General features: G+C 41.0%; 1 protein-coding gene across 1 annotated transcript; it reads right to left on the bottom strand.

Annotated features, from left to right (window-relative positions):
* Positions 1 to 75435: 75435 nt before the first annotated feature.
* Positions 75436 to 259614, bottom strand: ACADVL (acyl-CoA dehydrogenase very long chain). Its single transcript, XM_053718432.1, has 20 exons — positions 259469 to 259614; positions 257883 to 257937; positions 241543 to 241614; positions 230423 to 230495; positions 222283 to 222347; positions 221510 to 221644; positions 191460 to 191604; positions 191122 to 191251; positions 176355 to 176477; positions 175345 to 175543; positions 174715 to 174819; positions 163197 to 163283; positions 156372 to 156434; positions 156059 to 156160; positions 127128 to 127225; positions 126225 to 126297; positions 95313 to 95385; positions 76282 to 76354; positions 76121 to 76196; positions 75436 to 76028 (listed from the first exon to the last, which is right to left on the bottom strand). Exons 1-20 carry the CDS (start codon positions 259519 to 259521, stop codon positions 75891 to 75893), a joined length of 1938 nt encoding a protein of 645 aa, XP_053574407.1. The 5' UTR covers positions 259522 to 259614; the 3' UTR covers positions 75436 to 75890.
* Positions 259615 to 288358: the final 28744 nt, after the last annotated feature.

The following is a 288358-nucleotide window of genomic DNA, read 5'->3' as shown; positions in this document are numbered from 1 at the left end:
TCGGGGGCGGGACAGATGGGAGCGTGCACGTGCACGGGGGGGGGCGGCGGGTGGGCGGGTGCACGGGACGGGAGCTGGAGGGAACCGCTACACTGCAGAAAAATAAAGGTTAATAAAAGTAAAAAAAAACATAAAAAATAAATAAATCATCTAAGGGATCTGGAAGGGGTGGGGGGTTGATTTGGGGGGGGGGAAGCTACACTACAGAAAAGGGCAATTAAATAAAAAAATTTTTTTTTTTACTAAACTGGGTACTGTCAGACAGCTGCCAGTACCCAAGATGGCGCCCATTAAGGCAGAGGGGGAGGGTTAGAGATCTGTTTGGTGGGGGATCAGTGAGGTTGGGGGCTAAGGGGGGATCCTACACAGTAGCATATGTAAATATGCTAAGATAAAAAACAAAACAAAAACAAATATACCTTTTATTTTAGTACTGGCAGAGTTTCTGCCAGTACTTAAGATGGCGGGGACAATTGTGGGGTGGGGGAGGGAAGAGAGCTGTTTGGGAGGGATCAGGGGGTCTGATGTTTCAGGTGGGAGGCTGAGCTCTACACTAAAGCTAAAATTAACCCTGCAAGCTCCCTACAAGCTACATAATTAACCCCATCACTGCTAGCCATAATACACGTGTGATGCGCAGCGGCATTTGGCGGCCTTCTAATTACCAAAAAGCAATGCCAAAGACATATATGTCTGCTATTTCTGAACAAAGGGGATCCCAGAGAAGCATTTACAACCGTTTGTGCCATAATTGCACAAGCTGTTTGTAAATAATTTCAGTGAGAAACCTAAAGTTTGTGAAAAAGTTTGTGAAATAGGGAACGTTTTTTTTTATTTGATCGCATTTGGCGGTGAAATGGTGGCATGAAATATACCAAAATGGGCCTAGATCAATACTTTGGGTTGTCTACTACACTACACTAAAGCTAAAATTAACCCTACAAGCTCCCTACAAGCTACATAATTAACCCCTTCACTGCTGGGAATAATACACGTGTGGTGCGCAGTGGCATTTAGCGGCCTTCTAATTACCAAAAAGCAATGCCAAAGCCATATATGTCTGCTATTTCTGAACAAAGGGGATCCCAGAGAAGCATTTACAACCATTTGTGCCATAATTGCACAAGCTGTTTGTAAATGATTTCAGTGAGAAACCTAAAATTGTGAAAAATGTAACGTTATTTTAATTTGATCGCATTTGGCGGTGAAATGGTGGCATGAAATATACCAAAATTGGCCTAGATCAATACTTGGGGTTGTGTACTACACTGCACTAAAGCTAAAATTACCTCTAAAAGCTCCCTACATGCTCCCTAATTAGCCCCTTCACTGCTGGGCATAATACACGTGTAGTGCGCAGTGGCATGTAGCAGCCTTCTAATTGCTAAAAAGCAATGCCAAAGCCATATATGTCTGCTATTTCTGAACAAAGGGGATCCCAGAGAAGAATTTACAACCATTTAAGCCATAATTGCACAAGCTGTTTGTAAATAATTTCAGTGAGAAACCAAGTTTGTGAAAAAATTTGTGAAAAAGTGAACGATTTTTTGTATTTAATCGCATTTGGCGGCGAAATGATGGCATGAAATATACCAAAATGGGCCTAGATCAATACTTTGGGATGTCTACTAAAACAAAATATATACATGTCAATGGATATTCAGAGATTCCTGAAAGATATTAGTGTTCTAATGTAACTAGTGCTAATTTTGAAAAATAATGGTTTGGAAATAGCAAAGTGATACTTGTATTTATGGCCCTATAACTTACAAAAAAAGTAAAGAACATGTAAACATTGGGTATTTCTAAACTCAGGACAAAATTTAGAAACTATTTAGCATGGGTGTTTTTTGGTGGTTGTAGATGTGTAACAGATTTTGGGGGTCAAAGTTAGAAAAAGTGTGTTTTTTTTCATTTTTTCCTCATATTTTATAATTTTTTTTACAGTAAATTACAAGATATTATGAAAATAATGGTATCTTTAGAAAGTCCATTTAATGGCGAGAAAAACAGTATATAATATATGTGGGAACAGTAAATGAGTAAGAGGAAAATTACAGCTAAACACAAACACAGCAGAAATGTAAAAATAGCCTTGGTCCCAAACGGACAGAAAATGGAAAAGTGCTGTGGTCATTAAGGGGTTAATATATAAATAAAATTAGTCTACCCAAATGCGCAAGTGATGTAGGACTGACGCGTTGAAGTGCTCTCCTCCCTTAAAGGGCCACTGTAAGTAAATATTTTCTTTGCCTGTTACTAACTAACTACCCCAAATACTCTTTTTATCAATAGCATTTCATTAACATATCTCTACCGTATATCAGAAATCTTGTCTGCAAATTTAATTGTTTTAATTGTCTTGTCATATTAACAACTCCAAATTTAATTGTTTTCCAAACCCACTCCGTGGGTATCCTTTGCTCTGTACCAATCCGTTTACAATACCTAGGTTTCAAAATGGCGCTTTAAACACAAAGTTATTGGTTTAAGTATTTTGAACACTCAGTGCTGAAAATAGTGGGCAGGATAATGTGACATCATCGGCGAATAAAAGATATAACTTTTAGAACGTTATGAAACTTTGTTTTGGAGAAAATATAGGTCAGAAGGTTTTAATTAATGTTTATTAACTTTAATATGTTAGTTGTTTAGCTTAAAAATTATAACAGAAAGTAATCCTTTAACAAAGTATCATTCCTGTGTTTATTGTGAGGAGGTTCTGGTAGATCAGCCTGCTCAACTATGTTCCACATGCCTTTATAAAGTTCCAACATCTAAATGTAAACAGATGTCTAGTACTACTGAGCCGTCCACCTCTGAGGGTTCTTCGTCCCGGGATGTGCGTTCCCTACATTCATCTCCGAATGCACATAAAGCGCCCCGGGATCCAACCATTACTCCTTCGGGAGAGATTAGTTGATTGTCAGACTTTGCGGATCAACTGGAATCAGCGGTTTCTAAAGTGATCCATGCCTTACCATGCTCTGCTAAGCGCAAGCGTGGGGTTTATCATAGCGGCCCGGCCCAGGGTTTGTCATGCCGATGGCTGATCCAGAGGCTCTATACATGACGAGGCCCACTCTGACTCTTCGGAGGAGGCCCCTTCTGGGTCGGAGTCTGCGTCATCTAAACCTCCTGCGGCAAAAGAGCCTGGTTATAGGTTTAGGATGGAGAATCTGCGCTTTCTGCTGCAGCAGGTGCTTGCTACTCTGGAGATTCTGGAACCTAAGATACCCTAAGCTAGACAAGGTATACGAGGACAGGGTAGTGCCTCATTCTTTCCCGGTTCCCGTTAAGATTGCAAATATTATTAAGAATGAATGGCAGCAATTAGGCTCGTCCTTTTCCCTTTCTTCTTCTTTTTCCGGACTCTCAGCTTGAGCTGTGGGGGACCATCACTAAGGTGGATGACTATTCCCCTTGAGAATAGTTGTTTAAAGAGCCCATGGATAAAAACCTGGAAAACCTGTTGAGAAAGATGTTTCAGCACACAGGGTTTGTTTTTCAGCCAGTGGCGACGTTCGCTGGAGCTGCGACATATTGGTGTGAATCCCTGTGTATAATGGTCAAAAGGGAGACATCCATAAACGAGATACAGGAGAAGATTAAGGCGCTGAAGGTCGCCAATTCTTTCATCTGTGATGCCAATATGCAAATTATTCGCCTGAATGCCAAGGTGTCAGGTTTTTCTATTTTAGCACACAGTACTCTGTGGCTAAAATCTTGGTCTGCGGAAAATGACCTCTAAGGCAAGGCTGCTGTCCCTGTCTTTTCAAGAAAAGATACTGTTCGGTCCAGGATTGGATTCGATTATATCCACGGTTACGGGAGGCAAGGGAGCTTTCCTACCGCAGGATAAGAAGGCTAAGGAATCTACTTTTCATCTCTTTCGTGCAGACAAGGCACAGCGCCAGCAACCCGCCGCAAAAGCGGACCAGTCCAAGGGATCTTGGAAACTGGTTCAATCTTGGAATAAGTCCAAGCAGAGCAAGAAGCCTGCCGAGATAAAATCTGCATGAAGGGGCGGCCCCTGACCGGTCTCCAGATCGCCTAAGGGGCAGATTATCTCTATTCTCAGATGCATGGTTGCAGGATGTTCAGGACCCTTAGGTGATAGAAGTGGTCTCCCAGGGTTACAGGATAGGGTTCCGATCCCATCCGCCTGAGGGCAGATTCCTCCTGTCAAACCTGTCTTCAAGACCAGAGAAGAGAGAGGTCTTTCTAGAGTATGTAAGAGATCTTGCCACTCTCGGGGTTATCGTACCAGTACCCCTAGCCGAAAGGGGTCTAGGGTACTATTTCAAAATGTTTGTGGTTCCAAAGAAGGAGGGGCTGTTCCGCACGATTCTGGACCTAAAGTGTTTAAACAAGTTTCTGAGTGTTCCATCGTTAAAAATGGAAACTATCAGATCTATTCTGCCCCAAGTTCAAGAGGGACAGTTCATGACTACTATAGACTTGAAGGCTGCTTACCTTCATGTGCCAATCCACAGGGACCACTTCAGGTTCCTAAGATTTGCATTTCTGTTTTCACGAAGGTTCTGGGGGTGCTGCTTGCAGTGGCCAGATCTAGGGGCATTGCGGTGGCACCTTACCTGGACGACATCCTGGTTCAGGTGCCGTCACTCGGCCTTGCAGAGGATCATTTGAAGGCTCTTCTTCTTCTGCTCAAATCTCACGGTTGAAAGATCAACTCAGGAAAGAGTTCCCTGGTTCACAGCAACAGGGTGGAGTTCCTGGGCACGATAATAGACTCTATGTCCATGAAGATATTTCTTACAGATCAGTGGCACAGGGAGCTTTGTGCCCACCTGTCTTGCCCTTCAGTCCTCCTCAAGCACATCGGTGGCTCAATGTATGGAGGTGATAGGTCTCATGGTGTCAAGCATAGATGTCATCTCATTCACCAGGTTCCACCTCAGATTTCTTCAGTTGTGCATGTTGAGACAGTGGAAAGGCGATCATTCAGATCTATCACAGCTGATATCCCTGGCTGCTCGGACTCAGAACTCCCTCTCTTGGTGTGTTCGTCCAGAGCAACTGTCCATGGGGACATCCTTCTTGAGACCGTCCTGGGAGATTGTGACCACGGACGCCAGTCTGTCAGGATGGGGAGCTGTTTGGGGTGCCAGGATGGCACAAGGAAAGTGGTCCAGGGAAGACTCTTCCGATCAACATTCTAGAACTATGAACAATCTACAATGCTCTGAAGGCTTGGCCTTCTCTGGGGTCGGTCAGTTTCATCAGATTCCAGACCGTCAACATTACCTCGGTGGCTTCAGTGTTAATTTCGTCGACTAAAACTTGACTAAAATGAGCACAAAACTAAAGAAATTCTGATGACTAAAATAAGACTAAAACTAAAATGGCATTTTAGTCAAAAGACTATGACTAAAACTAAATCAAAATGGCATTTTAGTCAAAAGACTATGACTAAAACTAAATCAAAATTTGCTGTCAAAATTAACAGTTTCTTAATCTGTGTCTATTCTGCATGTTTAAACCTTAATACAATTAATAATAATAGGTGCTATGTTTACTCCTGGAGTATATAATGAGTTTGGAAATTATAGAGAAATGCTTAAATAATAATTACACTTTAACTCTTTCTACTGGAGATTTTGTCGACTAATATCAACTGAAGAGTTAGTCGACTAAAACTAGACTAAAACTAAAACAATTCAGATGACTAAAATGGCATTTTAGTCAAAAGACTAAAACTAAGACTAAATTGAAATTTGCAGTCAAAATTAACACTGGGTGGCTTACATCAACCTTCAGGGGGGTACGAGGAGCTCCCTCACGATAAGGGAGGTGTCTCGGATTCTGGAGTGGGCGGAGTCCCTTGTCTGCTCGCTCTCAGCGATTCACATTCTGGGTGTGGACAACTGGGAAGCAGACTTTCTCACCAGACAGTCCATCATCCGGGGGAATGGTCTCTTCACCCCAAAGTGTTTGCAGAGATTTGTGACAGATGGGGAACGCCGGAGATAGATCTCATGGCATCCAGACTCAATTGCAAACTACCTCGATACGGGTCGAGGTTCAGGGATCCCCAGGCAGATGATAGATGCCTTAGTGGTTCCTTAGGGATTCAGCCTAGCTTACATTTTTCCTCTGTTACCACTTCTACCTTGCATAGTAGCACGTATCAAACAGGAGCGAGCCTCGGCCATTCTGATTGCTCCTTTGTGGCTGTGGAGGACGTGGTTTGCGGATCTGGTGGGGATGTCATCATCTCCACCGTGGAGGTTACCTTGTCGCAGTGGTCTGCTGTCACAGGGCCCCTTTCAGCATCAAAATCTCGATTCTCTGAGGCTAACTTGCGTGGAGATTGAACGCCTAGTCTTAGCCAAGAGTGGCTTTTCTGAAAGTGTGATTGATACTCTAATTCAGGCAAGGAAGACAGTCACTCGTCGCATCTACCATAAGGTGTGGAGGACTTACTTGTCATGGTGTGAGAAGTATGGATATCCTTTGCATAAGGTGAAGGTATCCAGGATTCTGTCCTTTCTCCAGGATGGCTTGGAGAAGGGTCTTTCCCCTAGTTCCTTAAAGGGACAGATTTCGGCATTATCAGTCTTGTTGCATAGGAGACTCGCTGAGTTCCCTGACATCCAATCTTTTGTTCAGGCTCTGTCTAGAATCAGACCTGTCTTTAGGCAGTCTGCTCCGCCTTGGAGCTTAAACTTAGTCCTTGCAGAGGGTTCCGTTTAAACCTATGCATTCCATAGTCAATAAGGTTCTGTCCTGGAAGGTTCTCTTCCTGTTGGCTATTGCATCGGCACGCAGAGTATCTGAGCTAGCTGCCTTGCAATGTGACCCTCCTTATCTGGTGTTTCATGCGGATAAGGCTGCACTGTGCACTGGGTTGGGGTTTCTCCCCAATGTGGTGTCTAACCGTAACATCAATCAGGAAATAATTGTTCCTTCTTTGTGTCCTAACCCTTTTTCTTCAAAGGAGAGGTTACTTCATAACCTGGATGTGGTTCGTGCCTTGAAGTTTTATCTTCAGGCTACCAAGGATTTCAGACAGTCTACATCTTTTTGTGGTGTATTCTGGGAAGCGCAAGGTGCAAAGAGCCTCTGCTCCTTCTTTGTCTTTTTGGTTGATGAGTATGATTCGCTTGGCTTATGAGACAGCGGGACATAAGCCTCCTCAGAGGATCACGGCTCATTCAACTAGAGCTGTGGCTTCGTCTTGGGCCTTCAAGAATGAGGTCTCTATGGAAGGAGCAAATTTGTAAGGCGGCTACCTGGTCCTCCTTACACACTTTTACAAAATTTACAAGTTTGACGTTTTTGCTTCTGCGGAAGCTGTTTTTGGGGGAGAGGTTTTGCAGGCTGTGGTGCCCTCTGATTACGATCTGCCTTTTTACCCTCCCGGTTTCATTCAGTGTCCTCTAGAGCTTGGGTATATGTTCCCACAAGTAATGAATGAAGCCGTGGACTCTCCTCCCCTTTAGATGGAAAACATTTTGCTTACCTGATAATTTCATTTCCTTCGAGGGGAGGAGAGTCCACGGCTCCCACCCGTATCTCCGATGGGCGGTCCTAAATTTAATACTCTTTTTATACCCTGATATTTCTCCTACCATTCCTGGTTCCCTTGGCAGAATGACTGGGGGATGAGGGAAGTGGGGGAGGTATTTAAGCCTTTGGCTGGGGTGTCTTTGCCTCCTCCTGGTGGCCAGGTTCTTAATTCCCACAAGTGATGAATAAATATGTGGACTCTCCTCCCCTCGATGGAAATGAAATTATCAGGTAAGCATAATTTATTTTTATTTTTAAGTGTAATAATCTGTTTATAATTACTTAAAACTGGCAAACAGATTAAATGTAGCTGAAATTACTGAACACCAAAAGTTATGAACCTGAACAATTGGTAATCAAATCAACAGCAGTTAATACAGAAAAGAACCAGCAATGGAATATATATATATATAACTGTTTGAATATATATATATATATAAATGGTAGAAACTGATTATAAGTAAAGTTATGTCAGAGAGCAGAGTTCTTCCAAGTATATTCAACACTGGAGAGTAACAGGTTAATGCTTGCAAGCTGCAGTTAAATGTTAAGTATAGTCTCAGGGTGGAGTACAAGCAAGTTAAGTGAAACACAGGCAGGCAAGCAGACACAGTTGAAGAAAGCAGCTTAATGCAGTTAGTGCATTAGCAGATAAATATGAAACACACTGAGAGAGACAAGTATACTCCAAACATGAGCTAAAGTACTTGCGTGACAAAACCCAGGTAGGTGGTATCCAAGTAGATGCGGTTGTTCCAGAGATGAAATAGCAAACAGAGCAGCAAAGCGTGCAGGTGAGAGCTGCGAGAGCAGTATGCAGCGTGTGATCCTCAGCATGGAAATGAGCAGAGGGATATGCCAGTAAGGTAGATCCGGATCCTCATACCAAAAATAGTCCAAAGACAGCGAAGCAAGGTGTAGTTGAAAAGCACAATGTATAGAAGACGGCTAAGGTTACAATTAGCCACAAAGGTTCCAGTAAAGGAATCAAAGGACTATCAATTGTAACAAAAATAAGGACTTGAGACAAAGTGACTGAGTAGCCAGAGAGGAACTCAGAGTACACAAAATAATCAAGCAATGTGTACAAGGGGAAGTGGAGTTATAAAGGCTAAAGGGGTGGAGCCCAGTTAAAGGGACATTACAGATCCCCCCCCTCAAGGCATCAACTCCGGGGATGCCAAAGATGGCTTATGGGGATAGCGCTTGTGGAACGCAGCCACCCTCAGAGGGGCATGCACCTGAGAATGAGGAACCCAAGAATCCTCCTCCACACCATAGCCCTTCCAACGGACCAGATACTGCAATCTCCTGTGCAATATCCTCGAGTCGAGTATACACTCAAGTTCGTATTCCTCATGATCGTCCAGAATAACAGGAGGTGGAGGAATCTTTCCACGGGTGAACTCATTGCTAGTCCTGTAGGGTTTCAAAAGTGAAACATGGAATGATGGATGCAAACCATAAGTAGATGGAAGTTTCAAAACAACAGTTGAGGGATTGAGAATACGTGAGATTGGAAAGGGTCCGACAAATTGACTGCCCAGCTTTCTGGATGGTATTGAGAGTTTCAGATGCTTTGTGGAAAGCCAAACCTGATCACCCAACTTGTAATCAGGGCTCGGCCTATGAGTAGCATTGTAATAATATTGCTGATCAGACTTAGCCTTCTGTAAATGTTCTTTCAACAATTTCAAACTATTTTGTAGATTGGTAAGATAAGTAGTAACGGAAGGAGTATTGCTGCTGGTTTGGGTGAGTCTAAGAGATTGTGGATGATATCCATAGGTGGCATAAAATGGTGTCATCTTAGTGGAACTAGAAACTGAATTGTTATATGAATATTTGGCTAATGGAAGGTGATCAACCCAATCATCCTGCAGATGTGTAACATAGCATCTAAGGTATTGTTCCAGTATACCATTGACCCTCTCAGTAAGACCGTTTGTCTGGGGATGATAGGAGGTTGATAACCTAGGATGAATGGAGAGTGATTTACAGAGGTCTTTCCAGAAATTGGAAGTGAACTGAGACCCACGGTCTGTGATAATGGATTGTGGTAAACCATGTAACCTCACAATATGCTTTAGGAAAGCATCAGCTGTTTCGGTGGCAGTAGGTAAAGATTTCATAGCTATAAAATGAGCTAACTTAGTCAGATGGTCAACAACCACCATGATGGTATTGTGGTTCTGAGAGCTAGGTAGCTCAACAATAAAATCCATAGAAATAACACTCCAAGGAACCTCAGGAATAGATAGAGGAGTAAGGTAACTAATTGGTTTCTTTTTCTCTGTTTTATACCTTGCGCAAACATCACAAGTAGTTATATATTTCTGAATAGTTTCCCCCATGTGAGGCCACCAGAAATCTCGCTGTAAGAGTTCTTTCGTCTTAAAGATCCCTTGATGACCAGATATTGGGATATCATGGAAATGGTTAAGGAGTCTTTGCCTAAGAGTCTGAGGAACATATAATCTATTATGAAAAGTATATAAACCGGTTGGTTCTTTTATCAACTCAGTATGTGTGGGTATATTATCAGTTGTTAAAGCTAAAAGAATGTCCAGCTCTAAAGTACTCAAAGCTGCTATAATTTTGTGACTAGGTATGATTTGCGAACAACAGTCTGCTAGTGGTTTATCGTCATATTGTCGGGATAAAGCATCTGCCTTACTGTTAAGTCTACCCGGTCTGTAAGTTATTTGAAAATCAAATCTATCAAGAAACAAGGGCCATCTTACTTGGCGGGATGATAGAGTTTTATTTTGTTTTAAGTATTGAAGATTTTTGTGGTCAGTAAATATTAAAAATGGTTTATCAACTCCCTCTAAAATATGTCTCCAGACTTCTAAGGCACATTTTATCGCTAACAGCTCTTTATCACCAACAGAGTAATGTGTTTCAGCTGGTAATAAGGTTTTCGAATAATAAGCTACAGGATGGGTATTATGTTTGTCACTGATTCTCTGAGATAAGACTGCTCCTATGCCAGTGTCAGAGGCGTCTACCTCCACAACAAATTGGCATGCATGGTCTGGTAAACATAGTATAGGAGCGGTGGTGAAGCAGTTCTTCAGATAATTAAATGAATGTTCTGCTTCTGGAGACCATTGAAATCTTATATTTTTCTTTGTTAATGATGTAAGTGGCTTTACTTTCATAGAAAAGTTCTGAATAAACTTACAATAAAAATTGGTAAAACCCAAAAATCGTTGGAGAGACCTTAAAGTAGTGGGTCTAGGCCAATTCACAATAGCTAATACCTTCTCAGGGTCCATTTCAACTTTGTCAGGTGTTATGATGTAACCTAGAAATTTTATTCTTTGTACATGGAATTGACACTTTTCAGCTTTTGCAAAAAGTCTGTGTTCACGTAAACGTGTTAAAACCCATCTCACGTGTTTAATGTGTTCAACAACTGTTTTAGAATATATCAGTATGTCGTCCAGATAGATTATGACGCATACATCTGTTAAATCTCTGAATATCTCGTTAATAAAATGCTGGAAGGTGGCAGGAGCGTTACAGAGCCCAAAAGGCATCACTCGATATTCAAAAAGACCATATCTGGTCCTGAATGCGGTTTTCCACTCATCCCCATCCTTGATCCGTATCAGATTATAGGCACCTTTTAAGTCAAGCTTCGTAAAAATGTTAGCACCATTAAGGCGTTCAAGGAGTTCGGGGATGAGTGGTAAAGGATATCGGTTCTTCACTGTAACAGCATAATCAATGATAGGTCTTAAGGTTTTATCTTTATTAGTAACAAAAACAACCCTGCAGCTGCGGGGGATGTAGAGGGTACTATGAATCCCTTTCGGATATTATCATCAAGGTACTCACGTAAATACTGTAACTCTTTCTGTGAAAGTGGATAAACTCTCCCAAAAGGTACCCTAGCCCCTGGGAGTAAATCTATAGGGCAATCAAAAGACCTATGAGGTGGTAGTACCTCAGCCTCCTTTAAATCAAATACATCAAGTAAGTCTTGATAGTGAACAGGAATTTCTGTATTATTGGAGCTCAAAATCTGATGAGGGAAACAAGTTGAATTACAATAAGAGGAATTAAAAGTGATAGTGGGATTTACCCAATCGATACTGGGGTTGTGTTTCAATAACCAAGTATAGCCTAATATTACTGTATGTAGAGCAGTTGGGATTATGTCAAAACTGATATATTCTGTGTGCCCATCAGATGTAGAAATTAAAAGAGGTACTGTGTGTCGGGTAATAGGACCTTTATGTATAAGTGAACCATCAATTACTCTTATAAACACAGGATTCTGCTTAGTTACACACAGTATTTTATTGAGCTCTACATATGTAGCGTCTATAAAGCAATCAGAAGCCCCAGAATCTACTATAGCTTCAAGTCTTGATTTGCTGTCGGTCCCACTGTAAAGAGAGTGAGAGTGTCAATGATTTTTGTCTTATGTGTGAGTTAGAAGATTTAATATTCAGTAGCTTACCCTTTTACTGTTGTTGTAAACTAGGACAGGATGATACTGCATGGTCTCTACTAGCACAGTACAAACAGAGGTTAGCTATGCGTCGTCTAGTCTTTTCCTCAGAAGTTAAGGGACCTTTAATGACTCCTATTTCCATAGGAGTCTGAGAATTAAGTGATTTTTCTGTAGGTGTCACAGGTAATCTTTTGAGTGGAGTCTCTGATGTGTATCTTTCTATACGTCTTTCCCTTATTCTGCGGTCAAGTGTTGTTGCTAGTTTTATTAACCCATGTAAAGTATCAGGCATCTCCACTCTAGATATCTCATCTTTTAAAGCTTCATTTAAACCCAGTCTAAATTGATTTTTTAACGTTATATCATTCCAGAGTGAGTCAGTAGCCCATATCTGGAATTCAGTTATAAAATCTTCCACAGGCCTTTTTCCCTGTTTAAGAGCTCTTAGTTTAGTTTCAGCCTGTATTTGGGTGTTAGAATCCTCATACAGAGCACTCATAGCTGCAAAAAACTGATCTAAGGAATCCAAAATTGGGTTATTAGACTCAAAAAATCGATTCGCCCAGGACCTTGGCTCACCTGTGAGATATGAGATTGTAGTGCAAACTTTAATTTTTTCAGTACAATAGGTCTTTGGTTTCATTGTATACAACAGTAAACAAGCATTTTTAAAATCCCTGAAATCACTCCTTTTCCCTGAGAAAAGAGTTGGGGGGTTAATCTGAGGTTCTGGTGGTTCTGGGGATCTAGTAACTGTCAGTTCTTTAACAACATTCCTTAAGGTGGTATTTTCAGTTTGTAAATCTGTGAGAGCTCTGGCAAGGTATTCCACCTTATGATTTAATGTGTCTAATTCTTTTTTCACAGCTTGTGGTTCCATACTTGCTGGTTTGTATGTTAGGCTTGATTATTATGTAATAATCTGTTTATAATTACTTAAAACTGGCAAACAGATTAAATGTAGCTGAAATGACTGAACACCAAAAGTTATGAACCTGAACAATTGGTAATCAAATCAACAGCAGTTAATACAGAAAAGAACCAGCAATGGAATATATATATATATAACTGTTTGAATATATATATATATATATATATATATATATATATATATATATATATATATATATATATATATGGTAGAAACTGATTATAAGTAAAATTATGTCAGAGAGCAGAGTTCTTCCAAGTATATTCAACACTGGAGAGTAACAGGTTAATGCTTGCAAGCTGCAGTTAAATGTTAAGTATAGTCTCAGGGTGGAGTACAAGCAAGTTAAGTGAAACACAGGCAGGCAAGCAGACACAGTTGAAGAAAGCAGCTTAATGCAGTTAGTGGATTAGCAGATAAATATGAAACACACTGAGAGAGACAAGTATACTCCAAACATGAGCTAAAGTACTTGCGTGACAAAACCCAGGTAGGTGGTATCCAAGTAGATGCGGTTGTTCCAGAGATGAAATAGCAAACAGAGCAGCAAAGCGTGCAGGTGAGAGCTGCGAGAGCAGTATGCAGCGTGTGATCCTCAGCATGGAAATGAGCAGAGGGATATGCCAGTAAGGTAGATCCGGATCCTCATACCAAAAATAGTCCACAGACAGCGAAGCAAGGTGTAGTTGAAAAGCACAATGTATAGAAGACGGCTAAGGTTACAATTAGCCACAAAGGTTCCAGTAAAGGAATCAAAGGAATATCAATTGTAACAAAAATAAGGACTTGAGACAAAGTGACTGAATAGCCAGAGAGGAACTCAGAGCACACAAAATAATCAAGCAATGTGTACAAGGGGAAGTGGAGTTATAAAGGCTAAAGGGGTGGAGCCCAGTTAAAGGGACATTACATTAAGATTGAACATATTCGTTCGTTATTAAAGGAAGTATTGTTTACTTTGGGTGTAGACTCAGTGTTTTTCAACCAGTGTGCCGTGGCACACTAGTGTGCCATGAGAGATCCTCAGGTGTGCCGCGGCAGACTGACAACAGTGTGACATATTTTTTAAACTTTGCTTGTTTTTTACTCCCAGTGCAGGGGTAGTTTGTAGGAGGCATGGCATAACAGCACAATACATACAGTATGTGTGTGTTTGTGTGTATGTGTATATATATATGCTGTATTAGGCTACAATGTGTGATTTTTTTTAAATTTTGGGATGGTGGTGTGCCACAGGATTTTTTAATGTAAAAAAGTGTGCCACGGCAAAAAAAGGTTAAAAATCATTGATGTAGAGGAATCTAGTCCACCTGATAAGAATAGCAAATGTTTGAATTCTGTTTTTTAAACTTCTGATGCTACGTCTGAAGTTTTTCCTTTTCCAGATGCTATCTCTCATGTTTACTAAGGAATTGGTCTTCCTTTAACCCTTCTAGGTTTAAAAAGCTTTATCCTTTATCTGTGGATAATTTTAGAGTTTTGGGAAAAAGTCCCTAAGATTGATGGGGCTATTTCTACTGTGGCCAAACGTACTACTATACAGATGTGAGTGTTAAAGGCGCCTACTTATATAAAAAATTATAAATATAATAAAGTGCAAATAGTATGTGCAATACTGGGTGATACACTAAAAGATAGTCAGTACTAAACTAACCAAACATCAACTACAATGTGCTGAGGTAAAAGTGATACAATTAAGCAAAATATTGCTATTAATATAGGCCCATGTTACAAATGAACATATGGGTTATCTAGTGAGTACTAGTGACAAAATACAATGTTGAGACAAGTGATAGCCAAAATAATGATTGGACAACAATCAAAAGTTGCAAAAAACGATAATATAACAAACGTGATCACTAGTGGGAAGTTAGTGATAAATTCCTAAATAGGATCCAAATGGAGTTCCAGGAAAGGTTCTGTTAACGACTCGAATAGGAGAGTGCAAATAGTGTAGTGACGTGCGGCTGCTGTGCCACTTCCAAAGCTTATTGGCACATAAGGGAGACTCTGTAGATGTATGGAAAAGAAAGAAGGCACCACAATAGTGCAAGATCAATGGTGTAAAAAGTTCACACGCACAACAGGTTCTACTTACTAGAAGTAAGGCACTTGAGAAGTGCCACAGGTGCAGTCTGGACTCTTAAAAGCTGCCCAGATAGCTATCCTCTTGCTGCTCCAGTGAGGCCTGTATTTCAGGATCCGATATCAGTGTGCACAGGTAAATTTTAAAGCAATCTTGCAATATTACCCGATTCTCAAAATCTCAAGGAGAGCAGGATTAAATAAAAATCTCATGATAAAAACACGTGTTTCCCGGTTCACAGACCGTTTCATCAGGTGTATTGAACTAAAATAACATCACAACTTATAAAGAGAATATTCGACGTCTAATGCCGAAAAATGCAGATAAACGGACCAATGGTCTGAGGAGTACCAGAAAACTTCAGTTGGGGGGAACAGTTTGCAGCCTTAACTGCAATGAGGTATGTTCAGTCATTTATTTCTAGACAAGACTGAGATAATGCTAGAAGACTGACAAGATCCCCATGTGGGGAGGGTAAGCTATGTTCTGAGACTTAGTATAGAATTGAATGCTTACATAACAGGGCTAAATAGGCTGGTTGACACTAATGCAGGGCAATCGATAATTTATTTAAGAAATACTCGTTGGAGACATTGTTTTAAGCACTTTGGAGTGTTTTACTGGGGTTATTATCCACATGGCATAAAATTAGTCACTTAGAAGTGATTTTTGTAGGCCTCACAACTCCGGAGTGGAGTGGGAGGGGCCTAATTTTGCACCTCAGATGCGCAGTTAGAATTGAAAGACTGTTCATGCTGCTTCACATGGAGGGTCCAGCTGTTGATTGAGGGCCTAAAATAAGCTTTATTCCCCCAAAACTGATCCCTAAGGGCAGGTAGGGCCACAGCAGTAAGCTGTGGCAATGTGCTGTAGTTAATTAACTGGTTGTTGGCTTTAGGCTGCTCCGGTTTGGACATTAAGGGGTTAATCGTTCTGAAAATTGTGGTGCAATCATATTAAAGCCTTAGGTACATACTGTGAAAATTTCAAAAGGATTGGTGCATTTTTCACTGTTTTGTAAAATTGTGTGCTCTTTTTATTTCTTAAAGGCACAGTAACGTTTTTTCAAATTGTGTTTTTTATTTGATTAAAGTGTTTTCCAAGCCTGCTTGTGTATGCTACTAGTCTGTTAAACATGTCTGACACTAAGGAAAATCCTTGTTCAATGTGTTTAGAAGCCATGGTGGAACCCCCTCTCAGAATGTGTCCCAATTGCACTAAATGTCTATACACTTTAAAGATCATATTGTAGCACTTAAAAGTGTGGCCCTAGATGATTCTCAGACTGAAGGTAATGAGGATAGTCCGCCTACCTCTCCCCATGTGTCACAACCAGTTACGCCCGCTCAATCGATGCCTAGTACCTCTAGTGCGTCTGCCCCTATTACATTGCAACAACTAGCGACAGTCATGGATAATTCCCTTGCGGCCTTTCTATCCAAACTGCCAGTTTTTCCTGCAAAGCGCAATAGCTCTGTTTTAAGAACAGATTATGAGCAGTCTGAAGCTTTGGTAGCCTTATCTGATGTACCCTCACAACACTCCAAAGTGGGGGTGAGGGATTTGATGTCTGAGGGAGAAATTTCCGACTCAGGAAAGGTTTCTCATCAGGCAGAGTCAGATTCATTAGCGTTTAAATTTAAACTGGAACACCTCCATGTATTGCTCAGGGAGGTATTAGCCACTCTGGATGATTGTGACCCTATGGTGGTCCCAGAGAAATTGTGTAAAATGGACAAGTACCTAGAGGTCCCTGTATACACTGATGCGTTTCTGATCCCTAAAAGGGTTGCGGATATTGTTACTAGGGAGTGGGATAGACCAGGTGTCCCTTTTGTTCCCCCCCTATTTTTAAGAAAATGTTCCCCATTACTGACCCCAGGCGGAACTCGTAGCAGACGGTCCCTAAGGTAGAGGGGGCTGTTTCTTCACTTGCTGAGCGCACAACCATACCAATTGAAGACAGTTGTGCTTTTAAAGATCCTATGGATAAAAAGTTATAAGGTTTACTTAAGAAAATTTTTGTTCAACAAGGTTTCCTTCTCCAACATATTGCCTGCATTATTCCTGTAACTACTGAAGCGGCTTTCTGGTTTGAGGCGCTGGAGGAGTCGCTCCAGACGGAGACCTCATATGACGAAATTATGGATAGAATTAAGGCTCTAAATCTGGCTAATTATTTTATCACAGATGCCGCTTTGCAATTAGCTAAGTTAGCGGCCAAAAATTCAGGTTTCGCCAGTATGGCACGCAGAGCGCTTTGGCTCAAGTCATGGTCGGCCGATGTGTCATCAAAATCCAAATTATTGAATATCCCTTTCAAGGGAAAGACCCTTTTCGGGCCAGAATTGAAAGAGATTATTTCAGAAATCACCGGGGGAAAGGGCCATGCTCTCCCTCAGGACAAGCCCTTTAAGGCTAGAAACAAAGCAAATTTTCGTTCCTTTCGTAACTTCAGGAGCGGTCCCGCTTCAGCCTCTACAGCTGCAAAGCAAGAGGGTAACGCTTCACAGCCCAAGGCAACCTGGAAGCCTTACTAGGGCTGGAACAAGGGTAAACAGGACAAAAAGCCTGCTGCTGCTACCAAGACAGCATGAAGGGGTAGCCCCCGATCCGGGACCGGATCTAGTAGGGGGCAGACTCTCTCTCTTCGCTCAGGCCTGGGCAAGAGATGTTCACGATCCCTGGGCATTAGAGATTGTTACCCAGGGATATCTTCTAGAATTCAAGGACTCCCCTCCAAAGGGAAGGTTCTACATTTCTCGTCTGTCTACAGACCAGACAAAGAAAGAGGCGTTCTTACGCTGTGTAGAAGATCTACATACGATGGGAGTGATATACCCAGTTCCAATTGCAGAACAAGGTCTGGGTTTTTACTCAAACCTGTTTGTGGTTCCCAAAAAAGAAGGAACTTTCAGACCAATCCTGGATCTAAAAATTCTAAACAGATTCCTCAGAGTCCCATCATTCAAGATGGAGACCATTCGGACAATCTTGCCTATGATCCAGGAAGGTCAATATATGACTACCGTGGATCTAAAGGATGCGTACCTGCATATCCCTATCCACAAAGATCATCATCAGTTCCTCAGGTTCGCTTTCCTAGACAAGCATTACCAGTTTGTGGCTCTTCCATTCGGTTTAGCCACTGCTCCCAGAATTTTCACAAAGGTGCTAGGGTCCCTTCTGGCGGTTCTAAGACCGCGGGGCATAGCAGTGGCGCCTTATTTGGACGACATCTTAATTCAGGCGCCGTCCTTTCACAGAGCCAAGGCTCACACGGAGATTGTATTGGCCTTTCTGAGGTTTCACGGGTGGAAGGTGAACATCAAAAAGAGTTCTCTGTCCCAACTCACAAGGGTTACCTTTCCTAGGAACACTAATAGATTCAGTAGAAATGAAAATATTTCTGACGGAGGTCAGAAAGTTGAAACTTTTAACTACTTGCTGAGTTCTTCATTCCATTCCTCGGCCATCTGTAGCTCAGTGCATGGAGGCAATCGGATTAATGGTAGCGGCAATGGACATAGTCCCTTTTGCTCGGATACACATCAGACCACTGCAACTATGCATGCTCAAACAGTGGAATAGGGATTATGCAGATTTGTCTCCTCAAATTCAGTTGGACCAGGAGACCAGAGATTCTCTTCTCTGATGGTTGTCTCAGGACCACCTGTCTCAGGGAATATGTTTCCGCAGGCCAGAGTGGGTCATTGTAACGACCGACACCAGTCTGTTAGGCTGGGGTGCGGTCTGGGACTCCCTGAAAGCTCAGGGCTTATGGTCTCGGGAAGAAACGCTTCTCCTGATAAACATTCTGGAACTGAGGGCGATATTCAACGCTCTTCAGGCATGGCCTCAACTAGCTGCGGCCAAATTCATCAGATTTCAGTCGGACAACATCATGACTGTAGCTTACGTCAATCATCAGGGGGGAACAAAGAGTTTCCTAGCGATGACGGAAGTAACCAAAATAATCAGGTGGGCGGAGGATCACTCCTGCCATCTCTCAGCAATTCAAATCCCAGGAGTAGACAACTGGGAGGTGGATTTTCTAAGTCGTCAGACTTTTCACCTGGGGGAGTGGGAACTCCACCCGGAGGTATCTGCCCAGCTGACTCCGCTATGGGGCACTCCAGAATTGGATCTGATGGCGTCCCGTCAGAACACCAAACTTCCTCTCTACGGGTCCAGTATTGATAGATGCTCTAGCAGCGCCTTGGTCCTTCAATCTGGCTTATGTTTTTCCACCGTTTCCTCTCCTTCCTCGTCTGGTCGCCAGAATCAAGCAGGAGGCTTCGGTGATTCTGATAGCGCCTGCGTGGCCACGCAGGACTTGGTATGCAGACCTAGTGGACATGTCATCTGTCCCACCATGTATACTGCCAATGAGGCAGGATCTTCTAATACAGGGTCCGTTCAAGCATCCAAATCTAATTTCTCTACGTCTGACTGCTTGGAGATTGAACGCTTAATTCTATCAAAGCGTGGTTTCTCTGAGTCAGTTATAGATACTCTGATTCAGGCTAGAAAGCCTGTCACCAGGAAAATCTACCATAAGATATGGCGGAAATATCTTTGTTGGTGTGAATCCAAGGGTTACTCATGGAGTAAGATTAGGATTCCCAGGATATTGTCCTTTCTCCAAGAAGGATTGGAGAAAGTAGTGTCAGCTAGTTCCTTAAAAGGACAAATATATAATATATATATAATATATATATAATCTATAGCCACGATAACACAAACTACTTTATCTGCTAGTTGGAGAGAATCACACATAAAGTTATTATACAGGACCTACTATACTCCACTGAAAGGATTCAAATGGCATAATTTTAATTTTAACGCTTGCCCAAAATGTTCATATCCAGCGGCGGACCTAGTCCATATGATATGGACTTGTCCCCGGTTAGCGCAGTTCTGGCGGAAGATAGAATTTTGGCTTACTAGGGTATTAAGGTTACCGCCTTACTCTCTCTCCTTGGCAGAAGTTGTCTTCTTTGTTGAACCCTCTTCCCCTTATGAATTTAAGAAAATATTGAATATGACAATCTTGGCCGCAAGGAATTTAATCTTTAATAAATGGCGAGATATAACAGTACCGAGTATATCAGAAGTAAAAAACTACATGAAAAAACAGTGTATTATTGAACAATTGGATACAACCTTAACATCTGAGAGGGAAATAACTTTTTTTTCAGAAATGGGCTAGATTTATTAGAATTTTTCCCCCGGAAGAAATAGTTAATTTAATATACCCCTTTAGACACTCTGAAATAATTCTATTGGATAGGTGGTAGAGGAGGGGGAGGTTTCTCCCCCCCCCCCTCCTCTCCCCTTTCCTTTCCTCCCCCCCCCCTTTCACCCCTTTTTTTTTTCTTTTTTCTTTCTCCCCCCCCATTCCCCCACCCCTAGACATGTTAATCGATTGACTGAAGAGATAAAACTTTGTTAATATAACCAATGGCTTTAATCATAGGTGTATTGTCATAACTACTGATTTGTACTGTATGTTCATAAGGTATTAATCATTATTTTATTTGTACATTGTTTAAAATTAGATTTTCTTTTTATGTATACCCATTGCTGTCGGACCCGACGACTACTTGTTTGTGTTGTTAATTTAACTAAAACCTGAAAAAAAATTATAAATACAAAAGGACAAATATCTGCTCTGTCTATCCTTTTACACAAGCGTCTGGCAGAGGTACCAGACGTTCAATCGTTTGCTCAGGCTTTAGTCAGAATCAAGCCTGTCTATAAACCCGTGGCTCCGCCATGGAGTCTAAATCTAGTTCTTTCAGTTCTTCAAGGGGTTCCGTTTGAACCTTTACATTCCATAGATATTAAGTTGTTATCTTGGAAAGTTTTATTTTTGGTAGCTATCTCTTCTGCTCGAAGAGTTTCAGAATTATCTGCCTTACAGTGTGATTCACCTTACCTGGTGTTCCACGCAGATAAGGTAGTTTTGCGTACCAAGCCTGGTTTTCTTCCTAAAGTTGTTTCTAACAAGAATATTAACCAGGAAATAGTTGTTCCTTCTGTGTCCTAATCCTTCTTCGAAGAAGGAACGTCTGTTACACAATCTTGATGTAGTTTGTGCTTTAAAGTTCAATTTACAAGCAACTAAGGATTTCAGACAAACATCTTCCTTGTTTGTTATCTATTCTGGTAAGAGGAGAGGTCAGAAAGCGACTGCTACCTCTCTTTCCTTTTGGCTGAAAAGCATCATCCGTTTGGCCTATGAGACTGCTGGCCAGCAGCCTCCTGAAAGAATTACTGCTCATTCTACCAGAGCAGTGGCTTCCACATGGGCTTTCAAAAATGAGGCTTCTGTTGAACAGATTTGTAAGGCAGCGACTTGGTCTTCACTGCATACTTTTGCCAAATTTTACAACATCGATACTTTTGCTTCTTCGGAGGCTATTTTTGGGAGAAAGGTTTTGCAAGCAGTAGTGCCTTCTGTTTAAGGTACCTGTCTTGTTCCCTCCCTTCATCCGTGTCCTAAAGCTTTGGTATTGGTATCCCACAAGTAAAGGATGAAGCCGTGGACTGGATACACCTTGCAAGAGAAAACAGAATTTATGCTTACCTGATAAATTGCTTTCTCTTGCGGTGTATCCAGTCCACGGCCCGCCCTGGCATTTAAGTCAGGTAAAAAAAATTTTTGTTTAAACTACAGTCACCACTGCACCCTATGGTTTCTCCTTTTTATTCCTAACCTTTGGTCGAATGACTGGGGGGTGGAGCTAGAGGGGGAGCTATATGGACAGCTTTGCTGCGTGCTCTCTTTGCCACTTCCTGTAGGGAATGAGAATATCCCACAAGTAAAGGATGAAGCCGTGGACTGGATACACCGCAAGAGAAAGCAATTTATCAGGTAATCATAAATTCTGTTTTAATACCATATACCTCTGATAATGTCCCATTTGACAATTTGCCCGGATTTTTTATTACAAGCACAGATTTTTTTGTTATATTGCTATTTAAATCGCTAGTTTGACATTACCTTGTTTACTTTCGATAATGAACCAATCTAATGTAAGCCGGTCCAACAAAGGATTTTAATTGGCACGCTGGTATGGCTACTTCACACACCTCTGTTTTTGACCCAATGATTTAGAAGCCGGTTTCAGCATAGGCTCCCATTGGTCCGTTTATCCGCATGCGCACTTTTTCGGACGCAGAATATACTCTTAAGTCGTGATGTTATTTTAGTTCAATACACCTGATGAAACGATCTGTGAACCGGAAAACACGTTGTGTTTTTACTTTGTTTTAAATAAACTGGAGTTGTTTTTACAACTTTGTCATCACAAGATTTTTATTTAATCCTGCTCTTGAGATTTTGAGAATCGGGTAATATTGCAAGACTGCTTTACAATTTACCTTTGCACACTGATATCGGATCCTGAAATACAGGCCTCACTGGAGCAGCGAGAGGATAGCTATCTGGGCAGCTTTTAAGAGTCCAGACTGCACCTGTGGCACTTCTCAAGTGCCTTACTTCTAGTAAGTAGAACCTGTTGTGCGTGTGATCTTTTTACACCATTGATCTTGAACTATTGTGGCGCCTTCTTTCTTTTCCATAAACGTACTACTATTCCTATGGAAGATAGTACTTCCTTTAAGGATCCTTTAGATAGAAAGATTGAATCCTATCTTAGAAAAGCATATTTACATACTAGCTATATTCTTAGACCTGCCATTTCTATGGCTGATGTTGCTGCTGCTTCAACCTTTTGGTTGGACAGTTTAGCTCAACAGGTAATAGATCCTGAATTATCTAGCATTGTTCTTTTACTTCAACATAATCATTTTATTTGTGATGCTATATTTGATGTCATTAAGATTGATATTATATCTGTCTTTAGCTATTCTTACTAGAAGAGTTTTATGGCTTAAATCCTGGAATGCTGATATGGTGTCTAAATCTAGATTACTATCTTTATCATTTCAGGGTAGTAATTTATTTGGTACTCAATTGGATTCTATTTCCACTATCACCGGGGGAAAAAGGGTTTTTCTGCCCCAAGATAAGAAATTTAAGGGTAAATTTAAAGCTCCCAATCATTTTCATTCCTTTTGTCAGAATAGAGAACAAAAGACCTCTCCTTCCCCTAAGGCCTCTGGCTCTAATTGGAGACCATCTCCAAATTGGAATACAACCCTTATAAAAAAACAAATCCAGACCCTAAGACTGCATGAAGGTGCGGCCCTCAAACTAGTTCTACTGGTGGGGGGCAGATTGAAATTATTTCAACACATTTGGACAGTTTCTGTTCAAAATCAGTGGATTCAGAATATTGTTTCTAAAGGGTATCGAATAGGTTTCAGAATAAGACCTCCAATGGGAAGATTCTTTCTCATGTTCCAACAAACCCTGTGAAGGCTTAGGCTTTTCGGAAATGGGGTTAAGACCTAGAGCTGGATTGTTCCAGTTCCTCTGCAGGAACGGGGTATGGGGTTTTATTAAAATCTATTCATTGTCCTAAAGAAAGAAGATTCGTTCAGACCAATTCTGGATCTGAAATTTTTAAATCTTTTGTAAGAGTCACAACTTTCAAGATGGTGAATATAAGGACTATTCTGCCTTTTGTTCAGCAAGGTCATTTAATGTCCACAATAGACTTACAGGACGCTTATCTTCACATTCCGATTCATCCAGACCACTACCGTTTTCTGAGATTCTCTTTTCTAGACAAGCATTACCAATTTGTCGCTCTTCCATTTGGCCTAGCGACAGCTCCGAGAAACTTTTCAAAGGTTCTTAGTGCCCTATCTGTAATCAGAGAGCAAGGTATTGTGGTGATTCCTTATTTGGACGATATCTTGGTACTAGCTGAATCTTTTAATTTAGCAGAATCTCACACAAAACAACTAGTGTGGTTTCTTCAAGAACATGGTTGGAGGATCAATTTACCAAAGAGTTTCTTGATTCCTCAGACAAGGGTCACCTTTTTAGGTTTCCAGGTCCATGACTCTTTCTCTGACAAACAAGAGACAAATGAAGTTGGTTTTAGCTTGTTTAAACCTTCAGTCTCTATCATTCCCTTCAGTGGCTATGTGTATGGAAGTTTTAGGTCTTATGACTGCAGCATCAGACGCAATCCCCTTTGCTCGTTTTCATATAAGACCTCTACAGCTTTGCATGTTGCACCAATGGTGCAGGGATTATGCAGGGATTATACTATAAATCCCAACACTCAACTGTCTCTTTGACTTGGTGGTTAGACCATCACCTTATTGTTCAAGGGGCCTCATTTGTTCGTCCTTCCTGGACTGTGATCACAACAGATGCAAGTCTTACAGGTTGGGGAGCTGTCTGGGGGTCTCTGACAGCACAAGGGAATTGGAAACCTCAAGAGGCAAGGTTACCAATCAATATTTTAGAACTCTGTGCTATTTTCAGAGCTCTTCAAGCGTGGCCTCTATTGAAGAGAGAACTTTACATTCATTTTCAAACAGACAATATCACACCAGTGGCATATGTCAATCATCAAGGAGGGACTCACAGTCCTTCAGCAATGAAAGAAGTATCTTGGATACTTTATTGGGCGGAATCCAACTTTTGTCTAATTTCTGCGATTCATATCCCAGGTGTAGACAATTGGGAAGTGGATTATCTCAGCAGTCAGACTTTACATCCGGGAGAGTAGTCTCTCCATCCAGATGTTTTTTAATCTTGTACAGATGTGGGGTCTTCCAGAAATAGATCTGATGGCCTCTCGTCTAAACAAGAAGCTTCCCAGATACCTTTCCAGGTCCAGGGATCCTCAGGCGGAGATGGCGGATGACTTAGCATTTCCTCGGTTTTACCAACCTGCTTATATTTTTCCCTCTCTGGTTCTTCTTCCAAGTGTGATCTCTAAGATCATAATGGAACAATCTCATGTGTTTCTGATAGCACCAGCATGGCCTCACAGGTTTTGGTATTCAGATCTTGTCCAGATGTCCAGTTGCCAACCTTGGCCACTTCCTTTAAGGCCAGACCTTTCTCAAGGACCGTTTTTCTATCAGGATCTCAAATCTCTAAATTTAAAGGCATGGAAATTGAACGCTTAGTGCTTAGTCATAGAGGTTTCTCTGACTCAGTGATTACCACTATTATACAGGCTCAAAAGTCTGTTTCAAGGAAAATTTATCATTGGGTTTAGAAAACTTATATTTTATGGTGTTCCACTCTTGGAATTCTTTGTGACCGGGTGGGGCCTCTTCACTTCTGGTCGGATATGGGACGGAGGAGACGAAGCGGTTTCTACAGTCCGTGTCATAGGAGGTGGTGAGTGCCCCGGCCATTGGTTGGTTATAAGGGTGCTATGGAGGATTCTTACGCGTTAGAGGGTAATTCCTCTTTAACTAAGTCCTATACCTGTGTTTATTGTGAGGTTTTGGTAGACCAGCCTGTGCAATTGTGTTCCACATGCCTTGAGAAGGCTACGACAAACATAAGAGAATGTCTAGCACTACTGAGCCGTCCACCTCTGAGGGATCTCCGTCCCGTGAGGTGCGTTCCCCAATGTCGTCCCCTATCCCACATGCAGTACCCCAGGGTCCGACTGTTACCCCATCGGGGGAGATTGCTTAGCCGTCTGATTTCACAGATCAGCTTGAAACGGCAGTCGCTAAGGTGATCCATGCTTTGCCGCGTTCTGCTAAACTTTTCATAGCGGCCCGACCCAGGATTGTGGATGTGAATCGGAGGATCACACAGAGACTTTTTATATGCTCATTTGCCAATTACTTCTAGTAACCTTTAGTTTTTTACTTGCGCAATTATCTTTGTGTAATAAATTTACTAGCCTTAGAGCGGGATGCACTGTGTTTATTTTGCCTTTCATCTAGGATTCGGAATAAGACATACCTTGGGAAGATTCTTTCTTACCCATGTACCAAAAACCCAGTAAAGGCTCAAGCCTTTCTGAAATGTGTTTCAGATCTAGAACTTTCAGGGGTAATCGTCCCAGTTCCACAGAAGGAACAAGTATTGGGTTTTTATTCAAATCTATTCATTGTACCAAAGAAGGAAAATTCTTTCAGACCAATTTTGGATCTGAAAACTTTACATTGTTTTGTAAGAGTCCCAACTTTCAAGATGGTGACTATTGTTCAGCAAGGTCACTTGATGTCCACAATAGACTTACAGGACACTTACCTTCACATACCGATTAATCCAGATCTCTATCAATTTCTGAGATTCTCTTTACTAAACAAGCATTCCCAATTTGTTGATCTTCTGTTTGGCCTTGCAACAGCACCAAGAATATTCTAAAAAAATTCTAAGTGCCCTTCTGTCTGTAATCAGAGAGCAGTGTATTGCGGTGTTTCCTTATTTGGACGATACCTTGGTACTAGCTCAATCTTTTTATTTAGCAGAATCTCACACAAAACAACTTCTGTTGTTTCTTCAAATACATTGTTGGATGATCAATTTAACAAAGAGTTTCTTGGTTCCTCAGACAAAGGTCACCTTTTTAGGTTTCCAGAGAGATTGTGTCCATGACTCTACAGAAAAGAGACATTTGAGATTGTTTTCAATTTATCTAAACCTTCAGTCTCTATCATTCCCTTCAGTGGCCTATGTGCATGGAAGTTTTAGGTCTCATGATTGCAGCATCAGACGCAATCCCTTTTGCTTGTTTTCATATGAGACCTCTACAGCTGAAAAGGTTTAAATCGCAACACTCAACTCTCTCTGACTTGGTGGTTAAACCATCATCTTATTGTTCAAGGGGCCTCTTTTGTTCATCCTACCTGGACTGTGATCACAACAGATGCAAGTCTCAAAGGTTAGGGAGCTGTTTGGGATCTGACACCATAAGGAGTTTGGAATCCTCGAGAGGCGAGGTTACCAATCAATATCTTAGAACTCTGTGCTATTTTCAGAGCTCTTCAGGCTTGGCCTATTTAAAGAGAGAACTGTATATTTTGTTTCAAACAGACAATGTCACTACAGTGGCATATGTCAATCATCAAGGGGGGTTTCACAGTCCCCTAGCAATGAAAGAAGTATCTCTAATACTGTCTTGGGCGGAATCCAACTCTTGTCTAATCACTGTGATTCATATACCAGGTGTAGACAATTGGGAAGCGAATTATCTCAGCCGTCAGACTTTACATCCGGGCAGTGGTCTCTCCATCCAGATGTATTCTATCAGATTGTGCAGATGTGGGGTCTTCCAGACATAGATCTGATTGCTTCTCATCTGAACAAGAAACTTCCCAGATACCTCTCCAGGTCCAGGGATCCTCAGGCGGAAATGATAGATGCTCTAGCAGTTCCTTTGTTTTACCAATCTGCTTACATTTCTCCGCCTCTGGTTCTTCTTCCAAGAGTGATCTCAAAGATCATAATGGAACAACTTATGTGTTTCTGATAGCACCAGCATGGCCTCACAGGTTCTGGTATGTGGATCTTGTCCGAATGTCCAGTTGCCAACCTTGGTCACTTCCTCTAAGACCAGACCTTCTGTTTCAAGCCTGTTTTTCCATCCAGATCTCACATTTCCAAATTTGAAGGCATGGAAATTGAACGCTTAGTCATAAAGGTTTCTCTATGATACAGGCTCGTAAGCCAGTTTCAAGGAAAATATATTGCAAGGTTTGGAAGTGTTCCACTCATGGTTATTCTTGGTATTCTTTTAAAATTCCTAGGATTCTTCAGTTTCTTCAGGACGGTTTGGATAAAGGTTTGTCTGACAATACTTTGAAGGGACAAATCTCTGCTCTTTGTTTTATTTCACAGAAATATTGCTAATCTTCCTGATGTTCACTGTTTCGTGCAAGCTTTGACTCATATCAAACCTGTTATTAAATCTCTCTCCTCCTTGGAATCTAAATTTGGTATTAAATATTTTGCAGGCTCCTCCCTTTGAGCCTATGCATTCTTTGGACATTAAACTACTTTCTTGGAAAGTGTTATTCCTCTTTGGTTATCTCTTCTGCTAGAAGAGTCTCTGAATTGTCTGCTCTCTCTTGCAAGTCTTATCTGATTTTACATCAAGATAAAGCTGTTTTGCAGACATCGTTTTAATTTTTACCTAAAGTTGTGAATTCTAAAAACATTAATAGGGAAATTATTGTTCCTTCCTTGTGTACTAATCCTAAGAATACTCTTGAAAGATCTTTACATTCTTTGGATGTGGTAAGAGCTTTGAAATATTATCTTGATGCTGCTAAAGATTTCAGAAAGACTTCTAGTCTATTTGTTATTTTTTTCTGGTTCCAGAAAAGGCCAAAAGCCTCTAACATTTCTTGGGCATCCTGGTTGAAACTTCTGATTTACAAAGCTTATTTGGAGGCGGGACAATCTTCATGTCAAGAGAATAACAGCTCATTCTACAAGATCAGTTGCCACAGCTTAAGCTTTCAAGAATGAAGCTTCAGTTGACTAAATCTGCAAAGCAGCCACTTGGTCTTCTTTGCATACCTTTACTTAATTTTACCATTTTGACATTTTTGCTTCTTCGGAAGCAGCTTTTGGTAGAAAGGTTCTTCAGGAAGCTGTCTCAGATTGACTCTAGTGCCTATGATTTAAGTTTTTTGATTTTTTTAAGAAAACAATTATTTTTTAAATGTAATTTCTCAGCGGAAATAGCTGTTTTTATTTTATCCCTCCTTCTATAGTTACTCGTGGACTTATCTTGGGTATTATATCCCATCAATAACTAGCTTGTGGACTCTGGCCATCTATATGAAAGAAAACAATGTAGTATCTTACCTGATAAATTAATTTCTTTCCTAAGATATGGTGAGTCCACAGAATAATCAATTACTAGTGGGAATATCAGTCCTGGCCAGCAGGAGGAGGCAAAGAGCACCACAGCAAAGCTGCTATATATGTCACTTCCCTTACCCATAACCCCCAGTCATTCTCTTTGCCTGCGGTGCAAGGAGGAGGTGATGTTTTGGTGTCTGATCTACAATCAAGATTTTTTGTATTTTAAAGCTGAGTAGGTTTGCTCTGATCTTTCTAAAGGGTCTAGCCTTAGCCCATGTCAGTCTCTTCAGTAGGGCAGTGGTGGCTTTTAAGCAATTGGAAACTTGTGGGGTACAATCCTCACTGCATTTTCCTAAAACATTTTGCTGCCCTATTTAGATAGTCTGAGTAACTCTACTCAGTCTTTCTGTATTTCCACAGGTCCATGTGAGAGAAGGCATCCTCTCAAACCAGGTGAGCTGTCCTGCTGCCAGACAGAGAAATATTAAGGTAAGTGCCAATTTTATTTTTCTATGTAGCAGGGAAAAATTTGGCACTTATTCAGCTGAAATGCTGCAGGGGGACGTTTTTTATTATTCCTGTCAGGGTGCAGGTTTTTTTTATGGCAGTTTTTGCAGGCACTGTTGGTGTGAGGAGTTATTTATTTTATTGACGGCTCAGTAAGGATACATTTTTAGTAACGGATTATGTACTTTTTTGGGGGGTTTTATTGTTTGTTTTTAAGCCTGTTTTTCAATAAAGTTGTTTTTAAAAAAAAGGGCTTTTTTGTCTGCTGTTGGACCGCCCCTTTTAGGGAGGTTCTGATTCTTTGATGTCAGAGTTTTTTTGGCGCTTTTCTTCACTTCCTGTAAGAGTGAGGTGTACATATTTCTGATGCTCTGCTGTTTAGAAGGCTTCTTGCTGTTTTTTCTTTGTAAATCCGGATTGTAAACAGGATCGTTTTTTTTCCTCCGTTTGCTGCGGGTTGTAGGACACCACAGTAATTCTGCTGAGGTGTAAAGTGTTGCCTGGGGTATGTTTTCTTAATTTAGTAAAAAATTTTTTTTTTTAAGTCATTTTTTATTGAGGAAGAAAAAGACAAAAGAAAATGAAAGCACTACATCATTGCTGCACATACAGCCAGCAAGAACATATGGTAAAAAAAAAAAATACAAATGATCAGTAGGGTTACAACAGTGTAAGACATTCTAATTATAGTAGTGCACATATAATAAAACATTTCTAAATCAACCTCAGGTTTTTTTTTTTTTTTTTTTAACTTTGACAAAACCATCCATGGAGCTAAAGAAAAGCTTGCAAGATATAATATGCAGTGTAGGATGTAATGAATGCTATATAAAATAGTAGGATGAGATGTAAACTCCCCTAGCAATTGTTGGGATCTATAATATAGTCTTCGGGCTGACAAGTAGAAGCCTGTTTAGGCTTTGCTCAATTCTCTATGTTTTATGTGGTCTTTAATGAGGTCCCTAAAAAAAAATGATTTAAAAGTGAGGGCTTAGATGATAGGGACTAAAGATCAGACCTGCTGATCTGAGTAGAGAAGATAGATCCTAACATATAACGTAATGAAAAAGAGAGTAAGTGCTAGGGGAGCAGAAAGAGTTGCGGTATAGGCAAGAGAAACCGCACTGTTAGTTCTCCTATTATCGGGAGACTCTTCACTTGGGGGGGGGGGGGAGGTTGTAAAATAGTTGCGGCAATTAGTAGGGGTAATAAAAGAAAGCAAGAGCTAACATATAATTAGGGTGTAATTGGGTTTACTTGGGAGTGAGCTTAACTATGTGACATACGCTTGAAGAGAAAGAAGCATAAAACTAGTTATATAGGGCAAAGGAAAAGAACTCTTACAAGTCCCTCACAAACAAAAGATGCTAATGGGTTTGTGGTGCTATATCCGTGTACAGTTAGATGAAAGCATGACATATGTAAACTTGGGAAATAATAGAAGGCTGAAGTTTCCTTAAAATGGGTTAGTGTTGCTTCAGAATGAAAAAGAGACTTTGGCATTCATCTCCATGACTGTTAAATTGTCATTGTCTGTTCTAAAACCATATATATTGGTGTAGTTATGTCATGTCTGCGTGCATATTGATAGAGTCAAGCTGTGTGTAGCTTCAGGATGCAATCCAGGGTTATAGCTCCCTCCCAACATGGTAGTCAGGACCGTCTTTAACACAGGGCAAAAGGGGCAGCTGCCCTGGGCCCAGTCTCTGTTGAGGGGCCCAAGAGTCCTAAAAAAAAAAAAAAAAAAAAAAAAAAAAAAATTATTTTTTTTTTCTATTTTTTTTTAATGGTTTATACCAGACTGCTGATGTGACATGGGGAACACACACATTCAGTCCTAATACTGTCACAGTCAAAAGTACTCTGCTTATATTTTTTTTAAAAACTGTGCCAGACCGTGACGGTGTCATGTGACATGCCAAGCTATTGCCATGTGCTGTTTTAGATGTGCACTGTGCAGCACTGAATGCAAAGCCCTAACTCGGCATCCAGCCATTTGCCACTGCATCAGAAAAGGTCCTACTGGGGTTACCACTGTTACCAGGTAACTGCTCTGGTGGTGGGGATTGTTTCTGGGTAGGGCTGACTGTAGGCGCATGCAGCAGAAAGCTGGAGCGGCAGGCACATGAGGATTTGAGCATCTGTGCAGCTGCATACACTGCTCTCTTCAGTCTTGAGGCTGTGTGACTCATCTCACACTGTATCCATGCAGCCTTAGACACACAGCATCCAGTCTACTGGTCCCCTTAGCCCTGCTCTTTCTGCTGTGGCCCTAAGATCAACTAACTGAAGTTTGTTAGGGGAATAGTGCTTTGTAGAAAGGTGTCAGTGGGAAGAATAAGTGAGTGCACACACGCCCCTCCCCATGCAGCATTGTCTAGTTCAGGGTGAGAGGGAACTTGTTCCTAGCAAAGAAGCGACATGTGCTGGTGTGGCTGGTGTATAGCGTCATGCTGATACTTCACACATTAATGTAAGGTTTATTTTTATAGTTTTTATTTTCTCTCTGTCTCAGATTTTACAGCTTCCCATAGTAGTTCTGCTGTTCCAGTCAGTAAATTTATATTTGTCTGCACCTCCATGCTTCCTCCTTTACCTTGCTTTGCTCCTGTTGGCTGCCCTAAATCTCTTTAACCAGCTAACCTCACACCAGAATCACATTCAAAAGAATATTAAATGAATCCACAGTGGAGGAATTTATATATTTATTTACTTATTTGTACTGCTTAGGTCCAGTTTCACATATTGCAATTTTTTTTTTAAATGATTAGCCCAGCAGTGGATGATCCACCACTGGGCTAATAATAAAAAAAAATTGATTTAGTTGTTTTTTGGGATGTTGGGGTGGAGAGCGAAATTGCATGGGGTGGGGCCAAGAAATTTTTTGTCCAGGGTCCAATCAATATTAAAGACGGCCCTGATGGTAGTGTAGTCTCAGAGTGAAGTTAGGAGACAAGCTGCAGGGTACGGGCCCTATACCCCACAGCAGGAGCCTGTTCCAACTCCAGCCGGCTCTCTAAAGTAACAGAAATATATAAGCATCCTAAATATATGTGCACACTAACATTAAGATTTAACAGCATTAATATTAGGGGTGTGTGTGCATAACAGATAGAGAGCCCTTATAAGGCTTGGTAATAACACAAATATGGAGGAGTGAAAACGCTGAGTAGAAGAAATGTCTATGCATTAAACCTCTAAAATGTTGATATATAAAGAACAATGAGCATTATATGTTGGATAGTGCGATCATGACATTTTAGTGAACAGACAATGGCGCCCATATATCATAAGACTATAAATCCCAAGCTATATAGGGACACAACTGGGCAGCAAATATACCCTAGAGTGCTAAGTCAAACATCAACAGTAAACCAACTTATAAGCATAATAGATATAAATGAGATGAGCTAACTGTCCATAACTGATATACTGTCTATTTTCAGCAGCATTTATCCTACTTCATAGTAGGACAAGCTCACAACAAAGCCAATTGGAATATGAAAGTTAAAGATAATGTTAGAGTCTGATATTGATAGCCGATTTGAATAGCTACCGGTACTCATGTGGAGCTGGGTTCGTGCCTGCAGGTTACATCGTGAGGCCCCCTGAGAGTGACAAGAAATGACGGTCATATCTCCGAGCGTGGCAGGTCTGGCGGAAGCCTTAGGAATGAGCTCAGATGTGGCGTTGTAAGTCCGGTCCTTAAATTGTGGACGATGCTGGGAAAGGCCGCCTGACAGGACGTACAGCTCTGGGCATGTGAGGTAAGAGTCGGGCCGCGCTGCTGCTTTACTGGCTCTACCTTCCCGCAGCCGATCACAGGAATTGCTGGGAGTCACACCGTAAGATATTAGGCGCTTCTCTGGGGCACTGTAGGCTGCAGCAACGGGTGGTAAGCAAGCTCCCGTCTCACCCACGTAGGTCATTACCTTCAAGCGCTTTTCTACCAGAGAGCTCAGGACTAAGTGCCAAGTTAGTGGCGGATTCTGTGGGCTGACAATTCTCCTGCTCTCTGGGGATGTTATAAACATGCGTGAGTGGACGGCGTGCGCTGTGAACTCCGGTGCTGACTGCTGAATCTTCCTGGCTCCTTGGTGTTCAAGCAAACCTCTGCACCCATCTAGAAAGGTATGAATCTGCTCTAGAATGCGATCAGAAACCTCCATTATTAGAAGGAAGGTAAGCTCCTAGTTGAAGGCTAGAAGTAATCGTCTTTGGACAAACTTGCTCTCTGCGTGAAGTGCCGCTTAGGCCGCAAGATGGCCACCCCCGGCTCTTTGCTCGATGCTAGACGCGCCAGTCTTGAGGGACTCCGTGCATGTAGGATCTCTCTCCTTATGGTCAGCTGCAAAAGACGGCCGTGCTCTCTAAACTGTAGAATTAGTTGAATAAAGGAATAAATGAAACTCAGACGGTCAGCAAAATAGTTATTTGTATATATTATGGTCAGATCTGTTGGGATGTGCGACCGTCTGGATCCAAAGTTGGCTCCGCCCCCTTAATTTAGTAAATTTAAAGGGAACATTTATTTAAGAACATTTTTTAGTTCTGTATTATATCCTCTGTTAAAAGATATATAAAAAAAAGTTCAATTTTTTTATTTTGCTGCTTTTTTTTGTATTATGGAGGCTGTGCAGGATGTTACCTGTTGCTTACATTTTGATGCCCAGGTGGAACCCCCAGTACCTTTTTTGTTCTTCATGTATTAAAAGAACTTTAGCTTATAGAAATAGACTTTTGTTTTTTAAGATACGATGAGTCCACGGATTTCATCCTTACTTGTGGGATATCACCTCCTGGTCAGCAGGAGGAGGCAAAGAGCACCACAGCAGAGCTGCATAAATAGCTCCTCCCTTCCCTCCCACGCCAGTCATTCTCTTTGCCTTGTTAGTGATAGGAAGAGGTAAAGTGAGGTGTTAGCTTAGATTCTTCGATCAAGAGTTTATTATTTTTAAAATGGTACCAGTGAGTGCTATTTTTTCAGGGTGTAGCCATATTCATTGTTAGCCTTTAGTGTAGAAGCTACAGGTGGCTTTAAAGCATTGGGAACTGGTGGGATCTTTTATTCTCACTGTGCCTCCTATTTTATATGCTGCCCTTCAGATTATGGCTTTAGCAATTATTATCTAAGACCCAGTATGTCTTCACAGATCTGCAGGAGGGTGAAGGATCTCCTGTTATGTGGGACTGTTCATGCTGTTGCTCGGCATCAAGGTATGTGCAGAGTTTTTTGTTCTGGGACATCCATTACCTCAGGCATGGCTGTATTTTTTACCTTTCAGGTTGGGGGATATATAGACCTTTATTAAGAGGACTATCCTTGTCACTTGTTAACTTTCAGTTTATGCTACTTGAGAGCGTATGTATCGTTCAGGGGCTATTTTAATATATATATAAAGCCCTACTGTGATGATTTATGTGGTGCTGTGGGATGTGACGCTGGGGATTTATGCTTGGGGTGTAACTCCTATAATAGGCTGTGTTTGTTACTGTAGTCCGGTGATCGCATAGGCTTTCATGCAGATACAGGCCGGAGTGTGGGCGGGGTTATATTTGCACGCTTTTTTTACGCTGCTCATCTCATTCCTGGCTTCAGGCTGACTTCCGTTCAGATGTTTTTTAAGCTGGTTGCTGCATGTTGCTAAGTTCGCATGTCGCAATTGTAGATGCGGTCTTAGGTGTTCTGAAACTTAGAGGCAGTGGACAATGTTACGTGGGGGCAGGTAGGTGCCTATCAGTAAGATTGTTTGCTTAAATTTAAAGATACAGTACTGTTTAAATTTTCATTTCTTTAGAGACACGGCCAAATTTTGTTAAACTTTGTTTAATCATGGATAATCTGCAAAGTGTGACATGTTCCATGTGTTTGAATGCCAATGTGGAACCCCCTGTTACTTTTTGTTCCTCATGTACTGAGAGGGCATTACAATTTAGAGAGCAGATTTTCTTTGATAAAATTTTTCCAAAAATGGATGTTTCTCTTACTGATGAGATTCAGAGTGTCACAACTTTCACCCCAAGCGTCACAGCCCTTAACGCCCGCTCAAGCTGAGCCAAGTACCTCTACAGCTTCTGCTGTAATCACTTTAAAAGACATAGCTACAGTTATGTCTTCTACTCTTTCAGAGGCGTTATCTGCTTTTCCTGTATTTCACGGCAAGCGTAAGAGGAAAGAAAACCACATTGTCAATACAGCTTCTGATGTTCTGATGGCAATCTCTGATATACCCTCCCAAGGTTCTGAATTGGAGGGTATGGGGTTTCTGTCTGAAGGTGAACTTCCTGATTCAGGAAATGTCTTGCCAGTGACAGATTCAGAAGTGGTTTCTTTCAGGTTTAAACTTGAACACCTCCGACTATTATTGAGGGAGGTTTTAGTTACTTTGGATGACTGCGATTCTATTGTAGATCCTCCAGAAAAAACAGAATTTATGCTTACCTGATAAATTTCTTTCTCTTGTGATGCATCGAGTCCACGGATTCATCCATACTTGTGGGATATTCTCCTTCCTAACAGGAAGTGGCAAAGAGAGCACCCACAGCAGAGCTGTCTATATAGCTCCTCCCTTAGCTCCGCTCCCCAGTCATTCGACCGAAGGCTAGGAAGAAAAAGGAGAAACTATAGGGTGCAGAGGTGACTGAAATTTTTAAAAAAATAAAAATATACTACCTGTCTTAAACAGACAGGGCGGGCTGTGGACTCGATACATCACAAGAGAAAGAAATGTATCAGGTAAGCATAAATTCTGTTTTCTCTTGTAAGATGTATTGAGTCCACGGATTTATCCATACTTGTGGGATACCAATACTAAAACTTTAGGACACGGATGAAGGGAGGGACAAGACAGGTACCCTAAATGGAAGGCACCACTGCTTGTAGAACCTTTCTCCCAAAAATAGCCTCCGAAGAAGCAAAAGTATCGAATTTGTAAAATTTGGAAAAAGTATGAAGCGAAGACCAAGTCGCCGCCTTACAAATCTGTTCAACAGAAGCCTCATTTTTAAAAGCCCATGTGGAAGCCACTGCTTTAGTAGAATAAGCAGTAATTCTTTCAGGAGGCTGCTGGCCAGCAGTCTCGTAAGCCAAACGGATGATGCTTTTCAGCCAAAAGGAAAGAGAGGTAGCCGTAGCCTTTTGACCTCTCCGTTTACCAGAATAAACAACAAACAATGAAGATGTTTGACGGAAATCTTTAGTTGCTTGTAAGTAGAACTTTAAATCACAAACCACATCAAGATTGTGCAACAGACGTTCCTCCTTTGATGAAGGATTAGGACACAGAGAAGGAACAACAATCTCCTGATTGATATTCCTATTAGAAACAACCTTAGGAAGAAATCTGCATGGAAAACAAGGTAAGGTGAGTCACACTGTAAAGCAGATAACTCAAACTCTTCGAGCCAAAGAGATAGCTACTAAAAACAAAACTTTCCAAGATAGAAGCTTAATATCTATGGAATGCATAGGTTCAAATGGAACCCCTTGAAGAACTTTAAGAACTAAGTTTAGGCTCCATGGCGGAGCAACAGGTTTAAATACAGGCTTGATCCTGACCAAGGCCTTACTAAACACTTGAACGTCTGGGACATCTGCCAGACGTTTGTGTAAAAGAATAGACAAAGCAGATATTTGTCCTTTTAAGGAACTAGCTGATAATCCCTTCTCCAATCCTTCTTGGAGAAAGGACAATATTCTAGGAATCCTAATCTTACTCCATGAGTAACCCATGGATTCACACCAATAAAAATATTTGCGCCAAATCTTATGATAGATCTTCCTGGTGACAGGCTTTCTAGCTTGAATCAGGGTATCAATGACCGACTCAGAGAAACCACACTTTGATAGAATCAGGCGTTCAATCTCCAAGCAGTCAAGACGCAGAGAAATTAGATTTGGATGCGTGAATGGACCTTGGATTAGAAGGTCCTGCCTCATTGGCAGAGTCCACGGTGGAACCGATGACATGTCCACTAGGTCTGCATACCAAGTCCTGCGTGGCCACGCAGGTGCTATCAGAATCACCGAAGTTCTCTCCTGCTTGATTCTGGCAACCAGACGTGGGAGGAGAGGAAACGGTGGAAATACATAGGCCAGATTGAAGGACCAGGGCACTGCTAGAGCATCTATCAGTACCGCCTGGGGATCCCGGGACCTGGACCTGTAACAAGGAAGTTTGGCATTCTGACGGGACGCCATCAGATCCAATTCTGGTGTGCCCGATAGCTGGGCAAATACCTCCGGATGGAGCTCCCACTCCCCTGGATGAAAAGTCTGAAGACTTAGGAAATCCGCCTCCCAGTTCTCTACCCCTGGGATATGGATTGCTGTGAGATGGCAAGAGTGATCCTCCGCCCATCGGATTATTTTGGTTACCTCCATCATCGCTAGAGAACTCTGTGTTCCTCCTTGATGATTGATATAAGCTACAGTCGTGATGTTGTCCGACTGAAATCTGATGAATTTGGCCGCAGCTAGCTGAGGCCACACCTGAAGAACATTAAATATCGCTCTCAGTTCTAGAATGTTTATCGGGAGTAAAGTTTCCTCCCGAGACCTTAAGCCCTGAGCTTTCAGGGAGTTCCAGACAGCACCCCAGCCTACCAGGCTGGCATCTGTCGTTACTATGAGCCACTCTGGCCTGCGGAAACACATTCCCTGAGACAGGTGGTCCTGAGACAACCACCAGAGAAGAGAATCTGTGGTCTCCTGGTCCAAATGCAGTTGGGGAGTTAAATCTGCATAATCCCCATTCCACTGTTTGAGCATGCATAGTTTCAATGGTCTGAGGTGTAGGCGGGCAAAAGGAACTATGTCCATTGCCGCTATCATGAGTCCAATTACCTCCATACACTGAGCCACTGATGGCTGAGGAATGGAATGAAGAGCTCGGCAAGTGGTTAAGAGTTTTGATTTTCTGACCTCCGTCAGAAATATTTTCATTTCTACCGAGTCTATCAGAGTCCCTAGGAAGGAAACTCTTGTGAGAGAGAAGAGAGAACTCTTTTTTTATGTTTACCTTCCACCCGTAAGATCTCAGAAAAGCAAACACGATGTCCGTGTGAGACTTGGCTAGCTGGAAAGTCGACACCTGAATCAAGATGTCGTCTAAATAAGACGCCACTGCTATGCCCCGCGGTCTTAGAACCGCCAAAAGGGACCCTAGCACCTTTGTGAAAATTCTGGGAGCCGTGGCCAACCCGAAGGGAAGGGCCACGAACTGGTAATGCCTGTCCAGAAAGGCGAATCTGAGGAATTGATAATCTCTGTGAATAGGGATGTGTAGATACGCATCCTTTAAGTCTACGGTAGTCATATATTGACCCTCCTGGATCAGAGGTAGAATAGTCCGAATAGTCTCCATCTTGAATGATGGTACTCTGAGGAACTTGGTTAGAATTTTGAGATCCAAGATTGGTCTGAAAGTTCCCTCTTTTTTGGGAACAACAAACAGGTTTGAGTAAAAACCTAGCCCTTGTTCCGCTTTTGGAACTGGGCGGATCACTCCCATGGTATGTAGGTCTTCTACACAGCGTAAGAATGCCTCTCTCTTTGTCTGGTTTGCAGACAATTGAGAAATGTGAAATCTCCCCCTGGGGGGGGAGGGCTTTGAAGTCCAGAAGATAACCCTGGGACACAATTTCTAAAGCCCAGGAATCGTGAACATCTCTTGCCCAAGCCTGAGCAAAGAGAGAGAGTCTGCCCCCTACTAGATCCGGTCCCGGATCGGGGGCTACCCCTTCATGCTGTCTTGGAGGCAGCAGCTGGCTTCTTGGCCTGTTTACCTTTGTTCCAAGCCTGGTTAGGTCTCCAGACTGACTTGGATTGGGCAAAATTCCCCTCTTGCTTTGCAGCAGGGGAAGCTGAAGCGGGACCACCCTTGAAGTTCCGAAAGGAACGAAAATTATTTTGTTTGGTCCTCATTTTATTTGTTTTATCTTGAGGGAGGGCGTGGCCTTTCCCTCCAGTGATGTCTGAAATAATCTCTTTCAGTTCAGGCCCGAATAGGGTCTTTCCTTTGAAAGGGATGTTCAAAAGTTTAGATTTTGATGACACATCAGCAGACCAGGACTTAAGCCATAACGCCCTGCGTGCTAAAATGGCAAAACCTGAATTCTTTGCCGCTAATTTAGCCATTTGGAAAGCGGCATCTGTACTGAAAGAATTAGCCAACTTAAGGGCCTTAATTCTGTCCATAATATCCTCTAATGGAGTCTCCATCTGAAGAGCCTCTTCTAGAGCCTAGAACCAGAAAGCAGCTGCAGTAGTTACAGGAACAATGCACGCAATAGGTTGGAGAAAACCTTGATGAACAAAAATTTTCTTCAGGAGACACTCTCATTTTTTATCCATAGGATCTTTGAAAGCACAACTGTCTTCGATAGGCATAGTTGTACGCTTAGCCAGAGTAGAAATAGCTCCCTCCACCTTAGGAACAGTCTGCCACGAGTCCTGTATGGTGTCAGCTATGGGAAACATTTTCTTAAAAACCGGAGGGGGAGCGAACGGAATACCTGGTCTATCCCACTCCTTAGTAACAATATTCACAATCCTCTTAGGGACTGGAAAAACATCAGTGTAAACAGGAACCTCTAAGTATCTGTCCATTTTACACTATTTCTCTGGGACCACTATAGGGTCACAATCATCTAGAGTCGCTAATACCTCCCTGAGCAATAAGCGGAGGTGTTCAAACTTAAATTTAAAGGCCGTCATATCAGAATCTGTCTGAAGGAGCGTCTTTCCTGAATCAGAAATTTCTCTCTCAGATAACAAATCCCTTACCCCTACTTCAGAACATTGTGAGGGTATATCGGATACGGCTTCTAAAGCGTCAGACGGCTCAGCATTTGTTCTTAACCCAGAACTGTCATGCTTTCCTTGTAAACTAGGCAGTTTAGAGAAAACCTCTGTGAGGGTTTTATTCCTAACTGTGGCCATGTCTTGTAAAGTAAGTGAATTTGACGCACTAGAGGTACTTGTCGTCACTTGTGCGGGCGTTACTGGTTGTGACACTTGGGGAGAGCTAGATGTTAAACCCTCATTTCCTTCTGTCTGAGAATCATCTATTGCAATATTTTTAAGTGCTAAAATATGCTCTTTATAATTTATAGACATATCAGTGCAAGTGGGACACATTCTAAGAGGGGGTTCCACAATGGCTTCTGAACACATTGAACAAGGATTTTCCTTGGTGTCAGATATGTTAAACAGGCTAGTAATGTAACAAGCAAGCTTGGAAAACACTTTAATCAAAGTAAATAACACTTCGAAAAAAACGGTACTGTGCCTTTAAGAGAAAAAAAGTTGCACAAACTCTGCAAAACAGTGTAAAAAAGCATTAAACAAAACAAAATTTTTACAGTAGCATCATAAAGCCTTAGTAACTTTGCACAACTATGCAAATAAACAATTAACCCCTTAATGTAAAAACCGGATTGACAAAACGTCAAAACCAGTAAAAAAACGTTCAGCACCTTGCCACAGTACTGCTGTGGCGCCTACCTGCCCTTTAGGAACGATTTGTGGGGAAAAACATAATTTATGTAAGAACTTACCTGATAAATTCATTTCTTTCATATTAACAAGAGTCCATGAGCTAGTGACGTATGGGATATACATTCCTACCAGGAGGGGCAAAGTTTCCCAAACCTTAAAATGCCTATAAATACACCCCTCACCACACCCACAAATCAGTTTAACGAATAGCCAAGAAGTGGGGTGATAAGAAAAAAGTGCGAAGCATATAAAATAAGGAATTGGAATAATTGTGCTTTATACAAAAAAATCATAACCACCACAAAAAAGGGTGGGCCTCATGGACTCTTGTTAATATGAAAGAAATGAATTTATCAGGTAAGTTCTTACATAAATTATGTTTTCTTTCATGTAATTAACAAGAGTCCATGAGCTAGTGACGTATGGGATAATGAATACCCAAGATGTGGATCTTTCCACACAAGAGTCACTAGAGAGGGAGGGATAAAATAAAGACAGCCAATTCCTGCTGAAAATAGTCCACACCCAAAATAAAGTTTAATGAAAAACATGAGCAGAAGATTCAAACCGAAACCACTGCCTGAAGTACCTTTCTACCAAAAACTGCTTCAGAAGAAGAGAATACATCAAAATGGTAGAATTTAGTAAAAGTATGCAAAGAGGACCAAGTCGCTGCTTTGCAAATCTGATCAACTGAAGCTTCATTCCTAAACGCCCAGGAAGTAGAAACTGACCTAGTAGAATGAGCTGTAATCCTCTGAGGCGGAGTCTTACCCGAATTAACATAGGCAAGATGAATTAAAGATTTCAACCAGGATGCCAAAGAAATGGCAGAAGCTTTCTGGCCTTTTCTAGAACCAGAAAAGATGACAAATAGACTAGAAGTCTTTCGGAAAGATTTAGTAGCTTCAACATAATATTTCAAAGCTCTAACAACATCCAAAGAATGTAACGATTTCTCCTTAGAATTCTTAGGATTAGGACATAATGAAGGAACCACGATTTCTCTACTAATGTTGTTGGAATTCACAACCTTAGGTAAAAATTCAAAAGAAGTTCGCAACACCGCCTTATCCTGATGAAAAATCAGAAAAGGAGACTCACAAGAAAGAGCAGATAATTCAGAAACTCTTCTGGCAGAAGAGATGGCCAAAAGGAACAAAACTTTCCAAGAAAGCAATTTAATGTCCAATGAATGCATAGGTTCAAACGGAGGAGCTTGAAGAGCTCCCAGAACCAAATTCAAACTCCATGGAGGAGAAATTGACTTAATGACAGGTTTTATACGAACCAAAGCTTGTACAAAACAATGAATATCAGGAAGAATAGCAATCTTTCTGTGAAAAAGAACAGAAAGAGCAGAGATTTGTCCTTTCAAGGAACTTGCGGACAAACCCTTATCTAAACCATCCTGAAGAAATTGTAATATTCTGGGAATTCTAAAAGAATACCAAGAAAAATGATGAGTAAGACACCAAGAAATATAAGTCTTCCAGACTCTATAATATATCTCTCTAGATACAGATTTACGAGCCTGTAACATAGTATCAATCACAGAGTCAGAGAAACCTCTTTGACTAAGAATCAAGCGTTCAATCTCCATACCTTTAAGTTTAAGGATTTCAGATCCGGATGGAAAAAAGGACCTTGCGACAGAAGGTCTGGTCTTAACGGAAGAGTCCATGGTTGGCAAGATGCCATCCGGACAAGATCCGCATACCAAAACCTGTGAGGCCATGCCGGAGCTATTAGCAGAACAAACGAGCATTCCCTCAGAATCTTGGAGATTACTCTTGGAAGAAGAACTAGAGGCGGAAAGATATAGGCAGGATGATACTTCCAAGGAAGTGATAATGCATCCACTGCCTCCGCCTGAAGATCCCGGGATCTGGACAGATACCTGGGAAGTTTCTTGTTTAGATGAGAGGCCATCAGATCTATCTCTGGAAGCCCCCACATTTGAACAATCTGAAGAAATACCTCTGGGTGAAGAGACCATTCGCCCGGATGCAACGTTTGGCGACTGAGATAATCCGCTTCCCAATTGTCTACACCTGGGATATGAACCGCAGAGATTAGACAGGAGCTGGATTCCGCCCAAACCAAAATTCGAGATACTTCTTTCATAGCCAGAGGACTGTGAGTCCCTCCTTGATGATTGATGTATGCCACAGTTGTGACATTGTCTGTCTGAAAACAAATGAACGATTCTCTCTTCAGAAGAGGCCAAAACTGAAGAGCTCTGAAAATTGCACGGAGTTCCAAAATATTGATCGGTAATCTCACCTCCTGAGATTCCCAAACTCCCTGTGCCGTCAGAGATCCCCACACAGCTCCCCAACCTGTGAGACTTGCATCTGTTGAAATTACAGTCCAGGTCGGAAGAACAAAAGAAGCCCCCTGAATTAAACGATGGTGATCTGTCCACCACGTTAGAGAGTGTCGAACAATCGGTTTTAAAGATATTAATTGAGATATCTTTGTGTAATCCCTGCACCATTGGTTCAGCATACAGAGCTGAAGAGGTCGCATGTGAAAACGAGCAAAGGGGATCGCGTCCGATGCAGCAGTCATAAGACCTAGAATTTCCATGCATAAGGCTACCGAAGGGAATGATTGTGACTGAAGGTTTCGACAAGCTGTAATCAATTTTAGACGTCTCTTGTCTGTTAAAGACAGAGTCATAGACACTGAATCTATCTGGAAACCCAGAAAGGTTACCCTTGTTTGAGGAATCAAAGAACTTTTTGGTAAATTGATCCTCCAACCATGATCTTGAAGAAACAACACAAGTCGATTCGTATGAGACTCTGCTAAATGTAAAGACTGAGCAAGTACCAAGATATCGTCCAAATAAGGAAATACCACAATACCCTGTTCTCTGATTACAGACAGAAGGGCACCGAGAATCTTTGTGAAAATTCTTGGAGCTGTAGCAAGGCCAAACGGTAGAGCCACAAATTGGTAATGCTTGTCTAGAAAAGAGAATCTCAGGAACTGAAAATGATCTGGATGAATCGGAATATGCAGATATGCATCCTGTAAATCTATTGTGGACATATAATTCCCTTGCTGAACAAAAGGCAATATAGTCCTTACAGTTACCATCTTGAACGTTGGTATCCTTACATAATGATTCAAAAATTTTAGATCCAGAACTGGTCTGAAGGAATTCTCCTTCTTTGGTACAATGCAGAGATTTGAATAAAACCCCATCCCCTGTTCCGGAACTGGAACTGGCATAATTACTCCAGCCAACTCTAGATCTGAAACACAATTCAGAAATGCTTGAGCTTTCACTGGATTTACTGGGACACGGGAAAGAAAAAATCTCTTTGCAGGAGGTCTCATCTTGAAACCAATTCTGTACCCTTCTGAAACAATGCTCTGAATCCAAAGATTGTGAACAGAATTGATCCAAATTTCTTTGAAAAAACGTAACCTGCCCCCTACCAGCTGAACTGGAATGAGGGCCGTACCTTCATGTGAACTTAGAAGCAGGCTTTGCCTTTCTAGCAGGCTTGGATTTATTCCAGACTGGAGATGGTTTCCAAACTGAAACTGCTCCTGAGGACGAAGGATCAGGCTTTTGTTCTTTGTTGAAACGAAAGGAACGAAAACGATTGTTAGCCCTGTTTTTACCTTTAGATTTTTTATCCTGTGGTAAAAAAGTTCCTTTCCCACCAGTAACAGTTGAAATAATAGAATCCAACTGAGAACCAAATAATTTGTTTCCCTGGAAAGAAATGGAAAGTAGAGTTGATTTAGAAGCCATATCAGCATTCCAAGTCTTAAGCCATAAAGCTCTTCTGGCTAAGATAGCTAGAGACATAAACCTAACATCAACTCTAATAATATCAAAAATGGCATCACAGATAAAATTATTAGCATGCTGAAGAAGAATAATAATATCATGAGAATCACGATTTGCTACTTGTTGCGCTAGGGTTTCCAACCAAAAAGTTGAAGCTGCAGCAACATCAGCCAATGATATAGCAGGTCTAAGAAGATTACCTGAACACAGATAAGCTTTTCTTAGAAAGGATTCAATTTTTCTATCTAAAGGATCCTTAAACGAGGTACCATCTGACGTAGGAATGGTAGTACGTTTAGCAAGGGTAGAAATAGCCCCATCAACTTTAGGGATTTTGTCCCAAAATTCTAACCTGTCAGGCGGAACAGGATATAATTGCTTAAAACGTTTAGAAGGAGTAAATGAATTACCCAATTTATCCCATTCTTTGGAAATCACTGCAGAAATAGCATTAGGAACAGGAAAAACTTCTGGAATAACCGCAGGAGCTTTAAAAACCTTATCCAAACGTATAGAATTAGTATCAAGAGGACTAGAATCCTCTATTTCTAAAGCAATTAGTACTTCTTTAAGTAAAGAGCGAATAAATTCCATCTTAAATAAATATGAAGATTTATCAGCATCAATCTCTGAGATAGAATCCTCTGAACCAGAAGAGTCCAAAGAATCAGAATGATGGTGTTCATTTAAAAATTCATCTGTAGAGAGAGAAGATTTAAAAGACTTTTTACGTTTACTAGAAGGAGAAATAACAGACAAAGCCTTCTTTATGGATTCAGAAACAAAATCCCTTATGTTATCAGGAACATTCTGCACCTTAGATGTTGAGGGAACTGCAACAGGCAATGGTACATTACTAAAGGAAATATTATCTGCTTTAACAAGTTTGTCATGACAATTATTACAAACAGCTGGAGGAATAGCTACCAAAAATTTACAGCAGATACACTTAGCTTTGGTAGATCCAGCAGGCAGTGATTTTCCTGTAGTATCTTCTGGCTCAGATGCAACGTGAGACATCTTGCAATATGTAAGAGAAAAAACAACATATAAAGCAAAATAGATCAAATTCCTTATAAGACAGTTTCAGGAATGGGAAAGAATGCCAAATATCAAGCTTCTAGCAACCAGAAGCAAATGAAAAATGAGACTGAAATAATGTGGAGACAAAAGCGACGCCCATATTTTTTAGCGCCAAATAAGACGCCCACATTATTTGGCGCCTAAATGCTTTTGGCGCCAAAAATGACGCCACATCCGGAACGCCGACATTTTTGGCGCAAAATAACGTCAAAAAAATGATGTAACTTCCGGCGACACGAATGACGCCGGAAACGGAAAAGAATTTGCGCGCCAAAAAAGTCCGCGCCAAGAATGACGCAATAAAATGAAGCATTTTCAGCCCCCGCGAGCCTAACAGCCCACAGGGAAAAAAGTCAAATTTTTGAGGTAAGAAAAATATGATAATTCAATGCATAATCCCAAATATGAAACTGACTGTCTGAAAATAAGGAAAGTTGAACATTCTGAGTCAAGGCAAATAAATGTTTGAATACATATATTTAGAACTTTATAAATAAAGTGCCCAACCATAGCTTAGAGTGTCACAGAAAATAAGACTTACTTACCCCAGGACACTCATCTACATGTTTGTAGAAAGCCAAACCAGTACTGAAACGAGAATCAGTAGAGGTAATGGTAAATATAAGAGTATATCGTCGATCTGAAAAGGGAGGTAAGAGATGAATCTCTACGACCGATAACAGAGAACCTTATGAAATAGACCCCGTAGAAGGAGATCACTGCATTCAATAGGCAATACTCTCTTCACATCCCTCTGACATTCACTGCACGCTGAGAGGAAAACCGGGCTCCAACTTGCTGCGGAGCGCATATCAACGTAGAATCTAGCACAAACTTACTTCACCACCTCCCTTGGAGGCAAAGTTTGTAAAACTGATTTGTGGGTGTGGTGAGGGGTGTATTTATAGGCATTTTAAGGTTTGGGAAACTTTGCCCCTCCTGGTAGGAATGTATATCCCATACGTCACTAGCTCATGGACTCTTGTTAATTACATGAAAGAAAAACCTCTTTACAGCCCTCAAACACAGTAGGAACCTCTGGAGAAGTAGCTGGATGTTTCTGAGGAAAAGAAACTGCGCAACTGAGGCCCGAAAATAGGCCCCTCCCACCTCACTCAATGTTATGGGGCCTAAAAGAAACACAACAGAGTGTTTCCTAAACTAGCCATGTGGGTTAATAACCCTTAAACAAGTCACAATGACCCCTTAAAGTCCCTAAAAAAACCGTTATATTTGCAATAAAACCAAAACGTTTTTACCTATCAGTGTCACCAGTAACTAATGAGCCCTTTATGCAAGCTTGGATTCCTTTTTTTCTGAATACAGCTTACCTTTCCCTCATGGGGATATTGCCAGCCTTTTCTAGAAATAACACAGTCTGTCTAGAAAAAAAACATAATTTATGCTTACCTGATAAATTTATTTCTCTTGTAGTGTGTTCAGTCCACGGGTCATCCATTACTTATGGGATATATTCTCCTTCCCAACAGGAAGTTGCAAGAGGATCACCCAAGCAGAGCTGCTATATAGCTCCTCCCCTCACATGTCATATCCAGTCATTCGACCGAAACAAGACGAGAAAGGAGAAACTATAGGGTGCAGTGGTGACTGGAGTTATAATTTAGAATTTAGAACCTGCCTCAAAAAGACAGGGCGGGCCGTGGACTGAACACACTACAAGAGAAATAAATTTATCAGGTAAGCATAAATTATGTTTTCTCTTGTTAAGTGTGTTCAGTCCACGGGTCATCCATTACTTATGGGATACCAATACCAAAGCTAAAGTACACGGATGAAGGGAGGGACAAGGCAGGAACATTAAACAGAAGGAACCACTGCCTGTAGAACCTTTCTCCCAAAAACAGCCTCCGAAGAAGCAAAAGTGTCAAATTTGTAAAATTTGTAAAAAGTATGAAGTGAAGACCAAGTTGCAGCCTTGCAAATCTGTTCAACAGAGGCCTCATTTTTAAAGTCCCAAGTGGAAGCCACAGCTCTAGTGGAATGAGCTGTAATTCTTTCAGGAGGCTGCTGTCCAGCAGTCTCATAGGCTAAAAGTATTATGCTACGAAGCCAAAAAGAGAGAGAGAGGTAGCCGAAGCCTTTTGACCTCTCCTCTGTCCAGAGTAAACGACAAACAGGGAAGAAGTTTGTTGAAAATCTTTAGTTGCCTGTAAGTAGAACTTCAGGGCACGGACCACGTCTAGATTATGCAAAAGACGTTCCTTCTTTGAAGAAGGATTAGGACACAATTAGTGATGCACCGAAATGGAAATTCTGGACCGAAACCGAATCCGAAAATCCGGGATGCACTTGGCCGAAAACCGAAACTGATACCGAAAATGTATTTTTTCAAATTATTTTCAAATTATATTTTTTTAGTTTTTTTTTTTGCATAATTAGAGCCAATAAAAAAAGCCCACACTTTTATTGAAAGTAACACACTAAAATTGGACAAAAATATCTTAAAACAATAATATGCTACACAATAATTTTACCAAGAAAAAAAAAAAACAGGCAAAAAATAATGCCATTTTAGACCAAAATGTTTCTGCAACCAAAATTTTGGTGCATCCCTACTTAACCTTTTAACGCCGTTATGCCGTTCTATTCCGTCATATTTACACTGGGCTTTAAAGCCGTTATGACGGAATAGAACGTCATATCAAACGGCTGTCCTGAAGCCTTCTGCGCTTCAAGGACTTGATCGCGGTCTGGAGGGCGTTCCTAGGGTTGTAGGGACGCCCCCCAGATGCGATCCAATAATTGAAATCTCGCGATCGTATGCACGATCGCGTAGTTTCAATTTGTCTACATCGGAACAGGTGTTCCGATGTAGACACTTTAACCCTGTCACGAAAGGGTTAAAACAATTATAAATATCAATATACTGTATTATTCTTCATTTAGTTTTATGTAACATAATCATATTTAACAGGTTTTTTTTACCAATTATCCAAATAAAGTATAATCCTAGAAAACTCATTATATGCAGAACAGTAAGTCAAGTGATAAACAGCAGCTCTAGGCTAGCATCAAATTTGAAATATGCTACACAATAATTTTACCGAAACTAACAGGCAAAAAAACCGAAAACCGAAATAGCCAAAAATGCCATTTTCGGACGAAACTTTCTGCGGCCGAAATTTCGGTGCATCCCTAGACACAATGATGGAACAACAATCTCTTGATTGATATTCCTGTTAGAAACAACCTTAGGCAAAAACCCAGGTTTAGTACGCAGGACTACCTTGTCTGAATGAAAGATCAGATAAGGAGAATCACAATGTAAGGCAGATAACTCCGAGACTCTTCGAGCCGAGGAAATAGCCATCAAAAACAGAACTTTCCAAGATAAAAGCTTAATATCAATGGAATGAAGGGGTTCAAACGGAACACCCTGAAGAACTTTAAGAACCAAGTTTAAGCTCCACGGAGGAGCAACAGCCTTAAACACAGGCTTAATCCTAGCCAAAGCCTGACAAAAAGCCTGGACGTCTGGATTCCCTGCCAGACGCTTGTGTAAAAGAATAGACAGAGCAGAAATCTGTCCCTTTAGTGAACTAGCGGATAAGCCCTTTTCTAAACCCTCTTGTAGAAAAGACAATATCCTAGTAATCCTAACCTTACTCCATGAGTAACTCTTGGATTCACACCAATATAAATATTTACGCCATATCTTATGGTAAATTTTTCTGGTAACAGGTTTCCGAGCCTGTATCAATGTATCAATAACCGAATCCGAAAACCCACGCTTTGATAGAATCAAGCGTTCAATCTCCAAGCAGTCAGCCTCAGAGAAATTAGGTTTGGATGGTTGAAAGGACCCTGAATTAGAAGGTCCTGCCTCAGAGGTAGAGACCATGGTGGACAGGACGACATGTCCACTAGGTCTGCATACCAGGTCCTGCGTGGCCACGCAGGCGCTATCAGAATCACTGATGCTCTCTCCTGTTTGATCCTGGCAATCAGTCGAGGTAGCAACGGAAAAGGTGGAAACACATAAGCTATGTTGAAAACCAAAGGGGCTGCAAGTGCATCTACCAGCACCACTCCTGGGTCCCTTGACCTGGATCCGTAACGAGGAAGCTTGGCGTTCTGGCGAGATGCCATAAGATCCAGATCCGGTTTGCCCCAACGACGAATCAGTTGAGCAAATACCTCCGGGTGTAGTTCCCACTCCCCCGGATGAAAAGTCTGGCGACTTAGAAAAACATAATTTATGCTTACCTGATAAATTCCTTTCTTCTGTTGTGTGATCAGTCCACGGGTCATCATTACTTCTGGGATATAACTCCTCCCCAACAGGAAATGCAAGAGGATTCACCCAGCAGAGCTGCATATAGCTCCTCCCCTCTACGTCACTCCCAGTCATTCGACCAAGAATCAACGAGAAAGGAGAAACCAAGGGTGAAGTGGTGACTGGAGTATAATTTAAAAGATATTTACCTGCCTTAAAACAGGGCGGGCCGTGGACTGATCACACAACAGAAGAAAGGAATTTATCAGGTAAGCATAAATTATGTTTTCTTCTGTTATGTGTGATCAGTCCACGGGTCATCATTACTTCTGGGATACCAATACCAAAGCAAAAGTACACGGATGACGGGAGGGATAGGCAGGCTCATTATACAGAAGGAACCACTGCCTGAAGAACCTTTCTCCCAAAAATAGCCTCCGAAGAAGCAAAAGTGTCAAATTTGTAAAATTTGGAAAAAGTATGAAGCGAAGACCAAGTTGCAGCCTTGCAAATCTGTTCAACAGAGGCCTCATTCTTAAAGGCCCAAGTGGAAGCCACAGCTCTAGTAGAATGAGCTGTAATTCTTTCAGGAGGCTGCTGTCCAGCAGTCTCATAGGCTAAACGAATTATGCTACGAAGCCAGAAGGAGAGAGAGGTAGCCGAAGCCTTATGACCTCTCCTCTGACCAGAGTACACGACAAACAGGAAAGACGTTTGTCGAAAATCCTTAGTTGCCTGCAAGTAGAACTTGAGGGCACAAACTACATCCAGATTGTGTAGAAGACGTTCCTTCTTTGAAGAAGGATTTGGACACAAGGATGGAACAACAATCTCTTGATTGATATTCCTGTTAGAGACTACCTTAGGTAAGAACCCAGGTTTAGTACGCAGAACTACCTTGTCTGAGTGAAAAATCAGATAAGGAGAATCACAATGTAAGGCTGATAACTCAGAGACTCTTCGAGCCGAGGAAATAGCCATTAAAAACAGAACTTTCCAAGATAACAATTTTATATCAATGGAATGAAGGGGTTCAAACGGAACACCCTGTAAAACGTTAAGAACTAAGTTTAAACTCCATGGCGGAGCAACAGTTTTAAACACAGGCTTGATCCTAGCTAAAGCCTGACAAAAGGCCTGGACGTCTGGATTTTCTGACAGACGCCTGTGTAACAAGATGGACAGAGCTGAGATCTGTCCCCTTAATGAGCTAGCCGATAAACCCTTTTCTAAACCTTCTTGTAGAAAGGACAATATCCTAGGAATCCTAACCTTACTCCAGGAGTAACCTTTGGATTCGCACCAGTATAGGTATTTACGCCATATCTTATGGTAAATCCTTCTGGTAACAGGCTTCCTAGCCTGTATCAGGGTATCAATAACCGACTCAGAAAAACCACGTTTTGATAAAATCAAGCGTTCAATTTCCAAGCAGTCAGCTTCAGAGAAGTTAGATTTTGATGTTTGAATGGACCCTGTATCAGAAGGTCCTGTCTTAGAGGTAGAGACCAAGGCGGACAGGATGACATGTCCACTAGATCTGCATACCAAGTCCTGCGTGGCCATGCAGGCGCTATTAGAATCACTGATGCTCTCTCCTGTTTGATTTTGGCAATCAATCGAGGAAGCAGCGGGAAGGGTGGAAACACATAAGCCATCCCGAAGTTCCAAGGTGCTGTCAAGGCATCTATCAGAACCGCTCCCGGATCCCTGGATCTGGACCCGTAGCGAGGAAGTTTGGCGTTCTGGCGAGACGCCATGAGATCTATCTCTGGTTTGCCCCAACGTCGAAGTATTTGGGCAAAGACCTCCGGATGAAGTTCCCACTCCCCCGGATGAAAAGTCTGGCGACTCAAGAAATCCGCCTCCCAGTTCTCCACTCCCGGGATGTGGATTGCTGACAGGTGGCAAGAGTGAGACTCTGCCCAGCGAATTATCTTTGATACTTCCATCATTGCTAGGGAGCTTCTTGTCCCTCCTTGATGGTTGATGTAAGCTACAGTCGTGATGTTGTCCGACTGAAACCTGATGAACCCCCGAGTTTTTAACTGGGGCCAAGCCAGAAGGGCATGGAGAACTGCTCTTAATTCCAGAATGTTTATTGGCAGGAGACTTTCCTCCTGATTCCATTGTCCCTGAGCCTTCAGAGAATTCCAGACAGCGCCCCAACCTAGTAGGCTGGCGTCTGTTGTTACAATTGTCCAGTCCGGCCTGCTGAATGGCATCCCCCTGGACAGATGTGGCCGAGAAAGCCACCATAGAAGAGAGTTTCTGGTCTCTTGATCCAGATTCAGAGTAGGGGACAAGTCTGAGTAATCCCCATTCCACTGACTTAGCACAATTGCAGCGGTCTGAGATGTAGACGTGCAAAGGGTACTATGTCCATTGCTGCTACCATTAAGCCGATCACCTCCATGCATTGAGCTACTGACGGGAGTTGAATGGAATGAAGGACACGGCATGCATTTAGAAGCTTTGTTAATCTGTCTTCTGTCAGATAAATCTTCATTTCTACAGAATCTATAAGAGTCCCCAAGAATGGAACTCTTGTGAGAGGAAAAAGAGAACTCTTCTTTTCGTTCACTTTCCATCCATGCGACCTTAGAAATGCCAGAACTAACTCTGTATGAGACTTGGCAGTTTGAAAGCTTGAAGCTTGTATCAGAATGTCGTCTAGGTACGGAGCTACCGAAATTCCTCGCGGTCTTAGTACCGCCAGAAGGGCACCCAGAACCTTTGTGAAGATTCTTGGAGCCGTAGCCAATCCGAATGGAAGAGCTACAAACTGGTAATGCCTGTCTAAGAAGGCAAACCTTAGATACCGGTAATGATCTTTGTGAATCGGTATGTGAAGGTAAGCATCCTTTAAATCCACTGTGGTCATGTACTGACCCTTTTGGATCATGGGTAAGATTGTCCGAATAGTTTCCATTTTGAACGATGGAACTCTTAGGAATTTGTTTAGGATCTTTAAATCCAAGATTGGCCTGAAAGTTCCCTCTTTTTTGGGAACCACAAACAGGTTTGAGTAAAACCCTTGTCCTTGTTCCGACCGCGGAACCGGATGGATCACTCCCATTAATAACAGATCTTGTACACAGCGTAGAAACGCTTCTTTCTTTATCTGGTTTGTTGACAACCTTGACAGATGAAATCTCCCTCTTGGGGGAGAGAATTTGAAGTCTAGAAGGTATCCCTGAGATATGATCTCTAGCGCCCAGGGATCCTGAACATCTCTTGCCCAAGCCTGGGCGAAGAGAGAGAGTCTGCCCCCCACTAGATCCGGTCCCGGATCGGGGGCCCTCGGTTCATGCTGTCTTTGGGGCAGCAGCAGGTTTCCTGGCCTGCTTGCCCTTGTTCCAGGACTGGTTAGGTTTCCAGCCTTGTCTGTAACGAGCAACAGCTCCTTCCTGTTTTGGTGCAGTGGAAGTTGATGCTGCTCCTGCTTTGAAATTCCGAAAGGGACGAAAATTAGACTGTCTAGCCTTAGCTTTGGCTTTGTCTTGAGGCAGGGCGTGGCCCTTACCTCCTGTAATGTCAGCGATAATTTCTTTCAAACCGGGCCCAAATAAAGTTTGCCCCTTGAAAGGTATATTAAGTAATTTGGACTTAGAAGTTACATCAGCTGACCAGGATTTTAGCCACAGCGCCCTACGTGCCTGAATGGCGAATCCTGAGTTCTTAGCCGTAAGTTTGGTTAAATGTACTACGGCCTCCGAAATGAATGAATTAGCTAGTTTAAGGACTCTAAGCCTGTCCGTAATGTCGTCCAGCGTAGCTGAACTAAGGTTCTCTTCCAGAGACTCAATCCAAAATGCTGCCGCAGCCGTAATCGGCGCGATGCATGCAAGGGGTTGCAATATAAAACCTTGTTGAACAAACATTTTCTTAAGGTAACCCTCTAATTTTTTATCCATTGGATCTGAAAAAGCACAGCTATCCTCCACCGGGATAGTGGTACGCTTAGCTAAAGTAGAAACTGCTCCCTCCACCTTAGGGACCGTTTGCCATAAGTCCCGTGTGGTGGCGTCTATTGGAAACATCTTTCTAAATATTGGAGGGGGTGAGAACGGCACACCGGGTCTATCCCACTCCTTAGTAACAATTTCAGTTAGTCTCTTAGGTATAGGAAAAACGTCAGTACTCGCCGGTACCGCAAAGTATTTATCCAACCTACACAATTTTTCTGTTATTGCAACAGTGTTACAATCATTAAGAGCCGCTAAAACCTCCCCTAGTAATACACGGAGGTTCTCCAATTTAAATTTAAAATTTGAAATATCTGAATCCAATCTGTTTGGATCAGAACCATCACCCACAGAATGAAGCTCTCCGTCCTCATGTTCTGCAAGCTGTGACGCAGTATCAGACATGGCCCTAGTATTATCAGCGCACTCTGTTCTCACCCCAGAGTGATCACGCTTGCCTCTTAGTTCTGGTAATTTAGCCAAAACTTCAGTCATAACAGTAGCCATATCTTGTAATGTTATCTGTAATGGCCGCCCAGATGTACTAGGCGCCATAATATCACGCACCTCCCGGGCGGGAGATGCAGGTACTGACACGTGAGGCGAGTTAGTCGGCATAACTCTCCCCTCGCTGTTTGGTGAAATTTGTTCAATTTGTACAGATTGGCTTTTATTTAAAGTAGCATCAATACAGTTAGTACATAAATTTCTATTGGGCTCCACCTTGGCATTGGAACAAATGACACAGATATCTTCCTCTGAATCAGACATGTTTAACACACTAGCAATAAACTTGCAACTTGGTTACAATCTTATTTAACAAAAACGTACTGTGCCTCAAAGAAGCACTAAACGATTAAATGACAGTTGAAATAATGAACTGAAAGACAGTTATAGCATCAATCCTTAAAAACAACACAACTTTTAGCAAAGGTTTGTTCCCATTAGTAAAGTAACAATAATTAAATTTGAAACATAAAAATTACAGAGCAACGTTTTTAATCACAGTCAATATATAAGTCTCACAGCTCTGCTGAGAGAATCTACCTCCCTCCAAAGAAGTTTGAAGACCCCTGAGATCTGTTAGAGATGAACCGGATCATGCAGGAAATACAAGAGTAACTGACTGGAATTTTTTGATGCGTAGCAAAGAGCGCCAAAAACGGCCCCCCCCCCTCACACACAGCAGTGAGAGAGAAACGAAACTGTCACAATTAAAACAAGCAACTGCCAAGTGGAAAAATAATGCCCAAATATTTATTCACTCAGTACCTCAGAAAATGCAAACGATTCTACATTCCAGCAAAAACGTTTAACATAATAAATACCTATTAAAAGGTTTAATGTACTTTTAACAGAGTAATTCCGGTGAAATACCATCCCCAGAATACTGAAGTGTAGAGTATACATACATGTCATTATAACGGTATGGCAGGATTTTCTCATCAATTCCATTCAGAAATTAAAAACTGCTACATACCTCAATGCAGATTCATCTGCCCGCTGTCCCCTGATCTGAAGCTTTTACCTCCCTCAGATGGCCGAGAAACAGCAATATGATCTTAACTACTCCGGTTAAAATCATAGTAAAAACTCTGGTAGATTCTTCTTCAAACTCTGCCAGAGAGGCAATAACACGCTCCGGTGCTATTGTAAAATAACAAACTTTTGATTGAAGTTATAAAAACTAAGTATAATCACCATAGTCCTCTCACACATCCTATCTAGTTGCTGGGTGCAAGAGAATGACTGGGAGTGACGTAGAGGGGAGGAGCTATATGCAGCTCTGCTGGGTGAATCCTCTTGCATTTCCTGTTGGGGAGGAGTTATATCCCAGAAGTAATGATGACCCGTGGACTGATCACACATAACAGAAGAAATCTGCTTCCCAGTTCTCCACACCTGGGATGTAGATCGCTGACAGGTGGCAAGAGTGTGACTCTGCCCAGCGAATTATCTTCGAGACTTCCAACATCGCTAAGGAACTCCTGGTTCCCCCTTGATGATTGATGTAAGCCACAGTCGTGATGTTGTCCGACTGAAACCTGATGAACCTCAGTGTTGCTAACTGAGGCCAAGCTAGAAGAGCATTGAATATTGCTCTTAATTCTAGAATGTTGATTGGTAGGAGTTTCTCCTCCTGAGTCCACAATCCCTGAGCCTTCAGGGAGTTCCAGACTGCTCCCCAGCCTAGAAGGCTGGCATCTGTTGTTACAATCGTCCAATCTGGTCTGCGAAAGGTCATTCCTTCGGACAGATGAACCCGTGACAACCACCAGAGAAGAGAATCTCTGGTCTCCTGGTCAAGATTTAGCAAAGGGGACAGATCTGAGTAATCCCCGTTCCACTGACTTAGCATGCATAGTTGCAGCGGTCTGAGATGCAGGCGCGCAAATGGCACTATGTCCATTGCCGCGACCATCAAGCCGATTACTTCCATACACTGAGCTACTGATGGGCTTGGAATGGAGTGAAGGGCACGGCAAGCATTGAGAATCTTTGATAACCTGGACTCCGTCAGGTAAATCTTCAACTCTACAGAATCTATAAGAGTCCCTAGAAAAGGAACCCTTGTGAGCGGTAACAGAGAACTCTTTTCCACGTTCACTTTCCACCCATGCGACCTCAGAAATGCTAGAACTATCTCTGTATGAGACTTTGCATTTTGAAAACTTGACGCTTGAATCAGAATGTCGTCTAGGTACGGAGCCACCGCTATGCCTCGTGGTCTTAGTACCGCCAGAAGTGAGCCCAGAACCTTTGTAAAAATTCTCGGGGCCGTAGCTAACCCGAAGGGAAGAGCTACAAACTGGTAATGCCTGTCTAGAAAGGCAAATCTTAGGTACCGATAATGATCTTTGTGAATCGGTATGTGAAGGTAGGCATCCTTTAAGTCCACTGTGGTCATATATTGACCCTCTTCGATCATGGGCAGGATGGTCCGAATGGTTTCCATCTTGAACGATGGAACCCTTAGGAATTTGTTTAAGATTTTTAAGTCTAAGATTGGTCTGAAGGTTCCCTCTTTTTTGGGAACCACAAATAGATTTGAGTAAAACCCTTGTCCTCGTTCCGTTCGCGGAACTGGGTGGATCACTCCCATCACTAAGAGGTCTTGTACACATTGTAGAAATGCCTCTTTCTTTACTAGGTTTGTTGATAACCTTGACAGATGAAACCTCCCTTGTGGAGAAGTTTTGAAATCCAGAAGGTATCCCTGAGATATAATCTCCAACGTCCAGGGATCCTGTACATCTCTTGCCCAGGCCTGGGCGAAGAGAGAAAGTCTGCCCCCCACTAGATCCGTCTCCGGAGAGGGGGCCCTGTCTTCATGCTGTCTTGGGGGCGGAAGTAGGCTTTCTGGCCTGCTTGCCCTTGTTCCATGACTGGTTGCCTTTCCAACCCTGTCTGTAACGAGCAGTAGTTCCTTCCTGTTTTGGAGCGGAGGAAGTTGATGCTGCTCCTGCCTTGAAGTTACGAAAGGCACGAAAATTAGACTATTTGGCCTTTGATTTGGCCCTGTCCTGAGGAAGGGTGTGGCCCTTACCTCCCGTAATGTCAGCAATAATTTCCTTCAAGCCGGGCCCGAATAAGGTCTGCCCTTTGAAAGGAATGTTAAGTAGTTTAGACTTAGAAGTTACATCTGCTGACCAGGATTTAAGCCATAGCGCCCTGCGCGCCTGTATGGCGAATCCGGAATTTTTTGCCGTAAGTTTGGTTAAATGCACTACGGCATCCGAAACAAACGCATTAGCCAGTTTAAGTGTTCTAACTTTGCTCAAAGTCTCATCCAATGGTGCTGTGCAAATCGCCTCTTCCAGAGACTCAAACCAGAATGCCGCTGCAGCCGTGACAGGCGCAATGCATGCAAGAGGCTGCAATATAAAACCTTGTTGAACAAACATTTTCTTAAGGTAACCCTCTAATTTTTTATCCATTGGATCTGAGAAAGCACAGCTATCCTCCACCGGGATAGTGGTACGCTTGGCTAAAGTAGAAACTGCTCCCTCCACCTTAGGGACCGTCTGCCATAAGTCTCGTGTGGTGGCGTCTATAGGGAACATTTTTCTAAATATCGGAGGAGGGGAAAAGGGCACACCGGGTATATCCCACTCCTTACTAATAATTTCTGTAAGCCTTTTTGGTATAGGAAAAACGTCAGTACACACCGGTACCGCATAGTATCTATCCAACCTACATAATTTCTCTGGGATTGCCACCGTGTCGCAATCATGCAGAGCCGCTAACACCTCCCCTAGTAACATGCGGAGGTTCTCAAGCTTAAATTTAAAATTTCTGAATCCGGTCTCCCCGGATCAGAACAGTCACCGACAGAATGAAGCTCACCGTCCTCATGTTCTGCAAATTGTGACGCAGTATCAGACATGGCTCTCGTGTCATCAGCGCGCTCTGTCCTTAACCCAGAGCTATTGCGCTTGCCTCTTAATTCGGGCATATTGTATAATACTTCTTTCATAACATTAGCCATATCATGTAAAGTGATTTGTAAGGGCCTTCATGTACTTGGCGCCTCAATCTTACGCACCTCCCGAGCGGGAGATGCAGGTACTGACACGTGAGGAGAGTTAGACGGCATAACTTCCCCCTCGTTGTCTGATGATAATTTCTTTATCGGTACATATTGACTTTTATTCAAAGTAATATCAATACAATTGGTACACATATTTCTATTGGGCTCCACATCGGTTTTTGAACATAATGAACAAGCAGATTCCTCTGTATCAGACATGTTTAAACAGACTAGCAATGAAGCTAGCAAGCTTGGAAATCACTTTCAATAAGTTTACAAGCAATAGAAAAAACGCTGCAGCGCTTTTAAAAATACAGTTGAATAACAAGGAAAACTAATTCAGTTATAGTCAACAATTCTTAACGAGAAAAGTATTAATTAGCAGAGGATTGCACCCATTAGCAAATGGATGATTAACCCCTCAATACCCAAAAACGGATATCAAATTAAGATTTAACGCTTTTATCACAGTCAAACACACTGTCACAGATCTGCTGTGACTGATTACCTCCCTCAAAAACGAATTTTGAAGACCCCTGAGCTCTCTAGAGACGTCCTGGATCAAGGAGGAAGAAACAGGAAGACTGTGCTAGAATTTTAACTGCGCAACAAGGTGCTAAAACAAGGTCCCTCCCACTCACAACAGTGGGAGACCTGATATAACGGTTTTTATGCAGAAAATACGTTAGCCATGTGGAAAAAAATCATGCCCAAAAAGATTTATCACCAAAGTACCTCACAAAACGAATAACATGACAGTAAACGTTTTAAAAAACAACATTTTGAATGTCATGCAAAGTTATCACTAAGCCTGTTACCAGTCGCTTCCACTGCAGATAAGGCTTAAACATTATTTCAGTATTAACAGTATTTTCTCAGTCAAATTCTAGTCCCTAGAAAATAACTCAACTGCGCATACATTTATCAGCCTGATACCAGTCGCTACTACTGCATTTAAGGCTGTACTTACATCATATGGGTAACAGCAGTATTTTCATAGTCAATTCCATTCCCAGAAAATAATGTACTGCACATACCTCATTTGCGGGGGACCCCGCATGCTATTCCCCTCTTTCTGAAGTTACCCTACTCCTCAGAATGTCGAGAACAGCCAGCGGATCTTAGTTACGTCTGCTAAGATCATAGAAAAACGCAGGCAGATTCTTCTCCAAATACTGCCTGAGATACAAAAAACGGCACACTCCGGTGTCATTTTAAAATAACAAACTTTTGATTGAAGAATAATTAAGTAAAAACTCCAACTCCTCTCGCGACCTCCTTCTTTGTTGAGAGTTGCAAGAGAATGACTGGGTATGACATGTGAGGGGAGGAGCTATATAGCAGCTCTGCTTGGGTGATCCTCTTGCAACTTCCTGTTGGGAAGGAGAATATATCCCATAAGTAATGGATGACCCGTGGACTGAACACACTTAACAAGAGAAATAGACTGCACATACCTCAATGCAGTTTAGCCTGCAAACCATTCCCCCAACTCAAGTTTTCCTGTACTTTTCAGCTCTTGTGAGAACAGCAGTGGATCTTAGTTACAAAGTGCTAAGATCACCATCCTCCTTGCAGAAATCTTCATCCCTTTTCTGCCAGAGAGTAAATAATACACACCGGTACCATTTAAAATAAACTTTTGCTTGAGAAAATAAAAACTAACATTTTTGTCACCACACTCACTTTACCCTTCCTAGCAGTTAAGCAGGCAAAGAGAATGACTGGGGGGCGGAGCTAAGGGAGGAGCTATATAGACAGCTCTGCTGTGGGTGCTCTCTTTGCCACTTCCTATTAGGAAGGAGAATATCCCACAAGTATGGATGAATCCATGGACTCGATACATCTTACAAGAGAAATTGAGTAAGCGGGACAGATATCTTGAAGTCCCTTCTTATTCTGATGTTTTTCCAGTTCCTAAAAGAACTTCAGAAATTATTGCTATGGAATGGGAGAGGCCAGGTATTCCCTTCTCTCCTCCTATTTTTAGGAAAATGTACCCTATAGCTGACGCTATCAGGGATTCTTGGCAGGCGGTTCCTAGGGTGGAAGGAGCTATTTCCACCTTGGCTAAACATACTACTATTCCTATTGAGGATAGTTGTGCTTTTAAAGACCCTATTGATAAGAAATTAGAGGGTATACTTAAGAAAATCTATGTTCATCAGGGGTTGCTTTTACAACCAGCAGTCTGCATGGTTACGGTTAAAAGTGCGGCGGCTTATTGGTTTGATGCTCTGGAAGAGTCTCTTAAGGTTGAGACTTCTTTGGAAGAGATATAGGATAGGATTAAAGCTTTTAAATTGGCTAATTCCTTTATTACAGATGCTTCTCTGCAGATTACCAAACTAGCGGCTGAGAGTTCGGGGTTCTCCATCTTAGCATGCAGAACTTTATGGTTAAAATCTTGGTCTGCGGATGTGTCGTCAAAGTCTAAGCTTTTAGCTATTCCTTATAAGGGGAAGACCCTGTTTGGACCTGACTTAAAATGAATTATTTCTGACATAACGGGAGGCAAGGGTCATCTCCTGCCTCAGAGTAAGAAATCCAAACAGAGAGGTAGACATAGTAATTTTCGTTCCTTTCGAAATTTCAAAGGTATCCCCTCTTCCTCTAAACAGGAAGGGAACTATTTGCAAAAAGTCTACCTGGAGGCCTAATCAATCTTGGAACAAGGGTAAGCAATCCAAGAAACCTGCTGCTGGCCCCAAGTCAGCATGAAGGGTTGGCCCCCGATCTGGGACCAGATCTAGTAGGGGGCAGTCTGTCTTTCTTCATCCAGGCTTGGATGAGAGATGTTCTGGATCCCTGGGCGATATAGTGTCTCAGGGATACAAGCTGGAATTCAGAAATTCTTCCCCCAGAGGAAGGATTCTTCTTTCTCGATTATCTGTAGACCAGATAAAGAGAGGCGTTCTTAAACTGTCTAAAAGACCTCTTCTCCATGGGAGTAATTTGTCTTGTTCCAATTCAGGAGCAAGGACAGGAATTTCATTCAAATCTGTTTGTAGTTCCCAAAAAAGAGGAAATTTTCAGACCTATCTTAGATCTCAAAAGTCTAACAAGTTTCTCGGAGTTCCATCTTTCAAGATGGAAACTATTCATACCATTCTTCCATTGGTCCAGGAGGGTCAATTTATGGTAACAGTGGATCTAAAGGATGCATACCTCCATGTTCCCATCCACAGAGATCATTTCAAGTTTCTGAGATTTGCGTTTCTGGATAAACACTTTCAGTTTGTGGCTCTTCCTTTCGGTCTAGCCACAGCACCCAGAATCTTCATGAAGATTCTGGGGTCTTTACTGGCGGTTCTACGGCAGCGGCGCATTGCAATGGCGCCTTATCTGGACGATATTCTTATCCAGGAGTCAACATTTCAACTGGCAAGGTCCCATACCGATGTGCTTTCCTTCCTAAGAACCCACGGGTGGAAGGTAAACCTAGGAAAGTGTTTGTTAGTTCCTCAGACAAGGGTGCCCTTTCTGGGAACTATAATCAACTCTATTTTAATGATCTTTCTGACGGAGGTCAGAAAATTACAAATTCTGAATACATGTCGAGCCATTCAGTCCAATCCTCGTCCGTCAGTGGCTCAGTGCATGGAGGTAATCAGATTAATGGTGGCGGCAATGGACATTGTCCCGTTTGCACGGTTTCATCTCAGACCCCTGCAATTGAGCATGCTCAGTAAGTGGAATGGGGATTATACAGATCTGTCACCTCTAATATTTCTAGATCAAGAGATTCTCTTCTATGGTGGTTGTCACTGGATCATCTGTCCCAGGGGACATGCTTGTGCAGACCCTCATGGGTGATAGTGACAACGGATGCCAGTCTGTTAGGTTGGGGAGCAGTTTGGAACTCCCTAAAGGCTCAGGGTGTATGGACTCCAGCGGAGTCTCTACTTCCCATCAATATCTTCGAGTTGAGAGCAATATTCAATGCTCTTCGGGTTTGGCCTCAGTTGGCTTCAGCCCAATTCATCAGATTTCAGTCGGACAACATAACGACGGTAGCTTACATCAATCATCAGGGAGGAACAAGGAGTTCCTTAGCGATGACAGAAGTAGCCAAGATCATACAGTGGGGGGAGTCTCACTCCTGCCATCTATCGGCGATCTACATCCCAGGGGTGGAAAACTGGGAGGCAGATTTTCTGAGCAGGCAGACATTTCATCCGGGGGAATGGGAACTCCATCCTGAGATAATTTCCAATCTGATTCTCAGAAGGGGCAGGCCAGAGTTGGATCTCATGGCATCTCGTCAGAATGCCAAGCTTCCAAGATACTGGTCCAGGGATCCCCAGGCGGAGCTGATAGATGCCCTTGCAGTGCCTTGGTCTTTCAGCCTAGCTTATGTATTTCCTCAGTTTGCTCTTCTTCCCAAGGGTGATTGCTCGAGTCAAACAGGAGAGGGCGTTGGTAATTCTCATTGCTCCTGTGTGGCCTCGTGGGATTTGGTATGCGGATCTGGTGGACATGTCATCTCAGCCACCGTGGAAGCTCCCATTGAGGAAATACCTTCTCATTCAAGGTCACTTCCATCATTCGAATCTAGTTTCTCTGCAGCTGACTGCTTGAAAATTGAATGCTTAATTTTTATCTAAGCGAGGGTTTTCTGATTCAGTCATAGATACCTTAATTAAGGCACGTAAGCCTGTTACTAGGAAAATTTATCATAAGATATGGCGTAAATATCTTTATTGGTGTGATTCCAAGGGCTACTCATGGAGTAGGGTTAGGATTCCTAGGATTTTGTCCTTTCTCCAAGAAGGATTGGAGAAGGGGCTGTTAGCAAGTTCCTTAAAGGGACAGATTTCTGCTTTATCTATTTTGTTACACAAGCGTCTGGCAGGTGTTCCAGATGTACAATCTTTTTGTCAGGCTCTGACTAGAATCAGGCCTGTATATAGACCAATTACTCCTCCTTGGAGTTTAAATTTAGTTCTTAAGAGTTCTTCAAGGGGTTCCATTGGAACCTATGCATTCCATTGATATTAAGTTATTATCTTGGAAAGTCTTATTTCTGGTTGCTATTTCTTCTGCTCGAAGAGTATCTGAGCTTTCAGCATTAGAGTTTGATTCTCCTCATCTTATTTTTTTATTTTTGGTTAGTTAATTCTTCCTAAAGTTGTTTCGAACAAGAATATTAATCAGGAGATTGTTGTTCTTTCCTTGTGTCCTAATCCTTCTTCTAAGGAACATCTGTTACATAATTTAGACGTAGTCCGTGCTTTAAAGTTTTATTTACAAGCAACTAAGGATTTTCGGTAATCATCTTCTTTATTTTTTCAGGGAAACGTAGGGGTCAGAAAGCTACGGCTACCTCTCTTTCTTTTTGGCTGAGTATCATCATCCGTTTGGCATATGAGACTGCTGGACAGTAGCCTCCTGAGCGAATTACGGCTCATTCCACTAGGGCTGTGGCTTCCTCATGGGCATTCAAAAATGATGCTTCTGTTGAGCAGATTTGCAAAGCTGCAACATGATTGTCTCTTCACACTTTTTCCAAATTTGATACTTTTGCCTCTGCTGAGGCTGCTTTTGGGAGGAAAGTTTTTCAAGCAGTGGTGCCTTCCGTTTAGGTTTCTTGTCTTGTCCCTCCCTTTTTCATCCGTGTACTATAGCTTTGGTATTGTATCCCACAAATAAGGATGAAATCCGTGGATTCATTGTATCTTAAAAAAGAAAACAAAATGTATGCTTACCTGATAAATTTCTTTTTGGATACGATGAGTCCACGGCCCGCCCTGTTCTATGAGACAGGTTATTATTATTTGTTTTTGTTAAACTTCAGACACCTCTGCACCTTGGCTTTTCCTTTCTCTTCCTAAACTTTGGTCGAATGACTGGAGTGGCAGGGAAGGGAGGAGCTATTTATACAGCTCTGCTGTGGTGCTCTTTGCCTCCTCCTGCTGACCAAGAGGTGATATCCCACAAGTAAGGATGAAATCCGTGGACTCATCATATCCAAAAAGAAATACATTTATCAGGTAAGCATAAATTTTGTTTTTGATTCTGAGCCATAATTAGCTAAGGCGGATGCTGTTCAGGATCCTCCTGTTTCAGATGTGCCACATCTTTCTCCTCAAGCATCCCAAATCTATTCATCTGCACATGCAGTGCCTTGCGTTTCTTCTCATGCTCCGTCTGGAGTTACTTTGCAAGATATTGCTGCCTAGGTATCTTCTGCGGTATCTGAGGCGCTGTCTGCTTTTCCCATGCTGCAGGGAAATCGCAAAAGGAAATTTAAAATAACAGTAAGGTTTCTGATCCTGAGGTGGCTAATCAAAGTATTTCCTCTCAGAAGTCTGATTCTTTGGGTGCATCAAATGGTTCCTAGGGTAGAAGGAGCGATTTCCACTTTGGCTAAGAGGACCACTATTCACATAGAGGATACTTGTTCTTTTAAAGATCCAATTGATAAGAAATTGGAGGCATTATTAAAGAAAATGCATGTTCACCAAGGTCTTCAATGGCAGCCTGCGGTGTGTATTGCTACTGTTACCAGCGCTGCAGCTTACTGGTTTGATGCTTTGTCTGATTTTGTTCAGGCAGACACTCTTCTTTTGGAGATCCAGGACAGGATTAAGGCTCTTAAGGTTAGCCAATTCCTTTATTTCAGATGCTTCTTTATAGGTCATTAAACTGGGAGCAAAAATGTCTGGTTTTGGGGTTCTAGCTCACAGAGCCCTTTGGTTAAAATCCTGGTCTGCGGATGTTTCTTCTAAAATCTAAGTTATTAGCTATTCCCTACAAGGGTACAAACTTGTTTGGGCCTGGTTTGGCTGAAATTATTTCAGATATCACAGGAGGAAAGGGATCTTTTCTTCCCCTGGATAAGAAGAATAAGCAGAAAGGGCGTTCCTTTCTTAAATTTAAAGGTAAACCCTCCGCTTCCTTTTTCAAACAGGAACTATCCAAGTCTTCCTGGAAGTCTGGTCAGTCTTGGAACAAGGAGAAATAATCTAAGAAGCCTGCGGCTGACTCCAAGTCAGCATGTAGGGTCGGTCCCCGATCCAGGAACCAATCTAGTTGGGGGCACGCTTTCTCAATTTGCTCAGGCTTGGATACGAGATGTCCCAGACCTGTGGGCTTTGGAAATTGTATCTCAGGGGTACGAGATAGAATTCAAGACTTTTTCTCCCAGAGGCAGGTTTCTTCTCTCAAGATTACCTGTAGACCAGATAAATAGAGAGGCGTTCTTAAATTGTATCAAGGATCTTTTGCCCTGGGATTTATAGTTCCTCCACAGGAACAAGGTCTGGGATTTTATTCAAATCTGTTTGTGGTTCCCAAGAAAGAGGGGACATACGGACCTATTTTAGACTTTGTGTTTAAACTAGTTTATCAGAGTACCGTCCTTCAAGATGGAGACAATACGTTCCATTCTTCTTTTGGGTCTAGAGGGTCAGTTTATGACAACCATAGACTTAAAGGATGCGTACCTTCATGTTCCCATTCAACGGGATCATCACAAGTTTCTAAGCTTTGGCTCTTCCTTTCGGCCTTGCCATAGCTCCCAGAATTTTCTCAAAGGTCCTGGGGGGCTCTTTTGGCAGTGATCCCTTCGGGCATGGCAGTAGCTCCTTATCTGGACAACATTCTGTTTCAGGCGCCGTCTTTTCAACAAGCAAACTCTTGTATGGAGATCTTGTTGTCTTTTCTTCACTCCCATGGTTGGAAGGTAAATTTGGGAAAGAGTTCTCTGATTCCAGCCACAAGGGTAGTGTTTTTCGGGATCATAATAGACTCCCTACTAATGAAGATATTTGACTCGTCTTGTCCTTCAGTCCTCTCCGTCTTTTCAACAAGCAAACTCTCGTACGGAGATCTTGTTGTCTTTTCTTCGCTCCCATGGTTGGAAGGTAAATTTGGAAAAGAGTTCTCCGATTCCAGCCACAAGGGTAGTGTTTTTAGGGATCATAATAGGCTCCCTACTAATGAAGATATTTGACTCGTCTTGTCCTTCAGTCCTCTCCTCGGCCATCAGTGGTTCTATGTATTGAGGTAATTGGTCTGATGATAGCTTCCATGGACATCATTCCATTTGATCGGTTCCATCTCAGACCTTTGCATGTTAAGGCAAATTTATCTCCGCAATTAGTTCTGGATCAGGCAACAAGGCACTCTCTTCTGTGCTGTTCTCAGGAACACCTCTCCCAGAGAACTACCTTTCGCAGTCCTTCCTGGGTGATAGTGACCATGGATGCCAGCCTTCTAGGGTGGGGAGCAATTTGGGGGTCATTGAAGACTCAGGGTCTTTGGACTCGGGAGGAGCCAGTTCTCCCTATAAACATTCTAGAACTGAGAGCGATATTTAATGCTCTACTGGCCTGGCCTGAGTTAGCCTTAGCCCGGTTTATCAGGTTCCAGTCGGACAACATAACATTGGTGGCGTACTTCAACCACCAGGGAGGAACTCGGAGTTCCTTAGTCATGACAAAGGTGGCTTGGACAATCCAGTGGGCGGAGTCTCACAACTGTTGTCTTTCTGCGATCCACATCCCAGGAGTGGACAATTGGGAGGCAGATTTTCTGAGTCGACAAACCTTTCATCCGGGGAACACCATCCGGAAGTATTTTCCAGTTTAATCATCAATTGGGGGCATCCAGAACTGGATCTCATAGCTTCTCGGCAGAAAGCCAAGCTTCTGAGGTATGGCTCGAGGTCAAGGGATCCACAGGATTTTTTGATAGATGCTCTGGCGGTTCCTTGGAATTTCAGTCTAGCATTCATATTTCCTCCATTCGCTCTTCTGCCAAGAGTCATTGCTCGGATCAAGCAGGAGAGGGTGTCTGATTCAGATAGCGCCGGCGTGGCCTAGCAGGATCTGGTATGCAGATCTAGTGGAAATGTCTCTACCTCTGTGGAGACTCCCTCTGAGAAAGGACCTTCTACTTCAGGGTCTCTTCATCCAAATTTTGTTTCTCTGAAGCTGACTGCTTGGAGATTGAACGCTTGATTTTATCTAAGCATGGGTTTTCAGAGTTGGTCATTGTGACCATGATTCAGGCTCATAAGCCTGTGACAAGAAAGATTTACTATAAGATATGGCGTAAATATCTGTTGCTGTGAACACAGAGGCTACTCTTGGAGTAGAATCAGGATTCCTAGGATTTTGTCTTTTCTCCAGGAGGATCTGGAGAAGAGTTTGTCAGCTAGTACTCTGAAAGGTCAGATTTCTGCGTTGTCTATTTTGTTGCATAAGCGTTTGTCAGATGCGCCAGACGTGCAATCTCTTTTTTCAGGCCTTGGTTAGGATCAGGCCTGTGTTTAAGCCCGTTACTCTTCCCTGGAGTCTTAACCTTGTTCTTAAGAGTTTTACAGTGGGGTCAGTTTGAACCTTTTCATTCCTTAGATATTAAGATGTTATCTTGGAAGGTTTTGATTATTGTTGCTTAGCTCTCGGCTTTGCAGTTTGATTCTCCTTATCTTATTTTTCATTCTGATAAGGTGGTTCTACGTACTAAATTAGGTTTCCTACCTAAGGTTGTTTCAATCAAGAATATTAATCATAAGATTGTGGTCCTTTCTTGTGTCCTAATCCTTCTTCTCCTAAGGAGCGTTTGTTGCACAACCTAGATGTTGTGCGTGCATTTAAGTTCTATCTTCAGGCGACTAAGGACTTTCTTCAGACTTCTGCTTTGTTTGCTTGTTTTTCTGGGAAGCGCAAGGGTCAGAAAGCTATGGCTACTTCTTTCTCTTTGGCTAAGGAGTATTATTCGTTTGGCCTATAAGACTGCTGGACAGCAACCTCCTGAGAGAATCACTGCTCATTCCACAAGGGCTGTTTCTTCTTCCTGGGCCTTTAAAAATGAAGCTTCTGTGGAACAGATTTGCAAGGCTGCAAAAGTTTAAGAAATTTGATACTTTTGCCTCAGCTGAGGCTTCTTTTGGGAGAAGGGTTCTTCAAACGGTGGTGCCTTCTGTTTAGGTCTACCTGTCTTGTCCCTCCCTTATCTGTGTCCTCTAGCTTGGGTATTGATTCCCACTAGTAATTGATGATTCCGTGGACTCACCATATTTTAGGAAAGAAAACATAATTTATGCTTACCTGATAAATGTATTTATTTCCAGATAAGGTGAGTCCACGGCCCACCCTTTATTTAAGACCGTTATTTTTTCTAAAACCCCAGGCACCTCTACACTTTTGTGTTATCTTTTTTCCATTTTTCCTTCGGCCGAATGACTGGAGGTTAGGTTTAAGGGAAGTGACATATATAGCAGCTTTGCTGTAGTGCTCTTTGCCGCCTCCTGCTGGCCAGGAGTGATATTCCAACTAGTAATTGATGATTCCGTAGACTCACCATATCCGGAAATAAATAAATTTATCAGGTAAGCATAAAACAGAATTTATGTTTACCTGATAAATTACTTTCTCCAACGGTGTGTCCGGTCCACGGCGTCATCCTTACTTGTGGGATATTCTCTTCCCCAACAGGAAATGGCAAAGAGCCCAGCAAAGCTGGTCACATGATCCCTCCTAGGCTCCGCCTTCCCCAGTCATTCGACCGACGTAAAGGAGGAATATTTGCATAGGAGAAATCATATGATACCGTGGTGACTGTAGTTAAAGAAAATAATTCATCAGACCTGATTAAAAAACCAGGGCGGGCCGTGGACCGGACACACCGTTGGAGAAAGTAATTTATCAGGTAAACATAAATTCTGTTTTCTCCAACATAGGTGTGTCCGGTCCACGGCGTCATCCTTACTTGTGGGAACCAATACCAAAGCTTTAGGACACGGATGATGGGAGGGAGCAAATCAGGTCACCTAGATGGAAGGCACCACGGTTTGCAAAACCTTTCTCCCAAAAATAGCCTCAGAAGAAGCAAAAGTATCAAATTTGTAAAATTTGGTAAAAATGTGCAGTGAAGACCAAGTCGCTGCCTTACATATCTGATCAACAGAAGCCTCGTTCCTAAAGGCCCATGTGGAAGCCACGGCCCTAGTGGAGTGAGCTGTGATTCTTTCAGGAGGCTGCCGTCCGGCAGTCTCATAAGCCAATCTGATGATGCTTTTAAGCCAAAAAGATAGAGAGGTAGAAGTTGCTTTTTGACCTCTCCTTTTACCAGAATAAACAACAAACAAGGAAGATGTTTGTCTGAAATCCTTTGTAGCATCTAAATAGAATTTTAGAGCACGGACAACGTCCAAATTGTGTAACAAACGTTCCTTCTATGAAACTGGATTCGGACACAAAGAAGGTACAACTATCTCCTGGTTAATATTTTTGTTGGAAACAACCTTCGGAAGAAAACCAGGCTCAGTACGTAAAAACCACCTTATCTGCATGGACCAGATAGGGCGGAGAACACTGCAGAGCAGATAACTCAGAAACTCTTCTAGCAGAAGAAATTGCAACCTAAAACAAAACTTTCCAAGATAATAACTTAATATCTATGGAATGTAAGGGTTCAAACGGAACCCCTTGAAGAACTGAAAGAACTAGATTAAGACTCCAGGGAAGAGTCAAAGGTCTGTAAACAGGCTTGATTCTAACCAGAGCCTGAACAAACGCTTAAACGTCTGGCACAGCTGCCAGCCTTTTGTGAAGTAAAACAGATAAAGCAGAGATCTGTCCCTTCAGAGAACTCGCAGAAAATCCTTTCTCCAAACCTTCTTGTAGAAAGGAAAGAATCTTAGGAATTTTTATCTTGTTCCATGGGAATCCTTTAGATTCACACCAACAGATATATTTTTTCCATATATTATGGTAAATTTTTCTAGTTACAGGCTTTCTAGCCTGAATAAGAGTATCTACTACAGAATCTGAAAACCCACGCTTTGATAAAATCAAGCGTTCAAACTCCAAGCAGTCAGTTGGAGGAAAACCAGATTCGGATGTTCAAATGGACCCTGAATAAGAAGGTCCTGACGCAAAGGTAGCTTCCATGGTGGAGCCGATGACACATTCACCAGGTCTGCATACCAAGTCCTGCGTGGCCACACAGGAACTATCAAGGTCACCGAAGCCCTCTCCAGATTGATCCTGGCTACCAGCCTGGGAATGAGAGGAAACGGTGGGAATACATAAGCTAGGTTGAAGATCCAAGGTGCTACTATTGTATCCAATAGAGTCGCCTTGGGATCCCTGGATTTGGACCCGTAACAAGGGACCATGAAGTTCTGACGAGAGGCCATCAGAACCAAGTCTGGAATGCCCCATAATTGAGTTATTTGGGCAAAGATTTCCAGATGGAGTTCCCACTCCCCCGGATGCTCCTCCATCGCCAGGGAACTCCTTGTTACCCCCTGATGGTTGATATATGTAACAGTCGTCATGATGACTGATTGAAACCTTATGAATTTGGCCTTTGCTAGTCTAGGCCAAGCCTTGAGAGCATTGAATATCGCTCTCAGTTCCATTATGTTTATCGGGAGAAGAGAGTCTTCCCGAAACCATAGACCCTGAGTTTTCAGGGGTTCCCAGACCGCGCCCCAGCCCACCAGACTGGCGTCGGTCGTGACAATGACCTATTCTGGTCTGCGGAAGCTCATTCCCTGTGACAGGTTGTCCAGGGTCAGCCACCAACGGAGTGAATCTCTGGTTATTTGATCTACTTGTATCGTCGGAGACAAGACTGTAGAATCCCCATTCCTCTGTCTGAGCATGCCCAGGTGCAATGGTCTTAGATGAATTCGTGCAAAAGGAACTATGTCCATTGCCGCAACCATCAACCCTATTACTTCCATGGACTGCGCTATGGAAGGAATAAGAACAGAATGAAGTACCTGACAAGAGCTTAGAAGTTTTGATTTTCTGGCCTCTGTCAGAAAAACCTTCATTTCTAAGGAAACTATTATTGTTCCCAAGAAGGGAACGCTTGTTGACGGGGACAGAGAACTTTTTTCTATGTTCACTTTCCACCTGTGAGATCTGAGAAAGGCTAGGACAATGTCCGTATGAGCCCTTGCTTTTGACAGAGACGACACCTGAATCAGGATGTCGTCCAAGTAAGGTACTACTGCAATGCCCCTTGGTCTTAGCACCGCTAGAAGGGACCCTAGTACCCTTGTGAAAATCCTTGGAGCAGTGGCTAATCCGAATGGAAATGCCACAGGTAATGCTTGTCCAGAAAGGCGAACCTTAGGAACCGAAAATGTTCCTTGTGGATAGGAATACGTAGGTACGCATCCTTTAAGTCCACCGTGGTCATGAATTGACCTTCCTGGATGGTAGAAAGGATCGTTCGAATGGTTTCCATTTTGAATGATGAAACCCTTAGAAACTTGTTTAGAATCTTGAGATCTAAAATAGGTCTGAATGTTCCCTCTTATTTGGGAATTATGAACAGGTTGGAGTAAAAACCCATCCCTTGTTCTCCTAATGGAACAGGATGAATCACTCCCATGCTTAACAGGTCTTCTACACAGTGTAAGAATGCCTGTTCGAAGATAATTGAGACCCGTGGAACCTTCCCCTTGGGAGTAGTTCCCTGAATTCCAGGAGATAACCTTAAGAAACTATTTCTAGCGCCCAAGGATCCTGAACATCTCTTGCCCCAACCTGAGCAAAGAGAGAAAGTCTGCCCCCCACCAGATCCTTCCCAGATCGGGGGCCAACACTTCATGCTGTTTTGGTAGCAGTGGCAGGTGACTTGGCCTGCTTACCCTTGTTCCAGCCTTGCATCGGCCTCCAGGCTGGCTTGGTTTGAGAAGTATTACCCTCTTGCTTAGAGGGTGTAGAATTTGAGGCTGGTCCGTTTCTGCGAAAGGGACGAAAATTTGGCTTATTTTTAGCCTTAAAAGACCTATCCTGTGGGAGGGCGTGGCCCTTTCCCCCAGTGATGTCTGAAATAATCTCTTTCAAGTCAGGGCCAAACAGTGTTTTACCCTTGAAAGGGATGTTAAGCAAAAGCGCTCTGAGCGCCACGATAGCAAACCCTGAATTATTCGCCGCTAATCTAGCTAATTGCAAAGCGGCATCTAAAATAAAAAAGAGTTAGCCAATTTAAGAGCTTGAACTCTGTCCAAAACCTCCTCGTACGAAGATTCTTTATTAAGCGACTTTTCTAGTTCTTCGAACCAGAAACACGCAGCTGTAGTGACAGGAACAATGCATGAAATTGGTTGTAGAAGGTAACCTTGCTGAACAAACATCCTTTTAAGCAAACCCTCTAACCTTTAATCCATAGGATCTTGAAAGCACAACTATCTTCTATAGGAATAGAAGTGCGTTTGTTTAGAGTAGAACCCGCCCCCCTCGACCTTGGGGACTGTATGCTATAAGTCCTTTCTGGGGTCGACTATAGGAAACTAATTTCTTAAATATAGGGGGAGGACAAAGGGTATGCCGGGCCTTTCCCACTCCTTATTTACTATGTCCGCCACCCGCTTGGGTATAGGAAAAACATCGGGGAGCACCGGAACCTCTAGGAACTTGTCCATCTTACCTAATTTCTCTGGAATGACCAAATTGTCACAATCATCCAGAGTAGATAATACCTCCTTAAGTAGTGCGTGGAGATGTTGAAATTTAAATTTAAAAGTTACAATATCAGGTTCTGCTTGTTGAGAAATTTTCCCTGAATCTGAAATTTCTCCCTCAGACAAAACCTCCCTCCTGGCCCCTTCAGATAGGTGTGAGGGTATGTCAGAAAAGATATCATCAGCGTCCTCTTGCTCCTCAGTGTTTAAAACAGAGCAATCACGCTTTCTCTGATAAGTAGGCATATTGGAAAAAAATGCATGCAATAGAATTATCCATTACAGCCATTAATTGTTGTATGGTAATAAGTATTGGCGCACTAGATGTACTAGGGGCCTCTTGTGTGGGCAAAACTGGTGTAGACACAGAAGGGGATGATGCAGTACCATGCTTACTCCCCTCATTAGAGGAATCATCTTGGGCAATATCATATCTATGGCATTATTATCCCTACTTTGTTTGGACATTATGACACAAATATATCACATATATTTAAATGGGGAGACACATTGGCTTTCATACATATAGAACATCGTTATCTGATGGTTCAGACATGTTAAACAGGCTTAAACTTGTTAACAAAGCACAAAAAACGTTTTACAATAAAACCGTTACTGTCCCTTTAAATTTTAAACTGAACACACTTTATTACTGAATATGTGAAAAAGTATGAAGGAATTGTTCAAATTTCACCAAAATTTCACCACAGTAACTTAAAGCCTTAAAAGTATTGCACACCAAATTTGAAAGCTTTAACCCTTAAAATAACGGAACCGGAGCCGTTTTTACATTTAACCCCTATACAGTCCTAGGTATCTGCTTTACTGAGACCCAACCAAGCCCAGAGGGGAACACGATACCAAATGATGCCTTCTATAAGCTTTTTCAGTGGTTCTTAGCTCCTCACACAAGCATCTGCATGCCATGCTTTCCAAAAACAACTGCGCATTAGAGGCGCGAAAATGAGGCTCTGTCTATGACTAGAAAAGGCCCCCAGTGAAAAAGGTGTCCAATACAGTGCCTGCCGTTTTTATTAAAACAATCCCCAAGATTTAACAACTATTAAAAGTAATAATCTGCCAAATATACTTAGTAAAGTAATCGTTTTAGCCCAGAAAAATGTCTACCAGTTTTTTAAGCCCTAATGAAGCCCTTTATTCTTTTACTTAAACAAAGAAAATGGCTTACCGGTTCCCATAGGGAAAATGACAGCTTCCAGCATTACCGAGTCTTGTTAGAAATGTGTCATACCTCAAGCAGCAAAAGTCTGCTCACTGTTTCCCCCAACTGAAGTTAATTCCTCTCAACAGTCCTGTGTGGAAACAGCCATCGATTTTAGTAACGGTTGCTAAAATCATTTTCCTCTTACAAACAGAAATCTTCATCTCTTTCCTGTTTCAGAGTAAATAGTACATACCAGCACTATTTTAAAATAACAAACTCTTGATTGAAGAATAAAAACTACATTTAAACACCAAAAAACTCTAAGCCATCTCTGTGGAGATGTTGCCTGTACAACGGCAAAGAGAATGACTGGGGAAGGCGGAGCCTAGGAGGGATCATGTGACCAGCTTTGCTGGGCTCTTTGCCATTTCCTGTTGGGGAAGAGAATATCCCACAAGTAAGGATGACGCCGTGGACCGGACACACCTATGTTGGAGAAATTATGTTTTCTTTCATAGTGGTGAGAGTCCACAAGACCCCCCCCCCCCCCCATTTTTTGGGGGTTATGATTTTTTTTTTTTATAAAGCACATTATTTATCCTGTTCCTCTTTTTTATGCTTTTACTCCTTATACACCTCATTAACTTGGCTATACATTAAACTGAGGTATGAGTGATGTGGGAGGTGTATTAATAGGCATTTGAGGTTTGGGAAACTTTGCCCCCTCCTGGTAAGAATGTATATCCCATCAGTAACTAGCTTGTGGACTCTCGCCACCACAAAATAAATGTATCAGGTAAGTTCTTACATAAATTATGTCTTATCAAATTTGCTTTGTTCTTTGTTGAACGCTAGACCTAGGTAGGCTCATATGCCAATTTCCAAGCCCTTGAAGGCTGCCTCTTATCTCAGTGCATTTTGATAGTTTTTTCCTATTTGACAATGCTAGTTCATGTGTGCCATATAGAAAACATTGTGTTCCTTTGGAGTTATTTATGAGTCAGAACTGATTGGCTAAAATGCACGTCTGTCAAAAGAACTGAGATAAGGGACAGTCTGCAGAGGCTTTGACACAAGGTAATCACAGAGGTCAAAAGTATATTAATATAACCGTGTTCTTTATGCAAAACTGGGGTATTGGTAATAAAGGGATTATCTATCTTTTTAAACAAACACTTTCAAGTAGGCTGTTCCTTTAAGAAAGAATTGGTGTGTTTTTTTTTTACCTACTTTATATTGAAAACTAAAGAACAATTAGTTTAGTTACAGGGTGGTAAAGGAAACAATTGAAAACCAGTCAAATTCTTTGCAAATCAACTGACCTCCATGGCGGTTTAGTTCAGGGTAAGTTGGCTTTTAATAACAAAAAAAACTGCTTATCAAAGTAATTACCGTTAGTACAATAATATTTTACAGCCTCTCTCATAGCTTATGGGTAAAGATTAAGTTCAGTTGTGTTATAAAATTGTTTTATTTGGACATTGATAATGCTAATGACATACAGTAATTATTCTCCTGAACAAGTAGTAGACAAAAAGTATCCAGACTTTCCAATTATCCTTGAGGGCTAGAGACAGGACAGATTCCAAAGATACCCCCCTGTTTCAGCATAGGTCGGTAAATTAGTGGTTCAGGGATTTCTATTTCAAAACATGTCTAAGCTCCAGCCCTCAATGATAGGCACTGGACAAACATTCTGTATTTTTTGATAGGCACTTTAGCTTTTTCTTTTATGTTGCACCCTTGAAATAACAAATCAAATAGACAGGATAAATATATTATAAATATGACACAGCTGAAGAAAAAGGCAACAGTGAAAGTATACAATTATGTCTCACAGGGGAAGAGCAACAGATGATACTGGTATATGGTTACTCTGTTCCCTAGAACACCATTCCTGTCCCTTACTAAAAGCCTAAGGGGTGTGCAGCTACAACACCCCCATTCTCCGTCAATGCAGCTGAAACAGAACGCAGATTTTTAAAGAGGGCCGATCCTCCAACACCGCGTAAATTTCGTAAGCCTCCTCTGATGCGAGTCTCAGCCTGCAGAGAAGATAAAGGGATTATGTGGCACGATGATATTCAGCATTATAGGATAATAAAGGAAGGCACATACAATCCAAAATGATGCTCACCTCTGTACACCAGATGTCACAGAGAATTTTCTCATGCTGAGCTGTGGGTAGCCCTTGGGAGAATGAGCGTGAAGCCCTGGGTAGGAGTAGAAGAAGAAAAAAATTAGAATTTTACCAGTAGGTGTCTCATAATACTGGTCTTAACTGACCCAAATGGTTACCTTGATAAGACCACGATCATGGCATACAAATCAATGGAACAGTCTGCAACTCTCTGCAATATAAACTGTTGATCTGTAGTGGGGGAAAAAGCAAGACAAGACATCAATGAGGAAATTGGGTTATATAGAAACTTGTATTCTATATGTAACAAGATAAAGTTAAAAAGGTTCAAAGAGAGTTCTTGGTATGGATTGATAAAATGGAAAGGTAAGCTGCAGCTGTAAGCTGTATAGAGTAGGAGCGTAAGGGTGTGCACAAGTATATGTGTGTGTGTGTATACATACATATACACTTATGAAGAGGGAATTAAACACAGATTTTGTAAGTGAGACCTTCAGCTACTTAGGATGTCAAACTAATTAGTGCCAGGGTTCTCAGTATTCCATTATTTCATGATTATATTCTGGAACAAGCATCATCCAGACTGGTGATCTCCCTACTGTAATTTTCACATTTTCTAAATCTCTGATTCATTTCAGCAAGTTCATTTTTTTTAACAAATAACCCTGGAATATCAACTGTAATATTTTTATTACATAGCCAAAAAGATTGGGATGGCTCACAGACCAAGGAAATTCCCACAGCAAAAATAAATGTAAGTGTATGAGAACAACCCTAACATTTGTTTTAAGTTGGTTTAACTAACACTGATAACGTCTTTAATGGTAAGAAAAATGTCACCAATCAGAGATTCAAAGTTACTTGTCCAAAGGGAAAAGGTTACAAGTCCACTCAATGTTAAATAGGAAAAAGTCAAATGTATTATTTGTTTGCAGTAATTTTTGTGATTGATACAGACTCTATTTTGTCCATGTGTAGGTTAAACAAAAATCTAGACAAAGAAACTCTAATGGGATGTGATACCCAAATTGTTTCTTTCATGATTCAAATAGAGCATACAAATAAAAAAATAAAAAAAAACTTTTTAATTTACTTAATTTTTCAAATTTGTTTCAACTCTTTGTATTGTTTGCTGAAGGAGTAGCTATGCACTACTCAGAACTAGCTAATCACATTGATAATAGAGCATGCAATTTTAAGCAACATTCTAATTTACTCCTATCTGAATCATTAAAGAAAAAAACTAAAGGTTTCATATCCCTTTAATTTAAGCTGTTCAAATCACTTTCTAGGAATTTAAAGCTGAACAGCTGCTTTTCTAAGTTAAAGGGAAGCCATTAATATAATGGTACTGTACAGCACTAGCATACTATTACCATTTTACTTTTAAAAAGGCTGTTAGTATAAATATATATAAATAATCAGTAATATGTGCACATGCCCATTGTACTGGTGCTGGCTGTTACTCCGTGCACAGCTCCCACTAATCGTCTCCCCTGCAGGGATCTGTGTATAGTTGAGGTGCCAATTTCAGTGTTTAAAAAAAACAAAAAAAAAAACAAAAAAAAAAACATCCTAAGCAGCTTTTTTAAAATTACAGCAGCTACTTCACGGTGCAGTAGTCCGAAAACTTAAATTATGCTTACCTGATAATTTTCTTTTCTCCAGAATCCACAGTTGCATTCATTACTTTTGGGAAATAATAACCTGCCCACCAGGAGAAGGCAAAGACACCCCAGCCAAAGGCTTAAATACTCCTCCTACTTCCCTCATCCCCCAGTCATTCTGCTGAGGAACAAGGAACAGTAGAAGAAATACCAGGGTGAAAAGGTGCCAGAAGAATAAAAAAATAAGAGACGCCCCACAGAAAAAATATGGGTGGGGAGCTGTGGACTCTTTCCATCTGAAGAAAAGAAAATTATCAGGTAATCATAATTTAAGTTTTTCTTTATAAATGGAAAGAGTCCACAGCTGCATTCACTACTTTTGGGAAACAATACCCAAGCTATAGAGGACAGTGAATGCAAAAATGGGAGGGTACAATAGGCGGCCCATTCTGAGGACATCAGGCCTGAAAAAAAACACAACCCAACCAAACCCGCTTAGTCTGAGCCGGGCAAAAAAAAAAAAAACTAGAAGGAAAAGGCCCCAAGGACACTGACCCGCAGATAGTCCAAAGCCTAACTAGAGACCGCAAGCAGACACACTGAGCCAACACTCCTCCAGGAGAACTGTCGCCCATCAGTCGGTCCCCACACAACCCTTACTAGTACAGTACCAAAATCCCAAAGGGAGAGGACAAGGGTAAGCCAAAAGGATACCCAAAAGGTACAGCAAAATCATCCATAAAGAAAAAAAAAACCTTCAAAAGGAAGGTCAAGTCCACAGAGACCCGAATGAATTCCGAGAACAAGGGGAGATGACGCCCAACCCCCAAGGAGCACCCAGGCATCAACAAGGAGAAGAAATATCTCCCAAACATCGTGCAACAGCACCGAAAAAGACAGCTGAAGACAAAGGCCTCAAAATGTCAGAACTCGAGACAGAGCAAACAGAAAAATTACAAGTAGTAAACTCAGAAAAATAAACATGAGTCCAGTAGCACATTGCCATCCGTAGAAAGACACAGAGAAAACAGTATCTGTAATGGAAAATCGGCCGAACAAAATAGCAGATTGCCCAACCTCCAAGACAAAGGACGCAATCCAGGCCACCAAGCCTACTCACAGATCTCAAAGAGGGAGAGGCACAGAATCTCTAAAAAAAAAAAAAGAAAAAAAAAAAAAAAAAAAGAAGGTCCACTGTCACCCCCAAGACCTGAGGATGAACAACAGATCTCAGATCCTACATGTAGCCGGACCAGCCCAAGCAACAGCAGATCTGAAAACAAGGGGAACGAAAGGGACCCCAAGACTGGCCCCCAAAAGGGAGGAAGAATGGACACAGCCACTTCAACCTAGAGACAATCGAGCAGGCGTTAGACCCAAGGAGATCTAGCAAAGCCACCCAACTAAAGTCTCAATGCGGAGCCAGCAGCTCCCCAGATGGAAAGGAACAACTCAAAGAGCAGACCAATCCCTGAACCAGATAAAACATCTGTTCCAACCTCCTGAACACAGGAAAGGCCCCTAAAAAAGGAACCATAGCTCTGTAAGAAGGACAACGAGACCCCTGAGGAGGAGAGCATCGATAAACACCTGCCCATAAGACAGGAAGTCGTAGGAAGAACCGAGAGAACACAAGGCCACATTACTGACGAACACCATGAAAAAAACCTTAAAACACCATTGTGCTAGCACACATACCAGGGGCAAGAGTGACAGCTGAGCAGGAAAGCCCACAATCAGGTCACATTAGTTGGCTGTCCCAAGGGAACCGTATCATCCGGCGCAAGACAAGACCCAAGGAGCCCCGGCTCTCAGTAAATCTGGTCAAGTTGTAAAACCAAACAGCCAGAACAAGGGGTAACCCAAGTACCCCGGAAACTGGAACCCCTCGGCCAGTCCTAAGATCATAGGGTCCGGTAACATCCCACACCAGGATCCACAAAGAGAAAACCGGAAGATCAGGACAGGAAGCCCGGGCCCCACAAATGATAAGATTAAACAATCTTCCAGGAACATAAATCCCTTGTCTGATATAAAAAACACACACCTCCCGGGGAAAAATCCAGAATAACCCGGAAAACAAAAGCAAGAAGCCCTTGCAAGTTCTGACCCAAAGGTAAGAGACCACCCCTTGCAGGAGCCCAACACTCCAAAGATCCAAGGCCATAAAAGGACACTAGAGCTAACAGGCATCCAAGCAACATTAAAATGATGTGCTTGAAAAGCGCGGCTAATCCCCCTTAAGGGACACAAGGCGCTGCTCATTTTATCAACCTGGAAAGGCTGAGTAGACCTCAACAGGAATCGAACTAGCAACCCTCGGCTTGCCACAGAGCCTTAGTATGCTGAGCTAGCTGTCCAACTAGCCCCGAGCTCCAGACACAAGGGGAACAGAGAGGACAAGTCACCCGAACAGAGCAACAGCAAGCCTCCACATCACCTCAGATTCGAAGTCAGAGGACAGCAAAATATGGTTTTGGATGCCACCTGGATGGCAACACCTGAACCATATGAGTGGAAAACCACTAGGACCTCTTCTATCCCAAGAAGGAGATGCAGAGAATTCCCTAACACCGGGGAAGGACCCCTAACCAAAGCCCAAAAAAGACCTAACAGTCTAAAGTCCAGAAAAAGGAACAACCAACTCCCAAAGGGAATCAAAGTCCCCCAAAGGAGACCCGATCCACAAGGAGAAATGGACAGAGTGCAAGAAGGTCTCCATGAAGAAGAGAACCACTAAAGAAACAAGTCCCAAAAGGACAATTCCCAGGGCCTCCTAAGGCAACACCTCCCCGACCGGAGGAAATGAGGCGCTAAACCCTCTAACCTTCCCACCACGTGGGAAGGAATACTCTAGGCTCCGAGGGTATTGGAAACAACAGAGTGACGCAGCAAAATGCGCTGACCCAGTCACCAGAAAGACGGCTTTTTAAGTACTGAAACAATCCCAAGAGCCGCACGGACCCGCAAGTCCTCTTGAGAATGCTTAGCTGAAACTTGTAAAACAAATAACAAGAAACATAAATAATATTGAGAGCGCTCGGCATCCCAACCTGACCAGCAAGGTATATTAGGCGCCACGTGTCTAAATAAGCAGCAAGACAGAAGATCTGAACCCAAGCAGGACCAGCCTGCAACCAGGGTAAGCCAAGCTGGCTAAATCCGCCCTCAGAGAGGGAGGAAGAAAAAACAGACAAACTTCCATAGAAGCAAACAGCGAGTATCGATCCCAGAGAAAGTTCCTCTGGGAAACATAGTATGAAAAATAAAATTCATCCTAACCAGATAAAATAAAATAACAGGCAACCCGAGGGTTAACACCCAAGAAGAACCGAAAGATCCACCGGACCAGCCCTGTTCCTCCAACAAAACTGGGAAGGATATCGATAACAATACTTAAAGGAGATTATGTCAACTCCCTATGTCTAACGAGGTGAGCTATTCAAAGGAGGAAACGGATGTGTCCCATAGCCGAGAAGGATAGGGTTCGCAAACAGCTAAAAAAACGAGCCAGCCTGTAACGAAAGGCACAACACTCAGGAACAGTTACATCCGCAGAGAACTGCACATGCCCTCCTGTGGCCGAGAGACCTAGGGCAATCGGGCACAAGCACAATCGCAAATAAACATCTGGACTTTCTAGACGAGCCAGCGCCAAAAGTATGTAAAAGCAAAAACATGCCACAACCTCAACATGTGTAGTAGTAGGGAGCGACAGGGCCCCCCAAGGCGGATGGCTCAGCAGTCCTTTGAATCCCAGAGCCCGAGAAACAAGGCGCTCTAGGACGGACTAAAGAACATAACGGACTGACCTGAGTCAATGGGGCCAATTAACTTTTGTCACAGGACGAAGAATCTCAACATCAGCATCCTCCATAACTGTATAAAGGATACCAAAAAACAAACTATATATAAAACAATTTAAACTGCACCTGACACCCACAATGGCTGGGGCACTCACCACCTCCTAAGAACCAGCGGACTAGAATTCTCCGTCGCCACACAGTCATGAATGCAGAAATGGGAAACCAGAACAAACACGCCCGGTCACAAGGCGAACCGTACAGTCCAAAAAAAGCATGCCTAACCGTAAGGTCACGTCACTTCGAAAGGCAGTTATGTTCCAAAAAGCCACAAGCCCAGTTAACACTACACATAAGCAGATTGAATCACATAACAAACATGATTAAAAAAAACCCTGTTCAATAATCCCCCTCAGGAGATATTAACCCTTGATTCCAAGATACTGAAGGAGTCCCACTGAGACGCTCTATTTTTCATGTGAGTTTGCAGGAACAAATGAGTTACAGTACAATCATGAAGAAGTAAAATGAAACGATCTTACCGGAATCTACGCCGTGGAACAGAAACACAGCCCTTAAAGTGTGACGGATAGTAGCCTTGCCTCCGCCATGGACTTGAGAGAAGAAAGCAGGCAGCGAAGCGAGGTTCAACAATGCCGATTGCTTGTGGAATTGTTAAAATGAGTCAGGATGGTTTTGCAGAAAGACTCTTTCTGCATCTCCGGACTCTAACTTTTATCCAAGTCCTCACTAAGAGACTGACAGGATTATTTAAAACTCCCATCCCATGTCGAAGAGTACTTCTCTCCATAAGAGACTAAAATAAACTTCTGACACTTCTCTGCCAACCTCCTGGGACGAAAGGCAAAGAATGGACTTGAGGATTATTTAAGCCCTTGGCTGGGGTGTCTTTGCCTCCTCCTGGTGGCCAGGTTCTCATTTCCGAAAAGTAATGAATGCAGCTGTGGATTCTTTCCATTTATGAAGAAAAGCAGGTTTTTACCACCATTCATCTAAAATGAAAGTCCTCACAATTAAGAGTAAACCGTTATAATTCCTATGTGACACCAATGTATGCTTTATATTATACTAGTTGATAAGCCAGGGCAGTCTATGTGTGAAAAATGTAACCCCCCCCCCAAGCTACAAAATATAAAGTAAAAATACAGAAAAAAATAAACACTATCCAAAATAAAAAAAATTAAACGTAATCCCAATGAAAATAAAGTCTCCACAAAATAAACACCCCCTAATCTAAGAATAAACTACCAATAGCCCTTTAAAAAATCAGCTCTTTTACATTAAAAATAAACAAAGTCCCCCCTAACAGTAAACCCCCCCACCCACCAAACCCCCCAAAATAAAACCTAACACTAATAAACCTTAAACTACCCATTGCCTCCAAAGGGGCATTTGTATGGGCACTGCCCTTAAAAGGGCATTCAGCTATTTTGCAAATTGCCCAATAAATCCTAATCTATAAAAACAACCCCACCCACCCAAAAAAAAAAAACCTAACACTAAAGCCTCAAATAGGTACTCACGATTTCAGAAGTCCGGCGGAGAAGGTCTTCTTCCAGACGGGTCCATCATCTTCATCCACAGCGAAGGCGGCGCAGAGCAGAGGTCCGGAGCAGTCTTCCTAGACGTGGCGACCCTTGGCGGTGGTCATCTGTGGCGGCGTCAGCCCTTGGCAGCATGGAGGCTTGTCTTCATCCGATGTCCTTCGTATATTGAATGCAAGGTAACGCAATCAATTTGGGGTACCTTGCATTCCTATTGGCTGCATTTTTCAAAACAGCCAATAGGATTAGAGCTACTGAAATCATATTGGCTGTTCAAAGCAGCCAATAAGATTTCAGTAGCTCTCATCCTATTGGCTGATTTTGAAAATTTCAGCCAATAGGAATGAAAGGTACCCCAATAAATATGGGGTACGTTTAATTCAATCAGTGTGTGGTGGACGATCGCATGAAGAGGAACCTCCACCGAGGACCGCCGCAGAGGATCACCACATCTGGGAAGACCGCTCCGCGCTGCCTTCGCTGTGGATGAAGATGATGGAGCCACCTGGAACAAGACCTTCTCCGTCGGACTTCTGAAACTGTGAGTAGCTATTTGAGGCTTTAGTGTTAGGGTTTCTTTAATTTTTGAGGGTTTTTTGTTTTTTTTAGATTAGGGTTTATTGGGCAATTTGCAAAAGAGCTGAATGCCCTTTTAAGGGCAATGCTTATACATATGCCCCTTTAGGGGCAATGGGTAGTTTAGGTTTATTAGTGTTAGGTTTTATTTTGGTGGGTGGGGGGTTTTACTGTTAGGGGGGGACTGTATTTTTAATGTAAATGAGCTGATTTCTTTAGGGCAATGCCCTACAAAAAGCCCTTTTAAGGGCTATTGGTAGTTTATTCTTAGATTAGGGAGTGTTTTTATTTTGGGGGGGCTTTTTTATTTTCATAGGGATTAGGTTTAATTTTTTTTCTTTTGGTTAGTGTTGTTTATTATTTTTTGTAATGTTAGCCTTTTTTATTTTCTGTAATTTTAGATTCATGTAATGTGTTTTTATTTAAAATTTTATTTTAATTGTAATGTATTATTTTTTTTTTTTTATGTAATGAAGGGGTTAATTTAAGGGAAATTAGTCATTAGTTTTTTGCATTGTGGGAGTTGGCGGTTTAGGAGTTAATAGGTAAATTAGGTTTAATGCGTTGTGGGGGGGGGGCGGATTAGGGGTTAATAGATGTATTATGTAGTTTGTGGTTGGTGGATTTAGGGGTTAATCATTTTATTGGGTATTTTAATTTTTTCCCCCCTTAATACTTCGTGTGGGCGGTTATTTTTATTTTATTTTTTAATACTTATTGCGGGCGGTTAGTTTTTTTTTTTAATACTTATTGTGGGTGTTTTTTTTTGTAATGCTCAGTTTCCGTCACTGCATCCCAGCGCATTCCGAAAAATGGCAGGGTGGTGAAAGAATCCACCTGTTGGCTCCCTTGCACTGTCAACATTCCTTTGAGGATGCGTGCGCAACTGCCGACGGCGACGGACGCGTTACAAACGCGATTATAGTATAGATAAATCGGGACACTAACCACAATAAGGCTTTATCTTAAATGTTTGCCTTATTTCATGGAAGACTTGCAGCAGAGATAACTTGTTAGAGCATTAAAAATAAATGCACACAGTTTTCAAACACCAGACTAAAGTCAGAATAGAGAAGAATGTGAAAAACATTTTTAGGAAAAAATAAAAAATCTCTAAATTATTTTATAATTTTTTTTTGCAAATGTCAACTATCATGTTCATTTATTTTTGAGACTCTTATATGCTACAATAACTTCCTGGCTAAACTTGACTTAAACACTATAAGGAATTATGTTTTGGAATGTAAAGGCCAAAAGACTGACCACTACATGCAAGTGGCAACAACCACTGGTAATTATTTTTTGGCATATGGTTACTGAAATGTAATGGTTACATGTGAATTAAAATAGATTTATCAGTATGTAGCAATCTTGTTATTTTTCTGCCTAAATAATAATATTGACAGTTTTCCTATCATAGCCATCACTTACTGGTTCCATATAAAATTCCTAAGTAAAAAAAAAACACAAATTATATGCTTCCCAGCTAATTTTCTTTCCTTCTGTATGAGGAGGGTCCACGGCTTCATTCCTTACTTGTGGGAAATACAGAACCCAGCCACCAGGAGGAGGCAAAGACACTCCAGCCAAAGGCTTAAATACCTCCCCCACTTCCTTCATATCCCAGTCATTCTACCAAGGGAACAAGGAAAAGTAGGAGAAATATCAGGGTATAAATGGTGCCAGAAGAACAAAAAACAAAATTTAGGTCTGCCCTTCGGAGAATATGTGCGGGGGCCGTGGACTCTCCTCATACAGAAGGAAAGGAAATTATCTGGCAAGCATAATTTGTTTTCCTTCTTAATAGGAGGAGAGTCCACGGCTTCATTCCTTACTTGTGGGAAATATACCCAAGCTCCAGAGGACACTGAATGAACGAGAGGACAAAAAAGAAGGCGGACCCTATTCTGAGGGCACCACAGCCTGAAAAACCTTTCTCCCAAAAGCTGCTTCAGCCAAAGCAAAAACGTAAAACTTGTAAAATTTAGAAAAGGTATGTAAGGAAGACCAGGTAGCCGCCCTACAAATCTGATCCATTGAGGCCTCATTCTTGAAGACCCAAGAGGAAGCCACTGCTCTAGTTGAATGAGCCTTAATCCTCTGAGGAGGCTTAAAGGGACAGTCTACACCAGAATTTTTATTGTTTTAAAAAAAAAGATAATCCCTTTATTACCCATTTCCCAGTTTTGCATAACTAACACAGATATAATAATATACTTTTAACCTCTGTGATTATCTTGTATCTAAGCCTCTGCAAACTACCCCTTTTTTCAGTTCTTTTGACAGACTTGCAGTCTAGCCAATCAGTGCCTGCTCCCAGATAACTTCTCGTGCACGAGCACAGTGTTATCTATATGAAATACGTGAACGAACACCCTCTAGTGGTGAAAAACTATTAAAATGCAATCTGAAAGAGGTGGGCTTCAAGGTCTAAGAAATTAGCATATGAACCTCCTAGGTTAAGCTTTCAACTAAGAATACCAAGAGAACAAAGCAAAATTGGTGATAAAAGTAAATTGGAAAATTGTTTAAAATTACATGCTCTATCTGAATCATGAAAGTTTATTTTGGCCTAGACTGTCCCTTTAAGTCCCGCTGTCTCAGAAGCTAAGCGAATAATGCTCCTCCACCAAAAAGATAAGGAAGTGGATGAGGCCTTTTGCAAAGTCTGTCTAAACTCCTTCGTAGCCTATAGATATAACTTCAAGGCCCGAAACAACATCCAAATTATGAAGTAACCGTTCCTTTGAAGAAGATGATTTAGGACACAAGGAAGGAACCACAATCTTCTGATTGAGGTTGCAATCTGAAACGACCTTAAGAAGAAAACCTACCCCAGTACGAAGAACAGCCTTATCAGCATGAAATACCAGGTAAGGAGGCTCAGATTGCAAGGCAGCTATTTCAGACACTCTGCGCGCCGAAGCAATGGCCAGTAGAAAAAGAACCTTCCAAGACAGTAATTTAATGTCAACTACATGCATAGGCTCAAAACGAAGCCTTCTGCAAAACTTTAAGAACAAGATTTAAACTCCAAGGAGGAGCTCTAGATCTAAACACAGGCCTGATTCTAGCCAGAGCCTGAACAAAAGACTGAACATCTGGAAGCTCAGCGAGCCTCTTGTGCAGTAAAACAGATATGGTTGAAATCTGTCCCTTAAGGGAGCTAGCAGAAAGGCCCTTCTCCAGACCATCATGGAGAAAAGAGAGAGTCCTGGAAACCCTGACCTTATGCCAGGGAAATCCACGCTCTTTACACCAGAATAAGAAAGTTCTCCACACCTTATGGCTTATGAGCTTGAATGAGAGTATCAATAACTCTCTCAGAGAAACCCCTCTTGGCTAGTACTAAGCGTTCAATCTCCACGCAGTTAGCCTCAGAGAATCTAGATTTTGATGAATAAAGGGACCTTGTCCAGCAGATCCCTGCGCCAAGGTAACTTCCATGGAGGAGATGACGACATCCCCACTAGATCCGCAAACCACATCCTTCGTGGCCACGATGGAGCAATCAGTATCACTGATGCCCGCTCCTGCTTGATGCGGGCCACTACTTGAGGAAGGAGAGGTAATTGTCGGAAAAAGGTATATTACGCTAAACCTCCAAGCCACCACTAATGCATTTATTAGCTCCGACTGAGCATCCCTAGATCTCGACCCATACCTGGGTAGCTTGATATTGACACGGGACGCCATGAGATCTATCTCAGGAGTCCCCCAACCTGTTGCATATCTCCGCAAACCCCTCAGGATGGAGAGACCATTCCCCTGGATGAAAGGATTGTCTGCTGAAAAAGTTGTCCACACCCGGAATGTGGATTGCCGACAGCGAACAGTTGTGGGCCTCCGCCCACTTCAGAATCAGAGATACCTTCCTCATTGCTAGGGAGCTCCTTCCTGGTTGTTGATGTAAGCCACCGAGGTGATATTGTCTGATTGGAATCTAATAAATTGGTATGAAACCAGACGGGGCCAAGTCTTCAGAGCATTGAAGATTGCTCGAAGTTCCAGAATGTTAATCGGAAGAGAGCTCTCCTCCCGAGACCAAAGGCCCTGAGAGCCTTCTTGGCTCCCCATCCTGAGAGACTCGCATTGTGATAGGTGATCTGGACAGAGCCACCAAGAAAGCAATTCTCTCGACCAGTTGTCCAGAGAAATCTGTTGAGACAGATCCGAATGATTGCCGCTCCACCGTCTCAGCATGCACAGTTGTAACGTTCTGATACGGAACCTGGCAAAGGAAACTATGTCCATGCTGGACTCCGTCAGACCAATCACCTCCATACACTGAGCCACAGAGGGCCTTGAGGAGGTCCGGAGGGCAAGACATGCCAAAGCCAGCTTGCAGCGTCTCTGGTCTGAAAGAAATATCCTAATGACTAGTGAGTCTATTATAGTGCCCAGGAATTCTACCCTGGTGCTTGGAATAAGAGAACTCTTTTTTAAGTTTATTTTCCATCCGTGGGAACAAAGAAGAGAGAGAAGAGATTCTGAATGTTCTTCCGCTTGACGATAGGATGATGCTTGTACCAAAATATAGTCCAAGTAAGATGCTACTGCAATGCCCTGGGTTCTGGTCACGGCCAAGAGAGCCCCCAGAACCTTCATGAAAATTCTTGGGGCAATAGCTAGGGCAAACGGAAGAACAATAAACTGGAAGTGCTGGTCCAGGAAGGCAAACCTTAGGAACTGAAAGTGTTTCCTATGGATTGGGACATGAAGGAAAGCATCCTTCAGATCTATATAGTGGTCATGAACTGTCCCCTTCTGAACTAAGGGAAGGATAGAACTTAACTCCATCTTGAACGAGGGGACGTTCAGAAACTTGTTTAAGCACTTTAGGTCCAGAATCAGACGGAAAGTTCCCTCCTTTTTTGGGACCATGAAAAGGTTTGAGTAGTATCCCAAGCCTTGTTCCTCTATGGGAACCGGGACAATGACTCCTAAGGAGGACAGATCCCGGACTCACCCCAGAAAGACCTCCCTCTTCTCTGGTTTTGATGACAAATTTGAGAGGAGGAATCTGACCTTGGGTGGAAGAGACTTGAACCCAATTCTGTAACCCTGAGCAATGACTTCCAGGACCCAAGGATCCTGCACATCCCTGAACCAAGCTTCTGAGAAGAGCGAAAATCTGCCCCCTACCTGATTCATAGACTGATCGGGGGTGACCCCTTCATGCTGATTTAGTCTCAGCACGCTTCTTGCTCTGCTTGGACTTATTCCAGGACTGAGACGGCTTCAAAGTCTTAGGTTGCTTGGTCTTAGCGGAGGATTGCTGACGCTGGGATTTGTCAGAACGAAAATTATTAGGTTGTCCCTTAGATCTGTTCTTTTTATTTTGCGGTAGGAAGGCACCCTTGCCTCCAGTAACTGTGGAGATAATGGAGTCCAGGCCTGGACCAAATAAAATCTTACCCTTCAATGGAAGGGAAAGGAGTCTGGACTTGGAAGTCAAGTTCGCAGACCAAGACTTCAGCCACAGAGCCCGACGGGCCTGAACAGAAAACCCAGCAGTTTTAGCATTTAAAAGAATTAGCGACCCTTAAAGCCCTAATTCTATCAAGAATAATATTGAGGGGACCATACACCTTGATCAATTCCGATAAGGAGTCACACCAGTAGGTAGCCGTTCCCGCAACCGCGGCAACTGCTGCAGTTGGTTGAAAAATATCCTGAATGTTGAAACATCTTTCCTAACAGTTTCCATCTTTTTATCCATGGGCTCTTTGAATGACGAACTATCCTCCAGTGGGATAGTAGTGCGTTTTGCAAGCATGGAGACAGCGCCATCCACCTTAGGGACGGAACCCCACGACTCCAATTGCGAGTCCGGAACCGGGAACAATTTCTTAAAAGCAGACGAAGGGGTGAAGGAAGAACCAATCCTCTCCCATTCGTTCTTAATAATGTTTGCCATCTTAACAGGAACAGGGAAAGTCTGAGGAACAACTCTAACTTTGTAAACTCTATCCAGTTTAGGAATTGAAGGTTCATCAGGCAGTTTGGCCTCTGGAACCTCTAAGGTAGCCAAAACTTCCTTTAAAAGAAAGCGCAAGTGCTCCATCCTAAATCTGGTTCCTCCACAACCTGAGTCTTAGAGGCAGCCGATTTCGACCCAGAAAGTTCACACTCTGTAGTATCAGAAAGAACTTCATCATCAGACAATAGTCTATCAGCTATAGCCAATAAACTGTATAATGACCCCTGGGAAGGACAGCAATATTTGACCTTTTGATTGAACTTAGCAGGGCGAGGTAAAGCAATAATGGCCGCAGACACCGCCGTTTGTAACTGCGCAGTGAAGTCTGGAGGTAAAAGACCTCCTCCAGATGGAGGATCAGGTGTGCTATGGGAAACTGAATGTGAATTAGGAGATGAAAGCAGGGTGCGCACCTCACGGGACGGGGACCCCTCAGAGGTGGAAGGCTCAGTGGTATCAAACATGTTACACTTCTTTTTTAACATAATCACTTTTTCTAGGCATGTGAAACATAATTGAGAGGGTGGGTATACCTCAGCCTCCTCATAATATAAACAGGCATTAGTCTTAGGTATAGAGGGAGTACCCTCTAAAACGTCAGAGTCCTCCATAGCTATGGGCTATGTCCTAATATAACAATAGCTAACATTATATAAATATAAAAAATGGCACCTTTATACCCCCAATGGCCGGGGCACTCACCACCTCCTATGACCCAGACACACAGAGAAAACGGCTTCTCTCAGATAACCAGCACGGTCAGAGTAGGAAGTGAAGCTACGACCACACCTGGTCACATGGTGCGTAACCTAGGAACGCCTCCGCTACGGAAAAGCATGCCAAGCTTGTAAAGCTGCGCCTCTGAAGTAACCTGTATGTTCCAACCTCAGAAAACATCTTACACATGACTCAGTATAATCTAATAAACATTTATGAGATCAATCCCCACTGTTCAATAATCCCCCCCTTACGCAGTTGACATAGGAGAGACAAAAGTGGAGCAATGTACTAACCTATCTAGATGGGAGCCAGTAAGCTTCGGCGGCACGAATACTCGTATTGGCACTACTACACAAGAGTATGGATTTTGCAAGGAGCCTATGTCAGTTGAAGAACGGGAAGGTTTAGCCAGCCTCCCGGTATATACAGCCACTTCACACAGAGCTTGGAGTAGAGGTGCCCAGTACATTGGAACACAGAGAAGAGGCTCATACCGACATGCTAGAAGTGCGGAAGTTCAGATCACTACAGAACATGGGAAATTATTCAGTGTGGGCCCCATGCCTTTTGGAGACTTTGGTAGAGGGAGCGTGTTTGACCTGTGGCGGTCCTTTAACAATTTGACTCAGACTCTTTTGTGTTCTGCTCCCGGACTTATGCAGCTACAAAGGAGAGGTGTTGGATGATTATAGTGCTATCACTAGCTATGACTCACGCGGTATCTGATTACCTATCTCTTTGGGATGTTTGTTGGTCCTACATATTTTCACACTGATAGTTTAAGTTCCTGTTTCTGTGATATTAACACTAATCTAAATTTTCTCATGTTTATATGTGTTTTTTAAATGCCTACACATGCCCAGATAGTAAGCCTCTAGCGTGTAGACTGATTACTAGAAATGCTTCTCTGTATTATGTCGAATTGCTTGATAAATGTATCTTTCTATCAATAGAAACTTCACTACTTCTCTATAGTTATACACAGATCTTATATTGTGCAATATTTCCAGAAATCATAACTGCTGTATTTTTAAAATCATGCATGGTAGTATTTTCTGCTCCTCCACTTATCTACTATGGGACCTTTTTTTTAAAATGTAATATTTTCAACTAGGTGCTCACAGTATGCCACTATTAAGATATACCAAAGCAAATTCAGCTTAACTTGTCTATAATGAAAACTATAGGTAGCAAGTAATCAAATCTTATAAATATTCCCTTTAAAAAAAACAACAACGTAATTTATCTACCCTGTTTGAGCCAGTGGCCTGATTTCTTTTATTCTGCCTTATGTATATCTATATGTACCAACTCTGGGTAACAATTAACATACAGATAATATTTACCCGCCTGGTGCCAACTTGCTATACAGCTAAATTCCATGTGTTGTTTTTCTCACCTATAAGTAAGATATAACCCCCAGCAACTGCATTTCACATTTTATAGATTATACATGTATAGCAGTGTTGTAAACATGCAGCCAGTTTTCTTTATCACCTGTATTGCTTATAAGTTACACTGAGTTATGTTTGTCTTTTTGTGATCAGCACATATATGAACACTGTTTCTTAGAGTTGCCACATAATCATTACATCACATAGTAAGCTTGCTCCCCCACTTATTTCTTTATACAACTTAACATGACCCCCTGGCTTCTTACACACTCTTACAAAGTAAGCCTGGACTATTGGGGAGGTGTGGATTTTAGTGTAATGAATTTAAACCCTATTGCAATCTACCACTCTTCTCACTCAGTTACTGTTTACAGCTAAATCTCGCCTATTACATCTGATAGCAGTCTCTTCTATGTCCTTACTGCACTCTCATTTTGTGTACCCTTTAGATATAGCAGGATTCCCGAGTGTCCTTTCTAGCTTACACCCTTCTGAGGTTGATATGGTGTCAGAAGTTACTTATAGAACAGATGAGTTACACCAACTAACAATTTTACTCCATTACATATGTAAGCGAGGATTAACTATTTATTATCCTATGGGTCACACAATTCTGTATGATGACTTAAAGGGTCACTAAACCCAAAATCTTTCTTTCATGATTCAGATAGAGAATACAAATTTAAACAACATTACAATTGACTTCTATTATTTATTTTGCTTAATTTGTTATATATCCTTAGTTGAAGAAAAAGCAATGCACATGGTGAGCCAATCACACGAGGCTTCTATGTGCAGCAACCAATCAGCAGCTACTGAGCATATCTAGATATGCTTTTCAGCAAAGAATATCAAGAGAATAAAACAAATTAGATAATATAAGTAAATTAGAAAGATGTTTAAAATTGCATTCTCTTTCTAAATCATGAAAAAAAAAATGAGGGTTTCATGGCCCTTTAATACCTGATACCCAGACCTGGGGCATGCAAGTAATATTTGAGTACTTCTAACAGTGTCAAGTTTTACTCGCATAAACTCTTCTTATATTTGACATTGTTTGCATATAGTCTACTTTGCCCTATATGTAAAGTGTAGGAAAATATTATAGATCTTTGGCAATTCCTTACTAGAGGCAACAATATATTATCTTATTGCACAAAGTGTTGCTATTAACTCTGGCATGTTTGATAAAATAAGTTGTCAGTCTTTATTTTGAGGGTAGTCTCCCGCTATTAAGTCATTTTGTCTACATATATGGGTTTACAGTGATTGTCTTGCTCTCACGTCCACATCTCTCTTAAGTACATTATTGGACGCTGATATATTTCACTGCTTATCAACTATGTGATTGTAATACTGACGTTCCTTTAAATCTCCCGGACACGCCCCCCCTCCCCTTCTCCAATATGAGCGCCTCTCGCCCGCTGAATTCCCCTTCCCCAAAAACTATAAAGCTAACCCCCCCCCCCCCTTGCCCTAATCCTACTCGAATAGATAACCTAATCTATAGTTTATACGGCAATGTGGGGACCATTTTTTACTCTTTCTATGATATTATATTACAAAACTGAAGTCTCGCTATAGATAGCCCAAATTCTTTGCTAACACTTTAGATAGATAAATGGGTTCATAATGTCCCTTCTACAGGTTTCCTTTGCCTAGTTGACCTCATTTCTCCTACATCTCACCTGCCAAATATGGCCTCATCACGTTGATAATAACTACCTATCTGTACCACTCTTTAATCTCACAAATGTATTGTAAGTAGGTATAACCTGTATTAGTGGACTTGGGAATATCTCTGTAATAGCACTGTATACCTCCTTATCTGTCATTGTTTTGGGACATATCTTCTATGTTACACGTGTTTATGACTTCAATAAAAAAAAAAAAAAAAAAAAGATTCAGTAGGGAAAATAAAAATGAACCAAAAAAAAAAAAGATTCAGTAGGGAAAATAAAAATGAACCAAAAAAAAAAAAAAAAAAAAAAGAGCCACACTGTGACCCTGTCTTCTTGCGTTATGTGTGAAACACAGCCTCTCAAGTTTGACAGTTTTGTAGCATTGCTCCTGATATGGACTTGAGTGATGGAAGCAGGCAGTGAAACTTGTCAACACTGATTGCTTAGGAGCTGTTAATATGAGTCTGGATGGGTTCGCAGAAAGACTCTCACTGGCAGGCTGACCAGACTACTTAAAACTCCGGTCCCATTTCAAAGGGTAGATACCCTTCATAAGGAACTACTCTGAATCTTCTGACACTTCTCTGCCAACCTCCTGTGACAAAAGGCAAAGAATGACTGGAATATGAGGGAAATGGGGGAGGTATTTAAGCCTTTGGCTGGGGTGTCTTTGCCTCCTCCTGGTGGCCAGGTTCTGTATTTCCCACAAGTAAGGAATGAAGTTGTGGATTCTCCTCATATTAAAGGGACAGTAAACACCAGAATTTTTGTTGTTTAAAAAGGTAGATAATCCCTTTATAACCCATTCCCCAATTTTGCATAACCAACACAGTTATAATATACGTTTTACCTCTGTGATTACCTTGTAGCTATGCCTCTGTCCCCTTATTTCAGTTCTTTTGACAGACTTGCATTTTAGCTAATCAGTGCTGACTCCTAGGAGCTTCACTTGCCTGAGCTCAATGTTATCTATATGAAACAGATGAACTAACACCCTCTAGTGGTGAAAAACTGTCAAAATGCTTTCAGATTAGAGGCAGTCTTCAAGGTCTAAGAAATTAGCACATGAACCTCCTAGATTTAGCTTCAACTAAGAATACCAAGAGAATAAAGCAAAATTGGTAATAAAAGTAAATTGGAAAGTTGTTTAAAATGACATTCCCTATTTAAATAATGAAATATTTTTTTCATTACTTTACTGTCCCTTTAAGGAGGAAATCCAGCATTTTGTTTTTCTTTCAGATGTGTCTCTCAACATTATTATATGAAAGAACAAGATTTTAACGTTTTATTATTCAGGAAACTGGCATTACAGGACAGAAATCATGGGTTAATAGCTTAAAGGGAACATTATACACTAGATTTTTCTTTGCCTAAATGTTTTGTAGATGATCCATTTACATAGACTATACAGCTTTTTTTAAATAAAAATAAAAAAATATATATATATAGTTTTGCTTATTTTTAAATTCCATTGCACCAATTTTCAGACTCCTAACCAAAGTTTTAGGAGAATACTGATGTATGCCTACTCCAGATTGCTCCTGTTTGTGTAAAGAATCTTTTCATATGCAGAGAAAGGGGGAGGGGGTAGGGTCTGCTTTGCAGTGGGTGTTCCAGGTAATCTTTCTATACACTATAGTAGTGTATATTACATGCAGTTAAATGAAAATTGGTGTATACTGTCCCTTTAAGCAATGTCCATGAGTAAAAATAAAGATGGTGTATAATTGCTTAAAACTGGAGAAAAACTACAATCAAAACAATCTAATTTATCTGCCTGGCAAAATAAATCCACATCTATCTGCAGCCCTGGAAATGTCAGAATGTATAGAGAATTAGTTATATTTGTATCTTACCCACAATCCTCTTGCCATACTTGAGAAGCAGATCCTCAACAGTACGTCCAAAATCCTCCAGAGAAAGAACAGCCTGCAAAGAAAGATGTAAATTTTGTAACATAGAGACCAATGTTGCTAAGCCAACAGTTAAAATATCTTGCTTAATTTCTTTGAAAAAAAAAATAAAAAAAAATTCTTGCCCTTCTTTGCAGAAGATCCTCAATGCCACATAACACAAATAACAAAACACTAAAAGATGGAGTATATCCAGCAGAGGGGGCTGTTACTAGTGGAGTTCCGCTGGGGCCTGTTTTGTTTAACACATTTAGATATAAGCAAAGGGGAAAGTACTGTATGTCTGTTTGTAGATGTTCCAGACGGGTACACAAAATGAGAAGTGATATACAAAAATTGGAGGATTAAACAAATAACTGGGACCTAAAATTTAACACTGCAAAGTGTATAATTATGCATTTACAAACCTTAATTACAGACTCAATGACCTTAATATTTATAGCTTGGAGGAGAGAAGGGAAAGAGGTGATATGATAGCAACTTTCAAGTATATTAAAGGGCTTAGTAAAGCTGAGGCTGTGAGTATTTTACATTAAAAGAAAAATTCAAGAACAAGAGGTAATCATCTCAAGCTGAAGGGTAGTATATTCAGGAATATACCTGATGCTAGAGAAAAAAAACATATAAACTAAAATCTATCTGGAAACCTAAAAAGGTGACCCTTGTCTAAGGAATCAAAAAACACTATTGTAAATTGATCCTCCAACCATGTTTTGAATAAACCACACTAGTTGTTTCAAGTGAGATTCCGCTGAATGAATAGATTAAAGCTAGTACCAAATAAACACTGCAATACCCTGCTCTCCGAATACAGATAGAAGGGCACCAAGAATCAGAATCTCTGAGCTGCCGCTAGCCCAAAAAGACAGGCGACAAATTGGTAATGCTTATCTAGAAAAAAGAATCTCAGAAAACAAAAGTTGTCTGAAAGAATAGAAAATAAGCATCCTGTAAGTCTATTGTGGACATAAAGTAACCTTGCTAAACAGAAAGGCAGAATAGTCCCTATAGTCACCATCTTGAAAGCTGGAAATCTTACAAAACGATAAAAAAAAAAAAAAAATCAGATGCAGAATTGGTCTGAACACATTTTTTTCTTTAGGACAAAGAATAGATTTGAATAGAAAACCAAAACTTCGTTCCTGCAGAGGAACTGAAACCATCACCCCTGAAAAACTCTAAATCTGAAACACATTTCAGAAAAACCTGAGCTTCCACAGAGTTTGGTATAACATGGAAAAGAATCTTCCCATGGGAGGCTGAAATTAGTTTAATTATAAGGCTTGGAATTATTCAAATTCAGAAAAAAATCTAAATCAGAGCCAGAGGCCTTAGGAGAATGAAAAACAATTAGAAGTTTAAAAAATTACCCTTAGATTTCTAAACTTGGGACAGAAAAGACTAACCTTCCCCCAGTAATAGAGGTGATAATAAAATCCAATAGAAAACCTTTAAAAATGACTATCCTAAAATAATAAGATAGTAATCTAAATATAAACACCATATCGGAGATTTAAGCCATAAAACTTTTCTAGTAAAAATGGCTAAAAACAAAAAGATTTAAAGTTAAGGTAAACTTTGGTGAATGAAAGCCCATTTTTTAAAAATACTATTAAAAACAGGGGCACTTTCATTCATCAAAGTTTACAAAGCAGCCGTTTGATTAAAAAAGTACCTTTTTTTCTTTTCACAGCCAGAGCAGCTTCCCCCTCCTGGAAATCCTCTCTTCACACGTCAGCAATGACTAATCCGGCTTCCTCCAATCACGGCTTTCCCCCCAGGGTGGTCATTGCCTGAGGCCATGCTGTGATTGGAGGAAGCCGAGGTTAACAGGAAATGACGTGACTCGCGTCACAACAAACGCAGCCTTTGTGCCAAAAAAAATTTGCGCCAAGAATGACGCAATAAATAGAATACATTTTGTGCCATTGCAAGCCTAATTTTCCCGCGAAAATTTAAAAAAACAGGACTGAAGTTACAACTAGCTGGAACCTCAAGTAAGAAAAGAATTATACTAAATTTCTCCCAAACATAATTTTCCATGCTGAAACTGTGCAATATATATTTAAAAACTTTAACAATATAAAGTGCCAAACACACCCATCCACATATAGCCGACAGCCAAATCAGTATTGAAAAATATCAGCAGAGGTAATGTTATAGGAGTATAATGTTGATCTGAAAAGGGAGGCAGGGAATGAATCCCTACGACCGATAACAGAGAGCCTTTGAATAGATTTCCCATGGGTGAAACCATAAAATCAATAGGCAATACTCCCTTCACATCCCTCTGACAAACACTGTACTTTGAGAGGAATTTGGCTTCAAAATGCTTAGAAGCGCCTATCATAGAAGAAATCAAGCACAACTTGCTTCACCACCTCAATAGGAGGCAAAGCTTGTAAAACTAAGGTGTGAGTGAGGTGGGAGCTGTATTTATAGGCATTTTGAGGTTTGGGTAACTTTGCCCCCTCCTGGTAGGAATCTATATCCCATATGTCACTAGCTCATGGACTCTTGCCATTTACATGAAAGAAAGATCGGTTAGAACAACATCATAGGATCATTTGTGAAGGTATTTTTTTACCTTAAAAATAATTAAGCAAATCCACAGTCTGCAGGATTGTTTCCAAACGTAATTGAGCTTTATATAAAAATACTGCTACTTTGGGTGTTACATCAGTACCGATTTACTAAGTAATGAGACAGAAGAGATGATCTCCATAGATATATGCCTATAATAATGAATACATTCTAATATCTCTATACACACACACACATACTATATATTTACTCCAGTAAATGCACTTTAATACCATAAGACAACTGATGGTGCATGACTTAATTCAATAATCAATAGTAAATAACCAGAGAACTCCACACTCGCCTCAACAAGATTTAATGTGATGTTACTGTGGACTCTATTTGTTTTTACTACTATAGTAGCAAAGTCAAACATATATCCGGTTATATAACAATTCCCTGTCCCTATTTTAACTTAAAAGGTCATAAAGTCAGACATGGTATTATGCAGAAAAACATAATTTATGCTTACCAGATAAATTACTTTCCTTCCTGGCAGGGAGAGTCCACAACTTCATTCCTTACTGTTGGGAAATACAACACCTGGCACTAGGAAGAGGCAAAGACACCCAGCCAAAGGCTTGAATATCCCTTCCACTTACCCTATCCCCCAGTCATTCTGCTGAGGGAACAAGGAAAAGTAGGAGAAACATCAGGGTATAAAGGTGCCAGAAGAAATAATATTTTTTAAAAAAAGGAACCATCCAACAAAAATATAAATTACGGACAGGGTCGTAGTCTCTCCTTGACAGGAAGGAAAGGAATTTATCTGGTAAGCATAAATTATGTTTTCCTTCCATAAGTCAGGGAGAGTCCACGATTTTATTCCTTACTGTTGGGAAAACTATACCCAAGCTCCAGAGGACACTGAAGGAATAAAAAGAGGGAACAAAAAAAAGAGACAGATCCTATTCTGAGGGCACCACAGCATGCAAAACTTTTCTCCCAAAAGCTGCTTCAGCCAAAGCAAACACATCAAACTTGTAAAATTTAGAAAAAGTGTGTAAGGAGGACCAGGTAGCCGCCTTACAAATCTGATCCATAGAGGCTTCATTCTTAAAAGCCCAGGAGGAAGCCACTGCTCTAGTGGAATGAGCCATTATCCTCTCAGGAGGCTGTCGTCCCGCTCTCTCATAAGCTAAGCTGATGACACTCCTCAACCAGAAAGATAGGGAAGTCGTAGTAACATTCTGCCCCTTACGATTCCCGTATAGATGACAAAAAAAAGAGGAAGATTGTCTGAATTCCTTAGTAGCCTGAAGATAGAACTTCAAGGCACGAAACACATCTAGATTGTAAAGCAAGCGTTCTTTCGCTGAAGGAGGATTAGGACACAAAGAAGGAACAATTTCTTGATTAATGTTACGATCAGACACCATCTTAGGGAGGAACCCTAATTTAGTACGTAAAACCGCCATCAACATAGAAAACAAGATAAGGGGGATCACATTGCAAAGCAGAAATCTCAGAAACTCTGCACGCAGAGGCAATAGCCAACAAAAAAAGAAAATTTATGCTTACCTGATAAATTTATTTCTTTTTCGACACGATGAGTCCACGGATCATCTTAATTATTAATGGGATATTCTCCTCCTGGTCATTCGACCGAAGTTAGGAAGAGAAAGGAAAAGCCAAGGTGCAGAGGTGTCTGAAGTTTACAATAACCCACAACCTGTCTTACAAGAAACAGGACGGGCCGTGGACTTGTGTCAAAAAAGAAATAAATTTATCAGGTAAGCATAAATTTTCTTTTCTTTTTTAAGTCACGATGAGTCCACGGATCATCTTAATTACTAATGGGATTCAATACCCAATCTAGAGTACACAGATGATATGGGAGGGACAAGACAGGGAACCTAAACGTAAGGCACCACTGCACAAAGAAACCCTTCTCCCAAAAACAGCCTCAGCCGAGGCAAAAGTGTGAAGAGAGGACCAAGTTGCAATCTTGCAAATCTGTTCCACAAAAGCTACATTTTTGAATGTCCATGAAGAAGCAACCGCCCTTGTGGAATGAGTCGTAACCCTCTCGGGAGGCTGCTGTTCAGTAGTCTCATATGCAAAACAAACGTATGATACTCTTCAGCCAAAAATTAAGAAAAGTAGCCGTAGCTTTCTGACCCTTACGTTTTCTATAGAATATTACAAACAAAGAAAAAGACTGACGCAAGTCTTTAGTCCAAAAACAAGAAATATTCCAGCCTCCAAAATTCTTTAAAAGAACCTTAATTTCCACATGGGGTCCTCAGAAACAAACATACAACGTTTCAAGCCTATTATGGCTCTTAGTCATGTATAATTAAACATACACAGGTAAAATGCCTTTATATACCCTCACCTGTTATTCATCTTCCGGTGTTACTCTAATTGCACAACAGTGCCATCTTATGGATGTAAAAGGTTAATACATCACAATGTTATCACAAGAAGTGAATAAATGTAAAATACATAAAACCCATGTACATATATTAAGAGGAATTTTGCACAATATAAACAAAGAAAGATATGTCAACTCTATTGTTTCTTATAAATTATCTTTGCAACTAAATGCATTTTGAAAATTTTTTTTTGGAAAAAAAGGCTTAGCAAAAATATAGACTTAGAAAAAAAGACTCCAGTCAAAATCTTTATTCATCCCTTTGGGCCTCATTGTCTCTAACTTATATATCCAAAACATCTCTCTAGTTTTCAACAATCGCTCCCTATCTCCACCTCTCCTGGGCCTACCTACCTGCTCTATAATTTGAAACCTAAGTTGGCTGATGTTATGACCCATAGAGAGGAAGTGAGAGGAAACAGGAGCTTCTTTATTTTTACATCTTATATTAGATTTGTGCTCAGTTATCCTCTCCCTTACCTCTCTACAGGTCTCGCCTATATAAATTTGACCACATGGGCATTTGATAAGATAAACACAGTGAGTTGACCTGCAGGTTAAATATTTATTGATTTTAAATTTCTTCCCATTGGTGGGATGATAAAAGTTCTCTCCTTTTATCATGGAACTACAATTTCTGCAATTCAGGAATGGGTAGCAACCATATCCTTTAGGACCTATAGTTCTCTGACTATCTTGTTTAAAGCTACCAATGTCTGAATGCACCAACATGTCCATGATACTTCGATTTCTCTTATAAGCCACCATTGGATTCTCTTTAAATTCAACCACCTCGGGATTGCAATCCCTCAAAATGTGCCAATGTTTTTTTTTTAAAATGCCTGAGATTGTATTACTTAGTCTGTTAAATTGTGTAACAAAGATCATACAATTAATTTCTTGTTTATTTTTCTTTTCTATATTTGCATCTTTAGTAATTGCATCAAGTTGTTCTGCAATTAATGTAGGGGGATAGTTTCCATTAATGAATTTATTAGCCATTTGTTCTAACCTATATTTACACTTATCCTTATCAGATACAATACATTTTACTCTAGTAAATTGGCTTCTTGGAATAGCTCTAAATATATTCTCAGGATGATAGCTACTATATTATAGCAGATTATTCCTATCGGTACTCTTGGTATAGAGGTCTGTACTCAAAAAACCTCCTTTGTTGTATACATAAGTATCTAAATATTCAATACCTATTTCATTCATATTTAGAGTAAATTTGAGTCCTGTGACTGAATTGTTCAAATCTTGTACAAAAGACAAAAGGCTACCAACGTCACCCCCCCCCCACACGCCAAATACATCATCAATATATCTCCACCAGGAGGCGCCATAACGTTGGAACAAAAACAGAATTTATGTTTACCTGATAAATTTCTTTCTCCAACGGTGTGTCCGGTCCACGGCGTCATCCTTACTTGTGGGATATTCTCTTCCCCAACAGGAAATGGCAAAGAGCCCAGCAAAGCTGGTCACATGATCCCTCCTAGGCTCCGCCTACCCCAGTCATTCGACCGACGTTAAGGAGGAATATTTGCATAGGAGAAACCATATGGTACCGTGGTGACTGTAGTTTAAAGAAAATAAATTATCAGACCTGATTAAAAAAAAAAACCAGGGCGGGCCGTGGACCGGACACACCGTTGGAGAAAGAAATTTATCAGGTAAACATAAATTCTGTTTTCTCCAACATAGGTGTGTCCGGTCCACGGCGTCATCCTTACTTGTGGGAACCAATACCAAAGCTTTAGGACACGGATGAAGGGAGGGAGCAAATCAGGTCACCTAAATGGAAGGCACCACGGCTTGCAAAACCTTTCTCCCAAAAATAGCCTCAGAAGAAGCAAAAGTATCAAACTTGTAAAATTTGGTAAAAGTGTGCAGTGAAGACCAAGTCGCTGCCCTACATATCTGATCAACAGAAGCCTCGTTCTTGAAGGCCCATGTGGAAGCCACAGCCCTAGTGGAATGAGCTGTGATTCTTTCGGGAGGCTGCCGTCCGGCAGTCTCGTAAGCCAATCTGATGATGCTTTTAATCCAAAAAGAGAGAGAGGTAGAAGTAGCTTTTTGACCTCTCCTTTTACCTGAGTAAACAACAAACAAGGAAGATGGTTGTCTAAAATCCTTCGTAGCATCTAAATAGAATTTTAGAGCGCGAACGACATCCAAATTGTGCAACAAACGTTCCTTCTTTGAAACTGGTTTCGGACACAGAGAAGGTACGATAATCTCCTGGTTAATGTTTTTGTTAGAAACAACTTTTGGAAGAAAACCAGGTTTAGTACGTAAAACCACCTTATCTGCATGGAACACCAGATAAGGAGGGGAACACTGCAGAGCAGATAATTCTGAAACTCTTCTAGCAGAAGAAATTGCAACTAAAAACAAAACTTTCCAAGATAATAACTTAATATCAACGGAATGTAAGGGTTCAAACGGAACCCCCTGAAGAACTGAAAGAACTAAATTGAGACTCCAAGGAGGAGTCAAGGGTTTGTAAACAGGCTTAATCCTAACCAGAGCCTGAACAAAGGCTTGAACGTCTGGCACAGCTGCCAGCCTTTTGTGAAGTAACACCGACAAGGCAGAAATCTGTCCCTTCAGGGAACTTGCCGATAATCCTTTTTCCAATCCTTCTTGAAGGAAGGATAGAATCCTAGGAATCTTAACCTTGTCCCAAGGGAATCCTTTAGATTCACACCAACAGATATATTTTTTCCAAATTTTGTGGTAAATCTTTCTAGTTACAGGCTTTCTGGCCTGAACAAGAGTATCGATAACAGAATCTGAGAAACCTCGCTTCGATAAAATCAAGCGTTCAATCTCCAGGCAGTCAGCTGGAGTGAAACCAAATTCGGATGTTCGAACGGACCCTGAACAAGAAGGTCTCGTCTCAAAGGTAGCTTCCAAGGTGGAGCCGATGACATATTCACCAGATCTGCATACCAAGTCCTGCGTGGCCACGCAGGAGCTATCAATATCACCGACGCCCTCTCCTGATTGATCCTGGCTACCAGCCTGGGGATGAGAGGAAACGGCGGGAACACATAAGCTAGTTTGAAGGTCCAAGGTGCTACTAGTGCATCCACTAGAGCCGCCTTGGGATCCCTGGATCTGGACCCGTAACAGGGAACTTTGAAGTTCTGACGAGAGGCCATTAGATCCATGTCTGGAATGCCCCACAGCTGAGTGACTTGGGCAAAGACTTCCGGATGGAGTTCCCACTCCCCCGGATGCAATGTCTGACGACTCAGAAAATCCGCTTCCCAATTTTCCACTCCCGGGATGTGGATAGCAGACAGGTGGCAGGAGTGAGACTCCGCCCATAGAACAATCTTGGTCACTTCTTCCATCGCTAGGGAACTCCTTGTTCCCCCCTGATGGTTGATGTACGCAACAGTCGTCATGTTGTCTGATTGAAACCGTATGAACTTGGTCCTCGCTAGCTGAGGCCAAGCCTTGAGAGCATTGAATATCGCTCTCAGTTCCAGAATATTTATCGGTAGAAGAGATTCTTCCCGAGACCAAAGACCCTGAGCTTTCAGGGATCCCCAGACCGCGCCCCAGCCCATCAGACTGGCGTCGGTCGTGACAATGACCCACTCTGGTCTGCGGAATGTCATCCCTTGAGACAGGTTGTCCAGGGACAGCCACCAACGGAGTGAGTCTCTGGTCCTCTGATTTACTTGTATCTTTGGAGACAAGTCTGTATAGTCCCCATTCCACTGACTGAGCATGCACAGTTGTAATGGTCTTAGATGAATGCGCGCAAAAGGAACTATGTCCATTGCCGCTACCATCAACCCGATCACTTCCATGCACTGAGCTACGGAAGGAAGAGGAACAGAATGAAGTATCCGACAAGAGTCCAGAAGTTTTGTTTTTCTGGCCTCTGTTAGAAAAATCCTCATTTCTGAGGAGTCTATAATTGTTCCCAAGAAGGGAACCCTTGTTGACGGGGATAGAGAACTCTTTTCCACGTTCACTTTCCAGCCGTGAGATCTGAGAAAGGCCAGGACGATGTCCGTGTGAGCCTTTGCTCGAGGAAGGGACGACGCTTGAATCAGAATGTCGTCCAGGTAGGGTACTACTGCAATGCCCCTTGGTCTTAGCACCGCTAGAAGGGACCCTAGTACCTTTGTGAAAATCCTTGGAGCAGTGGCTAATCCGAAAGGAAGCGCCACAAACTGGTAATGTTTGTCCAGGAATGCAAACCTTAGGAACCGATGATGTTCCTTGTGGATAGGAATATGTAGATACGCATCCTTTAAATCCACCGTGGTCATAAATTGACCTTCCTGGATGGAAGGAAGGATAGTTCGAATGGTTTCCATCTTGAACGATGGGACCTTGAGAAATTTGTTTAAGATCTTGAGATCTAAGATTGGTCTGAACGTTCCCTCTTTTTTGGGAACTATGAACAGATTGGAGTAGAACCCCATCCCTTGTTCTCTTAATGGAACAGGATGAATCACTCCCATTTTTAACAGGTCTTCTACACAATGTAAGAACGCCTGTCTTTTTATGTGGTCTGAAGACAACTGAGACCTGTGGAACCTCCCCCTTGGGGGAAGTCCCTTGAATTCCAGAAGATAACCCTGGGAGACTATTTCTAGCGCCCAAGGATCCAGAACATCTCTTGCCCAAGCCTGAGCGAAGAGAGAGAGTCTGCCCCCCACCAGATCCGGTCCCGGATCGGGGGCCAATATTTCATGCTGACTTGGTAGCAGTGGCAGGTTTCTTGGCCTGCTTTCCCTTGTTCCAGCCTTGCATTGGTCTCCAAGCTGGCTTGGCCTGAGAAGTATTACCCTCTTGCTTAGAGGACGTAGCACCTTGGGCTGGTCCGTTTTTACGAAAGGGACGAAAATTAGGTCTATTTTTTGCCTTGAAAGGCCGATCCTGAGGAAGGGCGTGGCCCTTACCCCCAGTGATATCAGAGATAATCTCTTTCAAGTCGGGACCAAACAGCGTTTTCCCCTTGAAAGGAATGTTTAGTAGCTTGTTCTTGGAAGACGCATCAGCCGACCAAGATTTCAACCAAAGCGCTCTGCGCGCCACAATAGCAAACCCAGAATTCTTAGCCGCTAACCTAGCCAATTGCAAAGTGGCGTCTAGAGTGAAAGCATTAGCCAATTTGAGAGCATTGATTCTGTCCATAATCTCCTCATAAGGAGGAGAATCACTATCGAGCACCTTTATCAGTTCATCAAACCAGAAATATGCAGCTGTAGTGACAGGGACAATGCATGAAATGGGTTGTAGAAGGTAACCCTGCTGAACAAACATCTTTTTGAGCAAACCTTCTAATTTTTTATCCATAGGATCTTTGAAAGCACAACTATCCTCTATGGGTATAGTGGTGCGTTTGTTTAAAGTAGAAACCGCTCCCTCGACCTTGGGGACTGACTGCCATAAGTCCTTTCTGGGGTCGACCATAGGAAACAATTTTTTAAATATGGGGGGAGGGACGAAAGGAATACCGGGCCTTTCCCATTCTTTATTAACAATGTCCGCCACCCGCTTGGGTATAGGAAAAGCTTCTGGGAGCCCCGGCACCTCTAGGAACTTGTCCATTTTACATAGTTTCTCTGGGATGACCAAATTTTCACAATCATCCAGAGTGGATAATACCTCCTTAAGCAAAATGCGGAGATGTTCCAACTTAAATTTAAATGTAATCACATCAGATTCAGCCTGCTGAGAAATGTTCCCTAAATCAGTAATTTCTCCCTCAGACAAAACCTCCCTGGCTCCCTCAGATTGAGTTAGGGGCCCTTCAGAGATATTAATATCAGCGTCGTCATGCTCTTCAGTAACTAAAACAGAGCAGCCACGCTTACGCTGACAAGGGTTCATTTTGGCTAAAATGTTTTTGACAGAATTATCCATTACAGCCGTTAATTGTTGCATAGTAAGGAGTATTGGCGCGCTAGATGTACTAGGGGCCTCCTGGGTGGGCAAGACTCGTGTAGACGAAGGAGGGAATGATGCAGTACCATGCTTACTCCCCTCACTTGAGGAATCATCTTGGGCATCATTGTCATTATCACATAAATCACATTTATTTAAATGAATAGGAATTCTGGCTTCCCCACATTCAGAACACAGTCTATCTGGTAGTTCAGACATGTTAAACAAGGCATAAACTTGATAAGAAAGTACTAAAAACGTTTTAAAATAAAACCGTTACTGTCACTTTAAATTTTAAACTGAACACACTTTATTACTGCAATTGCGAAAAAACATGAAGGAATTGTTCAAAATTCACCAAATTTTCACCACAGTGTCATAAAGCCTTAAAAATATTGCACACCAAATTTGGAAGCTTTAACCCTTAAAATAACGGAACCGGAGCCGTTTTAAGCTTTAACCCCTTTACAGTCCCTGGTATCTGCTTTGCTGAGACCCAACCAAACCCAAAGGGGAATACGATACCAAATGACGCCTTCAGAAGTCTTTTCTAAGTATCAGAGCTCCTCTCACATGCGACTGCATGCCATGCCTCTCAAAAAACAAGTGCGCCACACCGGCGCGAAAATGAGACTCTGCTTATGCTTTGGGAAAGCCCCTAAGAAATAAGGTGTCAAATACAGTGCCTGCCGATATTATTATATCAAATTACCCAAATAAAATGATTCCTCAAGGCTAAATATGTGTTAATAATGAATCGATTTAGCCCAAAAAAGTCTACAGTCTAAATAAGCCCTTGTGAAGCCCTTATTTACGATCGTAATAAACATGGCTTACCGGATCCCATAGGGAAAATGACAGCTTCCAGCATTACATCGTCTTGTTAGAATGTGTCATACCTCAAGCAGCAAGAGACTGCACACTGTTCCCCCAACTGAAGTTAATTGCTCTCAACAGTCCTGTGTGGAACAGCCATGGATTTTAGTTACGGTTGCTAAAATCATTTTCCTCATACAAACAGAACTCTTCATCTCTTTTCTGTTTCTGAGTAAATAGTACATACCAGCACTATTTGAAAATAACAAACTCTTGATTGAATAATGAAAAACTACAGTTAAACACTAAAAAACTCTAAGCCATCTCCGTGGAGATGTTGCCTGTACAACGGCAAAGAGAATGACTGGGGTAGGCGGAGCCTAGGAGGGATCATGTGACCAGCTTTGCTGGGCTCTTTGCCATTTCCTGTTGGGGAAGAGAATATCCCACAAGTAAGGATGACGCCGTGGACCGGACACACCTATGTTGGAGAAATGTGAGGATATACAAAGTATTCCTCAACGCTATTCATGAAGATATTGGCGTATGTGGGGGCGACGTTGGAGCCCATTGCCGTCCCTTGTCTTTGTAAATAATAAGTATCTCCAAATAAGAAATAATTATGGTACAGTATGAAAGAAAGCAACTCAATCACAAAACCAATCTCCATTTCAGTATAATCACTGGCAGACCTCAATACATTCTCAACAGCTGTAATGCCACTCGTGTGTTTTATAGAAGTGTACAAACTGGAGACATCTAAAGTAAATAGAATACACTTCTCCCCAATATATCCTAGATCTTTCAGTTTAGATAAAAAATCATTTGTATCTCTGACATATGAAGTATTTTTTTTAACAAATGGCTGTAATACCTTATCCAAAAAGATAGATATAGATGAAAAAATGGAACCCATCCCTGCCACAATGGGCCTGCCAGGGTTTTTTTTCTTTCGCTTTGGTAGTACATATATTACAGGTTTTATGGGATTGGCAACATATAAGGCATCTTTAAATGTATCCGTTATTTCCCTTTTTACAGCCAAATCAATAATATTTTTAATTCTTTGTACCAATTTTCTTTTTTTTTCTCTCTCTTAAAGAGATTGTCCACTTCTCTTTCTTCTAAGTTCATGTAGGTGGCTGTACTATGTGTGACTGCAGGTGTGAAAGTGCTCTTTTTAGATATGCCATATTCCTTAGCATCACTAAATTTTATTGTATTTACAATCTCAGTGTTAGGTGCTTGTATGTGACCCTTTTGTATAGCAAAATATATTTTTAATTTAAGTTTCCTAAAAAACTTTTGAAGGTCTTGTTGGACCGTAAATTCATTGCAAAAGTTGTCTAAACAATAAGATAAACCTTTATTTAAGGTAATCGCCTCCTCATTTGTTTTAAGTGTAAGAAGACGAATTATGAACTAAATTCTCATTCAGTATCATAGGAATGTGATTAAAATCATTACTTGTGTACTGTGCATTATCATTTAAAACCAAACCACACTCTCCCACAGCCATTCTTATTAGATTGTGATTAAGTGCAGTGTCTACACATTCATACGATCGTTTTGTGCTCTCATTCACAACTGCAGATTTTACTATTTCATCAGGGACAGAGAGAGTGGTAAACTTAATAGAGGCCATGTTAGTGGGATTCAAATTAACAACTGGACTGATAACCATCGATATACATTGTAAACTTTGAGTATCATTCAGTCCAACAGATAAGTGTAAAGGAATATCCATTTCCACATCGGTGGTTTGTGTATATCCATTACAGTCAGCAGTAAATATCAGTTGGAGTGCAGGTTTTTTTGTAGTTGTTACACAGGTTTTACCTTGGCAATCATTCATAGCAGCCATTACAGTGTGGGTATGAGATTTGGTCAACACTGTTCGTTTGTTATTATTTACAGCCAAATCAAAGTCATATATACCGTCCTTTTTTATGGCATCACATATACCGTCCTCTTTTTTTGGCCTTACAAACATTTCCCATACAGTATTCCCACTCATACCTTTGTGGCCGTTTGCCTGTCTCTGTTGGTGTGGTCGGAGCTAGTACCGATAGTGACCTTGTTGCGTCCCCCGCATACGGCGTGTCCGTTGTCGCTCTGACGTCATCGGTTGACCGGGGCATCTGAATCTTCTGTCAAAAAACTTGCAGAGGACTCCGAACCACTATTTCCATCCATTCAGGCTGGAGAACACCTCTGGATGGAGTTCCCAGTCTCCCAGATGAAAGGTCTGTCTGCTCAGAAAGTCCGCCTCCCAGTTGTCCACCCCTGGGATGTGGATCGCTGACAGGTAAGCAAGAATGCGCCTCTGCCCACTGAATTATCCTGGTTACTTCAGTCATTGCTAAGGAACTCCTCGTTCCTCCCTGATGATTGATGTAAGCTACTGAAGTTATGTTGTCTGACTGGAACCTGATAAACTTGGCCGAGGCTAACTGAGGCTAGGCCAGAAGAGCATTGAAGATCGCTCTCAGTTCCAGGATGTTTATAGGAATAACAGACTCTGACTGAGTCCAAGTCCCTGAGCCTTTAGAGAGCCCCAGACAGCTTCCCACCCTAAAAGGCTGGCATCTGTTGTCACAATCACCCAAGACAGTCTGCGAAAGCAGGTTCCCTGGGAAAAATGATCCAGAGACAACCATCATTGAAGAGAATCTCTTGTCTCCTGCTCCAGAGTTATCTGAGGAGACAAGTCTGCATAATCCCCGTTCCATTGCCAGAGCATGCTTAGCTGCAGAGGTCTGAGATGGAACCGAGCAAACGGGATGATATCCATTGCCGCCACTATCAACCCGATAACCTCCATGCACTGAGCCACTGACGGCTGAAGTCAGTGGAATGAAGGACTGAAGGGCTAGAAAAGTATCAATAATCTGATTTCCTGACTTCTGTCAGAAAGATCTACATGGATAGAGAATCTATTATGGTTCCCAAGAAAATTATCCTTGTACTTGGAGTCAAGGAACTTTTCCCCAACTTTATCTTCCACCCGTGAGTTCTTAGGAAGGTAAAATTCTTGGAGCCGTGGCCAGACCGAAAGGCAGAGCCACAAACTGGAAGTGCTTGTCCTGGAAGGCAAACCCTAGGAACTTGTGATGATCCCTGTAAATGGGAACATGTAGATACGCGTCCTGTAAACCCACTGTTGTCATAAATTGACCCTCTTGGATCAATGGGAGAATGGAACGTATAGTTTCCATCTTGAAGGACGGAACTCTGAGAAATTTGTTTAGACCCTTGAGATCTAAAATTGGTCTGAAGGTTCCCTCCTTTTTAGGGACCACAAACAGGTCGGAATAAAAACCCTGACCTTGTTCCTGTACTCCCATGATAGAGAGGTCTTATACACAATGTAAGAACGCCTCTTTCTTTATCTGGTCTGAAGATAATCTTGGACCCGGATCGGGGGCATGCCCTTCATGCAGTCTTGGAAAAAGCAGCAGGCTTCTGGGACCGTTTGGCCTTGTTCCAAGACTGGTTGGGTCTCCATGCAGGCTTGAATTGTTCCTGCGTAAAGGAGGAAGAGGAAGAATTCCCCTTGAAAATTTTCAAAAGGAACAACATTATTCTGTAGTCTCTTTTGCTTGTTTCTCTTATCCTGAGGGAGTAGATGACCCTTGTCTCCCGATATATCAGAAATAATTTCCGCCATGCCAGGGACAAACAAGGTCTTCCCCTTGTAAGGAATCGCTAGAAGCTTAGACTTAGATGACACGTCCGCAGACCAAGGATTTAATCATAGGGCTCTTCAGGCTAGGATAGCGAAACCTGAACTTTTAGCTGCCAGTTTGATGATTTGAAGAGAATCGTCTGTAATTAAGGAATTAGCTAGCTTTAGAGCTTTTATCCTGTCTTGGATCTCCTCCAAGGGAGTTTCGGTCCTGAGAGACTCAGATAGAGCATCAAACCAGTATGCTGCCGCACCCGTGACGGTAGCAATGCACGCAGCAGGCTGCAATAGCAGACCCTGGTGAACAAATTTTTTTTAAGTAGACCCTCTAACTTCTTATCCATAGGATCTTTACTGTCCTCTATGGAAATAATAGTTCTCTTGGCTAAGGTGTAAACAGTCCCTTCCACTTTAGAAACAGTCTGCCAAGCCTCCTTGAAGGCATCAGCTATGGGAAACATCTTCTTAAAGATAGGTGAGAGAGAAAAGGGAATACCTAGTCTCTCCCATTCTTTAGTAACGATCTCCGAAGCTCGCTTTGGAACAACAAATACGTCTGAGTAAGAAGGAGTTTCTAAATATTTGTCCAGTTTACTAGACTATAAAGGGGCCACCACTACTGTGGAATCACAGTCGTCTAAGATAACTAAAAACCTCCCTAAGCAACAGGCGGAGGTGTTCTAGCTTAAACCTAAAGGTTACAACCTCCAAGTCCGTCAGAGGAAATAAACTTACATTTGCCCTACAACATTGGAAAAGCAGACAGGGCAACAGAAATAGTTGAAGACATAAGATAAGCTATGTCTTGTAATTAAATCCCCGAAGGGACTATAGTGGAAGCGCAGGGCACTGCTTGTGAGGGCGGAAAATTTTGGGACGTTTGTGGAGAAAGCTGCGGCATAAATTGACCTTCAACATTGTATTCTTGGACAACATCTGCCTTAGAGGAGACTGGCTCAGAAAATATCTTATACCTAACAAAAGTCCTTTGAATACATGAAGGACAGAAAGGGATTGGTGGTTCCACATTAGCGTCAAAATATAAAACACAGGTGACATCTTGCAAGTCTCATTGTCCATGTTTATATGCAATTTATTAAATAAATTAAAATTATCAAATTTATTTATGCAAAATACTTCTAAAAAAACGTTACTGTCTCTTTAAATTTTAAACGGTTATTTTAATTCTTGCTAAAATGACATTCTTGTTAATGTTCTCCTTTTACAGATAAAGAATTAAAACAAATAAAAATGATGAAATTTATTTGTTTAAAACAAAAAACTTTACTCTCTTTAAATTTTAAACGGTTATTTTATTTCTGCTGAAAATGACAATTTTGTTAAAATCAAATATCCTCTGCACTTCAGCACTCTGCTTAAGTGTTCCTATCTGACCAAAGATCGTCAAGGTCCACAACAGTCTTATTGAGTCTTTTCTTCACTCTGCCGTTATGACTGTAACAAATGAGGCAACTGATTACCAGAAAAAAACATTGTCTGCACTAGAAACGCATGAATTCTCCTCATGCAACTCTAGCACAGACCGGTCAATCCACTGAGCGCACTATCCCTGACTTGCGCTACGGAATGGCGCCAAAACCGTAAGGACCGCCCATCATGGGCGTGACCTAACCTACTAAACATCAATTACTGTGAAACCACCGGAGCCATCTTTAATACAGTTAAAATACGATTGCAATTCAGTTAAATATTTAACTTCATCCAGCCCCAGTGCCCTGATCCAATACACTGCTCAGAGACCTTTCCCATATTAAATAAAGGTATTATGTCCCCACATAAAGAACTTATTCTCTCAAAAAAAGCCCTTTATGATGAAATGTGTGCTATTTTTTATTTAAAAATTCTGAGTCCTTTTCCCCAAAAATTAAAGGTAGAACTTACCTGGACTTCTGCCTGGCAGTAAGGCAGCTCTCAGGCTTGAGAGGTCCTCTCCCTCACATCGACCTGAGCATAACAAAAATGTTGAGTCAATGCATCTCTCAGACTAAAGGATAAGGGCAGCAAGTAAATTATGGGAGGTGCAGTGAGAATTATGTCCCACAAGTTCCCATTGCTCTAAAGGCACCAAAACCTATACTGAAGAGACTGATATGGACTACGGCCACACCCTAGAACAAAGCAGCACACTCTGGCACTACTTTTAAAATGATAAACTCTTGATAGAAGAATCTAATCTAACACCTCACTTTACCTCTTCCTATCACTAACGTAGGCAAAGAGAATGACTGGGGTGGGAGGGAAGAGCTATTTAACAGCTCTGTGGTGCTCTTTGCCTCCTCCTGCTGACCAGGAGGTGAATATCCCATTAGTAATCAAGATAATACGTGGACTCATCGTGTCTTAAAAAAGAACCTTTCAGGATAACAATTTAATATCAACAGTATGCATAGGCTCAAACGGAGCCTGCTGCAAAACACTAAGAACATGATTGAAGCTACAATGCGGAGCCCCAGATCTAAACACAGGTCTGATCCTAGTCAGAGCCTTAACAAAGGACTGCACATCCGGAAGCTCATTCAATCTCTTGTGCAGTAGCACCGACAGGGCCGATATCTATCCCTTCAGGGAACTAGCAGATAGACCCTTCTCCAATCCATCCGGGAGAAAAGATAAAATTCTGGCAACCTTAACCTTATGCCAGGAAAAGCCACGCTCTTCACACCGGTACAAGTACTCCGCACTTTATGGTAGATACGACGTGTAACTGGCTTACGAGCTTGAATCAGAGTGTCGATAACACTCTCATAAAACTCTCTCTTGGCTAAGACTAAGTGCTCAATCTATACGCAGTCAGCCTCAGAGAATCTAGATTTTGATGAATGAAGGGACCCTGTATCAGTAGATCTCTCCGAGTAACTTCCACTGAGGAGATGAGGACATCCCCACCAGATCCGCAAACCACGTCCTTCACGGCCACGATGGAGCAATCAGAATCACTGATGCTCGCTCCTGCTTGATGTGAGCCACCACAGGAGGGAGAAGTGGTAATGGAGGAAAAAGATATACGAGTCTGAACCTCCATGGTACTTATAGGGCATTTATCAGTTCTGCCTGAGGATCCCTCGACCCGTATCTGGGTAACTTGGTATTGAGGCGGGATGCCGTAAGATCTATCTCCGGCGTCCCCCACTCACTGCATATCTCTGCAAACACCTTGGGGTGGAGAGACAATTCCCCTGGGTGAAGGGATTGCCTGCTGAAGAAGTCTGCTTCCCAGTTGTCCACACCCGGAATGTGGATCGCTGACAGCGTACATCCGAGTCTTCGCCCACTCTAGTATCCGAGATACTTCTCTCATCGCCAAGGGACTTCTCGATCCCCCCCTGATGATTGATGTAGGCAACTGAGGTTATATTGTCTGATTGGAATCTGATAAACTGGGACGAACCCAGAAGGGGCCAAGCCTTCAAGGCATTGAAGATTGCTTGGAGTTCCAATATTTTGATCGGAAGGGAGGAGGATTCCTGAGTCCACAGCCCCTGTGCCTTCTTGGCACCCAAAATGGCTCCCTAGCCGGAAAGGCTTGCAACAGTAGTCACAATCTCCCAGGACGGTCTCAAGAAGCACGTGCCTTGGGACAGATGATCTGGACAGAGCCACCAAGAGAGCGAGTCTCTCAACAGGTTGTCCAGCACAATCTGTTGAGACAGATCTGAATGGTCACCGTTTCATTGTCTTAGCATGCATATTTGTAATGGTCTGAGATGGAATCTGGCAAAGGGAATGATGTCCATACAGGACACCATGAGTCCGATCACCTCAATACACTGGGCCACTGAGGGTCTCAAGGAGGCCTGGAGGGCAAGACAATCAGTAGTTAGCTTGCAACGTCTCTGATCTAAGAGAAAACTAATTATGCTTACCTGATAATTTTATTTCCATCGAGGGGAGGAGAGTCCACGGCTTCATTCAATACTATTGGGAATTAAGAACCTGACCACCAGGAGTAGGCAACGACACCTTAACCAAAGGCTTAAATACCTCCCCCACTTCCCTCATCCTCCAGTCATTCTGCCGAGGGAACCAGGAACAGTAGGAGAAATATCAGGGCAAAAAAGGTGCCAGAAGACTAATAAATTTAGGGCAGCCCAACGGAGATACGGGCGGGAGCCGTGGACTCTCCTACCCTCGATGAATGGATTATCAGGTAAGCATACTTTATTTTGCATCTAAAAGGGAGAAGAGTCCACGGCTTCATTCATTACTATTGGGAACATATACCCAAGCTCTAGAGGACACATAATGAAACCGAAAGGGTAAAAGGCAGACCTTAATCTGAGGGCACCACAGCCTGCAAAACCTCTCTCCCAAAAACAGCTTACGCAGAAGCAAAAACGTAATATTTGTAAAACTTTGTAAAAGTGTGTTAGGAGGACCAGGTAGCCACCTTACAAATTTGCTCCATAGGAGGCCTAATTCTTGAAGGCCCAAGACGAAGCCACAGCTCTAGTTGAATGAGCAGTGATCCTCTGAGGAGGCTTATGTCCCGCTGTCTCGTAAGCCAAGCGGATCAAGCTCCTCAACCAAAAAGACAAAGAAGAAGCAGAAGCCCTTTGCCCCTTGCGCTTCCTAGAATACACCACGAAAAGAGATGTCGACTGTCTGAAATCCTTTGTAGCCTGAAGATAAAACTTCATGGCACGAACCACATCCAAGTTATGAAGTAACCTCTCCTTTGAAGAAGAAGAAGGGTTAGGACACAAAGACGGAACAACTATTTTCTGATTGATGTTACGGTTAGACACCAGCTTGGGGAGAAACCCCAACACAGTGTGAAGTACAGCCTTATCCGCATGAAACCCAGATAAGGAGGGTCACATTGCAAGGCAACTAGTTCAGATACTCTACGTGCCGATGCAATAGCCAACAGGAAGAGAACCTTCCAGGACAGAATCTTAATGTCTATGGAATGCATAGGTTCAAACTGAACCCTCTGCAAAACCTTAAGTACTAAGTTTAAGCTCCAAGGCGAAGCAGACTGTCTAAAGACAGGCCTGATTCTAGACAGAGCCTGAACAAAAGATTGAATGTCAGGGAGCTCAGCAAGTCTCCTATGCAACAACTGATAATGCAGAAATATATCCCTTTAAGGAACTAGCGGCAAGACCCTTCTCCAAACAATCTTGGAGAAAGGACAGAATCCTGGATACCTTCCCCGTATGCCAAGGATATCCATGCTTCTCACACCAGGACAAATAAGTCCTCCATACCTTATGGTAGATGCGACGAGTGACTGGCTTCCTTGCCTGAATTAGAGTATCAATCACACCTTCCGAAAAGCCACTCTTGGTTAAGACTAGGTGTTCAATCTCCACGCAGTCAGCCTCAGAGAATCTAGATTTTGATGTTGAAAGGGGCCCTGTGACAGCAGATCCCTGCGACAGGGTAACCTCCACGGTGGAGAGGATGACATCCCCACCAGATCCGCAAACCACGTCCTCCGCGGCCACAAAGGAGCAATCAGAATGGCCAAGGCCCGCTCCCGTTTGATGTGTGCCACTACAGCAGGTAGAAGTGGTAACGGTGGAAAAATGTAAGCTAGGCTGAATCCCCAAGGAACCACTAAGGCATCTATCAGCTCTGCCTGGAGATCCCTGGACCTCGACCCGTATTGAAGCAGCTTGTCTGCTGAGAAAGTCCGCTTCCCAGTTGTCCACACCCGGAATGTGAATCGCTGAATGCGAGCAGTCGCGGGACTCCGCCCACTACAGGATCTGAGACACCTCACTCATCGCGAGGGAGCTCCTCGTACCCCCTTGATGGTTGATGTAAGCTACCGAGGTAATGTTGTCGGTCTGGAATCTGATAAAACTGACCGACCCCAGAGAAGGCCAAGCCTTCAGAGCATTGTAGACTGCTCGTAGTTCTAGGATGTTGATCGGAAAGGAGAGACTCCTCCCTGGACCACCCCAAACAGCTCCCCAACCTGACAGACTGGCGTCTGTGGTCACAATCTCCCAGGACGGTCTCAAGAAGGATGTCCCCATGGACAGTTGCTCTGGACGAATCCACCAAGAGAGGGAGTTCCGAGTCTGAGCATCCAGGGATATCAGCTGTGATAGATCTGAATGATCGCCATTCCACTGTCTCAACATGAACAATTGAAGAGGTCTTAGGTGGAACCTGGTGAATGGGATGACATCTATGCTTGACACCATGAGACCTATCACCTCCATACATCGAGCCACCAATGGGCTTGAGGAGGACTGAAGGGTTAGACAGGTGGACGCAAGCTTCCTGCACCGCTGATCTGTGAGAATTATCTTCAAGGAAATAGAGTTTATTATCGTGCCCAGGAACTCCACCCTGTTGCTCGGAACCAGGGAACTCTTTCCTGAGTTGATCTTCCAACCGTGAGACAAGAGCAAAAGAAGAGCCCTCGAATGATCCTCTGCGAGGCTGAACAATGGAGCCTGAACTAGGATGTTGTCCAGGTAAGGCGCCACCGCAATGCCCCTGGATCTGGCCACTGCAAGCAGCGTCCCCAGAATCTCTGTGAAGACTCCCAGGGCCGTCGCCAGACCAAAAGGAAGGGCCACAAACTGGAAGTGTTGGCCCAGAAATGCAAATCTTAGGAACCTGAAGTGGTCCCTGTGGATTGGCACATGAAGGCAAGCGTCCTTCAAGTCTATAGTCGTCATGAACTGCCCCTCTTGAACTAGGGGCAGAATAGATTTGATCGTTTCCATTTTGAACGATGGAACACTCAGAAACTTGTTTAAACACTTTAGATCCAAAATCAGGTGGAACATGCCATCCTTCTTTCGAACCACAAAAAGGTTGGAATAGTACCCTAGACCCCTTTCTGCTAAGGGTACTGGTACGATAACCCCGAGAGAGGCGAGATCTCTTACACACTCTAGAAAGGCCTCTCTCTTCTCTGGTCTTGAAGACAGGTTTGACAGGAGGAATCTGCCCTCAGGCGGGTGGGATCTGAACCCTATACTGTAACCCTGGGAGACCACTTTAAGAACCCAAGGGTCCTGAACGTCCTGCTACCATGCGTCTGAGAATAGAGATAATCTGCCCCCTACGTGATCTGGAGACCGGTCGGGGGCTGCCCCTTTATGCCGATTTTGTCTCGGCAGGCTTCTTGTTCTGCTTAGACCTTTTCCAAGATTGAGCCGGCTTCCAAGATCCCTTGGACTGGTCTTATTTTGCGGCGGGTTGCTGGCGCTGGGTCTTATCCGCATGAAAAGGATGAAAAGTAGATCCTTTAGGCTTAGCCTTCTTATCCTGTGGTAGGAAAGCTCCCTTGTCTCCCGTAACCGTGGATATAATCGAATCCAATCCTGGACCGAAAAGGATATTTCCTTGAAATGGCAAGGACAACAGCTTGGCCTTAGAGGTCATGTCCGCAGACCAAGATTTTAGCCACAGAGCCCTGCGCGCTAAAACAGAAAAACCTGACACCTTAGCATTCAGGCGTATAATTTGCATATTGGCATCACAGATGAAAGAATTGGCGATCTTCAGCGCATTAATCTTCTCCTGTATTTCGGCGATGGATGCCTCCCCCTCGTTCATTTCACACAGGGATTCACACCCATATGTTGCAGCTCCAGCGACTGTCGCAATGGCCGCTGCTGGCTAAAAAACAAACCCAGTGTGCTGAAACATATTTAGCAACATGTTTCTCAGATTTTTATCCATGGTCTCTTTAAAAAACAAACTATCCTTGAGGGGAATAGTCGTCCTCTTTGCAAGCGTAGAGATAGCCCGATCCACCTTAGGGATGGTCCCCCACAGCTCAAGCTGAGAGTCCGGAACGGGGAACAGTTTCTTAAAACTAAGAAGAAGGGGAAAAGGAAGAACCTAATCACTCCAATTCGTTGTTAATAATATTAGCCATCTTAATGGGAACCGGGAAAGACTGAGGTACTACCCTGTCCTCGTATACCTTGTCAAGCTAAGGAATCGCAGGTACCTAAGGTATCTTAGGTTACGGAACCTCCAAAGTAGCAAGCACCTGCCGTAGCAGAAATTCTCTATCCTAAACCTATAACCAGGTTCCTCTGCCGCCGGAGGTTTAGATGACGCAGACTCCGACCCAGAAGGGGCCTCCTCCGAAGAGTCGGAGTGGGCCTCGTCCTCGTATAGAGCCTTTGGATCTCCCATCGGCAAGGACAAACACTGGGCCGGGCCGCTATGATAAACCCTACACTTGCGCTTAGCAGAATGTGGTAAGGCATTGATCACTTTCGAAACCGCCGATTCCAGTTGGTCCGCAAAGTCTGACGGCCAACAAATCTCTCCCGAAGGAGTAGCGGTAGGACCCCGGGGCGCTGCATGTGCAATCGGAGATGAATGTAGGGAACGCACCTCCCGGGACGAAGAACCCTCAGAGGTGGACGACTCAGTAGTACTAGATATCCATTTACATTTGATGCTGTAACTTTATCAAGGCATGTGGAACATAGTTGAGCAGGCTGATCTACCAGAACCTCCTCACAATAAACACAGGAATGAGACTTTATTAAGGAAGGAGAGCCTTCCAACGTGTCTATCCTATCGCTTGCGCGCTTGGATAGACTAACTTTATTGATTAAAAAAGGCACCTTTATACCACCAATGGCCAGGGCACTCACCACCTCCTAGGACTCAGACTACAGAAAACGCTACGTCTCCTGCGCCACAGATCAACAGGAAGGATAGCCACACACAGTCGCATGGAATGCCCCTGCACTTGGGAAAAACGCGCCAAAAAATGGCCGTGCACGTTTTTCCCGCAAGTAACCTGAAAGTTCTACACATTGCCGAGCCTCATCTCGCACATAGCGCAGCAATGACACAATAAACAATATAATGTATAAACCCCCCCTGTTCAATAGTCCCCCTTCCAGGAATATTAACCCTTGATTCTGTAAAGATAAAAAGGCGCCACACTGTGACCCTGTCTTCTAGGGTATCATTATTAATAAAAACATGAAACGATCTTACCAGAATCTACGCCGTGGAACAGGAACAAGGCCCTTCAAGTGTGACAGGTTAGTAGCCTCGCTCCTGACATGGACTTGAGTGAAGAAAGCAGGCAGCGAAACTCGTCAACGCTGATTACTTATGGAGCTGTTAATATGAGTCGCGATGGTTTCTCAGAAAGACTCTCCCTGCATCTCCAGACTCACCCAGGCTCTCACTGAGAGGCTGACAGGACTACTTAAAACTCCAGTCCCACTGCGAGGAGTACTACCCTCTATAAGAGACTACTCCGAAACTCTGGCACTCCTCTGCCATCCTCCTGTGACGAAAGACAAAGAATGACTGGGGGATGAGAGAAGTGGGGGAGGTATTTAAGCCTTTGCCTCCTCCTGGTGGCCAGGTTCTTAATTGCAAATAGTAATAAATGAAGCCGTGGACTCTCCTCCCCTTTAGATGGAAATATTCTTATGGATAAGGAGTCTATTATCGTCCCCAGGAAATTCACCCTTGTACTTGGAGTAAGAACTCTTTTCCAAGTTTATCTTCCATCCATGAGATTGAAGAAGACTGAGAAGTGTCAAGGTATTTGAAATATTATTAAATAATATATAGAGGTATATTTGTCTTTATTTAATAGATCTGTGGATATGAACATGGTCTGTAGACAAAGGTTTGTTCCTAAGAGATCTCCCACATTCATTATGTAAAATTATGCTGAACACACAGGGAGAGACAATGGAACATTTGGCCTGCCAAATTTCAGAACAGTCACTTAGAGGAATGTTGGGGGAAGTAATTTTGAAAGAGAACAGGATGAGTCATAAAAGGCAAATTAAGAGGATAGATTGTCAGATAGGTAACACCACACAAAATATATGGAGACGAAATGTCTGAAATACCCATCTTGGAACTGATCAAAATCATAGAGAAACAGCTTTTATACACATAGGTGTTAATCATCCTTAAACATCAAATACACATCTGCACTACTAGCTAAACAGGAAATATGCTGCATTAAGACTTTTACAACTACTCGTGGATTGATATATATATGTGTATATATATGTGTATGTTTTGAAAGCATGAATATCTTAGCCTCTGTGTGTTTAAGAACATGAATAGATGTTTATGGACCTGAAGAGAAGTGATTATTAACATTTATTTTTATTTCAGATCTACATAGACAGGATTCACTTGGAATACAGTACAATACTGAATTAAAAATAAGCTATTATTCACATATAAATGCCAGGATACCGATAACATTGTAATGCATTTTAAACTAATAATTAGCAGTATTAAATTACCTAAATAAAATAAAATGTTAATAATATAACATATTTGGTATCAGAATAATCAGAAAAAAATAACCTAATATTAACCATCTGTAATTGGGGTTATATATGATTAATGCAGAGAGTGTGATCTGATTAAATAACCATTTTATGAAAGAAATTTTTTTTTTTTAACTTGCTTAAAAATGTTAGAGATGGTCTTGTTGTATTTGTTTGTTTGTACGTCTGCTGCCACCTGGTGTTATGTTGCGAGAACTACAGCCAGAAGGTTCTCTCTGGCTGTTAAAAATGAAATTTCCAAGGGCCAATCCGATTTAGACTTCCCAGATAACCAATGGGAAGGTCAGCTCCCGCAGGGCCACCCACAATTTACCAATGATGGGAAAACCAAATAAAAAGTGAATGCAATGGAGAGAAAGGGACAGATTTTCTGCTGAAGCTAAAACTTGTAACTGGTTCCTGCTGGACGCGAGATACCACTTTACTTGAGCAAAGCTAATCTACCCTTCTCATTGATTGCGATATACACTTATTGGTGATCTGAGGTAAAATAATTCCTACCAAGAAATATTGGATATCGACTGCTTTTTACTTTGGTAACGTATTCAAGGTTTTGTAAGATAAGTTATATGCATAGTCAATTTGTATTTAATAGATTTAAAGAAACAGTGTGTTTTAATTAGCATTTCACAGCCTATATATATATTGTTTAAATCTGCGTCTGATTGACCAAGTAACTCATCTATGCAAGTTCTGATATTGTCAGTTAATTTTGTATTAGGATAAATTGCAGTTAAATAGCAGAATATATATTATCCTATTGTTTTATAAACACTGTTTAGAATTGTATTGCTTGGATGTTAAAGGTTTTTAGTCCCACTGTGTTAAATAAATAAAAGGCTGAATTGTGAAGGTATATCTTTCTGGGTTTTGTAAGAAGAATAGCATATCTTAAGAGTTGGTTTTAACGCATATAAACTTTTATTTAGTTTCCTTTTACTGCAAATATAGTTCAATATGTTTATGGATATTAACTAAATAAAAGAATTCAGATATTTATATTAATTGTTTGGTCTAGTAGGTGCATGGTTGATAAGGGTTTCTATTTCTTTGTATTGTGTTTATAACCCTGCCATAAACTTATATATATTATTTGGATAGCACTGCTAAGATTTTCATAAATATACTGACAGAAGGGACTCTGAGTGTTCTTCCGCTAGACGAAAAGATGGTGCCTGTACCAAGATATCGTACAGGTAAGGCACTATTGCAATACCTTGTGTTCTGGCAACGGCTAGAAGAGCTCCCAGAACCTTCGAAAATATGCTTGGAGCAGTAGCTAGGCCAAACGGAAGAGCTATGAACTGGAAGTGCTGGTCCAGAAAGGCAAACCTCAGGAACTGAAAATGTTCCCTGTATAATTTCAAGGTATGCATCCTTCAGGTCTATGTTGGTAATTAACTGTCCTTCCTGAGAAAGGATTGACCGTATTGTCCCCATCTTGAAAGAGGGAACATTCAGAAACTTGTTTAGACACTTTAAGTCCAGAATTGGAAGAAAATGTCCTCCTTTTTTGAAACCACGAAAAGGTTTGAATAAAACCCCAAACCTCTTTCTGCTGTAGGTACTGGGAGTTCTTTTTTTTTGAAAGACAGTCAGGAGAGTAGGAATCTGCCCCCTGGGCAGATGATATTTGAATCCTATCCGGTATCCCTAAGATACAACCTCCAGGACCCAAGGTTCCTGTACCTCCTGGAACCAAGCGTTTGAAAAAAGAGAGACAGTCTGCCCCCTACTCGATCGATCGATCGATCCCGGATCGGGGGCAGCCACTTCATGCTGGTTTGTTCTCTGTGGGCTTCTTAGTCTGTTTGAACTTATTCCAGGACTGAGCCGGCATCCAAGTACTCTTGGGCTGCTCGGACTTGGATGAGGATAGCTGTCGTTGTGATTTGTCAGAATGAAACGGTGGAAGGCATTTTTCCCTCCGGTAACCGTAGAAATAATGGAGTCAAGCCCTGGACCAAATAAAATCTTACCCTTGAAAGGAAGAGAAAGGAGTCTGGATTTAGAAGTCATATCCGCAGACCAAGACTTCAACCAGAGAGCCTGGTGGGTTAGGACCGCAAATCAATAAGCCTTTGCATTTAGGCGAATAATCTGCATATTCATCTGTGATATACATCACATATAAAGGAGTTAGCAATTCTCAGAGCTTTAATTCTCTCCTGAATATCCCCGAGGGGAGTCTCCACCTCAATGAGCTCTGACAAAGAGTTGCTCCAGTAGGTAGCTGCTCCAGCAACCGCGGCTCCAGCTGCCGCCAGTTGAAATAAAAACCCTGTATGTTGAAGCATCTTCCTCAGAAAAAAAGTTTACATTTTCTTATCCATAGGCTCTCTAAAAATCCATCCAGAGGGATAGTAGTACGCTTATCCAGCGTAGAAATAGCGCCATCCCTCTTAGGGATGGAGCCCTACAAATCTAATTAAGAGTCAGGGACCGGGAAGTTCCTATTCTTTTCCATTCGTTACTAATAATGTTCACCATCTTAACTGGCACAGGAAAAGTCAGAGGGACCTTCCTGTCTTCATAAACCCGGTCTAATTTAGGTATCTTAGGTTCCTCGGGGAGTTTAGCCTCTGGAACCTCTAGTGTAGACAGAACCTCCTTTAATAAAAAACGCAGATGCTCAATTTTAAATCTAAAGGAGGGTTCCTCCGCTGAAGGAGGTTTAAAACTGAAGTCTCCTCTACAGAGGAGAAGCTATAGAGGTTAACTCATCCTCGGATAGCTGGGACATAGTAGCTAAATCCAACAAATATTTAGATGACTTTAGGTCAGAAGAACTATGTTTAACCTTTCTCTTACATTTGCTAGACGGCGGTAAAGTCCGCAGGAAAAAAGCCCACTCCAGATGGAGGATTAGTTGGGCCACAGGGAGCTGCATGTGGAGCGGTTAGTGTTGAAAGGGTAGTAATCTCTCGGGACATAGATTCCTGAAAGGTAGACGGCTCAGAGGGGATAAGAGCGCTATGAGTTTTAGCAGGCCTCTCTCCCTTCTTAGACTTTAAAACAGTTCTTAGGCAAATGGAACAAAATTGAGCATGCGGGCCTCCTCACAATATAAACAGGAATTATTTATACTGTATCTATCTGCACCCACAATAGCTGGGCCACTCACCACCTCCTATGACCAGATCCAAACAAAGCAGAAGTCCTTTGTCGCCACACGGTCAGGAATGTGGAAGTGTAAAAAACCCAGCGTAACAACGCCTGGTCGTAAGGTGAATGGTAAAGTCCAAAAAAGCGTACCAGAAAAAGGCCCCACTAAATCCTTCAAGCAATGCCCCAGAGCTAATACCCACTACACAAAGCAGGGAGATCACAAAAGAAACATGATTAAGGAACCCCAGCCTGTTCACAAATCCCCCCTAAAGAAGGAATTATCCCATGATTCCTAGATCCGTACATAGGAGTGTCACTGGGACCCATACCTATCTGTCACATAACAACATAACATTCATATTGATAAAATGAAACGGTCTTACCGGAATCTACGCCATGGAACAGGAACATGGCCCTTCAAGTGTGATGGATAGTAGCGTTGCCTCCGTCATGGACTTGAGAGAAGACAGCAGGTAGCGTTGCGAAGGATCGGCAATGCCAAGTGCTAGAGGAGCTGTTAATACGAGCCGGGATGGTGTCGCAGAGAGAACTCCCACTGCCTCTCCAGACTTTAACATTCACCCAGGCCCTCACTGAGAGACTAACAGGACTACTTAAAACCCCTGTCCTATTGCGAAGAGTACTACCCTCCATGAGAGAGACACTTTATGTAAAAATTCATAAAAGTACTTTCTTTGAAAAATAAAACTTCTAACACTTCTCTGCCAACCTCCTGGGACGAATGGCAAAGAATGACTTGGGGATAGGGGAAGTGGGAGTATTTGAGCCTTTTGCCGTTGTGTTTTTGCCTCCTCCTGGTGGCCAGATTCTTATTACCCACAAGTAATGAATGCAGCTGTGGACTCTTTCCCATTAGGAAGAAAAATAAAACGCTTTTATTTTTTACAAAAAAAAAACTAATGGCACCTTTATAATCCCAATGGCTGGGGCACTCACCACCTCCTAGACTCAGACAGCTAACAGTGAAAACGCTCTCCTTAGGAGTGATGTCTGCAGCAGGATCAAAGGAAAATGAAAAGGCCGCACCCGGTCATGTGGTGCGTAGGGCAGGACTTCCCCTGCTATGAAAAAGGCGCTAAGCTATTATGAGCTGCGCAACACTCAAAAAGTGAAACCTCTTTGTTCCAAGCCAAAAGCACACAGTCTATGAGCCCAAAAAACTCTCACATTAAAGCAGTTATAAATAACCCCTAGGTGTTCAAATAATCTCCCTGAAGGAGATATTAACCCTTGATCCTATCGAGGCATAAAGGAGCCACACTGTGAACCTGTATATGAATATATAAAACGGTCTTACCATCCAGGATCCATGCTGTGGAACAGGCACAGCCTCTCCAGTGTGACAGTCTTGCAGCGACGCTCTGACATGGACTTGAGTGTGAAACAGTAAGCAGTGAAACTCGTCAACACTGATTTCTCAGGAGCAGTTAGGCAACAGTCTGGATGGGTTTCCCTGTTTCTCCAGACTCTAACTTTCATCAATACTTTCACTGAGAGGTTGACATTATTACTTAAAACCCCAGTCCTTTGTTGAAGGGAACATACTCATTACAGGACTATCCAAATCTTCTGACACTTCTCTGCAACCTCCTATAGTGACGAAATGCAAAGAATGACTGGGGGATAGTGGAAGTGGAAGGGACCTTTGGCTGTGTGTCTTTGCCTTCTCCTGGTGGCCAGGTGTTATATTTCCCAACAGTAAGGAATGAAGTTGTGGACTCTCCCTGCCTACTGTCAGCAATTAAATATGTTAAATTAAAAAACAAAAGAATGAAGAATGAAACAAAAAAATTATAAATTAGAAAGTTGCTTAAAATTGCATGCTCTATCAATCATGAGGGGGAAAAAAGGGGTTTCATATCCCTTTAACACTACAAACAATAGCAAACCCTTTCCTATATAAAGCATGTGTCTAGCCTATGTTTTCCCACTGGGCCTTCTCCTTAAACTTAAAAATAATGGTCTATAATCATTAGTTCTTATTACATGTTATTGCAGCAGTATAAGCAGAAAAAGATAAATCTATTTTGTCTTGTCCTTACCAGTTCTGCACTTCTCTCCAGCTCTGGATGGACAGTTCCTTTTAAAGTCAATCCTGTACTGAGACCAGCTCTCCTGTTTCAAAGAATCCAAAAATCCACATAAATGAGAGGGAAAAAAAATGTATTCGTATTAGGTCCTACATTCCAAAATGTGTGTCTTCTCTAGCTTTCATCTCCAGGGATGTCCAAGTACCCAAGATCTTTTATCTGTTTTTTGAGATCACCTCATTTCAATCTATTTTTTTTTTAATATAACCACCATGTTAATTTTTCTCCTTGGCTTTATCCTACCCCCAGGTTGCCCTCTCTTTTATTAGTCCATCGCACAACAACCTCATCTTCCCACTCTCCCAGACTGTCAGTTTTTATTCATCATCTTTCCAAACCTGCCTGTTCCACTTACTTATACACAATTAATGCATACAAAGCCTTATTTGCTGACCTGCCATCTATTAAAAGAACATAAAAAAACAAAATGTTGCTTTTATGATTTAGATAGAGCATACAATTTTAAACCACTTTTCAATTTACTTCTATTATCAAATTTGCTTAATTCTCTTGGTCTCTTTAGTTGAAGGAGCAGCAATGCACTACTGAGAGTTAGCTGAATACACTGAGTGAGCCAATGACAAGAGTCATATGTGCAGCCACAAACAGCAGCTAGCTCCCAGTAGTGCACTGCTGCTCCTGAAGCTACCAAGGTATGCTTTCTAACAAAGGATACCAACCAAACAAAGCATATGAGATAACAGAAGTAAATTGTATGCTCCATCTAAATCCTAAAAGTTTACCTATGAGTTTTCTGTCCCTTTAACACCCTACTTCCCCTCCATTATCTCTGGCAGATGTACCAGCTTGTTTCTTCCCTACTCACGACTCCATCCTTGCAGATTTATTCCTTACCTTCGTGCCCTTCTCATTCCTTCCTTTAGCAGCAGGGATGTATTAGTCAGGGGATTGCTCATTGCTTTCTGCAGAGATTTCAACTCTTTGCCAGCACCCTGAATAAGGAGTAAATGGGTTATGATACCTATTAGCAGTTTGTAGTCACAGCAAGATTTACACTTCATACACTAAGTGATACCACACAGCCTTCAATGGTGGTTATATAACCCTGTGTCACTTCTAATTGATAAGAATTAAACTCATTGGTTATGGCTGCAAACCCTAATGATATTTGCCTAAATGCTATTTGCTCACACAAGGAACTTTATAAATATATGCAAAAAATGATAACGTAACTGCCTTACACAACCATTTGCCAGAAGCTGCATTAAACCAGGACAAGAATAAACTCATAGTATCATAGCTAGTATGTTTGTGAACATGTGCAAGAATTACCAAGTAACTGTCTTACATGTTTAGCAGAATCTTCATTATACCAGGATCATAAAGAAGCCATAGCTTCATAACTAATAAAATAAAAATATAATTTATGCTTACCTGATAAATTAATTTCTCCTGTAGTGTAGTCAGTCCACGGGTCATCCATTACTTATGGGATTATATCTCCTCCCTAACAGGAAGTGCAAGAGGATCACCCAAGCAGAGCTGCTATATAGCTCCTCCCCTCTACGTCATATCCAGTCATTCGACCGAAACCATACGAGAAAGGAGAAACTATAGGGTGCAGTGGTGACTATAGTTTAATTAAAATTTAGACCTGCCGTAAAAAACAGGGCGGGCCGTGGACTGACTACACTACAGGAGAAATGAATTTATCAGGTAAGCATAAATTATATTTTCTCCTGTTAAGTGTAGTCAGTCCACGGGTCATCCATTACTTATGGGATACCAATACCAAAGCTAAAAGTACACGGATGACGGGAGGGACAGGCAGGATCTTTACACGGAAGGAACCACGGCCTGTAGAACCTTTCTCCCAAAAACAGCCTCCAAAGAAGCAAAAGTGTCAAATTTGTAAAATTTTGAAAAAGTGTGAAGTGAAGACCAAGTTGCAGCCTTGCAAATCTGTTCAACAGAGGCCTCATTCTTAAAGGCCCAAGTGGAAGCCACAGCTCTAGTAGAATGAGCTGTAATCCTTTCAGGAGGCTGCTGTCCAGCAGTCTCATAGGCTAAACGTATTATGCTACGAAGCCAAAAAGAGAGAGAGGTAGCCGAAGCTTTTTGACCTCTCCTCTGTCCAGAATAAACGACAAACAGGGAAGAAGTTTGACGAAAATCTTTAGTTGCCTGCAAATAAAATTTCAGGGCACGGACGACGTCCAGATTGTGCAAAAGTCGTTCCTTCTTTGAAGAAGGGTTAGGGCACAATGATGGAACAACAATCTCTTGATTGATATTCTTGTTAGTGACTACCTTAGGTAAGAACCCAGGTTTAGTACGCAGAACTACCTTGTCTGAATGAAAAATCAGATAAGGAGAATCACAATGTAAGGCCGATAACTCAGAGACTCTTCGAGCCGAGGAAATAGCCATTAAAAACAGAACTTTCCAAGATAACAGCTTGATATCGATGGAATGAAGGGGTTCAAACGGAACACCTTGCAGAACGTTAAGAACTAAGTTTAAGCTCCACGGCGGAGCAACAGTCTTAAACACAGGCTTAATCCTAGTCAAAGCCTGACAAAAAGCCTGAACGTCTGGAACTTCTGCCAGACGTTTGTGTAAAAGGATAGACAGAGCTGAAATCTGTCCCTTTAACGAACTAGCAGATAAACCCTTTTCTAAACCTTCTTGTAGAAAAGACAATATCCTAGGAATCCTAACCTTACTCCATGAGTAACTCTTGGATTCGCACCAATGTAAGTATTTACGCCATATTTTATGGTAAATTTTCCTGGTAACAGGTTTCCTAGCCTGTATTAAGGTATCAATCACTGACTCCGAGAATCCACGCTTTGATAGAATCAAGCGTTCAATCTCCATGCAGTCAGCCTCAGAGAAATTAGATTTGGATGTTTGAAAGGACCCTGAATCAGAAGGTCCTGTCTCAGAGGCAGAGACCATGGTGGACAGGACGACATGTCCACTAGATCTGCATACCAGGTCCTGCGTGGCCACGCAGGCGCTATTAGAATCACCGATGCTCTCTCCTGTTTGATCCTAGCAATCAATCGAGGAAGCATCGGGAAAGGTGGAAACACATAAGCCATGTTGAAGACCCAAGGTGCTGTCAGAGCATCTATCAGTACCGCTCCCGGGTCCCTGGACCTGGATCCGTAACAAGGAAGCTTGGCGTTCTGGCGAGACGCCATGAGATCCAGATCTGGTTTGCCCCAAAGATGAAGCAGTTGGGCAAACACCTCCGGATGCAGTTCCCACTCCCCCGGATGAAAGGTCTGGCGACTTAGAAAATCCGCCTCCCAGTTCTCCACGCCTGGGATGTGGATCGCTGACAGGTGGCAAGAGTGAGATTCTGCCCAGCGAATTATCTTTGAGACTTCCATCATCGCTAGGGAACTCCTTGTTCCTCCTTGATGGTTGATGTAAGCCACAGTCGTGATGTTGTCCGACTGAAACCTGATGAACCTCAGAGTTGCTAACTGAGGCCAAGCCAGAAGAGCATTGAAAATTGCTCTTAATTCCAGAATGTTTATTGGAAGGAGTCTCTCCTCCTGAGTCCATGATCCCTGAGCCTTCAGGGAATTCCAGACTGCGCCCCAACCTAGAAGGCTGGCGTCTGTTGTTACAATCGTCCAATCTGGCCTGCGGAAGGGCATCCCCTTGGACAGATGTGGCCGAGAAAGCCACCATAGAAGAGAATCTCTGGTCTCTTGATCCAGATTTAGCAGAGGGGACAAATCTGAGTAATCCCCATTCCACTGACTTAGCATGCACAATTGCAGCGGTCTGAGATGCAGGCGCGCAAATGGTACTATGTCCATTGCCGCTACCATTAAGCCGATTACCTCCATGCACTGAGCCACTGACGGGTGTTGAATGGAATGAAGGACACGGCAAGCATTTAGAAGTTTTGATAACCTGTCCTCCGTCAGGTAAATTTTCATTTCTACAGAATCTATAAGAGTCCCTAGAAAGGGAACTCTTGTGAGTGGCAATAGAGAACTCTTTTCTACGTTCACCTTCCACCCATGCGACCTTAGAAATGCCAGAACTAACTCTGTATGAGACTTGGCAGTTTGGAAACTTGACGCTTGTATCAGAATGTCGTCTAGGTACGGAGCTACCGCTATGCCTCGTGGTCTTAGTACCGCCAGAAGAGAGCCCAGAACCTTTGTAAAGATTCTTGGAGCCGTAGCTAACCCGAAGGGAAGAGCTACAAACTGGTAATGCCTGTTTCTATGCATAAAAAAAACGACAGCCATGTGGTAAAAATCATGCCCATAAAGTTTTATCACCAAGTACCTCAGAAAAAACGATTAACATGCCAGTAAACGTTTTTAAAAATGAAAATTATGAAGTGTTATTAATAAGCCTGCTGCTAGTCTCTTTCACTGCAGATCAGGCTCAAATATTACTTTGATATTGACAGTATTTTCTTAGTGAAATTCCATTCCCCAGAAATACCTCAGAGTATACATACATATCAGCCTGATACCAGTCGCTACTACTGCATTTAAGGCTGCACTTACATTACATCGGTATTAGCAGTATTTTCTCAGTCAATTCCATTCCTTAGAAAATAATTTACTGCACATACCTCCTTGCAGGTGGGCCCTGCATGCTATCCCCTGTTCTGAAGTTACCTCACTCCTCAGAATGGCCGAGAACAGCAAGTGGATCTTAGTTACGACCGCTAAGATCATAGACAAACTCAGGTAGATTCTTCTTCTAATGCTGCCTGAGAACAAACAACACACTCCGGTGCCGTTTAAAATAACAAACTTTTGATTGAAGAAATAAAAACTACGTTTAACACACCACAGTCCTCTCACACGTCCTATCTTTAGTTAGGTGCCAGAGAATGACTGGATATGACGTAGAGGGGAGGAGCTATATAGCAGCTCTGCTTGGGTGATCCTCTTGCACTTCCTGTTAGGGAGGAGATATAATCCCATAAGTAATGGATGACCCGTGGACTGACTACACTTAACAGGAGAAATCTAGCATTAAAAAGTGGGGAGATTTGTTCAAGCTTGTAAGCCATAAGGATAAGTGGAAATTACCTTACTAGCCAAATATGTCTTGGAAGCTTCCTTCTGGAACCATAATGAAGGCTATACGTCTCCCTGATATCAGTAAAAGACTATTTACTCATGCTTTGTAATTGAAAGGAATGGCTGAACAATAATCTCAGGATTAAAAGGGACTATTTGATGCCAAACTACAACTGTGCACTTGGAAATCCGAGCACTGACCATTATTATGGCTTCAAAACATTATGTATGTTGAATTAAAAAATATCTTTCTGTTAGTATTTTACCTGGTGAAATATTTTCAATGTTGGCTATTGAAAGAGCAAATGGTTTTACTGTGATTGCATGGCACACTATCTAATCACAGCATGGTAAGCGATATTCAGCTCTTTTCTGAGCCTGATTGATTCTGGTGCAATATCACAAAGTTAAGGTCTGGATCTGCACAGATCTTAATGTGGTGACCTTTTTATGGGGTTATGGGGACGTGTTTTCCTAGACCCAGTAGATTTGGGGGCGAACCTAATTCTCTTCAAGAGATACATAGACGATATTATTATAGTGTGGCGAGGTCCACAGGAAGACCTAGAATGGGTTTTAAGGTCATGAACAATAATGTAAAAAACTTAAAATGTAAGTATGAAATTAGCAAACATGAGATAATTTTTTTAGATCTAAATATTAAGATTGACCAGCACAAAATAAATACCAAAACCATTTTTAAAGAGGTTAATGCTAATAATGTTATACACGCCACCAGCTGTCACCTAGAAAAATGGAAGGAGAATATCCCTAAAAGCCAACTAGTAAGAATCATAAAAAAATGATGAGATGATAAGGATTTTATAGAGCAAGCAGAAACTATGAAAAATACATTTTTGGAAAGGGGTTATAAATATTAAAAACTAGAGCAAAATAAGAATGAAGCTTTAAATATAAATAGAGAAAATTTGATCATAAAAAATAGTAAACTATTAAAAGAGAGAGATCAAAATATGCCAAAAGATCAACTATTTATACCTTTTATCACACAGAGTAGCTCCAACAAGTCTATGATAGAACGGATTTTAAGAAAACATTGGCCTATTTTGAAAACAGATGACACCCTGGGCCCAAAATTAAGAAAAACACCAAAAATGGTATACAGAAAGGCAAAAAAAATAAAATCATGTTAGTGCCAACCGATATGTATAAGAAAAAATACAACTCCATAGACAGAGACCTATGGGGGGAAAGAAATAAAAGGTTTCTTCCCCTGTGTGAGTTGCAAATCTTGCAAACACTCTCAAAAAAAGGAATATGTTCACCTCATTTGTAACTAAAAAAGAATATAAAATTACTAAGACCCTTCGAGGTACAGATAGAGACGTGGTTTATCTAATTGAGTGCAAATGTCGGGTACAATATATAGGTGAATCTGAAAGGATAAGGGAGCATCTCAATTCTATTGAAAATATGGACCAGGATAGAAACAAAGAACCTAAACATTTTAAGTTTTTCAATAAAGGTGACCTAGGCCATTTTAAATTCATGGTTATAGATAAAAACAAAAGAATTGGAGAGGGGAAAATAAGCATAAGGCATTACTTAGATTAGAAGCCAAGTGTATTTTTGAAATACAAACGTTAACTTTACTTGGTCTAGACTTTGATTTAGGAAGTTTCCTCTCAGAGTAAAAATACCCTTATTTTGATTGCTTTTTAGTAGAGTGCATTTTATTAATTATAAAATACTAAAGAAATATCAGTGTAGGCATAGTTTCTACAGTTTAGCCACATTTTGATAATTAGACTTCTAAATATAGAATGTAGCAATCACTAAATTGTATCCAAAACCACACTTAAAGGGACACTAAACCCAATATTTTATTTCATGATTCAGATAGAGCAGGCAATTTTAAGCAACTTTCTAATTTACTCCTATTATCAATTTTTCTTTGTTCTCTTTCTATCTTTATTTAAAAAGCAGAAATGTAACGCATAGGAGCCGGACCATTTTTGGTTGGGAACCTGGGTTATGCTTGCTTATTGGTGGGTAAATGTAAGCCTCCAATAAGCAAGGGCTATCCATGGTGCTGAACCTAAAATGGGCCGACTGCTAAGACTTACATTCCTGCTTTTAAAATAAAGATAGCAAGAGAAAGAAGAAAAAATGATAATAGGAGTAAATTAGAAAGTTGCTTAAAATTGCATGCTCTATCTGAATCATGAAAGAAAAAAAAATTAGGTTCAGTGTACCTTTAATAGGCATACTAAACCCAAATTTCTTCTTTCATGATTCAGATAGAGCATGCAATTTTAAGCAACATTCTAACTTACTCCTATTATCAATTTTTCTTCATTCTCGTGCTATCTTTACTTGAAAAAGCAGGAAAGCAAGCTTAAAGTGAAGGTAAAGTTTTTTCATTTTGAAGACATCCATGCATTCTTTATTATTTACATAAGATAATCGCTAACTTTTTTTCACTTTTTCTTTTATATTTTAAATATTATATATATTTATCCATCCCTACCGTTATGATGGTGACTCCGCCCTATCTGTATTTCCTGCTTTTCTGGTAAGTGATGTATAGAGCGGTCCCACCCGCTCTATACATCACTCAAAAGCGCGTTCACGATGCTCCTTTGAACTGCGCATGCGCAAATTGCCGATTTCACCCTCCACTCCACATGCGCAACTTGGCGAGTGCTGGAAATTCTAACTGCATACAGTTACGCATGCGGGAAACGGAAGCGCGCGTGTATTCCGATGTAAACAAAAAACGACAGCGCATGCGCATACCATCAAGGAGGCAAATGACGTGGAGTGACGGCCGCCTAACGGCCAGATTTTCAATTGGACTATGTAAAAACGTGACCTGACCGAGATAAAAAAAAAAAAAGGGGGTTGAATTTGAATACCGTCAGAAATGGACTTATAAAGCAGATAACCTTTGTTTACAATAAGATTTATAAATATTGATGAATGAAACTCATACTGATTTGTATCATATAATAAAATACTAGATCAACATGAAGCTACATTTACCTTCACTTTAAGAGTCGGCCCATTTTTGGTTCAGCATCTGAGTAGCGCTTCTTGATTGGTGGCTAAATGTAGCAAACCAATCAGCAAGCTCTACCAAGGTGCTGAACCAAAAATGGGCTGGCTCCTTACCTTATATTCCTGCATTTTCAAATAAAGATATCAAGGGAACGAAGAAAAATTGATAAGAGGACTAAATTAGAAAGGTGCTTAAAATTGCATGCTCTATCTGAATCATGAAAAAATGTGGGTTTCCCTTTAGGATAAAAACATAATTTATGCTTACCAGATAAATTCCTTTCCTTCCGGATAGGGAGAGTCCACGGCTTTATTCCTTACTGTTTGGAAATACAACACCTGGCCACCAGGAAGAGGCAAAGACACCCCAGCCAAAGCCTTAAATATCCCTCCCACTTTCTCATTACTCCAGTCATTCTGCCGAGGGAACAAGGAAAAGTAGGAGAAACATTAGGGTATAAATGGAAGGAAGGAACCACAATCTCCTGATTGATGTTGCGATCTTACACAACCTTAGGAAGAAAACCTAATTTAGTATGTAAAACTGCCTTATCTGCATGAAAAATTAGATAAGGGGGCTCACAGAGATCTCAGAAACTTTGCGCGCATAGACAATAGCCAATAAAAAGAGAACCTTCCAAGATAACAATTTAATGTAAACGGAATACAGAGGCTCAAACGAAACCAGTTGCAAAACCCAAAAAACAAGATTTAGGCTCCAAGGAGGAGCCCCAGATCTCAACACAGGTCTGATCCTAATCAGAGCCTTAACAAAGGACTGCACGTCTGAAATCTCAGCTAGTCTCTTGTGCAATAAAACCGACAGGGCCAAAATCTGTCCCCTCAGGGAACTAGCAGAAAGGCCCTTCTCCAGCCCATCCTGGAGAAAAGAGAAGATCCTGGCAACCTTAACTCTGTACCAGGAAAAAAAGATGCTCTTCACACCAGAATAAGTAGGTCCTCCATACCTTGTGGTAGATACGCTGAGTAACTGGTGTACAAGCTTGAGTAAGAGTATTAATGACACTCTCAGAGAAACCTCTCTTGGCTAAGTCTAAGCGTTCAATCTCCACGCAGTTAGCCTCAGAGAATCTAGATTTTGATGAACAAATGAATCTTGTATGAGCAGGTCTATGTGACAAGGTAACTTCCACGGAGGAGATGAGGACATCCCAACTAGATCCGCAAAGCACATCCTTCACGGCCACGATGGAGCAATCAGGATTACCGATACCCGCTACTGCTTGATGCGGGCCACCACTCGAAAAAGAAGCGGTAATGGAGGGAAAAATAAAAGATATATGAGTTTGAACCTCCAGGGCACTGCTAGTGCATCTATTAGATCCGCTTCGGGATCCCTCGACCCATACCTGGGTAGCTTGGTATTGAGACAGGATGCCATGAGATCTATCTCCGCGTCCCCCGCTTGCTGCATATCTCTGCAAACACCACGGGATGGAGAGACCATTCCCCTGGATGGAAGGATTGCCTGCTGAGAAAATCCACCTCCCAGTTGTCCACACCCGGAATGTGGATCAATGACAGCGAACAACTGTGGGCCTCCGCCCACTCCAGAATCTGAGATACTTCCTTCATTGCCAAGGACTTCTCGTTCCCCCCTGATGGTTGATGTAAGCTACCTAGGTTATATTGTCTGATTGGAATCTGATAAGCTAGGACAAACCCAGAAGTGGCCAAGCCTTCAAGGCCTTTAGGATTGCCTGAAGTTCCAAAATATTGATCGGGAGGGAGGACTCCTCCTGAGTCCACAACCCCTGTACCTTCCTGGCACCCCAAACAGCTCCCTATCCAGATAGACTTGCGTCCGTAGGCAATATCTCCTAGAATGGTCTTAAGAAGCATGTCCCTCGGGACAGAATATTCTGGACAGAGCCACTAAGAGAGCGATTCTCTCGACCGGCTGTCTAATACAATCTGTTGAGAAAGATCTGAATGATCGCCGTTCCACTGCCTCCGCATGCACAGTTGTAAAGGTCTGAGACGGAACCTGGCAAAAGGAATGATGTCCATGCAGGACACCATGAGACCAATCACCTCCATACACTGAGCAACAAAGGGACTTAAGGAGGTCTGGAGGGCAAGACATGCCAAAGTTAGCTTGCAACGTCTCTGGTCTGTTAGAAATATCCTCATGGATATGGAGTCTATTATAGTACCCAGGAATTACACCCTGGTACTTGGGATAAGAGAACTGTTTTCCAAGTTTATCTTCCATCCATGTAATCGAAGAAGACTGAGAAAGGACTCCGAGAATTCCTTCACAAGACGAAAGGATGGTGCTTGCACCAGAATATCGTCCAAGTATGGGGCTACTGCAATACGCTGAGTTCTGGAAACGGCCAGAAGAGCCCCCAGAACCTTCATAAAGATTCTTGGAGCAGTAGCTTGGACAAACGGAAGGGAAATGAACTGGAAGTGCTTGTCGAGGAATGCAAACCTCAGGAACTGAAAGTGTTCCCTGTGGATTGGAACATGAAGGTAAGCGTCCTTCAGATCTATAGTGGTCATAAACTGACCTTCCTGAATCAAAGGAAAGATGGACCTTATCGTCTCCATCTTAAAGAAAGGGACAATGAAAATTTTGTTTAAGCACTTTTTTAGGTCCAGAATTGGACGGAAAGTTCCCTCCTTCTTTGGGACCACGAAAAGGTTTGAATAAAACCCCAAACCTCTTTCTTTGATAGGCCCTGGGACAACAACTTCTAAGGAGCATAGATCCCGAATGCACCCTAGAAAGGCATCCTTCTTTTCTAGTCTGGTAGACAGATTCGAGAGTATGAATCTGCCCTGTGGCGGATGAGATTTTAAGCCTATCTTGTATCCCTGAGATACCACCTCCAGGATCCACGGATCCTTGAACCAGGCCTCTGAGGAGACAGTCTGCCCCCTACACAATCCGATCCGAGAAAGGAGTCTGAACTTAGAAGTCATATCTGCAGACCAAAACTTCAACCAGAGTGCCCAGCGGGCGAAGAATTTGTATTTTCGCATCACAGATAAAATAATTAGCAATTCTCTGAGCTTTAATTCGGTTTTGAATATACGTGAGGGGAGACTCCACCTCAAAGAGTTCCGACAAAGAGTTGCACCAGTAGGTAACTGCGCAAGGGCAACCGTGGAAACTGGAGTCGCAGTTGAAACAAAAATCCCATATGTTGAAACATCTTTCTCAGAAAGGTTTCAATTTCCTTATCCATCGGCTCTCTGAATGAAGAACAATCCTCAAGAGGTATAGTAGTACGTTTAGCAAGTGTAGAGATAGCACCACCCACCTTAGTAATGGAGCTATACAAATCCAGCTCAGAGTCCGGGAACAACTTTTTAAAAGTAGACGAGGGGGAAAAGGAAGAACCAATTCTTTCCCATTCGTTCTTAATAATGTTTGCCATCTTAATCGGCACAGGAAAAGTCAAAGGAACTTTCCTGTCTTCGTAAACTCTGTCTAATTTAGGTATCATAGGTTCTTCAGGCAGCACGGCCTCTGGAACCTCTAACGTAGACAGAGCCTCCTTTAATAAAAAATGCAAGTGCTCAATTTTAAATCTAAAGGACGTTTCCTCCACAGCAGGAGGCTTAGACGCTAAGGACTCCAACCCAGAAAGTTCACCCTCTGAAGCTACAGAGGTTAACTCATTATCAGATAACTGGGATATAATAGCTAAATCTGATAAATATTTAGATGACTCCAGGTACGGAGAACCATGTTTAACCTTTCTCTTGCGTTTGTTAAAGCGAGGTAATGCACTAAGAGCCACAGACACCGCCGTTTGTAACTGCGTGGCAAAGTCCGCAGGAAGAAGGCCCCCTCCGGATGGAGGATTAGATGTGCTACGAGGAACTGCATGTGGAGTTGATAATGTAGCAAGGGTAGTAATCTCACGGGACGCCGAGTCCTGAGAGGTAGACGGCTCAGAGGGATTAAGAGCCTTAGCAGGCTCGTCTCCCTTCTTAAACTTTATAACGGTATTAAGGCATGTGGACATAATTGAGTGGGTGGGAAAACCATGACTTCCTCACAATATAAACAGGTAGGATTTAGTACGGAAGAAGTACCTTCTAACATGTCAGAGTCCTCGATAGCTCAGGTTATACCCACAGAAGGACACAAATAAAAACTTTTTTTTTTTTTTTTTTTATTATAGAAAACTGCACCTTTATACTCCCAATGGCTGGGGCACTCATCACCTCCTAGACCCAGACAGTTAACAGAGGAAATGCTCTCCTCAGGTTCAAATGCTCTCCTCAGGTTCAAGGAAATTAACATAGACCACACCCGGTCACATGGAGCGCAAGATAGTACTTCTCGTTAGTACAGCAAGTAATAGGAGCTGTGCAACAATTTCAAAAAACGAAAGTGAAACTTAAAAGTGAAACCTGTTTGTTCAAGCCAAAAACATACAGTCCATCAGCCCAGGGGGAAAAAAAATCACACAAAGCAGCATGTAAATAATGAATACACTGATTAATTAACCCCAACTGTTCAATAAACCCCCTTCAGAGGATATTAACCCTGAATCCTATCAAGGTATAAAGGAGCCACACTGTGACCCTGTCACAGCGTTTTATGTGTAAAAAAAAAAGAATTTATGCTTACCTGATCAATTTCTTTCTCTTACGGTGTATCCGGTCCACGGCTTCATCCTTACTTGTGGGATATTCTCAATCCCTACAGGAAGTGGCAAAGAGAGAACACAGCAGAGCTGTCCATATAGCTCCCCTCAGGCTCCGCCCCCCAGTCATTCGACCGACGGTTAGGAGAAAAAGGAGAACCATAGGGTGCAGTGGTGACTGTAGTTTACAAAAATAAATTTTAAACCTGACTAAAATGCCAGGGTGGGCCGTGGACTGGATACACCGTAAGAGAAAGAAATTTATCAGGTAAGCATAAATTCTGTTTTCTCTTACATTGGTGTATCCGGTCCACGGCTTCATCCTTACTTGTGGGAACCAATACCAAAGCTTTAGGACACGGATGAAGGGAGGGAACAAGTCAGGTAACCTAAACAGAAGGCACCACTGCTTGTAAAACCTCTCCCCCAAAAATAGCCTCCGAAGAAGCAAAAGTATCGAATTTGTAAAATTTGGCGAATGTATGCAGTGAAGACCAAGTCGCTGCCTTACAGATCTGTTCAACAGAAGCCTCTAACCTCAAATAACCATCAAATAAACATCCGATCTTAATGAAATTTTCAACACATTATCCTAATGCTTTTAAAAGATTGCACACACATTTTCAGATCAATTAACCCCTTAATGCCCAAACCGGAGCTAAAAACGGCAATTAACAGGTTTTAAATACTACAGCACGATGCCACAGCCTCTACTGTGGCTTTTACCTTCCTTAGGGATTATTTGAAGAAGAAATAAGCCTCTCTGAAGTCCCCTCTGAGGTCTCTGGACTTCACACGTGAAGCTGCATGAACTGTCTTAGCAAAACTTAGCAAAAATGGCTTACCTACCCCTGTGGGTATTTCTGACAGTCTTCAAGCATTACTGGGTCTTGTTAGAAAAATGACTGATCATACCTGAAGCAGTTAAGCCTGCAAACTGTTCCCCCCAACTGTTCTCCGGTATTCAACAGTCCTGTGTGGGAACAGCAATGGATTTTAGTTACTGGTGCTAAAATCATATTCCTCTCAGCAGAAATCTTCATCTCTTTCTGCTTCAGAGTAAATAGTACAAGCCGGCACTATTTTAAAATAACAAACTTTTGATAGAAGAAATAAAAACTACAAATCTAACACCACAAACTCTTTACCCTCCCGTGGAGATGCTACTTGTTAGAGCGGCAAAGAGAATGACTGGGGGGGGCGGAGCCTGAGGGGAGCTAAATGGACAGCTCTGCTGTGTGCTCTCTTTGCCACTTCCTGTAGGGATTGAGAATATCCCACAAGTAAGGATGAAGCCGTGGACCGGATACACCAATGTAAGAGAAATTGAAACGATCTTACCTCCAGGATCCATGCTGTGGAACAGAACACAGCCTCTCAAGTGTGACAGTCTTATAGCAGCACTCCTGACATTGACTTGAGAGAAAGCAGGCAGTGAAACTCGTCAACACTGATTGCTTAGGAGCTGTTAGCAGTAGTCTGGATGGTTTCGCAGAAAAACTTTCCCTGCATCTCCAGACTCTAGCTTTCATCAATACTCTCACTGAGAGGTTGACATGACTACATAAAACTCCAGTCCTTTCTCAAAGGGCAGATACCCTTTTTCAGGACTCTCTGAATCTTCGGACACTTCTCTGCCACCTACTAACATGATGAAAGGCAAAGAATGACTGGGGTAATGAGGAAGTGGGAGGGATAGTTAAGCCTTTGGTTGGGGTGTCTTTGCCTCCTCCTGGTGGCCAGGTGTTGTATTTCCCAACAGTAAGGAATGAAGCCGTGGACTCTCCCTATCTTAGGAAGGAAAATGCTTTTTGGACAGCTTAGACCTGTTCAAATTAGGGTTTGGCTTCCAGAAGAAACTGAAGGAACCCTGTTTCTGGGAAGAAGTCTTCTTGTGCTTAGATTGACGAAAGGAATGAAAACACTTAGAAGTTCTAGGCCCTTAGACAACTTATCCTGAGGGAGAAAACCACACCAAAGCATATAGGCCTCAGCACCGCAGGTAATACTAACTACTGACATAAAAAGAGAACCTGCTTGCTGAAAAACCTATGAAGAGACTTATTTCCTATTCATAGGTACTATCATCAAGAGGAATAGTAGTACGTTTTAGTCATAGTAGAAATAGCCCCATCCACTTTAGGAATAGTTTCCCAAAGCTCTAAATTAGAAGCAGGCAAAGGAAACATCCTTTTAAATCTTTGAGCAGAAGTAAAAGGGATACCAGGCTCCTCAGGGCCTACACATAGGGTTAAATAAGGTACTTAAATACCCAACCCTAACATAATGGTCCCCAGGCTATAATATACCCATAAAAGAGTACCTACTAATAGCTTAAAGACTAATCAGGCTCCCAACAACCACCACACTTACCTGATAGGCATCCATAACCCTAAAGAACTTCCAGTAGATAGCCAACCTAGTGCTGTACACATGGCAACAGAGGATCTAAATATATGGAGTATAATGTTGAACCAACATGAGGAGGCTAGGGACCGGTCCCTGCGACAGGCCTGCAACTAACTCCCATAGGGTGTTTTTGTGCCATTACCCATACTCCAAAGACATCCCTCTGTTCAAACAGTAGCTCTCTGATGGGAAACTGGGCCTCAAATCAGTCTGAGAACTCTTCTCACAAACACCTGGAGCACCTGCCTTCTTCACCTTCCTGCTGCGAGGCAAAGACAAGACTAGTTTTCAGTAAGGTAGGTGGGGTTAAGGGCTTTTGGAGTTTTGGGATCTTTGCCTCATCCTAGTGGCCAGGACTATAATTCCCAGAAGTAACCGATTGTGGACTTTCACCACCTTTATGAAATAAATGGCAAGTGATTTAAAATTTAACTCATAAGTAGAATCCAGTGAAATCAGAGGACTTTCTCATTTAAGATAAAAAAGGACAAGAAAAGCCTTACAAACTAAGGCCTAGTTTCCATTGAGGTAGTAAAGTGTGGAAACTGGTGGTAAAATAAAAAATCTTCATAGACTTTAATGGAGATAAATGTTATAAATCCATTTTCTAAACTTTACCAACTCAATGGAATCTAGCCAGGGCTAGTTTTCACTGAGGGGTAAAGTTTGGAAACGTGTGGCAACATAAAAATTCTCAATAGACTTTAATGGAGATAAATGGTTTTACTACTGGTTTCCAAACTTTACCACCTCAATGGAAACTAGACCTTAGAAGGGTGAGAATTACTATTACAACAGAAAACACATTAGCACGGCAATTACATAGCCTTTCTTTTACAAATAATTCAAGCCATGAAAAACAGAATTTATGTTTACCTGATAAATTACTTTCTCCAACGGTGTGTCCGGTCCACGGCGTCATCCTTACTTGTGGGATATTCTCTTCCCCAACAGGAAATGGCAAAGAGCCCAGCAAAGCTGGTCACATGATCCCTCCTAGGCTCCGCCTTCCCCAGTCATTCGACCGACGTAAAGGAGGAATATTTGCATAGGAGAAATCATATGATACCGTGGTGACTGTAGTTAGAGAAAATAAATCATCAGACCTGATTAAAAAACCAGGGCGGGCCGTGGACCGGACACACCGTTGGAGAAAGTAATTTATCAGGTAAACATAAATTCTGTTTTCTCCAACATAGGTGTGTCCGGTCCACGGCGTCATCCTTACTTGTGGGAACCAATACCAAAGCTTTAGGACACGGATGATGGGAGGGAGCAAATCAGGTCACCTAGATGGAAGGCACCACGGTTTGCAAAACCTTTCTCCCAAAAATAGCCTCAGAAGAAGCAAAAGTATCAAATTTGTAAAATTTGGTAAAAGTGTGCAGTGAAGACCAAGTCGCTGCCTTACATATCTGATCAACAGAAGCCTCGTTCTTGAAGGCCCATGTGGAAGCCACAGCCCTAGTGGAATGAGCTGTGATTCTTTCAGGAGGCTGCCGTCCGGCAGTCTCATAAGCCAATTTGATGATGCTTTTAAGCCAAAAAGAGAGAGAGGTAGAAGTTGCTTTTTGACCTCTCCTTTTACCAGAATAAACAACAAACAAGGAAGATGTTTGTCTGAAATCCTTTGTAGCCTCTAAATAGAATTTTAGAGCACGAACTACATCCAAATTGTGCAACAAACGTTCCTTCTTTGAAACTGGATTCGGACACAAAGAAGGCACAACTATCTCCTGGTTAATATTTTTGTTAGAAACAACTTTCGGAAGAAAACCAGGTTTAGTACGCAAAACCACCTTATCTGCATGGAACACCAGATAAGGAGGAGAACACTGCAGAGCAGATAACTCTGAAACTCTTCTAGCAGAAGAAATTGCAACCAAAAACAAAACTTTCCAAGATAATAACTTAATATCTACGGAATGTAAGGGTTCAAACGGAACCCCTTGAAGAACTGAAAGAACTAAATTGAGACTCCAAGGAGGAGTCAAAGGTTTGTAAACAGGCTTGATTCTAACCAGAGCCTGAACAAAAGCCTGAACATCTGGCACAGCCGCCAGCTTCTTGTGAAGTAAAACAGATAAAGCAGAAATCTGTCCCTTCAAAGAACTTGCAGATAATCCTTTCTCCAAACCCTCTTGCAGAAAGGACAGAATCTTAGGAATTTTTACCCTGTTCCATGGGAATCCTTTCGATTCGCACCAACAGATATATTTCTTCCATACTTTATGGTAAATTTTTCTAGTTACAGGCTTTCTAGCCTGAATAAGAGTATCAATGACAGAATCTGAGAACCCACGCTTTGATAAAATCAAGCGTTCAATCTCCAAGCAGTCAGTTGGAGTGATGCCAGATTCGGATGTTCGAACGGACCTTGAACAAGAAGGTCCCGTCTCAAAGGTAGCTTCCATGGTGGAGCCGATGACATATTCACCAGGTCTGCATACCAATTTCTGCGTGGCCACGCAGGAGCTATCAAGATCACCGAAGCCCTCTCCTGATTGATCCTGGCTACCAGCCTGGGAATGAGAGGAAACGGTGGGAACACATAAGCTAGGTTGAAGGTCCAGGGCGCTACTAGTGCATCTACTAGAGTCGCCTTGGGATCCCTGGATCTGGACCCGTAGCAAGGAACCTTGAAGTTCTGACGAGACGCCATCAGATCCATGTCTGGAATGCCCCATAATTGAGTTATTTGGGCAAAGATTTCCGGATGGAGTTCCCACTCCCCCGGATGAAAAGTCTGACGACTCAGAAAATCCGCTTCCCAATTTTCCACTCCTGGGATGTGGATAGCAGACAAGTGGCAGGAGTGAAGCTCCGCCCAGTGAATTACTTTGGTCACTTCTTCCATCGCCAGGGAACTCCTTGTTCCCCCCTGATGGTTGATATATTCAACAGTCGTCATGTTGTCTGATTGAAATCTTATGAATTTGGCCTTTGCTAGTTGAGGCCAAGCCTTGAGAGCATTGAATATCGCTCTCAGTTCCAGAATGTTTATCGGGAGAAGAGATTCTTCCCGAGACCATAGACCCTGAGCCTTCAGGTGTTTCCAGACCGCGCCCCAGCCCAGCAGGCTGGCGTCGGTCGTTACAATGACCCGCTCTGGTCTTCTGAAGCTCATCCCTTGGGACAGGTTGTCCAGGGTCAGCCACCAACGGAGTGAATCTCTGGTCCTCTGATCTACTTGGATCGTCGGGGACAAATCTGTATAATCCCCATTCCACTGTCTGAGCATGCACAGTTGTAATGGTCTTAGATGAATTCGCGCAAAAGGAACTATGTCCATTGCCGCAACCATCAAACCTATTACTTCCATGCACTGCGCTATGGAAGGAAGAAGAACAGAATGAAGTACTTGACAAGAGCTTAGAAGTTTTGATTTTCTGGCTTCTGTCAGAAAAATCTTCATTTCCAAGGAGTCTATTATTGTTCCCAAGAAGGGAACTCTTGTTGACGGGAATAGAGAACTTTTTTCTACGTTCACTTTCCACCCGTGAGATCTGAGAAAGGCTAGGACAATGTCCGTATGAGCCTTTGCTTGTGGCAGAGACGACGCTTGAATCAGTATGTCGTCCAAGTAGGGTACTACTGCAATGCCCCTTGGCCTTAGCACCGCTAGAAGGGACCCTAGTACCTTTGTGAAAATTCTTGGAGCAGTGGCTAGTCCGAATGGAAGTGCCACAAACTGGTAATGCTTGTCCAGAAAGGCGAATCTTAGGAACCGATGATGTTCCTTGTGGATAGGAATATGTAGATACGCATCCTTTAAATCCACCGTGGTCATGAATTGACCTTCCTGGATGGTAGGAAGAATTGTCCGAATGGTTTCCATCTTGAACGATGGGACCTTGAGAAATTTGTTTAGGATCTTGAGATCCAAAATTGGCCTGAATGTTCCCTCTTTTTTGGGAACTATGAACAGATTGGAGTAAAACCCCATCCCTTGTTCTCCTAATGGAACAGGATGAATCACTCCCATTTTTAACAGGTCTTCTACACAATGTAAGAATGCCTGTCTTTTTATTTGGTCTGAAGACAATTGAGACCTGTGGAACCTTCCCCTTGGGGGTAGTTCCTTGAATTCCAGGAGATAACCTTGAGAAACTATTTCTAGTGCCCAAGGATCCTGAACATCTCTTGCCCAAGCCTGAGCGAAGAGAGAGAGTCTGCCCCCCACCAGATCCGGTCCCGGATCGGGGGCCAGCATCTCATGCTGTCTTGGTAGCGGTAGCGGGCTTCTTGGCCTGCTTACCTTTGTTCCAGCCTTGCATCGGTCTCCAGGCTGGCTTGGTTTGAGAAGAATTACCCTCTTGCTTAGAGGATGTAGAATTTGAGGCTGGTCCTTTTCTGCGAAAGGGACGAAAATTTGTTTTATTTTTAGCCTTAAAAGACCTATCCTGAGGAAGGGCGTGGCCCTTTCCCCCAGTGATGTCTGAAATAATCTCTTTCAAGTCAGGGCCAAACAGCGTTTTCCCCTTGAAAGGGATGTTAAGCAATCTGTTCTTGGAGGACACATCCGCTGACCAAGACTTCAGCCAAAACGCTCTGCGCGCCACAATAGCAAAGCCTGAATTTTTCGCCGCTAATCTAGCTAATTGCAAAGTGGCGTCTAAGGTAAAAGAGTTAGCCAACTTAAGTGCTTGAACTCTGTCCATAACCTCCTCATAAGAGGATGCTTGATTGAGCGACTTTTCTAGTTCCTCGAACCAGAAACACGCTGCTGTAGTGACAGGAACAATGCATGAAATTGGTTGTAGAAGGTAACCTTGCTGAACAAACATCTTTTTAAGCAAACCCTCTAATTTTTTATCCATAGGATCTTTGAAAGCACAACTATCTTCTATAGGGATAGTGGTGCGTTTGTTTAGAGTAGAAACCGCCCCCTCGACCTTGGGGACTGTCTGCCATAAGTCCTTCCTGGGGTCGACCATAGGAAATAATTTCTTAAATATAGGGGGAGGGACAAAAGGTATGCCGGGCCTTTCCCATTCTTTATTTACAATGTCCGCCACCCGCTTGGGTATAGGAAAAGCTTCGGGGGGCACCGGGACCTCTAGGAACCTGTCCATCTTACATAATTTCTCTGGAATGACCAAATTGTCACAATCATCCAGAGTAGATAACACCTCCTTAAGCAGAGCGCGGAGATGTTCCAATTTAAATTTAAATGTAATAACGTCAGGTTCAGCTTGTTGAGAAATTTTTCCTGAATCTGAAATTTCTCCCTCAGACAAAACCTCCCTAGCCCCTTCAGACTGGTGTAAGGGCATGACAGAACCATTATCATCAGCGTCCTCATGCTCTTCAGTATCTAAAACAGAGCAGTCGCGCTTTCGCTGATAAGTGGGCATTTTGGCTAAAATGTTTTTAATAGAATTATCCATTACAGCCGTTAATTGTTGCATAGTAAGGAGGATTGGCGCACTAGATGCACTAGGGACCTCCTGAGTGGGCAAGACTGGTGTAGACATAGAAGGAGATGATGCAGTACCATGCTTACTCCCCTCACTTAAGGAATCATTTTGGGCAACATTACTATCAGTGGCATCATTGTCCCTACTTTGTTTGTCACATTCATCACATATATTTAAATGCTTATAAAGTAATCGTTTTGGCCCAGAAAAATGTCTACCAGTCTTTAAAGCCCTTGTGAAGCCCTTTTATTCTTATATTGAAAATTAAGAAAATGGCTTACCGGATCCCATAGGGAAAATGACAGCTTCCAGCATTACCAAGTCTTGTTAGAAATGTGTCATACCTCAAGCAGCCAAAGTCTGCTCACTGTTTCCCCCAACTGAAGTTAATTCCTCTCAACAGTCCTGTGTGGAAACAGCCATCGATTTTAGTAACGGTTGCTAAAATCATTTTCCTCTTACAAACAGAAATCTTCATCTCTTTTCTGTTTCAGAGTAAATAGTACATACCAGCACTATTTTAAAATAACAAACTCTTGATAGAAGAATAAAAACTACATTTAAACACCAAAAAACTCTGAGCCATCTCTGTGGAGATGTTGCCTGTGCAACGGCAAAGAGAATGACTGGGGAAGGCGGAGCCTAGGAGGATCATGTGACCAGCTTTGCTGGGCTCTTTGCCATTTCCTGTTGGGGAAGAGAATATCCCACAAGTAAGGATGACGCCGTGGACCGGACACACCTATGTTGGAGAAAAACAACATTAACCTACTAAACTCTGTATGCATTATTTAAATGTTAGAGTTCAGATATTTCAGTAACTCTTGAGCAATCTGTTTTCCGAGACAAGGAAACTCCCCCAAAACAGCTAAGACTAGCTAAAGAACTTTCTGTAGCTGAACAGACATGATGAAAACTACGGCTGCAAAGAAACAGCCAAAATGCTATGGGGTCCAAATAGCACCTGAAACCCGAAGGGTCCTTTGCTGGTGAATAATCAAATTATGTTAGTATAGCTTTTCAGTTTATTTGTAAGGTACCCAGTCTATATAACATATAAACGATCCATAAAAAATAAATATATAAATATATATATATATATATATATATATATATATATATATATATATATATATGTATATACACTGTGTGCAGAATTATTAGGCAAATGAGTATTTTGACCACATCATCCTCTTTATGCATGTTGTCTTACTCCAAGCTGTATAGGCTCGAAAGCCTACTACCAATTAAGCATATTAGGTGATGTGCATCTCTGTAATGAGAAGGGGTGTGGTCTAATGACATCAACACCCTATATCAGGTGTGCATAATTATTAGGCAACTTCCTTTCCTTTGGCAAAATGGGTCAAAAGAAGGACTTGACAGGCTCAGAAAAGTAAAAAATAGTGAGATATCTTGCAGAGGGATGCAGCACTCTTAAAATTGCAAAGCTTCTGAAGCGTGATCATCGAACAATCAAGCGTTTCATTCAAAATAGTCAACAGGGTCGCAAGAAGCGTATGGAAAAACCAAGGCGCAAAATAACTGCCCATGAAATGAGAAAAGTCAAGCGTGCAGCTGCCAAGATGCCACTTGCCACCAGTTTGGCCATATTTCAGAGCTGCAACATCACTGGAGTGCCCAAAAGCACAAGGTGTGCAATACTCAGAGACATGGCCAAGGTAAGAAAGGCTGAAAGATGACCACCACTGAACAAGACACACAAGCTGAAACGTCAAGACTGGGCCAAGAAATATCTCAAGACTGATTTTTCTAAGGTTTTATGGACTGATGAAATGAGAGTGAGTCTTGATGGGCCAGATGGATGGGCCCGTGGCTGGATTGGTAAAGGGCAGAGAGCTCCAGTCCGACTCCCGCCAGCAAGGTGGAGGTGGAGTACTGGTTTGGGCTGGTATCATCAAAGATGAGCTTGTGGGGCCTTTTCGGGTTGAGGATGGAGTCAAGCTCAACTCCCAGTCCTACTGCCAGTTTCTGGAAGACAACTTCTTCAAGCAGTGGTACAGGAAGAAGCCTGCATCCTTCAAGAAAAACATGATTTTCATGCAGGACAATGCTCCATCACACGCGTCCAAGTACTCCACAGCGTGGCTGGCAAGAAAGGGTATAAAAACATAATTTATGCTTACCTGATAAATTCCTTTCTTCTGTAGTGTGATCAGTCCACGGGTCATCATTACTTCTGGGATATTACTCCTCCCCAACAGGAAGTGCAAGAGGATTCACCCAGCAGAGCTGCATATAGCTCCTCCCCTCTACGTCACTCCCAGTCATTCGACCAAGGACCAACGAGAAAGGAAAAGCCAAGTGTGAAGTGGTGACTGGAGTATAAATTAAAAAATATTTACCTGCCTTAAAAACAGGGCGGGCCGTGGACTGATCACACTACAGAAGAAAGGAATTTATCAGGTAAGCATAAATTATGTTTTCTTCTGTTAAGTGTGATCAGTCCACGGGTCATCATTACTTCTGGGATACCAATACCAAAGCAAAAGTACACGGATGACGGGAGGGATAGGCAGGCTCTTTATACAGAAGGAACCACTGCCTGAAGAACCTTTCTCCCAAAAATAGCCTCCGATGAAGCAAAAGTGTCAAATTTGTAAAATTTGGAAAAAGTATGAAGCGAAGACCAAGTTGCAGCCTTGCAAATCTGTTCAACAGAGGCCTCATTCTTGAAGGCCCAAGTGGAAGCCACAGCTCTAGTAGAATGAGCTGTAATTCTTTCAGGAGGCTGCTGTCCAGCAGTCTCATAAGCTAAACGAATTATGCTACGAAGCCAAAAAGAAAGAGAGGTAGCGGAAGCTTTTTGACCTCTCCTCTGCCCAGAGTAAATGACAAACAGAGAAGACGTTTGTCGAAATTACTTAGTTGCCTGTAAGTAAAATTTTAGAGCACGGACTACATCCAGGTTGTGCAGTAGACGTTCCTTCTTTGAAGAAGGATTTGGGCATAAAGAAGGAACAACAATCTCTTGATTGATATTCCTGTTAGTAACTACCTTAGGTAAGAACCCAGGTTTAGTACGCAGGACTACCTTATCCGAATGAAAAATCAAATAAGGAGAATCACAATGTAAGGCTGATAATTCAGAGACTCTTCGAGCCGAGGAAATAGCCATTAAAAATAGAACTTTCCAAGATAACAACTTTATATCAATGGAATGAAGGGGTTCAAACGGAACGCCCTGTAAAACATTAAGAACAAGGTTTAAACTCCATGGTGGAGCAACAGTTTTAAACACAGGCTTAATTCTGGCCAAAGCCTGACAAAAAGCCTGGACGTCAGGAACTTCTGACAGACGTTTGTGTAACAGAATGGACAGAGCTGAGATCTGTCCCTTTAATGAACTAGCAGATAAACCCTTTTCTAAACCTTCTTGTAGAAAAGACAATATCCTAGGAATCCTAACCTTACTCCAAGAGTAACCTTTGGATTCACACCAATATAGGTATTTACGCCATATCTTATGGTAAATCTTTCTGGTAACAGGTTTCCTAGCCTGTATTAAGGTATCAATAACTGACTCAGAAAATCCACGTCTTGATAAAATCAAGCGTTCAATTTCCAAGCAGTCAGCTTCAGAGAAGTTAGATTTTGATGTTTGAAGGGACCCTGTATCAGAAGGTCCTGTTTCAGAGGTAGAGACCAAGGTGGACAGGATGACATGTCCACCAGGTCTGCATACCAAGTCCTGCGTGGCCACGCAGGTGCTATTAGAATCACTGATGCTCTCTCTTGTTTGATTCTGGCAATCAATCGAGGAAGCAACGGGAAGGGTGGAAACACGTAAGCCATCCTGAAGTCCCAAGGTGCTGTCAGAGCATCTATCAGGACTGCTCCTGGATCCCTGGATCTGGACCCGTAACGAGGAAGCTTGGCGTTCTGTCGAGACGCCATGAGATCTATCTCTGGTTTGCCCCAACGTCGAAGTATTTGGGCAAAGACCTCCGGATGAAGTTTCCACTCCCCCGGATGAAAAGTCTGACGACTTAAGAAATCCGCCTCCCAGTTCTCCACTCCCGGGATGTGGATTGCTGACAGGTGGCAAGAGTGAGACTCTGCCCAGCAAATTATCTTTGATACTTCCATCATAGCTAGGGAGCTTCTTGTCCCTCCCTGATGGTTGATGTAAGCTACAGTCGTGATGTTGTCCGACTGAAACCTGATGAACCCCCGAGTTGTCAACTGGGGCCAAGCCAGGAGGGCATTGAGAACTGCTCTCAATTCCAGAATGTTTATTGGCAGGAGACTCTCCTCCTGACTCCATTGTCCCTGAGCCTTCAGAGAATTCCAGACGGCACCCCAACCTAGAAGGCTGGCGTCTGTTGTTACAATTGTCCAGTCTGGTCTGCTGAATGGCATCCCCCTGGACAGATGTGGCCGAGAAAGCCACCATAGAAGAGAATTTCTGGTCTCTTGATCCAGATTCAGAGAAGGGGTAAGTCTGAGTAATCCCCATTCCACTGACTTAGCATGCACAGTTGCAGTGGTCTGAGGTGTAAGCGTGCAAAGGGTACTATGTCCATTGCCGCTACCATTAAGCCGATTACCTCCATGCATTGAGCCACTGACGGGTGTTGAATGGAATGAAGGGTGCGGCAAGCACTTTGAAGTCTTGTTAGCCTGTCCTCTGTCAGGTAAATCTTCATTTCTACAGAATCTATAAGAGTCCCCAGGAAGGGAACTCTTGTGAGTGGAACGAGTGAACTTTTCTTTTCGTTCACCTTCCATCCATGTGACCTTAGAAATGCCAGCACTAACTCTGTATGAGACTTGGCAGTTTGAAAGCTTGAAGCTTGTATCAGAATGTCGTCTAGGTATGGAGCTACCGAGATTCCCCGCGGTCTTAGTACCGCCAGAAGAGCACCCAGAACCTTTGTGAAGATTCTTGGAGCTGTAGCCAATCCGAATGGAAGAGCCACAAACTGGTAATGCCTGTCTAGGAAGGCAAACCTTAGGTACCGATAATGATCTTTGTGAATCGGTATGTGAAGGTAAGCATCCTTTAAATCTACAGTGGTCATGTATTGACCCTCTTGGATCATAGGTAAAATTGTCCGAATAGTCTCCATCTTGAACGATGGAACTCTTAGGAATTTGTTTAGGATCTTTAAGTCCAGGATTGGTCTGAAAGTTCCCTCTTTTTTGGGAACCACAAACAGATTTGAGTAAAACCCCTGTCCCTGTTCCGATCGTGGAACTGGATGGATTACTCCCATTAACAAGAGCTCTTGTACGCAGTGTAGAAACGCCTCTTTCTTTGTCTGGATTGTTGACAATCTTGACAGATGAAATCTCTCTCTTGGAGGAGAGTATTTGAAGTCCAGAAGGTATCCCTGAGATATTATCTCTAGCGCCCAGGAATCCTGAACATCTCTTGCCCAAGCCTGGGCGAAGAGAGAAAGTCTGCCCCCCCACTAGATCCGATCCCGGATCGGGGGCCCTCAATTCATGCTGTTTTAGGGGCAGCAGCAGGTTTCCTAGTCTGCTTGCCCTTGTTCCAGGACTGGTTAGGTTTCCAGCCTTGTCTGTAGCGAGCAACAGCTCCTTCCTGTTTTGGTGCAGAGGAAGTTGATGCTGCTCCTGCTTTGAAATTACGAAAGGAACGAAAATTAGACTGTCTAGTCTTGGCTTTGTCCTGAGGCAGGGCATGGCCTTTACCTCCTGTAATGTCAGCGATAATCTCTTTCAACCCGGGCCCGAATAATGTCTGCCCTTTGAAAGGTATATTAAGCAATTTAGACTTAGAAGTAACATCAGCTGACCAGGATTTTAGCCACAGCGCCCTGCGTGCCTGAATGGCGAATCCTGAATTCTTCGCCGTAAGTTTAGTAAGATGTACTACGGCCTCCGAAATGAATGAATTAGCTAGTTTAAGGACTCTAAGCCTGTCCGTAATGTCGTCCAGAGTAGCTGAACCAATGTTCTCTTCCAGAGACTCAATCCAGAATGCCGCTGCAGCCGTGATCGGCGCAATGCATGCAAGGGGTTGCAATATAAAACCTTGTTGAACAAACATTTTCTTAAGGTAACCCTCTAACTTTTTATCCATTGGATCTGAAAAAGCACAGCTATCCTCCACCGGGATAGTGGTACGCTTAGCTAAGGTAGAAACTGCTCCCTCCACCTTAGGGACCGTTTGCCATAAGTCCCTTGTGGTGGCGTCTATTGGAAACATTTTTCTAAATATCGGAGGGGGTGAGAACGGCACACCGGGTCTATCCCACTCCTTAGTAACAATTTCAGTAAGTCTCTTAGGTATAGGAAAAACCTCAGTACTCGTCGGTACCGCAAAATATTTATCCAACCTACACATTTTCTCTGGTATTGCAACTGTGTTACAATCATTCAGAGCCGCTAACACCTCCCCTAGTAATACACGGAGGTTTTCCAGTTTAAATTTAAAATTTGAAATATCTGAATCCAGTCTGTTTGGATCAGAACCGTCACCCACAGAATGAAGTTCTCCGTCCTCATGTTCTGCCACCTGTGACGCAGTGTCTGACATGGCCCTAATATTATCAGCGCACTCTGTTCTCACCCCAGAGTGATCACGCTTACCTCTTAGTTCTGGTAATTTAGCCAAAACCTCAGTCATAACAGTAGCCATATCCTGTAATGTGATTTGTAATGGCCGCCCAGATGTACTCGGCGCTACAATATCACGCACCTCCCTCTGAGCGGGAGATGTAGGTACTGACACGTGAGGCGAGTTAGTCGGCATAACTCTCCCCTCGTTGTTTGGTGAAATTTGTTCAATTTGTACAGATTGACTTTTATTTAAAGTAGCATCAATACAGTTAGTACATAAATTTCTATTGGGCTCCACTTTGGCATTGCAACAAATGACACAGGTATCATCCTCTGAATCAGACATGTTTAACACACTAGCAAATAAACTTGCAACTTGGAAATACAATTCAATTAGAATAATATTAAAATGTACTGTGCCTTTAAGAAGCACAGAAGATCTATGACAGTTGAAAATTAATAAATTGAAACAGTTATAGCCTCAATCCTTGTAAACAACACAACTTTAGCAAAGGTTTAATCCCATTAGCAAAGATAACAAATTCTGAAAGCAGGAAACAAATTACAGAATAAACGTTTTTTATCTCAGTCAAACTATAATTCTCACAGCTCTGCTGAGAGAAATTACCTCCCTCAAAATAAGTTTTGAAGACCCCTGAGCTCTGTAGAGATGAACCGGATCATGCAGGGAATACAATGAGTTGCTGACTGAAATATTTGATGCATAGAAAAAGCGCCAAAAAACGGCCCCTCCCCCTCACACACAGCAGTGAGGGAGAACAGAAACTGTCAGAAAAACAGATTAAGCAACTGCCAAGTGGAAAAATAGTGCCCAAACATTTATTCACACAGTACCTCAGCAAATGAAAACGATTTTACATTCCAGCAAAAACGTTAAACATAATCTCTAGTTATTAAACAGCTTTATGTATTTCTTACAGTGTAATTCTAGTGAAGTACCATTCCCCAGAATACTGAAGTGTAAAGTATACATACATGACATTATATCGGTATGGCAGGATTTTCTCATCAATTCCATTGTCAGAAAATAAAAACTGCTACATACCTCTATGCAGATTCATCTGCCCGCTGTCCCCTGATCTGAAGTTTACCTCACTCCTCAGATGGCCGAGAACAGCAATATGATCTTAACTACTCCGGCTAAAATCATAGCAAAACTCTGGTAGATTCTTCTTCAAACTCTGCCAGAGAGGTAATAACACACTCCGGTGCTATTTTAAAATAACAAACTTTTGATTGAAGATATAAAACTAAGTATAATCACCATAGTCCTCTCACACATCCTATCTAGTCGTTGGGTGCAAGAGAATGACTGGGAGTGACGTAGAGGGGAGGAGCTATATGCAGCTCTGCTGGGTGAATCCTCTTGCACTTCCTGTTGGGGAGGAGTAATATCCCAGAAGTAATGATGACCCGTGGACTGATCACACTTAACAGAAGAAAGAAGAAAATCTAATGACATGGCCTCCTTGTTCACCTGATCTGAACCCCATTGAGAACCTGTGGTCCATCATCAAATATGAGATTTACAAGGAGGGAAAACAGTACACCTCTCTGAACAGTGTCTGGGAGGCTGTGGTTGCTGCTGCACGCAATGTTGATGGTGAACAGATCAAAACACTGACAGAATCCATGTATGGCAGACTTTTGAGTGTCCTTGCAAAGAAAGGTGGCTATATTGGTCACTGATTTGTTTTTGTTTTGTTTTTGAATGTCAGAAATGTATATTTGTGAATGTTGAGATGTTATATTGGTTTCACTAGTAAAAATAAATAATTGAAATGGGTATATATTTGTTTTTTGTTAAGTTGCCTAATAATTATGCACAGTAATAGTCACCTGCACACACAGATATCCCCCTAAAATAGCTATAATGTTCAATAATAAAATTAATCCTCAAAAATACAACTTGCCTAATAATTCTGCACTCCCTGTATATATATATAAAATTATTATTATATACCCAGTAACTCGCTAATCTCTTTCTATGGGGGTGACGCTTTCAATAGCGCGGTCTGACCACTTTTATAGATGTTGTCTCTTCCAAATATACCCCTGGTAATAATAAAGTTATGTGAACAATGTTTTTATAACAGGACAGGTCCATTTGGATACTTCAGGAACAAAGTGCAGCAAAAATATCTAATGGGGAAAAAAAAAAACACCCTGGAACAAACCAACACACTAACTTTTCTGCAAAACCCCCCAAAAATCTTCCCCATATAAGTGTCCAGAAGGAAGGCCTTTTAGAGAGCTTGGCCAAAGTAGGGGAAACAGCACTTATCTCTGCAGGTCATTTACTATGTGTACGTCAAATCAAGCATAAATTATGAGCAGTAACATAGAGATTAGTTATATTATTAGTCCTTGAATTAATCAGTGAATACACACAGTTTAATAAACTCATTGGGAATAAGCAAGGAATACTATTGTACACTGGTGTGACTGCACTTCAAGGTTCTAACACAACACACCTTCTCAAAGGCTTCTGGTTTAATCTGTGCAGTACAGGCAGCAGCAGACCTACCGTAGGAATTTATGAACAGAACAGATACTAGCAGGAAGTGTAACAGTATATAAAGATGAAGTTTCTACCTAAACCCAGTGGCACGAAGCTATAAACCCACCTCTGATAGTCATATGATATCACAACAGTATAAGAGATAATTCAAGTTGTAACTCTCAAGTAGTTGTGTTACCTGTAGTCCATTTAATGCCACAAACAGTCGCAAGATATCATTGGTTCCTTCAAATATTCTGAAAATTCGAAGATCACGGAGCACCCTTTCAACACCAGCATCCTGTAAAGATGAAATATAGGTATGTTAAAGATGGGGTAAAGCACACACATAAAAAAGGAAATGCAGAGGTAAAGAGGAAAAGGACACAAGAAATTTCTCAGACTCAGATGAAGATAAAACAAACGTGAAGGGATATATATATTTAAAAAGGCATAGTATGAAAACAATATTCATACACAGTAAGGAATTAGTTAAGATCTCAATACCCGACCTTCATAAAACCGGTTCCTCCTAGTATCTGGATACATTCATCTGTCACTGACCAAGCTGCTTCCTGTAGGAAAAAAGGGATTTTTTTTACTTTGTTTAAATTTCTTCCTCATGTTCTAAGTGGCAGTACATTAAGTTAGACTCATTCACAAACATTAATTTAAAGGTGGCTCTCCCTTGCCACTCACTCTCTTTGCCACCATTTAACATTTAGTAAAGCCAAATTAATATACCTCCTAGGCAAGCAAGAAGACTAGACAAAAAGAGGAAAAAAAGCAGACAAAACTTGAACTTAAAGGGACACTGAACCCAATTTTTTTCTTTTATGATTCAGATAAGGCATGCAATTTTAAGCAACTTGCTCATTTACTCTTATATTTCAATTTTTCTTCGTTCTCTTCCTATCTTTATTTGAAAAAGAAGGCATCTAAGCTAAGGAGCCAGCCAACTTTTGGTTCAGTATCATGGACAGCACTTGTTTATTGGTGGGTGAATTTATCCACCAATCATCAAGAACAACCCAGGTTGTTCACCAAAAATGGGCCGGCTTCTAAACTCACATTTTTGCTTTTCAAATAAATATACCAAGAGAATGAAGAAAATGTGATAATAGGAGTAAATTAGAAAGTTGCTTAAAATTGCATGCTCTATCTGAATCACGAAAACATAATTTATGTAAGAACTTACCTGATAAATTCATTTCTTTCATATTAACAAGAGTCCATGAGCTAGTGACGTATGGGATATACATTCCTACCAGGAGGGGCAAAGTTTCCCAAACCTTAAAATGCCTATAAATACACCCCTCACCACACCCACAAATCAGTTTAACGAATAGCCAAGAAGTGGGGTGATAAGAAAAAAAGTGCGAAGCATATAAAATAAGGAATTGGAATAATTGTGCTTTATACAAAAAAATCATAACCACCACAAAAAAGGGTGGGCCTCATGGACTCTTGTTAATATGAAAGAAATGAATTTATCAGGTAAGTTCTTACATAAATTATGTTTTCTTTCATGTAATTAACAAGAGTCCATGAGCTAGTGACGTATGGGATAATGACTACCCAAGATGTGGATCTTTCCACACAAGAGTCACTAGAGAGGGAGGGATAAAATAAAGACAGCCAATTCCTGCTGAAAATAATCCACACCAAAAATAAAGTTTAACAAAAAACATAAGCAGAAGATTCAAACTGAAACCGCTGCCTGAAGAACTTTTCTACCAAAAACTGCTTCAGAAGAAGAAAATACATCAAAATGGTAGAATTTAGTAAAAGTATGCAAAGAGGACCAAGTTGCTGCTTTGCAGATCTGGTCAACCGAAGCTTCATTCCTAAACGCCCAGGAAGTAGATACTGACCTAGTAGAATGAGCTGTAATTCTCTGAGGCGGAATTTTACCCGACTCAACATAGGCAAGATGAATTAAAGATTTCAACCAAGATGCCAAAGAAATGGCAGAAGCTTTCTGGCCTTTCCTAGAACCGGAAAAGATAACAAATAGACTAGAAGTCTTACGGAAAGATTTCGTAGCTTCAACATAATATTTCAAAGCTCTAACAACATCCAAAGAATGCAACGATTTCTCCTTAGAATTCTTAGGATTAGGACATAATGAAGGAACCACAATTTCTCTACTAATGTTGTTGGAATTCACAACTTTAGGTAAAAATTCAAAAGAAGTTCGCAACACCGCCTTATCCTGATGAAAAATCAGAAAAGGAGACTCACAAGAAAGAGCAGATAATTCAGAAACTCTTCTAGCAGAAGAGATGGCCAAAAGGAACAAAACTTTCCAAGAAAGTAATTTAATGTCCAATGAATGCATAGGTTCAAACGGAGGAGCTTGAAGAGCTCCCAGAACCAAATTCAAACTCCAAGGAGGAGAAATTGACTTAATGACAGGTTTTATACGAACCAAAGCTTGTACAAAACAATGAATATCAGGAAGAATAGCAATCTTTCTGTGAAAAAGAACAGAAAGAGCGGAGATTTGTCCTTTCAAAGAACTTGTGGACAAACCCTTATCTAAACCATCCTGAAGAAACTGTAAAATTCTCGGTATTCTAAAAGAATGCCAAGAAAAATGATGAGAAAGACACCAAGAAATATAAGTCTTCCAGACTCTATAATATATCTCTCGAGATACAGATTTACGAGCCTGTAACATAGTATTAATCACGGAGTCAGAGAAACCTCTTTGACCAAGAATCAAGCGTTCAATCTCCATACCTTTAAATTTAAGGATTTCAGATCCGGATGGAAAAAAGGACCTTGTGACAGAAGGTCTGGTCTTAACGGAAGAGTCCATGGTTGGCAAGATGCCATCCGGACAAGATCCGCATACCAAAACCTGTGAGGCCATGCCGGAGCTATTAGCAGAACAAACGAGCATTCCCTCAGAATCTTGGAGATTACTCTTGGAAGAAGAACTAGAGGCGGAAAGATATAGGCAGGATGATACTTCCAAGGAAGTGATAATGCATCCACTGCCTCCGCCTGAGGATCCCGGGATCTGGACAGATACCTGGGAAGTTTCTTGTTTAGATGAGAGGCCATCAGATCTATCTCTGGGAGTCCCCACATTTGAACAATCTGAAGAAATACCTCTGGGTGAAGAGACCATTCGCCCGGATGCAACGTTTGGCGACTGAGATAATCCGCTTCCCAATTGTCTACACCTGGGATATGAACCGCAGAGATTAGACAGGAGCTGGATTCCGCCCAAACCAAAATTCGAGATACTTCTTTCATAGCCAGAGGACTGTGAGTCCCTCCTTGATGATTGATGTATGCCACAGTTGTGACATTGTCTGTCTGAAAACAAATGAACGATTCTCTCTTCAGAAGAGGCCAAAACTGAAGAGCTCTGAAAACTGCACGGAGTTCCAAGATATTGATCGGTAATCTCACCTCCTGAGATTCCCAAACTCCTTGTGCCGTCAGAGATCCCCACACAGCTCCCCAACCTGTGAGACTTGCATCTGTTGAAATTACAGTCCAGGTCGGAAGAACAAAAGAAGCCCCCTGAATTAAACGAAGGTGATCTGTCCACCACGTTAGAGAGTGTCGAACAATCGGTTTTAAAGATATTAATTGATATATCTTCGTGTAATCCCTGCACCATTGGTTCAGCATACAGAGCTGAAGAGGTCGCATGTGAAAACGAGCAAAGGGGATCGCGTCCGATGCAGCAGTCATAAGACCTAGAATTTCCATGCATAAGGCTACCGAAGGGAATGATTGAGACTGAAGGTTTCGACAAGCTGTAATCAATTTTAGACGTCTCTTGTCTGTTAAAGACAGAGTCATGGACACTGAATCTATCTGAAAACCCAGAAAGGTTACCCTTGTTTGAGGAATCAAAGAACTTTTTGGTAAATTGATCCTCCAACCATGATCTTGAAGAAACAACACAAGTCGATTCGTATGAGACTCTGCTAAATGTAAAGACTGAGCAAGTACCAAGATATCGTCCAAATAAGGAAATACCACAATACCATGTTCTCTGATTACAGACAGAAGGGCACCGAGAATCTTTGTGAAAATTCTTGGAGCTGTAGCAAGGCCAAACGGTAGAGCCACAAATTGGTAATGCTTGTCTAGAAAAGAGAATCTCAGGAACTGATAATGATCTGGATGAATCGGAATATGCAGATATGCATCCTGTAAATCTATTGTGGACATATAATTCCCTTGCTGAACAAAAGGCAATATAGTCCTTACAGTTACCATCTTGAACGTTGGTATCCTTACATAACGATTCAATAATTTTAGATCCAGAACTGGTCTGAAGGAATTCTCCTTCTTTGGTACAATGAAGAGATTTGAATAAAACCCCATCCCCTGTTCCGGAACTGGAACTGGCATAATTACTCCAGCCAACTCTAGATCTGAAACACAATTCAGAAATGCTTGAGCTTTCACTGGATTTACTGGGACATGGGAAAGAAAAAATCTCTTTGCAGGAGGTCTCATCTTGAAACCAATTCTGTACCCTTCTGAAACAATGTTCTGAATCCAAAGATTGTGAACAGAATTGATCCAAATTTCTTTGAAAAAACGTAACCTGCCCCCTACCAGCTGAACTGGAATGAGGGCCGTACCTTCATGTGAACTTAGAAGCAGGCTTTGCCTTTCTAGCAGGCTTGGATTTATTCCAGACTGGAGATGGTTTCCAAACTGAAACTGCTCCTGAGGACGAAGGATCAGGCTTTTGTTCTTTGTTGAAACGAAAGGAACGAAAACGATTGTTAGCCCTGTTTTTACCTTTAGACTTTTTATCCTGTGGTAAAAAAGTTCCTTTCCCACCAGTAACAGTTGAAATAATAGAATCCAACTGAGAACCAAATAATTTGTTTCCCTGGAAAGAAATGGAAAGTAGAGTTGATTTAGAAGCCATATCAGCATTCCAGGTCTTAAGCCATAAAGCTCTTCTGGCTAAGATAGCCAGAGACATAAACCTAACATCAACTCTAATAATATCAAAAATGGCATCACAGATGAAATTATTAGCATGCTGGAGAAGAATAATAATATCATGAGAATCACGATTTGTTACTTGTTGCGCTAGAGTTTCCAACCAAAAAGTTGAAGCTGCAGCAACATCAGCCAATGATATAGCAGGTCTAAGAAGATTACCTGAACATAGATAAGCTTTTCTTAGAAAAGATTCAATTTTTCTATCTAAAGGATCCTTAAACGAGGTACCATCTGACGTAGGAATGGTAGTACGTTTAGCAAGGGTAGAAATAGCCCCATCAACTTTAGGGATTTTGTCCCAAAATTCTAACCTGTCAGGCGGAACAGGATATAATTGCTTAAAACGTTTAGAAGGAGTAAATGAATTACCCAATTTATCCCATTCCTTGGAAATTACAGCAGAAATAGCATTAGGAACAGGAAAGACTTCTGGAATAACCGCAGGAGCTTTAAAAACCTTATCCAAACGTATAGAATTAGTATCAAGAGGACTAGAATCCTCTATTTCTAAAGCAATTAGTACTTCTTTAAGTAAAGAGCGAATAAATTCCATCTTAAATAAATATGAAGATTTATCAGCATCAATCTCTGAGATAGAATCCTCTGAACCAGAAGAGTCCAAAGAATCAGAATGATGGTGTTCATTTAAAAATTCATCTGTAGAGAGAGAAGATTTAAAAGACTTTTTACGTTTACTAGAAGGAGAAATAACAGACAAAGCCTTCTTTATGGATTCAGAAACAAAATCTCTTATGTTATCAGGAACATTCTGCACCTTAGATGTTGAGGGAACTGCAACAGGCAATGGTACATCACTAAAGGAAATATTATCTGCTTTAACAAGTTTGTCATGACAATTATTACAAACAACAGCTGGAGGAATAGCTACCAAAAGTTTACAGCAGATACACTTAGCTTTGGTAGATCCAGCAGGCAGTGGTTTTCCTGTAGTATCTTCTGGCTCAGATGCAACGTGAGACATCTTGCAATATGTAAGAGAAAAAACAACATATAAAGCAAAATAGATCAAATTCCTTATAAGACAGTTTCAGGAATGGGAAAAAATGCCAAACATCAAGCTTCTAGCAACCAGAAGCAAATGAAAAATGAGACTGAAATAATGTGGAGACAAAAGCGACGCCCATATTTTTTAGCGCCAAATAAGACGCCCACATTATTTGGCGCCTAAATGCTTTTGGCGCCAAAAATGACGCCACATCCGGAACGCCGACATTTTTGGCGCAAAATAACGTCAAAAAATGACGCAACTTCCGGCGACACGTATGACGCCGGAAACGGAAAAGAATTTTTGCGCCAAAAAAGTCTGCGCCAAGAATGACGCAATAAAATGAAGCATTTTCAGCCCCCGCGAGCCTAACAGCCCACAGGGAAAAAAGTCAAATTTTTGAGGTAAGAAAAAATATGATAATTCAATGCATAATCCCAAATATGAAACTGACTGTCTGAAAATAAGGAAAGTTGAACATTCTGAGACAAGGCAAATAAATGTTTGAATACATATATTTAGAACTTTATAAATAAAGTGCCCAACCATAGCTTAGAGTGTCACAGAAAATAAGACTTACTTACCCCAGGACACTCATCTACATGTTTGTAGAAAGCCAAACCAGTACTGAAACGAGAATCAGTAGAGGAAATGGTAAATATAAGAGTATATCGTCGATCTGAAAAGGGAGGTAAGAGATGAATCTCTACGACCGATAACAGAGAACCTTATGAAATAGACCCCGTAGAAGGAGATCACTGCATTCAATAGGCAATACTCTCTTCACATCCCTCTGACATTCACTGCACGCTGAGAGGAAAACCGGGCTCCAACTTGCTGCGGAGCGCATATCAACGTAGAATCTAGCACAAACTTACTTCACCACCTCCCTTGGAGGCAAAGTTTGTAAAACTGATTTGTGGGTGTGGTGAGGGGTGTATTTATAGGCATTTTAAGGTTTGGGAAACTTTGCCCCTCCTGGTAGGAATGTATATCCCATACGTCACTAGCTCATGGACTCTTGTTAATTACATGAAAGAAAGAACAAATTTGGGTTCAGTGTCCCTTTAAGCTCAGCACAAGAAGAAACAAATGAGGTAGCTTTCATGTGCTCCCTCTGAGACTGGGTTAAGAGCATTACATGAAAGTACACAGATGGGTCTCTTAAAGCAGAAACAACATTCACAGCCACATCTAATTTATTGAGGGTACGCTAACCTACAAAACACTCTGACTGCTGCTCATATCTACCATAAGTACACCAATGCCTTCTTAACACAGACGTACAGTAAGGCCCACGGATAACTCAGTTCTCACACATAGGTCACAAACTTACCGAGCCAAAAATTTTGCTGATTGCAGCTTCTATCTGGAAATCTTTACTACCGGAATCCATGTTTGCGCTGATCATGTATGCCATGGACTTAAATTGAGATACAGAGAGAACAGATTAAAATGAATAAATAAATGTGTAAGCAGAAATACATTCAGAGCAATAAAATATACAGTGGAATTTTAAATTTATTGGAGGACATACAATTTCTCACTAAGGGCCCCTATGACCAAAAGTTCACAAGAAAAATGTGAACAACCACGTTTAGCCTCACGTGGACAGACTTGGTGCAATTATCAAATAAAATGGGCTGTCCCTGCAAGTAGTGAGCTGTCTCCCATAAAAATAATGAGAGCTCTCTTGTATGAAAAAGTTTGCAATGGAGGACGAGGTACACAGGAAGAAGCCGGCGTATGATTAAACTTAAATATTACGCCAAATACAAATCAAAATAAGCGGTTTTCAGTGCACTGTAACTTAAATTCGCTGTTGTTATTTTCATACACATATGTTTTTCTTTCAGAGTAATTAGAGTTTCTGTATTTTGATAAAAGCTTGCCACCTTTTAAGTAGCAAGAACAAACAGTGAGATCTGTAGAGCGGAAATGTTTAGAAAATTCTGCTTGAATTAGAGAGACAATATCATACATGCCCATGTTCAGCCCATTTTGTACTTATAAGTACAATTTTTATTGTGTTTTTTTGCACATCTAATGTACTTAAATTACAAATTTACTTTGTGCATATTTAATATGATTTATTCCTGTGTAATGTACACACAAATTTTACATTTTTGATAAGATATAATTTATGGTGAACAATTCTGTTACGATTTTTGGTGCACCTTAACAATACAAATTTTTTTAGGTGTATTTTTGTGTGAATTATTTCTAAAATTATGATTTTCATTGTGCACGTTTGTAATGTACGCACATCCTTCCCTTACAAAAACGCAGTATACGATTCTTAGCGAGACATTCTGTTTTCAGGGTAAAAAGTGGCTTTAGAGAATTCCACCAGGCAAACAGAAGTACTGGCGAGCATTTCTTAAATAATTTTGCAAGCCCAGAAACCTTTAGATCATTGGGCCCTTAGAAACAGGGAAAAAAGCTTTGACGTGCTTAATCATATCATTAAAAGGGACAGTAAACACCTTGATATGTCTATATAAAATGTTTATCTATGCATAATGAAACCAATTTGCAATATATTTTCTATATTTATTTTACACCCTTTTCATGTAATTTAGCTAAAAAAAATTGAGCAATTTCTAATACTCAGAACATGAAATGCACACCGATGATTTTTAAAGGCCAACTTTGCTAGATATCTGTCACTAATTGACTTTAAAGGGATATAAAACTCAAAAATTTTCTTTTGTAATTCAGACAGAGCAGACCATTTTAAAAAAGTGTGCAATTTATTTCCATCATCAAATTTGCTTTGTTTCCATGATATTCTGTGTAGAAAAGATACCTAGGTAGGTATCTGGAGCACTACATGGCAGGAAATAGTGCTGTCATCTAGTGCTCTTGCAAATGGATACGATTCTTGCAAAACCGCTGCCACATAGTGCTCCAAAAATGGTCTGGCAGCTTAGAATATGTCCCTGCTTTTAAAAAAAAGGATACCAAGAGAACAAATAAAAATTAATAGAAGTAAATAAAGTTGTTTAAAATCGCATGGTCTATCTGAATCATGAAAGAAAAAAATGGAGTTTCATATCCCTTTAACTGATAACAACTGCAAATAAATGCATTTTAAACTAACTTTATGTCTGTGGCTAGACTGGTAGACTGCTGTCTAAAGCCAAGATTGTCTCCTCCAAATAAGGCAAATGGTGGGTGAAGTTTGGCTATAGAAAAAACTAAATTTATGCTTACCTGATAAATTTCTTTCTTTGCGGATATGGTGAGTCCACGGCATCCTCAATTACTGTTGGGAATATCACTCCTGGACAGCAGGAGGAAGCACAGAGCACCACAGCAAAGCTGTTAAGGATTACTCCCCTCCCCACAAACCCCAGTCATTCGACCAAAGGAAAATTGAGAATAGGAGTAACACAAAGATGTAGAGGTGCCTGAGGTTTAGTATAGAAAATAAAAACGGTCTTCAAATAAAGGCCGGAGCCGTGGACTCACCATATCCAGAAAGAAAGAAATTTATCAGGTAAGCATAAATTTGGTTTTATTTCCTATGATATGGTGAGTCCATGGCATCCTCAATTACTGTTGGGAACCAATACCCAAGCTAAAGGACACGGAGGACTAGGGAGGGACAAGACAGGTAGACCTAAACAGAAGGCACCACTGCTTGAAGAACCTTTCTCCCAAAAGAAGACTCAGCCAAGGCAAAAGTATCAAATTTATAAAATTTGGAAAAAGTATGCAAAGAGGACCAAGTTGCAGCCTTGCAAATCTGTTCCACAGAAGCTTCATTTTCAAAAGCCCAAGAAGAGGAGACAGCCCTAGTTCAGCAGTCTCATACGCCAAACAAATTATACTTCTCAACCAGAGAGAAAGAGAAGTAGCAGTAGCTTTCTGATCTTTACGTTTACCAGAAAAACTAACAAACAAGGAAGAAGACTGGCGAAAATCCTTAGTCGTCTGCAAGTAGAATTTAAGAGCATGCACAACATCCAAGTTGTGTAACAAACGTTCTTTATGAGAAGGAGGATTAGGACAGAGAGAAGGAACAACAATTTCCTGATTAATATTTCTATCCGAAACAACCTTAGGAAGGAAACCAAACTTAGTACGAAGAACTGCCTTATCTGCATGAAAAATGAGATAAGGCAAAGTGCACTGCAAAGCTAAGAGTTCCGAGACACTCTGAGCAGAAGAGATAGCAGTAAGAAACAAAACCTTCCAAGACAACAACTTAATATCTATGGAATGCAGTGGCTCAAACGGGGCCTGCTGCAAAACTTTAAGAACAAGGTTAAGGCTCCAAGGCGGAGCAATGGACTTAAACACAGGCCTGATTCTGACCAAGGCCTGACAAAAAGATTGCACATCTGGCACGTCCGCCAGACACCTGTGCCACAAAATAGACAGAGCAGAAATCTGACCCTTCAGAGTACTGACAGACAAACCATTCTCCAGACCTTCCTGGAGAAAGGACAAAATCTTAGGAATCCTGACTTTACTCCAAGAATAGCCCTTGGTTTCACACCAATAAAGATATGTACACCATATCTTATGGTAAATCTTTCTAGTAACAGGCTTGTGAGCCTGAATCATGATCTCAATAACCGACTCAGAAAATCCACACCTAGACAGAACTAAGCGTTCAATCTCCAAGCAGTTAGCTTCAGAGAAACAAGATTTAGTTGAAGGAAGGGACCCTGAAGTAGAAGGTCCTTCCGCAGAGGAAGTCTTAAGGAGGGAAAGACGACATCTCCACTAAGTCTGCATACCATATCCTGCGAGGCCACGCAGGAGCTATTAGAATCACAGACGCTCGCTTCTGCTTGATACGAGCAATGACTCGTGGAAGGAGAGCAAACGGAGGAAACAGGTATACCAACCAGAAGTTCCAAGGAACTCCCAGAGCATCTATCAGGAAGGATTGAGGATCCCTTGACCTTGAACCATACTTTGTAAGCTTGGCGTTCTGTCGAGACACCATCAGATCCAACTCCGGAACCCCCCCCATTTAATGGTTAACCTGCAGAACACCTCCCGATGGAGTTCCCACTCCCCGGGATGAAAAGTCTGTCTGCTTAAGAAATCCACCTCCCAGTTGTCCACTCCTGGAATGTGGATGGCAGATAGACAGCAATTGTGAGTTTCCGCCCACTGAATGATCCGAGCCACATGCTTCATGGCTGAGGAACTCCGAGTCCCTCCCTGCTGGTTGATGTAAGCCCCTGAGGTTATGTTGTCTCACTGGAACCTTATAACCTAAGGCCAGCAGAGGCCAAGCCATCAAGGCATTGAATGAAAATTGTTAAAAATAAAATTAGAGGCGCCCTCAAATACTAGCAATAATCCGCCAGTATTAGTGTATAATGTGCTGTAAAACTGTCATAGAAAAGTTGTTAATATTGGCAATAATACAACAAGAACAGTAATGATAACCTACAAATAGATGTATAACTTGTTCGGTTAAGAGTATCTAAGTATGATGTAGTTTGTTATAATGAATAAACTATCTCTCTAACAATGTATAATAAGATAGTCCACACTCTCAGAGGTGTTTGTAATCTCCAGGCAGCAATCTCATTCCAGAAAGGTGTTGGCAATCACAGGTTCTGTTCAAAAAGAGAAGAGAGAGAAGAGGCGCCAAATGGTGTGTATCGTTTTGAATTCAGTAGGCCTTGCCCCCAAATAAAAACTACTTACAAAATTTCCAGCACTTGAGAAGTGCCACAAATGCCTTCTGAACTGTTAGCAGCCGTCCAGCTAGCTGAAATGTATCAGAATTGCTTCTATACTGTGCTGTTCAAGACAAAAAACACAAAAGTGCCACAATAGTGTGTATCAGTGTGATCATTTGATGTAGCGCAACAAATGTAATATACTCACAAGATGTAGGGCACTTGAGAAGTGCCACAAAAGCCTCCTGGACACTTGTCAGCTGTCCAGCTCACTGATAGCATCAATATCCCCTTGGTTCACTTGTTCAGCTCACAAACGGACTCCAATGCAGCACACTAGGATCTCCCTGCAGCTCAATATTCAGATGAGTGCAAGTATGGCTACCAATGTTGGATGTGCAAAGTTGCTAAAAATTGCCGTGCCGTGAAGTAGCACGGCAATTTTTAGCAACTTTGCACATCCAACATTGGTAGCCATACTTGCACTCATCTGAATATTGAGCTGCAGGGAGATCCTAGTGTGCTGCATTGGAGTCCGTTTGTGAGCTGAACAAGTGAACCAAGGGGATATCAATGCTATCAGTGAGCTGGACAGCTGACAAGTGTCCAGGAGGCTTTTGTGGCACTTCTCAAGTGCCCTACATCTTGTGAGTATATTACATTTGTTGCGCTACATTAAATGATCACACTGATACACACTATTGTGGCACTTTTGTGTTTTTTGTCTTGAACAGCACAGTATAGAAGCAATTCTGATACATTTCAGCTAGCTGGACGGCTGCTAACAGTTCAGAAGGCATTTGTGGCACTTCTCAAGTGCTGGAAATTTTGTAAGTAGTTTTTATTTGGGGGCAAGGCCTACTGAATTCAAAACGATACACACCATTTGGCGCCTCTTCTCTCTCTTCTCTTTTTGATCAAGGCATTGAAGATTGCTCTCAACTCCAAGATGTTTATGGGGAGAGCCGGTTCCTCCTAAGACCAAAGTCCCTGCGCCTTCAACGAGTCCCAGACTGCTCTCCAGCCCAGCAGGCTGGCGTCCGTGGTCACAATCACCCAGGAAGGTCTCCGAAAGCATGTCCCCTGAGACAGATGTTCCTGAAACAGCCACCACGAGAGACAGTCTCTTGTCAACTGATCTAGAACTATCTTCTGAGACAGATCTGCATAATCCCCGTTCCATTGACTGAGCATGCATAACTGTAGAGCTCTCAAATGAAATCAAGCAAAGGGGATGATGTCCATGGAGGCAACCAGCAGACCAATTACCTCCATACATTGGACCACTGATGGCCATACAGCAGACTGTAGAGATAGGCAAGAAGAAAGAATCTTGGCTGTTCTGACTTCCGTCAGAAATATTTTCATTGATAGGGAATCTATAATGGTCCCTAAGAAAACCACCCTTGTAGCTGGAACAAGGGAACTCTTTTCCAAATTCACCTTCCATCCGTGGGAACGAAGAAAAGACCACAAGATCTCTGTGTGAGATTTTGCTAGTTGAAAAGATGGCGCCTGAACCAGAATGTCGTCTAGATAAGGTGACAAAGCAATTCCCGAGACCGAAGCACTGTCAAAAGAGTCCCCAGAACCTAGGAGAAAATTCTGGGAGCTGTGGCAAGGCCGAATGGAAGGGCCGCAAAATGAAAGTGAGTGTCCAGAAAGGCAAACCTCAGAAATTTGTGATGATCCCTGTGAATGGGAACATGAAGGTAAGCATCCTTCAGGTCTATGGTCATCATGAACTGACCCTCTTGCCAGTGGAGGCTCCTCTATAGGAGCACATGAGCATGTGAACCCCCAGCAATAAAAAAAGAATAAGAAAGAAAGAAAGAAAAACAACAAATTAAATAAATATTTTTGGCTTAATAAATATAATTTTTCCTCCAGGCTCCACTGCAGCTTTGTCTAAAAAATAAAAAATTGTTTACTGCTATCTATCGCACCGCACGTGCGATAGATAGAAGTATAGGGAAAAGCCCTTTCCACTTTCTGTCTGCAGTGCCTGCAGCGCCGCCCACAACCCAGCCCAAAGTCTTGCTAATCGCACAGCTCTCAGTGAGCGAGTGAGAGCCCGCTGTCACGTGACACTCGCCCACTGAGAGCTGTGTGTGTGGGAGGCGGAGCTTTGTCGGCTTCAGTTCAGATGGCGTTCAGAATCAGAAAGTGAGGAGGTGCCGAGAAGAGAAGCTGCTGTAACAGTTAGCTGTTAGGTATGTATATGCTGAAATCTGAGACTAAACCAGTCACTTGGAATCCCTTTACCAGGAAAACCGGTTTCATTCAATTGTCACCTAAAGCTATTAGGTAAAAGAGTAACTGATTGTACACTGTGACAATCAATAATCAGGGCTGGCTCAACCATGGGACCAAGTGGGTCCTAGGCCAGGCAGCACTTGACAGGAAGCGGCACTTAAGCGAATGGGTCAGTTACTGTGAGACCCATTCCACTCCTGTCCTCTATCTCCTGTAATAAGCAGTGCCATGGACAGCCTTAGCCTTTTTTAGGATAGCGAACTATACTTCTACTATAAAAGATGTGCACAGCAATTAGATTTGTATGTTGTTTTTAATGGTTTTAATGCTGCTGCCTGTCTTGCTATGCGCTATTGCAAAGCACACATTGGGAACTGTAGGGTTCGCTACAAAACTATAACAGAGCATAGGAATTTGTTCCACTTCCTGCTGCTCTATCACTGTGCGGGAACTGTTGTTTAAGTTCCATTTATCTAGCCTGAACTTCACCATCATTTTCTTGCGAGACAGGCACTTCTTGTTAATCCTGGGAGTGAAAGCCTTGTGTCTCTTGCATGCAAATTATGTGCAGGGGTTGGGTTGGAGGGCAAGGCTACAGCCGTGGTGGAACGTAAGGGGAACCAAGTCCACATCTGCTTTTTATCCCTACCTAACTTAAGTTGTTTTTTTTTTCCTTTTCATTTCATGTCAGCTATGCCAAGCTCTTAGCTATCAAGTGTGGGGGCCAGGCTGACGGCTTGGCATGGGCAAGCACTATGTAACTCCTTGGCTACCAAAAAAGACTGCAGTTTATTTCTATACAGTGCAATGCAGTCCTTTTTTGTCAGCCATGGCAGGGGTTAAATTGTACTCCACATTAGTTATCTTGTTGATCTATCCACCTTGCAGGACAAGAGGTTATCTGGGAGGGAATTATCTGTGCATGGCTTTGTCTGTGAAAATTTAGCTACACTCTCACAAGGAGCATTATGTGAGTATGGGCGATTGTTTAACGCTGCTGCTCAGAGTCGTTTCTCTCAAAATATTAAGCAAAATGTCATATTTTACACACACACACACATATATATGTGTGTGTGTGTGAATATGTACAATTGAAATTGTATCAGCACTATTTCTTAAAAACTCAGTCATTCACATTAAATTATTTTGAAGACTTACAATAAATTTCAAAGGTTTTTTTTTAATACTCTACATTGTTTTGTTTTTTTTGCTTTTTTAAATCATGTGTCTTTTATGCCATATTATATATATATATATATATATATATATATATAATATAATATAATATAAATAATAATATTTAACTATGAGGCATTTCCATTTCACAAGGGCTGAGTTGCTGTACTTCGGCCATTAAAGGGATACTGAATTCAATTTGTTTCCTTTCATGATTCAGAGACAGCAGCAATTTTAAGCAACTTTCTAATTTACTCCTATTATCAATTTTTCTCAGCTCTCTTGGTATATATTTGAAAAAGCAGGAATGTAAGCTTACATTTTCTTTTTAAATAGTATTTTATTTAATTTTCACAATTTATATATTGTGAACCCCCAATGAATAACCCACAAGCCGCCACTGCCTCTTACACTAAAGGAAGAATGGAACAGATATTCTCCATCTTTAAGGACGGTACTCTGAAAAACTTGTTTAGACACTTTAGGTCTAGAACCGGTCGTAAAGTTCCCTCTTTTTTAGGAACCACGAACAGATTGGAGTAGAACCCCAGACCCTGTTCCTGTACTGGAACTATCACTCCCAGGTAGGAAAGATCCTTAACACATTTTAAGTACGCCTCTCTTTTTATCTGGTCTGAAGATAATCTTGAGAGGTGGAACCTGCCCCTGGGAGGAAAAAGTCTTGAATTCGAATTTGCAACCCTGGGATACTATGTCCACGGCCCACTGATCTGGGACATCTCGTATCCATGCTTGAGAGAACTGAGAAAATCTGCCCCCCACTTGATCCGATACCGGATTGGGGGCAACCCCTTCATGCTGACAGACTCGGCTGCGGGCTTCTTAGATTGCCTCCCCTTATTCCAAGACTGACTGGGTTTCCAAGAAGGTTTGGACTGTTCCTGCTTGGCAGAGGAGGGGGAAGACTTAGCTCTGAAGTTACGAAAGGAACGAAAATTTCTCTGACGTCCTTTCGGCCTATTCTTCTTATCTTGTGGCAGAAAAGACCCTTTACCACCCGTGATATTGAAAATAATTTCTTCCAAACCCGGTTCAAACAAGGTCTTACCCTTGTAAGGAATCGCCAAAAGCTTAGACTTAGATGAAACATCTGTGACCAAGATTTCAGCCATAATGCTCCACGCGCCAATTCCTGCGAAACCAGATATTTTGCTCCTAACTTAGTGACGTGCAATGAAGCGTCAGTAATAAAGGAACTGGCTAGCTTAAGGGCCTTAATCCTATCCTGGATCTCCTCCTAGAGAGTCTGTCTGAAGACACTCAGACAATTTGTGAAACCAATAAGCTGCCGCACTTGTCACGGAAGCAATATACACTGCAGGTTGCCATTGGAGACCCTGATGAATATACATCTTTTTCAAGTAAGCCTCCAGCTTCTTGTCCATTGGGTCCTTGAAAGAGCAGCTATCCTCAATAGGAATAGTGGTTCTATTAGCCAGAGTAGAAATCACCCCTTCTACCTTGGATACCGTCTGCAAAGACTCCTCAATGGAGTCAGCTACCGAAAACATCTTTTTAAAAACCAGAGATGGGGAAAAGGGAATGCCAGGTCTCTCCCATTCCTGTGCTATAATCGCTGTAGCATGGTCTGGTACAGGAAACACCTCCACAGAGGAGGGAACATCAAAGTATCTATTTCATTTACTAGATTTCTTAGGGTTGACAACGACAGGAATATCGGAGTCGTCCAGGGTATCCAAAACCTCCTTTAACAAAACACGAAGGTGTTCAAACTTAAATCTGAAGGATACAACTTCAGCATCAGAAGAAGGAATTATACTATCTGAATCGGAGATTTCACCCTCAGAGGCTACCGACGTATCTTCCTCTTCAGAGCAACTTGGTTAGGGGGACTGGATCAGAAACCTTACTATCTGATTCTCTAACTTTTCTCTTGCGTCTTCCCTATAGCATGGGAATGGCAGCTAATGCTTCAGATACCTGGGCAGCAATTTCTGCTTGCAAATAGTCTCCTCCAGGAGAATGTGAGGAACCGCTGGGCACTGCATGTGACGTCATTAAGGCTTGGGATGTTTGAGGAGAAAGCTGCGGCATTGCCTGAACAGCATTAACCTGAGAGAGTGGTAGCCCAGAAACAAAAAGTTTATCTTTATACATTAATGTCCTTTCAATACAAGAAGAACAAATGGGCAAAGGAGGTTCAACTTGGTTCTCTAGACAAAGCTTGAATTGAACAGAAGGCACAAACTCTTGGCTCATATTGCAATTAAAATTAACAGAACCAAAACTTTTTCTTTTCAGTACCGTTATTTTAAGAATATTCGTTCCCAAAGTAACTAAGGTCTGTCAACAGATAAACAAAGGTTTCAAAACCCAACGATTCAACTTTTAATTGCCCAATTTAATTCCAATTAAATGACTTGTTACAGTAGTCCAGACCTCCTTTTAAACGGATGATATAGGTAGAGACCAAAAACACCTCTACACCTCAGTGCTATCACTGAGGTGCCTACCTGCCACCTCTGCACTCCGGAATATAATTGCGACACTGTCTTCCGATCGCAGCAGCTCCGGATGATCTATTGCAGAGACAACTATGTGATCCGCTATAAGCTGCGCCACAACAATGAAAATGTGCGCTTTTAGTAGGAAATACTGCCTCAGCAAAAGGGTTTGCCTCTCCTCTTATGTCAAGGGACGGTCCCGGTGGCCAGTAAAGAAATTATCAATCAGAAATGTAATCCGTTCCTACAAAGTACACATAATCACCCATCCGTTTCCCAAACAGATTCACAGGAAATTAATAACAAACTACTGAGCCACCAGTGATTCTAACACTCTTATGCTGAATCACTATCTCCCATGACACAACCCACAGTGCCTGCTCCCTGCCGTTATGAGTCCTGTTTTTTAAACTCAGGACTGTAGCTCTAGATAAAGTGTAGTTTACATCTGCTTTTAGTGCCAGTGTTAGATCTTAAGACAAAAAATGGCACTTGCTTGCACCTCTGGCTGTCCGGCAGGAGGACAGCTCACTCGGCATGAAAGGAAGCCACTCCTTACAGAGACCTGTGAAAACAAGAAAGGACAGAGTAAACCCACTCTGGCTTTCTATACAAGGGCAGCAATCTGTTAGGAAAACGCAGTGAGGCCCACCCCACAAGTTCCTAACTGCTTGAAAGCTACCACTGCCCTACTGAAGAGACGAACGTGGAGTACAGCTATACCCAATCCTGAGAGGAAAGATCAGAGCAAACCTACTCTGACTTTCAAAATAATAAAATCTTGATTGAAGAAAATATTTACCTCCTCCTTGCACCGAAGGCAAAGAGAATGACTGGGGTTTGTAGGGAGGGGATTGATACTTAACAGCTTTGCTGTGGTGCTCTTTGCCTCCTCCTGCTGGCCAGGAGTGATATTCCCAACAGTATTTGAAGACGTTGTGGACTCACTATATCTTAGGAAAGAAATAAAGGATGTTAATTTGTTTTAAAAACATTAAGACTTGGTTGATATATTATTTTTTTAGCAGCACAGCAGAAATGTCTTGTAATTACAAGGTGTTTACTGTCCCTTTAAGTATAAGACAATTAGGTGATATGCAATTATATAGATTAAATATAAATACATACAATCAGGAAGCTTGGATGTGTGATCAGAGGATACAGAAGAGGTTTTTTAACAGGGGTCGTAAAATAGATTAACAAGTGTATTAATAAGGCATTAAGGGGATATTTAGCTGGCTGGTGCAGATACAGCATGGCAGGATACAGAGTACCACATTACCTCTGTGACGTACTGAAGCACAGCCATGCGTGCAAGCTTTTCTTGAATAACACCAAAGTTGTGAAGTTTGTTACTAAACTGGATGCGAGTTGTGGCATGTTCAACCTAAAATGACAAAATGTAATCATTTAATCTGACTCATACGTCAATATATCTTTCTCTTAATGTACCTTTCTGTGCTATGCCATCTCTTTTTTATTATGCCTCTATTATTGCTAATGTTTATCTGAAAAACATCTACAGGTTAGACAAAATACAGCAATAGAAAATTGCAGACATTTCAAGTAGAAACTGAGGAAGAATAAAAATAGAGAATTTGATTTTAAGCTGCCCTTTGGGAAGGGACTTTATTGCCCTATGTATTCCCTACATTACCTCCTATAACCTTTTGCCATAACTCCTATTGATGTTTTATTTTACCCTTTAGCTGATGCTGCTCCAAATAACTTTAACCATAACTCATCATTGTTACAAATACCCTCCCCTTACAACCCCCTTACTTTCTCTATAATGCTGCTTAGTACTCAATAATAAACTCCCTCTTTTGCTAAAAAAAAAAACAAAAAAAAAAACACACAACGAAAAAGTGAACTAATACGACTTCCATCTAGTTGTTAGCCCAATACTCACAGCTTTTTGTATCATGCCTTTCATGGTTCCCGAAAGGGCAGCTGCCATACCAAATCTACCATTATTTAGGATGTTCATGGCGACTTTGAAACCATTTCCTTCCCCGCCCAGCACATTTTCAGCAGGAACACGGGCACCATCAAAGTAAAGAGATGCTGTGTTACTGGCTCTGATGCCAAGCTTTTTATCTGGTGGGCCACTAGAAATAGACCAAAAAGAGAGTGAGCAGAGAAGGCGAGAGTAAAAAGTGAGAAAATCATTTAAAGTGAAGGTAAATACAAGCATATAACAAACTAAAAATAAACAGTTTCTGTCATTGTTCCTATAAAACGGTGTTAAACTCACCCTATCTGTAAGGCAAGTATATCGCTAACTCCAACCGCCAACAGCACTTTCTTCAATGAGGTGACGTTTCCACCTCTAAACCAATAGCCATGCGTGTCAAATTACATACTTGCCTTACAGACAGTGTGAGTTTAACACCGTTTTTCCAGGAAACTATAACAGAAACTAATGTTTATTTTTAGTGATGGCAAATCCTAGCGTTTGTTATACGCTTGGGTTTACCATCACTTTGAGAAGATTGAAAATATGGGATGGAATTATAGAGAAAAATTAATCAGACTGAAGAAAGAGGAAATAAGAAAGCATTTAGAGAAGTCAGTAGCTGGTTTACCACTTAGGCAGTTGCCAACTACTCCAGAAATTGCTCCTGTATACCAATGTAAAATGTAAAGGACAGGCTGGACTGCTAGATCACAAGTCAGCAGAATAGGATGTTTATGGGTAATCTTATGTTCCTTGAGAGATAAGCAGCAACTTACAATGTAAAACTAGGGCTCCTACAAATATGTTTGACACAGTTGGCCTGAAATGCTCTTTTGGAGGAGTCAGCATAATACTGGTACAAGAGCTAAAAGAGGTTTACTCATCAACTACTGCTACTTATTGACTTCACATCCCAGTCGTGTGAGCGGTTTATTTCAGCAGCTGATTTCCCTCGTACTCACCTTGTAACTCCTTCCCCTCTTTCAACTATAAAAGCTGTAATCTTTTCCTTCATTTCACCGCTGGTTGGATCTGGCAGATGGGTCTTTGCAAACACTGTAAATAAGTCTGCTATGCCTGCATTGCTGGTGAGAAACGGTGGAAGAGAGAGTATAACAAAGTGCAGTTTCAACACAAAGTAAGAGTATTGCAGCGCACTTTCTTCTGTACTGCAACTGCTCTGTGTGTGAGCATCAGAGGTACAAATGGAGCTTTTGCATAATTAGGGCATATTACTTAGCCCATTTTATTGACTGTAAAACTCATTATAAAAACATAATTTATGCTTACCTGATAAATTCCTTTCTCCTGTAGTGTAGTCAGTCCACGGGTCATCATTACTTATGGGATATTAACTCCTCCCCAACAGGAAGTGCAAGAGGATCACCCAAGCAGAGCTGCTATATAGCTCCTCCCCTCTACGTCACACCCAGTCATTCGACCGAGAACCAAACGAGAAAGGAGAAACTATAGGGTGCAGTGGTGACTGGAGTATAATTTAAAAATTTAGACCTGCCTTAAAAAACAGGGCGGGCCGTGGACTGACTACACTACAGGAGAAAGGAATTTATCAGGTAAGCATAAATTATGTTTTCTCCTGTTAAGTGTAGTCAGTCCACGGGTCATCATTACTTATGGGATACCAATACCAAAGCTAAGTACACGGATGACGGGAGGGACAGGCAGGATCTCTATACGGAAGGAACCACTGCCTGAAGAACCTTTCTCCCAAAAACAGCCTCCGAAGAAGCAAAAGTGTCAAATTTGTAAAATTTTGAAAAAGTATGAAGAGAAGACCAAGTTGCAGCCTTGCAAATCTGTTCAACAGAGGCCTCGTTCTTAAAGGCCCAAGTGGAAGCCACAGCTCTAGTAGAATGAGCTGTAATCCTTTCAGGAGGTTGCTGTCCAGCAGTCTCATAAGCTAAGCGTTTTATGCTACGAAGCCAAAAGGATAGAGAGGTAGCAGATGCTTTCTGACCTCTCCTCTGTCCAGAATAAACGACAAACAGGGAAGAAGTTTGTCGAAAATCTTTAGTTGCCTGTAAATAAAATTTCAGGGCACGGACTACATCTAGATTGTGCAAAAGTCGTTCCTTCTTTGAAGAAGGGTTAGGACACAATGATGGAACAACAATCTCTTGATTGATATTCTTGTTAGTGACTACCTTAGGTAAGAACCCAGGTTTAGTACGCAGAACTACCTTATCTGAATGAAAAATCAGATACGGAGAATCACAATGTAAGGCTGATAATTCAGAGACTCTACGAGCCAAGGAAATAGCCATTAAAAACAGAACTTTCCAAGATAACAGCTTGATATCAATGGAGTGAAGGGGTTCAAACGGAACACCCTGTAAAACGTTAAGAACTAAGTTTAAGCTCCACGGTGGAGCTACAGTCTTAAACACAGGCTTAATTCTAGCCAAAGCCTGACAAAAAGCCTGAACGTCTGGAACTTCTGACAGACGTTTGTGTAGAAGGATGGACAGAGCTGAGATCTGTCCCTTTAAAGAACTTGCAGATAAACCCTTTTCTAAACCTTCTTGTAGAAAAGACAATATCCTAGGAATCCTAACCTTACTCCATGAGTAACCCTTGGATTCGCACCAGTGTAAGTATTTACGCCATATCTTATGGTAAATTTTCCTGGTAACAGGTTTCCTAGCCTGTATTAAGGTATCAATTACTGGCTCCGAAAATCCACGCTTTGATAAAATTAAGCGTTCAATTTCCATGCAGTCAGCTTCAGAGAAATTAGATTTTGATGTTTGAAAGGACCCTGAATTAGAAGGTCCTGTCTCAGAGGCAGAGACCAAGGTGGACAGGATGACATGTCCACTAGATCTGCATACCAGGTCCTGCGTGGCCACGCAGGCGCTATTAGAATCACTGATGCTTTCTCCTGTTTGATCCTGGCAATCAAACGAGGAAGCATCGGGAAGGGTGGAAACACATAAGCCATCCTGAAGGTCCAAGGTGCTGTCAAGGCATCTATCAGGACCGCTCCCGGGTCCCTGGACCTGGACCCGTAACGAGGAAGCTTGGCGTTCCGGCGAGACGCCATGAGATCCATATCTGGTTTGCCCCAACGTCGAAGTATTTGGGCAAAGACCTCCGGATGAAGTTCCCACTCCCCCGGATGAAAAGTCTGGCGACTTAGGAAATCCGCCTCCCAGTTGTCCACTCCTGGGATGTGGATCGCTGACAGGTGGCAAGAGTGAGACTCTGCCCAGCGAATTATCTTTGATACTTCCATCATCGCTAAGGAACTTCTTGTCCCTCCCTGATGGTTGATGTAAGCCACAGTCGTGATGTTGTCCGACTGAAACCTGATGAACCTCAGAGTTGCTAACTGAGGCCAAGCCAGAAGGGCATTGAGAACTGCTCTCAATTCCAGAATGTTTATTGGAAGGAGACTCTCCTCCTGAGTCCATGATCCCTGAGCCTTCAGGGAATTCCAGACAGCGCCCCAACCTAGTAGGCTGGCGTCTGTAGTTACAATTGTCCAGTCTGGCCTGCTGAAGGGCATCCCCCTGGACAGATGTGGCCGAGAAAGCCACCATAGAAGAGAATCTCTGGTCTCCTGATCCAGATTCAGCGTAGGGGACAAATCTGAGTAATCCCCATTCCACTGACTTAGCATGCACAATTGCAGCGGTCTGAGGTGCAGGCGTGCAAAAGGAACTATGTCCATTGCCGCTACCATTAAGCCGATTACCTCCATGCATTGAGCCACTGACGGGTGTTGAATGGAATGAAGGACACGGCAAGCATTTAGAAGCTTTGTTAACCTGTCCTCTGTCAGGTAAATTTTCATTTCTACAGAATCTATAAGAGTCCCCAAGAAGGGAACTCTTGTGAGTGGTAAGAGAGAACTCTTCTCCTCGTTTACTTTCCACCCATGCGACCTTAGAAATGCCAGTACTAACTCTGTATGAGACTTGGCAGTTTGAAAGCTTGACGCTTGTATCAGAATGTCGTCTAGGTACGGAGCTACCGAAATTCCTCGCGGTCTTAGTACCGCCAGAAGAGAGCCCAGAACCTTTGAAAAGATTCTTGGAGCCGTAGCCAACCCGAAGGGGAGAGCTACAAACTGGTAATGCTTGTCTAGGAAGGCAAACCTTAGATACCGGTAATGTTCTCTGTGAATCGGTATGTGAAGGTAAGCATCCTTTAAATCCACTGTGGTCATGTACTGACCTCTTTGGATCATGGGTAAGATTGTCCGAATAGTTTCCATCTTGAATGATGGAACTCTTAGGAATTTGTTTAGGATCTTTAAATCCAATATTGGTCTGAAGGTTCCCTCTTTTTTGGGAACCACAAACAGATTTGAGTAAAATCCTTGTCCGTGTTCCGACCGCGGAACTGGATGGATCACTCCCATTAGTAAAAGGTCTTGTACACAGCGTAGAAACGCCTCTTTCTTTATCTGGTTTGTTGACAACCTTGAAAGGTGAAATCTCCCTTGTGGAGGAGAAGCTTTGAAGTCCAGAAGATATCCCTGAGATATGATCTCCAACGCCCAGGGATCCTGGACATCTCTTGCCCAAGCCTGGGCGAAGAGAGAGAGTCTGCCCCCCACTAGATCCGTTACCGGATCGGGGGCCCTCACTTCATGCTGTCTTAGGGGCAGCAGCAGGTTTTCTGGCCTGCTTGCCCTTGTTCCAGGCCTGGTTAGGTTTCCAGCCTTGTCTGTAGCGAGCAACAGCTCCTTCCTGTTTTGGAGCAGAGGAAGTTGAAGCTGCTCCTGCCTTGAAGTTACGAAAGGCACGAAAATTAGACTGTCTAGCCCTGGGTTTGGCTCTGTCTTGAGGCAGGGCATGGCCTTTACCTCCCGTAATATCAGCGATAATTTCTTTCAAACCGGGCCCGAATAAAGTCTGCCCCTTGAAAGGTATGTTAAGTAGTTTCGATTTAGAAGTTACATCAGCTGACCAGGATTTTAGCCACAGTGCTCTGCGTGCCTGAATGGCGAATCCGGAATTCTTAGCCGTAAGTTTAGTTAAATGTACTACGGCATCAGAAATAAATGAATTAGCTAGCTTAAGGGCTTTAAGCTTAAGTGAAATCTCATCTAATGTCGCTGAGTCAAGGGTCTCTTCCAGAGGCTCAAACCAAAATGCTGCCGCAGCCGTGACAGGCGCAATGCATGCAAGGGGTTGTAATATAAAACCTTGTTGAACAAACATTTTCTTAAGGTAACCCTCTAACTTTTTATCCATTGGATCTGAAAAGGCACAGCTATCCTCCACCGGGATAGTGGTACGCTTAGCTAAAGTAGAAACTGCTCCCTCCACCTTAGGGACCGTTTGCCATAAGTCCCGTGTGGTGGCGTCTATTGGAAACATTTTTCTAAATATAGGAGGGGGTGAAAAAGGCACACCGGGTCTGTCCCACTCCTTAGTAATAATTTCAGTAAGTCTCTTAGGTATAGGAAAAACGTCAGTACTCGTCGGTACCGCAAAATATTTATCCAACCTACACATTTTCTCTGGGATTGCAACTGTGTTACAATCATTCAGAGCCGCTAACACCTCCCCTAGCAATACACGGAGGTTTTCCAGCTTAAACTTAAAATTTGAAATGTCTGAATCCAATTTATTTGGATCAGATCCGTCACCCGCAGAATGAAGCTCTCCGTCCTCATGCTCTGCAAATTGTGACGCAGTATCAGACATGGCCCTAGTATTATCAGTATACTCTGTTCTCATCCCAGAGTGATCTTGTTTACCTCTAAGTTCTGGCAATTTAGACAAAACTTCAGTCATAACATTAGCCATGTCTTGTAAAGTGATTTGTAATGGCCGCCCTGATGTACTTGGCGTTACAATATCACGCACCTCCTGAGCGGGAGATGCAGGTACTGACACGTGAGGCAAGTTAGTCAGCATAACTTCCCCCTCGTTGTCTGGTGAATGTTGCTTAACATGTACAGATTTACTTTTATTTAAAGTAGCATCAATGCAATTAGTACATAAATTTCTATTGGGCTCCACCTTGGCTTTTGAACATATTGCACAAAGAGATTCCTCTGTGTCAGACATGTTTAAACAAACTAGCAATTAGACTAGCAAGCTTGGAAATACTTTTCAACTAAATTTACAAGCAATATGTAAAAATGTTACTGTGCCTTTAAGAAGCACACAAAAAAAACTGGATTAGTTATAGAAACCAAATTTAGCAAAGGATTGCACTCATTAGCAATGGATGATTAACCCTTAATATCAGAAAAAAACGTATAACAATTGACAATATAAGCGTTTTTATCACAGTCAAGCACAGTCTCACAGGTCTGATGTGAGTGATTACCTCCCTCAAAACTAGTTTTGAAGACCCCTGAGCTCTGTGGAGACGTCCTGGATCATGCAGGGAGAAAAAGACAGACTGTGACTGAATTTCTGATGCGTAGTAAAAGCGCCAAAATAGGCCCCTCCCACTCACACTACAACAGTGAGGGAAGCTCAGTAAACTGTTTTAATTTAAAACAAACGACAGCCATGTGGAAAATAAAGCCCAAAACAATTTTCACCAAGTACCTCAGATAATTAAACGATTTAACATGCCAGTAAACGTTTAAAATCTAATATATGAAATGTCATTAAAAAGCCTGCTGCTAGTCGCTCACACTGCAAGTTAGGCTAAAAGTTATATGCATACAGTATTTTCCCAGTGAAGTGCCATTCCCCAGAAATACTTAAGTGTAAACATATATACATATCAGCCTGATACTAGTTGCTACTACTGCATTTAAGGCTGTACTTACATTATATCGGTATTAGCAGTATTTTCTCAGTCAATTCCATTCCTTAGAAAATAATATACTGCAACATACCTCTTTGCAGGTGAACCTGCCCGCTGTCCCCTGATCTGAAGTTACCTTACTCCTCAGAATGGCCGAGAACAGCAAACGGATCTTAGTTACGTCCGCTAAGATCATATACAAAAACTCAGGTAGATTCTTCTTCAAATTCTGCCTGAGAAGGAAACAACTCACTCCGGTGCCGTTTTAAAATAACAAACTTTTGATTGAAGATATAAAAAAACAGAATTTATGTTTACCTGATAAATTACGTTCTCCAACGGTGTGTCCGGTCCACGGCGTCATCCTTACTTGTGGGATATTCTCTTCCCCAACAGGAAATGGCAAAGAGCCCAGCAAAGCTGGTCACATGATCCCTCCTAGGCTCCGCCTACCCCAGTCATTCGACCGACGTTAAGGAGGAATATTTGCATAGGAGAAACCATATGGTACCGTGGTGACTGTAGTTAAAGAAAATAAATTATCAGACCTGATTAAAAAAACCAGGGCGGGCCGTGGACCGGACACACGGTTGGAGAAAGTAATTTATCAGGTAAACATAAATTCTGTTTTCTCCAACATAGGTGTGTCCGGTCCACGGCGTCATCCTTACTTGTGGGAACCAATACCAAAGCTTTAGGACACGGATGATGGGAGGGAGCAAATCAGGTCACCTAGATGGAAGGCACCACGGCTTGCAAAACCTTTCTCCCAAAAATAGCCTCAGAAGAAGCAAAAGTATCAAACTTGTAAAATTTGGTAAAAGTGTGCAGTGAAGACCAAGTCGCTGCCCTACATATCTGATCAACAGAAGCCTCGTTCTTGAAGGCCCATGTGGAAGCCACAGCCCTAGTGGAATGAGCTGTGATTCTTTCGGGAGGCTGCCGTCCGGCAGTCTCGTAAGCCAATCTGATGATGCTTTTAATCCAAAAAGAGAGAGAGGTAGAAGTTGCTTTTTGACCTCTCCTTTTACCGAAATAAACAACAAACAAGGAAGATGTTTGTCTAAAATCCTTTGTAGCATCTAAATAGAATTTTAGAGTGCGAACAACATCCAAATTGTGCAACAAACGTTCCTTCTTTGAAACTGGTTTCGGACACAGAGAAGGTACGATAATCTCCTGGTTAATGTTTTTGTTAGAAACAACTTTTGGAAGAAAACCAGGTTTAGTACTTAAAACCACCTTATCTGCATGGAACACCAGATAAGGAGGAGAACACTGCAGAGCAGATAATTCTGAAACTCTTCTAGCAGAAGAAATTGCAACTAAAAACAAAACTTTCCAAGATAATAACTTAATATCAACGGAATGCAAGGGTTCAAACGGAACCCCCTGAAGAACTGAAAGAACTAAATTGAGACTCCAAGGAGGAGTCAAAGGTTTGTAAACAGGCTTAATTCTAACCAGAGCCTGAACAAAGGCTTGAACATCTGGCACAGCGGCCAGCTTTTTGTGAAGTAACACAGACAAGGCAGAAATCTGTCCCTTCAGGGAACTTGCAGATAATCCTTTTTCCAATCCTTCTTGAAGGAAGGATAGAATCCTAGGAATCTTAACCTTGTCCCAAGGGAATCCTTTAGATTCACACCAACAGATATATTTTTTCCAAATTTTGTGGTAAATCTTTCTAGTTACAGGCTTTCTGGCCTGAACAAGAGTATCGATAACAGAATCTGAGAATCCTCGCTTCGATAAGATCAAGCGTTCAATCTCCAAGCAGTCAGCTGGAGTGAAACCAGATTCGGATGTTCGAACGGACCCTGAACAAGAAGGTCTCGTCTCAAAGGTAGCTTCCAAGGAGGAGCCGATGACATATTCACCAGATCTGCCTACCAAGTCCTGCGTGGCCACGCAGGAGCTATCAAGATCACCGACGCCCTCTCCTGATTGATCCTGGCTACCAGCCTGGGGATGAGAGGAAACGGCGGGAACACATAAGCTAGTTTGAAGGTCCAAGGTGCTACTAGTGCATCCACTAGAGCCGCCTTGGGATCCCTGGATCTGGACCCGTAGCAAGGAACTTTGAAGTTCTGACGAGAGGCCATCAGATCCATGTCTGGAATGCCCCACAGCTGAGTGACTTGGGCAAAGATTTCCGGATGGAGTTCCCACTCCCCCGGATGCAATGTCTGACGACTCAGAAAATCCGCTTCCCAATTTTCCACTCCTGGGATGTGGATAGCAGACAGGTGGCAGGAGTGAGACTCCGCCCATAGAATGATTTTGGTCACTTCTTCCATCGCCAGGGAACTCCTTGTTCCCCCCTGATGGTTGATGTACGCAACAGTTGTCATGTTGTCTGATTGAAACCGTATGAACTTGGCCCTCGCTAGCTGAGGCCAAGCCTTGAGAGCATTGAATATCGCTCTCAGTTCCAGAATATTTATCGGTAGAAGAGATTCTTCCCGAGACCAAAGACCCTGAGCTTTCAGGGATCCCCAGACCGCGCCCCAGCCCATCAGACTGGCGTCGGTCGTGACAATGACCCACTCTGGTCTGCGGAATGTCATCCCTCGTGACAGGTTGTCCAGGGACAGCCACCAACGGAGTGAGTCTCTGGTCCTCTGATTTACTTGTATCTTCGGAGACAAGTCTGTATAGTCCCCATTCCACTGACTGAGCATGCACAGTTGTAATGGTCTTAGATGAATGCGTGCAAAAGGAACTATGTCCATTGCCGCTACCATCAACCCGATCACTTCCATGCACTGAGCTATGGAAGGAAGAGGAACGGAATGAAGTATCCGACAAGAGTCTAGAAGTTTTGTTTTTCTGGCCTCTGTCAGAAAAATCCTCATTTCTAAGGAGTCTATTATTGTTCCCAAGAAGGGAACCCTTGTTGACGGAGATAGAGAACTCTTTTCCACGTTCACTTTCCATCCGTGAGATCTGAGAAAGGCCAGGACAATGTCCGTGTGAGCCTTTGCTTGAGGAAGGGACGACGCTTGAATCAGAATGTCGTCCAAGTAAGGTACTACAGCAATGCCCCTTGGTCTTAGCACAGCTAGAAGGGACCCTAGTACCTTTGTGAAAATCCTTGGAGCAGTGGCTAATCCGAAAGGAAGCGCCACGAACTGGTAATGTTTGTCCAGGAATGCGAACCTCAGGAACCGATGATGTTCCTTGTGGATAGGAATATGTAGATACGCATCCTTTAAATCCACCGTGGTCATGAATTGACCTTCCTGGATGGAAGGAAGAATAGTTCGAATGGTTTCCATCTTGAACGATGGAACCTTGAGAAACTTGTTTAAGATCTTGAGATCTAAGATTGGTCTGAACGTTCCCTCTTTTTTGGGAACTATAAACAGATTGGAGTAGAACCCCATCCCTTGTTCTCTTAATGGAACGGGATGAATCACTCCCATTTTTAACAGGTCTTCTACACAATGTAAGAATGCCTGTCTTTTTATGTGGTCTGAAGACAACTGAGACCTGTGGAACCTCCCCCTTGGGGGAAGTCCCTTGAATTCCAGAAGATAACCTTGGGAGACTATTTCTAGAGCCCAAGGATCCAGAACATCTCTTGCCCAAGCCTGAGCGAAGAGAGAGAGTCTGCCCCCCACCAGATCCGGTCCCGGATCGGGGGCCAACATTTCATGCTGTCTTGGTAGCAGTGGCAGGTTTCTTGGCCTGCTTTCCCTTGTTCCAGCCTTGCATTGGTCTCCAAGCTGGCTTGGCTTGAGAAGTATTACCCTCTTGCTTAGAGGACGTAGCACTTTGGGCTGGTCCGTTTCTACGAAAGGGACGAAAATTAGGTTTATTTTTTGCCTTGAAAGGCCGATCCTGAGGAAGGGCGTGGCCCTTACCCCCAGTGATATCCGAGATAATCTCTTTCAAGTCAGGGCCAAACAGCGTTTTCCCCTTGAAAGGAATGTTAAGTAGCTTGTTCTTGGAAGACGCATCAGCCGACCAAGATTTCAACCAAAGCGCTCTGCGCGCCACAATAGCAAACCCAGAATTCTTAGCCGCTAACCTAGCCAATTGCAAAGTGGCGTCTAGGGTGAAAGAATTAGCCAATTTGAGAGCATTGATTCTGTCCATAATCTCCTCATAAGGAGGAGAATCACTGTCGACCGCCTTTATCAGCTCATCGAACCAGAAACATGCGGCTGTAGCGACAGGGACAATGCATGAAATTGGTTGTAGAAGGTAACCCTGCTGAACAAACATCTTTTTAAGCAAACCTTCTAATTTTTTATCCATAGGATCTTTGAAAGCACAACTATCCTCTATGGGTATAGTGGTGCGTTTGTTTAAAGTGGAAACCGCTCCCTCGACCTTGGGGACTGTCTGCCATAAGTCCTTTCTGGGGTCGACCATAGGAAACAATTTTTTAAATATGGGGGGAGGGACGAAAGGAATACCGGGCCTTTCCCATTCTTTATTAACAATGTCCGCCACCCGCTTGGGTATAGGAAAAGCTTCTGGGAGCCCCGGCACCTCTAGGAACTTGTCCATTTTACATAGTTTCTCTGGGATGACCAACTTGTCACAATCATCCAGAGTGGATAATACCTCCTTAAGCAGAATGCGGAGATGTTCCAACTTAAATTTAAATGCAATCACATCAGGTTCAGCTTGTTGAGAAATGTTCCCTGAATCAGTAATTTCTCCCTCAGACAAAACCTCCCTGGCCCCATCAGACTGAGTTAGGGGCCCTTCAGAAATATTAATATCAGCGTCGTCATGCTCTTCAGTATCTAAAACAGAGCAGTCGCGCTTACGCTGATAAGTGTTCATTTTGGCTAAAATGTTTTTGACAGAATTATCCATCACAGCCGTTAATTGTTGCATAGTAAGGAGTATTGGCACGCTAGATGTACTAGGGGCCTCCTGAGTGGGCAAGACTCGTGTAGACGAAGGAGGGAATGATGCAGTACCATGCTTACTCCCCTCACTTGAGGAATCATCTTGGGCATCATTGTCATTGTCACATAAATCACATTTATTTAAATGAATAGGAATTCTGGCTTCCCCACATTCAGAACACAGTCTATCTGGTAGTTCAGACATGTTAAACAGGCATAAACTTGATAACAAGTACAAAAAACGTTTTAAAATAAAACCGTTACTGTCACTTTAAATTTTAAACTGAACACACTTTATTACTGCAAATGCGAAAAAACATGAAGGAATTGTTCAAAATTCACCAAATTTTCACCACAGTGTCTTAAAGCCTTAAAAGTATTGCACACCAAATTTGGAAGCTTTAACCCTTAAAATAACGGAACCGGAGCCGTTTTGAACTTTAACCCCTTTACAGTCCCTGGTATCTGCTTTGCTGAGACCCAACCAAGCCCCAAGGGGAATACGATACCAAATGACGCCTTCAGAAAGTCTTTTCTAAGTATCAGAGCTCCTCTCACATGCGACTGCATGCCATGCCTCTCAAAAACAAGTGCGCAACACCGGCGCGAAAATGAGGCTCTGCCTATGCTTTGGGAAAGCCCCTAAAGAATAAGGTGTCTAAAACAGTGCCTGCCTACATTATTATATCAAAATACCCAGATAAAATGATTCCTCAAGGCTAAATATGTGTTAATAATCAATCGATTTAGCCCAAAAAAGTCTACAGTCTTAATAAGCCCTTTTTGAAGCCCTTATTTACAATCGTAATAAACATGGCTTACCGGATCCCAGAGGGAAAATGACAGCTTCCAGCATTACATCGTCTTGTTAGAATGTGTCATACCTCAAGCAGCAAGAGACTGCTCACTGTTCCCCCAACTGAAGTTAATTGCTCTCAACAGTCCTGTGTGGAACAGCCATGGATTTTAGTGACGGTTGCTAAAATCATTTTCCTCATACAAACAGAAATCTTTTTCTCTTTTCTGTTTCTGAGTAAATAGTACATACCAGCACTATTTCAAAATAACAAACTCTTGATTGAATAATAAAAACTACAGTTAAACACTAAAAAACTCTAAGCCATCTCCGTGGAGATGTTGCCTGTACAACGGCAAAGAGAATGACTGGGGTAGGCGGAGCCTAGGAGGGATCATGTGACCAGCTTTGCTGGGCTCTTTGCCATTTCCTGTTGGGGAAGAGAATATCCCACAAGTAAGGATGACGCCGTGGACCGGACACACCTATGTTGGAGAAACTAAGTTTAATCACCACAGTCCTCTCACACATCCTATCTATTAGTTGGGTGCAAGAGAATGACTGGGTGTGACGTAGAGGGGAGGAGCTATATAGCAGCTCTGCTTGGGTGATCCTCTTGCACTTCCTGTTGGGGAGGAGTTAATATCCCATAAGTAATGATGACCCGTGGACTGACTACACTTAACAGGAGAAAAGGTGTGTGCCCCAATTTACTAGAAAAAAAGCTAGCATTCATCTGTTCTCACACTTGACTTTACACCTTTATGTCTATGTTTACTTAATCGTTCATCTGCATTAGTGAATGCATGTACCAAAACAAAAAAGGAAAGCTAGCATTCCTCTGTTCTCACACTTGACTTTACACCTTTATGTCTATGTTTACTTAATTGTTCATCTGCATTAGTGAATGTATGTACCAAAACAAAAAAAGGAGAGTGCTAGTTTCCAATGTGTGTTTGTGTGTGTAAGTGTGCAAGTATGTGTGTGTGTACTGAATGTGCATAAAGGGTAAATTACTAACATGTAAAAGGTATAAATAGATGCATGTAGCAGTGTATCAGAACTTGTCATGATGTGTGTGTGTGTGTGTGTGTGTAAGTGTGCAAGTATGTGTGTTTGTACTGAATGTGCATAAAGGGTAAATTACTAACATGTAAAACGTATAAATAGATGCATGTAGCAGTGTATCAGAACTTGTCATGATGTATGTGTGTGTGTGTGTGGGGGTGTGTAAGTGTGCAAGTATGTGAGTTTGTACTGAATGTGCATTAAGGGTAAATTACTAACATGTAAAAGGTATAAATAGATGCATGTAGCAGTGTATCAGAACTTGTCATTATGTGTGGGTGGGTGTAAGTGTGCAAGTATGTGTGTGTGTACTGAATGTGCATAAAGGGTAAATTACTAACATGTAAAAGGTATAAATAGATGCATGTAGCAGTGTATCAGAACTTGTCATGATGTGTGGGTGTGTAAGTATGTGTGTGTGTACTTAATGTGTACAAAGGGTAAATTACTAGCATGTCAAAAAGGTATAAATAGATGCATGTAGCAGCGTATCAGAACTTGTCATGATGTGTGTGTGTGTAAGTGTGCAAGTATGTGTGTGTGTAATGGATGTGCATAAAGGGTAAATTACTAACATGTAAAAGGTATAAATAGATGCATGTAGCAGTGTATCAGAACTTGTCATGTGTGGGTGTGTAAGTGTGCAAGTATGTGTGTGTGTACAAAATGTGCATAAAGGGTAAATTACTAACATGTAAAAGGTATAAATATGTGCATGTAGCAGTGTATCAGAACTTGTCATGATGTGTGTGTGTCAGTGAAAGAATACTGGCCTAATCTGTGTATCAGTCTTCACTATCACTTGTACTCTGACACCTTCTTAAATAGATGTTAAAGGGACAGTTTACTAAAAAAATGTTCTTCCCTTTAATTTGTTCCCAATGATCCACTTTACCTGCTGGAGTGTATTAAATTGTTTACAAGTATTTCCATTACCCTTATATTGGCATTTTAAATAGTTTATTTAGCCTGTGGTATCCCCACCCATCCTGAAAGTTTTTGGTCTCAAGGCCACGCTGTGTTAACACAGCCAGTAGAGGAAATTACACTCCCAGTGGGTTATAGAAGAGATAAGGTAATAAAATGTTAATTTTCCATTGTTCTATCCAAGTATAAGTGATTGGTTTAAGGACAGATATAAGATAAATAAACAGGTATATGAAAACAATCTGATAAAGTAATGAGATCTGATTATAGCTACAAGCTCACCCCATTTTATTAGGTAGTGGCTTCAAAACACAAATCAACTAATTCATATACACAAATAAACCTTAAAAAAGCAAATCTCAAACATTTTTTTACTTTGCAGCTGGTAAAAAAAGTAATTGGAAACACATTAAGGAGAAAAACTATTTTATAGTATACTGTCCCTTTAAAAGGACAGTCTACACCAGAATTGTTATTGTTTTAAAAGACAGGTAATCCCATAATTAACCATTCCCTAGTTTTGAATAACCAACACAGTTTTAGAACTACACTTTTTACCTCTGTGATTACCTTGTATATACGCTTCTGCAAACTGTCCCCTTATTTCAGTTCTTTTGACAGACTTGCATTTTAGCCAATCAGTGCTGGCTCCTAGGAACTCCACGTGCTTGAGCACAGTGTTATCTATATGACAAACATGAACTAACACCCTCTAGTGGTGAAAAACTGACAAAATTCCCTGAGAGAAGAGGCATCCTTCAAGGGCTTAGAAATTAGCATATGAACCTCCTAGGTTTAACTTTCAACTAAGAATACCAAGAGAACAAAGCAAAATTGGCGATAAAAGTAAATTGGAAAATTGTTTAAAAATTACATGCCCTATCTGAATCGTGAAAGTTTATTTTGGACTTGATTGTCCCTTTAAACACTTGTTGTTTTTGTCTCTCTCACTTTCTAGAGGGCCAAAAAGTAAAAACTGTAACAAGGTTTTCAAAATGCTGCAAACTGCCTAAACCTGCTATTTGATTTGCAAATTACAGAATTTGCCTTATAGGGAGCGTTGCACAAGCGCAATTTTACACATAATCAAAAGGTGTTTAATGTAATTTCAACTATCTTCCCCTCAACATTTTTTTCATGTCCTTGTTCCCATCATATTTTTCAAAATTAAGCTGTATATAACAGTTATTTACTAGTAACTGTTTTATTTTTAGAGATCTAAACAGCTCAGTCGTTTTACACGCATAAAAAGCTTTTTTATACATACGAACCGCATGTATCAGCTACATTTTCATACAAAATAATGCAATTGATGATCATTACCTTATCCATATCTTGCTCCCTGTCAAAGTATAGTACTTCCCACAGGGACTCTTCTCGGCTGTAGTTCTGATGGAAGCAGCGTCTGATCCGCTGGATGGTTCAGTAAGGCAGAAAGCAGCAATAGTCTCACCTGAGAGGAATAAATAACTTAATTTGTTGCTACTTTGAAAACACCTTACTTCAGACTACACCTCTTACAACAGCCTCATTCTTCTATCCCCATTTGCTCATCAACCATTTCTCCTTCCCTCCTTTCTACAAATTTAAACTCTTTAAAATCTTGGACCACTTTTTTCAATCACCATCTTAGCACCACCCCTTTATAAAAACTCTCTCACCTGATGCTAGACGAGGTAGGTATTTTTCCTTTTGTTCCTTGTTTCCAAACAACAGGATCCCTTTGAATCCAATAGATTGATGGGCACCAAGAGTAATTCCCACTCCAAGGTCATGAAGGCCCACAATTTCCACCAGACGGGCATACTAATAAAGGAGTTGAAGAAAAGGTGGGAATTGTGGTTAACTTCAAAGTAAGTTTATTTAGTGAACCATCTTAAGTTCCTATATATTATTTAAATATAACTTAAATTTTAATATCTTATCAGTTCCCGATGTAGCAATAAACAATGAAAGAGTGTCTCTTTTCAAAGGGTTCTGGGCAGAAACCCAAAACCCAACTCCTACCTTTTCAAGTTGGTATAAGACACCTCCTCATCATACCACAAACCATCGTAGTTAAAGATCAGTAAAGAAAAGGGGGTAAGCTTGGTGAATATTAGGGAACTGAGCCAAGATATGAAAATGACCAAGTATGATTTCATTTCCAAATATATTGGCTCACCCTAGTAGCACTTACTAGTTCAAATATACCAAAGCAGTACAATAGAAGGGCAAGAACACATTTAAAGCATGCAAATCTCAATAAAAAAAATAATCTTTTAAATTGTAATTATAGAATGTAGAACCATAACTATGGCTACAAGAGCAGCATAGACATCTAATATGTACTGCATTACAAAAGAGAGGAGAACTCCACACCACTGACTTACTGTCCTTACAAGAGATGTCTGCTCCATTGCCCAAGAAGTGGAGACTGCTCTTGTAGAATAAGCTGGAAACCCCCAGTGAAAAAGGAATAACAAGAGAGCAAACCACAAGGTGTAAAGCCATTTTGCTATTCACCAGTTTTCCTCTGTAAAAATAAAGAAACTGGATGGACAGCTACCATGTTCTTATAGAAAGGCAAACAAGTAGTAGGACAGGACAGTGTATGAATAGGTAGACACTTTACAGCTTACAACTACTAATGTACAGATCAGAAAGTTTCTTAAACCACAGCATTCAGCCAGCAAGATTTCAGATGCAGGACTTGTAAATCTTGATGAAAGAGATGTTCTTGTATTAGTAAGTTTGAATGTACAGAGGGCAGGGTATACTGACAAACTCATCAAAAGAGGAAACCAAGGACACATCTTTACAAATAATGCACAATTACCACTACTTATGCATTCCAATGAATCATTTCATAGGTCTTAACCTCTTAATGACAACTGACGTACCAGGTACGTCATGCAAAAACTAACTGTTAATGACAATAGACGTACCTGGTACGTCAGTTGTCTAACAGAGTGCTGGAAGTGATCACAATCGCTTCCAGCAGCTCTGAGGGTATTGCAGTGATGCCTCGATATGGAGGCATCCTGCAATACCCCTTTACAAGCCTCCGATGCAGAGAGAGCCACTCTGTGGCCCTCTCTGCACCGGTAGTGATTGTGCCTTTGTCCGGTGGGAGGAGGGAGCGTGTGCGCGCGTGTGCACGATGCGCGTGCGTGTGCACGTGGGCGCGCGTGCACGTGCACATGCACGCATTAGCCACACTGACACCAATGAAAAAGGAAGGGGGAAAAAAAGTTATTTTTTTTTTACATTTAAAAGGATCTGGGAGGGGGAGGGGCTGCTACACTACAGAAATAATTAAACATACAAATAAAAGTTATAAATAAAATTAAAATAGTTTGGTTTGTGGGGTCAAAATGGGTACTGGCAGACAGCTACCAGTACCCAAGATGGCGGTAATTAGGTAGGGGAGAGGGCTAGAGAGCTGGAGGGGGGCATCATGGAGGTTGGTGCTAAGGCAGGGGTCCATCACAACTAAAATATTTTATAATTTTTATTTAAAAAAAAAAAAAACTCTTATTTAGTACTGGCAGACTTTCTGCCAGTACTTAAGATGGCAGTAACAATTGTGGGGTGGGGGAGGGAAGAGAGCTGTTTGGGAGGGATCAGGGGGTGGGATGTGTCAGGTGGGAGGCTGATCTCTAAAATTAACCCTGCAAGCTCCCTACAAGCTACCTAATTTAACCCCTTCACTGCTGGGCATAATTCACGTGTGGTGCGCAGCAGCATTTAGCGGCCTTCAAATTACCAAAAAGCAACGCCAAAGCCATATAAGTCTGCTATTTCTGAACAAAGGGGATCCCAGAGAAGCTTTTACAACAATTTCTGCCATAATAGCACAAGCTGTTTGTAAATAATTTCAGTGAGAAACCTAAAATTGTGAAAAATGTAAAGTTTTTTTTTTTTTATTTGCTCGCATTTGGCGGTGAAATGGTGGCATAAAATATACCAAAATGGGCCTAGATCAATACTTGGGGCTGTCTACTACACTAAAGCTAAAATTAACCCTACAAGCTCCCTAATTAACCCCTTCACTCCTGGGCATAAAACATGTGTGGTGCGCAGCGGCATTTAGCGGCCTTCTAATTACCAAAAAGCAACCACAAAGCCATATAAGTCTGTTATTTCTGAAAAAGGGGATCCCAGAGAAGCATTTACAACCATTTGTGCCATAATTGCAGAAGCTGTTTGTAAATAATTTCAGTGGGAAACCTAAAGTTTGTGACAAAATTTGTGAAAAAGTAAACTTTTTTCTTTTTTTTTTTAATCGCATTTGGCGGTGAAACAGTGGCATGAAATATACCAAAATGGGCCTAGATCAATACTTTGGGATGTCTTCTAAAACAAAATATATACATGTCAAGGGATATTCAGGTATTCCTAACAGATATCAGGGTTCCAAAGTAACTAGCGCTAATTTTGAAAAAAAAACATAATTTATGCTTACCTGATAAATTCCTTTCTTCTGTAGTGTGATCAGTCCACGGGTCATCATTACTTCTGGGATATTACTCCTCCCCAACAGGAAGTGCAAGAGGATTCACCCAGCAGAGTTGCATATAGCCCCTCCCCTCTACGTCACCCCCAGTCATTCGACCAAGGACCAACGAGAAAGGAGGAACCAAGGGTGTAGTGGTGACTGGAGTATAATTTAAAAATAATTACCTGCCTTAAAAAACAGGGCGGGCCGTGGACTGATCACACTACAGAAGAAAGGAATTTATCAGGTAAGCATAAATTATGTTTTCTTCTGTTAAGTGTGATCAGTCCACGGGTCATCATTACTTCTGGGATACCAATACCAAAGCAAAAGTACACGGATGACGGGAGGGATAGGCAGGCTCTTTTATACAGAAGGAACCACTGCCTGAAGAACCTTTCTCCCAAAAATAGCCTCCGAGGAAGCAAATGTGTCAAATTTGTAAAATTTGGAAAAAGTATGAAGAGAAGACCAAGTTGCAGCCTTGCAAATCTGTTCAACAGAGGCCTCATTCTTAAAGGCCCAAGTGGAAGCCACAGCTCTAGTGGAATGAGCTGTAATTCTTTCAGGAGGTTGCTGTCCAGCAGTCTCATAGGCTAAACGTATTATGCTACGAAGCCAAAAAGAGAGAGAGGTAGCAGAAGCTTTTTGACCTCTCCTCTGACCAGAGTAAACGACAAACAGGGAAGACGTCTGTCGAAATTCTTTAGTTGCCTGTAAGTAAAATTTTAGGGCACGAACTACATCCAGATTGTGCAGAAGACGTTCCTTCTTTGAAGAAGGATTTGGACACAAAGATGGAACAACAATCTCTTGATTGATATTCCTGTTAGTGACTACCTTGGGTAAGAACCCAGGTTTAGTACGCAGAACTACCTTATCCGAATGAAAAATCAAATAAGGAGAATCACAATGTAAGGCTGATAATTCAGAGACTCTTCGAGCCGATGAAATAGCCATTAAAAATAGAACTTTCCAAGATAACAACTTTATATCAATGGAATGGAGGGGTTCAAACGGAACGCCCTGTAAAACGTTAAGAACAAGATTTAAACTCCATGGTGGAGCAACAGTCTTAAACACAGGCTTAATCCTCGCTAAAGCCTGACAAAAAGCCTGAACGTCTGGCACTTCTGACAGACGTTTGTGTAACAGAATAGACAGAGCTGAGATCTGTCCCTTTAATGAGCTAGCAGATAAACCCTTTTCTAAACCTTCTTGTAGAAAAGACAATATCCTAGGAATCCTAACCTTACTCCAAGAGTAACCTTTGGATTCACACCAATATAGGTATTTACGCCATATTTTATGGTAAATCTTTCTGGTAACAGGCTTCCTGGCCTGTATTAAGGTGTCAATAACTGACTCAGAAAACCCACGTCTTGATAAAATCAAACGTTCAATTTCCAAGCAGTCAGCTTCAGAGAAGTTAGATTTTGATGTTTGAAAGGACCCTGTATCAGGAGGTCCTGTTTCAGAGGTAGAGACCAAGGTGGACAGGATGACATGTCCACCAGGTCTGCATACCAAGTCCTGCGTGGCCATGCAGGTGCTATCAGAATCACTGATGCTCTCTCCTGTTTGATTCTGGCAATCAATCGAGGAAGCATCGGGAAGGGTGGAAACACATAAGCCATCCTGAAGTCCCAAGGTGCCGTCAGGGCATCTATTAGGACTGCTCCTGGATCCCTGGATCTGGACCCGTACCGAGGAAGCTTGGCGTTCTGTCGAGACGCCATGAGATCTATCTCTGGCTTGCCCCAACGTCGAAGTATTTGGGCAAAGACCTCCGGATGAAGTTCCCATTCCCCCGGATGAAAAGTCTGACGACTTAAGAAATCCGCCTCCCAATTCTCCACTCCCGGGATGTGGATTGCTGACAGGTGGCAAGAGTGAGACTCTGCCCAGCGAATTATCTTTGATACTTCCATCATTGCTAGGGAGCTCCTTGTCCCTCCCTGATGGTTGATGTAAGCTACAGTCGTGATGTTGTCCGACTGAAACCTGATGAACCCCCGAGTTGTCAACTGGGGCCAAGCCAGGAGGGCATTGAGAACTGCTCTCAATTCCAGAATGTTTATTGGCAGGAGACTCTCCTCCTGACTCCATTGTCCCTGAGCCTTCAGAGAATTCCAGACGGCACCCCAACCTAGAAGGCTGGCGTCTGTTGTTACAATTGTCCAGTCTGGTCTGCTGAATGGCATCCCCCTGGACAGATGTGGCCGAGAAAGCCACCATAGAAGAGAATTTCTGGTCTCTTGATCCAGATTCAGAGAAGGGGACACGTCTGAGTAATCCCCATTCCACTGACTTAGCATGCACAATTGCAGTGGTCTGAGGTGTAAGCGAGCAAATGGCACTATGTCCATTGCTGCTACCATTAGGCCGATTACCTCCATGCATTGAGCCACCGATGGGTGTTGAATGGAATGAAGGGTGCGGCAAGCACTTTGAAGTCTTGTTAACCTGTCTTCTGTCAGGTAAATCTTCATTTCTACAGAATCTATAAGAGTCCCCAGGAAGGGAACTCTTGTAAGTGGAACGAGTGAACTTTTCTTTTCGTTCACCTTCCATCCATGTGACCTTAGAAATGCCAGTACTAACTCTGTATGAGACTTGGCAGTTTGAAAGCTTGAAGCTTGTATCAGAATGTCGTCTAGGTAAGGAGCTACCGAAATTCCCCGCGGTCTTAGTACCGCCAGAAGAGCACCTAGAACCTTTGTGAAGATTCTTGGAGCTGTAGCCAATCCGAATGGAAGAGCCACAAACTGGTAATGCCTGTCTAGAAAGGCAAACCTTAGATACCGGTAATGATCTTTGTGAATCGGTATGTGAAGGTAAGCGTCCTTTAAGTCCACTGTGGTCATGTACTGACCTTCTTGGATCATGGGTAAAATTGTCCGGATAGTCTCCATTTTGAATGATGGAACTCTTAGGAATTTGTTTAGGATCTTTAAATCCAGGATTGGTCTGAAAGTTCCCTCTTTTTTGGGAACCACAAACAGATTTGAGTAAAACCCTTGTCCCTGTTCCGACCGTGGAACTGGATGGATTACTCCCATTAACAATAGATCTTGTATGCAGCGTAGAAACGCTTCTTTCTTTGTTTGGTTTGTCGACAACCTTGACAGATGAAATCTCTCTCTTGGAGGAGAGTGTTTGAAGTCCAGAAGGTATCCCTGAGATATTATCTCTAGCGTCCAGGGATCCTGGACATCTCTTGCCCAAGCCTGGGCGAAGAGAGAAAGTCTGCCCCCCACTAGATCCGATCCCGGATCGGGGGCCCTCAATTCATGCTGTTTTAGTGGCAGCTGCAGGCTTCCTGGCCTGCTTGCCCTTGTTCCAGGACTGGTTAGGTCTCCAGGCTTGTCTGTAGCGAGCACCAGATCCTTCTTGTTTTGGAGTAGTGGAAGATGATGCTGCTCCTGCTTTGAAATTCCGAAAGGAACGAAAATTAGACTGTCTAGCCTTAGGTTTGGCTTTGTCTTGAGGTAGGGCGTGGCCCTTACCTCCTGTAATGTCAGCGATAATTTCTTTCAAACCAGGCCCAAATAAGGTCTGTCCCTTGAAAGGTATATTAAGTAATTTGGACTTAGAAGTTACATCAGCTGACCAGGATTTTAGCCACAGTGCTCTGCGCGCTTGAACGGCGAATCCGGAATTCTTAGCCGTAAGTTTAATTAAATGTACTACGGCTTCCGAAATGAATGAATTAGATAGCTTAAGTACTCTAAGCCTGTCTGAAATGTCGTCCAGCGTAGCTGAACCAAGATTCTCTTCTAGAGACTCAATCCAGAATGCCGCTGCAGCCGTGATCGGCGCAATGCATGCAAGGGGTTGCAATATAAAACCTTGTTGAACAAACATTTTCTTAAGGTAACCCTCTAATTTTTTATCCATTGGATCTGAAAAGGCACAGCTATCCTCTACCGGGATAGTGGTACGTTTAGCTAAAGTAGAAACTGCTCCCTCCACCTTAGGGACCGTTTGCCATAAATCCCGTGTGGTGGTGTCTATTGGAAACATCTTTCTAAATATTGGAGGGGGTGAGAACGGCACACCGGGTCTATCCCACTCCTTAGTAATAATTTCAGTTAGTCTTTTAGGTATAGGAAAAACGTCAGTACTTGTTGGTACAGCAAAATATTTATCCAACCTACAAATTTTCTCGGGTATTGCAACTGTGTTACAATCATTCAGGGCCGCTAACACCTCCCCTAGTAAAACACAGAGGTTTTCCAGCTTAAATTTAAAATTTGAAATATCTGAATCCAATCTGTTTGGATCAGAACCGTCAGCCGCAGAATGAAGCTCTCCGTCCTCATGTTCTGCAAGTTGTGACGCAGTATCTGACATGGCCCTAACATTATCAGCGCACTCTGTTCTCACTCCAGAGTGATCACGCTTGCCCCTTAGTTCTGGTAATTTAGCCAAAACCTCAGTCATAACAGTAGCCATATCTTGTAATGTTATTTGTAATGGCCGCCCAGATGTACTTGGCGTCGCCATATCGCGCACGTCCCGAGCGGGAGATGCAGGTACTGTCACGTGAGGCGAGTTAGTCGGCATAACTCTCCCCTAGTTGTTTGGTGAAATTTGTTCAATTTGTACAGATTGACTTTTATTTAATGTAGCATCAATACAGTTAGTACATACATTTCTATTGGGCTCCACCTTGGCTTTAGTACAAATAGTACAGGTCTCATCTTCTGAATCAGACATGTTTAACAAACTAGCAAATAAACTTGCAATTTGGAAATACTATACAAGTAAAATACAATGAAAAAACGAACTGTGCTTGAAAGCACTGAATATATATAACAGATGAAATCAATCAGCTTTGTAAAACAAAATGCAACTTAGCAAAGGCTTGTACCCAGTAGCAAGAAATAACTAACCCTGAGGCATAAAAAAGTTAAAGAATAAACGTATTTTTATCACAGTCAACTACAATCTTACAGCTCTGTTAGGTTACTTCCCTCAAATTAGCTTTGAAGATCCCTGGGTTCTGTAGAGATAAACCGGAACATGCAGGAAAAAACAATGAGCTTTTGACTGAAATTTTTGATGCGTAGCAAAAGCGCCAAAAAAGGTCCCACCCCCTCACACACAACAGTGAGAGAGATTAAAAACTGTCATAATTAGATCCAGCAACTGCCAAGTGGAAAAATAGTGCCCAAACATTTTATTCACCCAGTACCTCAGAAAATGAAAACGATTTTACATTCCAGCAAAAACGTTTAACATAATTAAGAATTATTAAAAAGCCTGTTGTATTTCTATTAGGCTAAAATCTTATATACACAGTGTAATTCCAGTGAAGTACCATTCCCCAGAATACTAAAATGTAAATTATACATACATGATATAATGTCGGTATGGCAGGATTTTCTCAGCAATTCCATTGTTAGAAAATAAAAACTGCTACATACCTTTTTGCAGAATAAACTGCCCGCTGTCCCCTGATCTGAAGTTTACCTCTCCTCAGATGGCCGAGAAACAGCAATATGATCTTAACAACTCCGGCTAAAATCATAGTAAAAACTCTGGTAGATTCTTCTTCAAACTCTACCAGAGAAGGAATAACACACTCCGGTGCTATTAAAAAATAACAAACTTTTGATTGAAGAAATAAACTAAATAAAATCACCATAGTCCTCTCACACATCCTATCTAGTCGTTGGGTGCAAGAGAATGACTGGGGGTGACGTAGAGGGGAGGGGCTATATGCAACTCTGCTGGGTGAATCCTCTTGCACTTCCTGTTGGGGAGGAGTAATATCCCAGAAGTAATGATGACCCGTGGACTGATCACACTTAACAGAAGAAAAGTGGTTTGGAAATAGCAAAGTGCTACTTGTATTTATTGCCCCATAAATTGCAAAAAAAGCAAAGAACGTGTAAACATTGGGTATTTCTAAACTCAGGACAAAATTTATAAGCTATTTAGCATGGGTGTTTTTTGGTGATTGTAGATGTGTAACAGATTTTGGGGGTCAAAGTTAGAAAAAGTGTGTTTTTTTCCATTTTTTCCTCATATTTTATCATTTTTTTTTTAGTAAATTATAAGATACAATGAAAATAATGGTATCTTTAGAAAGTCCATTTAATGACGAGAAAAAACGGTATATAATATGTGTGGGTACAGTAAACGAGTAAGAGGAAAATTACAGCTAAACGCAAACACTGCAGAAATGTAAAAAACATAATTTATGCTTACCTGATAAATTCCTTTCTCCTGTAGTGTAGTCAGTCCACGGGTCATCATTACTTATGGGATATTAACTCCTCCCCAACAGGAAGTGCAAGAGGATCACCCAAGCAGAGCTGCTATATAGCTCCTCCCCTCTACGTCACACCCAGTCATTCGACCAAGAACCAAACGAGAAAGGAGAAACTATAGGGTGCAGTGGTGACTGGAGTATAATTTAAAAATTTAGACCTGCCTTAAAAAACAGGGCGGGCCGTGGACTGACTACACTACAGGAGAAAGGAATTTATCAGGTAAGCATAAATTATGTTTTCTCCTGTTAAGTGTAGTCAGTCCACGGGTCATCATTACTTATGGGATACCAATACCAAAGCTAAGTACACGGATGACGGGAGGGACAGGCAGGATCTCTATACGGAAGGAACCACTGCCTGAAGAACCTTTCTCCCAAAAACAGCCTCCGAAGAAGCAAAAGTGTCAAATTTGTAAAATTTGGAAAAAGTATGAAGAGAAGACCAAGTTGCAGCCTTGCAAATCTGTTCAACAGAGGCCTCGTTCTTAAAGGCCCAAGTGGAAGCCACAGCTCTAGTAGAATGAGCTGTAATCCTTTCAGGAGGTTGCTGTCCAGCAGTCTCATAGGCTAAGCGTATTATGCTACGAAGCCAAAAGGATAGAGAGGTAGCAGATGCTTTTTGACCTCTCCTCTGTCCAGAATAAACGACAAACAGGGAAGAAGTTTGGCGAAAATCTTTAGTTGCCTGTAAATAAAATTTCAGGGCACGGACTACATCTAGATTGTGCAGAAGTCGTTCCTTCTTTGAAGAAGGGTTAGGACACAATGATGGAACAACAATCTCTTGATTGATATTCTTGTTAGTGACTACCTTAGGTAAGAACCCAGGTTTAGTACGCAGAACTACCTTATCTGAATGAAAAATCAGATACGGAGAATCACAATGTAAGGCTGATAATTCAGAGACTCTACGAGCCGAGGAAATAGCCATTAAAAACAGAACTTTCCAAGATAACAGCTTGATATCAATGGAGTGAAGGGGTTCAAACGGAACACCCTGTAAAACGTTAAGAACTAAGTTTAAGCTCCACGGCGGAGCAACAGATTTAAACACAGGCTTAATCCTGGCCAAAGCCTGACAAAAAGCCTGAACGTCTGGAACTTCTGACAGACGCTTGTGTAAAAGGATGGACAGAGCTGAGATCTGTCCCTTTAACGAACTAGCAGATAAACCCTTTTCTAAACCTTCTTGTAGAAAAGACAATATCCTAGGAATCCTAACCTTACTCCATGAGTAGTCCTTGGATTCACACCAGTGTAAGTATTTACGCCATATCTTATGGTAAATTTTCCTGGTAACAGGTTTCCTAGCCTGTATTAGGGTATCAATTACTGGCTCTGAAAATCCACGCTTTGATAAAATCAAGCGTTCAATTTCCATGCAGTCAGCTTCAGAGAAATTAGATTTTGATGTTTGAAAGGACCCTGAATTAGAAGGTCCTGTCTCAGAGGCAGAGACCAAGGTGGACAGGATGACATGTCCACTAGATCTGCATACCAGGTCCTGCGTGGCCACGCAGGCGCTATTAGAATCACTGATGCTTTCTCCTGTTTGATCCTTGCAATCAAACGAGGAAGTATCGGGAAGGGTGGAAACACGTAAGCCATCCTGAAGGTCCAAGGTGCTGTCAAGGCATCTATCAGGACCGCTCCCGGGTCCCTGGACCTGGACCCGTAACGAGGAAGCTTGGCATTCCGGCGAGACGCCATGAGATCCATATCTGGTTTGCCCCAACGTCGAAGTATTTGGGCAAAGACCTCCGGATGAAGTTCCCACTCCCCCGGATGAAAAGTCTGGCGACTTAGGAAATCCGCCTCCCAGTTGTCCACTCCTGGGATGTGGATCGCTGACAGATGGCAAGAGTGAGACTCTGCCCAGCGAATTATCTTTGATACTTCCATCATCGCTAGGGAACTTCTTGTCCCTCCCTGATGGTTGATGTAAGCCACAGTCGTGATGTTGTCCGACTGAAACCTGATGAACCTCATAGTTGCTAACTGAGGCCAAGCCAGTAGGGCATTGAGAACTGCTCTCAATTCCAGAATGTTTATTGGAAGGAGACTCTCCTCTTGAGTCCATGATCCCTGAGTCTTCAGGGAATTCCAGACAGCGCCCCAACCTAGAAGGCTGGCGTCTGTAGTTACAATTGTCCAGTCTGGCCTGCTGAAGGGCATCCCCTTGGACAGATGTGGCCGAGAAAGCCACCAGAGAAGAGAATCTCTGGTCTCCTGATCCAGATTCAGCGTAGGGGACAAATCTGAGTAATCCCCATTCCACTGACTTAGCATGCACAATTGCAGCGGTCTGAGGTGCAGGCGTGCAAAAGGAACTATGTCCATTGCCGCTACCATTAAGCCGATTACCTCCATGCATTGAGCCACTGACGGGTGTTGAATGGAATGAAGGGCACGGCAAGCATTTAGAAGCTTTGTTAACCTGTCCTCTGTCAGGTAAATTTTCATTTCTACAGAATCTATAAGAGTCCCCAAGAAGGGAACTCTTGTGAGTGGTAAGAGAGAACTCTTCTCCTCGTTTACTTTCCACCCATGTGATCTCAGAAATGCCAGTACTAACTCTGTATGAGACTTGGCAGTTTGAAAGCTTGACGCTTGTATCAGAATGTCGTCTAGGTATGGAGCTACCGAAATTCCTCGCGGTCTTAGTACCGCCAGAAGACAGCCCAGAACCTTTGTAAAGATTCTTGGAGCCGTAGCCAACCCGAAGGGAAGAGCTACAAACTGGTAATGTTTGTCTAGGAAGGCAAACCTTAGATACCGGTAATGTTCTCTGTGAATCGGTATGTGAAGGTAAGCATCCTTTAAATCCACTGTGGTCATGTACTGACCTCTTTGGATCATGGGTAAGATTGTCCGAATAGTTTCCATCTTGAATGATGGAACTCTTAGGAATTTGTTTAGGATCTTTAAATCCAATATTGGTCTGAAGGTTCCCTCTTTTTTGGGAACCACAAACAGGTTTGAGTAAAACCCTTGTCCGTGTTCCGACCGCGGAACTGGATGGATCACTCCCATTAGTAAAAGGTCTTGTACACAGCGTAGAAACGCCTCTTTCTTTATCTGGTTTGTTGACAACCTTGAAAGGTGAAATCTCCCTTGTGGAGGAGAAGCTTTGAAGTCCAGAAGATATCCCTGAGATATGATCTCCAACGCCCAGGGATCCTGGACATCTCTTGCCCAAGCCTGGGCGAAGAGAGAGAGTCTGCCCCCCACTAGATCCGTTACCGGATCGGGGGCCCTCACTTCATGCTGTCTTAGGGGCAGCTGCAGGCTTTCTGGCCTGCTTGCCCTTGTTCCAGGCCTGGTTAGGTTTCCAGCCTTGTCTGTAGCGAGCAACAGCTCCTTCCTGTTTTGGAGCAGAGGAAGTTGAAGCTGCTCCTGCCTTGAAATTACGAAAGGCACGAAAATTAGACTGTCTAGCCCTGGGTTTGGCTCTGTCTTGAGGTAGGGCATGGCCTTTACCTCCCGTAATATCAGCGATAATTTCTTTCAAACCGGGCCCGAATAAAGTCTGCCCCTTGAAAGGTATGTTAAGTAGTTTCGATTTAGAAGTTACATCAGCTGACCAGGATTTTAGCCACAGCGCTCTGCGTGCCTGAATGGCGAATCCGGAATTCTTAGCCGTAAGTTTAGTTAAATGTACTACGGCATCAGAAATAAATGAATTAGCTAGCTTAAGGGTTTTAAGCTTAAGTGAAATCTCATCTAATGTCGCTGAGTCAAGGGTGTCTTCCAGAGACTCAAACCAAAATGCTGCCGCAGCCGTGACAGGCGCAATGCATGCAAGGGGTTGTAATATAAAACCTTGTTGAACAAACATTTTCTTAAGGTAACCCTCTAATTTTTTATCCATTGGATCTGAAAAAGCACAGCTATCCTCCACCGGGATAGTGGTACGCTTAGCTAAAGTAGAAACTGCTCCCTCCACCTTAGGGACCGTTTGCCATAAGTCCCGTGTGGTGGCGTCTATTGGAAACATTTTTCTGAATATAGGAGGGGGTGAGAAAGGCACACCGGGTCTGTCCCACTCCTTAGTAATAATTTCAGTAAGTCTCTTAGGTATAGGAAAAACGTCAGTACTCGTCGGTACCGCAAAATATTTATCCAACCTACACATTTTCTCTGGGATTGCAACTGTGTTACAATCATTCAGAGCCGCTAACACCTCCCCTAGCAATACACGGAGGTTTTCCAGCTTAAACTTAAAATTTGAAATGTCTGAATCCAATTTATTTGGATCAGATCCGTCACCCGCAGAATGAAGCTCTCCGTCCTCATGCTCTGCATATTGTGACGCAGTATCAGACATGGCCCTAGCATTATCAGTATACTCTGTTCTCATCCCAGAGTGATCTCGTTTACCTCTAAGTTCTGGCAATTTAGACAAAACTTCAGTCATAACATTAGCCATGTCTTGTAAAGTGATTTGTAATGGCCGCCCTGATGTACTTGGCGTTACAATATCACGCACCTCCTGAGCGGGAGATGCAGGTACTGACACGTGAGGCAAGTTAGTCGGCATAACTTCCCCCTCGTTGTCTGGTGAATGTTGCTTAACATGTACAGATTGACTTTTATTTAAAGTAGCATCAATGCAATTAGTACATAAATTTCTATTGGGCTCCACCTTGGCTTTTGAACATATTGCACAAAGAGTTTCCTCTGTGTCAGACATGTTTAAACAAACTAGCAATTAGACTAGCAAGCTTGGAAATACTTTTCAACTAAATTTACAAGCAATATATAAAAAACGTTACTGTGCCTTTAAGAAGCACACAAAAACTGTCACAGTTGAATAACAATGAACCGGATTAGTTATATAAACCAAATTTAGCAAAGGATTGCACACATTAGCAATGGATAATTAACCCTTAATATCAGAAAAAAACGTATAACAATTGACAATATAAGCGTTTTTATCACAGTCAAGCACAGTCTCACAGGTCTGCTGTGAGTGATTACCTCCCTCAAAACTAGTTTTGAAGACCCCTGAGCTCTGTGGAGACGTCCTGGATCATGCAGGGAGAAAAAGACAGACTGTGACTGAATTTCTGATGCGTAGTAAAAGCGCCAAAATAGGCCCCTCCCACTCACACTACAACAGTGAGGGAAGCTCAGTAAACTGTTTTAGTTTAAAACAAACGACAGCCATGTGGAAAATGAAGCCCAAAACAATTTTCACCAAGTACCTCAGATAATTAAACGATTTAACATGCCAGTAAACGTTTAAAATCTAATATATGAAATGTCATTAAAAAGCCTGCTGCTAGTCGCTCACACTGCAAGTTAGGCTAAAAGTTATATGCATACAGTATTTTCCCAGTGAAGTTCCATTCCCCAGAAATACTTAAGTGTTAACATATATACATGTCAGCCTGATACCAGTTGCTACTACTGCATTTAAGGCTGTACTTACATTATATCGGTATTAGCAGTATTTTCAAAGTCAATTCCATTCCTTAGAAAATAATATACTGCAACATACCTCTTTGCAGGTGAACCTGCCCGCTGTCCCCTGATCTGAAGTTACCTTACTCCTCAGAATGGCCGAGAACAGCAAACGGATCTTAGTTACGTCCGCTAAGATCATATACAAAAAACTCAGGTAGATTCTTCTTCAAATTCTGCCTGAGAAGGAAACAACACACTCCGGTGTCGTTTAAAATAACAAACTTTTGATTGAAGATATAAAAAAAAACTAAGTTTAATCACCACAGTCCTCTCACACATCCTATCTATTAGTTGGGTGCAAGAGAATGACTGGGTGTGACGTAGAGGGGAGGAGCTATATAGCAGCTCTGCTTAGGTGATCCTCTTGCACTTCCTGTTGGGGAGGAGTTAATATCCCATAAGTAATGATGACCCGTGGACTGACTACACTTAACAGGAGAAATAGCCATTGTCATTAAGGGTAAGAAAATTGAAAAATGGTCCGGTCATTAAGGGGTTAAAAGAGAGGAGACCATCTGACAAACTTTCTCAAATCGAATCAAAGCCATCAGATGTATTTTTTTATGAATATATAAATCCAAGCTTTATTATTCAATACATACAAGAGAAACAAAACATATCATTAATAGTCTATCATTGGACATATGATAAGAAGCAATAATATACAGATGTTAGGGGAGTATTGCCATCAACTGGGGATCAGGCCCCATCCCAGGCTTGTATTAGTCAGTTTTTTTATTGAATATAGCTGTAAACTGGTCTTCAATTAGTAATCATTACAAGAACCGGCCAGAAAATACTGGCAAAGGAGTGTGAGCAAGAGCAGAATTTAAGAAAAAAGGATTAATTTTTCTTTACACTGGGTTAGAATATAAAAAACATTCTTCTGAGGGTCCATTCCCTCTGACAGGGATAGTTTACCAGACAATTCCTTGTTTTTGGAAGATGGACCTTAAATGTTTAGAAGATGCATTTCTGAATTTTGTAAAGTTTCTAATACAAGGATGTTGGAACCTGTAGTCAAAAATACCCACAAAATGTATGACAAGGAAATGTCCCCTCCAATTACCAATATAATGCCATTTGTATTCTATCTGGGAAACAAACGCAAGATGATAACAAATCTGCGAGGCTGCACCTTCAAGAAAGACATACAAATTGAAAATGGCCACTATCTTCCATGGTGAAATAGTGATGTGAGGTAGTGGCTGGAGATCTATATCTTGCAGATCAACTATTAACATAAAAGCTTGAGGTAACATACTGATTAGCATTCCATCTGCAACAGCTATGTACTCCTCTTTGTTAAAGGGATAGTAAAGTTAAAATAAAACCTTCACAATTCAAATGGAACGTCATTTTTAACAACTTTCTAATTTACTTCTGTTATCTAATTTGCTTGTTCTCTTGGTATCCTTTGTTGAAAAAGCATACCTGGGTAGGTTCAGAAGCAGAAATAAACAAATGGGAGCTAGCTGCTAAGTATGTTCAGCTAGCTCAAATGTAATAATAGAAACAAATTGTACAGTTGTTTAAAAATGTATGCTTGGTCTGACTCATGTCGTGTTAAATATGTAAAGGTCCTCCACCAGGCATGTTTAGAGAACCAAAATGTCTCGATACAGAATCCCGTTTTGTAATTTAAATGCAACAGCTTTGGATTTAGGAAGCAGATAAGTAGTGTGTAAGTATGGTATTTGCAAATTATCTACTGGAATTTGAGACTTGGCAATAAGCCCACAAAAAAAAAATAACTTGAACATAATTTAATTTAATAACCTTTACAACTGCATTCAGTGGCCAAACATCACCACCATCTTGAACTCAGGGAGAGCACAAACTTAGGTTTGAAAATGGCAGAGCTCTGCGGGCTTCTTTACTGAACCCAATTTTTTTCCCAAAATGTAGACTATTAAATAAGCTGCATGCATTCTGTAAACAGTAACAAGATTAGTATTGTAAACAAACATTCTTGTAAGTTGTGTTTTATGTCCCTTTCACAGCTTTAATACAATGCAGCAGCATAGAGAAGGAAAAAAAAAAAAAAACACGTCTCTCTCTCTCTCTCTCTCTCTATATATATATATATATATACATATATACACACACACACATAATAAATTATATATATATATATATATATATATATACACACACACATATATACACATAAATACACACACACACACACACACACACACACACACAGGTATACGTAAATCCATGAGTTCAATCTAGGAACGGAAAAAAACCTCTCCCAAAAAAAAAAAAAATAATAATCATGGAGGGAAAAAGCAAAACAAATAATAATAAAAGCAGTAATAATAAAACAAGCAATATAGAAAGGCAATAAACTCATGAGTAAAAAAATAAAAAATGTATGAAAAGCATTTAAATAAAGACAAATAAAATAAACAAATTAAAAAAGTGGGCCTGGAAGAACAAGCACAGCAAGGAACAAAAAAATGGTGCCCAGTACTGACACAATGGTCAGCATTCCATCATGATGCTGGCTTTCACTTGATCCAATGTAGTGATACACAGGAGAACACACATTCATAATAATGCAGTAATCAATCACCGAAGTTCCTGTGTGTAAATAGGAAGGATAATTTGAATACATGCATTGAATATGCCACAACGGTGTGCCAAGTGCATGACGAAAAAGTGCAACAACAAAGCCTAGAAGCTAAAAGATAATTTTCTACCCTGTCCAAAGAGTAGAAAGAAAAAAAATAAAAAAAAAAACAGAATTTATGTTTACCTGATAAATTACTTTCTCCAACGGTGTGTCCGGTCCACGGCGTCATCCTTACTTGTGGGATATTCTCTTCCCCAACAGGAAATGGCAAAGAGCCCAGCAAAGCTGGTCACATGATCCCTCCTAGGCTCCGCCTTCCCCAGTCATTCGACCGACGTAAAGGAGGAATATTTGCATAGGAGAAATCATATGATACCGTGGTGACTGTAGTTAAAGAAAATAAATCATCAGACCTGATTAAAAAACCAGGGCGGGCCGTGGTCCGGACACACCGTTGGAGAAAGTAATTTATCAGGTAAACATAAATTCTGTTTTCTCCAACATAGGTGTGTCCGGTCCACGGCGTCATCCTTACTTGTGGGAACCAATACCAAAGCTTTAGGACACGGATGATGGGAGGGAGAAAATCAGGTCACCTAGATGGAAGGCACCACGGTTTGCAAAACCTTTCTCCCAAAAATAGCCTCAGAAGAAGCAAAAGTATCAAATTTGTAAAATTTGGTAAAAGTGTGCAGTGAAGACCAAGTCGCTGCCTTACATATCTGATCAACAGAAGCCTCGTTCTTAAAGGCCCATGTGGAAGCCACGGCCCTAGTGGAATGAGCTGTGATTCTTTCAGGAGGCTGCCGTCCGGCAGTCTCATAAGCCAATCTGATGATGCTTTTAAGCCAAAAAGATAGAGAGGTAGAAGTTGCTTTTTGACCTCTCCTTTTACCAGAATAAACAACAAACAAGGAAGATGTTTGTCTGAAATCCTTTGTAGCATCTAAATAGAATTTTTCTAGTTACAGGCTTTCTAGCCTGAATAAGAGTATCTATTACAGAATCTGAAAACCCACGCTTTGATAAAATCAAGCGTTCAAACTCCAAGCAGTCAGTTGGAGGAAAACCAGATTCGGATGTTCGAATGGACCCTGAATAAGAAGGTCCTGTCTCAAAGGTAGCTTCCATGGTGGAGCCGATGACACATTCACCAGGTCTGCATACCAAGTCCTGCGTGGCCACACAGGAACTATCAAGGTCACCGAAGCCCTCTCCAGATTGATCCTGGCTACCAGCCTGGGAATTAGAGGAAACGGTGGGAATACATAAGCTAGGTTGAAGATCCAAGGTGCTACTATTGTATCCAATAGAGTCGCCTTGGGATCCCTGGATTTGGACCCGTAACAAGGGACCATGAAGTTCTGACGAGAGGCCATCAGAACCAAGTCTGGAATGCCCCATAATTGAGTTATTTGGGCAAAGATTTCCAGATGGAGTTCCCACTCCCCCGGATGCTCCTCCATCGCCAGGGAACTCCTTGTTACCCCCTGATGGTTGATATATGTAACAGTCGTCATGTTGTCTGATTGAAACCTTATGAATTTGGCCTTTGCTAGTCGAGGCCAAGCCTTGAGAGCATTGAATATCGCTCTCAGTTCCATTATGTTTATCGGGAGAAGAGAGTCTTCCCGAAACCATAGACCCTGATTTTTCTGGGGTTCCCAGACCGCGCCCCAGCCCAAAAAACTCTAAGCCATCTCCGTGGAGATGTTGCCTGTACAACGGCAAAGAGAATGACTGGGGAAGGCGGAGCCTAGGAGGGATCATGTGACCAGCTTTGCTGGGCTCTTTGCCATTTTCTGTTGGGGAAGAGAATATCCCACAAGTAAGGATGACGCCGTGGACCGGACACACCTATGTTGGAGAAATGTATGCTTAACTGATAAATGTATTTATTTCTTGACACTGTGAGTCCACGGATCATCAACAATAACTGTTGGGAATATCACTCCTGACCAGCAGGAGGAGGCAAAGAGCACCACAGCAAAGCTGATAAAAATCACTTCTCTACCCACAATCCCCCAGTCATTCGACCAAAGGAAAGGACAGAAAGGAAGTAACACAAGGTGCAGAGGTGTCTGAGGTTTATATAGAAAAGAAACCGAGTGAAAAAATAGGGTGGGCAGTGGACTCACCGTGTCAAGAAAGAAATACGTTTATCAGGTAAGCATAAATTTTGTTTTCTTTCTAATGACACGGTGAGTCCACGGATCATCAATAATAACTGTTGGGAATCAATACCAAAGCTAGAGGACACAGATAAGGGAGGGACAAGACAGGTAACCTAAACAGAAGGCACCGCTGCTTGAAGAACCTTTCTCCCAAAGGAAGCATCTACCGAGGCAAAAGTATCGAATTTATAGAATTTAGAAAAAGTATGCAAAGATGACCAAGTTGCAGCCTTGCAAATCTGTTACACAGAAGATTAATTTTTGAAAGCCCAAGTGAGCTGCGATTTTCTCAGGAGGCTGCTGTCCAGCAGTCTCATGGGCCAAACAAATAACACTCTTCAGCCAAAAGGAAAGCAAAGTAGCCGTAGCTTTCTGACCCTTGCATTTCCCAGAAAAACAGACAAACAAGGCAGAGGACTGACAAAAGTCGCCTGTAGATAGAATTTTTCCTGATTAATATTCTTGAACGAAAAAACTTTAGGCAGGGAACCCAACTTAGTACTCAAAACCACCTTATCACAATGAAAGATAAGATAAGGGGAATCACACTGAAGCGCCGAGAGTTCCGTAACTCTCCTAGCAGAAGAAATAGCAACAGGAAACAAAACTTTCCAAGATAACAACTTAATATCCAAGGAATGCATAGGCTCAAACGGAGCCTGCTGTAAAACCTTAATAACAAGATTAAGACTCCAGGGAGGAGTAACTGGTTTAAACACAGGCCGGATCCTGACCAAGGCCTGACAAAACGATTAAACGTCTGGCACATCTGCCAGACGCTTGTGCAACAAAATAGACAATGCCGAAATCTGACCCTTCAGAGTACTGGCCGTACAGATAGCTCATGCTAAGCTCTGTAGAAACCCAAGGGTTGCAGGTTCGATCCCCGGCAAGGTCCACTCAGTCTTTCATCCTTTCCGAGGTCGATAAAATGAGCAGCGCCTTGAGACCCTTACGGGTGATTAGCCGCGCTTTACAAGTACCCAATACATACAGCCGACAAACCCTTCTCCAGACCGTGCTGGAGAAAAGAGAAAATCCTAGGAATCCTGACTCTACTCCAAGAGTATCCTATGGATACACACCAATACAAATATTTACGCCAAATCTTATGGTAAATCCTACGAGACACAGGCTTAAGAGCCTGGATCAAGGTCTCAATGACTCTGAAAACCCACGCTTAGATAAAATTAAGCGTTCAATCTCCAAGTAGTCAGCTTTAGAGAAACGAGATATGGATGAAGGAAGGAACCCTGAAGTAGAAGATTCTTACTCAGAGGAAGTCTCCAAAGAGGAAAGGATGACATTTCCACTAGGTCTGCATACCAGATCCTGCGAGGCCACGCCGGAGCTATTAGAATCACTGACGCCCTCTCCTGCTTGATCCGAGCAATGACCCTTGGAAGGAGAGTAAACGGAGGAAACAGGTATGCTAGACTGAAGTTCCAAGGAACAGTCAGAGCATCTATCAGAACTGCCTGTGGATCCCTTGACCTCGAGCCGTACCTCGGAGCTGGGCATTCTGCCGAGAAGCCATGAGATCCAGTTCTGGCTGCCCCCATTTGAGAGTCAAACTGGAAAACACCTTCAGATGAAGTTCCCCCTACTAGATCCGCTCCCGGATCGGGGTTCGACCCTTCATGCTGACTTGGAATCAGCTGCGGGTTTCTTAGACTGATTCCCAAGACTGGCTAGGTTTCCAGGAAGACTTGACTTGATCTTGCTTGGAGGAGGGAGAGGTGGGTTTACCACTAAAGTTACAAAAGGAACGAAAATTACTCTGACGTCCTTTCTACTTATTCTCTTTATTTTGAGGAAGAAAGGAACCCTTCCCTCCTGTAATATCTGAGATCATTTCAGCCAAACCAGGCCCAAACAAGGTCAAAAGTTTGGACTTAGATGAAACATCAGCAGACGAAGACTTTAACCATAAGGCTCTGCGAGCTAAGACCGCAAAACCAGAAATTTTTGCTCCCACTTTAATTGTAAAGAAGCATCCATAATAAGGAATTGGCTAACTTAAGGGCCTTAATCCTGTCCTGGATCTCCTCAAGAGGAGTATCTGTCCGAATAGAATCGGACAACACATCAAACCAGTAAGCTGCAGCACTGGTGATAGTGGCAATACACATCGCAGGCTGCCATCGGAGACCCTGGTGGATGTACATTTTCTTTAATAATGCTTCCAGCTTCTTATCTATTGGATCCTTAAAAGAACAACTATCCTCTATGGGAATAGTAGTCCTCTTAGCCAAAGTGAAAATCGCCCCTTACACCTTAGGAACCGTTTGCCACGACTCCTTAATAGTGTCTGCTATAGGAAACATTTTCTTGAAAATTGGAGATGGAGAAAAGGGAATGCCAGGTCTCTCCCATTCCCGAGCAATAATCACTGTAGCACGGTCTGGCACAGGGAAAACCTCCACCGCGGAGGGAACATCAAAGTACTTGTTCAGCTTACTAGATTTCTTAGGGTCGACTACGACAGTTGTATCGGAGTCGTCCAAGGTAGCCAAAACCTCCTTAAGTAACATGCGGAAGTGTTCTAGCTTAAATCTGAAGGATACCACTTCAGCATCAGAAGAAGGAATTATACTGTCCGAGTCTGAGATTTCACCCTCAGACGCTACTGAAGTGTCTTCTTCCTCTCACTTGTGGGAAGGAGAATTGGATAGCCAAAACTTGTTCATAAACCTTATTCACGGATTCCTTTTACACTTCCCCTGCAACATGGAAAAAGCAGACAATGCCTCAGATACCCCGCAGAAGATACCTGGGTAGCAATATCCTGCAAAGAAAATCCTACCGGATTATTAGAGGAAACGCAGGGCACTGCATGTGGAGACTGAAAAGAATGGGACGCTTGAGGAGAAAGCTGCGGCATATCTGATACAGGAGACACCTGAACAGCATCCACCTTAGCTAATGGTGGCTCATGGTTAAAAAAAATTCTCTCTATAACTCAAAGTTCTCTCAATGCATGAGGAACAAAATGGAATTGGAGGTTCCTCTTGAGAATCAAAACACAGCTGGCATGAAACAATTTGTAAAGCCTCTTCCCTCTTTGCAAAATTAAAGGGAAAAAGAAAAAAAGAAACCATTTTTAATGAAAATTAAATTGAGTACTGTGCCTTTAAATTAATCTTAATTAATGTAGGAAGTAAAGCCCGCAATAAACCCCAGGCAAACCAAACACCTCAGTAGCTTGACTGAGGTGTCTACCTGTCCTGCAGCCAGAAAAAGAGTCTTACTCCCAAAAGTTCAGTTTCAGACTTGTAACGACTTAGAAACGAATTTCACACACAGAGCAGCCGATAACTGCGTCACCAACTCAAGCCGACAGCGCAACTGAAAGCGCACCTAACAGACTAACCTGCCTCCAACAAGGACCCTCCCCTTTTAATCAAAAGCGTTTCCGGCGGTCATAGTACAAAAGTAGGGAGAAATCATAGTCGCAACGAATAAGTAAAAGTTCTGCCCGGATCTCAACTTGAGCAAAAAACATAATTTATGCTTACCTGATAAATTTATTTCTCTTGTAGTGTATTCAGTCCACGGGTCATCCATTACTTATGGGATATATTCCCTTCCCAACAGGAAGATGCAAGAGGATCACCCAAGCAGAGCTGCTATATAGCTTATCCCCTCACATGTCATATCCAGTCATTCGACCGAAACAAGACAAGAAAGGAGAAACCATAGGGTGCAGTGGTGACTGGAGTTTTAATAAAAATTTAGATCTGCCTTAAAAAGACAGGGCGGGCCGTGGACTGAATACACTACAAGAGAAATAAATTTATCAGGTAAGCATAAATTATGTTTTCTCTTGTTAAGTGTATTCAGTCCACGGGTCATCCATTACTTATGGGATACCAATACCAAAGCCAAAGTACACGGATGATGGGAGGGACAAGGCAGGAACTTAAACGGAAGGAACCACTGTCTGAAGAACCTTTCTCCCAAAAACAGCCTCCGAAGAAGCAAAAGTGTCAAATTTGTAAAATTTTGAAAAAGTGTGAAGCGAAGACCAAGTTGCAGCCTTGCAAATCTGTTCAACAGAGGCCTCATTCTTAAAGGCCCAGGTGGAAGCCACAGCTCTAGTGGAATGAGCTGTAATTCTTTCAGGGGGCTGCTGTCCAGCAGTCTCATAGGCTAAACGTATTATGCTACGAAGCCAAAAGGAGAGGTTGCCGAAGCTTTTTGACCTCTCCTCTGACCAGAGTACACGACAAAACAGGGAAGAAGTTTGACGAAAATCTTTAGTTGCCTGTAAATAGAACTTCAGGGCACGGACTACGTCCAGATTATGCAAAAGTCGTTCCTTCTTTGAAGAAGGATTAGGACATAATGATGGAACAACAATCTCCTGATTGATATTCCTGTTAGAAACTACCTTAGGTAAAAACCCAGGTTTAGTACGCAGAACTACCTCGTCTGAATGAAAGATCAGATAAGGAGAATCACAATGTAAGGCAGATAACTCCGATACTCTTCGAGCCGAGGAAATAGCCATCAAAAACAGAACTTTCCAAGATAAAAGCTTAATATCAATGGAATGAAGGGGTTCAAACGGAACCCCTTGAAGAACTTTAAGAACCAAGTTTAAGCTCCACGGAGGAGCAACAGTCTTAAACACAGGCTTAATCCTAGCCAAAGCCTGACAAAAAGCCTGGACGTCTGGAACTTCTGCCAGACGTTTGTGTAAGAGAATAGACAGAGCAGAAATCTGTCCCTTTAACGAACTAGCAGATAAGCCCTTTTCTAAACCCTCTTGTAGAAAGGACAATATCCTAGGAATCCTAACCTTACTCCATGAGTAACCCTTGGATTCGCACCAATATAAATATTTACGCCATATCTTATGGTAAATTTTTCTGGTAACAGGCTTCCGTGCCTGTATTAAGGTATCAATAACTGACTCCGAGAAGCCACGCTTTGATAGGATCAAGCGTTCAATCTCCATGCAGTGAGCCTCAGAGAAATTAGATTTGGATGTTTGAAAGGACCTTGTATTAGAGGTAGAGACCATGGTGGACAGGACGATATGTCCACTAGGTCTGCATACCAGGTCCTGCGTGGCCACGCAGGCGCTATCAGAATCACCGATGCTCTCTCCTGTTTGATCTTGGCAATCAGTCGAGGTAGAATCAGAAATGGTGGAAACACATAAGCCATGTTGAAGACCCAAGGGGCTGTCAGAGCATCTATCAGCGCCGCTCCTGGGTCCCTGGATCCGTAACAAGGAAGCTTGGCGTTCTGGCGAGACGCCATGAGATCCAGATGAATCAGTTGAGCGAAGACCTCCGGATGAAGTTCCCACTCCCCCGGATGAAAAGTCTGGCGACTTAGAAAATCCGCCTCCCAGTTCTCCACGCCTGGGATGTAGATCGCCGACAGGTGGCAAGAGTGAGACTCTGCCCAGTGAATTATCTTTGAGACTTCCAACATCTCTAGGAAACTCCTGGTTCCCCCTTGATGGTTGATGTAAGCCACAGTCGTGATGTTGTCCGACTGAAATCTGATGAACCTCAGTGTTGCTAACTGAGGCCAAGCTAGAAGAGCATTGAATATTGCTCTCAACTCCAGAATATTTATTGGGAAGAGTTTCTCCTCCTGAGTCCATAATCCCTGAGCCTTCAGGGAGTTCCAGACTGCGCCCCAACCTAGAAGGCTGGCATCTGTTGTTACAATTGTCCAATCTGACAGATGGACCCGAGAAAGCCACCAGAGAAGAGAATCTCTGGTCTCTTGATCCAGATTTAGTAGAGGGGACAAATCTGAGTAATCCCCATTCCACTGACTTAGCATGCATAATTGCAGAGGTCTGAGATGCAGGCGCGCAAATGGTACTATGTCCATTGCCGCTACCATTAAGCCGATTACTTCCATGCACTGAGCTACTGACGGGCGTGGAATGGAATGAAGGACACGGCAAGCATTTAAAAGTTTTGATAACCTGGCCTCCGTCAGGTAAATTTTCATTTCTACAGAATCTATCAGAGTCCCTAGGAAGGAGACTCTTGTGAGTGGTGATAGAGAACTCTTTTCCACGTTCACCTTCCACCCATGCGACCTCAGAAATGCCAGAACTATCTCTGTATGAGACTTGGCAATTTGAAAACTTGACGCTTGTATCAGAATGTCATCTAGGTACGGAGCCACCGCTGTGCCTCGCGGTCATAGCACCGCTAGAAATGAGCCCAGAACCTTTGTAAAAATTCTCGGGGCCGTAGCTAACCCGAAGGGAAGAGCTACAAACTGGTAATGCCTGTCTAGAAAGGCAAATCTTAGGTACCGATAATGATCTTTGTGTATCGGTATATGAAGGTAGGCATCCTTTAAGTCTACTGTGGTCATGTATTGACCCTCTTGGATCATGAGTAGGATGGTTCGAATAGTTTCCATTTTGAATGATGGAACTCTTTGGAATTTGTTTAAGATTTTTAGGTCCAAGATTGGTCTGAAGGTTCCCTCTTTCTTGGGAACCACAAACAGATTTGAGTAAAACCCTTGCCCTTGTTCCGTTCGCGGAACTGGGTGGATCACCCCCATTACTAAGAGGTCTTGTACACAGCCTCTTTCTTTATTTGGTTTGCTGATAACCTTGAAAGATGAAATCTCCCTTGTGGAGGAGAAGCTTTGAAGTCCAGAAGATATCCCTGAGATATGATCTCCAACGCCCAGGGATCCTGGACATCTCTTGCCCAAGCCTGGGCGAAGAGAGAAAGTCTGCCCCCCACTAGATCCGTTTCCGGATAGGGGGCCCTCTCTTCATGCTGTCTTAGGGGCAGCAGCAGGTTTTCTGGCCTGCTTGCCCTTGTTCCAGGGCTGGTTAGCTTTCCAGCCCTGTCTGTAACGAGCAACAGTTCCTTCCTGTTTTGGAGTTGATGCTGCTCCTGCCTTGAAGTTACGAAAGGCACGAAAATTAGACTGTTTGGCCTTTGATTTGGCCCTGTCCTGAGGAAGAGTATGACCCTTACCTCCAGTATTGTCAGCAATAATTTCTTTCAAGCCGGGCCCGAATAAGGTCTGCCCCTTGAAAGGAATATTAAAGGGACAGTCTACACCAGAATTTTTATTGTTTTAAAAGATAGATAATACCTTTATTACCCATTTCCCAGTTTTGCATAACCAACACAGTTATAATAATATACTTTTAACCTCTGTGATTATCTTGTATCTAAGCCTCTGCAAACTGCCCCTTTTTTCAGTTCTTTTGACAGACTTGCAGTCTAGCCAATCAGTGCCTGCTCCCAGATAACTTCTCGTGCACGAGCACAATGTTATCTATATGAAATACGTGAACTAACACCCTCTAGTGGGGAAAAACTGTTAAAATGCAATCTGAAAGAGGTGGGCTTCGAGGTCTAAGAAATTAGCATATGAACCTCCTAGGTTAAGCTCTCAACTAAGAATACCAAGAGAACAAAGCAAAATTGGTGATAAAAGCAAATTGGAAAATTGTTTAAAATTACATGCTCTATCTGAATCATGAAAGTTTATTTTGGCCTAGACTGTCCCTTTAAGCAATTTAGATTTAGAAGTCACGTCAGCTGACCAGGATTTAAGCCATAGCGCTCTGCGCGCCTGGATGGCGAATCCGGAGTTCTTAGCCGTTAGTTTGGTTAAATGTACAACGGCATCAGAAACAAATGCATTAGCTAGCTTAAGTGCTTTAAGCTTGGCTATAATCTCATCCAATGGAGCTGTGCGAATGGCCTCTTCCAGAGACTCAAACCAGAATGCCGCAGCAGCAGTGACAGGCGCAATGCATGCAAGGGGCTGTAAGATAAAACCTTGTTGAACAAACATTTTCTTAAGGTAACCTAATTTTTTATCCATTGGATCCGAAAAAGCACAACTATCCTCCACCGGGATAGTGGTACGTTTAGCTAAAGTAGAAACTGCTCCCTCCACCTTAGGGACCGTCTGCCATAAGTCTCGTGTGGTGGCGTCTATTGGAAACATTTTTCTAAATATCGGAGGAGGGGAAAAGGGCACACCGGGTCTATCCCACTCCTTGCTAATAATTTCTGTAAGCCTTTTAGGTATAGGAAAAACGTCAGTACACACCGGTACCGCAAAGTATCTATCCAACCTACATATTTTCTCTGGAATTGCAACCGTGTTACAATCATTCAGAGCCGCTAATACCTCCCCTAGCAATACACGGAGGTTCTCAAGCTTAAATTTAAAATTAGAAATCTCTGAATCCAGTCTCCCTGGATCAGATCCGTCACCCACAGAATGAAGCTCTCCGTCCTCATGTTCTGCAAATTGTGACGCAGTATCGGACATGGCTCTCACATCATCAGTGCGCTCTGTCCTTAACCCAGAGCTATCGCGCTTGCCTCTTAATTCTGGCAATTTAGATAATACCTCTGTCATAACAGCAGCCATGTCTTGCAAAGTGATTTGTATGGGCCTCTCTGATGTACTTGGCGCCACAATATCACGCGCCTCTTGAGCGGAAGGCGAAGGTACTGACACGTGAGGAGGGTTAGTTGGCATAACTTCCCCCTCGTTGTCTGGTGATAATTTCTTTACAGATAAAAATTGACTTTTATTCAAAGTGACATCAATACATTTAGTACACATATTTCTGTGGAGCTCCACATTGGCCTTCAAACATAGTGAACAAACAGATTCATCTGTGTCAGACATGTTTAAACAGACTAGCAATGAGACTAGCAAGCTTGGAAAATCCTTTCAAATAAGTTTACAAGCAATATAAAAAACGCTACTGCGCCTTTAAGAAGCACAAAAAATTGTCACAGTTGAAATAACAAAGAACCAAATCAGTTATAGCAACCAAATTTTCACAGTAAATGTATTAAGTTAGCAAAGCATTGCACCCACTAGCAAATGGATGATTAACCCCTTAATACCCAAAAACGGATAATCAATTTAACAATTAACGTTTTTTATCACAGTCAAACACACTGTCACAGGTCTGCTGTGACTGATTACCTCCCTCAAAATGAATTTTGAAGACCCCTGAGCTCTCTAGAGACGTCCTGGATCAAGGAGGAAGAAGCAGGAAGACTGTAACTGAATTTTTACTGAGCAAAAAAGCGCTAAAATAGGCCCCTCCCACTCATATTACAACAGTGGGAAACCTCAGTTAACCGTTTCTATGCAGAAATAAACGACAGCCATGTGGAAAATCATGCCCCAAAAGATTTATCACCAACGTACCTCACAAAAAACGAATAACATGCCAGTAAACGTTTTAAACATGCACTTTAAAAGTTAGGTAGTGTTATTAATAAGCCTGCTACCAGTCGTTTCTACTGCAGTTAAGGCTCATACATTACTTCAGTATTAACAGTATTTTCTTAGTCAAATTCCATTCCTTAGAAAATTACTTATTGTACATACATTCATTAGCCTGATACCAGTCGCTACTGCATTTAAGGCTGTACTTACATTACATCGGTATCAGCAGTATTTTCTTAGTCAATTCCATTCCTTAGAAAAATATTCTACTGCACATACCTCATCTGCAGGTGACCCCGCATGCTATTCCCTTTCTGAAGTTACCCCACTCCTCAGAATGTGAGAGAACAGCCAGTGGATCTTAGTTACTTCTGCTAAGATCATAGAAAACGCAGGCAGATTCTTCTTCTAAATACTGCCTGAGAGAAAAAAACAGCACACTCCGGTTCCATTTAAAATAACAAACTTTTGATTGAAGAAATAATTAAGTATAAAAATTCCACACTCCTCTCACACCTTCCTACTATGTCAGTTGCAAGAGAATGACTGGATATGACATGTGAGGGGAGAAGCTATATAGCAGCTCTGCTTGGGTGATCCTCTTGCAACTTCCTGTTGGGAAGGGAATATATCCCATAAGTAATGGATGACCCGTGGACTGAATACACTTAACAAGAGAAAAACACAGCTGAGCCACCAATTCAAAACAAAAAGTCTCTCCTCACTGTCTCCCAGTGCCTGCCAAACTGCCCATAAATTAACCCTTCCATAGCTGGTTAATGAAAAGCACCCTGCTCAAGCAGAATTTAACTGCTGAAGTGCCAAAAAAATTCTGCTTGTTCTTTTCAAAAGGAAAATATAAATGGCACTTACCTGAAAAAAAGTCTGTCCGGCAGCAGGACAGCTCACCTGGTTTGAGAGGATGTCATACCTCACATGGACCTGTGGAAAAGGAAAGAATCTGAGTAAACCTACTCAGACTTTCTGATAAGGGCAGCAACAACCTTGGGAAAACGTAGAGAGGATTGTACCTCACAAGTTTCCAATTGCTCAAAAGCCACCAGACTCAAAAGTCTGATGACACTGACATGGACTAAGGCTAGACCCCAAGAAAGATCAGAGTAAACCTACTCTGCTTAAAAATAATAAAATCTTGATTGAAGAAAACTTATCAGACACCTAAACTTCACCTTCTCCTTGCACTCTAGGCAAAGAGAATGACTGGGGGATTGTGGGTAGGGAAGTGATATTTATCAGCTTTGCTGTGGTGCTCTTTGCCTCCTCCTGCTGGCCAGAAGTGATATTCCCAACAGTAATTATTGATGATCCGTGGACTCACCGTGTCATTAGAAAGAAAAGATACAGAATTTTGCAGGAAGATTTTGAGTTTCTGTCCAGCCCCATTTAAAAGGTGATAATCTTCAATGGTGAGTGCACCAAGATATTAGACACAAACATATTAAAACACACCGCATATTGTACATTTTCAAGGTTTCATTTGTTACCTGTGTGTTGTTCAGTCCCATGCCACCTAATTCAGTCGGTACTTGCAGACCAAATGCTCCCAGCTCCTTCAGTCCAGTAAGAGTTTCATCATCCACCTTTTCAAGGTCGTCATTCAGAGCTGGGTTATTAACCTCCTGTGGTTTAAAAGGGTGAAAACTCATTCAATTACATCTACATTTTACAGAATGTTGCCTATCTAGCAGACCTACAAAGTTATTTAATTAAAGTGTTGACCTACTCTCTTGTTTTGTCTCTATCTCAAATACAAGCAAACAACAAACCCTATCTATTTCCCATCCTCTGTACAAAGCTAAATTGCCTTTTCCTCACACCTGTCTCATTTACACTTCCTGGTCTGTCAGCAGAAATGCCACCTTTCACATTTTTCACTACTCATTATTCCACCCATTCATCTCTACTTTTCAACATAGCAATCTTCACACTCATACCATCTCTCCCATACAGCCCTATCTTATACGTACCCTCCACTCCACAGCATACACAACTTTTTGCACAGTTAAACGACATACACTCTCCTATTACTCAGGGTTACTATTCCTCGCCCTTGTGCAATAACCCTCCTATGCTTAACTTCTATCTTCCTCTTAACCAATTATCTTCTATCCTTCCCTTTAGTCTATGTTCACTTATAAACCTCCTGTTAAGTTCTTCTTTCCTGTTCCTGTGTAAAAAAAACTGTTTTCCTCCATCTCCTTCTACAGCCTAAACTACATTCTCCCTTCACCCTTGCTCTCCTATACTCCTCTCTCACCTGGAAGAATCGGGACACAGGACCCACCAACTCACTCAGGAACTGAGACTGCTCCTCACTCAGCACTAGGGATGGTGAAGGAAGGGCATTTAGGATAAACGAGCCATGGATAAAGCAGAGACAAAAGGTGAAGGTAGGAATAAAAAATAAAAAAATAAAAAAGTACTAAAGCAAATCATGGTACCTATCACTCAGTTAGAAGGTAAAGCAACTCAATGTTTACATTTTTTTTTTTTTAGGAAGAAAAACACTGGGAGATGAGGCAAAATGCGTAGATGGGTACAGAATGGTATGTGCGCAAATCATATTTCAGAGAAGCTGTATAAAAACAATCATTCTCTAAAGCTACAGTAATGATAAAAGGTTTGTAAACACTTTAGAATTATTTTATTTTTGAAGTAATTTTACCTAAAATCTGATTTAGCCTTCTTCTAAGTCTGAATAACTAAAAAAAAAAAAAAAAGAATCTGGAGTTTTTTTTTATGAACAACTGATCCATCATTTGCTATCTTTGTTGGAAAAAGCAATTGGTGGCAACTCATTTTAAGCAACAGTTGACTCAAACAAACTTTTCATGGACTTGTTAATTAATCCAGTATATTGGCTTAAATTATTTTTTTTCTATTCCTTTATACATAACCACTTCAAGCATTTTGTATTATGGGATTACTTGCACAAATCTACAAGCCTTCATATCATGCCAAAGCAAGAAGTTCCGCTTTAGTCATTAGGCTGAAGATTTCCTTTTGGAAGTATCTGATGTGCTGTATTACACCTACACTGGTCTCTCAATCACTGCAAGCTGTATGGAAGCTGCAAAGCCAAATAACATTTCTCACTTTGTCTGATCTGTAGAACACATTTCCGTTAGAGCTGTATGAATCATAAGTAATTTTTGGCAAACTTGACATGGAAGACAATGTTCTTTTTGGAAAGTACGGTTTATCACCTTGGCACTTTTCCATAGTTACCTCTCCTATTAAATGAACAATTAAAGCCAATTCCAGGGATGCCTTCAGATCATTAGTCCTTATATGGAAGCCCCTGGTATATTAAATGCCTATCGCTATGAGCAATTTTAGGGTAATAGTGGTGTAGACTGTGCTTTATCTGTATGCCATCTGCCTGGCTGTGCAATGTTTCAAGCTCCTGAATCTTATAAGCTTTGCATCCTCACATCTCTTTTTGCCATAGTATGATTTACTCCTTAATTTATAAATCTACTCAAGAACAGATACTGATGGAAACTGAAGATTCTATTTATTTTAAGAGGAAATTACCTCAAACTCACACCTGACCATTGACTGGAATATCAAACCACAATTTTATTACAAGACCAGAGACTCATATTTTGCTTATCTTTCCTTTACTATTAAATGCAGTCATTAAAAGTACATATACAAATACAAGAAACTGTCATATTTGAAAAGAGACAGTTAAAACAAAGAAATATCAGTGACCAATAACAAAGGAGAACTGATTAGACCAGAACAAAGTAACCAATCAGATTCAAAATGTGTACTATAAACTGTCCAACATATACTAACACATCCTCTTTCTTTTACTGCTGCAGTATGAGATAAGTATAGTGTGCATTATTTCTTATAATAGTTGCTTTTTGGTTGTATTTCAGTTTTAAACCTTTTGTTATTTTCTTTATCTCTTATTGTCATTTATTCTTATTATTCTTATTTATATCTGTGGGTTATTTTCTATTTCCCCTTTTCCTCGTTTATTAATAAACTTTTCGTTGGTTATTTATTAATTTTTTGGTTTTTCTAATTTCGCTTGTATACTTTATTGTTTTCAATCTGTTTGTTACCTCCGTTTTCTATTTTCGCTAAGCTTGCTCTCCGTTCGCCATCTTAGCTTCTTCTTCTTTTCTGCGCATGCGCGCTGCATCGTCACCTTGTTGTTGCGTACTTACGCTTGTTCCCGCCCTTTCTCTTCACCTAACAGCTTGTTCCTTTGCCGGGGATGGTTGCAACTTTGTTGCGATCCCAGAGGAAAATAATTTCTTAGTGTTTCTGCTCAATTCTCACTACAAAGTGTCTCATCGCCATCTACTGGTGATAGTAATTTATTCTACTAACAATATTTTAAATATACAATATTTAGTATAAATTTTTTGTCATACTTTTATTAAATTGATCACACTCTTTGGGGCAATTCTCTTTAATAATTACTGTTATTAATAGTTTAGTTATTATATTTCAGATTAAATTTATTTATTTATATTTTAGTTAGTTATTTTAGAAAAAATATAAAAAAATTTATTATGTCTCAGACTTCAGAATTGAATCCTTCTCTCAATCCAGAAGGTATTCAAAAGATGATAGATGTCTCTATGAACTCCATGCTTGAAAAAATTTCTTTGATGATTTACAATTCAAATTCAAAGAAAACTTTAAAAAGGAAAAGAACTGTTTCTAGTGCAGTTAAAACTAGTAAGAAACTAGTTAAAAAGTCTCGCCAAATGGCTTCAAATGTTTCTGTTCCTTGCAGGAAAGGAAGGAAAACACCTGCTTTTTCCTCTACTCCCAAGAGGTTACTGATGGGAGAGGCTTTGGCCAATAAAGATAATTCTGATATGGTTTCTGAGACAGAAGTGAATTCTGATTCTTCATTAGATTCAGTTATATCTGAGGATTATGTTTCTCACTCTTCCTCAGATGATTCTCCGAAAATCAAAAAATTTAAAAAACACCTAAAAAAGTCTAAACATATTGAATCTAATAAAATAAAATTTTATGATTGTTTAGGAAATCCTAGATTCAATGCAGATGATTTGCACCATCCGAGATCTGCGGAATGGTGCCCTTCTTCTGACATTGCTGATTTCATAGATTACCAGCTTCGTCAACCACTTAAAAGAGATTCTCGTAATAAGATGAAGGCTGAGTGTCCCAGACCCATTTTACCGAATAATGCTTGTTGCACTCCAGAGGTGGACCCAAAAATTCTGAAATTCATAGGTTCTCCTGGCTTTAAGATTAAAAAAGGCATGGATAGGGCTTGGAAGATATGTCAGGATAAAATGCTTGACACTATTGGGCCCCTATCTAAATTATTCGATCTATCTGAACAGGCAGTTTATGATAATACCCTTTTAGACCCTATCATTGTAAGGGAATGGTTGCAGAGAATGCTTACCTTTTTAGGTAATGCTAACTCTGCTATGTATACAGAGCGCAGACGTAATTTGTTGAGAAGAATTGATCCCAGAGTGTGTGATTTCGCAGTTAATGAGATTCACCCGGACACTAAAGGTCTGTTATTTGGTGACACATTCATTAAGGAACTTAACAGTTATGTGAACACTTTTTCTAATTTAAATAAAGTGAGAACTTCCATGAAGAAGATTTTCTATCAAGAACGTTTCTCCGATCAGGCTGGGAAAGGCAGAGGCCGCTTTCCCGGCCGGGCCTCATACCCTAATAGGTCTCAATTCACAAACCAACAATATCAACAACAAAGACAGTATCAAAACCAAATGTCCACTGGTTTTTTCGCATCAAGAGGAAGATTTTGGAATCCCAGAATCCAACGTTCAAGACAAAGATCCCGTGCTTCACAAGGTAAATTTTTCTTTTCTTCCTTTTCAGGTTTCTTCCCAAAACATAATAGGAGGCAGATTATCCCTGTTTGCTCACAATTGGAATCTGATTACTACAGATCAATCGGTTCTTCACACCGTTTCAGGTCTTTTTATAGATTTTATTTCTCCTCCTGTCCAGAATTCTCTTCCTATCCCAATAAAGTTTTCAAATTCAGACAGGATTTTGGTTCAAAACGAAGTTTCAAGTCTTCTATCAAACAAGCTATAGAACTGGTTTCAAACCCTCAAAATTGTTTTCTAAGCAATCTGTTTCTTGTAAAAAAGAAAAACGGCCAATTTCGTCCAGTAATAAACTTAAGAACCTTAAATTCTTTCGTTGTTTATCAACATTTCAAGATGGAAGGTATTCATCTGTTAAGAGATTGCCTTTTAGACAACGATTTTCTAATCAGATTAGATTTGACAGATGCTTATTTAACAGTTCCGGTAGCTCAACTTCACAGAAAATTCCTGACTTTTGTTTGGGAAGGGAAAACTTGGAGTTTCACTTGTATGCCTTTCGGTTTATCTTCAGCTCCTTGGATTTTCACCAAATTGATGAAACCTATCGTTACTTGGCTTCGTCTTCGAGGAGTTCGTCTCATCATTTATCTAGACGATATCTTGATTATGAATCAGGACTCTGTCATTCTAAAATCTCAACTCAATCTTACTTTATATATTTTAGAAAATTTGGGTTTCATAGTCAACAAAGACAAATCGGTTCTTTCTCCAACCAAATCTCTAACCTTTTTAGGTTTTCAAATAGATACTTTACAATCTACTCTCAGTCTTCCCAGGGAAAAAGTTGTGAATATCAAGAAAGAGATTTCAAAAACTCTTTCTTTATCTTTGGTTCCCATCAGGACTATAGCCAGAATAGTGGGGTTACTCTCATCCTCTATTCAGGCTATCTGCTCCTCTTCATTACAGGGAACTTCAACAATTAAAAATTTCCCATCTTCAGAAAGGTCTTTCTTATTCACACCTAATCCCTCTTTCTTCAGAAGCCAAAGAAGAACTATCTTGGTGGCTCACCCATATAGAAGCTTGGAACGGGAGAGCCATTTTTGGGAAAACTCCGGATCTTGTGATAGAATCCGATGCCAGTCGTTCGGGTTGGGGTGCTCGATGTGGTCCCTCTATCACGGGAGGAAAATGGTCTTTAGAGGAAAAACGTTTTCATATCAACTGCTTAGAACTTTTGGCAGGCTCTTTTGCAGTCAAAAGTTTTGTAAAAAATTATTTTCCTGTGTCCATTTTACTCAAAATGGACAATATTTCTGCAGTTCGTTATTTAAATCGTCTCGGTGGTACAAAATCAAGGGATTTATCGATTATTACGAAAGATTTCATTCATCTTTGCTTGGACAGAAATATTTCAGTCAAAGCAGAATATATCCCAGGTTTATCCAATGTAGCAGCGGATTGGGGTTCCCGTTATCTGACAGATTCCAGCGATTGGAAGCTTCACCATCAAGTTTTTCATTCGCTCCACTCTGTCAGAGGTCCCTTTTCGATGGATCTGTTTGCCTCGAGACTGAATTTTCAGATGCGTCCATATTTCAGTTGGCGTCCAGATCCGGATGCTCTAGCGATCGATGCATTTCTTCACCCTTGGCCTCTTCAAGTAGCATACGCGTTTCCCCCATTCTCGATGATTCAGAGAACCATTTCGGTAGTTCGTCGAGATCTCCTTTCAATTCTCCTAATCACTCCCCTCTGGCCGTCTCAAGCTTGGTACCCATCTCTTCTAGAACTATCTGTAAACCATCCTGTTCTTCTTCCTCTTTTTCCTCTTCTATTGTCAGATCCAGAAGGTCATCCTCACGATCTCATCATTCAAGGATCTCTTCGTCTTATTGCTTGGTCAATATCGGGCAATCTTCATCTCTCCAAGGCTTATCACAACAAGCTAAAGAACTCCTTCAAGACTCCTTGGCCCACCGGGACCAAAAAATGCTATTTTTCCGCATGGACCAGATGGTCTAGCTGGTGCTTGGAAAGACGTTTGGATCCCCTTTCAGTTGATATAGCTTTTATAATTAACTTTCTTACTTCTCTTTTCGATTCAGGTTTAGCTTATAGAACTATTAATGTTTCCAGATCCGCTATTTCTGCTAAACATTCTTTTGTTAATAATTTTCCAGTAGGTCAACACCCTTTAATTTGTAAGTTAATGAAAGCAATAAAATTAAAGAGACCTCCAGCTCCAAAATATTCTTCCTTTTGGGATGTTGATCTTATATTTGCTCTTTTTAAGTCTTGGCCTTCTAACGAATGTTTATCTTTGAAACAACTTTCTACTAAGTTAGCTACTCTTTTATGCTTAATTTCTTTTCGTAGAGTCTCTGATGTCAGAGCTTTAGACTTTAACTCTAAACGTTTTACTCCTGAAGGTGTTACTTTCTTTATTTCTAAAAGAACTAAATCTTTTTCAACTTCTATTTTTTATCCTTACTTACCTTCTGAACCTCTCTTATGTGTGGTTTTATGTCTTAAAGAGTATGAACGTAGAACTGTTTCTTTTCGTTCTTCTTCTTCTAACCAACTTTTGTTGTCTTTTGTTCCTCCTCATGATCCTATCTGTTCTACATCTATAGCTAGGTGGGTTAAATGGGTTATGAGTGAGGCAAGTATTGATTGTTCTTTTTCTGCTCACTCTGTCAGAGGATCAGCCGCTTCTAAAGCATTTTTGAAAGCTGCTACCCTTCAGCAAATTTTGGATGCAGCTGACTGGTCTTCAGATTCTATTTTTAAACAATTTTATTTTAAACCCATTGAACACGCCTCGCTTAGTTTATTTTGTTAGTTGCTTTAAACTAGCAAAATATGAGTCTCTGGTCTTGTAATAAAATTCGGATTATCCTAAGTTATGAAGGTATAATCTAGATTTTATTAAAGACACAGAGACGAGTATTTTCCCTCCTCTTTATGGTATATATATTTTCATTTTGTCCCTCCCTTATTTTATGATGATATTATTAATCTTTTTACATTTGTTTTTAGTTATCAATCAATAATATGGATATTCTGCTGGATGGTTTTGTTCCCTCTCATCTATGTGATAAATCGAATCTTCAAGCAAGTTTTCTTCAATGGTTACAGAATTCCAGTAGATCTTCTAATTCTTCTATCAAGTTGATAAATTCGGCACGGACGTCTCTCCTTTTCAAGATCCTGCTCTTCAATCTTCTTGTTTGCCTTTTCAGTTGGATTTATTGTTATTTGATGGATTTTATGTTTTCTTCATCAGTTGACAAGAAAGAGGATGTGTTAGTATATGTTGGACAGTTTATAGTACACATTTTGAATCTGATTGGTTACTTTGTTCTGGTCTAATCAGTTCTCCTTTGTTATTGGTCACTGATATTTCTTTGTTTTAACTGTCTCTTTTCAAATATGACAGTTTCTTGTATTTGTATATGTACTTTTAATGACTGCATTTAATAGTAAAGGAAAGATAAGCAAAATACTCGTCTCTGTGTCTTTAATAAAATCTAGATTATACCTTCATAACTTAGGATAATCCGAATTTACCTCCATATTAGAGCTGGTAAAGCTTGAAGGCCCATTTTTTTACCCAATAAAAACATACTGAATTTTTTGATCAATGTTTTCTATAAAAGACATGAAAATATTTGCTTAAAAGGGCCATGATACCAAAATGTTGAAACACTTGAAAGTGATGCAGCATAGCTGTAAAAACTACAGGACTAGAAAATATCACCTGAACATCTCTATGTAAAGGACTTTAAGCAGCAAATCAGTATGCCAGTCCCGGGACCAGCAAGGGAGTGAGCCTCATGCCCTATTCAGTTTAAGGAAGTTTACTATGAAATCTCACTAGAGTTAAGTGAAATTTCATGAGATCACAAGAAAAAAAAAGTTCATGACATCCGTACTGCTGATGCTGATTGACTGCTGTTAATTTATTATTTTTTTTACCTGCAGCTGGAAAGCAGCTGAAGTATAACTTTTTACACAGAACTTACTCTGTTGAGCTGATGAAATTGTGAGGTAAAATATCTTCCTTTTTTACATAGAGATGCTCAGGTGATATTTTCCTGTCAGCTTTTTACAGTTATGGTGCATCACTTTCAAGTGATTTAGCATATGAGTATTATGTCCCTTTAATCAAATTATGTGTATCTTTTAGTTTTTAGATACACAGTTTAAGTCAAACTAAAGCAGAAAATTCTAAAGGTTTTACAAACTTTTTTTTTTTTTTTACAGTGACATTCTACAGGGCATTGCAATGAAAAATAATTTTACAAAAGACATTTATTCAAGTCTTTGCTGAATTGATAAACGCTAGAATAACATTGGGACTAAGATGAACTTTGTATAGTCCTAATGCTATTTTAGATAGAAAAAAGGGAACTATGCAGAAACAAGAGACATTTATGAGAGGACAAAGTAATATGGCCGTTTTCTACTTGGTTCTAATGGGTTTACAACCATATTTCTAGCATGTTCTTTATTTGTAGAAATGATCCCCGCATCACACAACCTCATTCATTCCCTGTTAAGACGTCTTACCTGATGGATAAGGAAAAACTTGTTCTGTGTGCAGCTGACCATTAAACATTCCAACCGCAAAAGAACGTGACTCCTAGAAAAAAAAAGTGATATGAGATGGCGGCTGAAGAGTACATGCAGAAGAAAGTAAAGCAAAATAAAAAAAAATCTACAAGCATGGAAAAAAGAAAGAAACAAAAAAAAGGGCAGACAAAAAAAAAAACTACATGGTGAAGATAAGGCAATACTTTTCCCTAGGATGTAGAAAAAAATCCTCCGTTATACTGAAATTATGTGTTATGGCTTCCTTCAAGGTCTTACAAACAGTCCATTGAACATATATCAAGAGTCTACATCTCTGTTGCTCAATTCCAGTCCTCAATTACCCCAAACAGACCAGATTTTCATGATATCTTAACTAGAGCACAGGTGAAAAAAAAAATCACCTGATCAATTATCATGGGTATTATCCTGCTCTCAATCATCAGCTGTGCTCTAGTTAAGCTATCATGAAAATCTGGTCTGATAGGGGTACCGGACTGGACTGGAGTTGAGAAACACTGGTCATCATACATCTGACAACTCTAAGTCATGGCATTCACAATGCACTACAGACAGGGCGCTCAAACATCTGTCTTCACATGCTTTATAGCACCTAAAGGGTTTTGGAACTGCTCTGGCAGGTTTTAGTAAACTGGCTTCTAAAAAAAAGCAAAGAAAAAAAAAAAAGTTTGTTCTATCATTATATGTATATTTTCTTTGCTCACAACATAAGCAATCACCAAAACCATATTTGTTCATATTTGTCCTTTTGACTTCTAGCAGCAAAAAGGCAAGAGTAACATTGTAAACATCCTATTTTTCCACCCAAAATAAAACAAAACTGTAATGTTTTAATATTTTATTCTTCATCAGGCATGAGGTGGAGTTTATACAAACTGATTAAATGGACAGTCTACACCTTTGTCATCTTAAAATCTTACCTTAGATTAAAGGGACAGTCTAGTCCAAAATAAACTTTCATGATTCAGATAGGGCATGTAATTTTAAACAATTTTCTAATTTACTTTTAGCACCAAATTTGCTTTGTTCTCTTGATATTCTTATTTGAAAGCTAAACCTAGGAGGTTCATTTGTAAATTTCTTAGACCTTGAAGGCCACCTCTATTCTGAAAGCATTTTGACAGTTTTCACCACTAGTTTCAGTTCATGTGTGTCATATATAGAGAACACTGCTCACGCACATGGAGCCTAGGAGCCAGCACTGATGGACTACAATGCAAGTCTGTCAAAATAACTGAAATAAGGGGGAAGTTTGCAGAGGCTTAGATACAATTTAATCAGAGGTAAAAAATTAATTAATATAACTGTGTTTATGCAAAACTAAGGAATGGGTAATAAAATGGATTATCTATCTTTTATAAAAATAAAAAATTCTGGTGTTGACTGACCCTTTAAGCTGCAAAGAGCCTCCTGCTTATATCATGCAGCAGGAACAGTAAAAAAAAAGTTATTTTAAAAAAATGAATATTGTTTCTGGCCAGTTTGAAATGCCTGCCAAGCTCAGCCCACTGATGACATCATGATCTGGGCTGCATATGGCTTCTAATCACAAGAGACTCACTAGTTGGATTCAACAGACTTTCAATGCAATTCAGCAGAGTGCCTTGATGCAGCCCAGATCGTGACATCATCAGTGGGCTGAGATTGGCTGCCATTTTAAACTGGCCAGAAACGCTATTCATTTTAAAATAACTTTTTTACTGTTCCTGCTGCATGTTATAAAAAGAGTGCAGAAGGCTATTTGCAGAGATGACTAAAGTAAGACTTTAAGATGACTAAGGTGTAGGATGTCCCTTTAACACTTCACCCGCAATGAAGAAAAAAGAAAAAGGAATTTACAGCAATAAGGAATACCTCACAGGACAGTCAACTATTAATTCCTACCTCTTTTACTGAGAAATTTAAAAATACTTAGATAAAAAAACTATCTACAAATCATAGTACTTCTAAAATGTTTGGCCATCACTAGAAATGTCCATCATCCCGGATCGTGCATTGAAATAGATCCGTCGTCTAAGTGGATAGTGAATATAAAGGTACTACCGAGTAGTCCAAGTTTCCTGCTCTACATTTATGTACATGGTAAAATGGCACTATTTGGAAACAGGCAAAATGCAGGACCCTGCGGTTTGATTTTGAGGTTTGCATACTGAAATCCTACCTTATATAAAGCGACCACTATGGAGCTGCCACTTCTACTAGCTACAGTGATCTCTCTCGGTAGAAGGGGAATTGGGAATTAAAGTCTGGACTTTGGGCAGCTCACTGCCATTCTAATGACATATTAAAGGCCTGCTTTGATTTATATGGAACTAATATGTTTAATGTTTATTATTTATTCTACAGAAAACATGATAATGGCAGGCTTGAGAAAAGCCCTGATATTGGTTTCCCATTCATTTTTGTTAGCAGCTTACATTGCTACTCGAGTAAGGTATCAGTAAATACAGCAGAATTGCATAATCAACAAATGCACGATTAAAAAGACAATAAAATAGCACTTATTCTTTTTTTTATAATAATTTGTATTTAAGGTTTAAAATAAGGCATACATGGAATATATAATAAAATAACACAATAAGAATATTGGAATACAGACAAGACAAGACATAATATTGTAGGTTGGTGATATGCATTCTCGAAAGAGGTAAAAAGAAAAGGGCACAATATGTACTGTAGATAGTATACCAAATGTGCTATATACCTCCAAAATGATAAATGAGGCCACTTTTGGACCCCCAATCTAGGTGAACAGGTTATTTGGAGGTAAGTACCAACTAAGGAGACCACTTTTGGATCTCAACTGAATAACTTCATTTTCTGTCTATACTGTAATATAAGCATAGTCAAATATAAACATTGTGGGGAAAAAATGGAGCCTCCACTAGAGTACAATATAACAGCTGGTTATTGCTAGTATATACATTGTTAAGGGGAACCATCTTGTTAACCTTGGTAATCAACCTAGTCGTATTGTTTGCTATACAGTATAATGTAAGTGACTCTTAAAGAAAGAGTAATGTACCGTAAAGGGCATGTAAAAATATCTACCAAATAATCAGGTATTTAGGTATGTATAGTAAGACATGTGACTGCTATAACTCTGTACATTCAAGCTCTAGGTTATTGTGACAATAAAGAACTCTGTGCATATGTCAGTCTATAGGTAACTGCTTATAGTCCATAGTACAGGTTATCTCTGGATATTAAAGACTAAGGACGTGCCACCTTGGCCGCAGGTAGCGCAGCAATAAGTAATACTTATAAATATAGATCATTGTTGACTGATGCAACTCTCTTTAATTGGAAATATTGTGCGCATAAGTCTATAGCTGGTACACTGAGCATTGCTTCTATGTGTAGTTAGGACCTTGAGTATATTTCAGCTCTCGTGGGCTACCACTGGGCCCGACAACTATCTACCACTTCTGGGAGCTGGCTGTATTCTCCACTAACATGATGTAGGCTTACCAATTGTATTAAATATATTGTGAGGTTGATAATGTGTTTATTTTGTGCCTACTCACTGGCCTAACAGTTCATATATGTTAGCATTGTGATACTCATTAAGACCTATCACTTCTAGAAACTTAATTAAGACACTATCTACATATAATATAAGTACATTTACAAACTTGAAGCATATGGATAATACCTTGAGAATATTAGGTCACCATAGCAGTGGTCAGTATAGGTTATATTTAAAGCTATCTTAGGTATTATGATGCCTGCTGGGAAATAGGTAACTCAGATGGATATATTAAATAGTGGGGTAACAAGAGCCCTAGGTAAAAACATTAAGCATGTGGTTAGTAACTTAGATATATTATATCAACATATCAGTAGTAGGTATAAACTAACTATATTCTAAACTAACATAAGTAAAATGTAACCTGCTGGGTATAGGCCTCTTAGGGGGAGACAAGAAATGATAAGATCCTAGCCCTGAGTGGAGTTAGCTTAAAGGGACACTGAACCCAAATTTTTTCTTTTGTGATTCAGATAGAGCATGAAATTTTAAGCAACTTTGTAATTTACTCCTATTGTCAAATGTTCCTTATTCTCTTGGTATCTTTATTTGAAATGCAAGAATTAAGTTGAGATGCCGGCCCATTTTTGGTGAACAACCTAGGTTGTCCTTGCCGATTGGTGGATCAGCAAGGACAATCGAATACTGCTGTCCAGAGAGCTGAACCAAGAGAAAAAGCTTAGATGCCTTCTTTTTTTGTATAAAGATAGCAAGAGAACGAAGAAACATTGATAATAGGAGTAAATTAGAAAGTTGCTTAAAATTGCATGCTCTATTTGAATCACGAAAGAAAAATTTTGGGTTCAGTGTCCCTTTAATAACCAACAAATGCAATAAGTATATAAATGTACATAGAAGTTTGGCTTTGTCACATAGCAGGTATAGGATTTTTAAACTATTATGTTATAGGGGTTTATTTAGCAAATTATGAGTGCACTTATTTACAGTCCTCACAGTTATAGCAATTTGTTAGCGGTGTAAGCAGTTTTCGGACATCGACTAGGACTCAGAAACTTTATCTTCATGAAATCGATAGTCCAATGGTCTATCTCTACGCCCGAGGCACTAAAAGGCACATTAAGCAAGGAATCACTTTTCGGATTAATTTCTGTAATGGTTGTAATCGCTGGGGATTAGTAAAAATAGCTGTCCTTAGGACTAGTGTGGTTATATTTATTGAAGTGAGGCAGTCCCGGTACTCTTATCATAATTAACCCATACCATTTTGATCGGCTTTTATCCAGCTGAATTCTGTAGAAGGAGATTGCTCTGTCCGTGGCCTGGAGACCACAGGCCGCTGGAAGTCCAGCTTAGCCTGCAGAGTGTAAGTTGGCCTGTATGCTCCACATGCCATTGCCTTGTACACGTTATAGTTAGGAAGCAGGGATCAATGGTGTCGGCCATTTATAAAGTAATATGGGTCAAAAGATCTTAGGGCAAAGTCATTGGATACGATAAACAATGTCCAGTCCTGCTTCCCTTCAATGGACAATAGCACTTATTCTTAACTTCAAAGGAGTAGTAGATTTTTTTCTAAAAAATTTCAAAGTTATGTCTTTTTCCACTACCACTGGATCATGTGACAGCCATTAGCCAATCACAAATGCATACATGTATATTATGTGAATTCTTGCACATGCTCAGTAGGAGCTGGTAACACAAAAAAAGTGTAAATATATAAAGACTGTTCACATTTTGTTAATGAACGTTGATTGGAAAGTTGCTTAAAATTGCATTCTCTATCTGTACCATGAAAGTTTAATTTTGACTTGAATGTCCCTTTAACGTTGGTGGTAGTTCTTCCTATGTTAGTATATTATTTTGGGTTATGGGGTACGTCATATTCAGATGTAAGGATGCAGACATTCTATTTGCACTTGTGTGGTTGATTTACAGGGACTGCTCAATCTGTTATTTGGCTTTTGATTGACCACTGCATAGGTGACAGCAATAGTGGGCCTCCTTTTTTTAAATTGCTGTGATGCAAAGCTTGTTTGCTTTGCAATGTGGGAAAGTGGTTCCTGCTTTAACTTTACGAGGGACAGTCTACCTTCTTATTTTTGTTTTGTTTTTCATTGGTGTTCATGCCTCAGCAAATATTGGGAGAAATCTTTAGGGAGGACCTTTAATGTTGAGTTTTTGCTGTATCCAGAATATTCAGTATGCAGAGTTTTGCTTAAAGGGCCATGATACCCAAATGTTGAAACACTTGAAAGTGCTGCAGCATAGCTGCAAAAAGCGGACTAGAAAATGTCACCTGAACATCTCTATGTAAAAAAGAAAGATATTTTACCTCAAAATGTCCTAAGTATTCACACCCCATTGTAAAGGATTTTAAACAGCAAATCAGTATGCCTGTCCTGGGACAAGATTTAAGGAAATTTACTATGAAATCTCATGAGATCACAGTAAAAAGTTGCCGATTGGCTGCAGTTAATTTCTTCATTTTTATTTATTTTTACCTGCAGTTGGACAGCAGCTGAAGTATAACTTTTTACACAGGACTTTCTCTGGCGAGCTGAGGATATTGTGTGGTAAAATATCTTCCTTTTTTACATAGAGATGTTAAGGTGATATTTTCCTGTCAGCTTTTTACAGTTATATGCTAAATCACTTAAAACTGATGCAGTATGAGTATTATGTACCTTTAAAGGAACAGTATACACCAATTTTCATATAACTGCATGTAATAGACACTACTATAAAGAATAATGTGCACAGATACTGATATAAAAATCCAGTATAAAACTGTTTAAAAACTTACTTAGAAGCTTCCAGTTTAGCTCTGTTTAAAAGGTTACTAGAACACCCACTTTAAGTGGGAAATAACAGACATCCCCCTTCCTCTGCATATGAAAAGACTCTTTAAACAAACAGGAGCAAGCTGGAGTAGGTATACCTCTGTATTCTCCTAAAACTTTGGGGCTTGGTTAGGAGTCTGAAAATCAGAGCATTGTTATTTAAAAATAAGCAAAACTATAATATAGACACACCTGTATAGGCTATATAAATGGATCATGTATAATGTTCCTTTAAGTAGTTCACTCTATAGGCTATATAGTTTTAATATTACCGATTAAGCTCAGCGAAAGATCTGAATCAGATAAAGATGTGATATTCGAGTCAAAGAGAGAGTGTATAACATCCTCCTAATTCCTAGTCTCGAAAAGGCTGGATTGAAGTCTCAGTGGTTTCTCTAGGTTTAGGTAGTAACAAAAACGGAGGTCTAACTGTACATATAGCTAAGCTACAATTATATGGGTCCTGTTTTATAATAGTAGATGTATTGCCTTAAAAACCTGTTTGCTCCCACTGAATGTTATGTTGTGACAATATTGCACTGTTAAGAGTATCTTATTGGTGCTGATTTTACTGGATTCAATAATACTGTACCAAATTGTATGTAAAATAGTGAGATTTTGGATGTACTGTCAGTATACACATTTGCTTTGCTATCTTTGTTCCAAAACCAGCATCTTTTCCCTACATTAATAGGTTTATCATTGTAGCTTATTACTAATCTAGTACATCTATACCACCTTACTGCTATAATTATTAGCTTAAAGGTCCAAGATTAGCCACAAGGGACTGGTTTATTTCTTAGATATGGTAAAAGGACCGCTAAATACAGCAGAATTCCATTATTAACAAGTGCATAATAAAAAGAAAATGCAATAGCACTTACTCTGAATTTCAAATAAGCAGTAGATTTTGTTTTGACAATTTAATTTATTTTTGCATATAAAAAGAAGGTGCAAAATTTGATAATAGAAGTAATTTAGGAAGTCTCTTAAAACTGCATGCCCTCTAAATCATGAAAGTTTATTTTTGACTTTTGTGTCCCTTTAAGAATTTGTGTATTAGTTTCATAAAAAAAAATAGAGGCCTGGTTATAAGGTTGAATTTAGATATACAGACACTTCATTTATGATCGCATATGCCTGTGCTTTTACCAACTGTAAAATGTATAGGATTTTGGTATGTATACTGAACGGTTCATTTTTATATGTCTGCTATGTTCTTACTTTCAAACCTCAATAAAAATTACGATAAAAAAAAAAAAAAAAAAAAAGTATAAAGTTTTAGTTTCCCTATGTTTAACCCCTTAACGACCGAGGACGTGCAGGGTACGTCCTCAAAAAAAAAGGCAGTTAATGCCTGAGAACGTACCCTGCACGTCCTCGGTGTGGAAAGCAGCTGGAAGCGATCCTGCTCTGTGGCCCTCTCTGCACCGGAGATCGGTGGCTCCCTGCGTTGGTGGGTGGGAGCCGGACCGGGAGGCGGGTGGCGGTCATCGATGGCCCTGGTTATGTGCAGGGGGGGCGGGATCGTGGGGCGGGGATGAGCGGGGGCGCGCACGGACGCGCGCGTGTGCACGGGAGGGCGGGGGCGGGTGGGAACCGCTACACTACAGAAAATGTATTAATAAAAAATTTATAAATGTCTAAATATTTAAAAAAAAAAAAAAGATCAGCAAGGTGGTGGGGGTTTGTCTGTGTGGGGGGGGGAAGCTACACTACAGAAAAAAGCCAAACAAAAATAAAAAAAGCACTTTTTTTTGCAAACTGGGTACTGGCAGACAGCTGCCAGTACCCAAGATGGCCCCCAATGAGGCAGAGGGGAGGGTTAGAGAGCGGTTTTGGGGGGGGATCAGGGAGGTTGGGGGCTAAGGGGGGGATCCTACACCCTAGCATATGTAAATATGCTAAAAAAAAATTTTATTTTTTTTTTAAAAACCCTTTTATTTTAGTACTGGCAGACTTTCTGCCAGTACTTAAGATGGCGGGGACAATTGTGGGGTGGGGGAGGGAAGGGAGCTGTTTGGGAGGGATCAGGGGGTGGGATGTGTCAGGTGGGAGGCTGATCTCTACACTAAAGCTAAAATTAACCCTGCAAGCTCCCTACAAACTCCCTAATTAACCCCTTCACTGCTAGCCATAATACACGTGTGAGGCGCAGCAGGATTTAGCGGCCTTCTAATTACCAGAAAGCAACGCCAAAGTAATATATGTCTGCTATTTCTGAACAAAGGGGATCCCAGACAAGTATTTACAACCATTTGTGCCATAATTGCACAAGCTGTTTGTAAATTATTTCAGTGAGAAACCTAAAATTGTGAAAAATTTAACTTTTTTTTCAATTTGATCGCATTTGGCGGTGAAATGGTGGCATGAAATATACCAAAATGTGCCTAGATCAATACTTGGGGTTGTCTACTATACTACACTAAAGCTAAAATTAACCCTACAAGCTCCCTAAAAGCTCCCTAATTAACCCCTTAACTGCTGGGCATAATACACTTGTGGTGCGCAGTGGCATTTAGCGGCCCTCTAATTACCAAAAAGCAACGCCAAAGCCATATATGTCTGCTATTTCTGAACAAAGGGGATCCCAGAGAAGAATTTACAACCATTTATGCCATAATTGCACAAGTTGTTTGTAAATAATTTCAGTGAGAAACCAAAAGTTTGTGAAAAAATTTGTGAAAAAGTGAACGATTTTTTGTATTTGATCGCATTTGGCGGTGAAATGGTGGTATGAAATATACCAAAATTGTCCTAGATCAATACTTTGGGATGTCTACTAAAAAAAAATATATACATGTCAAGGGATATTCACGGATTCCTGAAAGATATTAGTGTTCTAATGTAACTAGCGCTAATTTTGGAAAAAAGTGGTTTGGAAATAGCAAAGTGCTACTTGTATTTATGTCCCTATAACTTGCAAAAAAAGCAAAGAACATGTAAACATTGGGTATTTCTAAACTCAGGACAAAAATTTGAAACTATTTAGCATGGGTGTTTTTTGGTGGTTGTAGATATGTAACAGATTTTGGGGGTCAAAGTTAGAAAAAGTGTGTTTTTTTCAATTTTTCCTCATATTTTATATTTTTTTTTATAGTAAATTATAAGATATGATGAAAATAATGGTATTTTTAGAAAGTTAGTTTAATGGCGAGAAAAACGGTATATAATATGTGTGGGTACAGTAAATGAGTAAGAAGAAAATTACAGCTAAACACAAACACCGCAAAAATGTAAAAATAGCCTTGGTCCCAAACGGACAGAAAATGGAAAAGTGCTGTGGTCATTAAGGGGTTAAAAGCCCGTTATCTCCTCTGCTGAGGCCAACTAGGGCCAATTATATATAGGAACTACTAGAGTAACAACCTCACAATGTTTAAAGGGACACTCAATCAAAATTAAAGGACCAGTCAACGTTGTAGATTTGCATAATTAACAAATGCATGATAAGAAGACAATGCAATAGCACTTAGTCTGAACTTCAGATGAGTGGTAGATTTTTGTTAAATAAATTGCAAAGTTATGTCTATTTCCACTCCCCCTGTACCATGTGACAGCCTTCAGCCAATCACAAATGCATATACGTATATGCTGTGAATTCTTGCACATGCTCAGTAGGAGTTGGTGACTCAAAAAGTGTAAATATAAAAAGATTGTGCACATTTTGTTTATGGAAGTAAATTGGAAAGTTGTTTAAAATTGTATGCTCTATCTGATTCATGAAGTTTAATTTTGACTTGAGTGTCCCTTTAAACTTTCATTATTCAGATAGAGATGCCATTTTAAATAACTTTCCAATTTACTTCCATTAACAGAACGTGCACATTCTTTTTATATTTAAACTTTTTGAGTCACCAGCTCCTACTGAGCATGTGCAAGAATAAGTGTGTATGCATTTGTGAATGGCTGATGGCTGTCACATGGTACAGGGGGAGTGGAAAAAGATAACTTAAAATTGTCAGAAAAAAAATCTACTACTCATTTGAAGTTTAGACTAAGTGCTATTGCATTGTCTTGTTATCTTGCATTTGTTGATTATGCAAATCTACTGTGTTGACTGGTCCTTTAACTATAATATAAAAAACAAAGAACTTATTTTAAAACTCAATCTACTGTGTTGACTGGTCCTTTAAATTTCCCTTTAAAGGGATAGTCTAGTCAAAATTAAACTTTCACGATTCAGACAGAGAATGCAATTTTAAGCAAGTTTCTAATTTACTCCTATTATCATTTTTTCTTCATTTTCTTTGTATCTTTATTTGGGCTGCCGGACTATTTTTGATTCAGCACCTGGGTAGCGCTTGCTGATTGGTGTCTAAATGTAGCAACCAATCAAGCAAGCGCTACCCCAGGTGCTGAACCAAAAAATGGGCTGGCTCCTAAGCTTATATTCTTGTATTTTCAAATAAAGATACCAAGATAATGAAGAAAATAAAATGATAAATAGGAGTATATTAGAAACTTGCTCAAAATTGCATGATCTATCTAAATTATGAAATAAACAAAAATGGGTTTCATATCCCTTCCAAAAAGTGTTCCCTCAGGTGCTACCAGAGACAGTGTAGGAGGTACATGAAATTCAGGTGGAGGCATATAGTAAATAAACTGGTAACCAATGTCACAAACTGGGTATAAAATATGTCAACAGTAGATTGACACTGGGTCATCAGAGCTGAGTGTTTGTATGTGTGTGAGCGCACGTACTATGCATTTTTCACAACATTGAGCAAGTTTATCTTACACACCTGGGTAGCTGAATGGTGTTCATCTTGCACACGGGGTGAAGCTGCTGCCACTGCATCTTTACCTAGAACGGTCTAAACACAAAAACATAGCAGGGCTCAATGTCAGCATAAGAAATAAACAGGCACAAAGTGCACAATAGACACGTATACAAATGTATAATACACAAATAAAGATTAACAGTTTGGCCCATACATCATATTAAAAACGTACTAAATGATGCTTGATCTCAGAATCACAAAGGTATATATTTGTTACTAAGATAATAGACAGGAGTATAAGAACTACAGTCCAATAAGCCCAGTGTTCTCTTTAGGACCTGTTTAAAGTGCACACCACACGGCTAAAGTGTAGCCAATATTATGCTAAGATTATTTCATATTATTTTTTTCTAATGTTTGTTACACAAATTGTCATTGAATAATTTTATATTAAATTATGCAAATCACGTGTGTTTTGGATTAAGTAACATTTATTAACAAAGATAATAGTATTACACTGCCCCCACACGATTATAAAATGTATTTGGAGAGCACTAAAGTCTTACATCAAGGGGCCCATTTATCAAGCTCCGGCTCGTCAGAAACACCAGTTGTGAAGCAGCAGCCTAAAGACCGCTGTTTCATAACCTTTACGATCGGGTTGACTGACAAGTATGCTGCTCCATAACCTGTACGATCGGGTTGATTGACAAGTATGCTGCTCCATAACCTGTACGATTGGATTGATTGACACCCCCCTGCTGGCGGCCGATTGGCCATGAATCTGCAGGGGGCGGCGTTGCCCCAGCAGCTCACAAGAGCTGCTGGCGCAATGCTGAGTACGGAGAGCGTATTGCTCTCCGCATTCAGCGAGGTCTGTCGGACCTGATCCGCACTGTCGGATCAGGTCCGACAGACCTTTGTTAAATAGGCCCCCATGTGTGGAAAAACATATGTTTGTTTTTTTATGTTTGTTTTTTTATTTATTTAAATAAAAAATGTTGTATACCTAAAATGCAGTTATATACATACCCACATAAACATTTTGTATGAAAAAAACAGGTAATAATGTGTTCTCGAACAAGTCTTAACTAGTCTACTCAGGAAGTTCATAGAACTTGCCTAATCCAGTGACAATATAATCTGATGACAACCATTGGCTTCACTAAGCGCCACCTTGATAGTGAGAAGACTGATATCCTACAAGATATTGGCACTGATAACTTTACACTTGAATTATGTGCACCTGCTAAGTCACACAAAGTGTCAAAAAAATTAACAGGTGAGGGGTGGAGCCTACTTCTGAAGCAGCAGGACGCGTCTCTGTGAAGCTCCTGACTTTAGAGTTGTTTTTTTGACTGATTTTTATATATTTACCTATTAGTAATCTCTTCAAATCTGCTAGCCTGATAATAGACATAAGCTGCATGCTAACAGTGGAATTTTGGAGCTCATATCCAACTGCAAGCCTAGCCTATGCTGTTAAGAAAAGCCACGTGGATCTACACAACCCAGGAGACTGTCGTTTTAGTTTTCATTGCAGGGCGGCTTGGGCTGCCGCAAGAATTCCCCACCCCCAGGTAACTGGGTTATAGAGTATGTTGATACTCTCTAACGAACCTGTTCATTGTTGGCTTGGGCCCTAAGTGATATTCTGGATACATAGTGGTCTTAGAAGAGGAAGAACTACTACAGGCATGTTGAAACCCTTGATTTCACTATGGATGCGGTAACCAAATGGGAAAAAGCCATCCTACAGCTAATCAGCAATCATTTCATGGAACTGAAGCTATATTTTATACTATTGGCTACATACGATTGTCCCCCAACAGCGGATCCACTTCAGGATCAGATGGAGATTTCTTACAAAAACCCGGAGCCCATTGCAGAGGCCTTACATGATTATAGCAATCTACCGACATGCCTCACACATCAAACTCATTTCGAGAAGTCGGAGGGGGATCATGTGGCAATTGTGACAACTGAGAGCCCTAATCTCTGGACTTGGAGGGATCAATGCAATAAGAAGGGGAAATGGAAGCAGAGGGGCCCTTGGGAACCCTAACCCCACCGCTGTCAGAAGACCCGGCAGAAGCGGCTGGTAGAGTCACGGGAAGGCGCCCCCGGGGCGAGATTGGCTTGCTCCTCAAGAAGTCAGAACTAGCTAAAGCGGATCCAGAGATAAAAATCTACAAAGCGGTGCAATTCCAAACAAAGGAAGCCCACTTTTATTTCACTATATAAGCAACAGGTTATGAGGGGAGGACATAATGGATCGGAGGTTCTGTATTACTTACAGAAAAAGGTACTGCATTTGAGAGGAGAGATTGTCCGTTTGGGCCCAGTCTCGGCATCGATCCAGACTGTTCACCATACCCTTATCCGGTAGACTGCACACAAGGAATCGGTTAAATCCTTCTTTTCAGAACTGTTTATGCTATAGCTTGTCTAATATAGTCATTCATTAGTGGTGTGGAATAACCGATCTAAGCTCTTAGCCCTGTGTTGTATTGCCATGAATGAATGTTCATATAGTTACAGGACAATTCCTGTTAATGTTAGCTCCATAGCCGTTTATTAGTTCTTTGGTCTAATTGTTTTAATTTTCTGTATGAATGTTGCCTCACATGTGTATTATAGCCCACAAGATTTTGCAGCTTAGCTAGGTATTACAAATGCTCACTGTTAGCACCATGTTTATGCTGAATGAAACCTATATTATTTTAACTGTATTCCTATGCCACTACAGTTCTAGAGAAAAGAGGGGACTTAAAGTGAATGTAAATTTTGATGCTAAAGTGCCTGGTTTTTAAAACTTTGATTAAAAACAGGGGCACTTTAATTCATCAATATTTTCATTTCACTCCTGTTGTGAAAATAAACTTACTTTTTAATCTTCACAGCAGCTCCAGCTTCCTCCACCTGTTTCAAAGCCTCTTCCTGGGTCTAAAATGAGGTATCTGGCTTCCTCCAATCACAGCAGTGAATCAGACACTGAATCCCCCGGGGGGGAATCTGTGATTGGAGGATGACCTATCAATCATTTCTGACATCAGAAATGGCTTGTGAGACCGGAGGAAGCAGCAGCTGCTGTGAAGTTTAAAAGGTAAGTTTTTTGTCACAACAGGAGTGAAATGTAAATTTTGATGAATTAAAGTGCCCCTGTTTTTAATCAAAGTTTTAAAAACCGGGCACTTAAACATCAAAATTTACATTCACTTTAAGTGTTACAGACCTCTAAATGTTAAGATTGTCTAACCTGACCTAGAGATATTTTTACCCAAACTACAAAATCATATAGCGACTGTTTATATGACTTAGCTTCAGGTAAAATCCCTAAATCTATCCTTCTCGATAACAATGGACTAACACTTTCCCCTATACTCTAGAAAAAGACATGAAGATCTCTTCATACTTTGCTTTGAGCTATATTTAATGAGGCCCTTAGCTTCAGGACCATGACCGTACTCTTCAGGATAGAGAATTGCCCTACAGGATAAAAGTTTAGTTAGTGAAGTATTATAAGGCTTAACTGCTCTCATATATCATTAGGCAATCCTCAGTTGGCCAAAGAAACTCTTGACCATTGAATCTTGCTGGATTATATATAAATATGAAATAGCTCACCTTTAGGGATGTGAGACTAGCTGATGTTCAGCAATAAAGCAGACTTAATATTACAATCATACCCAGGCTTTATACTCCTAGCTTATCATGAAGCATCTCAATAAGAACAAAGATTTTTGTCAGATTACTAGAGTGTTAATTTCTTTATATAAGATCTATGAATATCCATTTGCATTCCTCTCAACAGAGATACAATGGGCGATATATTCTATATCCTCCTAGGGACCCCTTTCTCACGCTATATATATGGTCCAGGTTCTTCAACTGCTCTCAAAATAAGATACCTGTATATTCCTTCCCCAAACCTTCCCCACTATTGTTTGATTTATATTCCTGGTGGTCCAAGAATGGCCAATGTTTGTAATTAGGGGAGTTGATATTCTATACTTTGTCAATATCCATAAAGGGGATACTTATCTTTACATATAAAGAAAAACCGAGGTTGGTTTTGTATTTTATTTTACCATATATGCAGCATTACAGTAAGACTATATTATATTACGGATGTATTTAATTGCCAACTTGTATTACAATACATGTCCTTTAACCATGTATCTTGCAAAGCTATGTATGACAATGACCTTGTTGATTACTATTATGTGATTTACATAAGGCAATCTTGTACTGTTTTTATTCTTTAACCTTAATAAAAATATAAAAAAAAAAAAAATTATAATATATAAACAGGTGTACATTGTGAGGCCACTCATTGCCATGTGCGAATATTGTTCCAGGAAAAAACATACATTTGCATATTTGGAGCATATGGCAGAGGCAGACATATTGTAAGTGTATTGTGTGACATAGTTCAAAAACAACTAGCTGTCTTGTCGCATTCAGGATAGGGCTGTGCGATTAATTGCATGATGCAATTAATCACGATTTTCTGCCTTGCGATTTTCAAATCGCAAGAGTGTGGGATTTAAAAAAAAAAATCCTGCATTGTTAAACATTGCAGTTAGGACTGTGCGAATAATTGCATGATGCAATTTTTTGTCTTGCTGGCACAGTATAAATTGACAAAATCTTAACTAATTATTGTAATTTAAAAATTGACTACACTGCTGTCAGGGCTTTTTCCCTGTTTTGTTGCTGGCAGTCATTTGACTCACCTCTCTTGCTGACTCTGGTGCATACTGTGTGATGCGGCTCATTTCCTGCACTTCCTTTTATGGCCAGACTGGTGTACATCATCCGTGTGAGACAGGATGCGGTCTCAGAATTGTGATGTCATCACTTATTATTTAAAGGACCTCTGTTCAGTATGCTTTGCCATTGCGTTGTCTCAGACCTGTTTGTGAGAGCTCCTGTGTATTACCTGGCTGTCTGACGTCCCTCCTGGTTCCTGATCCCTGGCTTGTTCCCGACTCTGCTGTTCTCCTTGTTCCTGATTCCGGCTCGTCTGACTATTCGCTTTGGCTCCTGACTCGGCTCGTCTGACTACCAGCTCTGGTTTTGATTCCTGGCTTGTTATTTGACTTGTGGACTTTTTATTATTTTTTGCTATAAAGGTGTGATTATTTTTGCACTTCTCATCTCAGTCTGATTCCTGGCACCCTGACATTACGCAAGGGCCATGAACCCTGATGGTGCTAATAATCCACCTTTACCTGCCATAATTTCCAGGATGGATGAACAGGATCACCGATTGGATCGATTTGCACTAGCCCTGCAAACCCTGCTGACTCGCGCTGCACATTTGGACCAAAGTGTCCCGCAAGTTATGGCTGCTCCTGTTTCCGCTGCTGCACCTAGTCCTACCAGGAGCATGTCCGGTTCTGCACCTCTACCTCAGCGATATGGAGGCGATCCTAATCAGTTCAGAGGGTTTTTGAACCAGGCGGGCATTTACTTTGAGATGTTACCTCAGGCGTTTCCCTCTGACAGAGCTAAGGTGGGATTTCTCATCTCGTTACTATCTGACACAGCTCTTGCCTGGGCTAATCCCTTTTGGGAGACCAATAAACCTGTGATTTCAAATTATCCTGAATTTGTGGCCTCCTTTTGAAGGCTCCTCCTCTGCTGCTAAATGACTCATGTCCATTCAGCAAGGTACAAGATCTGTGGCTCAGTATGCCATTGAGTTCCCTACGCTTGCCGCAGAGGTAGGTTGGAATAATGAAGCCCTTGTAGCCGCCTTCTTTCATGGGCTCTCTGATGCGATAAAAGACAAAGTTGCTGCCAGAGATTTACCAGAATATATTGAGGCATTGGTGTCATTTTTTATCCTAATTGACATCAGACTAAGTGAGAGGCCCTCTTTCAAGGAGCGCTTGCGAAATCCTCCTGTTCCGTTGTCTCCTACGTGTTCGTTCCCACCTAGTTCCGAGTCACCAGGTACTGCTGAGCCGATGCAGTTGGGATTCACACGTCTCTCTGCGGCGGAGAGGGTCTTTAGGAGGAGGGAGGGGCTCTGCCTTTATTGTGGGTTACAGGGCCACCTTTTGAAGTCTTGTCCTACACGGCCGGGAAACGCTCACACCTAAGGTCCTGTCGGGGGCAGACCTTGGGTGGTTTATCCTCGTCCCCGGAACCGCTAAAGGAGAAACCTTTGGTCACAGACATGACCCATAAAGAGAATGATCCACTCCATTGGTCACCTGCCATTAAGGCCTTTGATAGTCTTAAGACTGCCTTTGCTGCCGCTCCAGTTCTGGCTCATCCTAACCCTGTCCTGCCTTTCGTTCTTGAGGTCGATACGTCTGAGACTGGGAGTAGGTGCCCTCTTGTCTCAACGTCCTACGCCTGGCGGTTCCTTGCATCCGTGTGGTTTCTTCTCTAATAAATTGTCTCAAGCTGAGTGCAATTATGAAATTGGTGACGGAATTACTGGCCATAATTTTGGCACTCAAGGAACGGAGGCATCCTCGAGGGTACTACCGTGCCAGTGTTCATTCTTACTGACCACAAGAATTTAACTTATCTATCTGAAGCAAAACGTTTGTTGCCCCGACAGGCCAGATGGGTGCTATTTTTGTCTCGGTTTAATTATGTGGTCTCCTACCTGCCTGGTAGTAAGAATGTTAGGGCTGATGCCCTATCTCGACAATTTTCGCCGCTGTCCAAGGAGTCTGTACCTACTCCAGTTATACCTCCTGACCATATTTTGGTTACCATACGTACTAATTTGACTTCTCCCTTGGGGGAGGAGATCCTGGCTGCAAAAACCAATGCACCTCCTGAGAAACCTAGTGTAAGTGTTTTGTTCCTGAGAATCTTCAAACTAAACCTTTGCACACTTACCACTATCCTAAAGCCGCAGATCACCCAGGCAAGAACCAAATGATTTGTTCTATCACTCGACAATTCTGGTGGTCAGCTCTTCGTTCTGATGTTGCTGCGTATGTTGCCTCCTGCTCAGTTTGTGCACAGAATAAGACTCCTCGACGTCTCCCTGTGGGTCCTAATGGTGAGCGTCCTTGGACACATCTCTCCATGGACTTCATTGTCGAGCTCCCTGTTTCCAATGGCAATACTGTTATCCTTATGGTGGTTGACTGTTTTTCAAAAATTTCACATTGCATTCCCTTGAAGAAGTTGCCTACCACTCATGAGCTTGCTTCAATATTTGCCCGGGAGGTTTACATAGGTTACCCAAGGAGATAGTGTCGGACCGGGGTAGCCAGTTTGTCTCCAGATTTTGGTGTTCCTTTTGTGCTCAAATGGGAATCCAGCTTTCCTTCTCCTCTGCATATCACCCTCAATCCAATGGGGCTGTGGAACGGTCAAATCAAGCTCTGGAACAGTTTCTCCGTTGCTATGTCTCAGGTCACCACAATAATTGGTCTGAACTGTTACCTTGGGCAGAGTTTGCTCGTAATAGTGCTATTAATGCTTTCTCCAAGTTATCCCTGTTCATGGCGAATTATGGGTTTCAACCATCCTTGTTGCCCGATTCATTCATGTCTCAGGTTATTCCGGCTTTGGAGGAGCATCTCCGGCAACTCCGTTCCACGTGGGTGCAGATTCAGGATTGCCTTCATTGTTCTATGCAGCACCAAAAGTTCCAGGCTGATCGTAGGCGTCTGCCCGCGCCTTCCTACCAGGTTGGTGAGAGAGTTTGGCTGTCCTCCCGCAACTTGAATCTTCGTGTGCCTTCCAATAAACTGGCTCCCCGTTATGTTGGTCCTTTTCGAATACTCTGACGGGTCAATCCTGTGGCCTACGCTCTTGACTTTCCTCCTGCAATGCGCATCTCCAATTTTTTTCATGTCTCCCTCTTGAAACCATTGGTTTGTAATCGGTATACCACTGTGTTGCTTCGCCCCGTCCTATTTTTGTTGACAACCATGAGGAGTATAAGGTCAGCAGCATTATTGACTCTCGTATGTCCAGGGGCTGCGTACAGTATTTGGTTCACTGGAGGGGCTACAGTCCGGAGGAGCGTTCATAGGTTCTCTCCTCTGATGTTCATGCTCCCGCCCTCCTCCGTGCCTTCCATGCCCGTTTCCCCAATAAGCCTTTTGTCCTCCCGCGGGGGAGGGGTCGTTGAGGGGAGGGTACTGTCAGGGTTTTTTCCCTGTTTTGTTTGCCATGTGCTGCTGACAGCCATTTTACTCACCTCTCTTGCTGACTCTGGTACATACTGTGTGATGCTGCTCATTTCCTGCACTTCCTTTTATGGACAGACTGGTGTACATCATCCGTGTGAGACAGGATGCAGTCTCAGAATTGTGATGTCATCACTTATTATTTAAAGGGCCTCTGTTCAGTATGCTTTGCCCTTGCGTTGTCTCAGACCTGTTTGTGAGAGCTCCTGTGTATAACCTGGCTGTATGACATCCCTCCTGGTCCCTGATCCCTGGCTTGTTCCTGACTCTATTTTTTTTATTATTATTTTTTTCTATTAATAAAAGGTGTGATTATTTTTGCACTTCTCGTCTCAGTCTGATTCCTGGCACCCTGACAACTGCTCAGTGACTGCTAGTTTTGTTTGTATTTTACAGTTGAATGCATTTTATATTAAGAAATTTATTTTTAACAGTTATTTATTTTTAAATTGCGATTAAAAAAGCAAACGCAATATTTCATGGCCATAATCGCAATATTAATTTTTTCCCATCCTGCACAGCCCTAATGCAGGACTAATTGGAGTTAAACGCACTACAAAACTTCTCCATCTGCTTTCTGGTGAACTCCATTGTGAGCAAAGTGGCAAAAACAGCCAAGTCTGTGGCACAGACAGAAAAAGTATCAACCTTTACGGTAATGATTCTTTATCTGAGCACCCTGCAACAATTATATACAACTGATAAAAAGGGAGGAACTACATATATTTTAAAAACATTTTTACAGCAAATCTGACTAAATTAAAAAATAAAAGATTCATGTGATTTGCAAGCAGAGATACAAGCATTTGTATGGTTTGAAAGCAAATATAAGTGTCCATTCGTTTTATTACAGGACAGTTTCTGTTGCATAATTATATTTTTTATTAGAATGAAAATATGTGGATAGCTTGAAGCATATCAATGCAAATTGTAAGCAAATAGGCTTAAAAATCCATTGCACATCTTTTTTTAATCCAGCTGTAAATGGAGCCTTCCAGGTGGCTATAATACACTGTTTCTCAAGTTGTGAAGGTTGAATCTTCTGCATTTTCCTTGCCCATAAGACCTGGTTTGAACCACTGAACAAGGCTACTACATTGTTGGTAAGGACTGCATGCAGATGTTATGGAGAGCCTCTTTGTGGGTTTTTAATAAAACTAAGCCTCAACAATTAGTCCAAATGCCCCATACACAGTGACAGAACAAGACTCCTCTGTACAAAAACAGATTTACCTTTACCTACTTCTTGAGACAGCCCAGACATGTGGCTACTCAATCTTAGCTCCCTAACACTTCCCCAGTGAAAATATACTGTGGGTTGGGAAATGTACTCTAAAAGGGAGACACAGGATTAAAAGGAACACAACATAAAAGTATGGTAACAACATATTGTCCCTAGAATGTTATTAAGGGGTGGGTCGGGCACCTAAGTGCCACCCATTATTGTCACACCTGTGTCCAAACAGAATTCAAGAAAGTAGCAATGGACATCACAGGATCATTAAAGCAACCATTCTAGTTAGGCCAAGAGTATGCAGTATTTTTTATAAGAGAATGTAAAACACTGACTCCAGGTTGAGGGACATACAGTACGAATGGTACAAGACGACGGTCAGTACAATATAGGTTAGGTCCAGAAAGCTAACTACATCTGCTAGCTGTCTTTAAAGGAGAAAATTACTGGAATGGCAAGGATAAGGACAATAAAAAACAGGAAAAAATATAATGTAAAAATCACAGAGAAGATATGATGATTCTGTGTAATGAAACGCAACTAACAGATTGCTATATTTGCTTTATGGTGATTATTTACAACAGTGTTGGCTAGTTCACAACCATAAACCCCACGATCCACTAGGGTAAGCAAAAAACCCTCTCTCTACAACAGAGATCCGTGGGCTAAGGAAATGCTAACTAAAAATATGGTTTATATATAGCTGGAGAAGTTTTTTCATACATTCAGCACATTGTCAATCAAGTTGAGAAGTTAAAAGTTCAATCCATTTATTTGTACAAAAAAAAAAAAACGTATAAAATAACACACACAGTTCAGCTTCCAGCATAAACTCAATGACCCCTTTGCGTCACCTGATGCATTGTGCTTGCTCTTTCTCAAAGATGACGTACTATACAACTTGCAATACTGTTTTTAAACAGCTATCAGCCAATGTTAACCTTAACCGGAAATTACAGATCGCTACTAATCGCCAATCACATCCACTGTATAGATGTAAGGTATCTTGCCAGCCTATCCAGCAGAGGAAACATCTGTGATGTCTGCCTGTCCTCTCATTCATAAATGGAAGGGAAAAAAAAAACATCATATGAAAACCACCATTTTGATGTGTCAATACTGAGTGTACATATAACATCTATTCAATTAATATTGATGACACCCTCCTACATATGTATAATTAAAGGATCGGCACAGGCAAACTATCATATTCACAAAAATTTCAAAATTAAAAACACTCAATTACTTTAGGGACTCATTGCAGTTTGTTCCTTTAAAGCAAAAGTATTGAGGAGCTCAAGGGTAGACTAATATCTCTACTAAACATATATTATCCAACAAATAGATCTATAGCCCATCTGACATTAATGCCAAGAGGTTCTTTGTATCTTAGAAAGAAAATTCAAATGGCTTCCCTATATAGTAGTTTACTAAACCTCTATCACCACCCCTTTTGTGTGAAGTAATTAAATCTATTGCCCGTACCTCAAAGGCATCCATACAATACATGCTTAGCAAATTGGCAACAGTTGTTTTCTGTGTGGTGGCTTTAACGTTCACGCACCCGCATCCTACATATTGTCTCTGGCAGATTTTACAGGTTATGAGATATATTTTACAATCTAACCTGAACTTTATTTTATATGTTTCACCAGTATGAGTTGATGAAAGGTTAACAACCCAAGTGACTTAACCAAGTTTCTATTGTCTTTCATTTATCTCCATGGGTTGGCGCTCTTCTTAAAGTGAATGTAAATTTTTGGTTATTGTTACCAACTTGTTCACACACTTATAAATATTCAAACCGCAATAATATTATTTTAAAATAAATAATGTTTATCGTTATTTTGATATCTAAACTTAGCTCCGTTCTATTCATTGAACTCCTCCCAACCATCTTCTTCCTGTTTTTCTCCATGCATCATTTAAATATCTACCGCCCACTCGGTAGATATTTAAATGATGCCCACCGACATCATTTTGAATCACGTTCACGATTAGGGGTCTCATTTGCGCATGCGTTCAAAATTTGGATGACAATACGCGCATGCGTTCAGCAACCAATACGCTGTAAACCTCGGCACCTCGTATCACATTGCGCATGCGTTAATACTCCGTAACAAAGTATAGTATAGTATATCGGGTAGTTCGCGCATGCGCAGTAGATTAGCGTGACGTAGGGAACAACTGGCCTGACGCCCCGGGGGTGAGGAAAATATTCCGAAAGAGAAGTGTCAATCATCAAATTTATGTGGGACCATAATGGCGGGCGGAGGAATCGCAGAAGAATAGAAAGTAAATTATGAGATATTTCTTTTTAGAATGCGATTTTCACATTTTGATGAATGAAACTCACTTTTATTTTTGAAATGACACACTATGATGCAGAGCGAGTAGGTTGACTTTACATGCACTTTAATACAAAATTACAATCCTTTGATAGAAATGTCCAATGTTGGATCTGTTTGGAGGATATTTAGGAACTTCTTTATAATATTCACTATACACTGTAACTAGTGATAATATTTTGAATTATAGTTAGGGGTTAAAAAGCCTCAACTTGATCGAAAATGTGCTGAATGTTTGAAAAAAACTCCAGCTATATATCAACCATATTTTTAATTAGATTCTATGTAATGGCAATAACAACAACAACAAAAAAAAAGTACCACCACTGCCATAGTATAGCTACCACCGCAACACAATCAACTACTTTACATCAACCATTATGCCATAAAGTCCAAACAAATATGCAAATATTCAAAATGTAGAATACACCAATAATAGCACTGCTTATACGGACAACAGCACTCTGGGAATGGGTTACTTCAATATATGTAAATACAGATAAACTATATTGACCAAATACCATCATTTTATTTTTCTATACTTGTGAACCAATTTACAATTATGAGTCCTCCAAATTCAGTCAAGTGAATGTTATTTCTCCTCAGTATATATTTATACTTACTATGCAAGCCCTAAGTGACATTATCCAAAAAAAATGCATTTAACGATTGTCAATATTATCTGCATTAATGTTCATAGATTTTAGCTTTCCAATTTACTTCAGTATATATATATAGACATCAATTCTTAAGGAGCATTCCTAGGTAGCTCTGGGGAATCTGTTGGCGCTCTACAAATAACCGATAATAATAGGTAGGGTCAGGAACAAGCACATATGTGGAGCACTATTTGCCAGCATTATATATATATATATATATATATATATATATATATATATATATATATATATATATATATATATATATATATATATATATATATATATATATATATATTATCTGGACCCACATACACAGTTTCATTTTTTTTTATAATACTAATAAGATGGCATCACCTGTAAAACTCAGATATTTACAGGGATAGGAAAGTCAAACTTACAAGAATCAGATGGAGCCTGTTATGTTATTTAAAACACTTTTAAAATCACTTATATTTCCAAATGTGCTTTGTTCTCTTAGTAGCCATTGTTGAAAATGAACACACACACATATAATACACTAGCGGGAGCTAGCTGGTTATTGGTGCCTGCATCTCTAGATGTTTTCAACTAGCTGCCAGTAGTGCAATGCTGTTCCTTTCAGCAAAGGATAAGAGAATGAAACATATTTGTTAATAAAAGTAAATTTTAAAGTTGTATGTTCTATCCGACTAATGAGTTAAATGTTTGGGGTTTCCTGTCCCTTTAAAAGGGACACTGAACTCAAATTTTTTCTTTCACGATTCAGATAGAGCATGCAATTTTAAGCAACTTTCTAATTTACTCCTATTATCAATTTTTCTTCGTTCTCTTGCTATATTTATTTGAAAATGAAGGAATCTAAGCTAAGGAGCCAGCACATTTTTAGTTCAGTACCATGGACAGCACTTGTTTATTGGTGCTGTCCAATCAGCAAGGTCAACCCAGTTTGTTCACCAAAAATGGGCCGGCATCTAAACTTACAGTCTTGCTTTTCAAATAAACGTACCAAGACAATGAAGAAAATGTGATAATAGGAGTAAATTAGAAAGTTGCTTAAAATTGCATTCTCTATCTGAATCACAAAAGAATAAATATGTGGGTTCAGTGTCCTTTTAAGTATATGTCCATAGAATAAAACTAATATTAAACATTATAGAAAAGTCAAAATTGAAATGTGCACAGGTGCATTTTAATGTGAAATAGAAGCATTTTTCTAATTTACATCCATTAGCAAAAACGCTTCTAGTATAAGTTATAACTGTTTTTCAAGGGCATACGCACATATCCTGTGAGGGCCCCTGCATCCGTATTCAAACACCACACCATCTCGGAGAGTCAGTGGTGGCTTGTATGACGCAAATAAGTCTTTGCAGAAGCAATACACACCAATGCCAGCTCTCTGCTGCACAAGCCCTCACCGCATATGTGAGTATGCCACGGAAAAACAATAATAATGTTTACTAAAAGCATTTTTGCTAATAGAAGTATATTGCAAAAATGCTTCTATTTCAAATTGAAATGCACTTATGCAGATTTCATTTTTGACCTTTCAATCCCTTTAACTTCAATACATGTAGCCAAAAATGGAGAGAGATCCTTATACCCTGCAAGGTCCAGACACCACAGCATAAGCAAGTTACCGTGCACACAAAAAATAGATCTAAATGACTGCACTTGTATTGCTCTGTTTGCAGACCACATTTTAAAAGCAATAATCAATCTGACTAAAATCTTTAAAGCTGCAACCTTGTTATTGATCACCTGAAAGTGTAGTTTGTTATTTTCACCTCCCCCACAAGTGAAAGTATTTCAACAATCCCTGATATAAGTGTATTAATTTGCATCAGTGGTACTATCGTATATTATGAGTGTGGGAACTGATGATACTACGGTTCTAAAATAATCTCAATACCTATTAAGCACTAATATTTACTGTGCAAATACACAACGTGGAATTATAAATAATGTGTAACACCTGACATACAGATAGTTATACAAGAGTGTTGTTGATACAGCAATATCTATAGGCATACTATTTGGAATAAAGACAGTAATAGTGTCCACTACTGGGGGGACCAATTCACCAGACTAGTAGCACCTACCCACACTATAACAGTTAAACTGTCACAATTACCTGCTAACATTTTAGTTTTAATCATACCCATATTTTTTTAAAATACGTTCTAATAAAGATATATTTTTAATTTGTGTGACCACGGTTTTTCCTAAAAACATATTTTCATTTTAGAGTCCCAATGAGTGCTTCATTAGTATCCTTTTTGTTCAATGTTCTTTATTGAATATAAGTTATACATAGCTTATGATACTTAGCACCTACACCACAATTACAAATTGCATCTTGAGGCCAATTGGACCTTATTTTAGATGGTGAAGAGACTCTTATCACTTAAAGTAAGTGGTGCCATCATACTCCTTTTTCTATCGACTCATCAAGGTTAACCATGCTCCATACCTGTAAGTAATTGGCTTTATCAGATAACAACTGCAAAACAATGCACTTTATACTAATATTATGACAGTGACTAGCCTTGTCGTTCTCTGAACTAAAGCCCAGATTCGCTTCTCCAAATAAGGCAAACGGTGGGTGGACATTCGATATGAAAAAATAATTGCTATAAAAAGTGTTAATTTGTTTTAAAAACAATAAAAATTGGCTGATATGGTATTCTATAGCAACACATCAGAAATAGCTTGGTGTTTAATGCCCCTTTAAAATAAAATATATCATATATAAATAGTGCCAACCTATTAGTAATAATGCACATAAATAATACATTCCAGATTTATAATTCTGACTGCTTTTTTATTTCTCAAAATGGAAACTCGCTTCTTAGTGGTGTTCTATGGCTTCTTGTCAAAGTCACTTTGAAAGTCAAACTCATTCTTAGTCCCATTCGCTTTGCAGGTATCAGTAACCAGTTTGAGGGGGAAAAATAGATAAGAAAAAAAAATTCTTATGTAATAAATTGCTCAGCTTATGTTTTTGCCTCTGTGTCAACTCTTATTTTCTTGTTATCAAGTGAACCAATTGGTTTAAAGCTAATATAACCCTTGAATTGTTATCAGTACTCAACATAGGACAATTGTAATATCTGTGAGGCAGTATACGTGTACTGTACATACGACTATAAAAAGGTATATGAAAACCAAAATTTTTCTTTAATCATTCAGATAAAGCATATGATTTTAAAGAAAGGTTCTAATGTTCTTCTATTATCAACTTTTCTCACTTCACTTGGTATCTTTTGTTGAAAAATGTATCTTTTGTTGAAAATGATCAAAGTCCAGCTCCAAGTAAGTACGGTTTATAAATTTGTTCTAAAATACAATGTAAAACAGAAGTAAATAAATTCTAATCTACCAATTTATAATAAATATAATTCTTTACTCTAGTAATATTGACTTAGTGATTCCGTTACGCAAACTGGTGATTCTGTTACCAGTTTTCAAATGGGATCAGCTTATGAAGGATAAATCATACATAATAATATTTACACTGTTTTGATAGTAGTATTTTAGATAAGCTTTCTTTGTGAGCTATTGGATTATGATGATTTATTTACATTTGTGTTGAAAATAGTGCAATGAATGCAATTTTTAACTTTAAAAAAAGTGATTCTGTTACTCATGGAATTACCCATACCTAGGTATCTCTTAACCAAATATACCTTGTCAAAAGACAAATTTTAAACTTTTTAAAAATTGCATGCTTTCCTTTAATCTGCATTGCTAGGAGGAGACAAAAGAGCTATAGATAAATCAAGCACACCCATGAGCTGAAAAAGTAATAAAGGCAAAAATATATCACAACACATCAGTAATATAAGGAAGCAATATTTAACTTCATTAAGCAATAGGTAAATTTGACAAGGTGCCGTGAAATTTTAGATGACTTCAAAAGAGTACTGAGAAATCTGTGTAAACCAAGCGTAACTTTTACCTCTGCAGTCTGAGCGTAGTTTCGGAGACACACATGTTGGGGTACCTGGGAGCTCCTAAAAGACATAATTAATATTGGTCATTCATATATATGTGTGGCACATTTTCAGATTTGTCTAATACAAGGTTTAAAAACACAGCAACTGCTTCTCGTTCTGTCTCATGTGTTTTAGTGGATTTGCACAAATTTCCTCTGGAGGAATTCTTTGTTAAGAATCTAAATAATAGAAAGAGCTGCTTTTTTTGATCAATAAATTGTGGGGCCGTTTTACTCAAACGACACTGTAAGCATTTTGGAAAAAAAATCTAGAAAAGCTTTTATACAAATAAAATTTTGTTTTCCTTACTCTTGTGGTGAGATAACCCTTGAGGACATCCCAGAAGATGTAGGATTTGATATGATCTGCACCACAAAAGCTGGGAATTCATAAGTACATGTGTACAAAGCACAATAATATTGTTTATTGGGGCATAAAAATAAGATATAAAAGTGCTAAAATAGAAGCATAAAAACAGTGAAATGTAGATCTATTTCTTCCATGAGAGTTTGTTGAAGAGTGGCGTTAATCTTCTAGGGGGGACTGTATAAATGATTAACATGGACAATAAGTGCTTATTCTCAATGATAAATAAGGTGCAGATACAAATCATAATAGATACATTTATCTTTAGTTCTCCTCAGCTCTCCTATAGAGAAGCGCAAAGAAAAATAGAAAATGTTGTTGATAAATTTGAGAGAACAGATCTGTTTCTCTAAAGGAGAGCTGAAGAGAACACATTACAAAGAGAATTCTCCTTTTGTTTGATAAATTGAGCCCTATATGTCAAACCCCAGTTTACTTATCTCCCAGTGGAATTATAGTGAGTTGTCTGACAGATTAACCCTCCTCAGCTAGAAAAAGAAAATGAAGAAAAAACGAATTTCATTGCCAGTTTCTTATACAATTCTGCAATGCACAACAATCTCATTGTCCTTGTCTGCCATCTAACCTTTCACACAGAAAATGACTGTGTGGGGGAGGGGAAGGACCTACACACAGAACTGTCTATCGCTAGCTCCACAAGGTAGGTTGCACACGGTAGTTTCTACATCATTCGCAAACAGAGCAATCTTTTTGTCTCTAACATCTGTCTAACACAGAACAGTCTGTTTTTTATTTATTTTTTCAAACAGAGCCACCTCAAATGATCCCCTTCGTCTGTCACACTGCAGTCTCTCACATAGACCATCGTTATGCCTGTCTCTGTTATCCAACCTGTCATTCAGTATAATTATCAGTAAGCCTCACACCCAGTTATCTAACTCATCATATTTTCTGTAAAGCTAACCTATTACACAACAGTTTTTTTTTCCCGATTTAGTATAAACTTGTCTCAATCAGCAGCATGTCACAAAAAAAGTTTATTTGTCTGACTCTCAATGTGTTCTCTCAGATTAGCAAACTTGTCAGAACACCGGGTGGTCACACAAAGCTCAGCAGTCTGTCGATGAGTATAACAGAGAACACTCAAGTTGTCATTTACCCCTCAACCAACCACTCTGAAAAATCGAACTCTCCAAGTCTGTCATACAAAACAGTTTCTCACCTCCAGATTGTCCCACTGAGCAGTCTCTTGCACAAACTTGGTGACACTCTCATTTTGCTTGTTGTCAGTCTCACTCTCAGCAAGGTCACTTCACTTCCTGTACCAAGTGACTTCTAGATCCTGCTATTTGCCTCTAAGCATGATGGGAAATGTAGTCCGAGATGACCTAGACAGAAAACAAGCAGGAAGTACGGACGTGTCCATACATAGGTAGTGTAGGGGGCGCCAAGTGTAATCAGTGAGTAAACGCGATGCTGTAATAACGGTACCACGTGACCTTCATAACCTTGGACTCAGTCCTCCAGCCCTTAGTTTCTATATAATTTCTAACAATGAATTCGGGTTATCATCATCAATGCCGATTTCAAATATATTGAAAGCTCACAGTTAATCCTTCTATCGCTGTCTCATTTCTGAGAACTGGATATTCACACTATGCTTTAAAGTGTTTTATATATATATATATATATATATATATATATATATATATATACAGTGAGGCCCCGGTTTACGCACGACTCGGTATACGAAATTTCGGTTTACGAAATCGAAATTTGAAGAAAATTTGACTCGGTTTACGAATTTTTTTCGCAATACGAAACAAAATGCCGGTCAAAATGCCGGTTTGCCCCCCTCGGTTTACGAATATTTTTCACAATACGAAACCAGTGGCCCCTGTGCCCCCTGCATACTCAAGTATGATTGAATTAATGAAGTTTGGGTACCAGTGTAGAGGTGTTGGAGAGGTTTTGGAGCCATTTTGCAGCAAGTTGTTGAGCCTTTTGAGCCATTTGCAGCAAGTTGTTAAGCCTTTTGGAGCCATTTGCAGCAAGTTGTGGAGCCTTTTGGAGACATTGGAGCCATTTGCAGCAAGTTGTTAAGCCTTTTGGAGCCTTTTTTGGACACTTTACTTGAATTTTTTCGGACCTCCGGAACGCATTAATTGATTTTCAATGCATTCCTATGGGAAACCGTGTTTCGGTTTACGAATTTTTCGCAATACGAAATGACCCGGAGAACGAATTAAATTCGTAAACCGAGGCCTCACTGTATATATATATATATATATATACACACACATACAGGTTTAAAATCCTTGTTCGACTGGTCAGGCCTCCTCTGTGGACCTAGGGCGTTGTAACTGGACCTCAAAATATATTAGAGGAAGTATGTAACTTTAAATGGACAATGCTGGGAATATTATGTTTGTTGTCTTGTTTACATAGCTTTTCTAAAGTCAGTACTGCAGTGTAGACTTTTTTTTTTATCAAAGATGACAATACCATCCTTTTCAAATTACAAAATAAAGGAAAATTCTATATTTTTAAATAATTCAGTACACCCCAGCAGGTGAAATAGATCAATTGGGAACACATTATTGGGCAAAATATTTTACAGTATAAAATCAATTTAAAGGGACAGTAAACACTGATATAATAATATAAAATGTTCAGTTATGCATAGTTAAAGTGAATGTAAATTTTCATGAATGACTGCCCGTTTTTTAAAAATACTATTAAAAACAGGGGCCCTTTCATTCATGAAAGTTTACATTGCAGTGGCTTTGTTAAAATACCTTTTACTTCTTCCAAGCCGGACCAGCGATCCCCCACATGCAGATCCTCTGTACTTATGTCAGCAATGACGAATCTGGCTTCCTCTAATCATGGCTTCCCCCCAGAGCAAACATTTCCTGAGGCCACGCCGTGATTGGAGGAGGCCGGTTTTGTCATTGCTGACATAAGTACAGAGGATCTGCGTGCAGGGGATCGCTGGTCCGGCTTGGAAGAAGAAAAAGTTAAAAAGTATTTTAACAAAAACGCTGCAACGTTCATGAATGAAAGGGCCCCTGTTTTTAATAGTATTTTTAAAAAACGGGCACTCATTCATGAAAATTTACATTCACTTTAAACAATGTAATACACTTTCATTTTTTATTTTACCACTTGTCATGTAATTTAGCTCTGAAAGTTGTGGATTTTCTAATTCTTAGAACTGGACATCAACACTACAGATTTATCATTGATAACTCTACAAAACAAAGCAATTTATATTAACATAATGAGCATTGTTAGCCTTGTCTTCCCCAGAAGCAAACCTGGATTAGCTCCCCCAAATATGGCAAATGGTAGGTGGAATATGACTGTTGAAAAACAATTGCAGCAAGCAAGGCAGTATTTTTTTCCAAACATTTTTAGACCTGGCTGATCTGTTATTCTATAGAAAGATAACACACATATCTTGTTATCACAATGGTATTTAGTGTGCCTTTAACCCTTTCATGACTGGGTTAAAGTGTCTACATCTGAACAACTAGTCCGATGTAGACATTGAAATCACGTGATCGTGCAAACGATTGCAAGATTTCAAGTATGGGATCGGGTCTGGGGGGTGTCCCTATGACGCTAGGAACGCCCTCCGGACCGCAACCAAATCCTGCAAGCGCAGTAGGCTTCAGGACAGCCGTTGGCTATGACGTATTCCGTCATAATGGCTTTAAAGCCCAGTGCCGTTGTGACGGCATACAACGGCATAACGGCGGGAAAGGATTAACAACATTATGCTTTTGTGTCAGGGGTCAAGTCGAACGGGAATGGAGTTCCTGCACTATTTTTGCAGGAGGAACTAAGCTCCCCCTGGACAGAGAACAGAAACGCTTCAGTAAACACTGCTGCTGCTGGTGAGAGGAGCTGTAGCACAATCTAGTTAAAGAGATAGTGAGATCCTCTAGTAATGGGCAGTAACACTTCCTACACTACAATAAATGTAAGACTGTCAGTGGTACTGCTGTGTTATCTCCCCTGTTATCTGTATCTTTTATTACACATGGTGCTTATATTTCTGTGGGGCTTACTCTGGGGTTATTTAGCTCCCCTCAGCAGAAATAGGACTATTGCACCTTAAATGGGTGAGACTCTTTGACAGAGGAGGGTTCTCAGGCCCAAAGGCAACCATTCATCCCTTCATTGGATTAAATTTTGTTTCATTAACCAAATTGCATAGATTATATACATATAAAAACAGTGTATGTGTGTGTGTGTGTGTATATATATATATATATATATATATATATATATATATATATATATTATATATATAACAATTTAATTGTGAGGGAGGGTGGAAGTCTTGCTGAGTTCCCACACTTTGTTTTGTAGGACTTGACCCCTGTTTTGTGTAAAGAAAAGTGTATTTTTTTTTATTACATTAAGAGGCAAGTATATCTCTTATGGATGAAAGAAGGTTGGCTGACCTTGATGAGAATTTGGTCAATAATACTGGATGTGCTTAGCTACTAAATACATAGCACCTGCAATGTTAGTTACTTGATACTTGTTTTGCCATAAATTTACCACCTACTTAAAGGGACAGTCAACACCAGATTTTTTGTTTTTTAATAAGATAGATAATCCCTTTATTACCCATTCCCTAGTTTTGCATAATTAACACAGTTATAATAATACAATTTTTACCTCTGTGATTACCTTGTATCTAAGCCTTTGCAAACTGCCCCCTTATTTTAGTTCTTTTGACAGACTTGCATTTTAGTCAATCAGTGCTGACTCCAAGGTAACTTCATGTGCGTGAGCTCAATGTTATCTATATGACACACATGAACTAGCGCCCTCTAGTGGTGAAAACTGTCAAAATGCATTTACATAAGCACTGCAAGGTCTAAGAAATTAGCATATGAGCCTACCTATGTTTAGCTTTCAACTAAGAATACCAAGAGAACAAAGCAAAATTGGTGATAAAAGTAAATTTGAAAGTTGTTTAAAATTGCTTCTCCTTTCTTGAAGAAGCAACAATGCTCTACTGGGAGCTAGCTGAAAACAATGGATAAGCCAATGATAAGAGACATATGTGCAGCCACATATCAGCAGCTAGCTCCCAGTAGTGCACTGCTGCTCCTGAGGCTACCTAGGTATGCTTTTTTTTTTTAAAAAAAAAAGGATGTTAATGAACGAGGAAAGTTGGATAATACAATAATCATGAAAATTTAATTTTGACTTTACGTTTAAGAGTAAAGGAATAGTCAGGTCAAAATTAAACTTTCATGATTTAGATAGAGCATGCGATTTTAAACAACTTTCTAATTTACTTCTATTATCAATTTTTCTTCATTCTCTTGGTATCTTTATTTGAAAAAGCAGGAATGTAAGCATAGGAACCGGCCCATTTTTGGTTCAGAACCTGGGTAGCACTTTATGATTGGTGTCTAAATGTAGCCACCAATCAGCAAGCGCTACCCAGCTGTTGAATCAAAAATGGGCTGGCTGCTAAGCTTACTTTGAAATAAAGATACCAAGAGAACAAAGAAAAATTGATAATCGGAGTAAATTAGAAAGTTGCTTAAAATTGCATGTTCTATCTGAATCATGAAAGTTTAATTTTGACTAAACTATTGCTTTAAGGTAATTGGTTTGCTAGAGAGTGTATCTTGCACTATAAAACAATTTAGGCTCAGGAGTGTGTTCATATGTCTAGAACACTATATGGCAGCAATTTTGCAAGAAAATGTTATACATTTACAAGAGCATATGCTGTATGACTGAGGGGTTGACCACTTCTCGCAGCATTGAACTCCAAGTTCCAATTACCGGGATCTCTCCAGGCCAAAGCAATTGCGCTGTAGCCAGATATTAACCAAATGGTATCCAAAAAGCTGCTAAATAACAAGTGGGTTAAAAAAGGAACAGTAGTTTGGGTGGTCAAACTAATAGAATAGTCCATTCAAATTGTATAAGGGTCGGCACTCCTGCAAAAAGATTTATAAAACTAAAGTTTATTGGTCACATTATAAAAACCATGACACAGGCATGTAGATGTATATGATATAATATCCGTACTAATTCCCCGTTCAGTGGCAGCAAGTCAGGTGTAGCAGCAATGAGAAACGAAATATTCTTCATAAATCCATGTTAAAGACTACAGAGTTGAACAAGGAGCAGAAGAGAACTGATAGCTTTATACAATATATTGTGTAGAGAATAAACATATGCAATACTGAGAGGGTGCAATAAATACAGACAGCTATCTGGTAGCACTACAGAGATAGTTATAGGCTATCACTGTATTAGAGCTCAAGTATTAGCTGTTAAAAAAACAACAATAACAAAATACAGCAACAAACATATTAGCCAGAATTGAATCACAAAAATAGGAAAGCTTTGGCAAATCAAGGGCTGTTTAAAACTGTGGACAATATTGCTTCAAACTTTCTATTTTGTGCCTGAAGAACCATATTATTAATACCACAAATTAGTTCATAAGCAAAGCAGCTACCTGTATCCTGATTCATTAATCTTTAAATGTCTAATACTATTTTAGGATTCTTATCTCTGTCCACATGAGATTCATCAGAGATAGACTTAACAGACATCCATCTGTAACCCATCTGTACCCCCCCCCCCCCCCACAGGCTCATCAATAGTCTACTGAACGTTTTTCTGAGGTTAGATAATTGCTCAAGAGAAGTCTACTGGAGATCCCACAACAGCCCACAAGAAGCTCACCAAACGGTTTGCAAGAGATAATTCAGTTGTCTACAAAAGGTTAGGAAAAACAATATAACTATATTCCCTATGGTAAAAAATGATAAAGCTGCACTTACTTAAAACCCACAGGAATATTTTAATGGAAAAGCATAATACAGCTAATCCAGTCTAATAATTTTTCCAGGGATAAAAAAACAATAGAGATCCAATATGATGCATAAGTTAGATATCCTTTAAGACTGAATAGATGTATTAGCCTTTATTTTTTTACTGTTATGATTATAATACTGAATATCTGACAAAAAAAATACGTTTTGCAATAGTCAGGTCAGACTTAGTGCAATATCAGTATCTTGGAACCTGAAACACAAGCTAATGTTACCTATATGCTGCAGAAAATATTAGCTATCCTGTTGGCAAGTCAAAATGAAACTTTAATTTTTCACATCGAGCATGCAATATTAAAGGGACAGTCAACACCCATGAAAACTTTCTGCCATACCTTAGATCAACAACAAAAAATGAGCCTGCACCGCATCCCATCTTCAATAACACTAACGTTAGGTGGCTAATCTTTAATGAACATTTAGTTAACAGCGGCAGATATGGCCGCCAAACTCCTCCTCCTCCGTACCTTTCTTGTTTTAAATAAATACTCGTTCACAGGGACACTGTTCTATTTCAAATGCGCTAATAGAAATAGAACAGTGTCTCCGTGAACGCGGCTAAAGAATCTAGCCGAGGATTTGATTCTCATTGGCTGAAGACTTGGAGAAGAAGCCTCCTACGTAACAGGGGGAGGAGTTTGGCAGCCATATCTGCCGCTGTTAACTAAATGTTCATTAAAGATTAGCCACCTATTGTTAGTGTTATTGAAGATGGGATGTGGTGCAGGCTCATTTTTTTTTGTTGATCTAAGGTATGGTAGAAAGCTTTCATGGGTGTTGACTGTCCCTTTAAGTGGTGTTTCAATGTACTTCTATTATGACATTTGCTTTGTTCGTTTGCTATCCTTTTGTTCAAAAGTTTGTAGGCTCTGGGGCAGCAATGCACTACTGGTAGCTAGCATGTAATTAGTGGTCCCAATAGTGCATTGCCGCTCTGGAGCTTACTTTAACTATGTTTTAAATCCCTTTAAAGTAGTTAAACACATAGGGCTTAATCACTATATTTTAGAAAAACGTATTAAATCATTTATCTAAAAATCCCCATAGACTTTAATGGTGTTTTTTCTGTTAAAAAAATAAATAAAAACTTTTTCTAAAGGAGTGTGGTCAACCCCATAGTGATATACAGGCAATAGTTAAATAATAAAATGCTCTAACACATCACATCGTTTTCTATTTACATTTATTATGTCCCTTTAATAGCAAATTCCCCATTTCAATTCATTAGAATTCCCATGTAAAATCATCTTATTGTAGCTCAGCAGATGTTTAGCTTCCTTTAAAGGTCACATTTTAACTTCTATTAGCAACTTTACTTCATTCTCATCGTATTCTTTGTTAAAACTTAGCCATTTTAATTAGAGCATACTGAGGTAGGCTCATGAGCATATATGTGTGTGCACTATATGGCAGTATGTGTAATGTCACTATAAACATTTTTACAAACCCTGCTGCTATGTAATTGCTAAAGATACATGCACGCTCCTCAGCTTACCTCATGGAAAGGTGCTAAGTTCACATAAAAAGTCAATTTGATAGAAGTAAATTGGAAGGAATAATGAAAGTCTAATTTTAAATTTCGTGTTCCTTTACTGTCCCAATAAGTAAATCTGTAGACATGTGCACAGTCTAAAAAAATATTTTGGATGAATTCTTGGTTACAAAAAAAAAAATATTTTTTGGTATTCACTGTAGAACAAAAGGTACGTTGTATTCAGTGGGTAAAAAAATAGTTGTTTTTTTTAATCAAATCATATTAAAAACTTTATAAACTTTATTTAATCCACCCAGAAAATCCAAGCCAGTTTATTACTAATGAAATGATGAAGAAAAAAACTGAAACTGTATCCCTCAATGCTATTCTTGTAAATTAAATTCAGGTTGTCAATATAACATAATTTATGTAAGAATTTACCTGATAAATTCATTTTTTCATAGTGACAAGAGTCCATGAGCTAGTGACGTATGGGATATACATTCCTACCTGGAGGGGGCAAAGTTTCCCAAACCTCAAAATGCCTATAAATACACATCCCACCTCACTCATACTTCAGTTTAACGTATAGCCAAGAAGTGAGGTGTAAAAAAGGAGTAAAAAGCATACACAAAGAGGAACTGGCAAAAATAATGTGCTGTATACAAAAAAAATCATAACCACAAAAAAGGGTGGGTCTCATGGACTCTTGCCACTATGAAAGAAATTAATTTATCAGGTAAGTTCTTACATAACTTATGTTTTCTTACATGTAAGTGGCAAGAGTCCATGAGCTAGTGATGTATGGGATATAATACCCAAGATTTGGAAGTCCACGAGTCACTAGAGAGGGTGGGATAACATAAAAACAGCTAATTCCGCTGAGAAATTAAATTAAAAAAATAAATAAATTAAGTTTTCTTAAAAATGTCAGAAAAACTAAAATCAAAGGCATTAGAATCAAACTGAGACAACTGCCTGAAGAACATTTCTACCAAAGGCTGCATCCGAAGAAGCAAACACATCAAAATGGTAAAATTTTGTAAAAGTATGCAAAAAAGATGGTGCTTTGCAAATTTGATCAACTGAAGCTTCATTCTTAAAAGCCCAAGAAGTGGCAACTGATCTAGTAGATTGAGCTGTAATTCTCTGAGGCGGAGACTGCCCCGCCACCAAATAAGCTTTGTGAATCAAAAGTTTCAACCAAGATGCCAAAGAAATGGTAGAGGCTTTCTGACCTTTCCTTGAGCCAGAAAAAATAACAAATAGACTAGAAGTCTTTCTGAAATCCTTAGTAGCCTCAACATAATATTTTAAAGCTCTTACCACATTCAAAGAATGTAAAGACCTTTCAAGAGTATTCTTAGGGTTAGCACATAAAGAAGGAACAATAATTTCCCTATTGATGTTGTTAGAATTCACAACTTTAGGCAAAAATGTAAATGAAGTCAGCAAAACAGCTTTATATTGATGGAAAATCAGATAAGGAGACTCACAAGAGAGAGCAGATAACTCAGAAACTCTTCTAGCAGAAGAGATAGCCAAAATAAATAACACTTTCCAAGAAAGTAATTTAATATCCAAAGAATGCTAAGGCTCAAAATAAGGAGCCTGCAAATTTACAAAACCAAGTTGAGACTCCAAGGAGGAGAAATAGATTTAATAACAAGTTTAATACGAATCAAAGCCTGAACAAAACAGTGAATATCAGGAAGTATAGCAATCTTTCTATGAAATAAAACAGAGCATAAATTTGTCCTTTCAAAGCATTTGCAGACAAACCCTTATCCAAACCATCCTGAAAAAACTGTAAAATCCTAGGGATTCTGAAAGAATGCCAAGAATAATTATGAGACGAACACCAAAAAATATAGGTTTTCCAAACCCGATGATAAATTTTCCTGGAAACAGACTTACAAGCCTGTATCATAGTGTTAATAACTGAGTCAGAAAAACCTCTATGACTAAGCACTAAGTGTTCATTTTCCATGCCATCAGATTTGAGATCCTGATGGAAAAACGACCCTTGAGACAGAAGGTCTGGCCTTAAAGGAAGTGGCCAAGGTTGGCAACTGGACAACTTGACAAGGTCCGCATACCAAAACCGGAGAGGCCAAGCTGGAGCTATCAGAAAAACATAAGATTGTTCCATTATGATCTTGGAGATCACCTTTAGAAGAACCAGAGGCGGAAAAATGTAAGCAGGTTGGTAAAACCAAGGAACTGCTAGAGCATCTACCATCTCCGCCTGAGGATCCTTGGACCTGGAAAGATATCTTGGAAGCTTCTTATTCAGACCCGAGGCCATCAGATCTATTTCTGGGGGACCCCACATCTGTACCAATTGAGACCACTCTCCCGGATGTAAAGTCTGACGACTGAGATAATGTGCTTCCCAATTGTCTACTCCTGGGATATAAATCACAGAAATTTGACAAGAGTTGGATTCCGCCCAAGAAAGTATTAGAGATACTTCGTTCATTGCTTAAGGACTGTGAGTCCCCCCTTGATGATTGACATATGCCACTGTAGTGATATTGTCTGTCTGGAATTGAATATAAAGTTCTCTCTTCAATAGAGGCCAAGCCTGAAGAGTTCTGAAAATAGCACAGAGTTTTAAAATATTAATTGGTAACCTCGCCTCCTGAGGTTTCCAAACCCCTTGTGCTGTCAGAGACCCCCAGACAGCTCCCCAACCTGTAAGACTTGCATCTGTTGTGATCACAGTCCAAGAAGGACGAACAAAGGAGGCCCCTTGAACAATAAGGCGATGGTTTAACCACCAAGACAGAGATTGTCGAATGTTGGGACTTAAGTATATCAACTGTGATATCTAAGTATAATCCCTGCACCATTGGTGCAACATGCAAAGCAGAAGAGGTCTCATATGAAAATGAGCAAAGGGGATCGTGTCCGATGCTGCAATCATGAGACCTAAAACTTCCATGCACATAGCCACTGAAGGGAATGATAGAGACTGAAGGTTTAGGAAAGCTAACACTAACTTAATTTGTCTCTTTTCTGTCAGAGAAAGAGTCATGGACACTGAATCTATCTTTAAACCTAAAAAGGTGACCTTTGTCGGAGGAATCAAGAAACTCTTTTGTAAATTGATCCTCCACCCATGTCTTTGAAGAAACGACAGAAGTTGTTTTATGTGAGATTCTGCTAAATGAAAAGATTGAGCTAGTACCAAGATATCATCCAAATAAGGAAACACTGCAATACCCTGCTTTCTGATTACAGATAAAAGGGCATCGGAGCTGTCGCTAGACCAAATGGAAGAGAGACAAATTGGTAATGCTTGTCTAGAAAAGAGAATCTCAGAAACCGATAGTGGTCTGGGTGAATCGGAATATGAAGATAAGCATCCTGTAAGTCTATTGAGGACATGAAATGACCATCTTGAAAGTTGGGACTGTTACAAAAAGATTTAAAGTTTTCAGATCCAGAATTGGTCTGAATGAATCCTCCTTCTTTGGGAAAATTAACAGATTTGAATAAAAACCCAAACCCTGTTCCTGTAGAGGAACTGGAACAATCACCCCTGAAAGCTCTAGGTCTGAAACACGCTTCAGAAAAGCCTGAGCCTTTACAGGGTTTGTTAGAACATGAGAAAGAAAGAATCTTCCCAAGGGAAGGTTTTATTCTGAAACCTATTCGATAGCCCTGAGAAACAATATCCTGAATCCACTGATTTTGGACAGAATCTGCCCAAATTTCTTGAAATAATTTTAGTCTGCCCCCCACCAGTTGAACTGGATTGAGGGCCGCACCTTCATGCAGTCTTAGGGGCTGTATTTAGTTTCTTATAAGGTGTGGACTTATTACAATTTGTGGATGGTCTCCAATTGGCCTTAGGGGAAGGAGTGTTTTTTTCTTCCTAAGACTGACGAAAGGAACGAAAACAATTGGGAGCTTTAAATTTACCCTTAGATTTCTTATCTTGGGGCACAAAAACCCTCTTACCCCCAGTGATAGTGGAGATAATAGAATCCAATTGAGAACCAAATAAATAATTACCTTGAAAAGATAAGGATAGTAATCTAGATTTAGACACCATATCTGCATTCCATGATTTAAGTCATAAAGCTCTTCTAGATAGAATAGCTAAAAACATTGATATTTAATCTATATTAATAATATCAAATATAGCATCACAAATTAAATGATTAGCATGTTGAAGTAAAACAACAATGTTAGACAAATCATGATCCAATAGCTGCTCTGCTAAATTGTCCAACCAAAAAGTTTAAGCAGCAGCAACATCGGCTATAGAAATAGCAGGTCTAAGAATATAGCCAGTATGTAAATATGCCTTCCTAAGATAAGATTCAATATTCCTATGTAAGGGATCTTTAAAAGAAGTACTATCTTCCATAGGAATAGTAGTACGTTTGGCAAGAGTAGAAATAGCGCCATCAACTTTAGGGACTTTCTCCCAAAGCTCTAAATTAGCCACAGGTAAAGGATACAATTTTTTAAACCTAGAAGAAGGATTAAAAGAAGTATCAGGCTTAGACCATTCTTTAGTAATCATATTAGAGATAGCATCTGGAATTGGAAAAACTTCAGGAGTAACCTCAGAAGTTTTAAAAACAGAATTCAAACGTTTGCTATTCTTGTTATCAAGAGGACTAGATTCCTCAATACCCAAAGTAAACAATACTTCCTCTAACAAAAAACGGATATATTCCATCTTAAAAAGAAAAGACGATTTATCAAATTCAGAGTCTGAAGTAGGATCCTCTGAGCCATAGAAGTCCTCATCAGCAGACAATACTTCAGTATGCTGTTGGTCAATACAAACTACATCAGAATTATTAGAAGTAGGAAGAGACCTTTTACGTTTATTTGAATGTGGAATAGCAGCATAGCCTTCTGGCTGCAGCAATATAATCTTTTATATCTACAGGAATATCATGTACATTAGACTGTGAAGGTTTAACAGTAGATGTATTTGTACTTATAGAAACTTTATCAGCATGAAACACATACTGAAGAGGGAACATCAGCCAATTTACAACATACACACTTCGCTTTGGTAGATTTGTTTTCAGACAACTTGGTTCCTACAGTAACATCAGAGGCAGGATCAGTTTGAGACATCTTGAAAAATGTAACAAAAAAATAAAAAATAAAATTTAAACAAAATATCCAATTTCCTCAAAATAGCAGTTTCAGGAATGGGAAGAAATGCTTATATGAAAAGCAAATATCATAGCACTGTAACAAATTAAAGCAGAGAGCAAAAGAGGGAAAGGTTTAATATAACAACATTTTTGGCGCCAAAAATGATGCCAACAAAGATGAAGCAAATGTTGAGAAAAAACTTTTGGCTCCAAGGTTAACTGGAAATGACACAATTCGCGTTATAACAGGCAAAAAATTTGCGGCAACAAAGACGCAAGAAATGACGTGACTCGCGTCACAACAAACACAACCTTTGCGCCAAAAATGATGCAGTAAATAGAAGTATTTTGTGCCATCACGAGCCTAATTTGCCTGTGAAAATTCGAAAAAACAGACCAGCTAAAACTAGAAGTGTGTTTCAGACCTAGAGCTTTCAGGGGTGATTGTTCCAGTTCCTCTACAGGAACAGGGTTTGAGTTTTTATTCAAATCTGTTCATTGTCCCAAAGAAGGAGGATTCATTCAGATTAGCTGAAACCTCAGGTAAGTAAAAAATATACTAAAATTTCCCCCAAACATAATTTTCCATGCTGAAACTTTTAGACTGCAAAGGGAAATAAACATAGACCTGACTCATAGCAAATATATGCAATATATATTTAAAACTTTCAAAATATAAAGTGCCAAACATAGCTGAGAGTGTCTTAACAAAATATATATACTTAACTGAAGACACCCATCTACATTTAGCAGACAGCCAAACCAGTACTGAAACATATGAGCAGAGGTAATGGTAGAGGAGTATAATGTAGATGAATCCCCACAACCGAATTTACAGAGAGCCTTAGAATAGATTTCCCATAGGCGAAAACATGGTATCATTAGGCAATACTCCCTTCACATCTCTCAGACAAACACTGTACTTTGAGAGGAACTGGGCTTTAAAATGCTTAGAAGCGCCTTTCACAGAAGAAATCAAGCACGACTTGCTTCACCATCCTCCAACGAAGGCAAAGTTTGTAAAACTGAAGTATGAGTTAAGTGGGAGGTGTCTTTATAGGCATTTTAAGGTTTGGGAAACTTTGCCCCCTCCTGGTAGGAATGTATATCCCATACGTCACTAGCTCATTGACTCTTGCCACTTACATAAAATAAATCTCATTTACATAACAATATTACTAATAAAAGTAGTTTTAAGTAGAACACAGGTATTGGAGTTCCCACCAACCCATAATGAAATTGGCAAACGAAGGAGCAAATTTTGCCCCCATCGCCATGACACAACACTGAATATAAAGTTTATTGTTGAACATAAAATAATTATGGGTCGGGAAGACCTCCCAAAAAATTTAAAAAAAAAATTAAAAAAAAAAAAATCTTTACTTTATCATTAAAACTTGTCTCTCTATCCCAAAAAAATGGTATTGCTTCAATGCTCAAACCAAGAGGATATGAAACTAAAAAAAAATATTTTGTGATTCAGACAGAGCTTACCATTTAAAAAAGTTACCAATTTACTTCTATTATCAAATTTGATTTGTCCCCATGATCTTCTGTGTTGAAGAGATACCTAGGTAGGCATATGGAGCACTACGTGGCAGGAAATAGTGCTGCCATCTAGTGCTCTTGCAAATGGATAAGATTCTTGCAAAACAGCTGCCATAAAGTGCTTCTAAGCATATGTTCCTGCTTTTTCACAAGAAAACAAAGAAAAATTGATAATAGAAGTAAATTAGAATGTTGTTTAAAATTGCATGCTCTATATGAATCATGAAAGAAAAATTTGGGGTTTCATGTTACTTTAAGAATAAAATGGATACAATATATATATATATATATATATATATATATATATATATATATATATATATATATATATATATATACATACCACTGCCCAGCGAGAATCTGGTTTCCAATAAAAATCTCAGAAGATATTCATACAATGTTCCAAATCTCTCAAATAGCTAAAAAAAATTCTTACCTCTAGATGCAACAAATGTGGTTGTAGCAACATATTAACCAGTTCTTTAGTGCGGATGCCAAGATAGACTGCTTGTTCAAGTAATCTAACCAATGCTCTCTTGAACTTTTGAGTTGGATCAAAAGACAATAACTTATAGGTTTTACAGTCAATCAACTATTGCTCTGCCTCTGTTAAATAATCAGACTTATTGAGGTCCACAATCAGTACTCCTTTGTCAGAATTGCTTATGACGAATTAATCATTCTCAAGTAATAACCCAAGAGCTTTCTTCTCTGCTGGAGAGAGATTACTTTTAACACTCAAAAAGTCAAAATCTGACTCCAACTGGAGAGTATCAGGAATGACAAGTGTGGTTAAATGGTACAGTTAACACCATAAACTCAGTCCAAATTTTTTTAAAACCACAGCCATAAAGTAAACTGCAACATATACAGAAAACAGGAACTTCCGTCCACCTCTAATGTGTGTCATCTATTATTTTGTCATGGGGTACTGGTAAAAAATTACTTAGTCCCCAACGGGTAATGTCTGCAGAGGAGCAGCTGGACAGCAGATTCAACCTAAATAAAGTGAAAGTGGGTACTAGTGCTACTGCAACAAGCCAGCAGCAGCATATAAAAAATGAATAGGGTCAGAATTGTCAAAAACAAAAGTGAAGCTTACATACTTATTGACTCACAGGAATTAATCAACAAACAAGGACATTGATTGATTGTTAAAGGGACACAGAACCCAACTTTTTTCTTTTGTGATTCAGATAGAGCATGCAATTCTAAGCAACTTTCTAATTTATTCCTATTATCAAATTTTCTTAATTCTCTTGGTATGTTTATTTGAAAAGCAAGAATGTAAGTTTAGATGCCGGTCCATTTTTGGTGAACAACCTGGGTTGTCCTTGCTAATTGGACAGAAGAAAATTTATAATAGGAGTAAATTAGAAAGTTGCTTAAAATTGCATGCTCTATCTGAATCATACAAAATAATTACAAAAACTATACAGATATGTTAGATGTTGGTAACACAATGTACAGAATGACTAGAATAGAGCACAATACTCCCCTCTTAGTGCACTTCCAATTGTTTTTTACTGCTCTTGAAAAAGACGACTTAGTCGTTGAAATGCGTAGAGCCAAGCTGAAAAAGAGCTTTTTAATACGTTTTAATAAATATTTGTTTGATACAACAAGTATTTTTGCTGCCTTTTTTGGAAGTATTCTAAAGTTACCAACTATCTTTGAGGAGCCGGATTCCGAATTACTCGGAGTGAGTATACTGCACTTTATATCAATTTAAAGATACAATCACCTGCAGTGCAATTTCCATTGTTTATAGATACTAAAGCACATCATGGGAAAAGTGAGTATACTGCACATACTGCACATTATTTTGTTGTTAACTTCTGCAAATCACAAGTCAAGTTTTCTTTCTTCAGTGTGCACCATAATATTGAAGACCAGCGCCTCTATTTATCTATTCCATCTATCTGAATCATGAAAGAAACAATTTGGGTTCAGTGTCCCTTTAATTAATAGCGTCAATTTTAAGCTTTTCCTATCTGCAAAAAAATATTTTCCCACCTTTAAAAGTAATAGTTTTAACCGCATGAAAGAATCAGCTACATTTTTTTTACACATGCTATAGTTTGCTTTTTTGTTAAAAGGCTGTTCATTTACAGACAAATGCAACCTATATGGAAAATTCTGTGTTTTTATGTCTCATAAAGAGTATAATTGCAAAACGCAACACAAACCAAATGAAAAACTAAAGGAAACAAGCATATTGCAGCCTTCTTGAGGGGCTTCTCGCAATTTTTTTAGCAGATCTTCACTGAAGCAAAATATATGCAGCCTAAGCAAACTAAAACACAGCAGCTAATTAATTCAATATTGATCTTGACTGTCTAATGTTTTTGAATGCAAGTTTGTTTGTTTTTTTTACTTAACCAATAATATCAATTGATTACAAGTGTACAATTCATAATTTAAATATTAAAATTTTTAATGTCCATACATGATATTGCAATTATAAATTAAAATTCTGATGATATTATTTGGAAGGACACTGAACACTAAATTTTGTGTAAAGTGTATGGTACGGTAGTAGAGGGCAGGTATTTAGGAACCAGGTCACCCACAGCCTCCGTTCATTCACCTCTCATTCACCTCTCCCTACTTAGGGACAGTGGAGCGTTATGTAATGTTAACTCCGCTAGAAGCTTTTTGTGCGCATTGGGTAGCGCTCGTATTACAAGTTGAAAGTAAACTGTTTTTGCGACTACTTATTCCCCCATAGAAGTCAATGGTGCAAAAAACATTGAGAAAAAAAAGTGGGAAAAAAACCCTACTGATCGCATATTCGCAAGTGCGCTTCCAACCAATCACATTGTTAGCCATACGGCTCATTAAAATGAATAGGAGCTCATCCAGCAGCACTTATGCTCATGCGTTTCGCAGCACAATCCATTTGGATGACGACACATGTAAGGTCTGTGTATGCGCAGTGTAAGACATCTCTCACAACAATTCTGATATAAAGAGCGGATGGGACCACTCCATATGTCACTAGACTACTAGATTGAAATTCTAAGGGGTGGAGGGAAAGATTAGGAACAATCATGCCAGATAAGATATACAATGGTATTTTTAACAAATGTAAGTAATTTTTTACATAAAATTTTACAGTGATTGTACTTGGGATGGTCTATTATAATAAACTTAATTTACCAAATTAATCTCTTAAGAGCACACAGGATCCCTTAGCCCCTTGAGTGCTAACGACGGCTCAGAGCCGTTGCTAGCACTCACCTACCTTGAGAGCAATCGTCACTGCGCAACTTTATTTAAAAAATACAATGGACAAGATAGTGAAAGGGGGCATGCTGCTTAGTAGCCTGTATCTCAGGCATCTAAGCAGCTACAGACCCCCAAGACCCACCGTTGGAAAGGTAATCATAAGGTGGGGATCTGGGGTAAAAAGAAAAAAAGTTAAAAAAAAAAACACTCTAGGACCTGCCTGTAAACAAAAAATAAATAAATTCAGCTTAGTACGTTAAGTTACATAAAAAAAAATAGTAAAAAAAAAGAAAATGCTTAAATATCTGAAAACCACAGAAATAAGAACAACCACAATTCTATTGCCTGAGTTCTCCAAATGCTTCTTGAAAATACTGCTTGAAAATTCACTGTGACTCATTCATATATTGGCCCGCATACTTTACTTGAATTTCTTTTCGGATATGCATGAAAATACGACATGGACATGCTTGAAAATACGGGACGTGTCACGAAGCCTGTCTTCGCCAAAACTGATGCAGTTGTCCAGAACTCCTCCGCTCTGTGCAACCTTCGGCTGTTAGCATTGTGTTGCCCTGCAACGTGATGTCTGCCTCTCTGTGTTGGCTGCTCCTGATGACATCAGTCGGCCCTTTTAGTCTCGGCATGTCTGATCTTTGGTGCCTGTTTGTTGGAGTCGGTTATGTTTCCCTGGGTGCTCTCTTTGTTCTGCTATCTGGCTTGTTGCTAATCTCTGCTTATCTGTCCGACCTCCTGAATACCCTCAATACTAAACCTGCCTGAAAGTTGCTGACCTTTGCCTGCCTTACCACTCTAGGACCTGCCTGTAAAGTTACTAACCTCTGCCTGCCTGACCACTTTCCTGGATATCCTCTGTACTAGGATCTGCCTGTAAGTTGCTGACCCCTGCCTGTCCGACCACTCTGCTGGATTTCCTCTGTACTAGGATGCCTGTAAGTTGCTGATCTCTGCTTGCCTGACCACTCTAGGAGTTGCCTATAAAGTTACCGACATCTGCCTGTCTGACCACTCTGCTGGATATCCTCTGTACTAGGATGCCTGTAAGTTGCTGACCTCTGCCTGCCTGACCACTCTCCTGAATACCCTCAGTACTAATTCTGTCTGTGTAGTACTGCTCACTTCTAGGGATGAGTGAATGTTTCGCAACATTTGAAAAATTAAACAAATTTTAACACATTTGGTCGTTCGAATCAAATTTCAAATGTTTGTACAACATTCTAACATTTGTTTAATGTAATAGTAGTTCTAATGCTTTCTTTAAATGTACTCTTCGGTTCAAATTTTTGTAATAATTTAATTCGAATTATGCAATATTCGAATTTGAAAAATTTGAATGGATATATTTGTAATAGTATAACTAATGCTTTCTTTAAATGTAATATTTAAAATTATGCAATATTCAAATAGAAACATTCAAATTGATATATTTGTATCTATTATGTATCAATTTACTAAATTCCCTACCACATGAACTATTGAACTTCTGTATAGTTTTTGTTAAATCGAATGTTACATACGAAATTTCGAATATGGACATTCAATCTAATTATGAACATTCAAAATCGAAAGTGACATTCGAAAGCTGTAAATAGCATTTGATTACAGATTTTTTAAGAATATTCGTTCTTCAAATTTGAATATAAATACATTCGCCCATCCCTACTCACTTCCTGTCTGACCTACTCTGGTCTGCTGATGCTCCTTTGGTCTTTTGTTCCTCTGCTTCAGTGAGTATTTGTTTACCTTTCTTCAAAGACTGCCTTCTATTGCTGCTGCTCTTGTGGATTGTACACAGTGTGCCAGCATGTCTTATTACTTCAATCTTTTTGCCGCCATCCTCATTTAAGTCAGTTATGTTTGTGATGTTGAATAAACACAACCTGTCATGGTCTTTTCCTTTATACTTGCTGTCACGGATACCGGGCTGCAAGGGTTAAACCTCTACCACCTACCCCCTTGTCTTTCCCCATGAATTTTAGCGATTGGGAGCATTCACAATCTCCCAGACCTTCCCTTTGTTGTATTTTTGTGTTTGAACCTCATCTTGGAAGAGCTGGTCTCTGACTGCCACATCCCTCTTCGGCCAGCCGGGCCCATGGAACTGCCGGTTGGCCGCGACAGCTGGGATTCTGGTGTCCTTTAACCAAGGTCACTCCAGCGGCTCCTTGTCCCAGAGCTTCGCTCTTTTTGGGATTGGCAATTCGTGGTAAGGGCAAGAGGCAGGGTGATTGACGGAAGAAAAGCTCCCTTGGGAACCAGGGGGTCCCGGATCCCTATTTAACACTGTCCTCCCAGGGACTTTCCCGGTGTACGTTTGGTCGTCCACAGCCCTGGCCACCAGCCATGAATTATGTCGCTTTTTGGACTGTAGCAGCTAGGGACCAAGGGCTTTCCAACGACACCCTGGAAGTGCCACCGCTCCCCCGGTATCACCTCGAACACACCATTCATGTACCGCTGGACACTGGAAGGACATGGGGCTCTATGGAGGCGCCAGCCTGTCTGGAGGGGCAGGAATGACGGGAGATTTGAGGGGCCGATAAAGCTCTTATCAAGATGAGTTTGTGTATAAATGTTGTGTGTTTTTACCAATAAATTGTACTTTGTATTTTCACCTGAATGCTAGTCTGTCTAGTTATTTAGGTGGGTTCTGCTAGAATTACTTTCTCCGCTACATATCAGCAGGTTTTAGGTATAGGGAGGATCCTTTGGCGGAGCTACCCAGTTAGGGTAGCCAGAATTTGTCACAGTTGGTCTTGTGTGTTATTTACTATTTAAGGTACAATGTTATGTTAATTACACCAGGAACTCCCAGCTAGGGTCTTTAATCCCTTATGAGATAACAGAGTAAACATTATATAATAACAAACACAAATATATATATATATATATATATATATCATTATATATATATATATATATATTATAAGGACTTGAGTAAGCATATAATCATAATATTTTTTGTTTTAATGTTTTAACTGAGACTGTGCAGAAATATTAAAACTGAAAAAAAGTGTAAAGTGAAAGTATGCTATGTAAAACAAAGGAAGAAATCAATGCACCTCAAATAGAAAAGTAAAAAGAGAGACAGTAAACACATTTAATATAAAATGTTTAGTTATGTATAGTAAAACTACTTTGCAACATATATTGATTTTACCCCTTTACATGTAATTTAGAAAATTATGGATTTTCTACGACTATATAAAACTTACAGTCTATTATAGTAAAGTGCCTGTACCAAGATGGCAGTCATATGTTGGAATTGTTTATAATATATAGAAGCCACAATCTTGCCCTTAGTAAGATGACTACTTATTAATCTTAAAGCAACATGAAACAGTTTTCTTTTTTTGTGTGTTAAATATCTATATACAAATCCTAACACTGTAGCAGGTACCTTCTGAAATTAACATTTAATTAATTGAATGCGCCAGTTTACAAATGGTGCAATATTTTTTTCCCCACTCCCCACTGTAAAAAATAAGAATGGTCATATTAACTCGCATATTACAAGTTGAAAGTAAAAAGTTAGCGAGAGAGCGAAAGACTCACGCTTGCTAACTTCAAAACTTTGGACATCGTGACCTCGCTAACTCGTTCTCTCCTTACACTTTTATGGGGCGCGCTGAAGAAATGCCTATTAGTTATCCCTTAGTTAACCTGAAATTGTACTAGATCAACTGTGCTAAAGCCAAAAGGTGCATTAGGAATACTTTACATTCCTATATTCTTCACATAGAAGAAAATGTTCTTTTCATTTGAAAATATCTAATTATATATGTATATATTATTATTATTTTTTTTAAAAGATATCTCTATACCTATATATCTATAAAAATATGTGTGTGTGTATATATATATATATATATATATATATATATATATATATATATATATATATATACACACACACACATACATACATACATACATACATACTATATATATTTACAAATATATGTAGAACTTTCCATTTAAAAATAAGAAGAACAAAAATATTGGCACCCCTGCATTTCTGTCAGATAATGCACAACTTCGCCCAGAAAATTGCAATTACAAATGTTTAGGCATTCTCATGTTTATTTCTTTTGTTTGTATTGGTATGACACAAAAAAGTGGAAAAAAAAGCCAAAAATCTGACACATTCCACACAACTCCGAAAAGGGACCGGACAAAATTATTGGTACCCTCAATTTAATATTTGGTAGCACACCCCTTGGAAAAAACACATCAATCGCTTCCTGTAACCATCAATGAGTTTCTTACACCTCTCTACTGGAATTTTGGACAACTCTTCTCTTTCGCCAACTCCAGGTCTCTCAGATTGAAAGGGTTCCTTTTCCCAACTGCTTCTCCACAGGTGCTCTATGGGATTGAGATCTGGACTCATTGCTGGCAAGTTCAGTACCCTCCGGTGCTTTGTCTTAAACCATTTCTGGGTGCTTTTTGACGTGAGCTTGGGGTCATTGACCTGTTGTAAGACCCATGACCTCTGACGGAGACCCAACCTTTTGACACTGTGCCCTACATTGCACCACATAATTCTTTGTTAGTCTTCAGATTTCATAATGCCATGCACACAGTCAAGATATCCAGTGCATGAAGCAGCAAAGCAACTCCAAAACATCAGTGACTGTAGGGACTGTATTCTTTTCTTTAAAAGCCTCATTACTTTTTCTGAAAACAGTAGAATTATGGGCTTTACCAAAAAGCTGTAATTCTGTTTCATCTGTCCACAGCACATTCTCCCACAAGGAGTTTGGCTTCCTCAGGTAAGTTTTGGCTTTTTTATGTTTCTGTGTCAGCAGTGAGGTCCTTCTGGGTCTCCTAATATAGCGTCCCTTTTCATTCAGATGGCAACATATAGTGCAAGCCGACATATTTGTACCCTGTGCCTGAAGGTCAGCTTGAATTTGTCTGGAAGTTAATTGAGGTTCTTTATCCACCATTCGAACAATCCTTCATTGCAATCTATGATCAATTTTTCTCTTTTGTCCACATCTAGGGAGATTAGCTACAATGCCATGGACTGTAAACTTCTTCACAATGTTGCGCACAGTGGACACAGGAACATTAAGATCTCTAGAGATGGACTTGTAACCTTGAGAAGAAGAAATGTGTTTATGAAGCACAGATATATAGCCTACTTTAACCTTTTAATGCAGTTATGCCGTTCTATTCCGTCATAATTACACTGGGCTTTAGTGCCGTTAGGACGAAATAGAACGTCATAACCGTTGGCTGTCCTAAAGCCAAGGGCGCTTCCATGATGTGATCGCGGTCTGGAGGGCGTGCCTAGCGCCACAGGGACGCCCCCTGACCCGATCCCATCATTGAAATCTTGCGATTGCATACACGATCGCAGGATTTCAATTTGTTTACATTGACCCGATGTAGACAAATTAACCCTGTCATCAAAGGGTTAAAGTAATATATTTTGAAATGCATTACTTTAGATGAAACACAAAAAAATAAACTCTGGGGAAAAAACACAAGCACAACCCAAATTCAAGGAAGTAAAACAAAATTTATTAAAACACAGTGTGCTATATTGCACTTACAAGATTGCAGGTAAAAACAGGCACATCAGAGATATCCTGGCCATAAACAGCTTCACTGACAGCTCAGGATCCACTGCAAGTCCAGTCTTTCAAAAGTCAAATCTTTGTAAGTGCAATATAGCACACTGTGTTTTAATAAATTTTGTTTTACTTCCTTGAATCTGGGTTGCGCTTTTGTTTTTCCCCCAGAGTTTGTTCCATTTTATGAAACAGCAGCAACTTGTTTCCTAATTCAAGCAGCACCCAGGGATAAGTCCATTGGATAATATTGTTATTGGAAAATACAGTACTGCAATTGATCAGACATATCTACTAGCAAGTTCCTTTTGGATATCATTCTCTCAGAATTGGAGCTTTCCTTAAAGCATTATACCACATTGGTGACTATGACTCTGTTTGTCCTATTCTAATTCATGGACATTTTTTAATACATATATATTTTTTATACACACATTTTTAAAGGCTAATAGTGGTATCTACTAATATCCATTTGTGCTTCTTTTTATATATTAAGCATTATATTTATCCTATACTGTTTGATTCCTGGTTGCCTTTTCAGCGCTGTATTTTTTGTTTGTTTTTAAGTTTCACAAAAAAATAATAGTTTCTGTGCAATATATCCCTCTGAATAAAAACATAGTGTAAAGAAAGAGGAGTGAAAAAGAGATCATGTTCTAAACCTAGAAAGTCACTTGCTAAGGGATAAGGGAAGTATAAAATTATTGAAAGTGGTAGATTCATGGAAGAGTGATCTAGCAGAGATGGTTTAGAGATAAACATGAAATCCGCTTACACTTAAAGGGATATGTAACCCAAAATGTTTATTTTGTGATATCTAATTTGCTTCATTCTCTTGGTATCTTCTGTGGATGAAGCAGCAATGTACTGCTGGGAGCTAACTTAACGCATTGAATGAACCAATAACATGATTCATATATGTGCAGCCACCAACCAGCAGCTCCTGAGCCTACCTAGGTATCCTTTTCAACAAAGGATACCAAACGAACAAAACAAATTGCTTCTCGCACCCAACATCCCTATACTGCTTCTCTCACCCCCATCTTCCATATAGCACACACTTATATGCTGAGCTGTAATATATTTTGCCCCTCTACTGTATTTACTGGTCCTTTAATTGTGAGAAAAATGTAAGCAATCAAGAAGTAAAGGAAAACTAGAAGAAACATAATATTCTTATTTACCAGTCCATTTTTTCTTTTTCTTTAATACCATGTTTTGCCCAACCCAAAAAAATCTTGTTACTGCACACTCAATTTTATAGGACAAATGAATATAGCTGTTGTTCTCAATTATAAACCCGTAACCCTGGATACATTTTCTCCCCTCCCTCCTGACCTACAGTCAGAAGGTCACACAAGTGGACCACAATACCCAGAATTCTACAGGACTACAATCCCCATTTAATGCGCTTAGTATACCAGATGTTACTGAGAGATTAGGAGATTAAAGAGTGTCCCCAGAGCGAAGAGATGCCAGCTAAAAAACAAGGTACCTAAAAGAGGCCTCCTGCCCTTCCCCTGTCCACCCTATAGCACCTAACCTACCTTTCAAATGTAGCACCCAAAAAATCCTAATCCTTCCCCCGCAATTAACATCCAGTGTAAGGGATATGATATGCTACAGTATATACGTTTGTCCCATAGAAATGATGAGATTAGTAATAAGGTTTTTCTCAGGGGATATTTACTAAGGACATTTTCTCCTCACAGACACGCAGACTGTGCTACAACTCATGGAGCACACATTGAGACTAGAGAACAATCTACATGCCAAAGCAGAAACTCTCATCAGCATCTTCCAGAGCAATCTATTTCAGGCTCTCCTTGGTAAGAGCTTGAAGTGTTGGGGCAAAACAAATACTAGAGGGCTGAGAGTGTAGCTATATAAATTGAGGGGGGGGGGGGGGTATTGTGATTTTATTGGGCAGAGAATGAAAAAAGAAGGCAAAGAGGGGCTGTTTCAGAGACCTGGGTTGTGGGTACAAATAGGTGTCTGGAATGCATTGTTAGTGTAATGGAAAGCACACTGATGAAGAGCACTGAGCAAGGCAAAGGCAATAAAAGAAAGGAGCAATTTAAAAAGTGTTACACTGAAATTATAAAGTTAGGGCAACAAGTATGCATGTAAGGGAGGAGCAGGTATGATATATATCAGTGTAATGAGTTGAGGGGCAAAATATATTACAGCTCAGCATATAAGTGTGTGCTATATGGAAGATGGGGGTGAGAGAAGCAGTATAGGGATGTTGGGTGCGAGAAGCAAGGTGTTATTATGCTGGGTACAGGGGTACAGTATAAGAATGCTGTATATGAAAGGAGCAGTGTTAGGATGCTGGGTACAAGTATACAGTATAAGAATGCTGCATATAAGGGGTTAATTATAAGGATGGTGGGTGTGAGGGGAGCAGTATAAGGATACTGGGTGTGAGGAGAGCAGTATAAGGATGGTGGGTGTGAGGGGGAGCAGTATAAGGATGCTGGGTGTGAGGAGAGCAGTATAAGGATGGTGGGTGTGAGGGGAGCAGTATAAGGATGGTGGGTGTGAGGGGAGCAGTATAAGGATGGTGGGTGTGAGGGGGAGCAGTATAAGGATGGTGGGTGTGAGGGGAGCAGTATAAGGATGGTGGGTGTGAGGGGAGCAGTATAAGGATACTGAGTGTGAGGGGAGCAGTATAAGGATACTGGGTGTGAGGGGAGCAGTATAAGGATACTGGGTGTGAGGGGAGCAGTATAAGGATGGTGGGTGTGAGGGGGAGCAGTATAAGGATGGTGGGTGTGAGGGGGAGCAGTATAAGGATGGTGGGTGTGAGGGGAGCAGTATAAGGATGGTGGGTGTGAGGGGAGCAGTATAAGGATGGTGGGTGTGAGGGGGAGCAGTATAAGGATGGTGGGTGTGAGGGGGAGCAGTACAGGGATGCTGGGTGTGAGGGGAGCAGTATAAGGATGGTGGGTGTGAGGGGAGCAGTATAAGGATGGTGGGTGTGAGGGGAGCATTATAAGGATGGTGGGTATGAGGGGAGCAGTATATAGAGGCTGTGTATGGGGGGAGCAGTATAAGAATACTGGGTGGGAAGGGGAAGCAGTATAAGGATGGTGGGTGTGAGGGGAGCAGTATAAGGATGGTGGTTGTGAGGGGAGCAGTATAAGGATGCTGGGTGTGAGGGGAGCAGTATAAAGATGGTGGGTGTGAGGGGAGCAGTATATAGAGGCTGTGTATGGGGGGAGCAGTATATAGAGGCTTTGTGTGAGGGGAGCAGTATAAGGATGGTGGGTGTGAGGGGGGAGCAGTATAAGGATACTGGGTGTGAGGGGAGCAGTATAAGGATAGTGGGTGTGAGGGGAGCAGTATAAGGATGGTGGGTGTGAGGGGAGCAATATAAGGATACTGGGTGTGAGGGGAGCAGTATAAAGATGTTGGGTGTGAGGGGAGCAGCATAAGGATGGTGGGTGTGAGGGGAGCAGTATAAGGATGGTGGGTGTGAGAGGAGCAGTATAAGGATACTGGGTGTGAGGGGTGCTGTATAAGGAAGGTGGGTGTGAGGGGAGCAGTATAAGGACGGTGGGTGTGAGGGGATCAATGTAAGGATGGTGGGTGTGAGGGGAGCAGTATAAAGATGGTGGGTGTGAGGGGAGCAGTATAAGGATGGAGGGTGTGAGGGGAGCAGTATAAGGATGGTGGGTGTGAGGGGAGCAGTATAAGACTACTGGGTGTGAGGGGAGCAGTATAGGGATGGTGAGTGTGAGGGGAGCAGTATAAGGATGCTGGGTGTGAGGGGAGCAGTATAAGGATACTGGGTGTGAGGGGGGAGCAGTATAAGGATACTGGGTGTGAGGGGAGCAGTATAAGGATGGTGGGTGTGAGGGGAGCAGTATAAGGATACTGGGTGTGAGGGGAGCAGTATAAGGATGGTGGGTGTGAGGGGAGCAGTATAAGGATGGTGGGTGTGAGGGAAGCAGTATAAGGATGGTGGGTTTGAGAGGAGCAGTATAAGGATACTGGGTGTGAGGAGAGCAGTATAAGGATGGTGGGTGTGAGGAGAGCAGTATAAGGATGGTGGGTGTGAGGGGAGCAGTATAAGGATGCTGGGTGTGAGGGGAGCAGTATAAGGATACTGGGTGTGAGGGGAGCAGTATAAGGATGCTGGGTGTGAGGAGAGCAGTATAAGGATGGTGGGTGTGAGGGGAGCAGTATAAGGATGGTGGGTGTGAGGGGAGCAGTATAAGGATGGTGGGTGTGAGGGGGAGCAGTATAAGGATGGTGGGTGTGAGGGGAAGGATGGTGGGTGTGAGGGGAGCAGTATAAGGATACTGGGTGTGAGGGGAGCAGTATAAGGATGGTGGGTGTGAGGGGAGCAGTATAAGGATGGTCGGTGTGAGGGGGAGCAGTATAAAGATGCTGGGTGTGAGGGGAGCAGTATAAGGATGGTGGGTATGAGGGGAGCAGTATAAGGATGGTGGGTGTGAGGGGGAGCAGTATAAGGATGGTGGGTGTGAGGGGGAGCAGTATAGGGATGCTGGGTGTGAGGGGAGCAGTATAAGGATGGTGGGTGTGAGGGGAGCAGTATAAGGATGGTGGGTGTGAGGGGAGCAGTATATAGAGGCTGTGTATGGGGGGAGCAGTATATAGAGGCTTTGTGTGAGGGGAGCAGTATAAGGATACTGGGTGGGAGGGGGGAGCAGTATATAGAGGCTGTGCATGGGGGGAGCAGTATAAGGATGGTGGGTGTGAGGGGGGAGCAGTATAAGGATACTGGGTGTGAGGGGAGCAGTATAAGGATAGTGGGTGTGAGGGGAGCAGTATAAGGATGGTGGGTGTGAGGGGAGCAATATAAGGATACTGGGTGTGAGGGGAGCAGTATAAAGATGGTGGGTGTGAGGGGAGCAATATAAGGATACTGGGTGTGAGGGGAGCAGTATAAGGACGGTGGGTGTGAGGGGATCAATGTAAGGATGGTGGGTGTGAGGGGAGCAGTATAAGGCTACTGGATGTGAGGGGAGCAGTATAGGGATGGTGGGTGTGAGGGGAGCAGTATAAGGATGCTGGGTGTGAGGGGAGCAGTATAAGGATACTGGGTGTGAGGGGGGAGCAGTATAAGGATACTGGGTGTGAGGGGAGCAGTATAAGGATGGTGGGTGTGAGGGGAGCAGTATAAGGATACTGTGTGTGAGGGGAGCAGTATAAGGATGGTGGGTGTGAGGGGAGCAGTATAAGGATGGTGGGTGTGAGGGAAGCAGTATAAGGATGGTGGGTTTGAGAGGAGCAGTATAAGGATAGTGGGTGTGAGGGGAGCAGTATAAGGATACTGGGTGTGAGGGGAGCAGTATAAGGATAGTGGGTGTGAGGGGAGCAGTATAAGGATGGTGGGTGTGAGGGGGAGCAGTATAAGGATGGTGGGTGTGAGGGGGGAGCAGTATAGGAATGCTGGGTGTGAGGGGAGCAATATAAGGATGGTGGGTTTGAGAGGAGCAGTATAAGGATGGTGGGTGTGAGGGGAGCAGTATAAGGCTACTGGGTGTGAGGGGAGCAGTATAGGGATGGTGGGTGTGAGGGGAGCAGTATAAGGATGCTGGGTGTGAGGGGAGCAGTATAAGGATACTGGGTGTGAGGGGGGGAGCAGTATAAGGATACTGGGTGTGAGGGGAGCAGTATAAGGATGGTGGGTGTGAGGGGAGCAGTATAAGGATACTGGGTGTGAGGGGAGCAGTATAAGGATGGTGGGTGTGAGGGGAGCAGTATAAGGATGGTGGGTGTGAGGGAAGCAGTATAAGGATGGTGGGTTTCAGAGGAGCAGTATAAGGATGGTGGGTGTGAGGGGAGCAGTATAAGGATGGTGGGTGTGAGGGGAGCAGTATAAGGATACTGGGTGTGAGGGGAGCAGTATGAGGATACTGGGTGTGAGGGGAGCAGTATAAGGATAGTGGGTGTGAGGGGAGCAGTATAAGGATGCTGGGTGTGAGGGGAGCAGTATAAGGATGGTGGGTATGAGGGGAGCAGTATAAGGATGGTGGGTATGAGGGGGAGCAGTATAAGGATGGTGGGTGTGAGGGGGAGTAGTATAGGGATGCTGGGTGTGAGGGGAGCAGTATAAGAATGGTGGGTGTGAGGGGAGCAGTATAAGGATGGTGGGTGTGAGGGGAGCAGTATATAGAGGCTGTGTATGGGGGAGCAGTATATAGAGGCTTTGTGTGAGGGGAGCAGTATAAGGATACTGGGTGGGAGGGGAGCAGTATAAGG

Source organism: Bombina bombina, chromosome 6 (genome assembly GCF_027579735.1).
Source record: "Bombina bombina isolate aBomBom1 chromosome 6, aBomBom1.pri, whole genome shotgun sequence".
Lineage (NCBI taxonomy): Eukaryota > Metazoa > Chordata > Amphibia > Anura > Bombinatoridae > Bombina > Bombina bombina.
Note: the sequence above shows the minus strand (reverse complement) of the source record. Positions and strands in the feature narration are given on the sequence as shown.

Bases quoted from the DNA above. Each gene is read 5' to 3' on its own strand.
- ACADVL (XM_053718432.1), bottom strand. From the start codon at position 259,521: ATGAGAGTGTCACCAAGTTTGTGCAAGAGACTGCTCAGTGGGACAATC. The intron at 230,496-241,542 runs GTGTGTAAGATA...TTTTTTTTCTAG, and splicing joins AACACCATTCAGCTACCCAG to GAGTCACGTTCTTTTGCGGT. The intron at 221,645-222,282 runs GTGAGAGAGGAG...TTTAAACCACAG, and splicing joins CTGTGTCCCGATTCTTCCAG to GAGGTTAATAACCCAGCTCT.